This window comes from Prunus avium, chromosome 1 (assembly GCF_965620075.1).
Source record: "Prunus avium chromosome 1, drPruAviu1.hap1.1, whole genome shotgun sequence".
Taxonomy (NCBI): domain Eukaryota; kingdom Viridiplantae; phylum Streptophyta; class Magnoliopsida; order Rosales; family Rosaceae; genus Prunus; species Prunus avium.
In genome coordinates, this window is record NC_142284.1 from 56366478 (window position 1) to 56642597 (window position 276120).

Genomic DNA, 276120 nt, shown 5'->3' on the forward strand with positions numbered 1-276120 from the left:
TTTGCTGTCTTTCTTCTCCTCCTTCCCTTTCCTTCCTAATATCCAAAATAGTACTTCAGATTTCAACACTTACCCCTCAAAGTGTTTGATACCAATTTCCAATCCAGATAACCAATTCGGTGAGTGGGTTGGATTCTCGGTTGAGCTCAGATACAGGAGAAGGAGGGGCTGTGAATGGTGGGTGAAGTGGGTGGGATTGGGGTTTGACTTTCGGTGGTGGAGAACTAACAAGTATTTAGGGCAGCTGAGAGGAATTGATGGAGGGGTGTTGACTGTTGAGTTTTGGGGTCTATGGGTCCCGACGAGGGGTTGAGCGAGAGAGAGGAGAAGAGGAGTTCGAGTACTTCTTCGTCATCGTCGTTGCCGGTGTTGGTAGTCGGTTGTCGATGGGAACGCAGAAGTGGAGGAGACGATGGAGGTGAGAGCAAGAGCGAGAGTTACGCTTTTTTTTTCTTTTTTTCTATTTTTTGAGTAAAGGGAGTGAAACTGAAAGATTCGAAAGACACAACAAAACTAATAAAATATATTGGATCAGTTCCGTTCTCTTGGTCACCAGGGGGCCCAGCCTCCTCCGACTCCATGGTAGAGGTCGACCCCTATGACCTTCAGTTCCTCCTCATGGTCCTCTTCAGCTTTTCCATTCCTAGATTAGATCTAAGGGTGGGTGACCACAAATGTCTTAAACCCCTGGTGGTGACGAAGAGAACGGGACTGTACATTGGATATATTGAAAACTGAAGACAAATATTACAATCCTCGTTATACATGTCATACTACGACCAAAAACATTCCTCCCGAAAAACCTACCGCGTCAAACACTAAATTCCTCATTGTTGTTCTAAACAAAAATTTCAGAAAAACAGAGGCAAAATTTTCACTTTGCCAAAAAAATTGGCGGCACTTTAAAAATAAATTGAAAAATTTGCACAAGATGTATAGCGAGGAAGGTTCCTAGCTAAAAGCCTTCTATTGCGAGGAACACGAACCATTTCTCAGTATAGTTTTGGAGGGAATTGGGAAGAATTCCCGCTAAACTTTTAGCAAGGAAAAATCTATTTCCTCGCTTTAACAATCTACAGCGTCAATATAATTTGTCGCCGAATCCAACATTTCCTCTCTATAGCTTAGACCAATTTGGGGACCAAATTTAGCTCAAATTTTGAGAGAAGTGTGTTTTCCTCGCTGAAAGTGTTCTTCTGCGAGAAAAGTAAATTCCTTGCTGAAAAAATGGTCGATTTTCAAAATGAGATTTTCCAAAATGTTTTGAAATCTACTTTGGTGTTATAAAATCTGCATCTAGAATACACTTTCATTCACCATATTTTTCTAGGACAAATTCTAGGATTAATTTCTTCAAGAATGATTTCCTGAAGAAATCAATCTATTGGTTGTTGAATCTATAGTTCATTCATTGGTTAAAATCCGGAGCTGAGTTTCGGTGCAGTGGGGTGAAGGAGCTGATGACTAGCTACCATTTCCATGAAGGACAAGAGATGCCTAGATTGACGGGTCCTTCTGAGTGGTTAGGTTGTCACATAGTTATCTTCTAGGGTTGCAGGTTCTTATATTTGATTTGTGATGAGTCTGTGCTTTGTTTGTTTATTCATAAGTCTATGACTAGTATTTGACTAGTCATATTGTCTCCAGAATTATTTGATTATTGTTGTCTTATATTTGGTGTGAGAGTCCGTATATTTAAAAATAATAATAAAATTTTATTAAAGAGGAATAAACATTATTATATATATTTATAAGTAATTATCTTGATAAGAATGATATATATATTGTTTTACGTTTATAGTACTATTCCAATAATTATAAGCATTTTATTTTATTAATTATTTTTATATTTTTATATATGTTCAATTGAATAAGAGGCTTTTGTTTTAATATATATGTATTATTAATGTGTTCGAATGTGTTATAAAATACCTATCTTAATATAAATTATATTATATTATATTCTGCCTTTACCTCTGTGAGCTACACGAGTACATTTCATCATGGTATATTATTTATATAAGAAGCATGAGGTGGATAACATAAGCTGGAGGTGGCACCATTCCTTGGTTGCTTAAAAAAAACGTGTAAACACATAAGGCTTGTTGCCTTGTTATCCAAGTGGCTAGCCGTCTTTACCTCATCAAAATATTATCTAAATATCAAATGTTAGCACCTATCCTCAACCGCTAAATATATCAACCAATGATAGAATGTTTATTCTAGTATAAACAGGAGCTTAAATATATCAACCAATTTGATGAATGTTCTTGATATTGGGTGTTTACGTATTGTTAATTATTTAATTACCTGTAATAAAAACCCATGTTGAGAGACTTGTTTCATTGTTTGACAAGATTGTGGATTGACATTATTTATGCCAACGTGTTATTGTCACAGCAAGAGAGAAGACTTCCCAATTAGTTGAGTCCACGTTCCAGAGACTGAAACAAATGCCAAATTTTATTTTCCATGTCATTTTGATTTTGGACTATCAAGAAAAACAGAAGAAAGAAAAAGGAATTACGTCATTCATTTTACATAATCAAGTTTAAAAGTATTTTAAAAAAGAAGAAAAGAAACTCAAACTGATGCCACTTGAATTTTGTGTCGTGTCTCAATGTGTCCATCCAAAGAAAATGTTGAATCATCACTTTATCTGTCCTCTAATTTATGATTTTGTTGTATTTTGAGTATACATTCACTATTTTAATTTTTTTTTTTTTTATTTTTGTTGAGGAATCACTATTCTGTACATTAAAAAAGAGCACTGCGAGTGAAGTGTTAATGGAATGCTTGATAGGGTTGGGCTAATAGCACGAAAGTATTTCTAAATACTAATAACCCAAAAGACAGAAGTGGGCATGAAATAGATTACAATAATCCAAACATCTAAGAAGAATTAGAATAAGGCATACTCCAATGAAAAGCAGCACATGTCCTGATCAGGCAGTGAAACCATCAAGAGCAAGCAATTCACCACATGTTGTCATATGTAATGGCTTTGACAAATGCAACCTCTGAGTTGATGATAGGAGCTGAGAAACTTTCTTCATTGTTGGACGACACGGCGAACTGGGATTCAAGGATGCAAATGCGATCTTCACCAGAGTGACCACCTCCCCTACTTCTTGTTTTGTGGGTGGGGAGATGCGTTGGTCCAGAACTTCCGAAATTGGCATTTCAGGGGCAGGTGATGCAGATGAGGACGACGATGACGCCCCGAATGATAGAGATGAGAAAACATCTCCTGGATGGCTTCCCATAATTATTTCCAGTGTGACAACTCCAAAGCTATAAACATCGCACTTCTCGTTCACTTCCATTGTATATGCAAGCTCTGCTAAAAAAAAAAGCACATAGAAGAAATTGCATCATGCATCAATTGTACACACGTATAATAAGAGACTCAGATTGAAGTGTTCAAAACATTGCTTCTCAGAAAAAGGACAGTGAGGAAGTCACAATTTCCCAATCAAATTAATAATTCCTTGAAACACACAACATACAAATTCGAGGAAATTTGGTTCTTTTTCAGAACTAAAACAGATAGCTTAATAGAAGCTGGACGGTGAAGAAGAAAAAGAATTAAAAGCTGGATGTTGAAGAAGAAAAATAATTAAATAAGAAAAGTTTCCATCATCATGCACATAAAAAATATCTAATAGTTATATATTCTAAATCACAGAAGTGAAAATGAAGCATTGGTCTAAAAGCAAAAGCTTAAAAAGTGCTAAATACAGAGAACAGGGAATCACAATATTACCTGGTGCCATGTAGCCATATGTGCCTGCAGCGGCAGTCCAATTAGTTGAGTCTGGATTTAAATACTTAGCAGTGCCAAAGTCTGAAACATAGGCCTCATATTCAGAATCCAACAAAATGTTCTTGCTTGAGATGTCACGATGTACAATCGGTGGCAAGCAATCGTGGTGCATGTAAGACAAGGCATGAGCTAAGCCTTTAACAATATTCACCCTTTTACTCCACCCCAACTCTTTAGCTTCTTCATCTTTGCTCAACATTGCGGCCAAGCTACCTCTTTCAAGATACCCATACACCAAAAACGAGTGTCGTTTATGTGCGCAGAAACCATAGAGCTTCACAATATTCCGATGTCTTATCTCAGTGAGTGCCCTTACTTCATTCAAGAATTCCTTCTGAAATTCTGTCTCTCCATCCCATAGCGGATGTAGTTTCTTAACAGCCACTACGTCTTCAGATGACAAATTCACTCTATAGACACTTCCATGTCCTCCCTTCCCAATGCAATATGTGGAATCAAAATCTTCTGTTGCCCTTATGATTTCCTCATACATTGATTTTCCATCAAAATTTAAAACTGAAAAGGAAATTTCTCCATGCATGTGGTTTTGCTTAGTATCTTGATGCTTCTTCTTTCTTTGCACTATTACAAAGACAATTGTAAAGAGAGCAAATACAAGGACAAATACTGCTAGAAGAGAGAATATGACCTTGTGGTGGTTTTTTGAGCCATGTGCATTGCAGGGTGGCAGCAGAGCTCCAACTTTTCCACACAATCCTTTGTTCCCTTTCAATCTTTCTGTCAGAGCTTCTCGAAATGCATTGATGTTGGGAAGGGGACCTTCCAAGTGATTGTAGGATATGTCAACGTACGACAAGCCATGTATCTCTTCGAAACTTGATGGTATGGAACCCGAAAGATTGTTATGGGAAAGATCAAGTGTCACCAAACTTTGCATACTGCCCATTTCTGATGGTATCCTACCTTCAAGTGAGTTATGACTTAAATCCAGGTCATTCAATTGAACTAACTTCTCCAACTTAAATGGAATTGCTTGAGATAACTTGTTGTTGCTCAAATTCAGATGGTATAATTTGAGTAAGTCACCTAGAATGCTTGGAATTGAGCCACTGAATTTATTTGTTGACAAGTCAAGATATTCAAGATCATTCAATGATCCGAATTCCGACGGTATACGACCCGAAAGTTGATTTCCATTCAACATCAACTTCACCAACAAAGACAACTTCCCGAATTCTTTTGGGATCAACCCAACTAAATGATTTGAAGAAAGTTCCAGCACATTAATTTGGGTTGCATTGCCGATCTCAGGTGGGATGAGACCACTTAAATTGTTGTACTGCAACTTTAGACCTATAAGAGATTTCAAGTTCCCTATCTCCTTAGGAATCAAACCAGAAAGTTGATTTTTACGCAAGTACAAAGTGTTTAGGTTTATTAAGTTACCAATATTTGGAGGGATGAGACCACTTAAATTGTTGTAGGACAACCATAGATCTACAAGAGATTTCAAGTTCCCTATCTCCTTGGGAATCGAACCAGAAAGTTGATTGAAACTTAAGCCCAAAAATTTTAGGTTTATTAAGTTACCAATATTTGGAGGGATGAGACCACTTAAATTGTCGTTGGCCAACTCTAGATCTACAAGAGATTTCAAGTTCCCTATCTCATTGGGAATCAAACCAGAAAGTTTATTTTCATTCAAGTACAAAAATTTTAGGTTTATTAAGTTACCAATAATTGGAGGGATGAGACCACTTAAATTGTTGAAGGCCAACGCTAGATCCACAAGAGATTTCAAGTTCCCTATCTCCTTGGGAATCAAACCAGAAAGTTGATTGTCATTCAAGTACAGAGTGTTTAGGTTTATTAAGTTACCAATATTTGGAGGGATGAGACCACTTAAATTGTTGTTGGACAACTCTAGATCTACAAGAGATTTCAAGTTCCATATCTCCTTGGGAATCAAACCAGAAAGTTGATTGGAATGCAAGTACAAAGTGTTTAGCTTTATTAAGTTACCAATATTTGGAGGGATGAGACCACTTAAATTGTTGTTGGACAACTCTAGATCTATAAGAGATTTCAAGTTCCCTATCTCCTTGGGAATCAAACCAGAAAGTTTATTATCATAGAGATAGAGATGAGTAAGGCTTGTTAGATTGCCTAGTGATCTTGGAACTGAACAGTTGAGTTTATTCTCATACAAATATAGCTCCACAAGAGATTTCAGGTTGCCTATCTCATTGGGAATTTCCCCCAACAAAGTATTTTTAGAGAGCCTAAGAAACCTAAGATTTCTTAGGAGACCGATTTCTGGTGGAATTCTACCAGACAAGTTATTCCGAGAGAGATCAAGATGGTGGAGTTTGGAGAGGTAGCTGATTTGAGGTGGGATGGCATCAAAGAGTTTGTTCAAGCTGAGGTTAAGATATTCAAGATTAGGGAAGGACAAGAATGAAAACTCATGTAGCGTACCTTGAATACCTCTATTGGAAAGGTCTATCCTGTTGACACTTCCAGCTGAGTTGCATGAAACACCAGTCCAAGTGCATGGGCTTGTTCTTGGTTTTGGATTGGTGCTGGAAGAATTGGTGGCATTAATATTATGAGTGGGAGGGTCGTACCAGGTGAGGTTATTGAGGGCTTGATTTGGAAATAAGCTGGCTTTCCATTTGAGAAGAGCCTTTGCTTCAGTATGAGAAGTAGAAGTAGCAGAAGGAAAAGCAACCCAATTTGGTGATGAAACATACAAGAAGATGACAAGGCAATAAGGCAGGAAGCATATTTTAGCGGAAGTTAAAGATGTCATGGTTATTGTTTGTGTGGTATATGTATATTGTATGGGCCGTGCCTTACTACTTATATATAGTGTGGGTAGTCTTTGGGGTTTAGTTGAGCATTGAAAAGTCTTTGAGAGCGTGGTCCTTGTGCTCTTGATTAAGTTGTGTGAGAACCCGTGGTCTTCTTGGACCTCAAATTCACACCTGAATGTCACCATGGCATTGGACAATGAAATTATTGTTTCATTTTTTCTTTCCCTCTCACAATGAAATTATTGTTTGGGGTTTTCACACTGAAAGTCTTTGTCCCTTTTCTTTAAAGTTGAAAAAAACAACTTTTGCATTTTCTCAAAGCATGATTAACCCTGAAATGTTGTAGTCCTGTCACGACTAGAACAATTCAAACAAAACATGCTTCTTGCTTTGCTTTAGTGGAAAAATTAATCCACTCCAGCTGTCCCCAACAAATCTGAAGAGGAATAACTCGTCAATGCAATTTCATCTACGCCATTCAGTTTTCTTTTGAGTGAAAGTCTCAGTCTTTCATTCTCTAAATTTACATGCCAATTTTGTATTTTCTGGATGAAATAATGAAATGAAATTGACGAAGGTGAGAGAGATAACCATATGGATGACATAGGGGTTTAGCTGTGTCCCACCCAGCTGAATGCTTGAGTGAGCTTTCTGCCATTGTTAGAATTGTAATAAAGTCTTTGTCTTAGTGGTTGTTCTTATAATGGCTGGAGTCAAAGTCTTTGTCTCTCGTTCTTTATAGTTATAGTAGAGTCTTTTATGGTGTACCAAATGAGCCCTTATTGATTTGATTTACTGTACCTAGGAATAGGAATGCGTAATTGATGGTTTGTTTTGTCGTTTATTGGATAAATTCATTTGATAATTGTGCTCCTCCGTTGCCACTAATTTTTTAATAGTCAACTTAATTTTTTTAATTTATCAACACAAAATACATCGGTTATTTATTAGCTTGCTTGCCCTGTAGTTGAATGAAAGCTATTTCTTCAGTTTTTTTAATTTAAAATATCGGTTATTTGGGGTGTAAAAATAAAAGGCTAAAGTTTTGAAATTCCCCCTAAATTTGTACATAACTTTCATTTTACCCATTGTTTTTTTATTTGAGAAAATTCAGAATACAAACATGTTTTTTAGTCAATCTCCCCTCTAGTGCTAAATTTCCTTACATTCCAACTATTTTACAGTTAAAAGATACCATGTGGGCACTATGAGGGCAAATTGGTCAATTTGTATCTTATAAATAATTAAAAAACTGAAAAATAAAATAACATAGATATACACACAAAATAAAATAATTATAACAAAAATAGAGAGAAAAGTAACGTTTTTTGTGTGTGGATATATTCGAGTAATATTATGCATAGATCTGGTGTTAACATGGCTTAATTTTCAAAATTAAATAATTATAGATTAAAATGAAAATTAGGTACAAATTCAGGAGCGATTTCAATAGCCGGGGTTGAGGTCGTTGCTCTATTAGTGGTGTTTTTTATTTATTTATAGCTTTGTACATTTTTATTTTTTCTTATTTGGATTGTTGGGTCTCAATATAGTTTCTCTAACAAGAAAATATTAGAACTCTGACACATTGAAATATAGGAAAGAAGCATACATATCTTCAGTCAAAGTCTTTGTCTGTTAAAATTGGAAAGTTTGAATGTTGTCACTGAACTTTAGTGAAATGAGGTTGTTACTTGAATGCCGTTTTCTCCTTCCTATTATTACGACCCATGAGTCAAGAACACAATTTCTATCATATATTTATAGATGTTTCAATTAAACCCTGTAAATATTCAAGTTAACCCTACAAAATATTTAAACAAAAATACATTTAAATTCAAGTTTAACCTTATTAGTAAAATTTCATAATGAATAGATGAAGAAGACTTAATTAAGCAACATGTTGTCACTTGACTTGGCTGCTATTGAGAGTTTGAGAAGCCTTAAAATGAGCGTGTTCAAACTTTCAAATCAATCAATGTGATCCTTAATCCTACGACTTTTTTCTAGCTTGGTAAGTAGACAGATTTCAATAGCCAGGGTTGAGAGGCTTTATGTTTGGATGAAGGAATTGAAACCCTGAAAAACAAATGAAAAAAATTACATATGATGCTCAACAAGCTTGTTTACTCTCCTTGACGGAACCTAAATGTGAAACCCTAAATGGAAAGCAAATAACTTGTTGAGCAAAAATTTGAGTTCTAGGACTAAATTGAGCTATATTTTAAAGTTGGTCACGTGATGATATGTGACCAAATTTAACAAAGTTGTGTTGGAATGCGACAATAAAGACCAAATTGATGTGTAGACTAAAATACAAAGGACCATATTGATTGATTTGAACATTTGAGGACTAAAAAAAGAATTTTAAAGAGACTACCTGTAATAAAAACCTGTGCTGAGAGACTTGTTTCATTGTTTGACGAGATTGTGGATTGACATTATTTATGCCAACGTATCACAAGAAGAGAGAAGACTTCCCAATTAGTTGAGTCTATTAAAACAACTAGACTTCTTCTCCTTTTTAGAGTTCCAAACTATGTTGAAGGGAGCCGTGGGCCAAAATATGGTCACTATATCATGGCTTCAATATTCTTTTTATGGCGACTGTTTCCACATCACAAAATAAACTAACAATCTTGAGGGAAAATGGATGGAATGAGAAAAGAAGGGATGAGGTAGGAAAGGAGGCTGCCAACCCCCAAAAGGGATGAAGGCTATGACTTTTTTCCTTAGGGTTTTCTCAGAGAGTGTTAACCTTTCCCTAATTCTTTAAATTGAGAAGAAGAAGTGAATACGTGCATTATCAGTTTGTTTTGTTCATCTCCTTTTTAGGCACCACTACTTACCAAACATAAAATATAGGTCATCAACGTAAACCTTTTCTGGGCATACATGCATATAGCTCTTCTTTGATCGCTTATGGTTGCCACATTGGCTTATACCTTAATCGACTCAAAGGGAACTCCGACATTAGACACAAAAATCTTTTTTTTTGTTTTTCACTTTTCTATCCATAGACTATGTTTTTAATTTTCCAATCAAGTAGACTAGACCAGTTCTTCGCTTTCGTTAGTGTAAGTTTGTCTACCGCGCAGATCTCACGGCCTGGGTTTCCGGGCCGAGGGGATATGCGTTGACACGCGGGCTTTTGGGTGCGGTGCGGTTGTGCGCGGGCGTGCCAGCACGGTCTACCGTGCGTCGAGATGGTTGGTGTGGATAGAGTGTTTGAGTGGTGCGCCTGTTTTGGACTCGTCTTCTAATCAAACGATTGTAGCCGAGAAAGGAACTAATCTCGGCTGTTAGGTTCACGGCCTGAGCTACAAGGCCGTTTAGTGATAGTGTTGGTGGGTTTTGGGCGGTGCTCCGGCGCGCTGCTCAGGGAGCGACGGTCGTATGATATATGGGGTGAATGAGCGAACAACAAGGATGATGCTCCGGCGACTTGAAAAATCAAAGGTCGTATGATATATTGATGAATGAATTTTCCTTACAGTCTAACACTACTCCTAGGAAAACAAGTAAAGATATTGAAAGTGCATTACAGGAAAATATAAGTTGCTCTGTGGGAGGCTTTGGTTTGGTGTTTGAACCCTTTGAATGTATTTTGAGCCCTGTATTTATAGGAGTTTCTTGGAGGAGTAATCGAGGCTGAAATCCTGCATAGTGGAGCCTGGTTAGAGTAAGTGGGTAGTCCAATCGATATTTGGGATCGTGAAGCATGGTGGTGTGACTCCATAAATCTTGGTAAATCTCGATCGCCGCCCTGATCGTGGGTTCTGCGCCTCTGGCCGTGGAGACGCATTTATTGCTCTGATGGCTGGTGACCTACTCTCTCAAGCTGTAAGAATTCTTGTGAGAATGTCCATGTCTAATCACTCTGTTTCCTGTCGCCAAACCCTGACTCCAGTCACTCCCCACCTTCCCTCATGCATTAAATGTTTATTTGTGGTCAGTGGGTTTGCTGCAATAAACAGAGGCATTACTTCATTAAAGGAAGCATGGGACCCTGCTGTCACGTGATGATTTGACTTTACTACCTTTGGCCGTGACTTTGTTTCGGCCTCGGCCTCGGCCTATAATCGAGGCCGAGGTGATCATGCCTTAGCAATTTCTCTTTTGTCTTCAGAAGGGCAAAAACGCCTTGGCGAAACGCTGCGTTTTAGTCTTATGAGCAAGTGCTAGGGCCGCGAAAAAGGGGCTCCTTCGGTCAGTTCATGGCCGTGATTTATTAGGCACAAACAAAGTTTAATTTCTTGCATTTTTCATTACGTTGTTTTAAGATTCAAGTTTATTGCTTTATTTTTTGTTATCGAATTTACATTAAGTTTAATTTGATTTCAGATTGATTTATTTTATTGCCTTTGTCGTTCACATCATTCTTGTTTCATTCTTACTTAAAGTTACGTTTATTGTTGTTTCGATTTTATTTTTACATTTACCTTCTTATTATTTAGTTTAATCCCTTCTTAATTTAATTTGTGTCTTTATCATTAAATCCCAAAAAAATACTAAAAATACCCATACGAGACATAACCATCATTGATCCCGAAAAAGTGAAAGAGCCTAGGCCAATAGGAGGTTCCTTACTTGGCCAATCAATCAACTGGTTAGAAGTCAGAAGTGCAAACACAATAATCCAACTTTTTCCATTCAAGCTAACCAGTAGCTTGGTAGTGACACGACTAAGCAATACAAGAGAAAAAAAGCCAAAAGTTCATTCCGTCGGCCACTTCAGCGAAAAAGAGGGAAAACAATATTATTATAGAGATAGAAAACGGTGAGGTCTGTCAAATCACCTAGTGATGAAAGAAGCTGAACGTACAAGAGAAGGCAATAAGCTGGAGAGCATACTTTATAACAAGTCAAAGAGTTCATAATGATCTGCTAGAGAGCATAATGATATGTTATAAAATCCAAGTCTCATGATTTTTTTATGTGCCTATTCTCTTTTCCACAATAAAATCCAAGTCCTCAAAGTTCAAGACTTGGAAAGGTCTTTCCAATTTTTTTTTTTTCATTTTCTTAAGTGGAAGACGGTTTGGGAAGACTTTTGGGGTTTTCAAACACTTGAGTCAGAGTCAGAGTCTCTTTGGAAATTTTGCGTTTTGTGTTGGAACTGAATGGAATGAAATTGATAGAAGTGAGAGCCTGATTGGATGTTATTGGTGGATCGCGTATGCGCTTGACAGAAGGCCGAAGAGACCTGGCAGTGGCTGTCACTTCACCTGGGTCGTTGTGGCCCTACATGTATTTCAAAACAAAAGAATTAGTTTACAGAATGTGGGTTGGATATTTCTGCGATTTTACAAATATCTACATTCTAAAAAAAACTTTCAAGGAGTAATGAGTAGAGAACAGTGAAGATTCTTTGGCAAGCAAAACATAAAAAACATATCAGTGAAAAGTTATGGTTGAAGAACCCAAACTCACAAACTTGCACATCTCTCTCACAAAGCCAAAGCAAACTTAGACGCAAAAAGGTTATTCCCACAATTATCATAGTTGATATCAAACTGGTCACATTTATCACAAACAAATTCCCAAATAATTCCAATATAAATATGAGAGATTTCCAATTGACAACTCCTACGAGATCTAACAGTTGCTTTTGAAGATTGTTCTGCCACGCCCACTGGTGGACCCACAGAAGCACTCTCCCTCGCTGGAAAAACCTTTGGAGGTGGATGAAGTTGTCGCTCCTTTGGTGCCCGCCACATGTTTGTGAAAATGCCTCAAAAGGCTGAGTTCTATTCTTGGGTTCGCAGCGCAGCGCACCTATATTTTATTTTTAAGAAATTCTGGCTAAAACGATGTCGTTTTAGACCAAACCACAAATAAAAACATATATATGAAAAAGAAAAAGAGGAAGACAAAGCATAGCATAGCACGGCTTTGAAGAAAGAAGTCCAGTCCAAGCCTTTCTTTGATATTGATAACTAACTTGATACCAACCAAGATCCCATCCCGCCCAGCAAGGAGCCTGGCACTCGACTCGAGGCGCCTAAGAGCTTGAGTCAAGCCTTAAGGTTTGGTTCTGGTTGTTTGTTTTCATCTTCAGCAACCGCTTCATTTCTTTCTTCTTCTTTTTTGTTTTTGTTTTTATTTTTGTTTTATTATTATTATTTATAATATGGCTTTAAATGGGTTGATGCAATGACTAAAGAGATGCGAGCTCCTGAGAAGAATCTAACATGGAAATTAATTAGTACCTTTATCAAAATATACAATCTGTCGCTGAATGCGTGTTACAGTGAGGAATCCCTTTCTCGCTATCGTATTCTTTTAGAGAGAGAATTTGTAGCTAAACGCTATAGAATAGCGACAAAACAATTCCCGCCGTATTATCACCATTCTATCGGCATTATTAGTGTGCACCTATTTTTTTACCTAATTAAATAGCAATTTTTTCTCTTATTTACAAGTATAAACATTAAGTTAATAGGAAACAATTCTAGACTGAAATAGTAATCAAACTTCTTTTTTTGTTTTTTTTGTTGCTTCTCCTCAAGGTGTTTGCGCCTCTCCACCACTGCTTGGATAACTTGACGTTGTTCACAACGCTCTACAAATCGCTCAAAATTTTCAAGGTCCAAGTCCACCTGTGAACATTTTAAAAAGAAAAAAAAAAACAAATTAGCAAAGACAAAGTCTGTGACTCTCTAACGTTTGTTCATATTTTAACACTTGAGCCCAAATTTTGACATTCACAATTGGAATCATTTAGTTTCTAACTTTGAAATTGGTATTGTATGAAGGAATTCAAATTTGTGTCTCGCGGATTGCATAGGCATCTGATCTTGTAACAGAAAACAAAATTTTTCTTTAAAGGGCAAAGCAAGTTGAAATTTAAAGTTCAAATCCAATTAGGCTTATGATGCAGAGATTGAAAATTTGGGATGCAAAAACAGAATACATAAGAAAGAATCAATTTTTATGTTAAGAGTCAATGGTGAACCATATGCAACCAGACCTCAGCAGATCAAGTGAGTTTTTAACAGATACACCAACACACACTTTAACATTTCACCTCAGATTACCAGAAGCCCTTAAAAATGGAAAGGCTTGAGAGGGTTTTGCAGCAAGCAGAGATGTGAAGCGACAAAGTTAAGAAAGAAAAGAAAGTGAAATAATCGACCCAAGTAGAGGAGATGCTTACTGTTGATGTGTAACTTGGTTTTACAGTTTTACATTTACAGTTTTACAGTTTTACAGCTGATTGTGATTAAGTAACAGCTTAAAGTCCCTTTTACGCTTGATGGAATTTTGTGGCTAAAAGGCCTGTAGGAAATTGCCAAGTGTCATACACACATTGGCAGATCAATTTTGTACTGATCTGGATGTAACCGTTTTTTGATATGAATATGGATGTGTATAGCTGAGCTCGATATGAGCCAGTGCTTTCATTTCTATCAATATCGGGCAAGAACAATTGCTACGGTACCCAAATCGGGCACTGCATCGGGCATATCCATTTTGTCAGAAATATAAAATTTTGCAGTCTTTCTTCTCTTCCTTCCCTTTCCTTCCTAATATCCAAAATAGTACTTCAGATTTCAACACTTACCCCTCAAAGTGTTTGATACCAATTTCCAATCCAGATAACCAATTCGGTGAGTGGGTTGGATTCTCGGTTGAGCTCAGATACAGGAGGAGGAGGGGCTGTGAATGGTGGGTGAAGTGGGTGGGATTGGGGTTTGACTTTCGGTGGTGGAGAACTAACAAGTATTTAGGGCAGCTGAGAGGAATTGATGGAGGGGTGTTGACTGTTGAGTTTTGGGGTCTATGGGTCCCGACGAGGGGTTGAGCGAGAGAGAGGAGAAGAGGAGTTCGAGTACTTCTTCGTCATCGTCGTTGCCGGTGTTGGTAGTCGGTTGTCGATGGGAACGCAGAAGTGGAGGAGACGATGGAGGTGAGAGCAAGAGCGAGAGTTACGCTTTTTTTTTCTTTTTTTCTTTTTTTTTGAGTAAAGGGAGTGAAACTGAAAGATTCGAAAGACACAACAAAACTAATAAAATATATTGGATCAGTTCCGTTCTCTTGGTCACCAGGGGGCCCAGCCTCCTCCGACTCCATGGTAGAGGTCGACCCCTATGACCTTCAGTTCCTCCTTATGGTCCTCTTCAGCTTTTCCATCTCTAAATTAGATCCAAGGGTGGGTGACCACAAATATCTTGAATCCGTGACAAAGAGAACGGGACTGTACATTGGATATATTGAAAACCGAAGACAAATATTACAATCCTCGTTATACATGTCATACTACGACCAAAAACATTCCTCCCGAACAACCTACCGTGTCAAACACTAAATTCCTCATTGTTGTTCAACATTTTTAAACAAAAATTTCAGAAAAAAGAGGCAAAACTTTCACTTTGCCACAAAAATTGGCGGCACTTTTAAAAATAAATTGAAAATTTTGCACAAGATGTATAGCGAGGAAGGTTCCTAGCTAAAAGCCTTCTATTGCGAGGAACACAAACCATTTCTCGGTATAGTTTTGGAGGGAATTGGGAAGAATTCCCACTAAAATTTTAGCAAGGAAAAATCTATTTCCTTGCTTTAACAATCTACAGCGTCAATATAATTTGTCGCCGAAGCCAATATTTCCTCTCTATAGCTTAGACCAATTTGGGGACCAAATTTAGGTCAAATTTTGAGAGAAGTATGTCTTCCTCGCTGAAAGTGTTCTTCTGCGAGAAAAGTAAAATCCTTGCTGAAAAAATGGTCGATTTTCAAAATGAGATTTTCCAAAATGTTTGAAATCTACTTTGGTGTTTTAAAATCTGCATCTAGAATACACTTTCATTCACCATATTTTTCTAGGACAAATTCTAGGATTAATTTCTTCAAGAATGATTTCTTGAAGAAATCGATCTATTGGTTGTTGAATCTATAGTTCATTCATTGGTTAAAATCCAGAGCTGAGTTTCGGTGCAGTGGGGTGAAGGAGCTGATGGACTAGATACCATTTCCATGAAGGACAAGCTTCTAGCTCAATTAAGTTTGGAGAAGAAGGTTGCACAGGGAGGTAGTGCTCATTTCCTAAATAGACCTAGGATTATTTGAGCTTGTAATTACTTCTTCTGTAAGAATCTTCTTGACTTAGTGGATTGCCTGCTCGGAGTGATGACCCCCAGTTTTTCCCAATAATGGGTTTCTAGGTGAATATTTATGGTGTGTGGTTCTTGATTTTATGACTAGCCATACTGTATCTATTATCTCTAAAATGTTGATGAATGTTCATACACCTATCACTCTAGTTGTTGCTAGCACAAGGGATGTTCATACACCTATCACCATGAAATAGATTACAATAATCCAAACATCTAAGAAGAATTAGAATAAAGCATACTCCAATGAAAAGCAGCACATCTCCTGATCAGGCAGTGAAACCATCAAGAGCAAGTAATTCACCACATGTTGTCACATGTAATGGCTTTGACAAATGCAGCCTCTGAGTTGATGACAGGAGCTGAGAAACTTTCTTCATTGTTGGACGACACTGCGAATTGGGATTCAAGGATGCAAATGCGATCTTCACCAGAGAGACCACCTCCCCTACTTCTTGTTTTGTGGGTGGGGAGATGCGTTGGTCCAGAACTTCCGAAATTGGCATTTCAGGGGCAGGTGATGCAGATGAGGACGATGATGATGCCCCGGATACTAAAGATGAGAAAACATCTCCTGGATGGCTTCCCAGAATTATTTCCAGTGTGACAACTCCAAAGCTATAAACATCGCACTTCTCGTTCACTTCCATTGTATATGCAAGCTCTGCTCAGAATAAGCACATAGAAGAAATTGTATTATGCATCAATTATACACAGGTACAAGAGAAAAGAGAAATTGTATATGATAATATTACCTGGTGCAATGTAGCCAAATGTGCCTGCAGTGGCAGTCCAATTAGTTGAGTTTGGATTTAAAAACTTAGCGGTGCCGAAGTCTGAAACGCAGGCCTTATAATCAGAATCCAACAAAATGTTCTTGCTTGAGATGTCACGATGTACAATCGGTGGCAAGCAATCGTGGTGCATGTAAGACAAGGCATGAGCTAAGCCTTTAACAATATTCACCCTTTTACTCCACCCCAACTCTTTAGCTTCTTCATCTTAGCTCAACATTGCGGCCAAGCTACCTCTTTCAAGATACTCATACACCAAAAATGATTGTCGTTTATGTGCACAGAAACCATAGAGCTTCACAATGTTCCGATGTCGTATCTCACTAAGTACCCTTACTTCATTCAAGAACTCCTTCTGAAATTTTGTCTCGCCATCCCATAGCAGATGAAGTTTCTTCACGGCCACTACATTGGCAGATGACAAACTCACTTTATAGACGCTTCCATGTCCTCCCTTCCCAATGCAATATGTGGAATCAAAATCTTCTGTTGCCCTTATGATTTCCTCATACATTGATTTTCCATCAAAATTTAAAATTGAAAAGGAAATTTCTCCATGCATGTGGTTTTGTTTAGTATCTTGATGCTTCTTCTTTCTTTTCACTATTATAAAGACAATTGCAAAGAGAGCAGATAGAAGTACAAATACTGCTAGAACATAGAACAAGACCTTGTGGTCCTTTTTTGAGCCATGTGCATTGCAGGGTGGCAGCAGAGCTCCAACTTTGTCACACAATCCTTTGTTCCCTTTCAATCTTTCAAGCGGAGCTTCTCGAAATACACTGATGTTGGGAAGGGGACCTTCCAAGTGATTGTAGGATATGTCCATGTACGACAAGCCGTGCATCTCTTCGAAACTTGATGGTATGGAACCCGAAAGATTGTTGTGGGAAAGATCAAGTGTCACCAAACTCTGCATACTGCCCATTTCTGATGGTATCTTACCTTCAAGTGAGTTATGACTTAAATCCAGGTCATTCAATTGAACCAACTTCCCCAACTTAAATGGAATTGTTTGCGCCAACTTGTTGTTGCTCAAATTCAAGTAGTGCAATTTGAACAAGTCACCTAGAATGCTCGGAATTGACTCATTCAATTTGTTTGTTGACAAGTCAAGATATTCAAGATCATTCAATGATCCGAATTCCAATGATATACAAAACCGAAAGTTGATTTCCATTCAACATCAATTTCACCAACGAAGACAACTTACCGAATTCTTTTGGGATCAACCCAACTAAATGATTTGAAGAAAGGTCCAGCGCATGAATTTGGGTTGCGTTGCCAATCTCAGGTGGGATGAGACCACTTAAATTGTTGTAGGACAAATCTAGATCTTGAAGAGATTTCAAGTTCCCTATCTTCTTGGGAATCAAACCAGAAAGTTGATTGGAATCCAAGTACAAAGTGTTTAGGTTTATTAAGTTACCAATATTTGGAGGGATGAGACCACTTAAATTGTTTATGGCCAACCCTAGATCTACAAGAGATTTCAAGTTCCCTATCTCCTTGGGAATCAAACCAGAAAGTTGATTGGAATCCAGGTACAAAGTGTTTAGGTTTATTAAGTTACCAATATTTGGAGGGATGAGACCATTTAAATTGTTGTCGGACAACTGTAGATCTACAAGAGATTTCAAGTTCCCTATCTCCTTGGGAATCAAACCAGAAAGTTGATTGGAATCCAAGTACAAAGTGTTTAGGTTTATTAAGTTACCAATATTTGGAGGGATGAGACCACTTAAATTGTTGTAGGACAACTGTAGATCTACAAGAAATTTCAAGTTCCCTATCTCCTTGGGAATCAAACCAGAAAGTTGATTGTAATACAAGTTCAAAGTGTTTAGGTTTATTAAGTTACCAATATTTGGAGGGATGAGACCACTTAAACTGTTGTTGGACAAATCTAGATCTACAAGAGATTTCAAGTTCCCCATCTCCTTGGGAATCAAACCAGAAAGTTGATTGGAATCCAAGTACAAAGTGTTTAGGTTTATTAAGTTACCAATATTTGGAGGGATGAGACCACTTAAATTGTTGTAGGACAACTGTAGATCTACAAGAAATTTCAAGTTCCCTATCTCCTTGGGAATCAAACCAGAAAGTTGATTGGAATCCAAGTACAAAGTGTTTAGGTTTATTAAGTTACCAATATTTGGAGGGATGAGACCACTTAAACTGTTGTTGGACAAATCTAGATCTACAAGAGATTTCAAGTTCCCTATCTCCTTGGGAATCAAACTAGAAAGTTTATTATCATAGAGATAGAGATGGATAAGATTTCTCAAGATACTGATTTCTGGTGGGATTCTCCCGGACAATTGATTGAAAGAGAGATCAAGACAGTGGAGTTTGGAGAGGTTACTGATTTGAGGTGGGATGGCATCAAAGAGTTTGTTGAGGCTGAGGTCAAGACATTCAAGATTAGGGAAGGACAAGAATGAAAACTCATGTAGCGTACCTTGAATACCACAAGTGGAAAGGTTTAGCTTGCTGACACCTCCAGCTGCGTTGCATGAAACACCAGTCCAAGTGCATGGGCTTGTTCTTAGTTTTGGATTGGTGCTGGAAGAATTGGTGGCATTAATATTATGAGTGGTTCAGCCACACTTGAACACTTGAGGGCTATGTGGATGATTGCATACACATAAACACTTCCCCAAGTTGAGTTATACTCCTTACGGCTGAATGTTTTTCATTGTTTGAGTTCATTATTATTTGTTCAACTAGTATACGTTACTTGTGAGTAAAATGATTGATTGTATACATATAGCTTTCTCCAAGTAAACACTTACAAGATTTCGGTTGAACATTTGTTTTGTTTCATTGGTGTTTTGTTGAATTAAACTATATGCTTCAAGTTTATTACTTCTAGTTTAATCATCACAACACTTAGGTTTCATTTGTCTAGCTCAATCATAATTTGTGATTGAGATAGATGAATATGTGAAACCATAACTCACTTCATACATATGCAACTTGAGCTTGGTGCTCTTGAGAGGATTTGCTGCTAAGAGATAAAGAAATGGTGCTTGCTGAAAGGTTGATTGAAGCTGCCTATATGTAATAGATTGAGTTAAGTCTTCCTTCATTTCTTGTATTTCTTAATGAGTGGATTGGATCTCTCCTAGCTTGGTGCTCCCAGTTTTTTACCCTTTTGGGTTTTCTGGGTCAACAATTCTCGTGTGTTATTTACTTTCCGCTGTTAATTGTTTTAACTCTTAACCACGAAATTGTTTGTATGTGTGCTTGTTTGACTTAACAGAACCTGATTTTTAATTTGGTAGGTCTTTGACCTCTAGCCTACTTCACCCCCCCTCTGTAGGCTTTTAGAGCTTAGGGCTGGTTTTACACCTTAGGAATCAAACTAGAAAGTTTATTATCATAGAGATAGAGATGGATAAGATTTCTCAAGATACTGATTTCTGGTGGGATTCTCCCGGACAATTGATTGAAAGAGAGATCAAGACAGTGGAGTTTGGAGAGGTTACTGATTTGAGGTGGGATGGCATCAAAGAGTTTGTTGAGGCTGAGGTCAAGACATTCAAGATTAGGGAAGGACAAGAATGAAAACTCATGTAGCGTACCTTGAATACCACAAGTGGAAAGGTTTAGCTTGCTGACACCTCCAGCTGCGTTGCATGAAACACCAGTCCAAGTGCATGGGCTTGTTCTTAGTTTTGGATTGGTGCTGGAAGAATTGGTGGCATTAATATTATGAGTGGGAGGGTCGTACCAGGAGAGGTTATTGAGGGCTTGATTCGGAAATAAGCTGGCTTTCCATTTGAGAAGAGCCTTTGCTTCAGTATGAGAAGTGGAAGTAGCAGAAGGAAAAGCAACCCAATTTGGTGATGAAACATACAAGAAGATGACAAGGCAATAAGGCAGGAAGCATAGTTTAGCGGAAGTTAATGATGTCATGGTTATTGTTTGTGTGGTATGCATATATTGTATGGGCCGTGCCTTACTAGTTATATATAGTGTGGGTTAGTCTTTGGGGTTCAGTTGAGCATTGCAAAGTCTTTGGAATAGAAAAGCGTAATTGATGGTTTGTTTTGTCGTTTATTGGATAAATTCATAGTGCTCCTCCGATGCCACTACCGATAATTAATAGTCAACTTAATTTTTTAATTTATCAACACAAAATACATCGGTTATTTATTACCTTGCTTGCTTTGTTGTTGAATGAAAGCTATTTCTTCAACAACAAAAAAATTGATTAAAAAAATTGGTTATTTGGTGTGTAAAAAAAAATTTCCGTTCTATCATATATTATAGATGTTTTAATTAAACCCTGTAAATATTCAAGTTGTTCACCCAACAATATTTTTGAAAAAAACACATTTAAATTCAAGTTTAACCCTATTAAAAAAATTTCCCTAATGTTTTAAATTTAGAAGAAGAAGTGAATACGTGCATTACTACTTACCAAACATAAAATCTGGGTCATCGACCAGTAAACTTTTTCTGGGCATACATACATATAGCTCTTCTTTGATCGCTTATGGTTGCGACAATGGCTTATACCTTAATCAACTCAAAGGGGACCCCGACATCAGACACAAAAACATACTTTTTGTCTTTCACTTTTCTATCCCTAGACTAGGTTTTTATTTTCTAAGCAAGCAGACTAAATTGGTTCTTCGCTTTCGTTAGTGTAACTTTAATTTCTTGCATTTTTCATTACGTTGTTTTAATAGTCAAGTTTATTACTTTACTTTTTGTTATCGAACTTACTTTAAGTTTAATTTGATTTCAGATTTATTTATTTTATCGCCTTTATCGTTCATATCGTTCTTGTTTTATTCTAACTAAAAGTTACGTTTATTGTTGCTTCGATCTTATTTTTACATTTACTTTCTTGTTATTTAGTTTAATCCCCTTTTAATTTAATTTGCACCGTTATCATTAAATCCCAAAAAATACTAAAAATACCCATAAGAGACCTAACCATCCTCGACCCCAAGGAAGTAAAAGAAACTAGACCAAGAAGAGGTTCCTTGCTTGGTAGAAGTCAAAAGCACGAATACAACAATCCAACTTTTTCCATTCAAACCAACCAGTAGCTTAGTGGTGGCACGCCTAAGCAATCTAAGAGAAGAATGACCAAAAATTCATTTTGTCGCCCACCTCGGCCGAAAAGAGAGAAATAGTATTATTATAGAGATAGAGAATGGTGAGGTAATAAGCTAGTGAGCATACTTTATAACAAGTCAAGGATTTCATTGTTATATTATAAGATATGGTTTGTGTAGATCTGCTAGAGAGCATAATGATATGTCATAAAATCTAAGTCTCATGATTTTATTATGTGGCCTATTCTCTTTTCCACAATAAAATCCAAGTCTTCAAAGTTCAAGACTTGGAAAGCTCTTTCCTTTTTTTTTTTCATTTTTTTTTTTTTTCATTTTCTTAATTGGAAGATGGTTTGGGAAGACTTTTGGGGTTTTCACACCCTTGAGTCTGAGTCTTCGTCTCTTTGGAAATTTTGCATTTTGTGTTGGACAATGCTTTCCTCCTCAATAATGATGTGGTCTCTTTAAAAAATTATACATGTTTTTTTTTCTTTTTTGTTTCACTGAGTCTCCCTCTCTCTCTTCTCACCCACTCTTCTCTCCTCCCCTAACTCTCTCTTCTCTCATCTCTCGTCTCTCTCTCTCTCTCTTCTCTCCTCTCCTCCCCCAACTCTCTTCTCTCATCTCCTCGGCTTTCTCTTTTCTCTCCTCTCCTCCCCCAACTCTCTCTTCTCTCCTCTTCTGGAATAGGAGAGATGAGGGACAATGCAAAGGAAACAAAGAGAAAGAGTGAGCAAAAATCGAGAATCCATTAAAAAATCTAGGGTTTTGGCAAGGTCTGAAATGTACATAATTGGAGAGAAGAGAGGGAAGACTGGTTTTATGGTGGAGAAAAATAACAAAAAGGTGGGTGTGTTGTTTTGCAATTAATTCATTGAAATGTCAATGACTCTGTTTGGTGGGCAAATGGGGAGGTGAGTGTTTGGGGGTTTCGTTTAGAACTTTCTCTTGGTTCAACTTGAGACAAATGAATGGGGGCGCCCACTGAATATCGTCGGTTTTGTTGGTTATTGTATCGTCAGCGGTCGCACTCTCAACACCATTGTTATTATTTTCTGGAAGCCTCCTAAGAATTTCAAGAGAGAGACGGGGAGATGAGAGAAGAGATAGTTGGGGGAGGAGAAGAGAGTGGGTGAGAAGAGAGAGAGGGAGAGTCAGTGAAATAAATAAAATAAAATAAAAAGAAAAAAAAGAAACATGTATCATTTTTTAAAGAGGCCACATCATTGTTGAGGAGGAATGGCTCCTGATATCAGGGTTTAGGAGGCAAGCATTGTCCTTTTGTGTTGGAACTGAATGGAATGAAATTGATAGAAGTGAGAGCTTGATTGGATGTTATTGTTGGATTGTCGTATGCGCTTGACAAAAGGCCAAAGAGACCTGAGAGTGGCTGTCACTTCACCTGGGTCGATGTGGCCCTACATATATTTCAAAACAAAGGAATTAGTTTTACAGAAAGTGGGTTGGATATTTATGCGATTTTACAAATATCTACATTCTATAAATAAAAAAAACCTTTCATGGTATATTTACTAATTAGGAATTGGAATTCTCATAAGGAATTGAATTCCACCTGTGGAGGATTTCTGTATTTATTTCACATCAAGGAATTAAAAAGTAAGTGGGGCCCACACATAATTAGGAATTGAATTCCTAATTTTGGAGAAATTCAATTCTTGGGTGGGAGTTGGTATTCTAATTCTTGGAGAACTAACATATTAGGAATTCATCTTTTTACCCATTATATTCTCACACAATTTTAAAATTTTAAAATTTTCCATTTATTTTAACCCAACAACGAGGACATTTTAGTAATTGGCATCACTCCTACCCCAATTTCATATGATTTAGCAAACAACTTCAATAGGAATTCGGAATCTAACTCCCCTCAATCCATATGGTTTAGTAAACAACTTGAATAGGAATCCAGAATCTAATTCTCCTAAATCCAACTCATCCTCAATTCAATTCATCCTAATCCAAATACGGATTAATAAACATGCCATCAAGGAGTAACGAGTAAATAACAGTGAAGAGTCTTTGGCAAAACATAAAAAACAGATCAGTGAAAAGTTGTGGTTGAAGAACCCAAACTCACAAACTTGCACATCTCTCACACAAAGCCAAAGAAATCTCCCACTGACTTACTTACTCCACTGTGGCTAGAACCGAAAACACATTATACATACAAAACGTTAAACCATGGCATTGGGCAATGAAATTATTGTTTCATTTTTTATTTCCCTCTCACAAGGAAAAACATTTCTAAGTAACAATGGTTTGGGGTTTTCACACTGAAAGTCGTTGTCCCTTTTCTTTAAAGTTGGAATTGCAACTTTTGCATTTTCTCAAAGCATGATTAACACTGAAAGTGCGCTAGCACAGAGGAAGTGGTATAGTCCTGTCATGACTAACAATTCAAACAAAACATGCTTCTTGCTTTGCTTTACCGGAAAAATTAATCCACTCCAGCTTTCCCCAACAAATCCGAAGAGGAATAACTCGTCAATGTAATTTCATCCACGTCATTCATTTCCATCCTTTTTTTCTTCTTTCTTTCTGACCTAAATCATCACGTGAAGAATAAGTTCCAAATTAATGATAGTTGTATACATTTTAGTCCCATTTCCTAAATTTTGATGGGTGCATTTTTGCTCACTACTTTAACTCAAGGTGTATCATCACTATACTTCTCAACACTTGACATGTGTCTATGAGTATAATCATGGTTGATTCCACAAATACAAATCAAAGAATTAACTATGGTTATGCCCATGGATACATGTCAAGTGTTGAGAATGATGGTTAGGATATACCTTGAGTTAAAGTGGTGAGCAAAAATATTTTCAAATTTTAAAAACATTATTGACATTCTAAATTTTGATTCAAGCGCTTTGACTTTCACACACTGTTTGTGTCATAATCTGAACTTTTATCCAGGTTTAGCCCCTGATGAATTTATTATGAGCTAACTTGTGGCTTATATAACCTGATTTCATGAGCATTCCACAAGTAATTAGCCTGAGTGGAAGTCTTTGTCCCTTATCTTAGCATTTTCTCAAAGCATGCTTAACTGGAAGTGCGCTTGCAAGACACAGCAAATGGCAGTCCTGTCAAGCAAAGCATGCATCTTGTTTTGTTTTAGTGGAAAAATTAATTCACTCTAGCTGTACCCAACAAATCTGAAGAAGAATAACTCGTCAATGTAATTTTCATCGACGCCACTCATTACCATGCTCTTTTCTTTCTTTCTATTATGATCTATACATTTTACTCCAATTTTCAACAAATCATGAACGTGAAGAATTGAAGTTTCAAAGTAATGATAGTTGTATACATTTTACTCCAATTTCCTATTCAAAATTTTGATTTAACATCTGTGACATTCTAAGGGCATGCTTGATAACCATTTTAGCTTTCAATTTTCATTTGTAAAAAAATTAAAAATATGAAACTCGTTTGGTAATTGTTTTCAATTTTCAAATAAAAGATTAATTGAAAATTGTTTATAAGTTGTTTGATAATTGTTTTCAGTTTTCAGTTTTATGTGAAACTTGGAAATGAAATTTTCTTGGGGTCAAATTGTGAATTTGAGGTTATAACATGAAAATGCATGTTACAATCCAAAGAGTCCGTAGCATTAATTTTTGGGGTGGAACTAAAAGTCTCATATTGGAAAGTTGAGAAACCTAACAAAGGCTTATAAGGAGTTGGGCTACTCCCCTCATTGCCAATTGGTTTTGGGGTGGAACCTCAACTTCCTTCACATTATACATTTGGTCACTAAGAAATTGGTCACACTGACCTTTCTTCTTGTAGTCAACATTTTCAAGTACAAACATCTAAGAAGCATTAGAACAAGGCAGACACAAATGAAGTGAAATACGGAGAAAGCAGCACATGTCCTAATCAGGTAGTGAAACCATCAAGAGCAAGCAATTCACCAAATGTTGTCATATGCAATGGCTTTGACAAATGCAGCCTATGAGTTGATGAGAGGAGCTGAGAAAATTTCTTCATCGTTGGACGACACTGCGGACTGGGATCCAAGGATGCAAATGCTATCTTCACAAGAGGCACCACCTCCTCTGCTTCTTGTTTTGTGGGTGGCGAGATGCGTTGGTCCAAAACGTCCAAAATTAGCATTTCCAGGGTAGCTGATGCAGATGAGAATGACGATGACTGCCCCGGATGATAAAGATCTTATATCTTACCTTCAAGCAAGTTATGACTTAAACAATATTCATAATTTTTATGCTTTCAACAATATTCATTGTTCCAGACTTGGAAAGTCTTTGCAATATCTTATATATTTTTAGAACTACTTTCACAACAAACCAAAAAAGAAGAAGAAAGCAATTGGTAACAACCTAGCATTTTTCAAGATTTTGAAGATCAACAGATGATCAAAATTCCAAGAGTATACCAAGCGAAAGCTGACTTTGCATATATAGGAATATGAATGTGAATCTGTTCGTTGCTTTTATTGTGACATTGCACTGGTGAGAAACACTACTTTAATTTCAGTTTTCTGAGAGGAACACCGTTGTTGTATTGTCTTGTTCATTGTTAATTTTGGTTGGTGTCAATTTTGAGCCTTGAGGGGTCGTTCTTCTCTTCTGGGATTTGACAATTTGGTATTTTGTCTGAGGTTAAAGCCAGATAAATATCTGATTTTCCTGTAATTACTGCTCTTCAAACATAAAATTGAACTGACAAAGTGATTATAAATATTAACTTTTGTTGTTACACCTTTTTTTTCCTTCCTTCAAAATAACGAGTGGCACAAAAGTAGGCTTCAAATACATTGCTACAAGGGAACATCTAAGAAGGTTAGAAGAAAACACTCAGAGGGTAAACACAGAGTTAATACGGTGTTTATTCAAATTAATCAATCAAATAATGTCAAAGAAATTATAAAGGCATGATAGGCGGAGATGAGCATGACGAGTGGTGATGGAGATAATTGAGAGCATTTAACATGTAGAAACTTACCCTCGGGTTGTAAAACCGTCGAGAGCAAGCAATTCACCACAAGTTATCATATGCACTGACTTGGACAAATGCAGCCTCTGAGTTGAGAGGTGTTAAGAAACTTGTTTCATTGTTGGACGAGATGGAGGACTGGGATTCAAGCATGCAAAAGCTATCTGCACTAGAGAGACCACTTCCCCTGCTTCTTGATGTGTAGGAGGGGAAATGCGTTGGTCCAAAATATCCTCCATTGGCATTTGATGGGCAGGTAATGCAGATGATGAAGATGGCAACAAAGACGCAGATGATAAAGATGACAACTGATCTCCTGGATGCCTTCCCATAATCAGTTCCAAAGTTACTACTCCGAAGCTATACACGTCGCATTTCTCATTCACTTCCATTGTATAAGCAAGCTCTGCTTAGAAAATCTCGTAGCAGTGGCATTATTAGTATATCAGAAACTTCAGTGTTCAAAATATTTTGTGATATGAAATGATTAAAGTACCTTTTGCTAATTTGCTATCAGGTTCAATACTTTTAATTTTAATTACGATGGTACAGTTCAAATGTTCTGTTCGATTCTAACAAGTTGGGTTTAACCATGCATGAAAAAGAATCAGTGAAAAGTGTTCAAATAAGAGAACAAATGTTTCAAACATTACCTGGTGCTATATATCCATACGTGCCTGCAAGAGCACTCCAATTAGTTGAGTTTGGATTTAAAAACTTGGCAGTGCCAAAATCTGAAACACAGGCCTCATATTCAGAATCCAGCAAAACATTCTTGCTTGATATGTCACGATGTACAATCGGTGGCAAGCAATCGTGGTGCATGTAGGACAAGGCATTAGCTAAACCTTTAACAATATTCACCCTTTTACTCCACCCCAGTTCTTTAGCTTCATGATCATTGCTCAGCGTTGCGGCCAAGCTACCCCTTTCGAGATACTCATATACCAAAAATGAATGTCGTTTATGTGAACAGAAACCATAAAGCTTCATAATGTTCCGGTGTCGTATCTCAGTTAGTGCTCTTATTTCATTGAAGAATTCCTTCTGAAAATTATTCTCGCCGTTGTGGAGAAGATGGAGTTTCTTCACGGCTACCATGTTGCCAGATGACAAATTTGCTCTGTATACACTTCCATGTCCTCCCGTCCCAATGCAATATATGGAATCAAAATCTTATGTCGCCCTTATGATTTCCTCATACATTGTTTTTCCATCAAAATCTAGAATTGAAAAAGAAATTTCTTCAAGCATGTCATCGTTTTGTTCCAGAGTTTGATTTTTCTTTCTTCTTGCTATCAGAAAAGCAAACATAAAGAAAGCAAGTAGAAGTACAAGTGCTCCGAGAAGAGGGAACAAGATTAAAAATATGACTATACGGTCCTTTTTGGAGTTATGTTTGCAGGATTTCAGAGCTCCAATGTTGCCGCACAGTCCTTTGTTCCCCTGCAATGCTTCCGGAAGAGCATTCTGAAATGCACTGCTGTTGGGCAGGGGACCCTCCAAGTCATTGTAGGATATGTCAACATACGACAACCCATTCATGTCTTCAAAACTCGTTGGAATAAAGCCAGAAAGATTATTGTGGGAAAGGTTGAGCATCTCCAAACTCTCCATGTTGCTTATTTCTGAAGGTATCTTACCTTCAAGCAGGTTATGACTTAAATCTAGTTGGGACAAGTGAACTAGCTTTCCCAACTGAAAAGGAATTCCTTGACTAAACTTGTTGTTGCTCAAATTCAGGTAGTGTAATCTGTACAAGTCACTTATAGTGCTAGGTATTGACCCATTGAACTTGTTTGTGGATAGGTCAAGATATTCGAGATCAATCAGTGATCCGAATTCGGAAGGTATACGACCTGAAAGTTGATTCCCCTGCAACATCAGCTTCACCAAAGAAGTCAGTCTCCAAAATTCTTTTGGGATCATCCCAACTAAACTATTTGAAGAAATATCAAGTTGATGAATTTGGGTTGCATTGCCAATCTCAGGTGGTATACTACCGGTAAGGTTGTTTCCTGCAATTAGTAGGGTTGTTAATTGTGCACATTGTCCCCATTTGTGTGAGATTTCACCATTTAAGTTATTATGGCTTAGATCCATAGATTGAAGATTCGGATAAACACCAAGGTCTTCAGATATATTGCCTGTCAATTGGTTCCAACTAAGGCGGACAAAGGATAAGGTGGTGCAGGTTTTTAAGCTTTTGGGGATTGGACCAACAAAATGGTTGTTGTTTGCTGTAAATTCTGTGAGTGATCCACCTTGGCAAATATTTTGGGGCAAATAACCAGAAAACTGGTTAGTATCTAAATACAACAGAGTCAAATTCACTAGATTTTCTATCTCTTGGGGGACTGAGCCAGAGAGTTGGTTGTCACGGAGGGATAAGACTTCCAAGTTTCTCAAACCACCAAATGAAGTGGGAATTGAACCGTTGAGTTGATTCTGGCTCAAGTCTAGATCCACCATAGATTTCAAGTTCCCAACCTCTTTAGGAATAGCCCCGGAAAGTTTATTTCCAAACAGATTGACATGTGTAAGATTTCTCATATCACCAATCCTTGCTGGGATTGAACCAGAAAGATTGTTCCTGTAAAGGAATAATTCTACTAGAGACTTCAAGTTTCCGATTTCTGAAGGTATGATACCAGAAAGTTGACAGTCGAACAAGTATAGCACTTTTAGCTTTCTTAAGTCACCAAAAATTGGAGGGATAGGACCTGTTAAGTAGTTTTTGCTCAAGTGTACATCCACAACAGATTTCAGGTTCCCTATCTCTTTAGGAATTGTACCGGAAAGCTTATTTTCGTCGAGAAAGAGACGGGTAAGGTTTGACAGATAACCTAAATGTGTTGGGATTGAACCAGAAAGATTGTTTCTGTATAAGAGTAATTCCATTAGAGACTTCAAATTTCCTATTTCTGAAGGGATAGGACCAGAAAGTTGATTGTTGAACAAATGCAACATGGTCAGCTTTTTTAAGTTTCCAAAAGTTTGAGGAATAGGACCCGTGAAATTGTTGGTGTCCATGTAGAGTTCAACCAAATTAGAAAGATTTCCAAGTTCTGGAGGAATGGAACCAGAAAGGTGATTGTCAAAAAGATGCAGAGAAGTCAGGTAACTCATACTACCCAGAGAAGCAGGAACTGAGCCCTCTAGATTATTGGTGGACATGGCAAGTTCATTAAGAAAGTTAAGCCGGCCAAGTTCTTGAGGAATTGAGCCCTTTAACTTATTTTCATGTAGTTTCAGGAACTTAAGATTTGTAAGGAGACCGATTTCTGATGGGATTTTCCCAGAAAACTGATTAGAAGAGAGATCAAGGTGAATGAGTTTGGAGAGGGAACTGATTTGAGGTGGGATGAAACCCAAGAATTTATTGATGCTGAGGTCAAGATATTCAAGATTAGGGAAAGAAGAGAAAGCGAATTCGTGTAACGTACCTTGTAAACCAGAATTGGTAAGGTTTATCCTGTTAACACTTCCAGCTGTGTTGCATGAAATACCAGTCCACATATTGCACGGATTGCCAGAAGAGTTGGTGGCATTGACATTACTGGGAGGGTAAGTCCATGAGGTTAGATTTTGCAGCTGGGTTTGATTTTGGAAGGTGGCTTTCCATTTGAGGAGAGCCTCTGCTTCTTCAGAACCAGAGGCAATAAGCTGAACATACAACAAGATAAGAAAATAAGTTAAAAATCTCATGGTTTTTTCTTAATTTCAGGGCTTTTTGTTTTACATTGATGCTTTATAGACTTGAGGCATCACAGACTTGAAAACTCTCCTCCTCTTATTGATTCATTTCACATTTGGAAATTCATTCAGGTTGGAATTTTCTTCAGACACTTTTAGTCAAAGTCTTTGTTTCTTTATTTTTGGTGAACTTTGTTTCTTATTTTAAAATTTGAATGTAGACAAATAATGCATCCCCTCCTTGGAATTAATAAAAAATTCACATGTGAGGAGATACCTACTTACCTGCTACGTGTACAATGTCAAACCAAGCAAAAATATATAAAGAAATCATAGTCTTCAAATCAATTTGAAAGTTCAACTATAGCTAGTGGTTCTCTTAAATATACTCTATGCTACTTGTACTAAATTACTAATAAGTTAGTGTATTGACATAAGGGCATGCTTGATTAAAAAGCAATTCGGAGGTTGATAATTTCAATTATACTACCACATATATTGTTCATTTCTTTGAAAAAAGCAAGCACTTGGGAAAGGCAAGATTTGAACTTGCTAAAAACCAGAACCCCCTTGCAAAAGTATGGCGGAAAAGGGTAGCCCAACATTTCAGTCTTCTTGAAAACAAGAAGTGTTGACACCATAACTGACCAAGCAACTAGAAGACTAAAAGGAACTCTAAGCAAAGCAAGAGGAGTCCCACATCGGAAAACAACAAGAAGTGAAGGCTCCCTCTCACCTATAAAAGCATACCACTCTCCACTTAAGAGAGGATGAAAAACTGAGCTGGGGGCTCCCTCTTCAGGACTCTCCTGTTAGTCCAGCCTTCGGGTCCTGGGTCTCCAGACCCGGGGACTTGACCCCTGAGCTCCAGACTCCTAGCTTTGTACTTTAGGCCCTAGGCCTTCTTCCATTTATCTTTGGGTCTAACCCCCTTGTACAAATGTAAACAATATCATAATGAGAACATCTTCTCTGTGGACGTAGCCCATTCATTAAGGGTGAACCACATATATCTTGTCTTTTGTATACTCATAAATTGGCCAAGTCCTCACATACATGCTGAAGGTCCAAACCTTCACCCATCATCCATCACACCTCATCACTAAGTTGAACTCAATAAAGGCCCGACCATTTTGAGCATCAACAGTTTGGCGCCGTCTGTGGGAATCGACACAAAAGGCTTCTATCGTTCTCCCTTCCTTCAGTGCCCTTCGGCACCCCTCCAATCATCATCCTTAACCATTTAGCATTACCTGTGCCGAAGCAATCAGGAGTCAAACTCAGACATCACATCAACATGTCGAAGTTCCAGGGCCCAGCTCCAGCCTGTTGCCTCTCGAAGCCCAGCTCCACAAACCTAGCGAAGGTCAAGCCAAGACCCACCCAAAAGGCTCATGCCACAAGGCACCACACTTACCTAGCCTAGGCCCAACCTTGGCTCTCCTGTCGAAACTGAGCTAACCTTCGGCACCCCAGTGCTTAAACTCACATTTGGTACCCCACCATACCCTTGCCGAACGACAAGAGCCGTGCAGAAGGAAAAATGGTCACGACACCCTTGCTTGGCTGACCCAGGTTCTTTACAACAGTACAAGAGACCCCAGCCTTGGCTCCGAAGGTCTATCAGTTGGAGCTTGCCGAAAGAACTTGAGTCTTCTCCTCGCAAAAACCCTTGCAGTCATCTATCTTTCAAAAGCTCTTGCCAAAGACACCCCAGCTCTTGCAAAAGCATTTGAAACCTCACGGCACCAATTGAACCCAAGAGAAATCGCGAACGCTTTGAAGGACCAGCTAAAAAACTCTGCCCACACTTCAGAAGGATCGAAAGGCTCCAATCAGTTCCTTGCCGTCAGTCAAGGACCCAGACCCTAGACGGTCCTAGATTGGATGAACCCCCCCCTCCACGAACAAATGCTGAACGACACCACGGACCCAGCTCCAACTCGATGCGAAAACTAGGCACCTAGACCCACTCCTTGCAGAAGACAGATCAGCCCCTCACCAAAATACCTTCGAATATCTCTTGCCGATCGGCACCTCCTCCGAGCTGAACTACGGACCCAGCTCCGAATATATTTTGGAGCCTAGCTTCCTTGCCGAACGCCAAGGAGCATGCAGAAGGTGAAGGAGTGACTTACCAATTTTTGGCTGACCCAGCCCCTCAAGCTAAAAGGTGACGGCAGGTCTTAAGCTAATAGGGGACTTGCACCTCCTCTCCCCAAACCTTGGCCCTTGTCTCCAATCTTTGGACTCCCTTACCGAAGGTATAAAAACCCTAGCTATAAAAGCACAAGGGCCCAGCTACAAAAAGGCCCCAGCTACGTTTCAAAAACGGAGGGACCCAGCCTCTTAAAATCTGAATCTACCCTCAAAACCCTAGCCACCACCTGGGTCAAGAAGGCTTGCCGAAGCCCAGCTTTGGAACCCGGCCCCAAGGCCATTGCTCAAGCCCAACATCGCATAGAACTCCATTGCTGAAGTTTCAAACACACCTTCGCGCCACCTTGGCCTTTCTACTAAACGAACACTCGGACCCCCATGGACCCAGCTCGTAAAGTGCTCCCCAAGACACCCTTGCCAAATCTGGAATCCCCCAGCCCCCGCTGAAGCCCAGCTCCACAGAGCACAAACCCCAGGCCTTTGCCAAAGCCCAGCTCATGAGGCCCACCAACCAAGAACTTGGAAACTTGCGGGATCAAGCCCCTCATTCTTCTCGCCGAAGGACAAGCCCTTGCCGAAGCTTTGAAGGCCCAGCTCCAAGGACATGCCACAAGCTCAAATGTCCACAAGGTACCCAAATTCTTAAAATAATAATAAAAATTGCACATATGCATTCCTTCCCTTCGGCACCCTCGTGCCCAGGCCACATTGCCTTGCGACACGCAAGTTTTTGTGACGCCTTCGGCACCCAAGTGCCTAGCCACATTGCCTTGCGACATGCAAGCTTTGTGTCGCCTTCGGCACCCTCGTGCCCAGCCACTTCATCTTGCGACATGCAAGTCTTATGCCTTCGGCACCCTCGTGCCTAGCCACATTGCCTTGCGACATGCAAGTCTTATGCATTCGGCACCCTCATGCCCAGCCACCTTCCTCTTGCGACATGCAAGCTTGGCACCTTCGGCACCCCGTGCCCTTCGTAATTTTTGCGATACGCAAGTCTTATGCCTTCAGCATCCTCGTGCCCAGCCACCTTCTTCTTGCGACACGCAAGCTTGGCACCTTCGGCATCCTCGTGCCCAGCCACCTTCTTCTTGCGACACGCAAGCTTGGCACCTTCGACATCCTCGTGCCCAGCCACCTTCTTCTTGCGACACGCAAGCTTGGCACCTTCGACATCCTCGTGCCCAGCCACCTTCTTCTTGCGACAAGCAAGCTTGGCACCTTCAGCATCCTCGTGCCTAGCCCTTTCCTCTTGCGACATGCAAGCTTGGCACCTTCGGCACCCCATGCCCTCTGGCATTATTGCGACATGCAAGTCTTATGCCTTCGGCACCCTCGTGCCTAGCCACTTCCTCTTGCGACATGCAAGCTTGGCACCTTCGGCACCCCATGCCCTCTGGCATTATTGCGACATGCAAGTCTTATGCCTTCGGCATCCTCATGCCCAGCCACTTCCTCTTGCGACATGCAAGCTTGGCACCTTCGGCACCCCATGCCCTCTGGCATTATTGCGACATGCAAGTCTTATGCCTTCGGCATCCTCATGCCCAGCCACTTCCTCTTGCGACATGCAAGCTTGGCACCTTCGGCACCCCATGCCCTCTGGCATTATTGCGACATGCAAGTCTTATGCCTTCGGCATCCTCATGCCCAGCCACTTCCTCTTGCGACATGCAAGCTTGGCACCTTCGGCACCCCATGCCCTCTGGCATTATTGCGACATGCAAGTCTTATGCCTTCGGCATCCTCATGCCCAGCTACTTCCTCTTGCGACATGCAAGCTTAGCACCTTCGGCACCCCATGCCCTCCGGCATTATTGCGACAAGCAAGTCTTATGCCTTCGGCACCCTCGTGCCTAGCCACTTCCTCTTGCGACATGCAAGCTTGGCACCTTCGGCACCCCATGCCCTCCGGCATTTTATATTGCGACAAGCAAGTCTCATGCCTTCGGCACCCTCGTGCCTAGCCACTTCCTCTTGCGACATGCAAGCTTGGCACCTTCGGCACCCCATGCCCTTCGGCATTTTATATTGCGACATGCCTAGCTCTTCCCCTTGCCACATGCAAGCTTGTTTCGCCTTCGGCACCCCCGTGCCTAGGCCCACCTTTGGCACCTCCATGCTTTGCAACATCCAAGCTTTGGCATCCCTTTGCCTAAGCTCACCTTCGGCACCCCTTTGCCTAAGCCCACCTTTGGCACCCCTGTGCCTAAGCTCACCCTCGGCGCCCCCATGCCTAAGCTCACCTTCGGCACCCCTTTGCCTAAGCCCACCTTTGGCACCCCTGTGCCTAAGCTCACCCTCGGCGCCCCCATGCCTAAGCTCACCTTCGGCACCCCCGTGCCTAGGCACATTGCCTTGCAACATGCAAGCTTTGTGTCACCTTTGGCATCTCCTTTGCCTTCGGCACCCTCGCGCCTAGCTTCACCTTCGGCACCCTCTTGCCTAAGCCCACCTTCGGCACCCCCGTGCCTAGGCACATTGCCTTGCAACATGCAAGCTTTGTGTCACCTTTGGCATCTCCTTTGCCTTCGACACCCTCGTGCCTAAGTCCACCTTTGGCACCCCCGTGCCTAGGCACATTTCCTTGCGACATACAAGCTTATGTATTTGGCAAACCCCTCTGCCTTCGGCACCCTTGTGCCTTTAGCATCCCTTTTGCCTTCGACATCCCCCCCCCCCCCTTGCGGACCGACACCTTGGCTCCTTGCCTAGCTTAGCCTAACACTCTAGGCTCAACCCAAGCCCACATGGCCCCTTGTTGAACGGCACGACACATGCCTAGCCCAAACACACCCAGGCCCTTCTGAAGGTTCATTCTCTTTCTTCCAAAGCCCAGCTCCAAATCCATGTCAAAATCCCCAAAGGCTTCACTACTTCACCATGACGAAGAATGGGCCACAAGGCCTCAAAATTTGCCAACAAATTCCCTTGCCGATCGACAAGGGATGTACCGAAGCTCCTAGCTGACCTAGCTCCAAATGCGACCTAGCTCATCCACTTGCTGACCTATCTCCAAAATGCGACCTAGCTCACACTCACCCACTTGCTGACATATCTCTTTTTGCCGACCTAGCTCCAAGCTCCAAAAGATGACCTAGCTCCTTTTTGTCGACTTAGCTCCAAAATGACCTAGCTCCTTTTTGCTAACCTAGCTCCAAAAGCCCACCTTGGGCCTAGCCCCATTTCACCTACCAACTATCGCTAAAATGCCCAAACCCAAAAACTGGCGCTCAAACAAAAACCGGGACTAGACTCATCTCTAGGCCCAAGCCCGGGACTTTCTAAACCCCTTGCCGAACGGCAAGGGGCATGCAACTTTTTTTTGGGGGCTCCCATAAATCTTAGCTCACCAAATGGCCCGGCCCCTTAAAAGGCCAGCCCTTGATGTTGGCCCCAATTCCTTGCCGAAGCCTCAAAAGCCAACCCCGTGAGGGACACTATTTTCCTCTCCATGCTCCCTACCGTTCGGCAAGGAAGCTAAACCCTCAAGCTTTGTTCCCTTACCAAAGCAAATGGCTGACTTAGCCACACAAAAAAAATAAAAAAATAAAAAAATAAAAAAAATAAAAAAAAATATTTTGCACCTGCCGAACGGTAGGCAACATGCAGAAGGAATTTGGGGGAGTTGCCAATTTTTGGCTGACCTAGCTCAAAAAAATAAAATAAAAAATAAAAAATAAAAAATAATTTGCACCTGCCGAACGGTAGGCATTGTGCAGAAGGAATTTGGGAAGTGAAAGTGCCCAATTGGCTAGCTACTTGGCTGACCTAACCCCAAAAAAAAAAAAAAAAAAAAATATATATATATATTTTGCACCTGCCGAACGGTAGGCAACATGCAGAAGGAATTTGGGGGAGTTGCCAATTTTTGGCTGACCTAGCTCAAAAAAATAAAAAATAAATAAATAAATAAATTTGCACCTGCCGAATGGTAGGCATTGTGCAGAAGGAATTTGGGAAGTGAAAGTGCCCAATTGGCTAGCTACTTGGCTGACCTAGCCCCAAAAAAAAAAAAAAAAAAATTTTGCACCTGCCGAACGGTAGGCAACATGCAGAAGGAATTTGGGGGAGTTGCCAATTTTTGGCTGACCTAGCTCAAAAAAAAAAAAAAAAAAATATTTGCACCTGCCGAATGGTAGGCATTGTGCAGAAGGAATTTGGGAAGTGAAAGTGCCCAATTGGCTAGCTACTTGGCTGACCTAGCCCCAAAAAAAAAAAAAAAAAAAAAAAATTGCACCTGCCGAACGGTAGGCAACATGCAGAAGGAATTTGGGGGAGTTGCCAATTTTGGCTGACCTAGCTCAAAAAAAAAAAAAAAAAAAAAAAAAAAAACTGAAACCTGCCGAACGGCAGGCAGCATGTAGAAGGAATTTGGGACTACCCAATTGGCTGACCTAGCCCAAAAAAAAAAAAACTTCTCTCCCTCCAAAGTCCTTCTTACCCGGGGACTTGGGGGACTGGGGATAGTGCACTATACAACTTTGAAGACAAACTACGGTGTTACTCGGCCAGTGCACTTAAAATTACAAATCCCCAAGCAAGAAGTAAGAACTCGCGAACTTGGGGGACTACTGTTGACACCATAACTGACCAAGCAACTAGAAGACTAAAAGGAACTCTAAGCAAAGCAAGAGGAGTCCCACATCGGAAAACAACAAGAAGTGAAGGCTCCCTCTCACCTATAAAAGCATACCACTCTCCACTTAAGAGAGGATGAAAAACTGAGCTGGGGGCTCCCTCTTCAGGACTCTCCTGTTAGTCCAGCCTTCTGGTCCTGGGTCTCCAGACCCGGGGACTTGACCCCTGAGCTCCAGACTCCTAGCTTTGTACTTTAGGCCCTAGGCCTTCTTCCATTTATCTTTGGGTCTAACCCCCTTGTACAAATGTAAACAATATCATAATGAGAACATCTTCTCTGTGGACGTAGCCCATTCATTAAGGGTGAACCACATATATCTTGTCTTTTGTATACTCATAAATTGGCCAAGTCCTCACATACATGCTGAAGGTCCAAACCTTCACCCATCATCCATCACACCTCATCACTAAGTTGAACTCAATAAAGGCCCGACCATTTTGAGCATCAACAAGAAGAGTGCAGGCTAGGAAGAGCAGAGCATACTTGGTCATAATAAGTTGAAGATCTCATTGTTTTGGTTTTGGTAACAATGATATTATGATAATGCCATTTTCTATTACTGTCTGTTTGCATATTAAATTCACAGTAGACTTTGAGCTTCAGAGTTAAGACTTCTAACTTTAAAGGTGTCTTCCTCCATCGTTAACACTTCCGGTCAATTTTATGTTGTATGCATGCAAACAGCACATTTTATCATTGAAAATGAAACGCAACTAATATGATAACGATAGGCAATTTGGTGACGAAAAATGCTCAAATCTGATGTCATACCATGTACGAAAAGAATTATTGCTTGTTATCCATCTCTCAAGGAGAGCCTGTATATATATATATGATTACAACAAAATGAAGAACTCACAAAGCCTAAATATTAGTAATTACAACGATTTGGTGGCAGCTGGTTAAGATACAATAAATGGCTTTAACATCCTCCTTATTAAATGTTTCAACTAAACTCAAGTTAACCCTCTATTTGTCTTTCTGTGTATGGGAGATTTGTATTGTTACAAGAAATGTCATGCATGGTAGGCCTAAACTCTGGATTTTCATGTAAGCATGCAACTGCTAGCTTTAGGATGGTAACAACGTCATCCAAAAGTTTACCAGTGGGATGCGCAAGGCGATCGTCCAACACACCCCCCAACATTTTGCCTCCCCAGATTGCAGATGACAACGCAGATCCCACTAGATTGCTAGGGTACTTTCCTTTAATCACTTCAAGAGCTAACACCCCAAAACCATAGACGTCACATTTCTCTGTCACCTTCAATGTGTAAGCAAGCTCTGCCAAAAAGGGTAAACATAAGTTTTCTATTTTAGGGGAGAGATGCTCATATGAGAAGTTAAGAGAACAATGTATATTATGTTGCCAAGAATGTAAATCCAAATCATCAGATGAAAACAACACAAGATGTTGAATTGTACCTGGTGCTATGTATCCAATTGTGCCTACAACCGCAGTCCAGTTAGATGATTCATAATCTAGAATCTTAGCAGTTCCGAAGTCTGAAATGCAAGCCTCATATTCAGTGTCTAGCAAAATGTTCTTGCTGGATATGTCTCGATGAACAATTGGCAGAGACACATCATGGTGCATATAGGATAAACCATGAGCTACACCTTTAATGATATTCACCCTTTTAATCCAATCCAATTTCCTAGCTTCTTCATCATTGCACAAGATTGAAAACAAACTACCCCTTTCCAGGTACTCGTAAACCAAAAACGAGTGCCGTGCATGTGAACAGAAACCATAAAGTTTGACAATGTTTCGATGGCGTATCTCAGTTAATGCCCTTACCTCGTTTAAGAATTCTTTTCTCCACACACCATCACATGGAATGTGGAGTTTCTTGACAGCTACCAAGTCATCTGAGGGCAGCTTTGCTTTGTAAACGCTTCCAACTGCCCCCCTCCCAACGCAATATGCAGCATCAAAATCCTCAGTCGCTTTTATAATTTCTTCATACAATACTTTTCCATCAAAGATTGATATTGCACGCAATTCGAATTCTTTCGGGTGAATGTCACTTTGTTCTTCTTGTTGGCTTTCCCTTTTTCTTCGCGAAGTGATAAAAATTCCATAGAAAGCAAACATAAATGCTCCCAACACAGGAAGCATGATCAAGTAGTACACAACTTTGAAACCAATTTTTGAGTTATGCTTCTTTTCAACAGGACTATTATTGCAGGGGTGTAGACCTGTAACATTGCCACACAAAGCTTTGTTCCCTTGCAATGCTTCTGTGGGAGCCTCTTGAAATGCTTTGTTGTGTGGAATAGGACCCCTTAATTGATTGTATGATATGTCGACAAACTCCAAGCCACGAAGTTCCTCAAAATTCTCTGGAATAACACCAGAGAGGTTATTGTGGGAGAGATTTAGTGTCACCAAGCTACCCAACTTGCTAAATTCAGTTGGTATCTCTTCAGCAAGATTATTATGACTCAAATCAAGCACGGACAGCTGCGCTAACCTACCCAACTTAGTTGGGGTTCCATGGCTCAACTTGTTGTTGCTCAAATTCATGTGGTGCATTTGGACAAAATTCCCAAGGCTACTTGGAATTGACTGGCTCAGTTTGTTAGCGGACAGGTCAAGATAGTCAAGGTGAGTCAGTGATCCAAGTTCTTGAGGTATACCACCAGAAAGCTGATTGTTATTCAGTATAAGCCTCACCAAAGAAGTCAGCCTTCCAAGTTCCATAGGGATCTTCCCAACTAAATGATTTGAAGAAAGATTAAGCAAATGCAGTTGAGTCAAGTTTCCAATCTCGGGTGGTATGGAGCCAGTAACATTGTTCCCTGCAATCTCAAGGTTTGTTAGCTGCAGAGACCTACCCCATTTATTGGAAAGTTCACCATAAAATCTATTGTTGCTTAGATTTATGTAATCCAAGTTTGGATAAACACCAAAATCTTCAGATATATTTCCAGTGAGTTGGTTTCCATCGAGGCGGACTCTGTATAAGGTTGTGCAGTTTCTCAAGCTTTCGGGGATTCGACCTATGAGACGATTGCCATTTGCAGTGAAATTTGTAAGCAATCCACCTCGGCAGAGGTTCTGTGGCAAATGACCAGTGAAATTGTTTCTGGCAAGTCTCAGCACAACCAAATTCATGAGATTTTCTATCACTTGAGGAATGGAACCTGAGAGTTGGTTATCGCGTAGTTGTATAAATTGTAATTTGCTCAAATTACCAATTGACATGGGAAGAGGACCACTGAGTCTATTCTCCATGAGATTTAGAACAACAAGAGACTTAAGCTGGCCTATTTCTTGAGGAACTGATCCATTTAGCTTGTTTGTATATAGGTACAGGTTCTGAAGATTTGTTAGGAAACCAATTTCTGGTGGGATTTTTCCTGACAACTTATTATCTGAGAGATCAAGATAGATGAGTTTGGAGAGGGAGCTGATTTGAGGTGGGATGGCACCATATATCTTATTCCTGCTAAGATCAATATATTCAACATTGGGAAAGGACAAGAATGAAAATTCATGCAGTGTACCTTGTAAACCAGACTTGGTAAGGTTTATCTTGCTGATACTTCCAGCAGTGTTGCAGGAAATCCCACTCCAAATATTACATGGATTTGCATTTGCTTCTGGATTGCTTGAAGAATTGATGGCATTGTTACTTGGAAGATAAGTCCATGAGGTTAAATTTTGGAGCTGGGTTTGGTTTTGAATGCTGGCTTTCCATTTGAGAAGAGCATCTGTTTCAGTAGAAATAGCAGAAGCAAAAACAATGGCTGATGATGAAACTAGCTGAACATACAAGATAAGGCAATAAGCTAGAGAGCATACCTTATCATAAGTTGAAGCTCTCATGGCTTTTGTTTGAGAAACAACACTATTCAGAGCTTGAGGCTTTATCCGCAACATGGTCTCTTTCTATGGTCCTGTTTAGATGAAGATGGAAGACTCAAGATGGTGTGCTGAGGAATTTGAAAAACACTTCAGTCAAAGATTGACAACTCTTTGGGAATGTTTGTTTTTTTCTCTTCCACAAATTGTTATTACATTGCAACCCCTGAACTTTCTTGTTCAAATTACATAAGAATAATATGCCATTTGGTCTCATCTGATCATGATATTGTGATAGAGGATAACCAATGGCCTACGATTGACCGCACCATTTTTTTAGCACCTCCAGCAGGACAAGGCCCTTTTCACACTTAGCTGCAATCTTGCAGAGATCGGTATATAAAGGAGAAGAGCACGACTGAAGGCTGAGCACTCACACAAGTCACAAGCATTAGCCCAGCTATCCTTGAGATTCAATCATAATTTCCTTCTCTCCTACTTTTTATTCTTCATGTTTCTCTCTCTGTTTGCTTTAAGTTTCCGTAAATTTGAAGTAGTGATTTTTGACTTTGTCTCCGTGTAGGGACAGGAAGCTAACCACAGACTTCCTTCCAAAATATCCAACACTGAAAGTCAGCACTAGTGTCGTTTTTCTCATCAAGTTGAGAGGCATCAAATGGCTCTTAAATTTTGAGTATTTACTATTATTTTCAGAATTGGTTGAAAAATCAATTAATGATTCTCCCATCCTCTGCTTATATTTTCTGGTAAGAGTTTATTATTCTCATAGAAAAAATTATCACCAAACACCAAAATTACATCTCTGAATACTTTTATAAGATATTCGTATTATTTATACAACATGCAAGAGGGTGTTTACCAAAATTCTGTCTATACACAAACAGAGAGTTCAGTTAATTGGTAGCTACATCTAGCCTATACAAATTGAAGGAGATGATCCAAGTTCATATCCTCTCCAAAATGCCTCAACCAAACATAAATTCAGCCCTCTATCTGTCATTCTCTATCTGGGAGAATTCTAGTGCTATAATCTGAGAAGCGTCAAGCATGCTAGGCCTAAATTTTGGATTGGCATGCAAGCATGGAACAGCTAGCTTCAAGATAGTAAAAATTTCATCCAGAACTTTATCTGTGGGTGGTGGAAGGCGACCATCCAGCAATTCCACCGGAATTTTGCCTTCCCTGCTTAATGCTGGTGACAACAAAGACCCTATTAGAATATTATTCGGGTACTGTCCTTTAATCACTTCAAGTGCTAACACTCCAAAGCTGTAGACGTCACATTTCTCAGTCACCTTCAATGTATAAGCAAACTCTGACAAAAGGGTAAACACAAAAGTTATAAATGTCAAATAGTCTTTTAGTTTTCTTTTAAGAGTACAACAGATTAGGTACACAAGAGCTGATCTTATGTCGAATAACGTGGCATGTTATGTGTCAGATTGTCGATCTGAACTATCGTTTGATTAGGTGGATTCTTATTTGAGTGTGTAGTTCAGATAGACAGCCTGACAACATGTCATGGCAGACTTTGACAAGAAATTACCTGGTGCTACATATCCGAATGTGCCTGCAACGGCGGTCCAGTTAGATGAGTCCTGCTCAAGAAGCTTAGCAGTGCCAAAGTCTGAAATGCAAGCCTCATATTCAGCATCTAGCAAAATGTTCTTGCTGGATATGTCTCGATGAACAATTGGCGGGGACACATCAGAGTGCATGTAGGATAAGCCATGAGCCACACCTTTAATGATATTCACCCTTTTACTCCAATCCAATTTACTAGCCTCCTCATCATTGGCCAAGATTGAAAACAAGCTACCCCTTTCAAGGTACTCATAAACCAAAAATGAGTGTCGCGAATGTGAACAGAAACCAAAAAGCTTCACAATGTTTCGATGGCGTATCTCAGTTAATGCCCTTACCTCATTTAAGAACTCCTTTTGGAAGCTCCTCTCACCATCACATGGACTGTGGAGCTTCTTTACAGCTACCAAGTCATCTGAGGGCAGCTTTGCTTTGTAAACCCTTCCAACTCCCCCTCTTCCAATGCAATATGAATCATCAAAATCCTCAGTTGCTTTTATGATTTCTTCATATAACAACTTCCCACCGAAAATCGAAATTGAACGCAGTTCAAATTCTTTGGGGGGCATGTCACATTCTTCTGTTTGTTGACGTTTCTTTCTTCTTAGTAAAGGGATATAAATTCCACATGAAGCAATTATAAGTGCTCCCACCACAGGTGGCACAACTAAGTACACAATTTTGAAACTGACTTTCGAGTTAGGCCTCTTTTTGCTAGGACAGGGCTGCAGACCTTTAGCATTACACAAACCTTTGTTCCCCAGGAATGCAGCCTCTTGAAATGCTTTGTTGTTTGGAATTGGACCCTGTAATTGATTGTATGATATGTCGACAAACTCCAAGCCACGCAATTTATCAAAAGTGCCTGGAATACCACCAGAGAGGTTGTTGTGGGAGAGGTTTAGTGTCACCAAGCTATCCAAACCAAAAAACTCAGTTGGTATCTCTTCATCCAGAGAGTTATAACTCAAATCCAGCACAGACAGCTGAAGTAAAAATCCCAACTGATATGGGGTTTTGTGGCTCAACATGTTATTGCTCAAATTCATGTGGTGCAGATGCATAAAGTTCCCAAGGCTACTTGGTATTGGCAAGCTCAAATTGTTTGTGGACAGGTCAAGATACTCAAGGTCAGTTAGTGATCCAAGTTCTTGAGGTATACCACCAGAAAGTTGATTGCCATTCAGCATAAGCTTCACAAGCAAAGTCAGCCTTCCAAGTTCCATAGGGATCTTCCCAACTAAATGATTTGAAGAAAGATTAAGCAGATGAAGTTGAGTCAAGTTTCCAAGCTCAGGTGGTATGGAACCAGTGATATTGTTCCCTGCAATCTCAACATTTGTTAGTTGTGTTGGAAATTTGACTCACATTAAGGTTGCAAGTGATGGAGGCAGCGACCGGTCGCAAGGTTTGGGCGACCGGTCGTTTTGAAGCAGGTTTAATGTCTGAATCGAAAAAGACGAGCGACCGGTCGCCAGCTATTTGCGACCGGTCGCCCTAGCACAGATTCAATGTGTTTCGACTCTGCCCAAAAGCGACCGGTCGCCAGTTCCTGGCGACCGGTCGCCCAAATCGTGCTGTGACGTTTTCTTACGTGTTTTCAACTGTGTTTTCGAGGGCTATCGCTTTCCACAAGATTTCAGAGGCTTAGTGGGTCACTTCTGAGGTAAAAGAGGGTTGACTACCTGCTGGATAGTTGGGAGAGCACTCATTGCCAATTGTTTGTCTTGCTTTGAAAGATTCACTCTCCATTTTCTGGTGTAGTGGAAGGTGGCTGAAGTGGGAGTTGTTTACTTGCATGATCTGATCTTTAGTCTAAGTGGGAGACTAAAGGAAGGAACGTGGATGACAAGATGGTGCCTTATCTTGTGTCCATTGGCTTGTGTAGGTAATGGGATGAAGTAAGATAACACAAGGGAGAAAACAAGTTGAATAAGAGGAAGTGGCTGAAGCAGAAACAAAGTGTGGTTAATCTCAAGGTGGTCAAGTAGCTGGGTGCTATTGTGTTCAAAAGAGGTTAACTCACCAAGGGAGAACGTGAGTGAGAGCAATCAGTTCAAGTTAGGAGCTGAGTTGGGGTCTTGAGAGTCTAGACACCAAGGAGGGAAACACCAAGGGTTGTGAGAGTGTTCACAAGTGCATCAAAGTGTTGAGCAAGGGGTGTGAGAGAAACGAGAGCTTGGAGAGAGAATAGAGTTCTAAGGGGGTTTTTCTGTGTAAAACCAAAGTTGTAACTTATTCTTTCATGAAGTGAATTTCTCAAGGGGATCACCAAGAGGATGTAGGCAATTGCTGAACCTCTATAAATTCTTGTGTCACTTTATGTTTGGTTGTTGTCTCAAGAGTTTGTGTGTGATTCATCCATCATTGTGTGTGTCACAAAGTCCATCAACAACAAGATCATTAGGGGAGTGAGTGAAATTGTTTTGTCCATTTTTCACAACAAGTGGTATCAGAGCTGTGTTGGAGCAGCAAGTGCTAGTGTGTTGAAGATGGCAAGTGACAAGGAAGCTGAAGGTGGAAGTAGCTCTATGCATCAGAGGCTACCACAATCTGTCAGCATGAAGGTGGAGTTGAAGCCTTTCACAGGGAAGGAGAACTTCACACTTTGGCAAAGGAGGATGAAGTCAGCCCTTACACAACAAAATCTCAGTGTTGTCTTGGAAGGCAAAGAGAAGAAGCCGGTTACCATGACAGATGCGGAGTGGGGTGTGCTAGATGAGTTGGCTAGAGGAGCCATCGAGAACTTCATCTCCGATGAGGTGCTCATCAACGTGATGAAGGACACAGCGCAGCAAACATGGGAGAAGCTCGAAGAGATGTTTGCAGGGAAGTCGCTGACCAACAAGCTCTTCCTCAAGGAGGAACTCCTAAATCTTCGGATGGCGGAGGAAGGAAATCTAATGGAGCATTTGAGCAGCTTCAATAGATGTGTTGCTGACTTGCAAAGAATGGATGTGTTGTATAATACGGAGGATAAGGCACTCATGTTACTAACATCCTTGCCTCCGTCTTATAAGCATTTCCGAACTACACTTATGTTCGGGAAGAGTACTTTGAATTTTGAGGAGGTGGTGCAAGATGTGATGTCGCATCACAGGATGTCTCAACGTTCGGAGGAGAACTCTCAAGATGCTGGTTTGTTCGCAAGGAGTCGTTCAAGCAAGCAAGAAGGCAAGGGCAGCAAAAGGAATACTAAGTCCAAGGACAATGAAGGGTGCTTCGAGTGTGGATCTATGGATCATTGGAGACGAGATTGTCCGGTATGGAAGGAGAAGCTGAGCAAGATGAAGAAAGCTGGAAGTTCAGCCCACGTGTGTGATGAGGACACATGTGATGAACTCTTGACGGTTACGGATGAAAGTAACGGGGAAGTCATGGCAAGTTCTTCGTGTAAGAATTCTTCTTCAAGTTGGATTTTAGATTCCGGGTGCTCATATCATGTGTGTGCAAATAAGTTGATGTTTGACACATATGAGGATAAGGATGCATGCAAGATTATGTTGGGAGACAAAACTACATGTGAAGTTTTGGGCATAGGGACTGTGAAGATCAAGTTGCAAGGTGGTGAAGTTTGGACTCTTAGTAAGGTAAGGTTTGTACCTGCACTAAGAACGAATCTAGTCTCTCTTGGTTCTTTGGATAGAGAAGGTTGTTCTTACAAGGCCAAAGGAGGGAAGCTCATGGTCACACAAGGTTCTGTGGTGGTTATGAGAGGGGAGATTCAACCAAACAACACATACAAGCTTTTGAGTGGTGCAGAGATTTGTACCAAGGAAAAGCAAGCAACAAGTCTTAATGTCAAGGAGCCGGTCCAACATAATGTAGCTGCAAGTGTGCTCAAGAGAAGTTGGGCAAGGAAGGTTAGTCAAGGTTGTATGACTAACGGTTCATCATCAAAGGTGCTTGATTTCAAAGCTGCAGAAAGTGAAGTCAAGATAAGAAATGATGGGGAGGATGTTGTTGAAGAGAAGCTTCTTGCCAAGGTGGTCATGGAAGGGACTCCATTTGAGGTGGAGCTTGACACAAGGGCTGAAGAAGGAGGGCAACAACAACAAACTCACAAAGGGGTTCTACTTGAGGTGGAGTCATCATCAATTGCAAGGTCCGGGCCCAAGGAATCCATCAAACCTTCCCTAGGTTTTGGATGGATGGACCAAGAAGATCCAACCACATTTCGGAGTGCTATAGGGAGCATGAAGCGGGAAAGTTGGAGAAGTGCATTGATGAAAAGAAATGTGTTCTTAAATCCAAGAGCAAGAGGTGCTAAATGGGGATTTAGTGAACAAAGGTTTGGTATGTGGTTTGCATATCAAGGGAAGTCCAAGATTCAAGGTTCCAAGGAGGCAAGGAGCAATGAATTTGGCAAGGGGGAACTCTTTTCTGCACAAGAGGTCCATGTTACTCAAGTTTAGGCTTGGGTGGAGCACCTTCCACCAAAGGTGCATTGAGGCAAGAGGTGTATTGCCATGGTGGAGCTCTTGGAAATTACTAGAACGGTTTCTAAGAGGTTGAAGAGGTTCTAGAAGTCAACAATGGTTCACGGGGTGATTAATGGTTCGCCAAGGTGGAGATTGTTGGAAATTTGACTCACATTAAGGTTGCAAGTGATGGAGGCAGCGACCGGTCGCAAGGTTTGGGCGACCGGTCGTTTTGAAGCAGGTTTAATGTCTGAATCGAAAAAGACGAGCGACCGGTCGCCAGCTATTTGCGACCGGTCGCCCTAGCACAGATTCAATGTGTTTCGACTCTGCCCAAAAGCGACCGGTCGCCAGTTCCTGGCGACCGGTCGCCCAAATCGTGCTGTGACGTTTTCTTACGTGTTTTCAACTGTGTTTTCGAGGGCTATCGCTTTCCACAAGATTTCAGAGGCTTAGTGGGTCACTTCTGAGGTAAAAGAGGGTTGACTACCTGCTGGATAGTTGGGAGAGCACTCATTGCCAATTGTTTGTCTTGCTTTGAAAGATTCACTCTCCATTTTCTGGTGTAGTGGAAGGTGGCTGAAGTGGGAGTTGTTTACTTGCATGATCTGATCTTTAGTCTAAGTGGGAGACTAAAGGAAGGAACGTGGATGACAAGATGGTGCCTTATCTTGTGTCCATTGGCTTGTGTAGGTAATGGGATGAAGTAAGATAACACAAGGGAGAAAACAAGTTGAATAAGAGGAAGTGGCTGAAGCAGAAACAAAGTGTGGTTAATCTCAAGGTGGTCAAGTAGCTGGGTGCTATTGTGTTCAAAAGAGGTTAACTCACCAAGGGAGAACGTGAGTGAGAGCAATCAGTTCAAGTTAGGAGCTGAGTTGGGGTCTTGAGAGTCTAGACACCAAGGAGGGAAACACCAAGGGTTGTGAGAGTGTTCACAAGTGCATCAAAGTGTTGAGCAAGGGGTGTGAGAGAAACGAGAGCTTGGAGAGAGAATAGAGTTCTAAGGGGGTTTTTCTGTGTAAAACCAAAGTTGTAACTTATTCTTTCATGAAGTGAATTTCTCAAGGGGATCACCAAGAGGATGTAGGCAATTGCTGAACCTCTATAAATTCTTGTGTCACTTTATGTTTGGTTGTTGTCTCAAGAGTTTGTGTGTGATTCATCCATCATTGTGTGTGTCACAAAGTCCATCAACAACAAGATCATTAGGGGAGTGAGTGAAATTGTTTTGTCCATTTTTCACAACAAGTTGCAGAGATTTACCCCATTTGTCCGAAATTTCGCCATAAAATTTATTATCGCTTAGATTTATGTAATCTAAGTTTGGATAAACACCAAAGTCTTCAGATATATTTCCAGTGATTTGATTTCCATCAAGTCGGACTCTGTACAAGGTTGTGCAGTTTCTCAAGCTTTTGGGTATTCGGCCTATTAGACTATTGCCATTTGCAGTGAAGTATTGAAGCTTTCCACCTTTGCAGAGGTTCTCTGGCAAATAACCACTTAAATTGTTTCTGGCAACTCGGAACACAACCAAATTCATGAGATTTCCTATGACTTCAGGAATGGAACCTGACAGTGGGTTGTCACGAATGTATAAAACTTGTAACTTGCTCAAATTACCAACTGACAAGGGAATAGGACCACTGAGGTTATTCTCCATTAGATTTAGAACAAGAAGAGACTTCAAGTTTCCAATATTTTCCGGAATAGGGCCTGAAAGATTATTCCGATAGAGTTCAAGCAAGGTAAGGTTTCTCAGGTCACATAAGGAAACTGGGATAGCACCAGAAAGATTGTTGTCGTGAAGGCTTATATTCCTGAGAGATACCATGTTTCCTATGTCTAGGGGAATGGAGCCAGCAAGCATGTTCTCATACATGTATAACAATCTTAACCCTTTTAAGTTCACAAGAGTTGATGGGATGGAACCTGTTAGATTGTTGGTATTCAAATAAAGCTCCACCAAACTTGAAAGGTTCCCCATTTCTAAGGGAACGGAACTATTTAGATAGTTCCTACACAGATCCAAGTAAGCCAGATTGCTCAGATTTCCCACAGAAGCAGGAACTGAACCGTTCAACCGATTACAGGACAAATCAAGATAGACTAGTTTGGAGAGCTGACTGATTTGAGGTGGAATGGTACCAAAGATTGAGTTCATGCTGAGATCAAAATGCTCAAGATTCGGGAACAACAAGAACGAAAATCCAGAGAGCGTACCTTGTAAACCAGACTTAGTCAAGTTTATTTTGATCACACTCATAGCAGTGCTGCAAGAAATGGCAAACCAAGTGCATGGACTTGTTGTGTTGGAAGAGTGCAGAGAAGTCCATGAAGTTAGTTGTGACTGAGGGTCTTGAAGGCTGGTTTTCCACTGCAGAAGCGCACCGGCTTCTTCAAGAGAAGAAGCAGCAGAAGCAACATAACTTGCTGATGAGATGAAAACAAACACAAACGTGATAAAGAAACTTAGAGAGCGTAAACGCTTCTTAGAGGTTGATGTTCCCATGGTGCTTGTCATGGTTTAACATCCCACTGGTATTTGAATTGTAATTCTTCTACCTTCTGTTCCTTTTGACAAATTGACGAAGAGGACTTTATGAACTTCGACCAAATCAATGAATTGCAACTTCGACCAAAAAAAAAAAATTACCTTATGAACTTGGAAAGCCTTCTTTTGTTGTTTTCTAAATTTCTTGTTATTAAGTCCAGTGTCAAGGGTGGCGTGTTTAGTCAACTTCTTATTAAAATAGAATCAAATTTTATATTGGAGCCAGACCAACGAATTCAAAAAAGCATTTACAAATGCCTGAGAAAAACAAAAAAAATCACAAAATCATTACAAATGTGCATGCCTAAAGAAGGAAATTACAGCATATTATATATCCTTCAAATATCCCAAATAACCTTCACCTCCACTCTCCCTCCTTCTCTTCTTGAGTTTGGCAGGCAGACCACCTCACCCGTCCAGCCGAAGACACACACATGGGGAATCCTGCATTTGAGTCGCACAAGGCCCCATTCTAGTGAACTCAAATGCAAAGCCCCCTTGTGCGTTAAACTCAAAACATAATTTGTTGGACAGAAAAATATGATCAATTCCAAAAGGATGACATGATCCTGTTTCTATTTTCTATATCTTTACAAGTCGTCCAAAAAAAAGGACATGTAGCAATGCTGATTATGAAATTATTTAGAAGGACTCAGCATCTATGGGCTAAGACATGACGCAATCTCTCTTATTTTTTTTGTAAATAATTTTTCTTAGTTGCTTATATAATCATTTGCTCCTTTGTCGGTAGGTTAGTTTTCTTTTATTTGTTTTGATCTTGGACAGATAAAGGTTGTTTTATGCTTTTGGGCGTTGGATTGAATAATGTTTATTTTTCTTCTAGCTAGTGACAAATGCCTGCCATTTTACATCTACATCTTAATATTTTTCTTAATATTTTGCTTTTGTTCCTCATATCCAAGCCTGGATTTTTGCTATATGGTCTACATCTTATGATACTTCATCAATTACGTGTCGTTTTCAAACCAAAAACACACAAAAATCCATCTTAACATTTTTCTTGTTATGCAAATATGGACTCAATCAAGTTGGCTAGAGTCGCTATGCTCCCCACTTTACACAGATTATGTTCGTATCATTTTTCTTATTATTGATTTTTTTTGGGGGGTCCTTGTCTCCTCTAACACGTAATCACCTCCGTCATGAAACATAAAAAAGATTTCCCAAGCCAAATCAGTTTTTTTTATAAATAAAGTGAGACAAATATGATATTACATGGATTTTAAGTTGACTTTTGACTAGAGTTAGTTTAAGTTATCCGACCAAAGAAACTAGAAAACAGGCAGACAATTTTGGCCGCATAGCATCAAATGCAAGCTTTAAGATAGCTACAACTGCAACCTCAAACAAGCATGCGCAACTAGGAAGACATTGATTTAAACTTAAACAAATTCCTCAGCTTTGGTTGACGGTGATCCAGATCCATGACCAAGTTACCTTAATCAACTCTGTCGACGATGACCAAGTCATACATCTGAGAGGCTAACTCATCTGAATGGTTAAGACCCAATCATACAAGTGAGTGGGAGTAAACAAGAAATAGATGGAGTTATTTAATATAAAGTGAAAATCAAGTCTCCGAGACCACATTTAATTAAGACAACATTTGGTCATGAACAATGATTACCATCAACCAAGAAATACTCATGGTTCAATCTAAAACTCTATGATTAAAATAAATAAAAGTGAGATAAATGCACGTAACATGTCCAAAATTTGGTTACTTGTCAAAAGACAGTGATTAAGATACTGGTACCGAGACCCAAAATAAGTTCTACAAAATGAAAAGAAAATTGGCATAAGAAAGGCTACAATTACATAACTTATTCAGAAATTATTATACAAGCTTAACTCTGCAGAAAATAAATAATCTTTCACACAGCTGAACAAGTACCTTGCGGCAATATTTACCAGATATACCAATATTGCATCAAGGGCATGACTCAAGAATATGGTCCAGTAACATTTAACTGGTGAAAATCATAACCAAACCCCACCCCTTTTTTCTTCTCTTCCCTAAAAGAACCTAAAAGAGAAAAAGTCAATGTGTTTTTATATAAACCGCATCAGCTACATGCAATGGCAAGTGAATTCCGATCAACTTTTGGCAACAGCATCAACGTTTCCTTTGTAGGAACAAACTTTTACAAACAGTAAAGCAAAATAAGTGTGATCAGAGAAAAGAAAGAACCCCATGGATATTAGACTGAAATCATGAGTTTTATTCTTACCCAACCAGAGTTTCATGACAGCAAAACAGCATAAGACCAGACTGCAATCAGCATGAACATGACAAATTGACATCTACCCTTTGTGTAGTAAAAATAGCACCAACAGCTAGTACAGCAACTCGTCAATCAGCAATGTTCACTCTTCCCGAACACCACTAAATAAGGCCAGTATATGGACCATTGTAAGTAGGAATAAGACCAGACTGCAATCAGCATGGACATGATATATTGACATCTACCATTTGTGTAGTTAAAATAGCACCAACAGCTAGTACAGCATCTCGTCAATCAGCAATGTTCACTCTTCCCGAACATCACTAAATAAGGCCAGTATATGGACCATCGTAAGTATATGAACATAGCACATTTCAATCTAAAGAAAGAAAAACAGATAAAGGTAAAATAACTAAGTGGTATAAATTCAGGTAATTAAAAAAACCTAGAAATAAATATGAGTAATAAGAAATCAAAAGGATAAAATATTTAAAGAGGAAACCAAGCACACAAGCTAAAAAGTTGCAATGTAAAATATTAATAGAAGACTCCCACTGGCAGGGACTGCTAAGGCCATCATAGAAACTACAGCAAACACTTAATATTGTACCAACCCATAAATAAGAATACAAAAAGCTACCATCAAACTTAGATGAGTTAAGAAACTCACTGAGTCCAACAAAGAAATGTTTAACCTTCAACAAAACTGCAGGGCAGTCAAATGTAACATTCAATACGTTGATCATAATATGAAACTCTTCCCCCAACTACGAACGCAGATACAAGGGCTCTAGCCAAAAGTATCATCCCAGGCAACTTTGTATTCGAGTCCATCATTCCTGCAGAACAAAAATAACCACCTAAAAAACCCATGCAGAGACTTATTTATCCAATAAAATGTTGCAATCCAACCAAAGCTAAACAAGTTAAAGGTCTATGTGTGGTGTATGGGCTCACATCAGCATCAGATTTACGAGCGGAAGGACTTGGAGAATCATCACGTCGACCATGTGGTGAAACATCTTTCGGGGTAGGAGAGCGCTCGTTCCGGTTGCGTACATCAGCATTCTCACCCCTTGAAGGTGTCCTACGAGGAGAAGGGCTCCTCCGAGAAGATGGGCTCTTTCGAGGAGATGGGCTCCTCCGAGGTGATAGGCTCCTCCGGGGAGATAAACTCCTCCTGGGAGATAGGCTCCTCCGGGGAGATGGGCTTCTCCGAGATTTAGGGCTATTCCGAGCAGGAGAGGCACTTAAGAATACAGCCATTTTGAATCCAAAAAACACTTTGGTAAGGCACAAAAGTTCATGATAGAAGATTGGGGGGAAAGAGAAACAACATTTTATACCTTCCATATGACCGGCTCCGACTGCGCCGCTCATCATCATATCTACCCCTCTCGCGGGATTTATGATTATCAGGACTTGCACTGCGGCTCCTGCTTCTATAGCGATGCTCTCTTTCACTCCTATGATGCCTGTCACGACCATGTCTCTCCCTACTTCGACTGCGACTTCTCTTGTAATCCTTATCCTTATGTTCATCTCGATACCTGAAAATCTATAGGGTCAGTTGCTGCAGACTAATTTCCACAAATAGACTGGAAAATAAATCGGTAACAGTTCAAGAAGGTCATGTTAGTAGCACACCTTTTCAAAAGCACAAAATTAGTTACAAGTATATTTAGTTGTATCAGCTACAAATAAACACCTCAAACCCATCTAAATTTAGTTCAGTGAGAATAGAAACCGAAGTGGACTGTGCCATTGCAATAATCAAATCACTTAAACACAACATCTTCCACCCATAGCATCATACAGCATAAAGGAGTAGTAAAGACCTGATCCTACTATTCAACACATGAAACGAGCTGTGTTTGGGATCGAAATAAGAGGTGTTTCGAATTTCAGACTGTTGAGCCCACCTGAGCCCTGTTAAAGAGGCCATGGGTCCTCTGGAATTATGCTAGGAACCAAATGATAAAATATAAAAACAGTAATTCATGTACCAAAACAATCCGCACCCCTCAGAAAAAATAAACAGAGAAAGAAAAATGATGTATGGTGTAAGACCCTTGAAAAAAAATAGAAAATTTCACCAAAACCTCAAAAAATATGTAGGAAGATGAAAAACAACAATCTAAGATAAGGATTAATAAATAAAAAGAAAATTTTGATAAGTACAAAGAGACCCTATGCTACAAAAGAATGCCCCTTGAACTGCACATGCTGTGTCCACATCAATGGCAAATGAGAACCATCAGCTGCTAAAATTAAATTCCTAGATGTACTAAAGCAACAGTGGGCTCTGAGTACCAACTCACAAATTATTAAGAAGGAAACTGCAATGGATATACAGTGTTGCAAAAGAACTAGCAACCCTACATTAGACCACAAAGTTTGACATCGCTTTACCCAAATTCTACTTAGGATCAGAATACAACTAATTATGCAATTCTAGCAAAGAAAAAATATCACCTTGGACGAGGGCTGCGGCTTCTGGACCTTGATTTGAGCTTGGAAGATGATTCACTCACCCTACCCTTGTGGCTAGAAATTGAAAAAACAAAACAACAACTTTCAAATTAATAAAACAGCCACTCAACAATGAAAAGACCATAACTTGCAACAAACCAATTGCTCAATACCCATAACATTACACAAAAAACTTACATACGCTCAGCATTGGGGCCGTATTTAGCAAACTGAACCATAATCTCTCTTCCATCGACAACTCTCCCTGAAAGCAAAATCGATTGGTTAATTACAAAACCCTAGCCTCTCCTTATGATTAGAAGAAGAAGAAACTAACCGTCGAGCTTCTCTACGGCCTTTGAAGCCTCGTCTTGATACTTATACCGAACGAAAGCAAATCCGCGCGAATCACCGGTTCTTCGGTCCCTGGGAATGAAGACATCGACTACCTTGCCATACTTGTCGAAGAGCGGGAAGAGATCGTCTGCGGTGGTTCCTAGTAAAACACACACAGAAAAGAGAAAGCAGAAGAAAGAGAGAGATTGTTAGGGTTTTGAACAAGGAAGAACCGAAAAGGGGAACGGAGGAGAAGGGCAAAAAGGTACATACGGAAAGTGATGTTGAGGACAAGGAGAGAGTAGGTGTCTCTGATATCTGGAGGTCCAGATCGTCCGAAGTGCGACATCTCTGAGAGCTTGAAACTGAGAGCGTCTGAGTCTGAGGCTGCGGCGGAGGGCTCGCGCTAGGGTTTGTAATTTGAGATGGGGATTTTGTGAGCAGAGTGAAGGGCTTAAGACATTGACGCTATCTTGACGAATATGCCCCTCTTTTGTTTCTTTATTTACCGCGTTTTTTGCTTTACTTTGTTTACTGTCTTCTAGCCAGTGAACCGGTCTTCTCTCCGTTTTATCCCCTTTCCCGCCAATATGTAGAAGCATCTTTTGAGGGTCGTCGAACTAATCTGTATTTTCTTCACATGCGAGTGGGATACATACAAAACCAGGAATTCAACTTCCAATGTTGGAGGAATTGGACTCTTGGATTGGAGGTGATATTCTAATTTTTAGAAAACTAACTCGTTAAGGAATCCATCTATTTTACCCAATATAACCTCATACAATTTTTAAAATTCCAAATGTATATCTATTTTAACCTAACAACAAGAGTATTTTATTAATCAATTTGGTTTCAATTATGATTCATGGGAATTTAGTAAACAATTTACAAGAAATCAATACAATTCTAACCCCAATTTCATGTTGTTTAATAAACAATTTTAATAGGAATCCGAATTCTAACTCTCATCAATTCAATTCATCCTCATCCGATTACGAATTAGTAAACATGACATAAAAGCTTTTTTGTTTTCTTAAGTTGCAATCCAATCTATGATTCATTTGATTCTTTTCGAGATTTTATAAAGACTTGAAACATCTTTTAACATTTGAAAGATAAATATCATTAAATTGAATTTAAATTATGTATTAACTTGTTTTAAAATATTTGAAGTGAGTAATAATTAAGTCACTCTTTTGTGCTCCAATAGGGAGGACCAAAATATGAGTTTCAGTCCTAAAATTTCATTGGACAAGGTTGGATCCAAACATAAATTTTAGTGCTCAAGGCTCTCATACTCAATTTTTCCTTTTCTTCATTGAATTTCATAGTGGTGGGGTTTCCTTTCTTGTTACATTAGATGGGATCAATTTATTGACTTATCATAATTCTAACTCATTACCCCACTTTTTCTCGCCATTTGAAAGTTGTAAGGACTTAATTAGGAACTAACTTATGACATGTTTACTAATCCGTAATTGCATTAGGAGGAATTGAATTGAAGAGGAGTTGGATTTAGGAGAATTAGATTTTGGATTTCTATTGAAGTTGTTTACTAAACCATATGGATTGAGGGGAGTTAGATTCCAAATTCCTATTGAAGTTGTTTACTAAATCATATGGAATTAGGGTAGGAGTGATACTAATTACTAAAATGTCCTCGTTGTTAGGTTAAAGTAGATGATAAATTTGGAAATTTTAAAATTGTGTGAGGATATATTGGGTAAAAAAAAATGAATTCCTAATGGGTTAGTTCTCCCGAAATTAGAATATCACTTCCCACCCAATAATTGAATTCCTTCCAAATCAGGAATTCAATTCCTCATTTTGTGTGGGCCCCTCTTATTTTTCAATTCCTTGATGTGAAGTAAATGCAGGAATCCTCTATAGGTGAAATTCAATTCCTGATGAAAATTATGATTCCTAATTAGTAAACACACCATTAAAGTGTCGCATTTTATTATTTAATTAAAATGTCACATTTCATTCTTTAATTAAAAATGTCACCTTAAACCAAAGTGGTTGGTGTGAGTGGTTCGGCACTCTCATTCCTTAAGAGAGGTCAGGGGTTCGATCCCTGCTCTCATACGGAGTCACCACTTTGGCCAACACTTTACCCTTTACGGGCTGACCCGGTGTGAGTGGGGATTAGTCTGGGTTGTGGTTAAGGCTTAAAGGTGCCACCCATAGTTGGAGCCAATCCAGGACCACCTCATGATTCAGACAAAAAAAAAAAAAAAATGTCACCTTTCTAAGAGGTCTTTTATGTGGGTTGGGCCCATTTTGAGCCCATAATATTTCAAGTCAAACAATCGAACTCTGACTGATAGATAAGCCTTATGGTCGACCAAGAAAGATAAGCCCTATGGAGAAGGACAACTTTGTTTTTTTTATGACAAGAAGGACAACTTTTAAGTCCTTCAAACTGATCCCTTAAACCAGCACTGAATTTCCAAGCACGGATTGTTGATAAATGGAGGAGATTGGAGGCATATCCTTATTTGTACTTTGTTTTCGTTTTTTCTTTTGTTCTTTCCTCTGTTTTTTTTATATATAAAAAAAAAAATTGTTTTTGCTTTTTGCTTTTTTCAAGAGATGCACTGCTAGAAAACTGCACATAGGCATTGGCAGGCAAACAAACTCCCAGTTTTTGTGAGTTCAAGCAAAAAAATTGTCGATGTTTTACCCAGAGGAAAATGCTTTCATCATCATTAACTATTCCTGATTCTATTTACCCAAAGGAAAATTTGTCGATGTTTCTTCTAGAAAACAGAAAACAGACAATGGCACGTAGAATACAACGAAGGCCACAAGCATAAAACCTTATCTTCCTCTCAAACTATACTCTTCGAGCATGAGTATTGTGCCAGGATGGCCTGTACAAAAGTCCAATCAGCTGAAAAGTGTGTCATGGCAAATGCACTCTTCCGAACCTTTGGAAACTATCTTATTTGTGGCTACATTATTGTTATTAATGATGCTAAGGGTTTGTGAGATTGCTTTTAGAAGAAGCATTTTGTTTGTAAGCGTTTTTGTTAAGAATCCAAGTGCTGCCTGTAAAAACACTTGAAGTTCTTCTTGAAAAAGCACATGTTGGTCCTTCACAAAAAAATAAAAACATTTAAATTTGTCTGTCAAACGCAGTCATAAACACTTTTTGTTATCAAAAATACTTTTTTAACCCATTAAGAAGCATTCTCAAATAAACTCTAAGCACAAATAGTTGACTCAAAGGGCACAAGAGAGCATAGCAGAGTGCCTTATGAGTCATACTGTAGTAGTGAAGTATATTTCAATCAAACAAAGTGTTGTAACGCGATTGCGGTTGGATCAAGATTTTGGACTATAATGGTAAACACAACTCTTTAAAATTCTCATAAGATGTCTGTTGGTAACCTAGGGCAGCTATAAAGTCATTTGATTAGGTGAGACTCGCGTATCCACCTCACACTGAGCACCAGTTTAAACACATCATGATATGACCCTCAGCAACTGCTTATGGAAACAACCCATCAATTTGAGACACCATTTACTAATCTTCCAAACATTTCCATCTGTAGTTTCCCTTTCTATTCAAGTGGTAGAAGCCATCTCATATCCCACACACAAAACGTTAAACTGCATGCCTACAAGGGAAGGGAAGCTTTTAAAAAAAAATGAAATATGGAAGGGAAGGTGCACGCTTTGTTCCATGACCAACTACCCCTTCCCCATTTTTTCAAGACAGTTGGCTTAAAATTTAAATAGTTAATTGCAATGGTTTGACTTATGTATTTTTTTTACATTCTCTCGAATTAAAAAGAGAAAAAGATGATTAACAAATTTAAACATAATTAGTGATAATTATGGTAGACAACCATGGGAGAAAATTTTGTGGTTATTTTCCCGTTTTCACTCATTCCACACTTTACGTAATTACTTTTCTTTTTTAAGATACTCAAATCAAATTTATCTGAAACGTGTGGTTTTCGTTTGATTCCCTGAATCAAAATTTACCTAAAGTCATATATCCGACAATGGAATCAACAGTGTTTTCCCCCTCATTGGAAGTATTATAAAAACCAAAAACAAAACCCAACAATTTTTTTTATGTGAGGAGGAGTTTGATAGGTTAGAAATATAGACCAGCTTACTGGTAGGTAGCTTTTCTTATTTTGGTGGCGGGTAAAGTCGCTTAAATTTTAAGTATTGCAAATTGCAACGCCATTAGTCTTTGCTTATAAAAATTAATCACTTCTTGACCCCAAAATCTCTCTCACGCACCCTACAAACTGTCATCAGAACGTGGACAGTGGACTTAGAGCGCTCCTTTCGTTTTGACTCGAGTAGTAATTTAAGCGTTAGCTACTGTTTGGTTCCCGAGAGAATCAAAAAGAGAGAAAGGGAAGGAAAGTGTGGAAGATATATATTTGAGGAAATGGCCGTGGGAGGTTTCGCCGTTGACGGGCCTCTGGCTGTCACTGGCGTCGAGGGCAAGATAACGGTTTCCGTCGTGATCACGTGCATCGTCGCTGCGTCTTGCGGCCTCATATTTGGTTATGACATCGGAATTTCAGGTGCGTTTTGTGTTAATTATTTAGCGGTTTCGTTAATGTTGACGTTCGATTTTAACTAGACTTTATTTTAGTGTTTTCTATTAAGTTTTTCCTTCCTCGTCTGTTTATGTTTTTTTTTTTCCAGTTTAATGAAGTTTTTCACCTGACAAAACTATCCAAAAACTAAAAGTAAAAAAGAACTATTAGAAGAAGCATGAGAGGGTTCCAAATTTGCAATTGGTGAGTGAAATTAAGTTCAGTAGTTGTAGCCTGCAAATATTAGAATTATGGGTAGTCACCGTTCAACTTAAACAATATTAGTTGATAGTTATTTTCTGGTAATTATTTCGACCAATTAATCAAATGCGAATTCTACGTTGATACGATCAGAAATTTCTCACACAAGCACATAAATCACGGACGTAAAATAAGTTTTTCTAACTTTTATACCGTGACAATGACAATGTATGTATTAAATGTCAAAAACTAAATTGAAAGTCATAATATCCATTGCCTATATCCTAAGTTGAAAAGCTTTTCCTGAACAAAGAGAACAAATCTTACCTACAAAGGACATGTTGAAATTGAATCTTGGGCCTTTCCCTTGGCAGCTAGCTAGCTCTCATAATTCAAGAGTTGATATTATTTCATGAATCATGATGATGTTTTTATAAAGCCAGCTAGGCTCTGGAAGCTCAAGTTTTGGTTGGGTTGGGTAGAGTTTGGTTTATTTGTCAAAAGTCTATGATCTTGGAAAAGAAAAAGAACAAAACAGATTTTTCCAATCTCCATAATTGACAACAAATTTGCGACTGAATGCTGTTGACCGTTAGGTTAGGTTGGGTGTCCCATGGTTTTTATTTTTTATATTTTTTTGTTATTAAGAAGATAGCATAGATATATCTAATCAATTTTAGTAATCGAAACCAATTTGGGTTTTGCATTTACAGGTGCGATGATTTTTAAGGTTGAATCTTGTTTGGCCACTTTTTAAAAGCCTTCCTAGTGCTTTCTTCCCCTCATTATCATTTTGTTTGAGTGATTCATATTATTAAACAAAGAATTATACAATTCTTTATTCCCCTCATTATTATATGAGTAGCATCATCTTGATTTTTATTTTCATATTCTGGTTAGGTATACCTACTTTTATATATTGCAATTACTTAAATTTGAAGGCAGAATCATGAATTTCATAGGGTGGGTTAGTTAAAATTATTAGCTTAAAATCTAATGATATTTTTAAATAAATTTAAAAAAAAACAGTTTCTAGAAATAAAAGTATACTATTATATAAATCATGCTAGTTGTAAACACAAGAAAAAACAAATGAAATTATAGTTATATTATTCACGAAAGGGTGAATTTCATTTAGAAAAATGCTTCTCTTTTTTTGAGATAAATTAATAATAAAAAAAGATTAAAATTGGAGAATTAGAGCCAAGACTTTACCCTTACCATGCGTATTGGTGTTGCAACAATCTTCGACACTAAATAAAAAAGGCAAAGACCTCTGACTGTTCCTATTGGTGTTGGTAAAGTATGAAATTGTGTATTTTTTTTTTAAAAAAACTTAAAGTTAAAATACTTGGCAATATAGGTTTTTTTTTGTTTTTTTTTTGTTTTCCACAAACCTTCATTGGGCTACAGCCCACTATGTGGTTCCGCCAATGTTTGAACGTGAACCTTCATTTAAGAACCACACATTTGGAATAAAAATATATCTTACTCATTAGTTTTTACAACATATCAAACTATTTGATAAGAGAATTAAGATGCGGCGGAGCTAACCAGCTCAATTTCGCCTGCATCTTTCGGACGGAAGAATTTAAATTTTTAATACGTGTTGGTATCAGACATAATGAACTGAATGGCACGTTGATTATATTAAACCTACCTAGCACTATACTTATCATATTCAAGTGAATAATTCGCTGATCAAATGCATGAAATTAACCATGAAAATGCACAAATTTTCTCAGGAGGAGTGACGACAATGCCATCGTTTCTGAATAAATTTTTCCCATCAGTGCTGAGAAAGGAAGCAGGAAGTGCCCCCAAAAACATGTATTGTGTGTATGATAGTCAGGTTTTGACGTCCTTCACATCCTCTCTCTACATAGCGGGTTTGGCTGCCTCGCTTGTAGCCAGCCGTCTGGCCAGGATAGTGGGCAGAAGGAATGTCATGGTGCTGGGTGGGTGTACCTTCTTTGCTGGGTCTGCTATCAATGGTGGGGCTGTCAATGTTGCCATGCTTATCTTGGGCCGTATCTTGCTTGGATTTGGTGTTGGGTTCACAAACCAAGTAAGTCTACCAATCTCTAACGCTATGTTTGGGTTTGCTAAGAATATAGCCCATCAAAATGGAAGATTCTATTACATTCCCAAAAATGGGATTTTGGACCCAATAATTTCTTCCAAATTATAACATTGGAGTATTGACAAAAAGTGGGATTTTTTATACCGTCAAGGCAGTGTTGAGTGGTTGTTCATCCAGTTAAAATAATGGTTATTTTTACTTTCTCAATACATGTCATCTTTAATTAGATTGTTTTGTCACTCGATTTTGCACAGAAATTCACCTACTTGTACATTATAGTGGTTTAGAATCGTCTTGTCAAAAAATAAAAAATAAGAAAACCAATTGCATTGCTCAATATGAATCCACATTTACTAACATCCCCTTCTAACAATGTCCAAACAGTCTGCTCCAATCTACCTCTCAGAGATCGCACCACCCAAGTGGCGCGGCGCATTCAGCACAGGCTTCCAGTTCTTCATCGGAATCGGAGTGGTGGCCTCCAACTGCATAAACTACGCCACCTCGAAGCACAGCTGGGGCTGGCGCCTCTCCCTCGGCCTAGCCATAGTCCCAGCCACCATCATGACCATCGGCGCCCTCTTCATCTCAGACTCACCCACAAGCTTAGTACAACGCAACAGACCAGACCAAGCCAGAAAATCTCTCATCAAAATCCGAGGCAAGGAGGATATCGAAGCAGAGCTTGCCCAGCTCGTTAAGGCCAGCGAGATCGCCAAAGCTCTCGACGAGGAGCCCTTTGTGACCATATTTCAGAGGCAGTACAGGCCTCAGCTTGTGATCGGGGCCATTGCCGTGCCGTTTTTTCAGCAGGTCACTGGCATTAATATCATTGCTTTCTATGCGCCTGTGTTGTTTCAGTCTGTAGGGTTTGGCAACAACTCTGCTCTCATTGCGTCTATTATTCTTGGGTTGGTTAATCTTGGCTCGATCCTTGTGTCAACGTACATGGTTGATCGTCATGGCCGGAGGTTTTTGTTCATGGAGGGTGGCATCCAGATGATCATCTGTCAGGTATGTACATCTTCTACATTATAAGAGCTTATTATGTTGTCAATCTTTGACTATTTTTTCGTCCAAAAAATCGTGCGTGATTCACATGTTACTCTCTTGAAGGGTATTTTGGTGTCGGAAATATTGATACAAATTCTTTTTAAAGGATAATGTGTGAAACACGTGCAACTTTTTTTATATAAAAAAAAAATTAAAGAGGATGAAGTTAATCGTAGGTAGTACATTGCAACAAAATTTAAATTGAGGTCATAAATTACTTCAATTTTCTTTTCAAGTGACATTTTCCAACAAGGCCTAAAATCCAGGTGACATTCGTAAAATTTTACCTTGAAAAAGATAATACATTTGATTTGAGTATGAAACCCTTAGAATTAAACTGATTGGGTTTATGGTCAAAGGACCTAGAATGAAAGCCTCTATGTGCAGGTGAAATACAATCATGAAGCGAGCTGCATAACATATAAATTGGCATACGTTTTTGTGCAGGTTGCGGTGGCTATTGTTCTAGCAGCTAAAACAGGTACCGATGGCAACGGGCACATCTCAAAGGGCTATGCCATACTAGTTCTGGTGTTGATGTGTTTCTATGCTGCTGGTTTTGGTTGGTCATGGGGTCCTTTGAGTTGGCTTATACCAAGTGAGATTTTCCCCATGAAAATTCGACCCACAGGCCAAAGCATGGGGCTTGCTGTCAACTTTGGTGTTACATTTGTGCTATCCCAAACCTTTTTGTCCATGCTATGCCATTTAAAATATGCCACATTCTTGTTCTACGGCGGTTGGATTGTGGCAATGACCGTCTTCGTCGTGCTTTTCTTGCCAGAGACGAAAGGAATCCCATTGGATCAAGTGCATACGGTGTGGGTGAAGCATTGGTACTGGCGTCGATTTGTTCAAGGTGACCTTAAGGACACCATTGATGAAAATGAGTAATGATAGGGATGTCAAAACAAATCCCAAAAGTTCATATCCGAAATGATGCGGTAATGTTTCATTTATTCATATGTGGTGCCACTTTAAACTTTATTGTTTATAGTAGGTAAGATATCGGCATGCCATATATCTATTTGGCGACTTAAATTTGAGATAGTTTTTTATGACTCTAATATTATTATAATGTATGAGATTGTACATGGATGTCCCAATTATGTTAATACGATTGTAAGAGTGAATGTGTGAGGTAGTTTCCTAGCTAGGTGCAATTAAATTACATTTTTGCGTTACATTGTTGCTTTTTGATACAAGTCATATTGAGAGAAGGGGGAAACAAATCTAGAATCTCGGTTACAAAGATAAATACTCTTAAATCATTTGTGCTACAAACCCCTTGCGTGTTACATTGTTATTTTTATACGCAAATGAAGCAAATCTTATTGGATCATAAACTACTATGATAAATTGATAAAAAAAAAATAGTGTGTGTGCTGCGGCCGATAAGTTTACAGCTTAAGCAGGTTAACTTGAAAATACTGGGGGTATTTTCGGCCCAAATTTATCCAATGACAACATGGATGTGCCCAATGGGACAGATGGATGACCCATCGGGATTTGAGTGAGTACAGTACAAGGCCAATATATCCTGCAAAGTGGTTGACATATTAGATGGACCGATTACTTCGGTGATTTATTAGGCCCTCATAAATGTATAAAGGTCTTCTTTTCGTTACGTAACCTTATGTTTTGCATTAAGCATATCAAAGTATATGTTTGAAGTTCACTGATTTATTATTGAGCAATCATTGTGCAATGTTAAAATAAGTGGGAAATACCAATTATATTATTTACACCCATATTATAATACGTAGACTGGTTATACCAAGCGATCATATTTTTGTATCACACAATAATTTTTCCTCTTTTTTTCTATCGAAGTCACAATAATTTTTCTTAGTTATTGCGAACTTGATATAAATTTTCCTGAGCAAATTTTTTTATTGATTTTAATGGAATACTTAATAAAGTTTTGGTTTATAGTTTGATATAATCTTTTTTCGTTTGGAATAAGCTATTTTAAAGTATGTATAAAGTTTTAGAGTTTTTATTCCTACATTGAAGTTGGATGGTCAATGGGGTCATACCGTAGTGGTTAAGAGTGTTTAACCTCATACTGAGTCTGAGGTTCAAAACCCACCCATGGCATTAGAGTTTGTAATAATAAAGGGCTTCAACTTGAAGTTATGTGTCAAAAATCAGTGGGTCTACATGGGATTGGGGTGTCTCCATCAAGACCTTACTCTAAAATTATAGATTGAAAGACGGGCGTTTTAGAGATAAAGCATATAGTAAGAGTTTGATTATTGCCCTCTCCTTTCTCTAAACAAATAAATAAACAATTATATAAGTCCATGATGTTCACCAAATAAATCTTATTTACCAAAGCATATCTAGTGGCTCTTCATAAAATTTAAAAAAAGAAAAAAGAAAAAAGAAGTTTCCCCTAAAATAGTAAAACACAATTGAAGGTGCCTCACTCAATCAGGAAAGAAGGATAAGAACTTACCAGAAAAGAAAAGAAAAGAAGGATAAGAAATTAAGCAGAGAAAGAAATATATATAGCTTGTAAAGTATGAATGCGACCATGCGAGTGAATGGCCTCTCTGCTCTGCTCTGTATATATCACCTTTGTCTAAGTCTTGAGGCAATGACACAACACAAGCAACCACCCAGGCAATGACCATCCACTGAACTTCTCAGGTTATTGGGCCCCTAATTTATAAAATGATTACGCTTGCGTGATTCTCGGGAAGAAGAAACTCTTCCTTTCTGTAAATTACAATTTGATATATTTGTAAACATAATTCATAAAAAATACACAATAAATAAAAAAAACTTCTACACACATATTAAATTGTTATTGACAAGAACATAATTTTTCTTAACGGAATATCATATACAAGTCATGTAAATGCATGAAAACTATACTTTGCTTATGGTGAAAGAAAAGAGTAATCCAACCCACTTCAATTGAGCTAATAATACACGTAGACAATTCATATTAGATGACGTGAATTACATGTGGTCGTTTGGTATGACATATAAATGGTTTGCTCATATATTATGAAAAAAAAAATTAGAGCATTCAACTCAAAATCAATTAGTAGTGAATAACAAAACTCTCGTGACTTTATATTTGCAATATATCTGCCAAGCGAGAACCTCATATATATGAGCAATTTCGCGCAGATTTCCAGTCATCTCCCACATTATTTGGTGAGTAAAAGTTAGTGAACCTCTTGATACCTTTAATATTGTTGAAACTTTTTATAAAATAAAATAAAATAAAAGCTATAGAGAAGGGTGCTACAGATACTCTTGATTAAAAATTTTGAATGCATGCACATACATATAAAGCTTTTGTTTCAAAACCCTTACGATGCCCACGGGCTAACGGGCACTCAACGCTCAACAGATTGTTTAATTAATTTCATCTAAAAACGAAAGGAAGTGATGAATCTTGAGAGGCTGCTTTCTAGGTAATGGATTTTGCCACTGCCACCTCCTTCATCTCATATCAAAGCCATCAATACAAGATAATTACATACACCACACTGCTCAATATGAATTTATGATACATGCATATATTCTACCAACAAAATAAACTAGTTATAAATTATAATAATATCATCCATCCACCATAAATTAACCTCCTAATCCACCAGTATAATATTACCACAAAATAAATATCAAAATGATGGGTTTTTAAATTATTATAATATTCAGGCAACAATCAATATAGTCAATGGTTCAGATTTACAGTATGACAACATAAGCTTTTGTTTGATAAGAGAACGTCAATCATCATCTTATAATGTAAAATTCAATTAAATAGTCACGTAATAAGAGATATAGACACATAAGACTCCAATTACGTAAAGTCCCACATTAGCTTCTCTCACAGTTGTTAAATATTATTGTCGCACATAATTAAGCTTCTCTCACTGTTGAATTTTTAGATTGCGTGCATGGTTCTTAAATATATTATTGTCAAATTAATGACTTTGAACTGAGAAATTTAGTTGAAGCATAAACAATTGTCGGTCCTTTTTTCCCTTTTCAATTTCTTGTGCACTATAGAAGCTCATGCTGCTAGGACACTACACTTGAAAATAAGTGCAAATGGCTTACAAACAATTTAACTCTTTGGAATTTATGAACACACAAGAGAGTAGATATTCTGACAGTCCATCCTTATATGGGGAAGTGATTGAAACTTCATGAATAAATTTTCAGAGAGAGAGAGAGAGAGAGAGAGAGAGAGAGAGAGAGGCTATGAAGAGAAGAACATAAATGAAGGGAAGAAGAGGTGGGTTGGGAGCATTTAACAGAAGCAAATAAACGGGTGCTGATGAGAGTGACGAAGAAAGATATATGTTGAAGAAAGTGAGGGTGGTTTCAATGGTCATCCTTGAATTCTGCATTTAAGTGAATTCAAGATGATTTAATGAAGGCAGGTGAACAATACTTGAAAACTCTCTCTCCCTCAAAGCCTTTAATACCATTGGGACCCTTTTGGGTTTTTTTTTTTGTCCTTTAAATTTCTTGGTTTTTTTTTTTTTTTTTTGGTTAATCGTTTTATTAGTCCATGAACTTAGACTTGATTTGCATTTGAGTCCCTCAATTTCCAAAATCGTTCTCGTGGCCCTTTAACTTCACTTTCGTTAAGACAAATGGTCCTACCGTCAATTTTGTTAACTTTTTCTGTTAAATATAGGGGCAAAATGGTATTTTTATTAATAAAAAAAAAGAATAAAAAATCATATCTTTAAAAACAATAAAATCAAATCAAATAAAAAACCAAAAAAGAAAAAGAAAAATCAAGTTTGGGGGAGTAGAAATTGAGATAGAGGGGGAGAGAGAGAGTTTAATTTTAATTTTTTATTCATATTTTAATCAATTTAATACAAAAATACCATAAAAATCAAGTTTGGGGGAGTAGAAATTGAGATAGAGGGGGAGGGAGAGAGTTTAATTTTAATTTTTTATTCATATTTTAATCAATTTAATACAAAAATACCATTTTGCCCTGCATTTAACATAAAAGTTAACAAAATTGACGGCATGACCATTTGTCCTAACGAAATTGAAGTTGAAGGACCACGAGAACTATTTTGGAAATTGAGGGACTCAAATGCAAATTGGGTCTAAATTCAGGGACTAATAAGACGATTAAACTTTTTTTTTCTTTCTCAATTTTCTTGTTTTCAATTTTGTGCCTACCTTACGAAAATACCCTTTGTTAGGAAAACATTTTTTGTGTGTCCTAACTCTTTTGACTAGTAGCAATGAATAGGCCTGGTATTTATGTCAATAGCTGCCTAGTCTATTGAGGGTCCCTCACCAATTTATATTTGGTTGGTGAATTTTGGCTAAGTATACCTCACTAAAACTTGCAATCTTGAGGCCAAAATGGTATTCTCTTCACGGATATAAGAAGCTGAAGAGAAAAAGCTAAAAAGAAAAAGAGTAGTTAGGATAGGAGGGCCATGAATGAAACTCAATTAATGTCTCTTTTTTATGTTATCATTTTTAAGTTTCTTTTGTTTTTTAAGAAAAAAATTATTATTATGAAGGACAGAAATATTAGGTACTTCAACTGCCTACTCCATTAGAAGCTGAACTCAAAACTACCTCTTTAATAAGGGTAGAGGTACCACCACACTACCTCTTTAATCAGCGACATCAATGAATTTTGCTGCATGAGGCTTGCAATACATAAGCTGTTCAAATGTTTAAGGATATTTCATTATGATAAAACTATTTATCAATAAAAAATTATCGCTTCTTTTTAGTACAAGCGATAATCTAAACTACAGAGGAGGGGATTTTTCACACTTGAAAAACAACAATTAAAAAGACGGCATTTTGATTACTTGTTGGTCCAAGAATAAATAGGGGACCCTGATATTAGGAGCAAATGGATCTTTTGGGGGGGCATGAATGGCAAGGTATGCTTCATTAAAATAATGAAAAAAACCAACAAAAATTCAGTAAAGAAAATAAAGATATAGGAAACATATATGGTTGATTTACAATTAATAGCCGATGGTGTTGAGAGCTTTAAAGGCATAGTTAAATTAGTTGCAGAGATTAATTTCATGGCTCATGGCATGGAATGAGGTTATTGATGGCTGAGAGTGCTTGGGTGTTGAGAGCTTTAAAAGTTTCTTGTTGTTCTTTGAGTAACTCAATTGTGGGAAGTTGGAGTTATTGTGTATATTAAAGATCCCATAGCCATTCAAGACCTTCTTCAACCGTATACAGACTCTCCTCATTTAATGACCCCTTCACACATCCTCTTTCCCATCTCACCGCCTCTCATGAGTATCATAACTTGGCATTTGGAGTACATTTGGCTTGCAACTACTGGCTCTTGGCTTGGCTAGCTCACTTAATTTCTGAGACACGAAAAACTTAAGTAGGGTTGTTCTTGTTACGTGACAATATTGAGTAGCACAATAGTCCATTATTAAGAGTTGGTCATCACACTTAAACACATGTCGTGTTTTAACTGGATTGTTGTACCGCTCATCACCACCACGCGACGAGATCAATATTTCTCGTAAGTACAGTCGATGGAGCCCAAATAGAGTGCTAGGATTTATATAGTTGGCTGTGTTGGGTGGCATCAGGATCAGGGGGGTTGGGGGTATTAGACCAAGGAGTTGAGTTGTTAGGACTTCACATCTTAGGATTTAATAGGGAGCTGGCTTGAAGCTCTCTCTCTCTCTCTCTCTCTGATATAGAAAACAGAGTTAATTGAAGAGAACCAACTTGGAATGCACGTCATGCATGGGTAGGCCAGGTTTCTTTTAGTTGTACCTTTAAATTTTGCCCCTATTAGATTCTCCCTTGCAGTTGTGGCCAAACCTCATCAAGCCTATATAACAACCCAAACTTTCTCCAACCATTTCTACAACACAACCCTCAACTCTCAACTCTTTGTGTGTGTATGAGAGAGAGAGAGAGAGAGAGAGAGAGAGAGAGTAGAAGTCTTACTTGTCTCTGAGTAAATTGAAGCAGCTAGCTTAGCTAATAGCTATGGTTTCTTTTCAAGCTCATCCTCTTTCTCCAAACCAGAAGAAGGCAATCCCAGAGTCTGAGAATTCATCCAAGAAAAGAAAGTGGGATGATGAGCCATATGATGATCATGATCATGATCATGTCGAACAAATTTTCGAAAAGCGTTGGAAACCACAAAACACAGCCAAATCCTTGTTTGATATTGAGCTTCACCTAGAGACTCCATTGCCTTTGGAGTGGCAAAGATGCCTTGATATTCAGGTAAATATATTTTCATACATTTTATACCATGTTCAAGATGTCACAGTTAATATCACAATTTAATTTTTCATGTTCTAAATTCTGATAGTTTCTATTCTGTGTGTGCATTATTATGTGCAGTCAGGGCAGATACACTTTTACAATACAAGAACACACATGAAGACTTCGAGGGACCCAAGGAGGAGCCCTGAGCCCCCAAGTCCAGCTCCTCACATGAGCTTGGACCTTGAGCTCAACTTGAGATCCTGTGAGTCAATGATCAGGAAAGCCAATATTTCAGATCACAGCAGTGCAAACTCCAGGCCTAATTCAGACATTTCCCTTCACAATTTCCATGATCTTTTCATGGAACCCAGCAGACCAACAAAGAGCAAAAACCCATCAAGCCTGGGGCTCCAAATTGATCATCTTCATCACCAAGAGATGGTAGCCACTGTGTGCATGAAGTGCCACATGTTGGTTATGCTGTGCAGGTCTTCACCTGCATGCCCAAATTGCAAGTACATGCACCCACCTGATCAAACCCCACCAACCCTTTTCAAGCCAAGGTGTAGTAGCTTCATGTGTTAGTTGTAAGATCAAAATCAAGCCTGCTTAATAAGTTTATTTAAGAGAAGAATATAATATGTAACAGAGTTAATTCTGTGTTCAAGACTAGTCTCCCTTGGAGGCTTTAATATGCTAAGAGAGACTGACCTTTTTACATAATGTAAATATGCATTAAGCTTATCCTACTAGATTTGTTTAAACTTTTTTTTATGTATATTTTTAAGATACAACGCGGTAGACTAAAACTACTTTAAATTAATCTAATATGTCATAAGGGAAACTCGAACTTGGATGAAGGGGGTGGGTTCCCTGCCCTACTTTTGCTTAATATATTATATATTGGAAGAGATCCAGCCTTTAGATTTTTCCATGATTTAACCCTCAGCACACCTGTTGCAAATTAAAGGCGAGTTCTAGCGGAGGTCCACGCTTTACTGTCGTAGGTATATCATCATCGCATTTATTATTATATCATGGAAAAATATACATACATATTTTTGGGATTAGGATGACATTTGTGTCAGCACAAGTATTCACTCACTCGTCTCTTATTCTTTTTTGCTTTTTGTTCTGAGGGCTAGTCTCACTCTAACTACATATGTTTCATAACCATCTGATGCAAAACCTAAACATTTTTCTCTTTTCCAACAATCCAGCATGTAATATTTGCAAACTGTAAATTAAGATAATTGGTTAGTCAAAATCATGTCCAAATGTGTGATAATGATCCGCCGTCGAAACATAACATTTCAGATATCTGAAAAAGAGAGCATTCCTTTTTATATGATCCTTGAAAATTAGCGCATTGTCGATTGAGGGCTCTTTCTGAACATGTGTGTACCTCACAAACCATGAAAACCATACAAATCCCTTAAAAGAAAAGAACATTCTAAATGTTCAAACCATCACAACAAGATGTGGTGGAAATGTTGACTTACCCAAATCACCAAGTACAAATGCACCATGCCATATACCTCATCATATAATTGGCCCAATCTGAATGGTAAAATAAAAGAAGTGGATAAATTTCCACTATAGAGCATTCAATCAATTATGCAAACAGAGAAGGCCCTGAAATTTACCACGGTGAAAAAGATGAATTATCACTGTTTTGGAAACCCAACACAAGTTACATGATTGTTGTATGGGGAAGAAAGTTTCAATGTTAATCCTCTGTGTCTAATCTTCTGTGTATCTACATATTGACCTAAAAGATCATATGACCTGTTTGCTAATCTTTCTGTGTATTTTCATCTATCCTATAGAAGTACCTACTGGCCAGTTGCTGCTTTTCTGCAATTACCTGACACTAATCTCTTATTCATCTTCAGCTTTCATGTAGTAATCACCGTTAGTTTTGAATAGAATGAATACATTCTATACAAATTACCAGACATTAGTCTATCAATCATCTTCAGCTTTCCTGTAAAACTTATTACCATGCAGCTGCTGTTCTCCATGGACTGGGCAGACATGGTAGTAAGCGCTGACCCTGGTAAGAGCTTCGTTCAAGGGTAAAAGTAAAACTTCCCATGAGGGCAATATGGTCTGATGACCATTGAGGAGATGGAAGACCAGAACCTAAGGCTTCCTTGTCAAGAAGCTCCAGTACACTTTCAAGCCTCAAACTATTAACTGCAGGAAAGCATTACATATACAGTCAAATGGCAATATATAAGAAAAATTCAGAACTGGAACAAGCTGTTAGTTATGTTCATTTCAAAAAAATACATCAACGCAATACACTTACTGCACCACAAGTGAATGCAATAATCTCATTTTGTAGTCCATAACGCATTCTAACCAAAATGTTAGATTTGCAATGTCTTGGAAGCCAAATAAGGAAGAAGATACATGGTACACATAGAAATAACCAAAAAAAACAATTCACAAGATTTTAAATTCATCCAATATGATATAGCTTTTGCTTGAAACGTCTAATTAGGAGGGACAATGCAAAAACTAAAGCATCATAAGAACCATGAACAAGCTTATAGGCCAATGCTCTACCTAAGGCACCTCCGGAGGTCCAAGCTCGCAGATAATCTTTTGCAGGAATTGATAAGAGGGACATTTTCAATAATATCAATTTCTGTTGTGTATACAATTTAGCCAAGAAAAACAAAAAGGAAATACGCTTCTAGTTTTTTAGCATTGTCACCTAAAACAGAGAACTAAACGTTTGAGAGTAAACAAGATAAAAGCATCAACACTGTGGGGGCAAAATTTTGCTCAGCACATCAAGACAAGCAAGCAGCATAGAAATTAATTTTAGACCTACCAAACAACCAAGTAGCAGCAGCAAAAAACAATTATTGTTATCATGTGATCCAGAACAATATAAAACGTAAAGTAGTTGATACTTCAAACCTAACCTAAACACTGCCTAACTAACAACGTACGCTGGGAGGCAGGTTAAACTTCTTTTTCCCCCCTGAAAGCTTACCCTGTAAACTTCCTGAACCAGTTTAAAACAAGACAAATCATTGGTCGAAAACAAATTTCAGTGAGTACTGCAAGCACATACCTACTCAAGAATCCATTGACAAATACAACCTTGCATCATTTGTAAAGTGTAGCTCTTGGTTCCCAAGGCACCGGGACTAGGAAGAGCTTTGATTTTATATTGCAAGGAAAGAATTTCTTTGCAAGTAAGCTTTCCTTTGGATGCTGATTACATCAAGCAGAATACTGCAGCCATATAAGGCTAAATGTGATTGGTAGTGTAATTCCCATCCATCTAACATGTTTATAACTATATGCAATGCCACTTTCCTGATAAAGTTGTTCAGTCAGCACACCAATATTTGAGTAGAATTCAAAGAATATAAAATTAAGGGTAATTTTGGGAAATAATTTAAGCCTCCTTTAAGAACACCTGGATCTCTCTTATCAAAGAAAGGACATCTGGCTCTCAGGTGACAGACATATAAATAGAGGACAGGAACCCCCGTGTGGCCTTTCAAAAGTATAAGCTGTTAACGCAGAGGCAAATTAAACTTAAAATATACTTTTCATTTAAAGAAAACATACATTAGGATGAACTTATGCAGGTAAAAATCTGAGGCATTATAAAATTCTAAATAGTCGCTCCTAATACCTGTGAAGAAGATATAATCCAGAGTTCCTGTGAATTCTGATGTGAAATTGGTGAATATAGGCTCCATGGTTTCAGAATCCATCTTCTTTCGTTGTTGCTCCTCAATACCATCCGACTGAAAAAAACATGCATATGCACTTTTCTGGAAAACAAAATCTTTGGCATTAGAAAATGATCACAAGAACCATCCTTGGCACAAGCAACAACAAAATATTCAGAACCTCCACCAACTTTAGAGGTGTAGTCCGGGAAAATATCTATGTTCCCATAAACAAGGAGAGATACAATGGCCTTACCAGCGTATATATAGGACAAGGCCAGAGATACTGATATACCCCTAACGGATCATTTTCCTTGTTGGGAACACTCTGAAGTATGCCCTTACTTATGAAACTATGAGGATTACTGCAATGTTGAATAAGTATATCAACAATCTTCGCTTATCATTCCACATGGAAACAAATGCTTTCCAAAATTTAAAGTATATCTTAAAAGAGGACAAACAAAGATTCGATATCATTCCAAATACAAACATACTCTCCCAAGTCTTTCAGTAAACCAGTTAGTAAGAGCAGAAGACTAACCTCAGAGGAAGGGAGTTCAAGTCTCCACAAATCAATAGAGGAATTTTCGAGTTGGCAATTTTCTCCAGTCCATTGATGAGGCTCACAACCTTTAAATCAGAAAAGAATCCAGTTAAGTCAATCATGCTCTTTAAACTTATCGTTAATAGATGGAAAAGGTACAAATTTTAAACTACACCTGAAACAATTTTACATCTGGAAATTTTTCACTTGCATGTATATGGGTATTTGCCTGCAGTGGAAAAGCACATCTGTGTCAGCACCCAAAAATTAATGATGTAAAGCTGTAGAATTTGAAACGGGCACAGTACCACACAAATTCTAGGTTGATTGCCATCGAAGCATTCCTCATTTTTAACTCTTTCTAATATAACAACAAGTGCAACATTGTCCTGCAAAATCATGTATAAGAAGTTGATAGAACAAACAGATGACGCAGAAATCAGAGCCACAAGAACATAGTGCATGGTGAAAACTATAGGACAAATGTATACCTTCAACAGACGAAACTGACCAGCCTTTTTCAGTTCAGGTTCCAATGCTTCTACAAATGGCAATGCTGATTTATCATACTCAAGCTACAAAAGCAAATCAGAACCATCAATCACTGGGAACATACAAATTATTCTCACAAATGAGATTTTCCTCACTTTTTCCTCATAAGTACAAGCAAGAGATTCCTCACCTCATATTTCACAATTTCTTTGAATTTATCATGCCGGTAAAATGTAGCACAACCATCAATTGTATACTGGTTAGGCGTATACACCTGCAAGACATCCATTAAATTCATTATCTCGATATAATGTCATCTAAAAGTTCACTGAGTTAAGTGATTGCTTTTAGACCAACATATAACAAAAGACATGTTGCCAAGTTGTCTATAAAAATTCATTTAGGTGCGCTTTTATCATATATTGTTGACCACACGTTTTGCTCAATGCACAGAAAATTGGGACTGGGAGATAGTTAACGCGATACAGATCATATATTATTAGTAACATAATTTTCATTATTTGTAAACACAAAGAAATTCAAAAATTAACATTACAAGGGTTAGTGAATTGAAAGTTTAGAATATTGCAGTTGGAAGTAGTTTGAGCACATACTGCCATTTCTCTTTAAGCCTCAGCGAGCTACAAAGAATTGACATCCTGTTATTTAAAAACTTATACTGAACAATCTCAGGGATGCTTTGGCGAATTCATTAACGAAAAGGACCATAGGAAGGCGGCTATACTTATTAACTAGGGCAATTAGAGGACTACAGGGCCTCTTCACCAGTCCTACCTTGGCACCAAGTACGAAACAGACCTTTAGCTCAGGTCAAGCTAGCTTAGGCTGGGGACCTAGGATGAAATTATACTTACTAAAATATTTTGCATTATTCTACAAAATAAGTTTGTTTATAGCAATATCCCATTATTGTAAAAATCATATTATACAGTAACAACAGTGGAACTTTATCATCCACAGACTTGTCGTTTGTGGGGTTCACATGGGCCATATGGTTCTTGCATGGACCCTACAAACATAGAAAATTAAGACTGATGCAATTCAAACAATCGATTTTAGGGAATATGTCTCCATTTGAGACACATCTGGTACAAAAATCAGCATTTCCATGAGGGAGTAAAGCCATAGTATAGTACACTGCACACTAAGGTATAGAGAAAGAAACTCAATACAGGAGATGTACTGTGGGAGGGGGACAAGACTGATTAACGTTATAGAGAGACTACATGTAAAAATAATCGTTTTGGTTCTAAGTGATGGTATAATAACAGGAAGGAAACTTTATTGAAATTAAGCATACAGGACAGGATTCTGTATGTAACTCAGCCTATTCCCAAATGCGGATGAATACAATCTCTATGTGAAGCAAACAAATCTCTTAACAAGTCATATATTTAAAACCATAATTATTCCAGATGAGCTGTGTGTACTGCGTATTAATGGTTTATCACCGAGTCCACGACAACTGAAGACCAAATCTATTTATAAGTAATGCAGGTCAAGTTCAAGAGTATATCACACTTTGCTCTGATATTTTGACTTTCAACCTACTAATCTGCCATTACATACACCTTGCAAATAAACAAAATAATGGGGATTGGAGGATTTTAACTGAGGACAAACACAACTCCGATACCATGTTAGACAACCATTTAACCCCAAAAGCTTAAGTTGTATATCAAGCCAACAATTTTCTGGTTTTTCAGCTAGTATCAACATATAAAAAAACTTTTGAAAGGAGTCAACATAAAAACAACTTTGTTAATCACAGAAATGAAGCATGGTATTTTCTGTTCTATCTCTCTTACAGCTAGCTTATGACTACATACTTCCACATACCGCACTTTTATGATTACCAATGCATGTGTCCCTAAATTTCAACCACTAAATAATAGGTACTACTACAATGTAACAACTCACAGAAAACAAGCTAAGCTACATTCACAAAACCTATGTTAACCCATTTGTTCAGATTGCAAACGATTATCTATGGTTCTATCTATGTATGCAAGGGTGCGCATGTTAGGCAAAGGGATAATACTCTTGGCAGAAAAAAGAATCCTGGAAGTGCACGCATCGGTACAAAATAGGACATATCACATTACCTCTTTGGTTTTCGTCTTGTATAGAACTGAGTATCCACATTTTGCCAACGCAGGTTTGAGTAAATCCTCAAAATGGTCTCTCTGTACCTGCCCATCAAAAAAGGAACAATACACAAGGTAAAACAGGGTTGTGCAATGTGGGGTTCTAGGGCCAACATTCATATAAGAAGTTTGAGAAAACATAGTTACCTCCTGAAGACATAGGATATCTGCGTCATATTCAATGATCTCATTAATTATATTTTGCATACGGTATTCCCATGACAGAGCCCACTCTGGGCAGTAGCTGTACCTATTACCAATAGCATAAATACCGGCAAGGATATTATAGGAGAGCACACTAAATGTCAAATCACTGGAAGAGTGTGCTTCCAGACCAGAGTTCCAAGATTTCCAGACACATTTAATTGTAGAACGAGGCGGATGAGCAGGAGGATAAATCACAGGATCTGTCACTGTGATGTTGACTGGGGTGATATTAATACCCATTGAACAATCAACAGCTGCACATTCCAGCCTCAGATGGTGTCCAATATCATGCTCTGTAGGTGCATAAGACTTTGAAGATCCGACCTTAATCCAAATTTTCCCGTCTGGTTCCATCACCTTTTCATTCTTATCAGATGATGAACCCACAACAAAGTCAGACTCTGGCCAATATTTATCAGGCCCATAACTCTTGACATTTCTTACTTCTTGTTGATTGTTACTCAAAGTCTCACTAACAGTTTCAGCTGCATAACGATGGTACACCTTATGCTTTTCCCATGCATCCACGTAACAACTATTAGAGCAATGGTAACTTCCCTTGACAGATAAATTCAGTTTTACACATTCCTCGCACTGCATTTTGGCCAACATGTCAAGATGGACAGAACAGCGAACCTTCTCCCGGTCAAAAGAAGAGCTAGTCTGCTCTCGGTACCTACATATTGGAACATGATTGAAGATGAATCCACTATAATAGGTGCTACTATACAACAACGAAGCTTCTATAGAACAACAATTTCCACACTTGGAAATGGAAAATCTACAATATACTATTTCCACCTCTTACTTCATGTGCATGTGAACTTAACTTTGTGACAATTAATAACGGGAGAACTAATAAAGGAAATATACAAAAGCTTGAACTTCATCTTGCTGCTATCTAAGGGCTCATTTGGGAGTGATTCAAGATAGGCCAAAAATCACTTCGGGAGAACTAAAAAAGGAAATATACAAAAGCTTGAACTTCATTTTGCTGCTATCTAAGGGCTCATTTGGGAGTGATTCTAGATAGGCCAAAAATCACTTTTATGGAGAATCACTTCTCCATATAATCACTTTAGGTGGTTTTAAGTGATTTATGGAGAAGCATATGAGAGGTGCTTCTCCCCAGAATGACTTGAAATCACTTAAAGTGATTATATGGAAAAGCATGTAGGAGATATTTCTCCCCAAAAGTGATTATGGGCTATCCAGAATCACTCCCAAATGAGAATTATTATGACAATTATTATCATCACAATTAGGAGTGTACAAACAGAAGGGATGACAAGAGAAATTTAGAAACTCGGTTATGGTTTTTTTTTTAATTATAAATAAAATAAAAGAATATCAAAGAACATATATAGATGAAGGACTCTTACAAGTTACCAGTGCCTACCTTTAAGGGAACAAAATAAAATAAGTAAATAAAAAACACGTCAGCTTTATCTTAAAGATAAAACCATTTTTCTCAGCTACCAAACAGAGCCTTATTTTTCAGACCAAAAAAACAAACAGAGCCTTATTTTGAATAGAATGACCCACTTCACATGAAAACAAAAAAATAATAATAAGAAAGGAAGAAATGTCGAATCTCAAGTAATTTTGATTCTTCTCAGAAATAAAAAGTAATCTTGATTGGTTCAAGATACCACAATCCTACTCTCCAAATTATGAAGAAAAAAAACACCTACTTGTTTTGTTGGCATTAAGGTTCACATCTTGGAATGGAAACCAAAAGTTCACTAAACAAAAGAGTAATCTTTTCCTCTGTTTCTTTAGCAACCAAAACAGACATTCATGTGGGAAAAAAACACATGCATTGTGATTAAAATCACATTCATCAAAGAAAATAACAAAAAGATCATAAAACAAAAAATTTCACAGAGAAAAGGGACGAAATTAAGAGAAACAAAGAAAGAAGAAAAAAAAAAGGCTAACCATGAGAAAGTGAGCTCGTGAGGCGGGACTTCAAGTTGAAGGAAAGATTGGTGCCTAATTACACGAACGATAGGGAACATTCTGCAGCCAAAGACAGGAGTGTTTGAAGAAAGTTTCACAAGGAGTCTGAACTTATCACTGCCAGTCTCAGATTCTTGAGGACCCATTGAACCCAAAAGGGCTGCTTGGCATTACCAGGGAAATGGGATTTGGTGAAGAAAAGAAAATGGTTCTTGGGGTTTGGGGAAATGGGTGGGTTTTTGTTTGAACTTCGAAGGCCGAGAGTGAGAGAAAAAATGGGGCTTCTGGGTTTGTTGTGTTTGGGGGGAGGTTTTTGTCAGAGCCTCAGAGGTTTTACAGAGTCAGGCTCCTTGCTCTATTTATACACAAATAGGGACTGAGGTAGTGCTTGGCTGATGTGTCTCTAACCGCTATTTTGTCTGCACGAATATGTACGCGGAGAAAATAAACAGGTTTTATTTTTATTTCCGAAAGTTAATAATTAATTTCCTTTTGCTGCTGTTATTTTTTTTTCTTTTGTTTTTAATATTGGTTGAATTGTGAAATAATTTTTTTTGCTATTACTTCTTTTAGGAAAAATTGAATATTTAGTATGTTCTTGTGCAAGCATTTTCTTCGTTGTAGTTACTCATTGAGTTAAAAGTCTTTACTGTAATTACTAGTTTATAAAATTTAGTAATATATTGAAAATTATACTCAGAAAATGGTTTTTTTTATATTCATTGTAGTTAGCTAATGAGTTGTATTCTTTTATGTAATGTAATGCGTTCTTCGTTGTAGATACTTGAAATACATTTTGGACATAATTACTAGTTTATGTGATAACAATTTAGTAATTTATAGAAGATTATACTAAGAAAATAGTTTGTTATATTCGTTGTAGTTACTTAATGAGTTGTTTTCTTTTTACATAATCTAATGTGTTCTTCGTTGTAAATACATGAAATGTATTTTCTAACCATAGTTATTACTTTATGTGATTACTATAGGGAATGAATCTCCCAGGCTATTTGGAAAGACCCTTGTGCCCTGAGACTAAAAAGAAAGAGACAAAATTAACCCTTAAACACACCGTTGTGGTGTGAACTAAAAAATCAATAGTGAGGAATGAACAAAATAGGATTTCTTAGTTTCAAGGAACATTTACATTCTCCTTGAGGCATAGGTTGCTTTCCATAAAACTATGTATTGCCTGATTTATCGTCACGAGTGGCTACATATTGAATGTCGATTGGGTGCGTTAAGACCCATTAGGTCGGATTTTAAGTCCATTAGCGGTTTAACTTGGGGTGCATGGATAATTACCATGAATGGATGAGTGTAGTCTCCTTATTTAATTTGTTGAGGCTGTAATAAATCAGGAGATCTCGGTGATTTGGGCTGATTTGCCGGAGCCGTGTTGCCTAAGAGCACTTCCAGCAGTGAATCCTTTGTCATGGCAAGGGGGGGCTAGGGCAGCTACTATGCACGTGAATAGTGGTTGCCCTTGCAAAAGATTGTTGTGTTTCCACCAATTGCTATGGCAACAACTATTCACATAAGATATGATTTGTATTTAGCCTTGCTTGTGTGAGCCTTGTTGAGCAACCTATGTCACGAGGGCTTATGCGCAACCTATGTATCTCGTTACCCTCGCAGATGAAGCGTCATTTATTAGCTTGTGGGTATTAATGTTGACAAGATGCACCTCGCTTCCTCCTGCCTTTAATCAGGGTCAGTTCATGCAGACATCTTTCTATCCAAGTGGCGTATTATCATTTCTGTGCGAATATTTACTTCTACAATAACAATTTAGCAATGCATAGAAGATTATATAAGAAAATAGTTTGTTATTATATTCATAATCTAAAATATCGATAATATTGATGAAATATCGAGGATATTATCGTTTTTTCGGGTCAAGGTTATGTCGGAACGTATCATACACATATCGTATAAATATCAGTAGTCCAAAAACACGGAAATTTTGATGGAAATATCGGGATATTATCGATATCAATAAAAATTGAATAAAAACCACGGAAATTGTGAGAAAAACTTGGAAATTTGTATTGAAACTTTGGATAATGTTTATTTAGTCAATTATCTATTAGTTTATCACAAAAGATTAGAAGGAAATGCATTGCATGATGGATTTAACTGATTTAAGTTAATTATACAGCGAGCTGGCAAACACTGTGAGTGTAAAAAATATGTAGTAATTAATGAAAAAAGATTAAACACACCATAATCATTTATATATAATGATTTACTACAATATTTTACACTTTATACATTGCATGGTAAGATACATGAGTGACTGAGTACTACATAGAGTTCCAATGAGGTTCAAATTTTTCACTATCTTCATCATCTCTATGTGTAGAGTAAGTGTATTGTGAAGAGCAGTCATCAAATGATAAATCCCCAAAATAGTTTTGCATGTAATTGTTAACATGTCATCCATATAAATATAAATATTTTAGCATATTATCACAGAAACATAAGTGATATGGTAGTTAATGTGTTGGATGAGTAAAATGGGAGGGGTTCAAATCCCTTTTGTGTTTTTTTTCTCCATCCCCCCCCCCCTTTTTTTTTCCTTTACATCGACATTTTCGATATTTTAGCGATATTACACCGATATTTTGACAAAATATTGCTGAAGTGTGAGCGAAATTATCGACATCTATATTTCTCGATATTATCGTCGATATTGTCGATATTTATACGATATGTACATGGATATGTTTCGAAATATCCGTGATTCGAAAAAATCGATATGATTATATTCAATGTAGTTACCGATTGCGTTATATTTTTTCATGTCCAGTTATTAGCATATGCCAAATTTTGAGAAATGTAGAACAAATTAGGATGCACACTGGTATGTGGTTCTTCGTTGTAGTTACCTATTGAGCCTAACATTTTGAAAATAATTTAAAAATTGTTGGCCATTTTTTAAATTAAGATGCACATGAAGAAGCAAGGGACTTGTAGCTCACGTGGTAAACAATATTTACTTGTGCATCCGAGATCCTAGCTTCGAATTTTCACTCCCCAATACCTCTTGTAATTATTATTATTATTTTTTAAAAACTTTAATGAAGCTTGAGAGGAATTTGGACAGTTGTAATTTACTGAAAAACCTTGTAGACGTGGATAATTATGGCCCACTTGGCGAATTTTAAAAGTCCAAATTGAGCCGCATTGACTTGCCCTGAGGTCCAACCGACACGTGTAGAGTAGCAGAATCCCCAATTTAAAAGCAATCTCAATTCAAAACCAAAATAATTCAAATTCATACAGTGAAGAAGAAATTGAGAAAGAGCGCTATGGAGGGAAGAGAGACCCAAACCAAAAGCGAAGGAGGCGAAGCTCTGAGATCGCGTGCTGCAATTCGCTGTGCAAAAGCCGCTCTTCTTCTTTCTTCGCTCAAATCGTCGCCCAATCGCAGCCTCGACACCGCAATCGACAACGACGACATTTTGGTACTAATTTGCTCAACACATTAATCTCTCACTTTCTCTGCTAATTTTTACCTTGATAATCTTAGTTGTGATCGGAATTGAAAATTCGATGATCAGGAGAAGGAGATTCTGAGGAGAGAGATCGGAGATCTGAAAATGGAGGTTGCGAGGGAGCGACTCCAGAGCAAGAGGATCAAGCTCTGCGGCTTCTTGGAGCTTCTTCTTCAGCTGGTGTTGCTCTTGGCCCTTTCCACTTTCTTTTTCATGCTCGCCTTCGAAAATGGAGCTTCGTAGTTACTCTTTCCTCTGTGAAATCGGAGTTGCAGTAGAAAACAAGTAAATAATTCATTAGCAACGCGACACCTGATTAATTAGTCCTAATTTTCATTAATTTTCATGAATTTTTAATATCTTTTTGGTCTGTTAATTTGGGTCGGTTGAGTTGGGCTGTAGTGATCGAGCAAATAGTGCAGCTTCAATTTTTGTTGTGTTTGTGTGGTTTTATTTTGGGCTTAAAATCAGATAAGGTCCATGTGGTTTACTCTATTCTATTCCCGTCTTTAATTTTGTTTTTTTATATGCCCTCGTGATTTTGGTTTGTTACCAATTCTAATTGATTTGTGTAAGGATATTACGGTTATTTTACATATATTTCACTAATTTTAAAAAAAATAATTAAAATAATTAATTTTAGACTTGATTCATGCAATTTTATTCGAGCAGTTTATGAGTGATTTTGTATAGACCAATAATTACTTTTATGGAGAATCACTTCTCATATAATCACTTTATGGTTTTAAGGCTCTGTTTAGTTTATTGGAAATGAGGTTTTGGAGATGGGAAATCAATTGCTTTCCCATATTTGGTAAGTTCATGCATAGGAAATTGTTGCTTGGCACATGAGAAAGTAGTGGGGAAAATGAAGCCCTTCTCCCCTCTTAGGTTTTGTTTTCCCTCCTCATGAGAAAGTTTGGTAAACTAAGCCAATGGGTAGTTGTGTTCCATAAAAATAGGATCCATTATCTGATTTTTATTTTTATTTTTATTTTTTTAAATATGAAAAAGTGTGAATTTACCATATTATTCTCATTTAATTAATAATTTCAATTCTTAATGTTTGCATTAACTAAGGGCATTTTCTGGTATTTTGAATGTTTCACCATTCTCTGCCTTTTGCTTTATATATATAGATTAACAATTTAGAATTAAAATATAGCATTAAATGCATTCATTTTTTATTTGATTTCATATGGGTATAATTGGAAAATTAAACAAACTTTGTTCTACATTTCTATGTAAACCAAACATGTGCAAGGAAATAAAGTGGTATTTCCTAGTTACTTTCCTAACATTACCAAACATGGAAAAGAAATCTTCCATTTCTCTTCACTTGGGAAAGACAAGAAATTATTTACCAAATCTTTTCCGTGAACCAAACAGGGCCTAAGTGATTTTATGGAGAAGCACATGTGAGGTGCTTCTCCCCACAAGTGATTTTGGCTGGCACTCCCAGAATTACTCCCAAACTATCCCTTATTGGAAAAATTTGTATCCCCACAACCCAAAATATGCTCCATTAACGGGCCAGAAATGGGATGCAAAATCAGCATCTGACCGGCCAATGTAAATGGAGATTTATATTGTCATGATTTATGTATATATCGGATACCAATTAATGCGGAGGTAATAGAATCTAAGGGACATCCATACATCCAGATTCTTTTACTGAAAATAATACTCCTTTACAAAATAACTAAGATGGATAAATCCATCAAACTAAGAACCAACCCTTGTAAAAGTTGTTATAACAATTGTTGACAGCTCATGCAAGATGTAACTCATGACAAAAGAGAGAAAGTTACAACGAATTCAACCAATTAAACAACAACCACCGCATAAAATAACTAGAATCTTGTACTATATATGCCCCCGCCACACAAGAATCTTAAAAACAGAAAAGAAAAAAGAAATCAAGCTTATTATAATTGAGTGAAGGGAGGCAATTAAGCTGTAGCCAAAGAGCCACCGTGAGATTGCCTAATTTGAAAGCCATGTTGGGTTCATTATTGCTGCTCTCTCTTCTAGCGGTATTTCCTGACCATGCCATTGCCCACCATAGGCCAAGGTTCACTGCTGGCCCTTGGAAGCAAGCTCATGCCACATTCTATGAAGGAGGCTCCGGAACATTTGGTACGAAATTCTAAACGACGTCGTTTTGAACAAAAGAGTAATATATTTTAGGTACATTATATATATTTGCAACTAATTCTTTTGAGCTTGTCAGGTGGAGCTTGTGGTTACCATGATGTTGTTCAAGAAGGATATGGCCTGGAGACAGTAGCATTGAGCAATGCATTGTTCAACAATGGACAGTCATGTGGTGCATGCTACGATATCAAATGTGTAGACCAACCTCAATGGTGCAAGCCCGGGAGTCCGATTCTGCACGTTACGGCAACTAACAATCAGGGGCGGCCCTGGGGTGGTGCAAGTGGCGCCACCGCACAGGGCCTCCGATTCTTGAGGGCCCCAAAAAAAAATTCTTTATATTGTATATATTAATATTATAGGATTTGTATATATAGTATAGCGTGCAAAATACTTGCACAAGAGCGTGTCTAGTGGAGTTGGCTCCAGCGCATGTTCACTTGTCGGAAGCGCCAGAGTTCAATTCTCGCTGAAGTCAGTCCATTTGGCTTTTTTCATATTATTTTTGCTTTATAACCACAAACTTTACATAATTATTATAAATATCAATAAAAAAAAATAGAAAGCCTTTTAAAGAAAAAAAGGGAAACATCGAAGCTAACAACAAGAAGAGTATATATATATTCCCCAAACACTTTTTACTTCAAAACCAAAAACACTTCATGGTTTTTCTTTCTCTTAAACTCTGATTTTCTGGTAAAGTAATCATCATCATTCATCAATCTTTCTTTTGGTTCTTTTTTCAGTCCTTTGACCATTTTTGTTATTCTTTCAATTTCAGGAATTTCAACACCAAAAAGAGAAATTCATAATTCCTAAATTCATAAAGACCACTCAAAATCAAATAGTTATGCTACTCTTTAATTTGTGATTGCCAATTTTTTTTTCCTATTAACCAGAGATTGCTTATTTGAGGCAGCAAGGGACCTTATAGGGGCAGGCACAAGGAGGTTATTTTTGTACCAAACATTTAAATTTATCAAATGGACACATTTAAATTTTTATGAATTTGATTTCTAATTGTCATTACATATTTATTGATGGTGACTTTTAGTTATAAAAAAATTGTTTATAACATTAAGTTATGGCAATTTTTTTTTTTATAGTATTTTTGTATTAGATTATGTGAGGCCCCAATTTAAGTTTCGCACAGGGCCCTCAAAATCTCAGGGACGGCCCTGCTAACAATTGCCCCCCGAATTGGAATCAGGCAAGCGACAATGGAGGATGGTGCAATCCACCACGCGAGCATTTCGACATAGCCAAGCCTGTATTCCTCAATATTGCCGAGTACAAGGCTGGAATTGTCCCAGTCGAATACCGCAGGTAATTTCATGCATTAATTAATGGACAATCTAATAACAGCATAACATGTTGATATAGCAAGAGAATATTATCGATCGAGACCTTTTCATTATTATATATCCTCATGTTCAACATTGAATGAAATCTTAATATGCTTTGCAGGGTTCCATGCCAAAAGAAAGGAGGAATTCGATTTACGATAACCGGGAACCCTTACTTCAACGAAGTGTTGGTTTGGAATGTGGCAGGAGCTGGAGATGTGGTCAGCGTGCAAGTGAAGGGCCACGACAACTTGAAATGGACAATGATGAAGCGGATGTGGGGTCAGAGGTGGGTTACTGATGCCAAGTTGGTTGGTGAGTCACTCACCTTCCGAGTCCAAGCAAGTGATAAACGATACTCCACTTCATGGCATATAACCCCTAAGAATTGGCAGTTTGGCCAGACCTTCGAAGGCAAGAACTTCCGATAGGAATGAAGCTCCCATGGCCAATGTTTGACGTCATTCTTCTCAACCTTCTCGCACGAATGAATTATTTTGGCTTCTCGTCTCAAATATATATATGTATGCTGACCAGTGGCCATGAAATCATAAGTACAAAGAATGCTTAAAGGCTTTTGATTCTGCGGTGTATTGCATACTCTCAGATTGAGTTTAAACTGAGAACTTAGTATCTACTACATTTATCAAAATTTTCGAGTACTCAAAAGCATATATTATCTTTTCCAATAGTAAATAAAATAAAATAAAATCATGCCTCAGTTGAATTAAAACTACCTTAATCAAATGCAGAGACCCTTCTGAAACAAGTCACCTAAACAATATAACATATTGCAAAATTCTACAGATGCAAACCAATGGAACTGAAGGTTAATCATTCATACCTACAAATCTAGCTTTTACATTAATAAAAACTACGTTTGCATATGTGGAGTCGTAGCGAAAAAGGGAGTTCTATACACTGAAAAACACTCTGTAAAATTAAATCAATACACCCAAATTACATTTTTTATAAAAAATTTATAACAATGATAACCTTTAACAAAAACAACTAAAATGTATAACCCCTTAGATTAAAAAAAATATTTTTAAATTAAAAATAGCTTAGAACATAAAATAAGTACCAAGAAAAAAAAAATCATATAAAATGAGAAAAGCATGGAGGATCCCCTCCCCTTCACAGTGTCACCAACACCTCCTTCATTTCAAGCCGTCGGGCATCCCCAACCCATCACCCTCTACCTCTCACCTCATCCCCAACCTATCATCCCATATATAGTTAACCAATCCCAACCGTCCAATAACTTAGAACAAGACACGAGCACTCAACATATTTTGAAGAAACTTACTAAGGCAACCGTTGGATGAAAACTAAACACGATTAGTATGCAGGCCCTAGGAAAAAAAAACGCTTAACTCATGTATATATGATATATATCATGTTGATGGTCGAATCCCATTATTAAAATACGATAGGTATGTTCTCTTATTTTGGACTGAAGGAATGCTCTTTGGTTTTAAACTTTGCTAACAAATAAATGCGTTTTGAATATTGCTTGTGTATGGGGGGAGTCTGGGGGTTAGAAGCAGAATAGAAAACGTAGGAAAGTTTCGTTTATTAGCCGCTGGCGGTTCTACTTACTTGTGAACATGAAGCCTTCCTTTCGAAATGAAGAGAATGCCTCCGGGAATGTAATGTAACTGTCTATTGGAGGAGAAATTTTGTATGTTCCGGATATACCTACCATTCAATATACATGGGACATGTGAAAATATTTTATTTTTATGTCCTATCTGTATTGGAGAATATTTGTGTTGGATGTGTGTACCCAGTACATACAAAAATTACAGAGAGAATATTTATGTCATGCATGTTAATGAGCAAGGGCGGCTTTAATGTTTTGGAGGCCCTGGTTGAACCACGATAATGTAGCCCTCAACCCTTTATGTATATTCATTTCATTTCATTTTTATTCTTCTTTTAAGTATCATTTATAAAAATATTATATATGAACTCAAATTCAAGACCATATAACAAACAATACTTCTTAATACACAAAACTGAACAACAATAAAGAGAGAGAAACAAAATTTATTCAAATTCTCAAATCAGAAAAGCATGGAGGATTGGAGTCGTTCCCCTCCTCTTCAAAATCTCATGCTGTTGTAACATTTGTTGGAAAATGACGGCTCATGATTGGCAGCATCATTCAGTTCCTTGAGTTGTCAAGGTCATTTCCCTGATAGAGAGTTTTGTTGTTCTCAATATCCCTGATAGAGAGTTGTTAAAATTACTATATATAGCCTAAATAACCGATCGAAACAACCGCAACAATAATCATTAGAATCTTGTACTATATATACACTGGCTGCATGATAATCTTGACAACAACAAAAAGAAAAAGGAAATCAAGCTTATAATTAAGTGAAGGGAGACAATTAAGCTGTAGCCAAAGAGAGACAATTAAGCTGTAGCCAAAGACAGAGTGCAATCATGAGATTGCCTAATTTGAAAGCCATGTTGGGTTCATTATTGCTGCTCTTTCTTCTAGCGGTATTTCCTGACCATGCCATTGCCCACCATAGGCCAAGGTTCACTGCTGGCCCTTGGAAGCATGCTCATGCCACATTCTATGAAGGAGGCTCTGGAACATTTGGTACGAAATTCTAAACAACTTCGTTTTGAACACAAGCGGCATAAATTTTAGTTACATTATATATAGCATTATGATTGCAACTAATTCTTTTGAGCTTACCAGGTGGAGCTTGTGGTTACCTTGACGTTGTCCAAGAAGGCTATGGCTTGGAGACAGTAGCATTGAGCAACGCATTGTTCAACAATGGACAGTCATGTGGTGCATGTTACGACATAAAATGTGTAGACCAACCTCAATGGTGCAAGCCCGGGAGTCCAACTCTGCATGTTACGGCGACCAACAACTGCCCACCAAATTGGAATCAGGCAAGTGACAATGGAGGATGGTGCAATCCACCACGCGAGCATTTCGACATAGCCAAGCCTGTGTTTCTCAATATTGCTGAGTACAAGGCTAGCATCGTCCCAGTCATGTACCGCAGGTAATTCTACATGCACTAATAAACAATAAGTCTAACATAACAACATAACATGTCGGTAGCAAGAGAATATCGACCTTTCATTATTATCCTCATGATCAACATTGATTGAAATCATTAATATGCTTTGCAGGGTTCCGTGTCAAAAGAAAGGAGGAATTCGATTTACGATAATTGGGAACCCTTACTTCAACGAAGTGTTGGTGTGGAATGTGGGAGGAGCTGGAGATGTGATGAGCCTGCAAGTGAAGGGCCACGACAAGTTGAAATGGACAATGATGAAGCGGATGTGGGGTCAGAGGTGGGTTACTGATGCCAAGTTAGTTGGTGAGTCACTCACCTTCCGAGTCCAAGCAAGTGATAAACGATACTCCACCTCATGGCATATAACGCCTAAGAATTGGCAGTTTGGCCAGACCTTCGAAGGCAAGAACTTTCGATAGGAATGAAGCTCTCCCCAATGTTAAACGTCATTCTTCTCAACCTTCTTGCACGAATCGAATTATTTTGGCTTATCCTCTCAAAAATATATTGCAAGAATGCTTGAGGCTTCGATTCTACGGTGTATTGCAAACTAAGATTGAGTTTAAACTGAGAAATTACTATCTAGTTCTTTCCTATATAAAATTATATCTTCCAGTTAAGAAATGCATATTTTTTCAATATTTGAATTAAGGCATAAATATTATATTTTTGGAAAATAAAATAAAGTAAAATCATGCCTACAAAATACAGTTGAAAATAGCTTAATAAAATGCATTTGGTCTTCTGTATGTGGATTCAGAGATGCTTACATATACATATGTCACGCCCCGGACCAAGTATGGTAGAAACATCGTGCCAAGTGCCTGAAAAATAAAAGATAAAACAAACAGGGGCTGAAACATGGGTTAACATAAACTTCTCTTATAAAAATAGTCCAAAATCTTACAAGTGTACCCAAAATAGATAAATTTATCTTCAGCTCAATCCTCATCTAATTTAAAGTTCCAAAAACTTTAAAGTTCTATCACTCTCATCTAATTTAACCTCAGCTCGCCTACCATCTGTGTTTTCGATTTTAAGCCTATAAGGTCCATAAAGGGGCAAGCGAAACCACAGCTCAATAGAGACATAAATCTTACTATAAGAAATTGATATAACTAAATTAAGTGACATACAATCATACAATCATATGCCAAATCAATTTTAGTAATGCATGAGTGCTCAATGTACGCTCTTCGTCTATTCCTGTTAATTCATATAACTGAACAAGGACACCTTGCACGTTTCATACCATGCTTATATCAGTTGGTCCCGAATGCCTATTTGTATGAGCTAAATCATCCCATAATTCCCCTTTTTTTAATCATCTTGTCTAAACTATTGATTTCCAAGCCCAAATCACCCAATCAACAATTATATACCACTGATATCCTATTCTGATGTGCTTACGATTCTCGCCTGAACTTAGTCCCAACAATGGTCTAACTCAACTACACAAAAGATCCTTTCTATTACCTTCTTTCTCATAATTACTTTCTTAATCCAAGAGTTCGAACCATCACCTATAACATGTCAACATTAATCAAATAATATCAATAATATCATCATTTAACAATCTTAAAAAATAATACAATATTCACGAAATTCAATTAAACCCATTTCTGTAAAGACTCCCCAAGAACCCCTACACCTCGATTCGAAAGCATAACAAGAAGTCAATAAAACACAAGGCAAGCTCTCTATATCTCCTCCGATGTCATCTTTCCTATATATTGCCTCTCTCTCTCTCTCTCTCTCTCTCTCTCTCTCTCTCTCTCTCTCTCTCTCTTCAAACAAGTGGTAAGAGCACTACACTAACACAAGGCTTATTTAATGTGTGTTTCAAAAGAAGCAACAAAGTGTCCTATTTATACTCCAATGTGGCAGCAAGACATTTAATTGGTGAGGTGTGCAGCAGCTAATAAGCTTAACTCCAAGCTTTAGCTACTTGTTTCTTGAATGTCAACAACTCATGCTAGGAAAACCACCTCATGCTTCTTTGATTGGAGAAATTTTTGTGTGCTCCTTTGATTGCATGTAATTGACGCCAAAATAACTCTAATTCTTCATGCTAATTATATTCATGATGCTCATTATACCCATGTAATAATAAACTCATACTCATCCTTTCAACAAGATATGCAATGATGCCACGTAGTCTAAACTCTAAATCATTTCTTGTTTCTAGATTAAACTCGATAAAATAAGAATAATTATGAGCTAATTAATAATAAGAAGAGATATATATAATTTATAAACTAAATGAATAGTAAAATATTTAATTCTAAATATATATACATATATATTTGTTTAAATGGGTCTTCACAATATATGTTTGAAACCTTTAAAAGTGGGCTGTTGACACAACCTGAGATCCCTACATAAATAATATAACGCAGGAAACTCTGCATATGCAAACCAAAGGACAGAAGGCTACATGGATGCTTCGTGAATCATACTTACAAATCTAGCTTTCCCAATTATTCAATACAATAACAAAAACTTCTATAATGTGTGCATTACAAAGTTTACGATTAAAATTTTTTAAAAAAAGTTCCAATGTTGACGACGTGCATGCCTCTTTCATATATTTGCCCACATGGGCGCCACGCTAGACAAAACTACATCGATGGATCTGGAAAACTTAACACCCACGTTAAATTTTAAGTGGTAAAGTGAGTGAAAACTAAAAAGGCGAGACAGTACATGATAATTCATGGCACATTGCTACAAATTCTTATAACTCTGACTCGTAGTTTTGTAAGTGATGTACTTTTAAAATTATCTTCCCTAAATTTGAAGACAGCATCAAAGTTTTTGGAAACTCTTTTGTAACTAATGTGGATATAATAGAGGAAAAGGGAGTTACTCTGTAAAGTTTTGATCAGACGATTACCGTTGGATGAAAACTAAACACGATTAAAAGGGCTAAGACAAACGCTTAAACCATACAGATATGATATATATCATGTTAATCTGTATGTTATGTTTTGACTCTAATTTTGGACTGAGAATGTTGTTTTGTTGAATATAACCTATCTGATGCTGTTGTAACATTTGTTGGAAAATGACGGCTCATAATTGGCAGTATGATTCAGTTGCTTGAGTTGTTAAGGTCATTCCCTGAGAAATAGGGAGTTGCTAAAATTACAATGACAACGATGATAACTAGAATCTTGTACTATATATGCCCCCGCCATACAAGAATCTTGAAAACAGAAAAGAAAAAAGAAATCAGGCTTATTATAATTGAGTGAAGGGAGGCAACTAAGCTGTAGCCAAAGAGCCACCATGAGATTGCCTAATTTGAAAGCCATGTTGGGTTCATTGCTGCTCTTTCTTCTAGCGGTATTTCCTGAACATGCCATTGCCCACCATAGGCCAAGGTTCACTGCTGCCCCTTGGAAGCAAGCTCATGCCACATTCTATGAAGGAGGCTCCGGAACATTTGGTACGAAATTCTAAACAACGTCGTTTTGAACAAAAGAGCACTATATTTTAGTTACATTATATATATTTGCAACTAATTCTTTTGAGCTTGTCAGGTGGAGCTTGTGGTTACCATGATGTTGTTCAAGAAGGATATGGCCTGGAGACAGTAGCATTGAGCAATGCATTGTTCAACAATGGACAGTCATGTGGTGCATGCTACGATATCAAATGTGTAGACCAACCTCAATGGTGCAAGCCCGGGAGTCCGATTCTGCATGTTACGGCAACTAACAATTGCCCCCCGAATTGGAATCAGGCAAGCGACAATGGAGGATGGTGCAATCCACCACGTGAGCATTTCGACATAGCCAAGCCTGTATTCCTCAATATTGCCGAGTACAAAGCTGGAATCGTCCCAGTCGAATACCGCAGGTAATTTCATGCATTAATTAATGGGCAATCTAATAACAGCATAACATGTTGACGTAAGAGAATATTATCAATCGACCTTTTCATTATTATATATCCTCATGTTCAACATTGAATGAAATCTTAATATGCTTTGCAGGGTTCCATGCCAAAAGAAAGGAGGAATTCGATTTACGATAACCGGCAACCCTTACTTCAACGAAGTGTTGGTGTGGAATGTGGCAGGAGCTGGGGATGTGGTCAGCGTGCAAGTGAAGGGCCACGACAAGTTGAAATGGACAATGATGAAGCGGATGTGGGGTCAGAGGTGGGTTACTGATGCCAAGTTAGTTGGTGAGTCACTCACCTTCCGAGTCCTAGCAAGTGATAAAAGATACTCCACCTCATGGCATATAGCCCCCAAGAATTGGCAGTTTGGCCAGACATTCGAAGGCAAGAACTTCCGATAGAAAAATGATCTTGGTGTTCCAATTACACAAAACCCAATCCACAACCATATGTGTGCTTATGTTATGATGTCCACATGAAATCTTATGTCAAAATTCCTCAACTGTACAAGCATTTCCTTGGCTAATGCTAATAAATTACATAGTTAAAAGCTTTAAATTATTTTAGGATTGTTCGGGAACGATTATGCTTTTGTTTTTACTTCTTTTAAGTTGGAGAGGGAAAAATCAGTGTATGTATTTTCCTTCGCTTATCCGTCATATCGACTCTCTCTTCTCCAACTTTCCTCTAACATTAATTTTTTTTTATAAACATCATAAACAAAGCTTTAAAAATGGATGTTCAAAATCCTTAAACCTTTCAACCAACAAGTTTCATATACAAAGCCCATATAGACAAAAGAGAAGAGTGAGGAAGTGATCAAATTGGAACTTGCAAATCAGTAAAATGCCAAAGTTATATGCACATATATACAAGAGAAAGCATGTAACCAGCAGAAACCCTGTATCATGTGCCCAGCTGGCTTTGAGTGAAGCAGTTCAGGGAAATTACAGAGATCTCTCTTTTCTGACCTGAACCAAAACAAGAAAAGCTGGTCAGTTGCTAAATACTCACATTTAGTCTAAGCAGACCCTACTCAAAATCATATCGACAATATGGAAGGGTGGGAGTTCAAAAAATTGCATTAAAATGAAAAGAAGGCATCATATTTTTCTGTAATAAATGAAACAAAATCATGTCTACAATAATCAGTTGAAAATACCTTAATCAAATGCATAGGGATCGTCTGCATATGGATTCAGAGACCCTTCTGAAAACAAGTCCCCTATGTTTGAAGGATTTGGTTGACCTCCTCCCTTAGATCCCTACATAACAAATATGACACACTGTAAACTCTGCATGTGGAAATCAAAAGGAACACTGCAGTAATATAATTTAAGCCATGCTACATATGCTATTTATACATGCATATCCAGCTTTTCCAATGGATAAATACATTAATAATACTTCTAATTACATTGCATGTTCCAAAGAAAGGTCCCGAGCAATATTGGGGCACGAAAAAGTAGAAGCATTACAAGAGATTACAAAAACTGAAGTAAATAAGTATTTGGTTGATTCTGTTACCTTAACAACACTCCTGGGAGTAGTGGCTTTTGGAGTGCTTGTCTTTTTATGTTTTCTTGGATCCTGATGTTACATATAAATAAAATTCAGTATTGGGTAATGTATGCTGAAAAGAGCAATTCTGGAAGTCTATTTATTTCATGTACAAAACAAAGATTTAGTATATAGCTTCACGGAAGTGACCAGGTACATACTTCAAACATCACTGTGCTTCTTGTTCTCCTTCTTTTCGTGACTGTTCTTCCATTGGAAGTTTCAACTTCATATTCCCGATGAGTTACCTGCAAGCTGATGAAGTTAGTCTAAAGAGGTTGAGGGGATAAGGCATGTATCAATTGATCATATTAGTAAGCAACATTAAATTCTTAAACGACCACTAGTGCCCCAGCCAAGAGGATTTATATATTTCTTACTACTGAAATGCATTTATAACTTATAGAAAAGCAAATGTTGCATCATTTAAGAATACACTAGCAGAAAAACATAAGTACAGAAGTTATTCACCTTTTTGTGATGCTTTGGAATACTCATTATACTTCCTGTGTTTGCGTTCTCTACTTTCTTCAACAACTTTGACACTGGAGTTTGTGTTGCTACCAGTAAAGGTGAATCCTATGAATGAAATAGAATCATGTATCATAATCATTGTCATATTGTCATGTGGAAAAATGAAGGAAAGTAGAAGTGATTTTTCATTAATGTGCCACCTTTTCATCATTCTCTGGTACCAGAGAGTGCTGACCTCTTTTTCTACCAACAGAGTTTCTCATCTGCCTTGACGAAATGGAGTAATCCTGAGACAGAATGAAGGCATCAGAGTCATAGAATTTCAGATTAGTTGCATCGTAATTCATTTAAGATAATTACTCCTGATATGAAAATTTACACTTCAACCCCTAAAAGAAAAATTCTTAACAATATGCTTTCTCAGTGCCCACCTGCTGTGAATACCATATTGACAACAGTCCCCACTGTTTCAGACTGTTTAAATTTTGAAATTATTTTATTTGTAAAACTCCCAATCTACCCCCACCCCTCTCCAAGATACACAGAGAGAGAGAGAGAGAGAGAGAGAGAGAGAGAGAGAGAGAGAGAGAGATATTGATTTTAAATCCCACCTTCTTTGAATTCACTTCTTGGTCCTCCTGTGGTTTATCACCCATAACTCTCCACTGCAATTGCAGTAATGCCCTCTGTCTCTCCTCCTGTAAAATAAGCATTATAAATAAAAGGTACAGATAAATCTTATTACATAAAGCACTTCTGCTAGATATGTACTTTGGACTTTTGAAGATCCAACTCATCCTGCAGCTTCTTACACTCATCTTCGTGCTCGAGCCTCAAACCTCTAAGCTGGGCTTCATGTTCGTTCCTCAGCGATGTCATTTTCTACGAAAATAATAAAATGATTAGTAAAATATATTACACTCAACTTAAATTAGCAGTTCCAACTTAATTTAAAGCTATTTGAACCTCTCTCAATTCGTTTTCAGCTTGAAGTTGGATATGCTTGAGCTCTTCACTGTGTTCAGCATTTAGACTGAGTTCCTTTTTGTCATGCTCTTGCTGAATACGACTGACCTAAACGACATCAAATATGAAAGTCAATAATGTTCATAACCAAATATTCCAAGTCAGTCTTTGAAGTAGAAAACACAGAAGCATGCAATATAAATGCCTCATAAATGAGCAACTTCCCATATTAAACTGAGCAACCTAATAAGATGCTAAGGGAAAATTTGAAGTAATTTCTTACAAATGTTCACCTTTATTAATAAACTGCAGATAAGCTCATTTAATAAGTTAATTTCATTATTAGTCCAAAAAGACTGAGTAACAAACTAGCTCTCTTTTTTTTTTTTCTTTTTTTTTTTTTCAAATTGCAACTTAAGATTCCAAAAAACTAAGAGTGATTGCTAAGAATGAAAATTCTGCATAATCCAATACAAGTTCGGAGGTATTTAACATATGAAAAAGAATTACTCCCTAACTGAAAGTAAATGTTTGGTAATGCCAGAAAATGTGTAGCAAAAACAAGAATAGGATTTGGTGGTAAGATAGCAAACAAATGCATCATAGAGAAAAAGTGATCGGCAATTAGCACACACCAACACATACCAGAGTAGCATGTTCCTCCTGAACACGCATCAAGTACTGCCTAGATTCTTCTTTGCATTCTTCAAGTTTTTTCTCACATTCTCTCTCCCTTTCTCCAACAATTTTTTCGGCCTGAAGTTTCAAATGAATAACAATTGAAGTACATGATTCATTCCTAAGCATATTGCAAGAGATGATAAAACGAGCAAACCTTTTCCTTTTCCATGTTAACTATCTCCAGCTTCTCCACCTCATACTTCTTCCGGATGTCATTAATTGCCTAATTAAACCCTCTTACTGTCAGTCCAAAAGTACTTAAAGAACCTGTATGGTGTCCATATAAGAATATCACAAGAGATAACACCTGGTCATTCCTCTGAGAGATATCTTTCAAATGCCTTGATAATTCCAGTTGTTTACTCTCTAGCATGAGATCATATTGCTTCTTATCTTCCACAAGTTTACTTTCAGCAGCAGCCAGCAATGCCTGATTCTGCAAAAAAATACAGAATCGTAAATACATGCAAAAAAAACAGATTTATGCACTCAACACATTCGCACTGAATTCATACCCTTGTGTTCTGTTCTTCCAGATTCTTCTCTCGTGCCTTATGGTGCAGAATAAGGTTCTCCTTCTCCTCTAGCATATTTTGAAGCTGACTGACTTGTTTATCCATCAGATCTACTTGCTCTTCATGTTTTTCACCCTCCTTTAGTAAACCATCTATTTCCTCCGCTTTTTTCTGTAACTCTGCTTGTAATTTCTCTGTATTATCTTTACTCTCAGTTTCTAATGCCGAAATTTTCAGCAACAGATCTTGCTGCAAGATGGTATAAAACAAAGCTTAATAAGGCAAAAATGCCGCTCAAACGCAAAAGGTCAACGTGTTGGAACTTGCTAACCATTCTGTTCTCAGATGATCTTGAACTTTCTGACAGAGAATCAATTTGTAGTTCTAATTGGGAGACCAACTTCTCTGTTTCAATCTTCTTTGAGACCAGACCTTCTGCTTCAGACTCCAAGTTCTGTATCCTCTCTCTGGCTATACGGCATTCCTCTGAAAGCTGTGCCACAACAGACTCCTGAACTTTCTGGAGTTCGAGGACCTTATTGTTCAACTCCTGATTTACCAATTCTATGGCATCTTTTTCTGATGTTAAGGTCAGAAATCTATCATGCAGTTGATCGTACTGTCTCTGAGAAAGCTTGGTAGAAAGGTCTCTCTCCTGCTGGACCAACTTGAAGCACGCGTCATAGAGAGAGTTTAGCTTATCAAACTTGTCTAAAAAATCCAAACTTTGTTTATCCAATTCGACCAAGTGTGCAGCCAACACATGAACAAACCCTTCAAGGTTTTTTATCTCAAGGACAGACATATCTAATCTCTTAACAAGGTCATCGTTGCTCAATTGAACATCGAGCTTTTCCTTTTCCAAGTTTTCCTGGACAGTTATCAAACGTTTGATTTCATCCTCTTTCAATTCTAACTCAAGACGCACCTCACCCAACTTAGAGTTCAAACTTTCTGTAGCCAACCTATTAGTTGCTAGAGTTGCCTCAAAGTTCTTTATCATAGCATCTGCAAGGAATGACATAAATGACAAACATTATAAAACATTCCCATGACAACTTGAAATAATAATTTCTGAATTTCATTCAACATGCTCAAGGTGCAATTGTTTTCTCAATGACTGGAACATGGAGGTAAACCTAACAATGCATGCCTTCAAACATTTCTATGTTTTTGTTTTGTTTTTTGTTTTTAAAGAAAAGTGCATACATTAATTAGACAGTACTTTATTGACTAGCAAAAACATACTACCAGATCTAAAATGGTTCTAAGAGAAAATCTTGATTCAAGTGGATAAGAATTTTATCTTTGTATGGCAACAAAGTTTAGAGAAAGCTGAACATCTGAGAGGGGTAGAAATATATTAAGCATGTATTCCTTAAGAGGCTTCAGAGGTAAGAGGAATACTGATAGACCTGCAGTTCTATCAGTAACTTGAATTTAGATTTTTTTAATTTATTTTTCACTTTTTTCACCCTTACGAGTCAAAATGTTGAGAGTTACAGGGTTGATGTACAACTGTACACGCAATATATTTGAAAATCACTTAAAGGGCAAGAAACCATATACAAAGCAATTTATGTGGAAGGTTGCCTACATTGAAAGGAAAAACTAATGCATGAGCCATATGACACATGCATGCATAGTTTCAACCATCTTCAAAAGCACTGAATTGTAAAGCTCCATGAACTGTAATTTAAAATTATTTAGTTGCAAGATTGGCTTATAATGGCCAAAAATACAGTAGTTCCAGAAATTTCAGCTCATTATGCAATATCTAGTTGCAACTAAGTGACGAGGCCACCTAAAGTCTTAATTCATAAGATGTTTACCTTTTTCCTCTATGAGATTTGCAGTTCTGCTCTGTTCATCTCTGTAAGATTTTTCCCTTTCTTCTTTATCAGATTTGAGTTCCTCCAGCTCTGTTTCACCTACAGTCAGGATTCAGAAACATCACAGAAAGGAAAATTCACCTTTATCCAGTTAAATATTGCATCATCCCTACATTCTAAAATTTAAACATTCTCTCAGGAAAAGGAAATGAAAGGGAAACAACTTACGGTTCCTTATAATGTCCTCTGCAGACTCTAATTTTAGAGACAGACCATTCATCTGTTGATTTAAACCATCAAGAGCTATTGCACTCGCAGAGATTTTTCCTTCAAAGGACTCTCTGTCTTTCTCGGCTGTTAAAGCAAGCTAAGGATAAATAACACTGTGAACATAAGAAAAATGTGAAAGGTCAGAGAACTCAAAATAAGACTTACCATCCTGAACCTGGCCAGCTAAGAGCTGTAAAGTTTCCGTGAGTTGATCACAGAGAGTTTTGGTTGAAGAAAACTTAGACTCCAGTCCCTTCCACAGCTTTTCATCTTCCTTCTGCTTCACCTTAAGCTTAGCATTTTCATTGAAAGCATTCTGCAATTTTTCCTCTAATGCACGGATGTGCTCCACTGATTTTTTCAGCTTAGTGTTCTGCATTTATCATTTAAATCTCTGATCAGATACCTTCGAATTTATAGAGATAGATGAATCTCACCTATTTACAATAAATTGATATCCTAACAAATCGACGCAGATAGTGAGACACAAAAACCTAACCACACAATTTCACAAGCACGAAAGATAAGCTCATTTACTCACACACACTGATAGAAAGCGATAGAGAGAGAGAGAGAGAGAGAGAGAGAGAGAGGTACCGCCATTTCCAGATCAGTTTTCACAGAAGCTTGCTCTTTCACTAATTTCTCTGTAAACGAACAAAACAATGACAATTCGTCTCAGAAACTCCTAATTCCAGAGAGAATCAACCAATAAACCAAAAATTTCCAGTAAAAACCTGCGGTGAGCTTCAAATTTGCGAAACTTCCAGAAGAGGTCGAATCTGGAGGACGCGAGGAGTAGGCGAAGATATTCGAAGTTCCTGAGACCGATTTCGAGAGGGACTTGAATTTATCCAAGCTCCTCATACTCGGAAAACCTAGCTTTTGCATTTTGAAATCTAAGATTGATCGCACAGAGAAAGCCCTAGAAATTTGTTTATCAATCTCTCCCTCTCTCTGGAGCTCTGCGATTTTTGGAACTGAAATTATCTTGGCGCCAAAGTAATGTTGACACAGTTATAGTTTTCACTTCCCTTAAAAAAGGCCTAGTATTTGTTTAATTTTTTTGCGGCAAGTGAAAAATATAATTTATTTAAAAGGTGAGACTATTGTTCACTATTATCCTTCACTATTCTCAGCAAAAAATCCTTCTCGCTATTTTCTGGTAAGTAAAAAAGGAAGCTTTTTTTTTTTTTGGGGGAGATATATAGATATACCCATTCTTAGCATTAGTGATATAAATAAACTCTACACCATTTAATTTCTATAAACAAACTTTAAAAAACACCCAAAAAATGACAGCTTACCCGATTGAATTTAATTTTGATTATTAAATTACTTTGATGCCCTATTGATTGTTTTGGGTTTTTTTTTACGAGGTTTTGGGGTTGGACTCGTTTTAAGAAATCGATGACAGTTTTGTAATTTATAGGAAGTTCGAAGTCTTTTTGTTATGTTATAAATGGGCTCTGGATGTGCTTCTAAATTCCATTTCATGTGTTTTTTTTTTTATAATTTGGGCCCCTATATTGGATATAATAGTAAATCTTTTTTTTTTCTTGATGAAATAAAAGAATACATTTATGAAGTTTAAAACTTTTTATCTCCATCTCACAGAAAAAAATATATTGTTTTGAAGCTCTTAAAATGTCATCATCTCATGTGCTCACTTGCCAACTGCTAAACAAATTAGGTTTAGATCGAATAGACTGGTTGAACCTGTATAATTTATGATTTAAACTTTAATTGTACCATGTTCAACCAAACCGAATTGGGTGTATTTGTTTAGAGTTTAGGGCTAAACCCTAAACCCTACAACCCTCTCTCTCCTCTTCCTTCATATTCATCTTCTCTCTCTCTTATTATATGGCCTCTCTCTCATTCTTGTCTTCTTTCCCTCGACTCTATTGCATCAGCCACACCTCATTTTTTGCTTAAAATTGACTGCATCTCACCGATTTATCGATAAACCAACTATAGTCAATTAAAGACATTGTTGAATCATCGTTTATCTGCAAAAATGAGCACACTAACAAAGGTAGTTTGGTGGTTGGTGTCACCTTATCGGCTTCATTTTGGGCATAAACAAAAAATTACCACCCAAACATCAATAGCAACATTCTCCTTTCCTCTTTTTTTTTTTTTGGTCAATTCTCCTTTCCTCTTTGACATACTTTATAACTCTTTTTTTTTTGGTCTGAAGAACTAAAATAAAATAAATCGTATTTATCTTAATTTATTTACAAAAATAAAATGGAAAAGACAAATAGTTCCGACTTAAACAAACACAATCATTAGCGCGAGATAGATAAAAGTAAAAAATAATAAATAAGAAATGATAGAATAAACATAGTATACTGTATAGGAGGGAACTGAATTGTACTATGCATGTTTGGCGATGGAAGCAAAGCTGCCAAATCCGCCATTTTCACCAACCCTTCTTCTTCCCATTCGCATTCCAATCCCTCGAACTCTCCAACCTCACAATCCAAACACACTCTGACGAAGACGATGACAGCCACAGCCCACAAAACCCAAAACCTATTCAATCCCATTCCCACGCATAAAATGGACGACCCAAATTCGAGCCTTTTCATCACCGGCGGCTTGTTTTTGGAACCCACAATTTCCAATTCTCTGCTCAATTCCGTGGTGTCGTTCCGGAAGTCTGTCGTTTCCGCGTCTGGTTCGTCGTATGGGTTTAGGCTGAGAGCGGTGGCTGGAGGTGGGTTCTTGTCGGTGAGCTTGAAAAGCGATGGGGTTGTACGGGACTCCAAAGGGTGTTTGCTGCAGAACGGAGATGAGGATTCGGAGGAGGCGGTGGTTGAAGAGATGAAGACAGAGAAAGTTGGGATTAGGGGAGGTAGAGCTATGAACACCACCAAGCATTTGTGGGCTGGTGCTATAGCCGCCATGGTTTCCAGGTCTGCTTTTTGCTTTTTATAATTCATAATTTTGTTCAAACTATTCTGGGTAATTGGTATATATTGCATTTGACAGTTTAGAAGAATAGTTTGAAGGAATTTGATTTCTCATTGACTTAATTTCAGTTGATTGTATTAATTTGTTGATTTCAGTAAGTTACGGGAGTGTTATGGATAGGAAATTGGAATTTCATGTTTTGTGAACTGGATGACACACAGAAATTGAGAACCGGAAAATTATAGTATTAGACTTAGGAGTTGCTCTGTGATTGTTACCATTTAGCACTTCATTTGTGGCTGATTGAATGTTGTTGTGTCAGAACTTTTGTTGCACCTCTTGAGAGACTAAAGCTGGAATATATAGTTCGTGGAGAACAGAGGCATCTATTCGAGCTGGTTAAGTCAATTGCGGTTTCTCAGGGCTTGAGGGGCTTTTGGAAGGGGAACTTAGTCAATATTCTTCGTACAGCTCCATTTAAAGCAATCAATTTCTATGCTTATGATACTTACAGAAAACAATTGCTCCGCTTCTCCGGAAATAAGGAGACTACAAATTTTGAGAGGTTTGTTGCCGGTGCTGCAGCTGGAATTACTGCTACCATACTCTGCTTACCTCTTGACACGGTAAGTGACTGTTTAGGATTTTGCTGTTTGATCAATTACTAGTGAAATTGGGTTATGCTAAGTGGTTGAAATAGAAATTCAAGAATCTGTTTGCGAGGATTTGAAAAGGTAATGACACAGCTAAACCTACATGATTTAACTCGCTTTCCCTTCCATAATCTAGGCCAATAGAAAGTATGCATGTAATTGCAAGTGTTCAACAAGGGTATGCCTTTTCACTTGGGAACTCGTTTTGGCAGAGATATAGATTATAAGATAGTCTGAAATAACTTATGCTGAAGGTTGTATTGTAGCCCACTCTAAACAACTTATCCCACTGTGATATTTTCTGTGGTGAAAGCATAATTTGTTTGGAATCTTGGGTATGGTGCATAGATAAATGTCTCCTTTCGTTTATTGAAAGTGAAGTCTTCCTTTTGATGCTTTAGTTTCCTTTTCTTCTTTTTTTCATTTTAAGATAGAAATTATGGTTTACCTTTCTAATGGAAGAAATACGAAAATGTCCTACCTGTAAGCTGAGCACTTCATGCTTTTTGTTGGTATTGACTACTAAGTTTGCATTCTTGGAAGTTAGTCCACACTGAAGCAGATCTAACTTTGGTTATGCCTAATGAAAGAAATAAAAACAAAGTTTATGATATTATTAATTGTACCCTGCTATTACAAGATACACTAACCATGCAATTAGTTATATATGCTAAGTTAGATGTTGTGTGCTTCAGATTCGGACTAAGTTGGTGGCTCCTGGTGGGGAAGTCTTAGGTGGTGTAATTGGTGCTTTCCGCCACATGATCCAAACTGAAGGGTTCTTTTCACTTTATAAGGGCCTGGTACCCTCCATCGCAAGCATGGCACCTTCAGGTGCAGTTTTCTATGGTGTCTATGATATATTAAAATCAGCTTATCTGCATTCACCAGATGGAAGGAAAAGAATTCAAAAGATGAGCCAACAGGGGCTGGGCCTGAATGCTTTCGACCAACTGGAGCTGGGACCCGTTAGGACATTACTTTATGGAGCTATTGCTGGTGCTTGTGCAGAAGCTGCCACATATCCGTTTGAAGTGGTGAGGAGACAGCTGCAATTGCAAGTCCAGGCAACTAAAATGAGTGCCTTGGCAACTTGTATGAAAATAGTGGAACATGGAGGTGTCCCAGCTCTTTATGCAGGACTTGTTCCCAGCTTGTTACAGGCATGTTATTACATGGATCCCTATTTACTTTAGCTACTTTGTTGTGTTTTACAAAAGTTAATATGGTGATACAGTTGTCATATTCTTTTTTTATATTTCTTTGGTTCAATGGCTTTGAAGTTTTGATGTATATGGATCCCTAGGTTAGAAGTTCTGAATGCATCTCTTTTTAAAGGTATATACTTGGCATCGTCGTACTATGTCCTATATCCCTCTGCAATACATGTGAAGATTGTTGCATTCCGTTCAAATTGTAGGCATTGAGGTTATGTCTGTTTTCTTATCTCTGGTGTTTTGTATACTCAGGTACTTCCCTCAGCTGCAATAAGTTACTTTGTTTATGAGTTCATGAAGATTGTTCTCAAGGTAGAATGAAGAAATGAAATGGGAACCACCAAAGGAATATGATTGGAGATTTTACAGTATACTTAGAGAGGAGCACCGGCTATAAATTCAGAATTGTAGGATTATAGTGACTTTAGCAGTTACCATTCATGTTCCCAAAAGATTCTGGTATTGCAAAAGATAAAAAATAGTCCACATCTTAGCCTTCTCTGAATTCATACTAACTCATTTGCAAGCCTAACCGTTTTGTTCACTGCCAAATTTTGATTTCCATTCTCAAGAAACATATTCAGGTCAGGAAACAGCAATTATTTGGTGCTACTTTAATCATGTTTGCTACCACATTCTCATATTGGGACAATGCATGCTTAATTGAAGCAAATTCATACGAACACCATCTGTTTTTGTCGGTGCTGATTGTGCCTACTCGGAGGAGAAAGTGGTCTGCTGCTTGCTGCCCTCATTTACTTGCTGCAACAATTAGGTTGTCATTATTTTCTGTTTCTTTTCCCTTGAGGCTGTATTTGTATGAAAGCACCACTGTAGTTAGCACTGAGGAATTGCAAAAGAAATTGTGGTGCTGCCATAGTGCTTTTGGGCATAAAGGTGAGCTTTGAGCTGCAGAAAGTATACTAGTCATTCATCACATTCTAAATGCAGCAGGTGTATGCTTATGGACCTTTTTGTTTTTCGAAGTAAGTTACTAGTGATGTAATATTCAATTGATCCTATGTCATGGAGATTAATATACTATATCTTCTAATGTCCTCTTCTCCGTTTTAAATAGGTCACATGCCAAATGTTTGAGCAAGGAGCTTCCGTGCTTTTTTAGATATTCATTACTTCAATTCATACATCATGAGTTATGGGTTCAAACACTACAAGCCGGAAGATATAAATGTAAAGCTACCAAACCGAACAGCTATTATGCGACTTTAGATGAGATAAGATTGAGTGGATATTCTCACCAACTAAAGTTTAGTTATTGAGGTAGTAGAGTGTTAAGTTAATTTAACTTGTTAGCCGGGTTTTGCTTGGGAGAGTCGCTTACACATGTACATGAATGAATACTAGTTGTCGATACATAGGGTGCAACGGTTGAGAGTCACCCACAAGCACACGATTATTAAATGTCGATACATGCAGCCTGATTGTGAGGCCAACGGTCAAAAGTCACCCACACACACGGCCGACTGTCCCAAATGGGAGTCGGCTAGAGGCACTGCTCCTTATTAGCCATATCCAGCACCACGTGAAGCAGAGCAACTCTACAAGATGTAACTTTTTTTGGTCAGACCATGAATGAAACTGCCCTGTCTGATTATCCAATACAAGACTGAAAATAAGTTTACAGAATAAATACTCATTCTCCCAACCAGAAATGCCTCTCGTTGACCCAAAAAAAAAAAACCAGAAATGCCTCTCCTTGCCCAAAAAAAAAAAACGAGAAAAATAAGAAAGCATCTACTAAAGTGCATATAGAAATAAATAAATAAATAAAAATTATCACGTCATCATTCCAAACGACCTAAACTGTCATACTCGAGAGCGTTTCTCTCACTCGTCATTTCGATAATCTCAAGGCCCCTACGCACACTCCTCTCATCCGCTTCGAATATTCTTCGTATTCTTCACAAAAAACGCCATTCCTGCAAACCTCGAATCTGTTCCGCACCATGTCGCCGTCCGGCGACCTCTGCACATGCTTCGCCGGCGAAAATGGCCGTCCCAACGGCGACCACCACGAATCCGCCGATCCGAATTGTACGCATTGCAAGAAATCCGATCCGTCGCCGTCGTCGTTTTACTATTCTTCTTCGCTCGGATACGTTTCGGTGCCGTTGAGCGACTCGGAAAAGCTACGGCGGGTCGTAACTGCCTCAATCAAGGGCTTCACCATCGGAGCCGGTCTCAAAGGCGGGCTCGCCATTTTCTCCATCTTAGCTCGATTGAGACGACGAAAGCTCTTAGCCTCTCTCAGGTGAAGAACTCACCGAGCAACGAATTTTCAATAATCCAAATTTATGGTAATTTAAGTAATGATTATTTTTATTATTCAGGAAGGAGGGTGTGATTACAAATAATGAAGCTATTGTTACTGCTTTGAAAGAGACATTGAGATATGGTCTATTTCTTGGAACTTTTGCTGGTACATTTGTTTCAGTGGATGAGATTATAGGTTCTTTGGCTGGTCACCGTAGGCAAGTTCCCTGTTCTTCCATGATTCAATTTCTCATTTTCTGCTTAAACTAAATTTCTGTTTAACCTGACTTAATTGATGGGTTTGGTTGTTGCTTGTTACTCTAGTTCAGGACAGCCAAATGGAGGGCTTTGTTAGCAGGAGCTGTAGCTGGGCCATCGATGCTTCTCACTGGCCTGAACACGCAGCATACGAGCTTGGCCATATACATACTTATGCGTGCTGCTGTGTTGGCGTCGCGGTGTGGGATTAAAAGCAAACGTTTCGGGGGCATTTGTAAACCTCTCACTTGGGCTCATGGTGACATTTTTCTTATGTGTCTCTCCTCTTCGCAAATTCTGTATGTACCCTTTACTGCAAAATGTTCCTTTTTCGTGCAAAGTATTGCTAACGATGGCATGAGTGCAAAATGTTCTCTTATGGTGCAATGATGGAAATGCACTGCCATATGTGGAAAACGATAAAACTTCCATGACCTTTGCATCTGTTTATGAATTCATCTTGTTGATCGTCAAAGCTGATTTTACTACTAAGTCACAATGTCTAATGAAAACTCTTAAAAAGTTTGTTGCTTTTGAAGTTACAATTTCTACAACCCTAATTATGATCATCTGGTGACTGCTAACCAAACCTACCTGAAAGTTAATGGATATTGTTGCTGATTCAATTCAAAGTTTATGTTTTTTGCTTTTGGATGGTTTCCCATTCATATGTATCAAACTTAGAAATGTATGTTCAGTGTTTTATAGATTACCGAAGTTGTCAAGTTTTTCTGCTTACCATTAACTTTTAGGGTCTTTTGATACCCATTACTTTTCCTAGACTGTACTAAGACTAAAAGGAGGAAACAATTCATTTCTCAGGTCTGCTTACATATTGAAGCAGGAAAGTTTACCTCCATCATACAAATCTTTTCTCAATAAACATGGTGGAAAGGATACAGTAATATTGCAAGGTGTAAAAGAGATTGCAAGTGGCATACCTTTTTCTAATTTGGAAGCAATAGAAAAATATTACAAATCCATTGGAACAAATATTAAACTAGATCCAGCCATGGAAGTTCCCTGCTCGGTATGGATTCTTCAATTATCATTCTACCTTTTTCCTACCATGTGAAAATAAGTTGCATTTGTTTGTCATTTTTATCAAAATTGTTTAAACTTCGTTAACTTCAATCTTGTTATTTGAAGTCTTAAGCTTTCACAATTCATGCAGATTGTACATGGAGATCAGTCGTGTAGTGCGCATATTATTTCTTTCCTAGTTCAAGCCTATAAGAGAGCATTACCAGTTTATCTTCCAGTGTATCTGATTCCCGCCCTTATAGTTCATCGCCAAGATCTCCTGAAAAGGTGATTCATATAATTTCCTTTTGATCATCTTTTTTCCTATACTGATGATGCTTTATGGAGATGTGGTCAAGTGCTATCATCTTCTAGTACAAATTTCCTGGAAAAAGAAGTTGAGAACTGAGGGGTGTTGAGATTTTGATATGTGGCTTTAGGTGTACCATAAGTCCTTTTGGTGGATAATCTTAAATAACTTTAAGCAGTCCATGCATTAGTAATTTAGGAGCTTTCTTATTGTTAAAATAAATTTATACTACTGGATAGCTTTTTGGTTTAGCAAGTGTTTGATGGGAATGGGAATTTGATTCACTAATCAATTTGTGGCATGATTGACGATTGTAAATTGGAGCAATAGAAACATTTTGATTTACAGTTGTTTATTCCCTTCCTTTTGCCGTTGAAGAACCCTCCTGAGTTCTTGTTTCTTGATTTTCCCTGATGTCTTGTAAGAAGTTGTTTATAAACCATCACCCATTCTTTCTTATCATATTCATTTGATACATACCTATATGCATATTGCAATCATATAGTCGCGCCATGTTTGAACTTCATTTTGCAATATACATATTGGATATTTGTATTTGTGTTAATGTAATCTCGGTTTTTGTCTGTTTTGCTCCTTATGTTTGCTGTTTATATGCAGGCATTACTCTATACTACTAAAGGGCCTTCTTGGTACTGCAAGATCAAGCTTGTTTCTATCCGTATATTGCTCATCTGCCTGGTTAGCAGCTATTTTCTTCTATCTCACATTCTAATGGTACCATTTACGTGAACCCTGCTGCTAGGAAAGTTGCCCACTTTATTGAATATGCATAGATGAGAACCTGGGAAGCGTCCAGAATCAGTTTTTAAAACTTAGGTCTTTCCTCATACATTTGTGATAAATTTTCAATATATCATTCTTCAGAAAAATTATTTTCATGGGCATGAAGTCCAGATGTAGGGACTGATGAAACTTGAACTGAAACATAGTGCAATATATATATTGCAAAGCATAGGAAACCAGTGGATATAGAATACTCAAGGAACTCAAGACCAGATGAAACACTTTGGACCCCCGAGAACTAGGTTACTAGATTAATAAGCTCTGTTGTGCTTGTTTCCTTTTTCCTTCTCTGGGTTAATAGTTGCCTGGACCATCATCAGCAGGACGAATTTTAGAAAATCTGATATTTCAAGGGATAAATAAGTTGCTATAATCTAGTGATGTTGGACAATATCTGATATGGAATCAGCTAGTCAAGTGGTCAGGCCCATGGTTTGCTCCCACGTTGTCTGGGATTCACTTCCTCAAGGTATCTAGCTATTTGCTAGAGTTTCCTGCCTTCCAAAGATAGTAGGGTTCAGCGGGGGCCCCAGTTTCGAATCCAGGGTTGCGAAAGGGTTTGGGTGATTTCTGGGTTTTTTATAAAAACGAAAAAAGAAAAGTTAAACTGGCATGTTCACCACTATATGTCAGGTAAATAATTATATGAACTTGTATATTCAAAATGGTAAATCATTGTATTTCCACCTTATTGTTACTTCGAATCACTTCAAATTTTGTTGAGAAGTGGATTTTTCATTAGTTAAAAAGCCATCTCTTATTGTTCTTCAGGGCATGGACATGCTTTCTATTTAGGATTTTCAGGAGATGTAATATTCCAATGGTAGCGATAGGGACGGTATGAACATTCTTCAACTCTTTTAATTTGGTAGCAAGATGAATTTTATATCTTTGCTTAATCAATTGCATTGTTCGGCAGTTCCCAACTGGCTTGGCCTTGGCCATTGAGAAGAAAAGCAGGCGAATTGAGATTTCCCTCTACTGTCTTGCTCGGGCCATCGAGAGCTTTTTCACGTGCATGGCTGATACCGGATACTTGCCACCATCAACGAAAATGAAGAGAGCTGATGTTGTAATCTTCAGCTTATCCACGGCAATCATAATGCATTGCTATGCACAGGAGAGGGAAGTGTTCCGATCCAAATACTTGAATGTCCTTGATTGGGTTTTTGGGGTTCCACCTCCTTCTTGTGAAACCCCTCGCTGCAAAAAGAGTTGGGAATAAGTATCTGCCAACTTTCAGTTTGAAGAGAGATTTTCTTTTGTACTTCCTCTAAACCAAATGGAGGGAAATTTTGTATTATAGTTCAAACATCTATTACTGCCCTTCAATAACTTCAATTTATAATACGTGAATTGTGTCTTCCTCATACTTGTTAGTTCTACATGACTCTTCAATGATTTAAGGCTTCAAGTTCAAGAGATAAGGCCACATTTTAAAATTGTTTTAGCCCTGCTATGATTTTCAACATACCAAAATAAAACATAAAAACTAAACAAAACCATAACATTCCAATTTTTGGTGACAAAATCTGCAGAACAAAATCTCTAATTTCAGTAAGTACAAGATGAGCAATGACAGTCCAGTCCACCATGACTTGATTCACACTTCGTCTTCATGAAGTAGCATATTGGGTATTCCCTTAGAAACCGGAAACCGGCGACCAGTCTCGGGGCAAACAAGCGCACCCTCCTCGAGATGAAGCTCCAAAAGGGCATGATGGAACTTGCGCAGAAAATCTTCAGAATCAAGCCTGGAAGGCTCAACCTCCTCAGGGAGCTCGACATAGCCCAAAGTATGAGCGGCACCGACAAGGGCCTTCCACTCAATCTTGGGGAACATGTTCCTAAGGAAATCAGCATTGAAGTCAACCTGCTTCTCCACGACCTTCTCTATTTCAATGCGCAGAGGGAAGCCGTTGGTCACACCCTTGATGTTGGAAGATAGCATGTTGTGGGTTAGCAGCCTCATCTCTCTCTAACTATCTAGCCTAAACAGCAGTGATTTTTCCTTTCACTTTTGCTTGAGGACCTGAGGTCACAAGTAAATAACAACAATTAGACCTAGCAATGTGTCGTGTTTTTGCAATTAGAGTTGAGTTTTTGCTCGTTCGTGCTTTCGAAAAGCGTACGCACTCAGACACAGCATGTAAACACACAAAAACTGGCTAAAAAAATCTTACAAGGAGGCGAAGAAAACAAATAAATAAAACATCTTTGATCAAAGCTTTCTCTCTCATTCAGTACAATAAATTGGTATCAATTGATTAAACACTTCTACAGCTACAGACAGAGCGCAGAAAAAGGGCAAAGCACATAGGACAAGAGAAAAGAGGGAAAACAAGAGAAGAAGCTGAAGCCCTAAAAATCAGACAAAGAAAATTGAACAACTGGAAATATAAGTTCATGCATACCCACCACAAAAACTGAACAATTCGTAAACTTAAATCATGTGCCTCTGATTTTCCAAAAAAGCAAAAAAAGGGAGTAGGGGTAAGCTAACTACCTCTGATTCTCCGAAGTTGGGGACTGAAATCTGGCCGCCGCCGGCAATGTAGAGAGAGATGGAGAAAGGGAGATAGAATACAGAGAGTCGGAGAGGAAGGTGAGGGTCTATGACAGTGAAGGGGAAAAGAATTAGGGTTTTATTTGATTGCAAAAATTACCCGAATACCCTTACTCTTAAATTGCTAATTTGGTAAGCACCGTTCCGTAGGAGTTAAAATGGGTTTTCTTGTTTGTATTTATTTAAAGGGTTATTCGCAGCAATGGTCCCTCAACTATACCTGTAGTTACACTTTGGTCCATCAATTCAATTATTAGTTGCCAGGGTCACTCAACTCTGTGTTTCGTTGCACCAGCAGTCCTTCCATCAAGTCCGTTAGTTTTTTCCGTTTAAAATGATGATGTGGCAAGCATCTGTGAGAATCTCATAGATTCATGAGGGGCAAATCTGACTTTTCAGTTAGCCTTCTTCAGCTCCAATCTCCCCCACCAGCCGCCTCCGAGCCTTTAGACCCAGCTTAGTCGTTCAAGGGCTGGTCTGCAGTTTTCGTGTTGTGCTCAATCTGCAGTTTTCAATTTGGGGGTTTGTTCAAGGGGGTTTGTTTCACTCCTGACACCTGACAAATTCTCCACCGTCAGATTCCATCTCAACAAGCACAGATCCAAACCCATAGACCCAGCCCCCCTCCCCCATCACAGATCCAAACCCATCCTCCCCCTACTCCCCCGCCGTTTTCTTCTCCCCTCTTCTCCCCCAATTCATCCATAACCAGAACCTGGAAGCTCCAACCCCCAAACGAACCCAGAACCCACAGACCCAACCCCCCTCCTCCATCACAGATCCAAACCCATCCTCCCCCGCAGTTTTCTTCTCCCCTCCCCTTTTCTGCCCCCCTAAACTTTTGAATTCGAATTCAAACCATTTGGAATTGAATTTAGAGACAAGCATACAACCCACGCAATCGGACCACCATACCCACTCTCCGACGACGACGACGAACCCAGCCATCACCCCCACAGCAACCCCGAGTGGCTTCGCCTACCCCCTCACCCTCTCTCCATCTCCGACCTCGCTTTCCACCATGTAAGAATCGTACAGTTTACAAGTTTCAATTTTGTTTGTATTCGCCGTCGTCTATGCCAGGGAGCTGAGAGACAGAGAGTTACAATGAGGATGGATTTGTGGCTAGGCATGGGGCAGAGAAGGTTTGGAGATACAGTGTGGTGGCTGGGATGAGGGGGGGCTTGGGAGGTAGGTGATTTGGGTTTGGAAGTACAACAATGGCGGAGGGTTGATGGCAAGGAGTTATGCGAGTATGGAGGAATTGAAGCAGGCGCTAGACGCCAGGCGGGCCTCTTTCATTTTTCATAAATAGTATAGCCGCGCGTCTATACCATTATTTGGGTTTAATGGATGAATTTGGGTTTTTGGTTATTTATTATTTGATTCTTGTGGATGAATTTCCGAATTTACCCTAACTTTTGACAGAAAATTTAACAGACTTGAAGGAATGACTACTGGTGCAACAAAGCACCTAGTTGAGTGACCCCAACAACTAATAATTGAATTGATGGACCAAAGTGTAACTACGGGTATAGTTGAGGGACCATTGCTGCGAATAACCCTTATTTAAAAAAAAGGTTTCCTTGTTTGATTATTCTACTAAGAGCACTTCCAGCAGTGAAATCGTTGTCATGGCAAAGGGGGGTCTAGGGCAGCTACTATTTATGTGAATAGTAGCTGCCCTTGCAAAAAGCAATGTGTGTTCCTAGCAGTTGCCATGACAAAGGGCAAATACTATTCATTTTTTGGTTTTTTTCACATATTTGTTTGCCTAAACAATTAATTTGGACAATATTTTTTTAAAAGATTTTTGGTGTTGGAAGTGAAAAATATGACTAAGTATTTATTTTTTTAAAAATCTGATTTTTTTTTTCCAATTTTTTTCGATTTTATTTATTTATTTATTTATTTATTTATTTGTTGCTGATGTCATCGCTGACGTCAGCCCCCTCGTTTTGGATCTCAGGCTGAACTTGCCCTCGGGCTAGCCTTTTTCATGGCCTCCACCTCACCCTCGAGCCAGCCTTTATTGCTGGAATCGATTTTTTGGCCCTAACCACCACCCCCCCCCCCAAGCCCGAGTCCAACCTTAGCTGTTGGACTTGCTCTAACAAATTGACCGAGGCCTAGGGCAAATGTGAAAAATTAGGCCCATATATATATATATATATATATATATATATATATATATATATATATATATATATATATATATATATATATATATATATATATATTGTAAATACCATGAGGTGTCCCCACACTTGAAAAGTGGGATTAATCCCCACTCGGAGTTCGGCTTGTCCCTGGCCACAAAATGCTTCCAATGGGTTTCGAATATAATATGTTTTTTCACTTAAGTGCTAGACTCACTCTCATTTTTCAATCAAGATTTAACTTATTCAAATGAACTAAAAATTTACCATTCAAGACAAATAAATTATATAAATTCAAACTTCAATATATAAAAATCTAAAATAAGAGGCTACGCTTGATACATTCAAATCTAATGCATAAACAAGATAAATACTTGTAACAATTCAATCATTTGTTTCTCTTTTTTGACTTCCATATTGTTGTTTTTTCAAGAATCATTGCTACTTGAAATCAAAAATAGTACAAGGAAATCCAATGAAATTTTAATACTTTAAATAATAAACAAATAACAACATAAGTTGGAATTTGATAAATCCCCCTCCACAACAACAAACTTAAAACTTCCAAATTTGCAATCAATTGAAACTTAAAAGAGTTGAAACACCCCATGTTACTTTTAAAAATTAACAGTTTAAAAAAAATATAGTAAATATAATATACCCCTTGATAATAATAATAATAATAAATTAAAAAATTTGGGCCCTCCTGGACAGTGAGCCCAAGAAAGTCGCATTGACTGCCCTTGTCCAAGGCCGACACTGAGATTGACAAAATTTGAGAAAGTTTATGTATATTATAACTAAAAACTAATAAATATTGCCATGCTAGAGCAATGAGGTTATGTATTTAATTCCTCCTTCTCCATTAGAAAAATTTACCTATACCGGAGATACCACTGTCGCGGTTATCCCAAGTCAATCATCTATTGCCATATGTTTTAAGTTTCCGACATAACATTGACAATGCTATTTTCCGACGTAGTAATGTGTGATAGGTTTGGAATACCATCATAATGACATCCCGTTACATGTAAGTTCTTCTCCCTTCTTCATATCACATATATCTTTTTATCAGCTCAAAATTTCATGGAATTTAAGGTAGTGGTCATTAGGGGTGGGCATCAATCCGGCCGATCCGATTACACCGGCCGAACCGATTATATTGGTTTGGTTTGGTTTGGTTTTGACCAAAGAAAAAGTCAACAGTTTGAAAAACCGATCCGAACCGGGTTGGTTTGGTTCGGCTGCGGTTTGAGTATTTTTCAAACTATCCTAAACCAAACCGAACCGATATAAGTCCATTTAATATTAATTTTATTTAATATACATGTGTCAAACAACAATTGGTTAGTAAAAAGGCATATTGTGTACCCTTTCACACCTAATTGGACCCCAAAACATAACAAAATCAAGAAAACCCTCCACTACACTTTCGAAGCCTCTCTCTTCTCTTCTCTACAACTAAAACTCAAAAACCTAATCTGAAAAAAAAACCCAAAGAGCAGCTGCCAAATCTCAGCACCTCCAAGTGACTCACTACTCTCATCTCATCGCATCATTCATCTCCATCTTCATCGCATTTGGCAGACAATGTCATCACCTTTGGCCTCTTCATCGTCTCCCCAGTGTAACCTCTCTCTCTCTCTCTCTCTCTCTCTGTGTATACTTGATGGTTTTATAAATATGTCTTCATTTCATCTTCATGGGCCATGTCTCACAATAGAATATGTTTGATTGTTCAGAATGGGAATAAAATATATAAATCATTCTTAAAATATATGTTTGATTGTTCGATGTGGTTTGCAAATTGTATGATGTGTGGGATTTGCTGGAAGTTAAAAGAAAAGATGGGTATTTGATTAATATATATATATTCTATAGGTGTTGCTTCTATTGGTGGAGGGTGAATGCTTCTAAATATCAAGTGTTGGCAGCCATTGCAAGGGACGTGCTTGCAATTCCAGTCTCTACAGTTGCCTCTGAATCTACATTTAGCACGGAAGGGAGAACAATTAACTCATTTCGTAGTTCGTTGAGTCCTGCTATGGTTGAGGCTTTGATTTGTACACAGAATTGGTTGAAGTCCACTTCAATATCTTTAGAAGTTGAGCCTACCATTGAAGAGATGGAGTTCTATGAAACAATTGAGTCAGGTAATAACATCTCTTTTAATTGTTTATAACTTGTGTGTTTATTATGTTGAAACTAAATTTGTGATTGTGTTTCTTATGTAGAAATGAAGAAATCAAATGCTATGGGGCCTTTACATGTTTCTTGTGATTGAGAAAGGAAATGAAGACATGCTACGTATTGTTTTTTGTTTTTTGAAAATTCTAGTTTGATTTGTATTAATTAGTTGGATATTGAAGTTTATTTCTATTTGTTAGCAAATGTGGGATTGTATGCATGTTGAACTTTGTTTTACTGGAAATTTGCTTAACTTTCCATGTTTGATGTATTGGATTTTTGGATGATTTGATGATAATTTTGATAATTGTAGCTGGATTAGTTTATGTTTTAGGATGTTTGTTAACAGGTTCTTTGTTATTGTAACATGTTTTGTTTTATGCCTAAACCGGCCGAACCAAACCGCACCAAACCGATTATGAATGGTTTGGTTTGGTTTGGTTTTCATTTTGATTGTAACTAAAACCGAGCCGAACCAAACCGTCATATTGTAATTGGTTCGGCCGTGGTTTTGAGGTGAAACCGATCCAATCCGGACCGTGCCCACCCCTAGTGGTCATGATCAATTTGATATAAAAGAGGGCTTTTTTTTTTAATCAACGATATAAAAGAGGGTGAGTGAATTATATGGTTTAAATTAAAATTCTCACCTGTCCAAGACCCTAAACCCTTATAAATACACCTGAAAAAGCACAAGTCAGATAAATAAAAGAATTTTTTTATAATTATATATATATATATATATATATATATATATATATTTTTATATAAATAAAAAATAAAAAAAGAAGCCGAAAGGGGTGCAATTCAGCCCAGCTTTCTGTAGCGTGTTTTGAAAGGTTTTACCTTTTACGTGAAATGCTAAGAGTTAATGGGCCTTTTTCTCCTTTGGCAATCAGTCAATTAAAGGCATAGCAGGCCCATTTTGCTGGCAATCAGTCAATTAAAGGCGTAGCAGGCTCATTTTGGCAATCTGTACGCGTTAGTAGCACAGAGACAGTCACAGGCACAGACGGCTGCTGCAAAAGCTTCAGGCTTTTCCGACCCGCCTGCACTCTGTACTCAATGGACAAGCTCCGGCCAATGCCATTCATGGCGCGTCCATCACTTCTCTGTAAGCCAATGCTGCGTTGGATAGAAGCGATTGGCCCTTTCAGGCTATATATACTGGTAAGGCTAAACCCAAGAATTTGTTTTGTGAGAATACAAGCCACAGAAACTTCAGTCCATTCATAGTTTCAACTTTCCTCTCTGTCTTTATATTTATTTTTCTTGTTCACTCATCTCATCAGGATTCATGGCTGGGAAATGCTCCGTGTTTTTCAAGTTTTTGGTTCCTGGGTTCAACAAACGACTTGTATGATTCTCTTCTCTTCGCTCTCTGTTTAATATATATGTGGGTTTCAGGTTTATGTTGTTTTTGAGGTTTATGTTGTTTATGTTGTTCAATTTCATATGTTGTTTACATATGCTTTCTCTTGACAAATCTAGATTCATTTTCCTGTATTGGTAAATTATTTATTATAGGGTAATAAATAATTAAATATAAAAAAACTCCTACATCTTGCTGTTTTTTCCTTGGTCATATGATTTTGTATGTGCTGGCATATTTTATGAGTAACTTTGGAGGCCATTTTGGACTATTAATTGGAGATAAAACGACTCCACAATTTTGTCTTATAAAGATTACTGTCCCTAGTTTGATTCTATGTAAAGTTGTGTTAATCGGACTTATAAATTAATTATAGTAACTTTCAAGTAAGTAAACTTCATTGCTGGAAACTTGCTTTGGTAGTTTTGTGGTTGTTTTTTGTGCATCTATGGTTTTTACTATGAATTACATCTATGGTTTACCAGCTATTATGCTTACAAGTTATGTGACCAGCATAAGTATTTTGGCGTACTCTTTTGAAGTAGCAAAGAAGTGAGTGTTTGCCCAAGTGGGACAAGTGAAGTAAGAAAGAAATTTTGGGCTTCACACTCATGGTCTTATCATGCTTTTTATGCTTCTCCTTTTGTTTCCAATGAAATTTCAATAATTTGTTTTGATGGCAGGATATTTAGTTTCTTAGCTACTGATTTTGTTTTACAGAGTATGAATATTGGTCTCGGAAATTAAATTGGTGTTTAAGTTGAAAGTTGAATACAGATGCATGCAGTTATTAATATGTTGATATGTTTTTGGTTTCAAACATATTTTTTGGCACATTGTATTCGAAAAAGTGCAAAACAAACTACTATAGTTACTTCCACTGTGCAGACAATATTGATGTTGAACATATTGGCACACAATCTCCAACTAAAAGTTTTGTCAGTGGGAGTGTTCAAAAGATTGGTATCTCAAATGATCATCTATGAGACTTTTGATTCAATCAATCAGTGGGAGGAAAAGGTTAATTTGCAGCTGTTCCATTAAATGTTCCTAGTCTTCTCGTGTTGACTTATCAATAATGCATACTGCTGATTACGCAGTTTCTGATTTCTGATGTATATTGATTTGCAGCTTAACATAGTGCTTACATAAATTTTGGTCTAGTTGGTTTCACAGAGATTTTAATGTTTTGATTGAAAATACATTATTGAGTTCAACTATGAATTCGTCTTCAGTTTTAGTGGATCAGTATAATAGGTATACAATCCTCTTTTGTGGCATATCATTTTGTCTACAACATGGTATTGCTTGTTTGAGTGTGTATGTGATTATAGAGTGCAAATGCAGTTGAATTTGCATCATGTTTTCTATAGTTCTGCATTTGGACCTTTGACAGTTGTTACATGGAGATAGTTTATATTAGATTGTGGCCGTAGAAAAGAAGTTTATTCAATAAAAGGTTGTTTATTTTTAGAATGGTGTGCAGGTAGTTTATGTTTATGTAATGAAAAAAAGGGATGTTAGGAACAGGCTAAAATAGGCGTGATGATTTTAGATGGTTCAACTTCACATCCTTTGCTTTCAAATTAGACTTACATTCCCAATATTTTTCAACTATGTTTAACGGTATGCGCCCATTCCCTTTATTTTGAAATTAGGGTATATCCACCAAAATCCTGATGCTTTTTTCTTTGAAAGTACTTGTAGCATCTACCACATCTTACTTACGGATTTGCTTCTTGCATTTGGACATCCCATAAAATCTGATTGTAGGTCCATCCATTTTAACATGTAAACTGTTTATACTTTTCAGTAAAATTGAATGATTAGGATTGTGACCTAATATTTTTGTTCTACATATGAACAGTCACTTCCAGTAGCTTTCTGTAGTTCTCTGAGTGAAAAGAAACTGGATAAAGCAGTTATTAAAAGCTGCTTGGGATCTTGGTGTGTGAGACTTAGCAGGAGTGTTGATGGAGTACTTTCTTTCGAAGAAGGTTGGGAAGTTTTTGTGAACCATCACGGCCTGAACCTTGGAGAAATGGTAGTATTTGAACACAAAGGCAAAATGGTGTTCAATGCGGTTGCCTATGAGTCACTTGGTAATGAGAAAGAGTATGAACTGCAGAGCGACAAGCACCCGCATGATTACAAAGGTGGGTTAAATTAAAAATTCTCTTGCATTTCACACAAGAATGGCAGTGGCATATTAATTTTCATTCGCCTTCATTTCCCACAAGATTTACATCAGGTTACACTCAATATTTTTACTTTTGATAGGATTGCACCCTCTTAATTATAATGAATGTGGGTTGTTCCTTGGACTATTTTCAGGAAAAAGAACCTTAAAAGGAACTGCATCCTCAACCCCAAGGACTCTGTTCAGTACCACGATGAGTAAATCCCATGGGAATCCTCTTCATGCTTATATGGTAAGTTTTCTAACTTCTCTTTGCCTGTATGAAGTGTGTCATGTTATTATTTGCATATTATTGAAGATAAAAAAATTTCATGATGTTCACTTCAAGCACACTTCTTGAGTCTGGAGTTTTAGTGGCAAAGCCCTAGGCAGAGTTGTGAAATTGGTCTGTTTGGTCAGGGTTGAGTTGCAATCCTTTTTTTCTTTTTTGGATTTTCTCTAAATTTTGGTAGTTGTTTTATGACAGACTATTCCTGCGAAATTTGCAAGAACAAATGGCATTGTGGCCGCATCCAGAATCATTCTCAAAGACCCGTCTGGAAGATCATGGCCGCTGATCATAAGTAAGTGGGAAAGAATGGGCAGGCGTAGTCATCGTATAGCTGCTAGAAAAGGATGGTACAAGTTTTATGAAGCCAACAAGCTCAAAAATGGGGATGTCTGCATATTCAACCTCAAACCAGTATCATCTAAGTCAGGTTCAAAATCAACACGTGTCTTGGAAGTCCAGATAACCCGATGTGGATCCTAGTCCATTTGGTCAATTTGTTGTTGTCTTTCAGATTTTGAACAAAGAGTATCAAGCCAGAAGAATGTAACTTTGATGGCTGAAACCTCCTTTATGCTACTTTTGAAATTGTAATTCGGATTTCTGTGAACGGTTGAGTACTAATTATTATTCTACTATGATATTTTTATTTTGTTCTTTATACACGCCATACTCTAAACTCTAAATTATTATGATTTCTTTATTTAATCATGGCTTATTTTACACTTTGCCCCTGAAAGTTAAAGTGAAATTACTTTTGTCGAACCAACCTCACTTTGAAATTACTTTGCCTTCACCACATTCACATGCCTACTTCAACTTGTAGCATCGACAAAAGAAATTAAAAGAAAAGAAACGATCTGTGGCCGATGGTAAAAACAACATATATATATATATATATATATATATACCACATTTTGTGGGTTGGAATGTGAACTGTAATATTTAGATTTTGGTTTTGTAAACAACAATTAATTGATGAATGATTACAGAAAATAAAATACAACAACTTGAAAAATTAGACAATAACATTTGTGCTTGTTGTGCCTATAATCACTGTCCGGTCACCTCTTCTTCCTTCACTCTCTCTCTCTACTCAATCATACCTGCAAGCAATTCACTCACTCAGTCGTCGCTAAAAATTGTTGCACCATGCAACTAATTAAAAGTCTTTTTTCTTGTTTTATTTTCAAGTTTTACTTCCTATCGTGAAAATAAACATCGTTTTCCAGAGCCGGCCTTGAGGGTGGGTGAGAGGGGCCTTGGCCATGGGGGCCTCCAATTAAGGGGCCCCAAATTTTTTATATATTATTATATATACTATTGTCCAATTTATTAAATAAATAAATAAAACTAAAACAACACACGATTAAATTAGGTTTTCGCTTCCTCTTCCCAAAATGTTTCTTTGTTTCCCACGCAGAAATAGAAACAACATGTGCTTGAGGAAGGCGATTCTTCTTCCCATAAGTCGATTCGTCTCCTAGTTAGTTTCTCCATGGAAGAACTATATTTAATCCACCCATCTCTTAATAATCCACCACCATATTTTTCTCTGTTTTCCCCATCTCTCTTCAATCCATCCATTATTTTCAGTTTCTCTCATCCTTTTTTTCTCATATCATATTGTAACCCTAAGAATCAATCTCACACTAAAAAGCTCACAAATTGTCTTTGAGATTGATGGTGACTAAGAAGGGAGGAACATGAAAAATTGAAAAGGTAATCAAATTTATAATTTTTTATTATTAAATATTTATTCCTATCCATCAAACTATTCTTTTCAATTTCCAGATTATACACCGACAATGACTTTGCTGTTAAGAGTCTTAGACTCTGCTTTATAATGACCAGGATAGTAAAAATCATTATTCACGCGCTCTACGCGCTACGTAAAATCATTTTATTTATTTATTTTCTCACAATTGTATACTAAGGGAAGGGGCATCATTTAGTTTATTGCCTAGGGCCACCCAAAAGTCAAGGCCAGCCCTGTCGCTTTCTACATCATATGGTATAAAAATGTAGTCTTCGTAGCATGCATTTCTACACAAATTTAAGCCAAATTAAGCATGTTAGAAACCAAGAGGAAATTGAAGCCATATCTTCCAAGTAAATTGGATTTGGAAATCTTACATATATGGAACCCAAAGTAATATTGCAATGGCAACTGTCATCATTCATAATTTACATACCAATAAACTAGAAAGTACCCCAACACCATTGATCTTCTCTGGCTTGATATTAGCTTGATATGAACATCCACCACTTGTATAGAGCAAACCCATAAACTGTGGCATAAGCAACCAATCTCATAGGATTTTTTCTAAATCTACAAAAGGGAGAATTGTTTCTTAGGTTACAAGTCAAAGACTCCAGACTACCTAAATTTTGTCCATGAATATACTTGTGATCAATAAAATAGGCAAACACGGTTTGGATCATTGAAATACAATGTGGTGGACCCTATAAGAGTGTCGCTCAAATAAACTTATTTGAGGACCCCCTCTATATATATATATATATATATATATATCTGTGATATACCATACATACGTAAAATATACTTAGATTGTATTCGTGTAGAAAGAAGTTATCGTATAGAAGTGAGAACAAAAAAAAATGTTAATTACTATATTGCCGGGAAATTTTAATTTTATTGTTGCAATCGTTAAAATTTTGTATACTCTAACACTTGACAGACAATACTTTCTTAATTCTGTCATTAAAAAAACAACATTTACTTAATAACAGTATTGATTAATAAGTTGCTGCAAGCGGGTTTGTAGCTCTAATTACCAAGTAAAATATGATCACACTGGCCGAATTTTGGGCCGGTCTAGTCCAACGGACCCTAATTTTCTTTGTTGATGTTTTGTCACTTAATGATGACCCAAAGCTAAACGCACAAACATCAATCAATTGTTGGCTAATATTCTTCCACAACAAAATCACAACATTCAATTGAAAAACCAGTGAATCTCACATGTCCGAAAAAATAAAAATAAACTGACCTTCTAATTAACCCAGATCTTTGAGCAACTTCAGAGGCTCTTTCCTCTGCTGAAACCGGAGACGTCCACCGTGAAAAGTCTCGGTCAAAGTAACCCCAATCGGGCAAGAGCAACGCAGAAATACCCAGCACACCAACCACGTACGTTAACATCATCTTCTTGAAAGACTGTGTGCATACTCCAACTACCACTATAACTGTAGCCAACCAAACTAGAGAGGCCCTGAAAACGGCATCGTTTGCCATGGGGTGGCTTGATGAAAATGACGAAGTTAAAGTGGGGGATGAAGATGGGTGAGAGATTACTAGTGTGGGGAAGGAGGAAATGGGCATGAATGGGTGGTGGTGGCGGCCATGCCAGCCACACAATACTCTCTCTCTCTCTCTCTCAATCTAAGGATTTGCTTCAAATTAAGGGCAGAAGTGGTTAGAAAATGCTTTTAATGCGAACCCAGCTGTTGTTATAAATGCGTTTTATGTTTAGCTTCTCTTTCAGTTCGAGGCTTAGCTGTTATTTGCATGGGGAATGCCACGTGATGCCCATTTCTTTATATTTTTACACTTAAAATTGAGTCTTGCTGAAGCTCCACAGAAGCTTGATGGGCTTGAGAGGTTTCTATTCAAGCCCATGCATGCCTTACATATCTTCAACTTGAAGTAGGGTTTCGATTCTGAAGTAAAAGAATGAGATCGAAACCCTTTGAGAGCCAACTACATCGACTTTGATTTCACAACCAAAATCCTTCCAATTAATCAATGATGAAAACTTTGGTTTGGTCTGTAAAAGATGATTCGGTTTCAACCCAATGTAGTACGTAGCATTAAAATGAAGTGAACTATTTCAATTTCATTGAAGGAAAAACCATAAACAAAAAACTTATCCTACATTTACAATAATTTGAGAAGTTTTGATTGGAATAGGAAAACCTAATGGTGCCCTGATCAGAAGAGGAAGTGTTTGGGAACCTTAAGAGGAGATTGTTGAGTCTGAATTCAGCAGGTGTCCATTGATTTGTCCAGGCTGGATGGGGAGCTTTTTTGTGAGTCTGGTTGGAGTTAAAGGGAGATGTACATGATTGGCGATTGGGCCCAATAATTATTTGTTGTTTGCAAACTCATTTCAGAAAACAAATCAGTTGGTTAATTTGACAAGGAAAGCAGAGATAATTTATGATAATAAGTCAAGCTTAGCTTTCATCGCAGGCCTTTCCTATTTATAAATAATTGGTCACCCAACGAGGAACATAGGGTGGAGGATCAAAATTTGTTTGTGTAGGAACCTTTTTTTTCTTAAATAAGGCAATAATTTTGACGTTCTTCTTGGTTTAGCTTTATGATGCTTCAAATTGTATATTTTATAAACTTTTATGCACTTATAAATAAGAAGTTAAACGAAGCTAAATTAGGAGTGTCAGAATCGTTACCCTTAAATAATGCGAGCTAGCTTAGCTAACTAGAAGGTTCGAAAATGGGGTTGTAAGTTCATTTATTAAAGAGGGGAAAATTGCATCTTAGGCATCAAATAAAGCATATTCTTAGACAAGTAGAAGCTACACTTTATGCCATGCCAATGGCAGTCGTTAGTTTCTTAACTTTTACTCAGTTTTGGTGCTCATATATGAAATGCGCACTTATAATGTAGGTTGATTAATAGAGATACAAGGATTTTATTATTATTATTATTTATTTTATACAAGCGATATTATACTTTAAACTAATCTAAACTACGAGGAGGGGGAATTCGAACTCGGGTGCAGAGTGGGGAGGACATCCGCTCTAGTTAGCTTAGTTAAGCCCATGTCTGCAAGATACAAGGGTTAGGATTAAAGAAATTGGTTAGTTTATTAAGAAGCTGGACTTGTTGGGTACTTTAAATATACCTTCAAAAGACAATGGCTTGTACTAGAAGATAACCTTTTACTTTAGTGGTTGATTTACAGAAGAGAAGTTTACCAATAGCAAGGGAAAATGTGCATAAGAAACCAGATGAATGAGGACAAGCCACCAACAAATCCCATGGAAGAGTTTCTCTCAAGCGTGTAAAGAATGTCTTGTGTGTCGCACACAAAAAAGAAAAAGAGGAGAAAAAATTGGTTCAAATTTGGGGCATTTGCTGCACCAACTTCCCCTCTAACTGCCCCACCCTCCAAGTCAAATGGGCCATATTTGCACATTTTCTACTGTCCCTTTCTAGCAATTATATATATCCATGCCGACTGACACCAATAAATTTTTGGTTTTTTCTTTTGAAATAAATAATTTTAATTATATTTTATATGTTTGTTTCTGGGGTTGAATGGGGATTGGTACACATTATTTTCAAGGATTTTTCTAAGTTTCTGATTACCTGATTGATTTTAACTAAAGCTTTCAGGCCAACTTTGCATGCATTTTTTCTTCTTTTTTTTCTTTTGTTTTTTTTCTCTAGAGAAATGATTATCAATAGGATGGTGCTTCACAACTCCAATTCTTGCTTCCAAAGAACCAGCTAGGTTCAACATCATCCGTACTTAGTGGTTGTATCTTTGTGCCTAATTTATATGAATTTTTCAGATATTGAAATAGTTTATTTCAAGATTAATATATACATACACTATTTTCATCTTTTTCGTAAATCACAACAGTTCATTAATATTTTAATTTACACCTAGAGAAATACCTATAGATATATACATACATAATAGAACTTGATTTATGGTTTGAGGCTATTAAGAGAAATACATGATAATTTAATTAGTCAAGCTAATGATCATGAAATCTAACTAGCATAATGTTTTAATACATGGATAACAAGACACAAGAGCATGGATCTATTTATCATACATTTAGACAGAAATCAACTTTTGATCAGTTATTTAGATTTACAATATATCAACGTAAGCGTCATATATAGTCGGAGAGTATAGCGAGGCAACATTTTCCTATATATCATATATAGTTTAAATTTATACATAAATAATCACATATTGTTGTAGATACCCTAAGCCTAAGGGCTAAAGGTCTCATAGAGTTGAAGACGTAACAAGCTAAAACCTTTCGTGAAGCCATGCAAACGATGACGGCAGGGGCTCTTCTTGCGTGCATGGATCGGAGTTTGACAAAGAAGCGACCTGCAACGTTGACATTATGATTTGAAAGTTTCACTCTTTTTCAGCTTTGGCATTAAAAATTAATTCGTATGGAAACATAGAAGCCCTTGTGCTAATTATTTTGTGTATAAATAGGCAGCAGCCACAGTTTTTTCAAGAAACAGATCAACTCAAGAAGCAATACATTTACAAATTGAAACAGAATGGGGAGATCTCCTTGTTGTGATGAAAGTGGCCTCAAGAAAGGACCCTGGACTCCAGAAGAGGATCAAAAGCTTGTGCAGTACATTGAAGAACATGGCCATGGAAGTTGGAGAGCTCTTCCAAAGCTTGCAGGTTTGCTTAATCAAAGCCTCTCTTTGTTGATAAATTTGGTTGGTTTACTAGCTTAAGCTCACATTAAGACTACACCTCACATGTCATTAAGCTTTGTTGGTTTAACACTATCTCTGAAAGCTTGATTTAATGGCGGGGTGTCGGTCCAAAGTGTTCTTTGTTAGTTTCTGTTTTAGTTTTCGGATTTAAAAGTCCCGCCTTGAAACCAAACAAAAACACAAAAGCTTGATTTAAATTGCTATCGTTTTCTCTTTTGTAGGTCTCAATAGATGTGGCAAGAGTTGTAGGTTAAGATGGACAAATTACTTGAGACCTGATATCAAAAGAGGCAAATTTACTGAAGATGAGGAGCAAACAATTCTACATCTCCATTCTATCCTTGGAAACAAGTAATTCTTTAATCCAATCTCTTTTTTTCAACGACTAAACCCATCAAATTTTCAATATGTTTGAATATTTGAACTTACTCTTTATATGTCTATGCTTTTGTTTACAAGATGGTCAGCAATTGCAACACACCTAGATGGCCGAACTGACAATGAAATCAAGAATTTCTGGAACACCCATTTGAAGAAAAAGCTGATCCAAATGGGTTTTGATCCAATGACCCATCAACCAAGAACCGATCTCTTTTCCGGTTTGTCTCAGCTTCTGGCCCTGGCAAACCTGCAGGACCTCATGCAGCAATATCAGCCGTTAGATATTGATCAACATGCTGCAACATTACAAGCAGATCAAGCTGCTCAGTTGGCCAAGCTTCAATACATGCAGCATTTACTCCAATCTGTAGCTTATATAAGCAGTGGTGAGAATTTTAGCCAGAACAGAAACACAGCTGACACAGACATGGAGGCTTTCAATTTGTTGAACTCACTTGTTCCTTCTATCAAAGAAAACCCACTTTTAAATTCATCTCAGCTTGAAAATCCAAGCTCATTTTCTCTTGGATATGGTGGAACTTCTCAACCACTCCACCATCAAAGCCTACTGCCTCATGACCTAGCAGTAGCAGACCCACAAGTCCCTTTCAGTTCTCTACCATCTTTGAATAGTGATCATGAAATGGGCTCCAACTATACAATGGTCAGCCAAGAAGATAACCCACCTCATGATCATGATGACTCTCCATGGTTTGATAAACTTCTGTCTCCTGCTCCTAATTCTATTCCTCCAACTATGACCGGGACGTTGATTAGCAATCCGGGAGGAGATGTCTGCTGCAGCACTTCAAGCTATGGAGGTAGAAGTAGCGGTTCTTCTTCCTACTGGCCTGAACTCTTTCTTGAGGACGCCAATTATGCTTGAGGGATTCTTAGTTAATTATTATCATAGATTGAGAAAGATTTGGTGGTTGCTGCCTTTGTCGTTGATCATTATCAATTCTTACTTATTCCATGCATTTGCATGTGTATATACCGACATACAGATATGTGTGATGTAATGCATATCTACGTACGTTTATTTGTACACGTACATATCTTATATATGTTTATGTGCATTGTATTATATGTACATTATTTGGGACTAAAGTATCATGGAATATACTTTTTTCACATTATAATGTGATATTATCATATTGGCATTACTCAAAGCAAATATGGGAATACTCATGATCCTGGCAAGGCACGACTATAATAAGGTCTACTTTGATCGCAGGTGAACAAGCGTGGCAGGGGGATCTTGTAATTAGTAGATTGTGGCTATGCAATTAGTCTTCTTTTTAGAGAGAGAGAGAGAGAGAGAGAGAGAGAGAGAGATGTACAGTGAGAGATAAACAAAATAATATAATTTTGCTTAAATCCATTGTGCGTGGGCGATTTCTGACCGTTAATTTAAGCGGCACATAAGCTGTTCAGAAGACATTGGTGGTAGGACTTGCAACCGAGTTATGTCATGTTCGTGTCATTTCATTTACTTGCATCGAATTTGACAGCGACACTAACTCAACCGGGTTCTTGTAGTTAAATAGTTGGTCATGGTTGTCAAAGCAACATAGAAAATCAGGGTTGATTAGGTTTCTTCCTCCCCTTTTTTCCCAATTCAAAGAAATAAATTTCACCACCTAATCCCATCCCATGGTTGTACACCACTCGACGTTTCTTATGTCATGGCAATCATGTTAAAGACGTTTCTTATGTCATGACAATTAATCATGTTCAACAAGACTTTTTTATGTCCAAACAACGCATGGAAATGGTGGTTACAAGTGGCAACTAACAAAGACAGGGATCTTTGTTTCAAGCAGAATAAATCAATCATATTGACAAGTTTAAGACTGCACTTATTCATTGTTCTGATAATCAGTGTATGATCTGTGTAAATATATTTACCTCCTTTATTCTAGGCTTTATTGGAACTCTGGGATGCTACTCTAGGAACTCAACTCTTCACCTAGAAAAAAAAAAGAAAAAAGACGAATAAAAAGTAGTGCAATAATGCAATGCAATGGGATCTTGATGAAGTGGTTTGGAGTGGAAATGTAGTAAGTGCTAAAAGTCAGTGGCAACAAGTGGAGGCCTGCATATACAATATCATTAACTGGGTTTCACTTATGAAACATAATTAGTTTTTTAGCATCATCGCAAGAAGGGTTTAGTCAACCGTTCCTGCAGCGCCTACTCAATGCCAACACTCCTAATGATCTAGGGCTAACTTAGCCCTTTTTTACAGGCTAGTTTAGCCTTTGATCCTTTAACTAGCAAATGCTAAATGTTTCATTCAGTATTGAATAGATTGCCTAGGGAAAAAAGAGAGCTGTGATTGTCATTGACGATCACAACTACATGTGTGGAACTGTCACTAACACAACTATCTAAAGTTCAAGTTATGGAAAAACTACTTTGGGGAATTAACATGAAGTTTGACAAGCAGTTCTGATTGCTATAGATGATCCATATATCATTCAACATTGACACGAGATACTTAAATCAAAGCAATTTACAACTTCTGCTATAAGGTCGTACCCCCACCATCTGACATGAGAGATGCAGCAGCCGCAGCAGCTGTAGGAACAACCCCAGTTGAAATGCCCGGTTTTGACAAATGCAGGAGCCTGAGAAATCAATTCCAGGTTAGTGAATATGTTGTCAAGTAAACAAATTTTCAATATATAGTCATCATAAACCTTAAAATCAGTTTTCCTATATGCAATCTATATGCACTGTTGAATGCCTCGTCATTTATAATATGATCAACAACGGTGCAAGAAATATTCAATTGGGACCCTTTGGACCGTCGCGGATCACCCAAACAAGACTTGTTTATGAAAAAGATGATAGAGGATATCCAGCCACTAGATATGCAAGACAAAATTGGACTAGTCTGTTCGGTTTTCAAGCGTGGACCACTGGGACCCCTAGCCAAGAGGCATAGATCAACAAGCTTATGTGTAGGTAGGTGGGCTTTAATGCTTTTTTATAAATAAATAAAAAGTAAGGGAAAAAAAAACTTACGGCGCAAGATATTCACAAAAAGATGATACTGCAGCAACAACTTCAGTATAGTTTTCAGATGTAGCAGGGGCTGTCACTTCTACCAACTGTATCCCGGGAGTTACAGGGACAGCCTCATCTGTGGCATGCAGTTGTAGCATCTTATTAACTGATGAAACAGTCACAGTGATCTGTGTGCCCCTCTGGAAATGGAAGGCAAATCCCACCCTCAGAAGCTCATGGTCCAACTTGTAGCCAAGCGCATAAAACAAGCGAAGCACATTCTTGCTTGCTTTGCTTTCGACCATGGTTCTTACTAGAACTGAAATTTGCTCAGCACCTGCACCTCTCATTGCACCTCCTATATGCCTTACGGTCCTACAGAATTCAGAATTTGGCATAGATACAATCATATGTATGTGTGAAACACAAATTTCCACGTGTTAATAAATATGACAAGGCAAGTTTTTAAGTGTTACCATGTTGGTTCAGTTTGCTCCAGATTGCATATAAGTCGAACCTCTGAAGCTACAACCCCTATAGAAAGGAAGATCATAAGGCCCTACAAAATAATTTCTTTCTGTGCTATTCAGCTGATACACACTGAACCAGACCACAAGTTGTAGTAGCAATCAATGCAATATAACACTGTTGCTAATTACAAAATCTTCAAAAAAATCCATCTAACCATCGCATCAATTCAAAGGTTATTAATGAAAAAATGTGAACTTAAGAGTCACAGAGGAAAAGTACCAAACAGATAAAAAAACAACGGGCTGCTATGAAAATTTATTTAAGCACACCAGGAAAGGCTTTCAACATCTCTTTAAATGAGTCCATAAAAGAGGAAAAATGACTATTCTGACTTCGGCTTAATTGTATAGAAAATGTGTTTAGACATATTATTCTAGCCACACAGCTCAATATGAAAAGAGGAAAAGAAATGAATTACCAAGGTTCGGGCCACTTTTAAGACATATCTCATGGACCCTCAAACGTTCTCTGCGAACACCACAAAGACCCTGAAGAAGAATCTCGAGGGCCTCAACATGCTGCAAAATGAAAACCATATTTTAGATGCAGCTACAGAAACTACCCACAGATGGGGGAAAAGGGGTTCTTTTAGGGATCTATTTCCAATTGTGAACAAAATTGAGTCCATAAGCATGAATAGCTTGTGCACGAAAGAAAACAAAAACTACTCAATAAGAAAACAAAAACTACTGAATAAAAAAACAAATCAGAAGATATGTGTCAAAAACTGAGCTCTAAGCAGAAGATTCAATCTTTCTCCCCTAGCAGCAATACACAGATCAGAATTTAGAGGCATTTCCAGAAATTGTATAACAAAATGTAAGCCTAACCCAACCCCCTCATTATCAAAGTACTTACCTGTGTTTCTATAATTCCCTGAACCACGCACTCCATCAAGTTGGTACAGTTGATCTAAGAAAAACCAGTAAACTCTTTATAGAAAATATGTAGAATTGAAGGGAAAAATATCAAGAAATCAAGCATAAACTTCCGAGGGAGTGATTACGAATCAAAAATACTAACCGGGTAGTTGCAGCTCCGGCGCGACAGCAGCAAGCTAAAAGAATGGAGAAAGAAGAGGGGTTCCTATGGGACCTGGAAAAAGTTCAAAACGTGAGTGACCCAGAGCGAGAGACTGCACAAAAATCTTTGCTGCGTATAAAATTGCTTGGGCCTTGAAAAGCCCATTTAAACGCTTTATATACTAGGAAATTTAACATCATTGATAGAATTTTAAATTCGAAATTAAATTAAAAAATTCGAAAGAAAAGTCTAGCTCAGATTTTGGCTGCTGCTCCTCTTCAAACTACGATTGAACAAAACCCCACAAAAATTCGAACCAGAGAAACAGAAATTGGTTAGATATGGAGGAAACTCGGGAATAAGGAAGCCTTCTAGTTAATGGGTATTTGGGGAATTATCTGAGAAGCTGATATTTAAAGCGATGAGTATTCGTACCCAGTGTTTTCAAAGGCATGCCTTCGCGCGCGTCGGAGCGAGGCGGCAGAGGAGGTCGGCTGTTTCGCAAGTTGCACGTTTAGCGCAGTGAGGCGTGGGAAGGCGTGACAAGGCTCTGCAAGGCGTGCCCAGGAGGATGAGGCGCTGCAACCCTGAACCCTGTGTATTCTCCAAGCGGCGCGAGGAAGAAGAGTTCGTGTGAATTTTTTTAAGGTTGTATGAATCGACGTCGTTTCACTTTCAGCCCTTTTAAAACTGAGGTTACTTAAATGAAACGCACGTTCAGTTTTTTTTATTGCGTTTTTTCTAATTAATTAATATATTAAGTTAATACACGCTGTGTATTCTATATATCAATTGGAGATTCTACTTCAATTTCTTGCCTTCAGTTGGAGCAGGCCGCTGTGTACTCAATAAGAATTACCTTTTTTTTAGAGCAACTCCACCCATTTGCCCTTTGCCATGACAAGAGGGAGCTAGGGCAGCCACTATTCACATGAATAGTAGTTGCCTTTGCAAATAGTATTTTGTGTTTCCACCAATTGCCATGGCTAAGGGCAATTACTATTCATTTTTTTGTTTTTTTCACAAATTTTTTTACCTCAATAATTAATTCGGATAATATTTTCGGATAATATTTTGTTTTTATAACCTAAAGAATTAACTTTGAGAATATTTCGGATAAGATTTCTTTTAATTATATTTTGTTTGATGTATTGAATGTGTTGAAAATTTTGTGTAGAAAATAAAAAATAATATAATGAGAAGAAATTATAAGAGGATTTTGTGTTGAAAATGAAGAAGAATGGTACGTATTTATAGAAAAACAGTTCAGAACTTTTTGGTGAATTTTTAAATAATTATTCGAATTTTTTTCACATTTTTTTTGCCCAAAAAAAGCTCAGCCGTTGGATTTGGAAAAAAAACCCATCGGAGCACCAGAACGCGCCACATGGTGCATGACATCACCTCCCCCTCGGACTGGAGCTCGGGCGAGACTTGCCTTCGGGATAGCCTGACTTCGTGGGTCCCACTCCCAGCCCGGGCTTGGGCTCCTCGCTGGAACTGGGTTTTTGTTCCCCCCCCCAGCCTCTGGCTGGGCTATCCAGTGGAATCACTTTTAATATTAACACATGGACCTTTATATATATATATATATTGTATAGTACAACAATAATTTCTACACATAGACATATATATATATATATATATATATATATATATATATATAAATTGTTATGGTTAAATAAGAATTAGTTGTATAATTTAATTATATTGTATTATTTATAAATTTTAAATAAATAAATGTTCAAAAGGCATACGCATCACTGCTTCAAGGCTTACGTCTTGCATAGTATGACTAAAACGCCTCACATCAACACCTCACCTTTCAAAACATTGCTCGTACCTACTTATGATTTTGAGCAAAAATCGTAGGTTTGGTGAAAACGAAGCTCGACGATTTGGCGGTTGAAACGACGAAGACGCAGACTTGGTGCTCGCGTGCTAGTTTCTTTTTGGGTCTTAATTTGGGCTGGACCTAATTAATAGGACTACATTACGCCCACCTAATGAGGTTCTAAGCCTACCTAGTCTAGGTCTTAGTGCTAAATAGTCCAATCCATGTCCTAGTCCGGTTCACCAAACATGTCCTGAAAAAATATATAATTAGATTGGTTCGGTTTAGTTGGATTTTTATCAGAACTCATAAGAAAGAACACAATTGAAATTTGTCGAATTAAATTGGTTGACTAGTTTAATCGATCTCATTTAATTTTCTTTATCTAAATATGGAGATTCGAACTTGAAATCTCTTCAGCAAAATAATGTAGCTAATAATTTGATTTCAATTTTAAGTACCTGTATTGGCAGCGCAAAAATGAGTGATAATAAATAGGTACAAGGATGGAATAAGACATTGATTTTTTTTTTTTTTTTTTTTTTGGTCGGAATAAGTTTCATTGATAGAAAGGCAATGCCAATTACAAGATAGTGGAACTCATAAAAATGAGTCCAAACAAATGCAACAGTAAAAGCCCACTACAAAAAAACTCAAACATGCATAACTGGCATAAAGCCAGAGCCCAAAACTGATAGCCAAAAAAGAAATGTAGTAGGAATGTAGACATTTCTACATTATGTTAGGTTAGCTTTTTTGGCAGAAGATTAAAAATAAAATAAACAAATTTGTAGGTTCCATGGTGGTCCTGCCAGCTTGTAAACAAAATGCAAGGGGACAGAAGCGGTACAAGATGTCAAAGGAATTTGGAGCATTTTAGACTTGGTATACAATTATTAGCAAGGTTGAGCTGACCTTTCAACAACAATTGTGATTTGATAGATGATTAATCAAAAGTTCAACTCTCCTGCTAGCAAGATTGGATCAATAATTGATTAATAATAAAAATAAAAATAAAGTATTGAGTCTAAGCTCAAATTGCCAAAACCAAACCAAACTACGATTTCTCTATTAGTTTTAGTTTAAATTGAACCATATCGCCACCTAACGATTTTTCAATGAAACCAATCCAAATGAGAATGCGTCCACCCTACTACTTCCTAATAAGCCATTTATAATTTTACATAGCAATTAACCAAGGCTTATTTATTGATTTGCCCCTTGAGTTTTATCAAAAATCTCAATTTACCTATGACCTTGTAACTGGGTCAATATGCCACTTGTGCTTTTATTTTGTATCTCTCGTTGTATCATTTCGTCAATTTGATCACTAACATTGTTAACCTGCTGATGTGGCATAGACATTTTATTAATTTTGTAAGTTAAAATCCAAAAAATATTAAAAACATTTTTTAAGAAGCTACAATTGTTCAATAAAAACAAAAGGTTACCAAAAAATAGGCCCATTCCAATATGACATATTAAACAAAAACCCTTATAAAACCTATTTGGAGAAGAAGAAAAAAACCAAAACAATCAATTGTCATTTTCTAATTGGTTCTTATAAAATTTTAACACAACCAATTAGAAAATGACAAGGGGGTAGTTTGAGTTTTTCTCTCCAAATAGGCTCTATATGAGTTTTGTATAATATGTCATGCTAAAATGGGGTTTTGAATAAATATCTTTAAAAGAATCCAGCAGCCCCTCCTCCCTCATCTCCCCAACCATCCCATCGCAGCCACCTTCAACCCCTCCCCAGCCACCCCGCCGCAGCTCCACGGCAACCCACCACAAGCCACACCCACCCTTGCGGTTGTCACCATCATCATCATCCAGATCCCATCTCCAAATCTCATCCCCAACATGACTGATTAGAAGAAATCAATGTAATAACTCTTTTTGTTTTCAACACATGTGATTAGAAGAAATAAATGCAAATTAATGTGGTGGTGTTGAGATTTTGCACATGCTAATAGTTATATTTTCAAATCAGCAAGTTAATGGTTTTATTGAGAGAATTCACGGAAGAGGGCACATACGACACGAAATAAAAGCACATGGGGCATATTGACTCAGTTGCAAAGTCAAGTAGTAGATGAGATTTTTGGTAAACGTCAAAGGCAAATCAATAAACAAGTTATTAACCAAACCAATCTTTCAATTCCGTTACCACTAATCACGAGCCAATATGTTCTTCAATGATTGAATGGCAGATCAACCGTTTCTGGTTGATATATACTTTGATGCTTGGTTGGTAGACAGAGAGAGAAAAGTTGGAGATGAAAAGGGGCCTTACAAACATGACTATCATCATATCATGTTAGCAGCTTGCTAGGGCACATGACATGTGCACTAATTTTGGGCCAAAAAGGTGACAGCGTCCAGAGTTTGTTTTTCCTATTTGGACACAGATTGGCGTAATTGGTGAGGAGGATTGCTGTGTACTTGTTCAGCACCAATGCCGCCTCCTCCTCCATGATGCAGGCATCAAGCTCTCAATTATTGATCCATCAACTTCGTGACTTTTCTCTTTTTGCTTTCTATAATTTCTTTGCTTAAGTAATTTGTTTAGAGCATGTCCATCTCTAATTGGATTCTGTCCCCTAATCAAATTGTGATGATTGATACAAGAACAGGTCTCATGTTCAAGTTTCTGTTTTATTTTTTACCTTTTTGAAAAAATAATAATAAATTTGGTGGCGTAGGCATTCAATTTTGTAGACAACCTAATTCTAGTTAGAGCCAATTAGGGAGTTGACAAAAGGGTACCAAAAAGTTCGTTTTGACTACATGCATGTTTAGGGGGATTTTGGAAATTCCTAGGTTGCACATGTTGCTTGTATGAACTTTTAATTAATTCGATGTAATGGCTTAAACATAGGTGCCCTGTGTTTAGACTTCGTGTATATAAATAAATAAATAAATAAATAAATATAAATATATATATATATATATATATATATATATATATTAAAGTGATTATCTAAATAATTTATGAAATAAGAAGATCAACTTGAGTGCAAGATGACGGACACACTTCCATAGTTAATCGCCTAAGGCCATCGCTACAAAAAAAAAAAAAAAAAAAACTCCGCATTATATTTCACTAATCAAAACCGTCTATGTTTTAGATAATCATTCAAAGATCATCTCTACAAAAAATCCCTTGAATCCGATATTGTTTGACCACTCCATTGTGTTATTGAAATTTTAGTACTTTCTTGAAGCACCGTGTTCATTGATTTTGTATGACACAATTGGATGTCGAAATGGTTTCCGATTTGTCTATTTTTTTGCAAGGATGATCTATGAATGTAGACTTAAAAAATAGATGGTTTGGATCGTTGACAAAAAATTTGTAGGGGACCCTAAAACTTTTAGTAAAAGATAGCCTATGAATAATATGTAGAAAGAATTTTAATCAAACATACTAACAAAAAATAAAACAAATTCTCATAATAACATCTCAACAATACCAAACCAAAAATTATAATTCATCCATAATTAAACCCTAAAATACTAAAGTTTAACAAAATCCCAAATCAAAGCCCTATAATAATTTAGCCCTAAAACTATAATTAAAGATATATAACAAAGGAGAGAATGAGAATAATACTTCTTGTTGACAAAAGGAGAGGAGAAGATGTTGTTGGCAAGTTGCCCACCCAAGATAATAGAAGATTTAGCCAATAGAGGGAGAATTTGACCCAAAACAAAAAAAATGGGGAGAAACTTTCTGCTATAGAGAGAGAGAGAGAGAGAGAGAGAGAGAGAGAGAGAGAGAGAGAGAGAGAGAGAGAGAGAGAATAAGTCTAATAGCCAAAAGAGAAGGAGAGAGAGAAGAAATGGGATCACCTGAGCGGGCAACATATGTGTAGGGTTTGCTTTTAATTTTTATTATTATTTTGAGATGAACTTATAACACATGTAGGTATTTTTTATTTTGAAAAAATTTGGGCTGGGTAGGCACCCAGCCTGCCCTGTGTATAGCACCGCCCATGCCTAAAAGGCGTCCCTCAAATAAAATTATTTGAAGAATCCATGGGGTGGTGACTACCACGCTTTTTGTCCCCTCTTTCTCTCCTTTTCATTTTCTCTCCTTTTTTATATTTCTTCTTGTCCCAAGTATTATTCAAAATCAACAGAGCTGCGGCTTTAGCAGAGGGAAAGAGGGACTGAAAAATGGGAGTCGGGGAGTTTGTTCTTCCATGAATATTATGACTTGACATGTGAGTGTGAGGATAAACCATCAACACCCATCACGTCCGTTTTGTCTAAATTTAATTCATTTCTAAAGTCTGTACGGGAAAATAATGACACTCACCAATCACCACCTTTAAATTTTATGGCTTAGCATAAAATGGGCCTAAATTTTGCATAAATATTCATATTACACACTGCTTAAAATGGCATCCCAAACTGATTAGTGGTATTGCATTGTGCATAGAGATTGTGACAAGATTGATTTAGGTTAAAAACACCTTATCTACAAAACATTATTGTGTGAAGTCCAATCTTTTCTTTCCGAGTTCTTTGCTTATTTTGAGCAAACTTTTAAATGCAATTAGGGTTAGTTTGGGTACTAAACTATTTCGATTCGCATCCACAAAAATACTCAGTGACAATTTGATCATCTGCCGAATTATTGAAACTTTGTTGTTACAATTGAGGGAATTAAACCTTGACCTAATCTTATCTGAACCCTTCATAATTTCTTTTAAATTTAATGAAAAGAAGTTCATAAGTTATGACGCTCTAAATTTATGGAGAGATAATTTTCTTCTTGTAAATTTTAAAGGAGCATATAATTAATTATTTCAGGGTGCCTTTTGGGAATATAGTAAGGTGTGGTGGTAAAAGTTTAATTTTCTAAATTTGCGTTTTAGTGCGAAAAATAACTACACTGGATTTAATGAACAGTTTTTTGGATGCTACTAGAATTACTCTTGAATTTGGGTCAATTTAGAATAAATGTGTTCTTTAACGGTGTGAACTCAGTTTAAAAACAACCAAACCATCAACTTGGCATGAGACCTCCAAAGCTTTTTTAAATTTATTTTCTACACAATAACTGGATTACATACCCACCAAAAAATAATATAGATTATTATAAATAAACCCAATCCTAGACATGTATTTATAAAAAAACCCACACACTATTTAAACATAGAAACACACCCAAAATCAACCCCAAAATCAACAATTGTATATTTTTTGGGTGTGTTTATAAATGAGTTTTGAGTGTGTGTAATGATGGGTTTTGAGTGTGTTTATAAAGTGTTTTGGGTGTTGGGTTTTTTAATAATTTCAGCCCCCATTTTGGGTGTTTTAGTGAAACTCCCAAAATAATAATATCCAACGTTAAGGAAACAAATCTCTTTGGAGGTCTCGTGCCAAGTTGATGGTTTGGTTGTTTTGAGTGTTTTTTTATGAGGTTTTGGGGTTGAGTTTGTTTTAAGAAATCGATGACAGTTTTGTAATTTATAAGAAATTAAAAACTTCTTTGTTATGTTGTAATTGAATTTTAGGTATATTTCTAAAATCCATTTCATATAGAATTTTTTTAATAATTTAAGTCTCTATATTTAGTATAATAGTGAATCTCCCAATAAAAAATGTAACGTTGAAAATGATGCATTAGAAAATGGAATTTGTTTGAGCGCCACATCACAATCCACTTCCAACAGTGACGCATTAATGGAATCCGAGCACTAATGATAGGATCATATGACTAAGCATTATCAAGAGCCCAAACCCAAAAAAAATATATTTAATTAATTAAATTTAAAAAAAAAAATATATATATATATATATATATATATATAAATGGACTGGCCCACCTAAAGAGAAAAAAGCCAAAATGCAAAAGAGTCATCATGCCGCATGCCTATCTCTCTATGCCAGATGTCCCCTTCAAAAATCCAAGCTGCCAATTGTGCAATCCCAAGTTGAGACAATGAGATAAATGATTAATTATAGAAACAAAATCTCCCCCAAGTAGCAAAACCCTAAATCATGACTGAGACTGGTTGCATTAGACTAGAGACATGGTTAAGCTTAACTTATCTGCATAAAGCAAGCTTGACAATTCAAAGTGAAATAACAGATGATGGTGATTAAACACTAAGCAAGAGATTTATTTTCTGCTATGCATTCGACATTTTGAATAATGTAAAAGTCCCATATCGATAACTTATTTGTAAATTCACGTTGTTGTTAGTAATCGACTTAAATACTTTTCTTAATTTTACTATGATAAAATTAAATGATGTTGGAAATAAAGATCCATAACATTATTATTATGCTAAATTTAACGTCTGAATATAAGAAAATTAAAATATTTAATTTAAAATTAACTGACAATGGAAATAAAGATCCATACTATTATTATTATGCTAAAGTTTAACTTCCGGATATAAGATTCTCTCAACAAAGAATGAGTCAAGGTTTTCAATTCATGACCTCTAGAACTAGACCTTCGATGTCATGTTGCATATGAATCTAAAAAATTTAATATATTAAAGAAATTCGCCAGGCAAGCTAAGAAATATTTTCCACCCTGTCAAAGACGGGATTTGAGAAGGAACTAGAGAGGTGGGTGGGGATTTGTTTTGTTGCATAATAAGATAAGAGAAATATAAAAATATAGAAAATAAAAGTTGTGGCTGCAGTTCGCCTATCAATTTGTTGTAACTTGTATACCACCCACTCCATTGGCAATGGCATTAACCAATCCTATTCACTCACTGCAGCCCCCCCCCAGCCCCTCTCTCTCTCTCTCTCTCTCTGTGCCCAAAAGGCGTTTTTGTAGCAACTAGCCTAAATTGCATGGGGAGAATTTCATCCAAAAAATTAGGAAAAAAAATAAGAAAGAAAAGTAAAAGATAAGGGCAAAAATCAAATCTTTTACTCCTGAAAAAGAAATGAACTTTTTTCTTCCTGTTGGGTCTAAATTCCCATCCTCATAAAACACAAAAGTATGAGAAACAGAGCAAAAGATAAGATTAATTACAACCCCTCTGGCTCCAAGAGAGAGAAAGACACAGAGGGAAGGATATGTCAGATGGTATATTAGTTTGAGATAGAAAATACTTGTGCTGGGTTTTGTTGGTTGGTGAAATATTGTTTGGGGATGTCAGGTGGTGGATGCAGTGTAGTCTGGTTCAGGAGAGATCTGAGGGTGGAAGATAACCCAGCTTTAGCTGCTGGAGTGAGAGCAGGAAGTGTGGTTTGTGTCTTTATTTGGGCACCTGAGGAAGAAGGCCCATATTACCCTGGAAGGGTGTCAAGATGGTGGCTCAAACACAGCTTGGCTCATCTTGATTCCTCTTTGAGAAGTCTGGGCACATCTCTCATCACCAAGAGGTCCACTGACAGTGTTTCTTCTCTTCTTGAGGTTGTTATTTCCACTGGTGCCACTCAGCTCTTCTTCAACCACTTATATGGTCAGTTCTTATCTGTTACACCAATTTTGTTAATCCTTATCTGTTACAATAGTTTTTAAGATGTCTTCTTTTTCAATGATCTGGTTTTTGTGTCTTGAATATAGGGATGATTCTGATTCCTGTAGGCGTTTTGAATTTCTCTCCTCTTCTGGGTTTGGGGCTAGTTCAATAAATTTATTGGTTTGGCATGTAAATCTGTAGTATTGGTTGAAAAGTAATTAAATTTGTTTTCTTATCAAATTCAAAAGGTTGGTGCTTTGATGTCTGGCTGAATTGTTTGAGTATTTGATTAATTACCTACCTTGTTCCTGTTTTGGGTGATTTACTATTCAGTAGCTGTTGACAGTGTTGAGGTTTCTTGATTGGGGAAAAAAATGCTATTTGATTGTTTGTAGTATGGTGGTCCTTTCTCACCAACAGTGGGAACATATTCAGTTATGATTTGTTCATTAAGCCTAATTGAATTTTTTAACTATCAACATTTTTAGTTACAAGGAACAGAGTTTGTGTGTTCTGTCTAAGGATCCTTCTGTTCTTCATTTAGTTAATTCTTGTATTTCCATTACACGGTTGAGGAAATCAAAGTAGCAAATCAGCTTTTGCAATTTAATGCTTAGTGCTATCTTTATATTTCAGATCCTATATCACTGGTTAGGGATCACCGGGCCAAGGAGGTTTTAACTGCTCAAGGCATAGCTGTGCGTTCCTTTAATGCAGATTTGCTCTACGAACCATGGGATGTTAATGATGTCAATGGTCGCCCGTTCACCACCTTCGATGCTTTTTGGGGAAGATGCCTTAGCATGCCATATGACCCAGATGCACCGCTTCTCCCCCCTAAGAGAATTATATCAGGTTTATTTGCATTCAAATTATTCTTGAACTTCAACTGTATTCAATATCAATACACATCAAGCATCTTATTGTATCTTATGTCCCATCTTGTTTCTCATCCTGTTTCCCATCCTGTTTATATTTCTACAAATATTTTGGTGCTGGAGTTATGTCACTGCCTTGATAGGCCTCATGATATTTATATAGCCTCTAAGGTGGGAGTAATTGTCATGACTATGTTACTGGTGAACATGCAGGGTTCACTGCTGGCTTAGGTTGGGTTTTTTCTTTTTTCTTCTGTTGTTGCTCTATGTGTGTCATAGGTTTCCTGATTCCTCCAGTATGTGTACTTTTTCTACAAGAATTTCAAGTAATACTTTCATGAACCACCTTTCAGTTCGTGTATTAGATTAACATTTGAAAGTTCATGAACTTTTCAGGTGACACATCAAGGTGCCCTTCTGATACGTTGGTTTTTGAAGATGAATCAGAGAAGGGAAGCAATGCGCTTCTTGCTCGAGCATGGTCACCTGGGTGGAGCAACGCTGATAAGGCTCTGACCACATTTATAAATGGACCATTACTTGAATACTCTCAAAACCGCAGGAAGGCTGATGGTGCCACAACATCATTACTTTCTCCACATTTGCATTTTGGGGAGGTAAGTGTGAGAAAAGCATTTCATCTTGTTCGCATGAAGCAGGTTCTTTGGGCCAATGAAGGCAACAAGGCTGGTGAAGAGAGTGTGAACTTGTTTCTGAAGTCTATTGGTCTTAGGGAATATTCAAGATACATTAGTTTTAATCATCCTTACAGTCACGAAAGACCTCTTCTTGGGCACCTAAAGTTCTTCCCCTGGATTATAAATCAGAGCTATTTTAAGGCATGGAGGCAAGGTAGAACTGGCTATCCATTGGTCGATGCTGGCATGAGAGAGTTGTGGGCCACAGGCTGGCTGCATGATCGTATACGAGTAGTAGTTTCTAGTTTTTTTGTAAAGGTTCTGCAGCTTCCATGGAGGTGGGGAATGAAGTATTTCTGGGATACACTCTTAGATGCTGATCTTGAAAGTGATGCTCTTGGTTGGCAGTATATATCTGGTACTATCCCCGATGGTCGTGAATTTGACCGCATAGATAATCCACAGGTGCGAATGTTGAGCTTGATTATCTTGAATTTTAGACCGTGCTTCTGCACAAACATACACACACAGCTTTAAATTTTACAAGGCAAAAAATTTATCCATGCTTTTTTACTCATATGTTGCAATTCTGGCTTTCGAATCATAGAATATAGTTTCAGCTCGATATTCTAGTGTCCCTCATCAAGAGTCAACAATAATGAATAGAATCTAGTGCACCTTGTTCGTCAGTGCCCATGACTGTTCATAAGAAACAATTTCTTAAAAGCCTGGGAGACATAGTTCTGCCTTGATTCCACTCTCATATGATGCCTCACCTGAAAGGCCCCACCAGTAGTGGCTACTAGGTTTATAAGGGCAGTGTAATTGGTGGTCATCAACAGTACCCCTTAGGAATCTTTGGCCTGCAGTATTGATGAATACGGGTTTTTGCTTTTTATGGACATTGACATGCTGCTCTTTAAAGTATTAAAAACGAAGCTCGTGGAGTTGTTTTCACACATGGACTATCAAATCATACATGAAAACCTGCAAAAATCTTGTGTTGAAAAACTTTGTTTAATTAATGTTTCTTCACTTTTAGCTATATTTGTGTCTGAAGCATTGAGTGCAGACGCAATGTTTTATACAGTTATGAAAGTTGACAATTGATTCATGCTCCTCTTTGTTTGAGGGGATTAATGCAATATTACCACTCTTAGTTGATCAAGTTTCAGTAATAAAAAATCTCATATTGATTTGATTTCTACAGTTTGAAGGTTACAAATTTGACCCAAATGGAGAATATGTGCGAAAGTGGCTTCCTGAACTTGCCAGACTACCAACTGAATGGATACACCACCCATGGAATGCACCAGAATCTGTACTCCAAGCAGCTGGAATTGAATTAGGATCGAATTACCCTCTCCCTATTGTAGGAATAGATGCGGCGAAAACCAGGTTGCAAGAAGCATTATTAGAGATGTGGCAGCACGAAGCTGCTTCAAGAGCTGCTGTTGAAAATGGAACTGAAGAAGGGCTTGGAGATTCCTCTGAATCAACCCCAATTGCCTTTCCTCAAGACATACAAATGGAGGAAAATTATGAACCCGCGAGGAACAACCTTCCTGCCACTCGAAGGTATGAAGATCAGATGGTCCCAAGCATAACTACATCTTTGGTGAGAGTTGAAGAGGAAGAAAGTTCAATGGAAATTCGAAATTTGGTGGAAGAAACCAGGGGAGAAGTGCCTACGAATGTAATGGTGGATCAAGAGCCAAGAAGAGACACTTTAAACCAAGGGGTTTTGCAGACTATTCGTAACAACACTCTGCCACAACCAAATGCCGCAATAGGGCTGCAACATGCTATTGAAGATTCCACTGCAGAATCTTCCAGTAGCAGTAGGAGAGAGAGGGATGGAGGTGTAGTTCCAGTCTGGTCTCCTTCAACTTCTAGCTACTCGGAGCAGTTTGCGAGTGATGACAATAGCATTGGAACAAGTTCTTACTTGCAAAGACATCCACAGTCTCACCAAATAATGAATTGGAGGCGGCTATCTCAAACTGGGTAAGAACTTTTGAACAATTCACCAAGCAGACTTTTTAAAACCTTCCTCTTGCCTAAGCAGTTAAGAAGCTTAGCTTTGAGACATATCACAAAATGGAATTGGGTCTGTTGGTGTATTACTTAAATTTCTTGAGTTGTTAAGTTCTAAAACAATGTATCACAAAGCATTAAGTGAATGCCTATTTATTTGAAAGTTCATGTTTTTATTCATACGCTGGCTGTCTCATTTTCACTCCCAATTTTCTTCTTTTACAGGTAAAACATATAGATGCAAATAGGAAAAAAAAAGTGCGTGGTGGTGAAGTGATGCACGCCATCAAATGGATTTGGGGAAGGTGAACATATCTTCCACATTGACCTTCCAACCTGTTCTCCTGGCCACGAGTGACCTCAAACAGCAGTAGACCTCTTGTGTGTATGATATTTTCTAATTAATACAAGCAACTTATTGGCTATCCTTTTCTTCTTCTTTTTTCTTGTTCTACCATAATGCAGCCCTGTTGTATAGCAATGTTGTACTTATAAAGGAAGAGAGTGAAATAAGATATGTAGTCATTGAATAAACTCAGGTTTTTGCTTTCTCATTCTATTGGTAGCAGATGTAACATATGCTATGTATCCAAACTTCTTGTTGTAGGTTTGGAAATTTACTGATCTGTTATGGAAATTGCACCCACTAAGTATCTGCCCTAATATCTTTACATCCTAATGCAATATCGATGCGAAAGAGACGAACTACACGATTGAATATGCCTGTGAGTATTGAATATGCCTGTGAGTATAGGGTTAGTTCTTTTTTGTTTTTTTGTTTTTTTTTGTTTTGAACCATGAGGTGGTCCTGGATGGGCCCCAACTATGGGTGGCACCTTTAAGCCTTAACCACAACTCAGACTAATTCCCGCTCACACCGGGTCGGCCCGTAAGGGGTAAAGTGTTGGCCAAAGTGGTGACTCCATACGAGAGCGGGGATCGAATCCCTGACCTCTCTTACCCTCCGTTTGGATGAGGGAAAATAACTCGGAATTTAGCTAAAAGTCGGGAATTTAAGCGGAGAAATTGACAATTCCCTTGTTTGACAACTTAAGCGCAGAATTTATTAAATGACGCATGGAAAAAATCGTGGAAATTGAGGCATCAAATTCCCGAGTTTAATTTCCACCAAAATAGGCGTCATTTCACAATTTCCATAGTGCGGGAATTCATATTTTCCAGTGTGCCAAAACTTACATTAAAAAAAACTGCCAAACTTTTCATTAATTAAAAAAAAAGAAAAAGTACACGTCTCTCTGGATCAAATTTGAAGGTTAGTCTTCAAGCCTTTCTCTCCTTCAATTTATGTTTTTCTATTTTAGGGTTACCAGGGTTTCTAAATGGCTATCAAAATTGGGTGTTTCTGACTAAATTTATGAATATGTGTTGAATGGGTTTTGTGATCTTTGCGGCACTATGGCTGGATTTTGGGAAGTTTTAACAAATTATTCTATGCCCATGGATATTGGAGTGTGATTTGTGTTTATGGTACAGCTCTGTAGTTGTTTGCTAGCTTTATCGCTTTGTGTTATCGCCTTGTTCAAGTTTTATTCCTTACTCTGAAGAAAAAGCCTATGTTGCTGAAAGCTTTTTATATACTATGTAAGGAAACGAAAAGCTTTGTTGATTGTTATATGCTGCTGAAAATCGATTTTGGTTTTCTCTCATTCTTATTTCACTTTGATTATTTGTTTGGTAGTCTCATGACGATGCTAGAGGTTGTCGATTTAAAGTTATAGAAAATAGGGATGATATAGTATATTTGTGTGGCAAAGATAGAGCCACTGGAGAGGGTGCAAAAATAGGTGCAGATGCAACTGAGGTTATGACTCCTACTAATGAAGTTGATCATGTTGATTTGAATGTGATACACAAGATTAAGAAGATATTCATGTTATTAATGATATTTCACCAACCTCAACAAATGGTCAAAAGAGAAGAAATAGTGCATCAAATTCTTTTGATATTCTTCCTACAAATAAAAGAGGTGCTGTCAAAGATGTTATTGCTGATTCGATTGCTAGAATGGCTTTATCATTTGAAGAGTTTATCCGTGCTGATACTAAGAACCTTGATCCAGCAAAGGTATATGTTGTAGTACAAGCAGTACCAGGTCTTAGTGAAAATGAACAACTCAAAGGATGTGCTTGTCTGATTGAAAATGACAAACAATTTCAGATGCTGAAGGCACTCCCAATTAAGAAAAAAAAGAGTATGTTGTTGATGTTTATTACACGTGGGGAGTGATTTGGTTTGCTAATATGCTATGTTTGTTTAAGTTGAGTTATTTAGTTCATCAAACGATATGTTATTTTATACTTCGAGGAATATCTTCTATGTTAGTTATCAGTTTTTTTGTTCTTTCGAAATATTTAATTTCTGTCATTGACAATTTAAATGAGCTATCCAAACAATGAAATTTTCAATTTCTGTCAATTACAAAATTTGACATACATAAATCCAAACACTGAAATCTTCAATTGTCAGAAATTGAAATGATGGAAATCTAAATTCCGTCATTTTAGAATTCTATGTAATTTGCAATTCCTTCATCCAAACGGAGCATTAAGGAATGAGAGTGCCGAACCACTCACACCAACCACCTTGGTTATAGGGATAGTTCTTTACTATAGGGGATATGAGCAATCTTATTAAAAGTCAAAATAAGGAATCGTTTTACATTTTATCTGGCATGACCAGAGTGATTTTGTGACATTTTGTGCATAGCTAAGACTCCTCTTTAAACTTCACACTTGTGCAAGTGTTCTGGCTATCGGATCAGCATTGCGTGAGTAAACAGGATTGTGTATGACACTGGCGTTCTCATCAGATTTTACAGATGTAGGTGCCCAGAGAACACCGTCATCAGATTCTACCGGTGTAGGTACCCTGAGAACACCGTACACCATAGCAGCCGCCATGGCTCCAAGAATAGGGCCTGCAGTATAGACCCAAATGTTCTTATAAATACCAGTGACAGTAGCAGGGCCAAAACTTCTGGCAGGGTTCATAGAAGCTCCAGTGATTGGCCTGCAGATTCCAATGCATCAAAAAATGTCACAAAACTTCGCAGACTAATGCTATAACAATGAAGGTAAAATGCAGAGCTATGGTAATAAATCAGTTATTAGATTATTACTGAGGAGTTAATTACCCAGCAACCATAACAGTAAACACAACAGCAGCACCTATAGCAATTCCAGAGATATTTTTGCTCTGTTTTTGACAGTCAAGCATATAGGGTTAGTATTTTCTTACACCAAAATGAAAGGGAGAAAATGAACTTGTTGGGGTTATCAAAACATATTTTTGGGTGGGTTGATGAAATTCTATAATTCAAAGCCTACAAAGTAGATGATTTTACCGCTCTGTCATCAGTAGCAACACCACAAATGGTGAACATCAATATAAAAGTGCTTATAAATTCCCAGGTGAGGGCTTGTATGTAAGTTGTTGAATAAGAGAACTGAGTCACGGTTGCTTGAATGTTGTTTTGGTCGTTAAACAACAGCCTCAGGGTCAGGCTTGCTAGGGTTGCTCCCGACAACTGTGACATGATATACAGAGGTACCTACACAACAATACAAAGCATATTTTAACCAAGTTGCAATTGAAATGTTTAGAGACACCCTTAAATAATTTTGGGTTTCTTTAAAAGACTTATCCGTTTACATATCCAATAAAAAATTAGAAAACTAACATGTTATTACCATGTTAAGGCCGTGTTATAGTCAAGATCGAGTCGTAGATGTAAGTTAAGATGAGAACATGAGACATCGATTCACATATTGATCTTTTCCTTTTCAGAACAAGTTAGTTTACCAAGTTTTTAAGAGAAGGAAAGGGTAAGCATTTTATATTAAATGTTATAAACAAGTTATTTCATGAAGAAACCCTCAAACTTTGGTGTTAGTGTCTCACATGTTTGCATGGAAATCTGCGGCCAGCAGCCAAGGCAATGGTAACTGCAGGGTTGAAATGGGCACCAGAGACATGCCCAACTGCATATGCAGTGGCCGTAAAAGCAAGACCCCATGCAAGTGCTATGCCCACAATTGTAAGAGACTGTATATTGTTGACAAGAGCAGCCCCACAGCCAATAAATATGAGAATGTATGTGCCTACAAGCTCTGCCATCATCTATTCACACAAACAAAGACATCCCAGATGGTGAAAATGGGAATTAAAACTCTTGGTTAGTAGATGATCACAACAATTATGGCCGTGAAAGCCAACGATCTTTTGGCCTAGTGACATTCAGTCTCCACTTTCACGGACAATAATTGTTGAATCAAACGAAAGATTTAACCACGAAAATGGATGTATTATCAATTACCTTTTGGAAGAGTGAAGCAGAAATTTCAGCCTTAACGGTACGTTTCTTCTGAGTACCAGTTGCCCCTGCTTCTTGCACAGCAGTGTGTCCAGTGGACAAGACAAGTTTAGGGGAAGAAATTGAAAATGAATTAGACATTGCAAAAAGTAAGTGAGCTTGAGCTTGATGGCCACCTCTAGCAAACACTTACATATATATGCAGTATTTCTTGCATTAAAAAAAGGAGTTTGTCTGCACTGTCACAAGGATATTTTCCATATATGTTATGGAATTTTATATATCATACTTTCTTGCCATGAATTGTTTTGGTTTGTAGTTGTGCATAATTTATTGAAGCCGGACTAAATATCTTTTTTCTTGTTTGTTTTTGGAAGTTGATTTGAATAGCATACGTTTTTAGTATTTTGGAATCATTTTGGTGGTATCAGAACTAGTAAACTTCATGCGGGGCTTCCATCTGTCGATTACAAAAGTATCTGTCATGTTCAAGAACTAGGTCAAATGCAACAGTGAATGGCTCATATCAGTATCAGCTAGCAAGTTAACAAAAAGAGAAAAAAGAGAAGAAAGTTAGATTTTTTTTTTATAACCTTTTGGTGAAATGTAATTTTGCTCATTGAGTCATATCCTATAATTCCATTGCATGGAACAAAGTGTCCATTCAACCTTTGAATTTCATTTGTAAAATTTTACCAAGAAAAATTACAAAGCAAGCGACAAAGTTTGTGGCTTAGTGAAGGAAGTAGACAACCTTGGCAAGCAAAATTTCAAATTGAACAAATTGTGTTGAAGTTCTTAGTTTTGGTTGGAGAATTGAGTCTCATTTACTAAAAATTACTAAATCAGAATTGAGTCTCATTTAATATTGGCAGCTCCACTGCTACACATCAGCTATGAAACTTTAACCCGAAACTTATTAATGAAGATTTAAGCGATAACTTCTGACTTTAATGGTAAAGCATTTATCTTCATATTTACGACAAAAGTTGAATTTTTGCTCTACCCTACTTCATTTAGATCAAGAACAATATATTTGACTAACGATCAATGATGTAAGGACCAATAATCACATGCAGACCTGCCTAGAATTTAATATGTAGCAAGTTGTACGAAATGTAAACAGATGTCACCACCAGGTTTTTCGGAAATTTAATGCCTTGCTGCCAATTGACACCCTACATTCTGACCAAAAATTAATATATAGCATTCAAAATAAATTTAAGAAGTTAAAAATAAAAAAAATAAAAAAACAAGGCATTCATATTGCTGCAAATCTTAAATTAAAATCATTCAACTTCCTGGACCAGCATTAATTGGTTAAAGAATATTGCATATATTTTTTTGTTTTGATAGGCAAACAAAAGTATTGCATTGCAGCTCAGGTTAATAGATTTATTTCTTTTGATAAAAGGGAATATTTTATTGGCTGTGTGTTGGACAAATAGAGAGGTGCTGCCATGTAGCTGAAAGATAAGCTATTTACTTCCTTTTTGATATATTGTAATTTTACTTTGTACCACAAAATGATATGGTCTTGTGGCACTCAGTTTTCACTTTACCGAAGAAGGTTCGAATCTCATTGATAAATAAGTAAAAGAATTTGAAAAGTTGGAAAGGTGGGGAGAAAAGACAATGCCTCATGAAAATATTAAGGGAATCATGGTCTGGGAGAACCTTATTAATGGGCTCTTTTGGTGCCATACTAAGAAGCAAATGATATAGAATCATGAGATGCTCATAGTAGAGGTTATGCCTGTCTTAATAGGGCATAAAGCCTACCAATTCATAATTGATCAGCCATTGGCCAATTTTTACTGTTTTTTTCTCAGGAAAAAGCATTAAAAGCCTGCATTTTTGTTAGTAGACAAAGCATCAGATTCAGGACCACTGCAGAAGTCAACACAAATATATTACCTAGGAGCTTTAAAGATGCAAATGATTTGATGAGGGATCAAGATGAAGCAGCTATATACCATTAGATGAAAGCTCAAAGCTATTGAGTACAAAAGAAAAAAGTAATGATCATGAATTCCTGATTTGTTATCTTATAAGATTATTATATGGGATGATGAAGATGATTTGCTTAATAAACTAGATTAGATGCTGCATCCCATTAACCATTTTTCTTTGGGACTTTGAAAAACTCCCACTGACTATATATTTATATTTATAAAATACTCCAAGAAAATGCTATGTGACCAAAACTGACAGCAAGCTGTGAACAAATCAAGTTTACTCAAAAGGGTAATCCGGAAGTTAAGTAGATAATTAGTCTGCAAACTTGTTTCATCAGTGTGGAAGGCTGGGATGAGAACTCAAGTAATTGGATCTGTATCTCTTTGTGATTTGTCTTGTGATTAGGTAAAAAGGTGGATGCTGTTGAGGACTCCAAATCACAATCCTGTTTTGAGGTTATTGGCTTTGAGGGCCTTCTCAGCAACAGTGTAGTTATAATATGGCTGCAAGTGGGACCAATTAGGATTTAGTTACTTGCACCAGCCACCATCTCAAAGTGGATCAAATCTTTACTAGTTCCATATCCTGCTTTTGGAATTAACAGCACCGAAGCTGCTGATTTGTTACTTTTTCTGCATAAATTTTATTGTATCTTGTGTGGTTTGTTCTCAACAAGTGTTCAAAAAGACCATGAGCCTCCTAAGATCACCTGATTAGCAAAGTTACATTCTGTTTGCTTCAAACATTTTAAACCTGTTTCTCCCTCTAAATGGTATCCTCCACCTGAATTATATATTGGTTCAAGATGATGAACTTTTTTGCTGCCATTAAATTTGATCCAACTCTAGGTGAAGCAAGGGCTGCTCTCTTAGCAATCACAGAAGCTGCAAAGTGGGTTAGCAGCTTATATTACTACAGAGGGTGGATTTTATTTATTTATAAATTCAAGTAATTAATTCCATAGAAAATCAAGATCCTTGTTCTGGTTGGAAAATGATGTATCAAAAGAGCTTTAGCATGGCCAGGCACTGCAACTTTGCGGCTCATAATGTTGGACAATGTGCTTCATCTCATGACCTGTATCAGGCTCCACTTTTTCTTTGGTTCTAAACTCGAAATTAAATATCTAACTAAATATCTAGTTTAGCACTAAATATCTCTAACTAAATATCATGACCTGATGGCAGTTTTGTAAATTATAGAAAGTTTAAAGCCTCTTTGTTATGTTGTAAATGGGCTTTGGGTATGTTTCTATAGTCTATTTCATGTAGATTTTTTATTATAAATAATTTGGACTCTTATATTGGACATGATAGTGAAACTCCCTCTAAACTATTCTGACTTGTAATGTTTATGTCTTCTTTTCCTCTGCTTTTGCATCTTTTACTCAGAAACCAAAACAAAGGGGCAGCTAAAATGTTATCCTTGGAGATTGAACTTTTATTTTGGTTACATTAATATACCAACAATATAGCTACAAAATTTGTACATACATATATGTTTCAGAGTAATATACCTATTTGAGAAAGAAAAAAAAGCGTAATACAACTTTTTGGTCAAAGTTTGGGAGGGGAGGTGACATTCGGGTTCGAACTTGAGACTAATGATCTATAGATAAATGCTCTTACCACTGAGCTAATGACCTGTTAGTAAAAAAAAAGTAGCATTACTTACTTGACTAAAATCAAAATTCAATCAAACACCTAAATTTAATGAAACATCAAATTTTGTAAAAACAATAAGAATTTCCAAGCCTTATTATCTTTGGTTACTTGTAATTAAAAAAAAAAGCTTATGAAACTAGTGAACATTTACCGTCTTTTCAAAGGCTGAGTCAATTAAGTATGTTTTGTAGTGGCCAGCAAAACGTGAAGTAACAGACTCTGTATGATAAGCTGATTAGAGATTGCGATCCTTTGTGGGTCAAAAACAGATTGTGATTGATCCCTCACCAAAAAATATTGTAAAGATTTTTAAGATTGCGATAGTCTCTACAAATTTATTATCTTCTCTGCCTGCCTGCAGAAGCTCTAATTAATAACGTTTTATCCATAAGAAATTAGACATTATATTATTCCTGAAATAAAAGACATGTATTTGGATGAATATTAATACAAAATCCTTTACCGTTGACCTTTGTAGTTAGGTGGAATTTCTTTATCTCTCAAAAAACAAGAGTCTAGTGGAGAATATGTATGGTCAAAAGGTCCTTTCGTTTGCGAATGTTGCCCTAATTGGTTGCTCAAAAAAATAAAAATTGTTGCCCTAATTGGTATATAGAAGTTGGAAACATCTCTCACCTAAGAAAGGACTAGCTCAGTAAAAAAGGCCATTGACTTCAGACTAGTGGTCTCAAATTCAAATTCCCATGACTCGTGGCAATATTAATTACGACGGTAAACATCCGAGAGATAATGGCAATAGAAAACTCATTCTTTTGGTGCATAAGAATATCTGTTCACAAAAAACATCCCATATGATATTCATTCATTTGAATACAACACTAACAAACATATGCATACATATAATATAATACTAAGTCATACTTATTTATTTTTGGTCGAACTAAGTCATGTTTCTCGGTCCCCAGTAATCAAAAGTTTTGGCCGTCAATTATTTTCGGATCAAAATCCAATATTTGACATTAATTTTAAAGATTCAAGCTTGAATTGAATCAAGTTTGAAAGTCAACCTTGAACTTTGACTAAACAATTAATAATCATTAATATTTATACTCAAAGTAATAAAACTTTAGAATATTGCTAATATCAGCCGCCGTGCAAGCGTTACATATTAATAATGAATATTGAAGAGTCTTCCTTGTAGTATTTAGGTACCCCCAAATATTCCTTGGAGTATTTAGGTACAAATATTTTGTACAAAATACAAAACCGTGTGCTTAGAAAAAGAAAAATACAAAACCGCGTGTGTGAAAAAAAAAAGAAAAGTAAAATACGAAAAAGCAGCATATTTTTTTTTTTTTTGGTCAAGACGAAAAAGCAGCATAGGAAGAGAGAGAAAAGAAACAGACTGGACTGAAAATGAAGAAGAGTAGGGGCAGCAAAAAGTCAACAGCCAAGAAGTCTCTGTTTTATGGCACCCTTTTCCAGTTTCCTTTAGGACCTTTACAATAAAATAAAAAAATTAATAAAAAATAATTTAATTGTTCATTCCCAGACTCCCACGATAGCGGTTATAAATCATCACACAGTTCCTAAGCTCGCATAAAACTTTAATTTTTCCAGTTTTATTTAATTTTCCCTTTTTAAAGAAAAAGGTTTCAAATGTTCTCTCTTTTATTTCTTTATTACTCGTCATCATTACCATTCTGTTTTTATTCAATTGCTTGTGCGAAGTCATCAGAAGAAGAAGAAGAAAGGGGCACCGCCAAATAAACAAAAGCCAAGCCATTTTCTAGCTTTCATTGGATGGTAAGACCAAAATCCCGGGTGCCCAGTTCCTGTTTTTACTCGTTTGTGGATTTTGTTCTTAGTGGCTTTGTGGGTTTTAGGGCTGTTTTGTTTTTTCAAAGGGGTTTTTGCTTGCTTTGTTAATAATGATTGAAATTGGTTCTCATGGTGCAGTTTGAGAATTTAGGCAACAAGTTTTGATCTTGGAAGGTGGGTTTGGTTTGGAATTTGGATTGGAGGTGATTACAAGAGGTGGATGCTGAAGATTTAGCTCCAGTACTTCCTATTTTATGGATAGGTTATGCTGTTTTAGCGGTTCCTACGCTCAGGTGATCATGTTTTTTCACTTCTTATGCCCCTTATATGCAGTCCTTTTTTTTTTTTTTTTTTTGTTTCTTGTTTGATGTATATTTTCTCAATCATAAGTCTTATAAAGCATGGTTTTTGATTATTTTCTGGGACTATATGTGTAATTCAATTGAGGAGTTTTGTTCATGTACTTGGTTTTTCTAGTAGGATATCCATCAGCTGTTGGGTGGATTTGAAAATTATGTTTTATTATGGTCAGCTGGATTAATATGCTCTTTTGGGATTAAGGGGTATCATGATCGTTCATTCTTCTTTGTTCATTTATTTCATCTTTTCCTGTTCTCTATCGATGTTGTGTGTTTTGGTTTTCTGATATGATCTTAGGAACTGCTTTGCAATATTTGTTAGATTGAAGTGGTTTTGGGTATTCTACTTGACTGAGGATGCTAAAGCCGAGTATTTACTTTCTTCTGCTGCATTTCTGAAGCTGGGTACAAGGGATATTCAGTTGCCTTCAATACTAGAATACTTAGGCCACAATTTCCATAGCTGTGCTGAACTTCTGAATTGAGCCAACATGTTCGGACCAAAAATGAACCAACATGTTTCTAACTGGCTGCTCTTTTGGTTTGGTGCATTAAAAATAAGTGTATTGTTTTTACTCAACAGCCATATAATAGAGTTCTGTTTCATTGTACTTAAAAGAAGCTTAAGAAGGAAAGCAATTCTAAAAAAGAAATAGATTCAAGCTTGATTTTCTTTTATGCTTGCCTTAATGCATGAAACTAAAATTTCATTCTTTACCTGGTAAATGGACTAGAAACTGAATTTTTATGTTTTGAAGCAAAAAGTTGAAAACAATTGTTTCCTTCTGAATACTGCCTGTCTATGAACTATACAAGATTGAGGTTGTATTATTTATAATTTTTCTATGCAGTTTGGGGGACGTTCATCATCTGGGTCTGGTAAGGGAAGAAGCCACGATGGGTTAGTAAAGTATGGTTTCAGCCTGGTAAAAGGAAAAGCTAATCATCCAATGGAGGATTATCATGTTGCTAAGTTTGTTCGGAGCCAAGGACATCAGTTAGGATTGTTTGCTATATATGATGGCCATTTGGGAGACACTGTGCCTGCATATCTACAGAAGCATTTGTTTTCAAATATCCTTAAGGAGGTAGCTGCTAATTTCAGATAGTTCCATCTATTTGTCTTGTTTAGGTGCATAGAAATTGTGGAGTGATGTATTCTTACAATTTTCATGTAAATATTGTAGGAAGAGTTTTGGGTCGACCCTAACAGATCTATCTTAAAAGCCTATGAGCGGACGGACCAGGCAATTCTCTCTCATAGTTCTGACTTGGGGCGTGGTGGGTCCACTGCTGTAACTGCAATATTGTTTAACAGTCAGCGATTATGGGTGGCAAATGTTGGAGATTCACGGGCAGTTCTTTCAAAGGGGGGTCAGGCAGTACAGATGTCTACAGACCATGAGCCCAATACCGAACGAGGCAGCATTGAAAACAAAGGTGGCTTTGTCTCAAACATGCCAGGTATTTTACAGCAATGATGTTTAGAAAGTTCATTCAATGTGTAAATATACATGTAAAACTGTAACATTTTGAATGAACATTACTGGTTTTCAAGAAAAAGAACGAGTAATAAATTATCACTATTTTATTTTTTAAAGTGGTGCTTCATCTGTTAATATGCCGTGTAGATTTTAGTTTTGTGCTGCAAGGGTTTTCCACTGAGATAAATTCCATGACTTTTGTCGCCCCCTTTCTCAACAATTGAAATTGTTCAACAATTCTTACACCAAATAGATAGAAGCAATACTCTAAACTATTTTATTTGCAAGAAAATATCAGCATTCAGATAGGAGTTGAATTATGATCAGCTTACTTTGTCTTAGAGGATGACCTTGCTGATCCCTTGGATTAGTTTTCTGCAAGTCTGTTATTTAATTCAAATTTGTGTTGGCTCGTGGGAATTGCATTCTCCAGAAGAACTTAAGACTTTTAGCAACTTTAAGTTTTCCAAATAAGTAAATACGAAAGGGGAAAGAAAGAAGTAAAACCTTATTCCATTCATAAGTTTAGCCATCTGAGTACCAAAGACTTGATAATTTCTTATGAATCACTTGAGCACTTCTGAAGAATAGTAGGAAATTCTCGAACAGGTCCTTATTGTCCAAATTGTAGAAGTTGTTTGAACAATTTTTTAAAACAGATTTTAGAATCTGGCTTCCTCTCTGACTTCTAGCAAACAGTAATCTTTTTACTGGAGGCCTTTGTAGTGCCATGATACCCTTGACCTCCCCATCTATGCCATGCGGTAATGATTCCTCTGGCTGTAAATACGTAATTATGTTGAATATATGAACTTTGTCTCATCAGGTCACCAACTACCTTGACCTTCTGGCACTGGGCAGGCATCCGGTTTTTCAAGTTTCCAACTAAAGATTGGATGACACTGTGCACAAGATAAAAAGGGTTTTCTATCCAAACTAAGACCTTTTTCGAGAATCTGCCTTCTATTGACATCTTTGTTTGTTGATACTTTGTTTCCTGGAGTTGGTCTCAGCAGTCTGCATGCCTGTTTGTCTGATGTTATGGCGATGCAAGCTTAGAAGAAGCTAGCATGACTTTCAATGCACCAACTCTTCCCTATTTATTTTGAAGTAATCAAACTCTTCAAGTGGGATTTGGACCACAAATCAGGATTTCTCTTTTCAATTTTAATTATGAGTAAACAACCAGTGAAAGTTATCTTGTATAAAAAACGTTTTGTCTTAAGATATTTTCCTGATGCAGCTGTGAGTTGCATGTGTCAATTATGGGGTCTTTCATGTTACTTAATGAATATTCAGCATCTATCATTGGTATTATAGCTGTAACCACACAGAGTACCAATTGAGCTTATGTTAAGCCTCTCATTGAACTGACTTCTATCACATGCTTTTATTTTCAGGAGACGTTCCTAGAGTCAATGGGCAGCTGGCTGTTTCTCGTGCTTTTGGAGACAAAAGCCTCAAGTCACATTTGCGATCAGATCCCGACGTACAAGATACCTTCGTAGACAATACTACTGATGTTCTAATCCTTGCCAGTGATGGTCTTTGGAAGGTGAAACATTTTACCTGATCTTTCTTCTACTTGGTGCATTGTGCCAATTATTTTAGCAGTCTAGAAAAATGGGGAAGAATTCACCTAAACGTAGCGTGCTTCAAATATCATGACAATAACTTTTTTTCTTCTGTTTGTGATAATCTAGGTCATGGGTAATCAAGAGGCAGTTGATATTGCAAGAAAGATTAGAGACCCTCTGAAGGCAGCTAAGCAACTAACAGCTGAAGCACTGAAAAGAGATAGTAAAGATGATATTTCTTGCGTTGTTGTTAGATTTAGGGGATGATACCAGTAAAACCATATTGCTTTCCGGTGCAGTATATAGCAATAATCCAAGTTTCGTCGCACGCAAGGCTGATTTATGAATGGATTACACAACAACAACAAATACATACCTGGTTGGGGTAAACCTTGAATGAGTTATGCAGCATGGAAATTGGCCAAAGAAAAAGAAGGGAGAAATAGTGGAATGCTTCTCACTGTAAATTTATGCTCTTATTTATGTCCTGGTGTTTGATATTGTTTGAATTCTTTGAGAAGGTGATTTAGTTTGATGTATATGTGGCCATTTACTTTACTCAAATGACCAAGCGGCTATGTAGATGACATGCTTCTGTTTGTGATTGGAGGAATGCATTTTGTTTTGGACCAGGTTTTTCCTTTTGTGGTATCAAATTTATTGAAGATTGCTTGCCAGTGGAGATTTTAGCTGGGATAATACAATTCTTTGTTCTTCCCTAACCTAGTCATTTGTTATGATCGAAGTCCACTAATAATAAAAGTTTGTTGTTTTGATTTGAAATTCTTCTCATTTCACTCAACTTAAATAATTTCTTTTAACTTTTAGTATATTTTTAAAAAAAAAACTTCTTTTAGACTTTGAAAATTTAAAATTAGCCATAGCCATGCAGGCGGGGGAGTTTTAGATTGAATTTAGTCAATTTTTGAAAGAAAAAAAAGGATTACTTCGTCCATTTAATTAGAACCATTACATTGGTAACATATCTATGAATATGTACCTATACTTTGTTCCCAATATATATTTTAAATGCATACGTGTGTTAGGCTAGTTGGGCAAGAAAGTGAACCAGTCTCTTTGCACCTAAGTTCGAATATCCTCCCCGTACTTGTATCAGAATTTGATAAAAAACAATAATATATTCAATCAAAAGATTAAAACAAGAATTCAATCTAACACTTGATTTAAATAAAAAAGGAAAATAATTTTTAATGAAGGTTTTTCATTATAGGGACATTTTCAGATACCAAATGTAACAAATATGGTATAAAGCAGGAGGGAGGGAGAGAGAGAGAGTCACCACCAAATTCGCAAATGCTAATACACCGCAATATCGGTCTACAATAGCCAAACCCTTGTATTGTGGCTAGGGTTTTAAGCCGAGCCTATATATAGACACAATTAACCACTCCTCCAATATCCCTCCCTGCAATGCTTCTCTCCGTCACTCTTTGCATTCATTTCTTCATTTTCTCTGTGTAGTTGAGCAATAATCATGATTATTTGAATTTGTTTAGTGGGTCTTTGCTTGGTGTTTTTTTTACAGTAATTGCCTCTTCTTTCGGCTGCAAGGGTTAAGATCTTTTGATCAATTTCTTGGTTGGCTTTGTTCTGGAGGCATAAATTGATTCTCCATGGTCTTGGGGCTTAAACCCAGATTTGCATTTCTTGCTTTTCTGGCTGCCCTTTGCTTGGAACATTTGGATCTTCCTTTTTAATCACTCACTTTTTTTTATTTTTCATTTCTTGGGGTTCTCTAAAATTGGTTCATGAACATAATGAAAAAATGTTATGGGATAATTGGTATAGTAACAATTCTCGTGCCCTGATTAGGTCAAATCTGCTATTTGATTTTCCCCAATTTTAAGTTAGAATTTCAATTGAAAAAAACCTAGTAATTCATCCAAATGCACAATTAGAAATGAAAAAGTCATTGAGAAGACAAACTTAATTATAAAGTACAGAAATTAATAATTACAAAACCTTCCTTCTGTTTTCCCACTGTTTCTCAGCAACCAAACAAGACCAACAATTATCCCAGAAGAATAATTGCAACCAAAGATGTTAAATCAAAGAAGATTCAGATCATATACAGGTGAGATGGGATGGGATGGGGGAGAAGAATGAGTGAGAGTTTTGGATCTCAAATTCACCCAAATTCCTATTTGAAAGCCTTGCTTTTTGGCCTATCAAATTTTCCAAATCTACTTGAAAATTGGCCCAAACAGATTGATTTGGATTTGGACACCTCAAATCTCTTCTCCCAAACGGGCCCTTATAAATTGGGTAAAAACCCAACAATACGAAGGACCCCAAAAAATCAGTGTGGGCAGGTTGTGGTGAAGAGGCTTTGTGGTAAGATGTAATTGGTAATCTTTTCAAATGGACAATCTAATGCATTTTTTGGTATTTTCAGAACCTTGAAAAGGAAAGAAAAGATTGTGCTGTTGAAAGATGTGCAGAACTAAACCAGAAAGATATAGTCGACTCGACTTAGAAGGAAATTATCTGTCCAAGAAAAAGTTGAGAAAAAATTATTAGGTTAAATATGAGCTTCTTTGATTTTAGGTTGCCCGAAACCCAAAAAATAAAAAAAGAAACTAATGGCAAATAGTCCTAGTTTGGTTAACAAATGAGATTTGCTAGTTATTGGTTTAGGAATTTAATTTGTTTCCAACTAAGATTACCTCTATTTAAACCCCAAAATAATGTAAGGGTGTGTAGCTCAAGTGATCAAGAACATTTATTCATGCATCCTAGGTCTTAGATTCGATTTTCCCAAGAAGAATTGTCTTTCTATTGTCGGTGAAGGCAGCCAAAAATATGTCATCTTCCATTGAGGCTCTTGCAATGGCTGGTGCTAATTATCTGGAATGCAACATTGATTTGAAAGAGTTGGAAAAGAAAGACCAAGAGCCACCACCATGCTACTTACAAGCTGAAACATTCGAGAGGGATATTGAGTACTTAAGCTCCCTAACTCTGAGCTCACCCAGTTTTGGCAGTCTTAAGTATGATGAAAAACGAAAGGGTGGGAACCAGTTGATGCAGAGAGACAGCCTTTTAACCAAGAGGATGGAAACTAGGGTTTTGAAGAAATCAGGGGAAGCGATGACAAAAAGGATGTAGGGAGGAAGATCTCACTGGTTATACATTGACATTACTTTTAGCGTAGGTTTGTTTTGGCTAGTCAAATAACATGTTCTAACTTCAAAGGTTGGTTCTTTTGAGAATAAATGATCTCTCAAGGTATGAAGAAATTATTGTATGGTAACGTAGAACGGTCACATGGTATAATTTGTTCACGTGTGTTATAATATGAATGTACAAGAAGTTTGATATTTCCAACTTTTAGGGTATAATATCAATAAATCTCTAGTTCATCTTTTCCTTATTTTTTTAAAAACTTAATTCGTACTTTAATGTTATTTTTAATTTGTATTATAGTACAATTTTATTGTCTTGGTCATTGTGTTTGATTTTGTTATTAGCAAGTTAAGGACAATTTCAAATTTTGGTCAGTTTAATAGATGAAATAAGTTTCATCTCTCACGGCTTCCTTTAAGTTAAAATTTAAATCGAGTGAAAATAGCATAGACTTGTATTAAAAATAAAAATAAAAAGTTAAAATTTATAAAACGTCAATTCCAATACACAATATTATAGGCGTATTAAAGCTTATAAAATTAGTTTCAAATTCATGTACAAATTGCTCATAACCACGAATTTATGATGGAAGATATAAGTTGTCAAATAGAGTCGCGGGCAAAAGCAATTGCACTTAGCTTAATTTATTTTCTCTAATTTGCTCCAAACAATAGCCAGAAACTTGTTTCAACTTGTGGGTTTTACTAAGAATGGCTGAAAAATCATGTCTATATCCTTAGATTTGATTTTCAAGCAAGAAATAAAATAAAATTTCAAAGTTTCCCTTTTGTAGAGTTAAAATAGTTTTTTTAAAATTTTATTTTATGCTTAAGAAAACAACTACAACACAAAATCCCTAGTGCAACTAGATTTCAAGATTGATATAGTTTTATAGAGTGGTCTAGATCCGCTAGCGTATCAAGACCTCTTTGAGAACTTACAGAAACAATTTTTTAATAATTAATCATCACTGGTTAATTTGAAAGCTGCTATCAAGACAATACATATTTCAAAATGATGCTGCAAAGGCCCCAATGACCCGACAGGTGAGAAAAAAAGTTCATAGTCAAATATTGTGACAAAGTGAATTTCTAGCCGAGTCAAAGAAAATAAATTGTGAGAAAAATTCCTAGTTTAAGTCTCTTAATGAATAATTGAATTTGCTTATTAGCTAACATATACAAATACAAAGATAAAATTAGTCAAATTAATAACACAAGGACTAAATTGATTGATGAGGTAAAACAAGAGACGAGTTGACATTTTGATAGAAAATTGTAAATAAGAATATTTGTTTCACTCCGCACGTGCAAATTGCTATGTTTAGTGTTGTCGAGTGATCGTAATTTATTTATTTTTTTTGTCTGAACCATGAGGAGGTCCTAGATGGGCCCCAATTATGGGTGGCACCTTTAAGCCTTAACCACAACCCAGACTAATCCCTACTCACACCGGGTCAGCCCGTAAGGGGTAAGGTGTTGGCCAAAGTGGTGACTCCGTACGAGAGCAGGGATCGAACCCCTGATCTCTTAAGGAATGAGAGTGCCGAACCACTCACACCAACCACCTTGGTTTGATCATAAATTTTTTTAATAATACAATCGATAGTTTATACTATAAGGGTTTCTCACATGCATACTATCAAGGTGTTATGGAGATTCGAATATAAGATCACTAGTATGCAAGTCAAAATCCTTTTCTATTGGACTAAAACGTTGGCGGGTAGAGTAATCATAATTATAACCTAGAAATATTTTCTTCTCCTTCATTATGCCCGTGCATTGGTCCATAGATGATGTGGTGGCCCATAGTTTGGCAGCCCATAGTTTTCCATCATCTCATCTATTTACATTGAGAAAGCTTCATTTCTATTCATTTTTCTTCAATTGTGATTCAATTTATCAACATGGTTGATTATTTTGGGTGATCGAAGTGACTACCAATCTGAGATTATAAATCTTAAATATAATAATTTTACAATCTAAAACAATCAATCATGCCAATAAATATAATGATGTCTTCTCAACGTATATAAAATATCGTGAGCCGAACCTATACATATGTATATGTTGTGGGGGTCACACATCCACCCACACATAAAAGCTAATGCTAGAATTTGAGTCATATATTAACAACTCAATATCATTCTACTAATCTATAATAGGGATATTTTTCACTAAGTATTTAAATTAAGGATTGATTATATACTTCTAATCTTAGCTGTTGAATTGCATATAAGATATTACCAACATATTTAAGATTAAAAGCATGTAACCAATACTTAACATAAAATACTTATCTGAGAATCTCCCTAAATAATAAACCATGTGATCTAGATTTTATTGTCTTTCCATCTCAACCACTTTGTTTCTATTGAAGGATTGGGATCATTCCATATATTCATTGGGGTCCTCTAAATTTTGGGCACACCCATTGTGATTATTGTTTCCTTGTCAAAATATCTTGTGACAGAAATGTCTGTACATCCACATTATAAATATCAACTACATATTTCGATAAGAACTAACTTCAAATATAATACGGACGTCACAGTCTAGCAAGAGAACATTTTCCGCATAAATGTCATTGTCAACACAACGCTACTGAACTCTCTATCTCCCACTCTTCTCGAGTACTTTCCCATCTTTGCTTTGAATACTTTCTCCATGTCTCAACTGGTCCCATCTTCTTCATCCACGCATTTGTTGTACCGCACCACATCTAACATGGCATTCACATGAAAAGCAAGTTCCCAAACCAAACCAAACCAACCCAACGCAACCCAACTCACCAATCAGCATCCCTCCACCTCAAAACAATACAAAATCACCCACAGTCCTCAATAGGGGACTCTTTTCCCTTCAATTAGCTCCATTCCAAAAAAATTACCAAAAATGCCATGCTTCAGCTTCACCGAGTCAAAAAATTCATGCCACCGGTCTACCTTCGCCCGAGCCGGCCTCCGGTCCGCAATCACAGACCTCAAAGACGGCGGTACCACCATGCACTGCTGGGTCCCGCAGTCCCCAAACCCGTCCAAGCGCAACCTCCTCCTCATCCACGGCCTCGGAGTCAACGCGATGTGGCAGTTCGTTGACCTCCTCCGCCACGTCACCCCCCACTTCAACGTCTACGTCCCCGACCTCCTCTTCTTCGGCGAGTCGTCCACGACCCGGCCGGACCGGTCCGAGTCATTCCAGGCCGAGTGCGTGATGCGTGTCATGGAGGCCCACTCGGTGCGGAGGCTGAGCCTGGTGGGGCTGAGCTATGGCGGGTTTGTGGGGTACAGCCTGGCGGCCAAGTACAGGGAGGCGGTGGAGAGGGTTGTGATATGCTGCGCCGCGGTGTGCTTGGAGGAGAAGGACATCCGGGAAGGCGTGTTTCCGATCTCGGATTTGGACGAGGCTGCGAGCATTTTGGTGCCGCAGACGCCGCAGAAGCTTAGGGAATTGGTCAAGTACACTTTTTTCAAGCCGCCTCCTCTTGGGTTGATCCCCTCTTGCTTGCTTATGGATTTCATTGAGGTAAATGTTTCTAATACTTCTTAGATGATAATTAAGTGATTAAGTATGATGATGATTAAGTTAAGCTAATCAAACTACAGATCATATTAGATTGTCAGTTGAGATTGTATAATTAGCAATATCTTCTCTCGTTCATGCATGTCTATTCATAACAATGAGACTCGCTATAAACTCAATCGTCATAAGTTGGAAGATTAACAAGTGCAAATTCTTTCATGTGGTGTTTTGGGTCGCAAATCAATGTATGTCTTGTCGTGCAAATTTTTGTCCTAGTTAAGGTATCGTTATCAATCTCAATTTAAATCAAACTTCTCTTCTATTTGCGTACGCTATAATTTATGTGCACGTCCTGAGAAAGGATGTAAGGGTGAAGAGTTTTTCAAAAGGATTAGAGCATGTTTTGACCCTTAACTAGGCTTGAAAGAACCCATTAATCCTTGCAAGTGATGTGCACAGTTGGTCCGAATTGAAGCAAATTTAGAAGAAAAGTTCAATTTGGACTGAGATTAGTAATTTGACTTATTAAGACATTATCTTGAGATCTTATCCCGACAGTGATCTCGAAACACATTCGCTTCGTTGAATTTTCGTTTTGAAGGCATAAATCATGTAGTAAGTAGAGTTTGATAAAAATAATAAAAATAAAAAAACCATGTAGATATAGTGGTGGTTGTAGGATTGGTCACGTGCATGCTGTATTAATATTATAAATAAACCACTGCATGGTGCACGTGACTCATTACAAAATCAACTACCAGTCATGGAATGAAACATTCAACGGGTCAACATGGTTTGGTATGTAGCATGTATGGGAGTCTTAAAGCGAATTATTGCAATAATATTTTAAGTGGTAGAGCGAGAGAACATTATCCTTATTAAAATCATCCCAAATAAAAAATTATACACATGTCAGATTGTGATTTGTTGAAATAACTATTTACATTTAAGTAGCTAAGTAATTTCGTTCTGCAATCAAACTCAAATTATGATGAAATGGGCAGGCAATGTACACTGAACATGTGAAAGAGCAGAAAGAGTTGATTATGGCCGTCCCCAAAAACCGAAAACTTTCAGACCTTCCCAAGATTCCACAGGTTCATTTTTCATCTATGTATTTTATTTTTGGGTCATAGCACATCTTAATCTTGCTTAAGTTAGTCGTCCACGTGTGCATCATCGGTTGAAATCTCCGCGGACCTTAGCGAAATCCTTGTCATTTTCCTCTTCTGCGAAATTATAATAACATGATTTAGTAAATCTTACCCTTCTCTCACTCCTCTCACAGCCAACCCTTATAATATGGGGAGAGCATGATCAAGTATTTCCGCTAGAATTTGCTTACAAATTAAAAAGGTGAGTTTCTGATCGAAGTCTTTGACCGAGTGCGTGCATTTGTTTAGTCTCTCTTTCTGAATTTTGAGTTCATTGGTAAAAACTATATATATATTTATACAGGCACTTAGGGGAGAACGCTGAGCTTGTGGTGATAAAGGATGCAGGACATGCAATTAACGTACAAAAGCCCAAGGAGTACTACAACCACATCAAGTCCTTCTTACTCGATATGCAGCAGCCATCTGCTAACAAACATCAACAACATTCAACACCACTTCAATCACTGACATGATTGAAGCTATTTAATGTAATCCAACCCTTAATCCCATAAAACAAATTTGTGTAATTTAATTGGATCAATCATGACATGACGTGCTTCATCAAGCACAATATTTTTTATTTTATTTTTATTTTTATTGAAGGCAAACATAATACAAGACAACATGTAATGTTTTAGCATAAACGGCACAAAATATGCATACCCTCTTTGTTTAGAAGGGTGAAGATGTTGACGAGTCCTTATTCAATTAGGGTTTTAGTTACTTAATTATTTATAGAAGGGTTAAGATGTTGACGAGTCCTTATTCAATTAGGATTTTAGTTACTTAACTATTTATATAGTCCTGTTGTAACTGAGGTTTATTTCCTATTTTATCTCGAGTAACACATCTTTGTACTTCTTTATAAATACCTTCATATTAGAGAAGAATACATATATGAAGATAAGTTGTATGCGCGTGAATTAGTTAAAGTTGAAGACACGGCATGGCTACTACAATGATGAATGTGAACGCAGTACTGGTCGCCATCACCCTGGCTCTGCTAACGTGCTCGCCTCGGTGCATTTACTCGGACGACCAGCGGCTCCTGGTGAACATGACTCTGGTCCGGAACGCTTCGGCTCTTGGAGCTTTTTGCTTGGATGGGAGTTTGCCTGCGTATCACCTGCACAGAGGATTCGGGGGCGGAGCAAGAAACTGGCTTTTACAGTTCGAGGGTGGAGGGTGGTGCAATAGCATAAAATCATGCTTGGACAGAGCCAACACCCGTAGAGGATCAACACGCTACATGAGCAAGTGGGAGGTCTTCTCTGGAATTCTAAGCAATAATGCATCTCTAAATCCAGATTTTTACAATTGGAACCGTGTGAAGCTTAGATATTGCGATGGAGCTTCATTTGCTGGAGATGCAGTATATAAAAACGGGACGTCATTGCTCTATTTCAGAGGGCAAAAGATTTGGGAAGCAATCATTCTGGATCTTCTGCCAAAAGGTTTAGGACAGGCAAGAAAGGCTCTGCTATCAGGTTCTTCTGCTGGGGGTTTATCATCCTTTTTGCATTGTAACAACTTCACTAAATATTTACCAAGCACTGCCAGTGTGAAATGCTTGAGCGATGCCGGATTCTTTCTTGACGAAAGAGATATAAGTTCTAACCACACCATGAGGTCTTTCGTTAAAGATGTTGTTTCTCTACACGGGTTAGAGAAGAATCTGGATGAGAACTGCACCGCCAGCTCCCTTAATTTTCCCGAGCTGTGTTTCTTCCCTCAGTACGCATTGAAGTTCATTACACCACCTTTTTTCATATTGAACTCAGCTTATGATGTTTACCAGTTCCATCATATATTGGTGCCACCTTCAGCTGATCCACAAGGCCACTGGAATCGTTGCAAACTGAATCCGGCGGCGTGCAATCCTCAACAGTTGAATACATTGCAAGAATTCAGGCGTGACATGATTGTTGCTATGGGATTGTCCTACAAATATTCGAGACGAGGAGGCTTCTTCATTAATTCATGCTTTGGTCACGGCCAAAGTGAGTCTCAAGACTCATGGTTTGCTGCAGACTCTCCAAGGGTTCACAATAGGACCATTGCAGAAGCAGTAGGTGATTGGTACTTCAGTAGAAGGGCAACAAAGGAAATTGACTGCCCATATCCTTGTGAAACTACCTGCATTAACCTTATACCGTCAACTCAAGCCCTTTTACAAGATTTGAGAAGCTATTAGGTCCAACATTTTCAAGGAGACAAATTTCTCTTGAAGCTTCACAAGGAAGAAGAAAGAATACAAATATACAATACAATACAAAGTGATACATAGCTTACTACAAGAAGGAAAACAAAAGCAAAAATCTTAGTGGAGTGTATATATATATATATCGTTTTTTAAATTAACGAAATGTTTTTATTTTTGGTGGAGAAAGACAATCAGGTTTCCCTTTATGAACTACTTCCAAGTGCTTTTCTAAGAATACAGATTCTTAATAAAAATTTCAACTTCTACCAATAGCGCTTATAACGAGAAGTACTTCCTACATAAGTACTCCTATTACCCATGTAAATAGGCCAAAAAGATTGTTGTGTAGTAAACAAAAGCACTTCAAGTAACTAGTGACCGGCGCTGGAACAAGTCAAAGGTTTGATCTCTTTCAATGCAATTATTAATATTTTAAAAAAAAATCCAAGGGCCAAGAAGCGCCATGATTAAATAGACAATACATACAACCCTAGAGTCACTTTCCTTGTACTACAAACTTGGTAATCCAATGAGTCATGCTCCCTATGTTGCTCCATCTACACGAAGCCAGTCCCAAATAATTACTCTCCCTTATCCCATCTAACTCTGCAAATTGAAAATTAATTAGTGATTAACTGAAGAAGGAAATAAAGCAATTTAGAAAACAAAACCAGAAAATCAGTGTTAGAAAATAAACAGCTAAGTAAGGGTGGCAATGGCATTTTGCCAAACATCTAGTCCACCAAATGACACTGCAGTTTTCTTATGGCATGATAATATTCTTCTGTCTTACCTTTGGAGGGGGTTCCTCAACTTTAGATTGCTCACCTGACAATTCAATGAAAGAATCAGCAATTATGAATTAAATGCATGAACTCATAACAAATCTAGCCTGTTCAAATACAAAGCAAGAACAAAAAATTGTTTAAGGCAGAGAACATAATTCGACGGGTAAGTATTTCTTGAAGTACTAGCAACAACAAAAAAAGAATGTTACACTGTCAATTTAGATATATATATATATCCAGAAATTCTTAGTCGACAGATAATACGGATGAGTCTCAGCCCGGGGAAAACCCAGCTTATCAATTCAGATCACATTGTCAAGAGAAGGCAATAGTAAACCCAATCTGACATTTTCAACATGTGCAACTTTAGACTCGACATTGATGGAAGTCTCATACTTTAGACAGTGTTCCTAAGCAGTTCCTAAATTCTAAGCTGGATAACACTGGTATGAAGTGCACAACAAGCTAACATCTTCGATTTCACCTGAAGGAAACCTAGGGAGATTTTGTCCCACTATCATGAGCTCTACTTTCCACAGAGATATGCATGATGATGTGCCATATCAATGATAATTAAATTTGAATAACTGAACTCTCTCATCACATTCAACAAAATTTTGTAAACTTGCATAAATATCCTTGTTATATGAGAAAGTGCAACTAAACCAAAGTTAAGCTAAGATCAATATCTAGTAGCGCAATTATAAATCTACAACACCCATAATTGAAGATATATCATCAAGTTGACACAAGATTCAAGACAATGCAGAAGGAAATAAAATTATTCATAAAATTACCTCCTTCCTCTGGCAGATCTGAGGTCCACAATGCGAGATTATCCTTGAGAAGCTGCATAATAAGGGTGCTGTCCTTGTAGGATTCTTCATCGAGGCTGTCAAGTTCAGCAATTGCCTCATCAAATGCCTGCTTAGCTAAATGACAGGCCCTGCATGGTGCAAAATTGCAAATGAGACACAAAAGTGGTGACTCACTACCGTAAGAGTAAGCATTAAAGAACGTACAAATAAGGGAGAGAGAGAGAGAGAGAGCAAACCTCTCAGGGGAGTTAAGAATTTCATAGTAAAAAACAGAGAAGTTTAGAGCCAGGCCAAGTCTGATTGGATGGGTTGTGGGCAACTCAGAGTCAGCAGTATCGTTGGCAACCTACCGCGCATATGCCAGTTTCATTACAATCTCATTCTTAATATCAGAATATAACAAGATAGAGAAAGAAAAAAAAAAAGGAAAGTGAAAACATGATAGAGAAAAGGGCCTCCAGCTAGGAAGTTGAATACCTCATAGGCTTTAAGCGATTGATCAGCCGCTTCTTTACGATCATCGCCAGCTTTAAATTCAGCCAAATATCGATAGTAATCTCCTTTCCTGTCACGGGGAACCAGAAGGATCACAACTCAAACCTCTCTCTCTCTCTCTCTCTCTCTCTCTCACATAACATCAACTTGCATGGTAACAAGGTATGTCAAAAGGAATGGGCTTTGAAGTGAAGATCCCTCCTAACCTAACACACACAAAAAGTCATCAAATGTAAGAAATTCATAACCAAATAGAAGCACCCAAAGCAAACACCCCTGTTTTATGATATCCACTAGAGTGAAAAACAAGTTGAAAAAGAAAAAAGCAATCATGGTTTCTTGGCTCTATGAACTACGTAAAAAATAATTCAACTCTCTCTCTAAGCTAAAGAAAATATGCTATCAGCTTGCATAACTTCTTAAGCTTTTAAAGTTTCCAAGTAATCATAGTTCCATGGTTTGTTTTAACTGAATATTTTAATTCAACAGAAGAGGAACAGAAAAGTAGCTCTCACATCTTCTGGTAAAAAACAGTAGATTCCCCTGTTGATGCAGATGGAAGGAGGTGGTAATCAATAACTGTTAAAATGTCATGGCAAATTTTTGCAAGCTCATCTTCAACCCTCTGCCTGTACTCCTTTATCCTCATAGCATTTTGTTCACTTCCCTTGGCCTCCTCCTTTTGTTCAACGGAAGACAATATCCGCCATGACACCCTTCTCGCCCCAATGACATTCTTATACCCAACAGACACCAAATTCCGCTCCTCCACAGTCAGTTCCACGTCCAACTTGGAAACTTTCTTCATTGCTTCAACCATCTCTGAAACAAGAAAACAAGAAAATTGATGCATTACACATATATGCAATTGATTGTGGGCTAATATCCTAAACAATACATAAGCTGTCAACTTTATACCAAGTGATAAGAGTTCCATCTTGACTTCTACTAATTAAACACATAGTAGAAATGAAACCACCAATGCAAAAACTATTTGCACCGCAAACGACTTCAAAACTTAAAGCAGCAGCAACATTTCAGAAAGTTATTGCAAGAATGATAAGACTAATACTAAGGCTCGTTTTGGGATTGCTTCTCCAGGAAGTACTTCTGCTCATAAGCACTTTTAACAAAAGCGTTTTTATTATAAAAATCTTGAATTTTCATAAAAAATTTAATTGCTTTCTGGAAAAGCACTTGGGACTGCTAGAAGCACATAGCAAGTGCTTCTCCAGAAAGCGATTCTATGACCCAGAAGCTCTTCTAAACTTTTCTGTCAAACACTATCAAAAGCGTTTTTAGTTATCAGAAAACGCTTTTAGCCATTTCAGAAGCACTCCCAAACATGCCCTTATATTCAAATTGAGATCCATTTAAATGCTAAACAAATTTACAATAAACCCTTTCCATTAATTCTCAGATAATTACATATGCCACAAAAACCAAATAAGTGGTTTCCCATCGAGTCTCAAAATGAACGGGTGAAGAATTGGGGTTTGCTTGTAAAATGACATATTTCACATAATCAGTTATGCTTGTAAACAACTGGAGATTTTTACCTCTTGCTGGGAACACGTAATCATTTATTAGTATATCACTTTTTTTCATTTCCTCCCCTTTCAATAGGATCAATCACCATCAATCAAAATAAAAAGAAAAACAACCCAATATTAAAACATTTAATCCCTACATCTGCTAACTCATAAATCGCTCTTTGGTGCACGAAATATTATGAATTCCCCAAAACTAAGTACAACTTGCCCAAAATTAATAATATTATATATACATAGCCAAAAAGATTATGTTATTATTATTATTATTATTACTGTTCTTATAAGACACATAAATTCTTAGAAAAGGGAAAAAATAGTGAAAGAATGGAGGTCCATGCAAGAAGAGCATACCATCATATCTCTCGGCTTGCTCAGCAAGCTTCGCCAGGTAAACATGTTTCTTTCTCTCAATGTCCATAGCTTCTTCTCTCTCTCTCTCTCTCTCTCTGTGTTCTGTCTAGAACTCTAGTTTTGGCAACTTGGAAACTGGTATTGAAATGCTCTGTTTTGAGAAGGAGGGTCCAAGTGACCGTTGGATATGGTTAGTGGAGGTTACAGGGAGTAGGATCAATGGTGTGAAATGGCTATGGAATTTGTTAACATGGAATTAGGTCCGAACGAGGATCACATGGGTTAACGTGGTTGGGTGCGATGTTGACCGGGACGACGACCACTGAATCACACATGGTTGTTTGATTGACAGAGAGGTTCTTCAGACTGAGATTGGTGAGTGGTGCATTACAAGTCTGTAAGTGGGCTCCACTTTGTATGGTTACAACTTCCTTCCGATCTTCAATTACTGTTTTTTTTAATAGGAAAATGCTAGGCTTATCATATTTCTGTGTTTCGAACTTCAGACCATTGATCTATGGATCAATGCATTTTTTTTATTGGGCTACACCCTGTTAGCTGAGTATGTTTAGTTTGTTGTAAATAGATAAAGTCCAATGTTGATGCAACAAGTTTTTACAAGCGATATTAAAAAAAAAGTTGCATTCAAAACATAAAATAGCGGACTGTACCCCTTTCTTTTGCTAAAGTTTTGGAGCTTAAAAAAAAACTCATATTCAATCTCCACTTTCTTAAAGAGATTATGAATTCAAATCTAAAGAAAGATAATTGTTGGAAAAGAAAACAGGCTCAGCCCAGCCACCAGGCCCAACCTTAGCTACGCACTCCCTTCCAAACGGAACCCGCTAAAAGAAAACCTTTCGCACTACTCAACCATACTCGCTCATCGGTAAGGGCACAGATTTTCCCGCCAGAAATTCCCCCAATAAAAAGAGGGCAGTGAGGGGATTAGGGTTTTAGATTGAAGAAAGAATTCCCCAAATTTTCTTGATCATGTCACAGCCGGTTGATGACCTGTCTCAATTCGATATCTCCAAAGAGGTAAGCACACAAATCCCACACTCTCAATCTCAATCTCAGCCTCAGAGACAAAGATTTCTGCAAAAAGCTTCAATCTTTTGTTGTGGGTTTATTTTTTTCTTAGGAAAAGGACAAGCTTGTAGCAGAAGTAATCCGCTACGTGCTGTTCAAGACGCACCACAACTCGGGCTGTCCAATAAAGAGGGAAGAGCTCACTCAGCTGCTCACCAAAAACTATCGTCAGCGAAATCTTCCCACGCTCGTCATCAACGAGGCTATACAGAAACTTTCCACCATCTTTGGCTACGAAATGAGGGAGCTTCAAAGGTCTCGTCCCTCTTCCACTAATCAGGGACGCTTTTCCCAACAGAGTAAGATTCTTATTAATTAAGCTCAAAGTTGTGATTTTTTTCGTGTTACCTATTATTTTGTGCAAAATCATTGATGGTTGTGATTTACCAATCTCAGTTGTGTACTCGATGTATGTGGGATCCATGTGGGATACCATATGAGCCAATGTTGGCCAAAGTAATATATGATGGACGATTTGGGTGATATGGTCCCTTTTGTGCAACCTCAATTTTGAATTATGCATAGTGTATATAGTCCACATCATTCAGTGGTAACTTTGAGGGTTGGGGTTTTGATAAATTTTTTGAACACGTTATTCAGGTGTTGCAGAGGCAAAATCCTACGTCATTTTGAGTAAACTTCCTTCGGATGTGTATAAGAAGTATGTTGAGGATGATCGTACGGCTCCTCTCACTGGTTTCACTTTTGTCGTACTAAGTATTGTACATATTTCTGGTGGTAAAACCACTGAAGGTATGACTGCTTCATGGTTTGTTTTATAATTATATGCTTATAAGTTAGTAGAACGGGAAGATGCCAGGATAGTTGGGATAATAGTTCGGTCGGAAAACAACTTATTTGTTAGGGAAATTCTTGGATGAACTGCATACTGTGCCATACTACATCTTTTGATATGATGATATTGTCTAGCAAAATGTGACAGATGAAACATCATCTTCTGTTGTCTTAAAAATTGCTAAAAATCAATGAGGAAAATTGCTCTTTTTTTTTTGTTACCTTGTGTCATATTGTGAGAGAACCTACTCTTATTCTCTTGCTGGAACTGCAGAGGATCTTTGGCGTCATTTGAGACGGATGGGATTGGATGAAAAAAATGAAAGCCATCCAGTACTAGGAAACATAAAACAAGCACTGGAGACACTTGTCCAGCAAAGGTTTGACCTGTCTACTAGGGATTGTTAATTTGCAGTTTCGTTTGAATGTCACGATATTATTGATGTGGGTATCTATCTTAAGTACTCTTTATTTTAGATATTTGCAGAAAGACAAAGTAAGTGGACCTGAAGGCCATACTTTGTTCTATGAGCTTGCTGAGAGAGCTTTAGATGCGCCAGTTAGTGACAGCATTAAAGCGTACATATCACAGGTATCATTTAGAGATACATTATGTTTCTATAACTTGTTCATCATTATGTATCTTGTGTAGCTATAAGTAAGTTCTATTTGAAGTGTGTAGATATCTCATCTCAAACAAGGCAATAGATATTTTTTGGAAAATTTACGTATTCCAACTTGCACTATTGTCAAATTCGTCAGTTCATAAGGTTATTGAAGCTACAAATCTTTGGTGTCTCCACTCAACTAATTGAAATTATGAACACAGAAAGAAAAAAACTTGAAAGTGTGTGCAAGGCAGTGCTGTAGAGGGAGACATGAAATCAGCAATCTAGATTAATGAAGATGGTAAAAGAAAATAAAACTAGGAGCCAACATTAAGGAAAGTTGACAATGTGCACATTGGTTCACTATCCTTGAGTTCAACGGGTTTTATTAGAGTTGACTGCTGCCAGTACATAAAGGAAATAGACAGGAGCGAAAAAGAAATGCAAAAAGATTTTTGTTCTTGGTGTAGCTGCCTAACTTCTAGGATATGGAGACTAAAGTGAAACTATGGTGGATATTGATATAGGTGAGGAAGTGGTCTGAGAATAGGAATAAGTTATACAAACTGTTTGATGTAGGACAATGAGGGAATGCTAATTATTATTTTGAGGATATATGATTGCTGTAAACTTTTGGGAGTAAAGAACAACACAAAATATAAGGATCTAGAAGAAGAGATTACAAGAAGATGGTATAATCTACTTGAATCACACTCGTAGCTTTCTAGGAATTATTCCTGGAGGCCTCAGCCAGAGAGAAGATGCATTTACTACTAGAACATTTTGTAAGTTCATCCTTACACCGAAAGAAAAGAGTGCAACCCTATGATATAAGCATAAAAGGGCACCAGCAAAAGATACTAAAGACCAACTTCTGGGTGCATCAGAAGAAAAACATTGAAAAGGAATCTTGGGTTGCTGTTGCACGGCTCCAGTACAGTGCACATAAGAACAGTCTATAATGGACCCAACCAAATTAAGTAAGGTCCCAAACAGGAAACCCTGACATCATCAAGCATATGTCGTATTATGGTTTTTCCCATAGAGCCTTCGTTTTCATGCCTTTGGTGGATCCTTTTGAAGGGTGCTGCCATTTATCTCCGTCACTGTTAGATTGCTCTAATAAATTAGCTTGGGAGAAGTCTTACTCTATGGCAAGTGAAATTTGTTTGCTTATATTTTTTCACCCAAAAAAAAAGGTATTGATTATGCAATGTTCTGCATTTGTTTGTATGTCATTCTAAAGGAACATTTGCCCTGGCAGATTGTAAATAAAGAAGTAGGCACGGCAGATGCAGATGACTAGTGACATTCCCAACCCCGATCTGGATGTATGGAGTTATAGTTTGATGGTTCCATCTTGCTCGATATGGCTTTTTCTCTACTCTCTTAGCGAAGCTGATAGTGTCAGGAGATGCCTTCAGTTGGCTTCTTGTAGGAACTGATAAGGCAGCAGCTTACATAACCCATGCTACCTTCTTTTTGTTAATCTATTTCTATTTATTTTTTGTACTCCAACGGGTCCTTCATGTTAGCATTTAGGTACTTCCATTGTCACGTCCATTGTCACGGAATTGAAAAGGTCAAGTCAAGAGCTTGAGCGAGTTGTGCTTTTATTCTTTTAATTAAGGCGAGAGTTGAACCTTGAGGAGAGCGAAAGAAAAGAGAGATAAAAACTTTTGCTAAACTTAAATATGAAATACTCAACACTCAACATCAAACCCATAAGCCACCGAGAAGAAGACATCATCCCAGAGACACTAGTTTCACTTGAATCCGACCAGAAGATAAATATATTAATCTGTGTCAGAATTTGACAGAAGGAAATGATGAATGCGTTTTAGCTTTGCTAATAATGGAGCCTGGGTTCATAAATTGCATGTGATTTCTGAATGCTGCCAGTGCCACCCCTGAGCTAATCATATAATTGATGCGCTACCAACTATTCTGAGCAGTTTCTATAATTTAGTTCTGAAGCAATTTGAGCGGACAACGAAATTTCATGAGGGACGCTATTTGGTAGACTATGATGAGAACATAACTTCCAATTAATCCCAACACATTCAAGACCAATAATCCATTACAGGGTCACAACACAGGATTTCCATCTCCATTAGGAATGATCGGAAATTTCTAAGCTACAAGCCACAGCGCAATCGTTTGACAAACACTGAACATAAGCACATTTGAGTGGCACATGAAGGGGTTACTAATATTATTAAACCTATTCAAAAAGTGCTGTCCAAATTCAGCAATTTGAATGATAAAACATATCGTAACCTATAAAGCATATAGACAAGCAAGGAATGAACCGCCACAACAACAAGATACAACGACATGTTTCACCTCTGTCGCATGACACCCTAATCAAGGGTGTTGAGATGATTACCGAAAGTTTCTAGCACAACACATTCTGCAGCCTCGCTGTTCATAGGATCATCAAAACCCGTTCAGATAACCGTCAACAGTATTCAGTCACTGCTATACCCCCGGCTGGTGCTTGCATCCCCAATGGAAACTGTGGCAAGTGACTTGGAAGCCCAAACCCTGGCGTTCATTGCTCCTTCCTGCAAATTACTCCTCTTGCAAGGCTCTTTTAGAGAATTAAATAACTGTACTGCTCGCTTCAGAAAGGCCAACGGGTGCTCCAACAAGCTCCCCAATCTCATGTTTCGGATATTCCGTCTCCATGCGCTTTGAGCAAATGAAAGCAGAGTAGGGAAAAAGAAGTAAAGCAATCTCAGAAGCACAAAAGCCGAGGCCAGAGCTAAATATGTTTCTTGCCGAAGCATGTTCTCTGGAGATCTAGCCCATGAAAAAGGGCAGCTTTCTTGCTCAGTGCTATCATGCTTCTCATGATTTACTTGGTATCCGATCTTTTCCAGGGACAATTGGTCCAGCGATACAGTCTTGATGCCTACACCCATTTACTATGGTCAGTAAATATTCATTCCACAGGAAAAACAGTTTTTCATAATAAAAATACAAAGAGAAAGATTAAAGAATGGCAAATCTTGTATTGAGAAAACATGATTTTGGATGCTGATGCAAAACATCAGAAAAGAGACCAACATGTTATGCAATGCTAAAGATGGTTCTCATAAAGTTCAAAATATAAACATACAACAGAAAGAAAATCCTTACCAGTAATATCACTGTAGAAAGCAATAAGAGAAACAGGAGTCCGGGAGCCTTGATACCGAACACGCATAGTAGAATTCAAAATGAAAATAGTAGGAAATCCATGAACTCCATACTTAGAAAGTATACTGCAAAGAATTAATCAGTTAAGTTCTCAATTGCTAATAACAAAACGTTCACAATATATACAATATCTATATCATATAGATATTTACAAACCTTGGCCTGATAGCAGATTCTTCAAATGCAAAATGCGGGATGGATGGATACAAAGAAGCTAGGATGGAAAACGTTGGTTTAAACATCCTCGAGAAAGGGCACCATGATGCATAAAATAGCACTGCCACATATTCATGAGTATTCTTGTGAACCATATTTAATGCCCTTTGTAATGAAACCTCATCTCCCTTCAAAGTAACAATACATAATAAAATTAGAACAACAAATATATAAAAGTAAAAAACAATTTCAAAGTTCACAGCCCAGAAAAAATAAAAGAAATATAGTTCGAAACGCTAAGTTAAAAGTGCTTACTGAGTCATCCCAGCACTAGATTAATCCAAGGAATTGTGATTAAAAAAAAAAAAAAAGGAATGGCAGGACACTTATGCATTGCAGATTCATTCTACTATGGAATCAATACAGATTCTATTACCTCGCCCCTAAAGATAATTTTTACAGAAAGACTTCAAGGCACTAAAGTAAATGTGATAATTAAAGCATTTATATGAGAAAATGGTTGCAGGATTCTGGTCATCAAGTGACTGCTTTAGAGATATGTATTGTTCTTGTTTGTCCAAGTAAATAATCAGAAGCCACCAAAGCATTTTCAATACAAAATGTAGCAAAACTTAAAAACCTGCAATAATCCTCTTGGAAACAGCATTCTTTGAATGAACCCATCTCTGATAGTGGCAGGCAGCTCTGTTGGAGCATTATTTAAGAAATGGGTATGCCCCATTTAATCTTTTACAATGACGATACAACTCTAATCGCAAGGTCAATGCACATACTGAAAAGCCTAACTTCTATAAAAGTTCAAATAAAAAATAAATAGCAAACCCAGATACATACCAACAATATATATCTCAATAAATTTAACATTAAAAAAATAATAAATGAACTCTTTGTATAAACCACCAAAACATAAATTTCAATAAATTAACAGCAAAAAACAAAAAAGGGGAAAAGATTCGTACCACGATAACACCGATGGAATCAACGGATCTGGCACCGCCGTTAGCGGAACAACTGGAATACCGGAAGCCAAAGATCGCATCGGTAACGGACTCCGTCGGGCAAGAGGTGGGTTCGGCTGCTGAAATTAGCCGGACCCATAATAACAATATGACGATCCCAGTTTGCCAAACCCTAATCCCCATTTAAGATTCAACCCAGCCCAAACGCCAAAACGAAAAATCAAAAAAGAAAAAAGAAAATTAAAGAAACAAAGAAGCTAAAAAAAGGAGCTGCTCTGCAACAGCGCAACGGCGATTGAGGAAGAGAGAGGGGGCGCAGGGAAGAAAGCCCGGCGCATTTTGGCGTCGAGGCTTGCTTGATAAGTGGATTGGATATTAGATTACTGCTTATGGAGAAAATTCGGTTCTTTTTTCTTTTTTTCTTTTTTTCTTTTTTTCTTTTTTGGTTTTGTGGAAGGGGGGTTTTGGTTTTGGTTATGGGGTGGAGAGCAGAGGAGAGCAGAGGACCGAGACTTGGAAATATCGGTGAGTTCTTGGGTCACACTCGTGTGTCTCTGTATTTGCCAACTCTCTTCCTTCCACGCCCATCTTTTCAAAAATTATTTACTTTAAAAAAAAAAATATATATATATATATATATATATATATAATTGTATTTTAATTTCTTTTAGGGCAATCAAAAAACTCTTTTTTCCATGATGTGTTTTTTTTATTCAAGAAAAAGAAATCTATATTTAAAATTCTCTAAGGGGAATCAAAAAATTGTTTTTTCTATAACGACTTTTTTTTTCCCTTAAAAAAATGGCATATATATATTTTTTCTATCTATGATGGCATATCTTAGGTGGTGCGGAAACGTGTTACTTGACGATATATTTGGTCGAAATAAATAAAAGGTTTTTTTAGTTGAGAATTTTTTTTTTTCTGAGAAAAAGTCCGATATAATTATGTAAGGATTAATTGGGGGTTTTAAGGAGATTTTATTTTAATACAACTAAATTTTAAGTGTTGTTAATACAATGGTTGCTGACAAAGCACTTCACGCGGAGACATTGCTGGTAGTATCAATGTTGGTGATAACGTAAACTAGCATTTCCTTTCTGCTTTTTCTTTTTTCTTTTTGCTTTGTCTTTTTCTGGTACCGTACGTGACTAATAAGAAATCAGAAGTACATATGAGAAAATCATGGCAGCTTCTCATTGGCTCAACTTTGAGGCAATTGCCCTGCATCTACACATTTGAAGAAAACACAGAATTAATAAATTTAAAACGTGAAAACGACAAACCACAGGAACTTGGCAGCGTGGATTATAATTTGACGGCCAGTTTTTCTCTAAAGAAAATATAATTTTAAAAGGAGGAAAAAATGATGAGATAAGAGAGCAAAACAAACATGTCTAATTTCTAATATTTTTTTGGATTATTTTTTAAAACAAAAATCATCAGCCAAAACAGTGCAGTATTCGAAGGCTGATATCGTAATCTATGTACTTCACAAAATTACAGCAATCAGGATTCAGGAACTGACAAGACCACCATGCATCATCAAAACATTCTTCAAAATGGGCGTCAGGCTCACCATGCATTTAGCACAGAATTGAAGTCACAAAACGCAAACCTTTGCTCCTATCAACACCGTCGCCGCCTCTTCTTCTTCGACTGCTACCCGTGCAGCAAACAGATCCATAAATTGGAAGAAAGGCTGTGCCATGCCTGTCAGAAAGCACAAAATGAAAACCATTCTTATTTACTGGCATCCCATGCCCTGAATCCTTTCCAATGCACCAGTTTGTGTTTCGTGATAAGTACACCGGTTTGTGGTTTTGCATAAGCACAAATGAAAAAAAAAAAAAAGAACATATGGAAATGGAACCCTATCATGAATGCCCTGAAAAAGGGGAAAAGGCAAAATTGAAGTAACACATCACAACTTACTTGCATTAGTCATGGCTTCAATGTTTGTCGTTTGGCCAAATACAAGATTGGATTGGTAAAACAAATGACATTACGCAAGCAACTGACAGTAACAATGTGTTTTGAGAGGCTTATATTCGGAGCAAAAAAATGTTATCCAAGTTGTTATACACAAGTCAGTCCAAAACCCTAATTGGACATTCAGTTTCTTTCTTGTGAGGAGGGCATAAAAAAGGTCCTCCACCAGAAAGGAAGAAGGAAAAGGGCCTAAATCAATGTCGATTATCAAACAGACATTTAGACCCGAAGGGAGACAAAGTTAAAAATAAATGTGCTGCATCAAGTAAACCTCTGGCAAGAATTGGCATAGAGCTCCATACCAGAACCACAAAATCTGCCTCTTGTATAACAACATAGATCTATCAACGAACTAACGTGGTCTTCTAAACAGTTCCATCAATGCCTGGAAGATATATAAGATATCAGAATAATCCACAATCATTCTCATAGTCATTATCTACATAATAGCATAATGGAACAATCCCAAACTAGTCCAGAAATATAGGAAAGGGACCAACTAGTTTGGGGTCTAGTGGTATTTCTCTTCCCAATGTTGGAAGAGGTCTCAAGTTAAAATTCACTCTCACCCATTGATAAAAAAGAAAGTAGGAAAGATAAAAAAAATGATAATTGGCCTATACACGGGTGTACTGGCCCAGCATATATCAGACATTCATTAAACTCAACATTCACAACAAAGCTTCCTCTAAATGGCTTGCAAATATGAGGTATCAGCAGTAAAATGCATATCCTTCAATTTGATAAGCAGACAACAAGATGGGTGCTCCAAGAGCCTTGTGATATTTTTTATACCATATTTTTGCTCAGATATATTAAAGGCCAAAAAAGATGTTGAAATTTTTTTTACCAAAGCATCCATTTAGTGGTTAGATATGATAATTACCTCGAACAAAATTCTTGTTCCTGCTAGGATGATGGGTATATAACAAGCAAATCCTCATTGGGAGCAACGGCACGAATGGATGACTACAAATAATTGAATTGACTTGAGAACTTGGCCTGGCAGGCTGCACACATCAAACCCACAGAACCAGTTTGTGCCCCAGCTTCAAAAACCTCATGATAAAACTCATTTCCGCACCAGACACAGATGTTAGTCTCAGGCCTGTTTGCTATATTTGGCATTGAAGGCAGGGATTCCTTTTCAAGCCAAGCAGATGAACTGAAACCTTGTTCCATCTCTCCATCATATGACGACACTTTTGATTCCTTGGAATGGGAGCTTGCTTGTGCTGTCTGGAAATTATACTCCAACCGCTCTATTTTACCTGGTTTCAGTCCTTCCAAACCTGATATGTCATCAAACTTTTCATTTACACTTAAAGCTCCATCTGCACCCTGTTCATTGAAAGAAAATGTAGTACAAAAATATTTCTATTAAAAGACGAGATCAGATTCTTTGCAGTTTTAATTGTACAAAAAAATTGAAATAATTTATGGAAGGGGACGGATAGACTACCAAGGGCACTCATTGTATGCTCTGAACAAATCTAAAATTGTGCATAAATATGAAAAAGTTCAATAGTATATTCCAATAACTGGAGCAGGGACACATAACACAGCCCCTAACACAGATTCTATATGTACAGCATACCTTCCCTGGTAACATATCAAAGTTCGGATGGCAGCCAGATGATTGCATAAGTTCAGATGATGTATCAGCCAGTCCACTCTGCTGGACATTTTGCTCATCAATTCTCCACATCAGCTCAGCCGTGACATCCCCACTAGGTTGGGAATGATTTAGAAAACCAGTCATGGGATCATTGTTTCTAGATCTCTCAGCATTCTCTGTATTAGGCTGCTCCCACGTTACGCTGCTATAAACCCTGTTTAGACTATTTTCAAAACCAGGGGTTTGCTCACTACCATTTGGGCATATTAAACCATTAACAGAACCTGTAATCAGCTTATCATCCAACACTGAGCTATTATTTCCAGTGGAAAATGTTTGGCTATTCTCTGAACGAACAAGGGGAGGTCCTTCTGAACTTCTTTCATGCCCGGTGCTTTTCACAGAATTGGCACCTGGTCCACCATGACTGCTGTCGAAAGCAAGCAATACCTCATTGTTCCAAGTTCTTTTAACCTCCTCCTTTTTCAATTCTTTCATTGAGCCTGAGGATGTGTTATTCACATTGTTTACTAGAGCATAGATGCTTGCACCGCCAGATGGACAAACCATACCAGTTTTAGCAGAACCTATGTCCTGTTTAACAAATGGAGTAGACACATTTCTTTGAAAACTCTTTTCCTGACAAAGTTCGTCCAGTGAGCAAGTAGGATTCTTTGCATTACTTAAAGCGACACAACTTTTTCCATCCTGAGCTGGAACATTTGAACAGTTTCCAGTAGTTATAACATGCTCACTGATCTCCATCGCATCCACATCTGGCATAGCATGGCCACTGCCAAAACTGATAGTCTTGTCATCATTCCCAGATATATCAATATCATCGCACTTAGGCTCATAAGATGTGCGGAATGATTCGCTATAGAAATTATTTCCGACATCACATGTTTTCTCATCACTAGACGTACTACATAAACCTCTTTCCCGCCGAGACTGTACCAAAATTGAAGGAACAAGTGAGCAGGCTTCAGAAGTACTTTGCTTCTTGACATTAGTACAAACATCCTCAGGTCCAAAGTGACTCTCACTAATATCAGATATAGACCTGCCATTCCCAAAATCAACCGCATCATCAATTTTTGTATTTTCTACTGTGCTACTTAATTGGTTATTGTCTATATTCTCAGTCCTACGTTCTTTTCCCATACCATTTAAAGCAGTATCAGTGTCCACTTTGGTAACATCAACTGAATTCACAGAAGCCCTGAAACCATCATTTATTCCATCAGGAAAGCAGTCAAAAACATTTGTTTCACCACAGCTAAGACCAGCATCAGTAGCCTCATCCGCCTTTGCCAACTTATCATTTATCAAATTAAATGCATTACCCTGCTCAAAGAACCCCAGATCTTTTCCACTTTTGTTAGCCTTCATGGCTTGTTCCTCAGAAGACAATGAAATGGATTCATGCTTGTATGTCCCAAGACAATTTTCGATATCTTTGTTTACTTTGGCGCAAGGAAAATCAGAACTCAAATCATAATTGGCTACTGCATCCAAAGTTGCTTCCCTGTCTATCTGAACTGATTCATGAATCTTCAAGGACGTCTGCAGAACACCAGTTTTTACAGGGTCAAATTTCTTAGGCATACCCATTATCTCTCCTGCTTGAATTTCCCGTGAATTTTCTGAATGCAAGAAGGTTGCCTGCTTCTCATGACCAGTTGATACAGAAGTAATAGGCATTCGTGAGCAGGTAGAAAGCTCATCAGCTTTGCTCTCATCTTCAAAGGTAATATTAGTATCCTGCTGGATTCCCTGAATCAATAACATGAATGAAACAAAAAACCAACAAAAAAAATATTTAACAAAAAGATGGTGTACAGTAACTTACATCTCCAGAAACCAATTTATTAGAAAGCAGAGTGTTGCCATCCGTATGACCAGGTTTTGACGTGTTTCCGGCTCCAAAATAAGAGAGCAAATACGAAGAAACTTCCTTGCACGACACAAACTGCTGCCCATTAGGGCTGAATAATACCAAATAAGGGAAACTAGTATAAGAACCACACAACAATTCAACTTAAATTTGCAAGAATGGTATCAAATAATATTAACACTAGGTTCACATCCCTCTCGCCACTATATGCTAAAAAAATCACGAATTAAGCAATCCCAAAATAGTTCTTGAAATTTTTTTGCTACGAGATACTTAATGCAATTATAAAGAACAAAATAATTCCGAGAATGACAAGTACAGACAAAATTGAACAAACTCTCCCACCCATCACCCAAAAAAGACAACCCAATAAAAGGTATCGAACCTGACAACATCTAAAGATCAGTTTGCTCTAGAGTTATGCAGACCCTAAAATTAACAAACAGAAGCAAAGGTGAGTTTATTACAAAAGAGTAACCCGTCCACATGTTTGAGAAATTTTCTTTCTTTCCATTATTCAGGCAAATGAATTTCAACTTATATGACCCGAAAAAATATTGTCAAACTGTGAGATTATCACAGTTGTATACAAATGAGCAATTAACTCTCATAATCTCAAACAACAGTTGTATACAAAAAAAAACACACAGACACGAGCATTGACAATGAGAGAAGTACCTTATGTATCGTCTACAGAAGAGACAAACATGGCCTCCATTTCTCTTGAGAGAGAGCATAACCTTCCACTGCCTCGGCAACACGTCAAGGAGCTCACTCGCCTGCACAATCTTCCTCTTCTTCCTCGCACTTGACCAATCTCCCTCCAACCCTCCCAGAAACCCCAGCAACTGCACTTCCGTCTCCAACCCATCAGTCCTCCTCCTCAACGCCTCGCCAAATGAATCGTCCGCATTCCCCAACGCAGCCAAATCCAATACGACGCCATTTTCGTTCACCATCACCATCTCCGCGTCCTCCACCTTCACTCCCGCTTCCTTGACACTCGATTCCTTGACGTTCGATTTTCTCTCACGCTCAGACACCGAAACCACTCGGTTCTCTTCTTTACGCGGCCGGCCTCGCTTCCGCTTGCCGTCACTGCTCTGTACGACAATGCCGGGTGTCATATCGCCACCGCCATGCCTTTCAATCGAAACGTCAGCTATCACCATTGGATAAGCCATAACGGCATTGGCATCTTTACGTGGACGGCCTCGCTTCCGCTTCGTACCAACATCGGCGCTGAGGCCAACGAGGGCGTTTTGCACGGAGGGTCCGGGAATGGCGTCGTCTTGTGCGAGGTGGACGGGGACAGATACGAGTACGTCGTCGTTTTCGGCTTTCTCGGAGGAGGGGAAGAGTTGTTTCAAGAGAGAGATAATCTGGCGGGTTTCTGGGTCTCGGGATTGGGAATGGGAAAAGGGGGCGGGTTGAGATTTGGGGTTGGGGATTGGGAATTGGGAGTTGCGTGGAGCGAGACGGAGGCGCGAGTAGGTCTGCTTGCGACTGCCGGCGGATTCGTTGAAGACGGAACGATCAATCTTGGGAATCAAAACGTCGTCGTCGAACCGGCGGGTGGGATTGGAAAGGGAGGAGGAGGAGGAAGTGAGGGAGAGGGAGTAGAGATCGGATTGGGAGAGGAGGCGGAGGTCGATGAGCGGGAGGGAGTCGAGGTGGAGGTGATTGGAGTTAGGGCTAGGGCTAGGGCTAGGGTTAGGGTCAGGGTCGTGGTGGTCGACAACGGTGGCGGAGGCCATGGCATTGAAGAGTGAGCAACAGAGAGAGAGAGATAGGAGAGAGAGATTTGGGGGAGAAGAAACCAAAGTGGAAGATGATGATGTAGACGACGAGCCGTTTCGGGACTCCCGTCGTGATTGAATGTTGCGCAGTGTTGTTTGGCCTTCTGTGGGAGCAAACTAAGTTGCTGACACGTGTATTAATCATGTTGCAACAGTGATGGGTTTGAATGTTTATTTATTACAACTAAACTGTTGTAATTTTCAAAGCTCCCTTGCTTTCGGAGCAGCACCTTGTTGCTGGGCCTTCCAAAGCTCCATTTTGTTTGGGCTTTGGCCCATTTAACTCAAAACTTTTTAAGGATGAAAAAGGTACACTGCACACCTATAACCTATTCAATTCAAAAAGGGCAAACTAAAAGTTATAACCGTAAATTAAAGTAGTTTAGGTTATATCGTTTGTATAAAAGTAAAGTTATTTTGGATTGTAATTTATAAGTAAAAAGAAAATGAGGGGAGTAATGTTCAATTGGAAGAGATGACAACATCACGGCTCACTTTTCACTTACCATGTTACTAAATTGATGATATAAAGCCATTCACACTGGGCAATATATTTTATTTTTGGAGATGTGATGGTTGTAGCAATTACAACCAAGAAAATGAGAAAATGAGAAAATGCTGTAGCACTCACTTACATGGTAGCTTGAGAGTAGTGGCATGCTTCATGTGCCTGTCATGGTCATGAAAACTCAGTTTCAATAAGCTCACATGATCATAAGATCTCAACCCAATTGATAAATATTATAAACTCTGAAATAAACGTAGCTAGGCACAGGTAATAATGAAATTAATTGAGGGTTATTAATACAGACAATTGCTTCTCAGGTTGGGCACTGAGCATAGAAAATGAAATTAAACTCATAATCATAGAATTAATGCAGGCAGTTAGTTTGTAGGAAAGATATAGAAAATGAAATTTACTTGTTTAATTGTTTTTCAGACATCTTCTAAAATGGGAAAGATATTTGCAAATCTTCTATCTGCCACCACCAGAAAAGGCAGGCCCATCATTTAATTTGCAGGTATCTTTCCCATTTTAGAATAATACACTTAATTAAGTTATATATGTTAGTCAACTACTATTTCTAATAATTTAATGGCATGTTTACTAATCCGTAAGTGGATTATGATGAATTGAATTGAGAAGGAGTTGGATTAAGGAGAATTAGATTTTTGATTCCGAATTCCTATTGAAGTTATTTACTAAACCATATGGAATTGGGATAGCAATTGTTCTAATTACTAAAATTTCCTCGTTGTTGGGTTAAAGTAGATGATAAATTTAGAATTTTTTAAATTGTGTGAGGATATAATGGATAAAAAGGATGAATTCCTAATGGGCTAGTTCTCCAGACATTAGAATACCACCTCTCACCCAATAATTGAATTTCTCCAAAATCAGGAATTCAATTCCTAATTTTGTGTGGACTCCATTTACTTTTTAATTATTTGATGTGAAGTAAACAAAAGAATCCTGCATAGATGGAATTCAATTCCTGATGATAATTTCAATTCCTGATTAATAAACACATTGACAGAAAATACGTGAACATACAATGTATATAATGTTCATGTGGCTCAAAATTCAAATTTTTATTACGGTTAATCGTTCACGCATTAGAATAAACCTTGTGGGCTCGTTTGGTACACAGGATTGGCTTGGACTGGCTTGGACTAAATTTAGTACCATGTTTGTTTTATCTAATCCTAGTCTTAGATGGGATTGCTAATACCGGGCCCACCAAAAACACCTCCTTAGGAGGGGACTACTAATCCCATGTGGAAAGGGAGGATTAGCTAGTCCCAATGCTCACCAATGTATAAAATGCATATATTATATTGTGAAATTAATAACATATATTATTATTATTAAACTTACTTACACATATACTATAATGTACATATATACATGTATATACACATAAATATATCATATATGTATATATGTATATATATACATACACATATATACATATATAATATATATGATATACATATATATATACATATATATTATTATAATATACCCATATACACATATACATATTAATATTATAATAATAGCATACGTGTATATATGTAATATATATTATATATTATATATTATAATACATATATATATATACATATATATACATATATGTGTTTATATATTATACCCATGTATGTATTATAGTATACATATACACACATATATACACATATACATTATATATGTATTATATATATTGTAATATACATGTATATATATATATATATATATTATAAAATACATATATATATATATATATATATGTAGGCTTATTATCACAAAAGGTACCTAAGGTTTACGAAACTATCAGATTGCATCCTTAATGTTTTTTTGTGTCACTCGTGGTCCTCAAGGTTAGTATGTATAATCACAAATGGTCCTTGCCGTTAGGTTCCGTCAAAAATTCCGTTAGTTTGCTGACGTGGCATATATACATATCACAAAACATCCCTAAGGTTTACACATCTATCACAAATGGTCCTTGTGAAATTTTTTAATTTTTTAATTTAAAATTCATAAAATTTTGGTTTTCTTTTTTATATTATTTAAAAATATATATTGTATTTTAAATATATATGACACATATATGCCACACCAACAAACTAATGAAGTTTTTTTAAAATAATTTAAAATTCATAAAATTTAAAAATGAAAAAATCATTTATATAAGGATTTTAACCTTAAGGACCATTTATAATCCCTAAACCCTTGGTTTTTTTCATTTTTAAATTTTATGAATTTTAAATTATTTTTTAAAAACTCCATTAGTTTGTTGATGTGGCATCTATGTGGAGCCCACATCTAAAATAATATAGTGTCATGTGTATTTAAAATACAATATATATTTAAAAATAATTTAAAATTCAAAAAATTTAAAAAATAAAACCAAAATTTTATGAATTTTAAATTAAAAAATTTGCAGGGACCATTTGTGATAGGTGTGTAAACCTCAGAGATGTTTTGTGATATATATATATATGCCACATCAGCAAACTAACGGAGTTTTTGACGGAATCTAACGGCAGGGACCATTTGTGATCATACATACTAACCTTGAGGACCACTAATGACACAAAAAAACATTAAAGATGAAATCTGATAGTTTCGTAAACCTTAGGGACCTTTTGTGATAATAAGCCTATATATATATGTATTATACCCATGTATATATTATAATATACATATATACATATATTATATATGTATAATGTATGTATATATATATTATATATATATAATATACATATATATATATATATGTATTTTATAATATATATACATGTATATATATGTATGTGTATATATATATACATACATACATATGTTTATATTATTTATTATTATTTATAATATACATATATACATGTATATACACATACATGTCACATATATTATAAAATACATATGTACACATACATAATACATGTATTTATACATATATACATATACATAGATAGTTTTGAAAAAGAAAAAACAAAACTAGTCTTAGTCCAAGCGTACACCAAACGCAGGATAAGTGTTATCCAACTTAGACCAAGCCAAGCCAAGTCAAGACAGTCTCTAAGCATAGTCTATGCCAAGACAGTCATGTGTACCAAACGAGCCCTGTTAGTTTCTGATGTTAACAAAATCCAATTTATGAGTGGATCAAATAAAAAGCACAATGAAGGTGGAACACGTAAGTAACTGAAGGCGGTGAAATAATGTTCACATAAAATGAATCAACCGAGCTGCACGGTGGGTGCGTACGAACCCGCATTTTGGCCTTATTATTATTTTATTGTTATTTTTATATGTGTGATGTGAAAGTAGGTGCGTTGATTGGCATGGGACATGCCTATAATGCATTAAACTACAACCAGCAAACAAAATTGGGTGTCTTAATCATATATGAAGATCCACATCTAACTAATTCGTGGACCCCAACAATTGCGTCTCAGATTAATCATCTGTCCCTACAAAGTAGTTACAAAATTAATTGAATTGAACCACCAGATCAATATTGTCCATACAAATTTGGTCACTTACTAGTCAGTGAAGTATGTGTTATATAAAGTTAGATTGTAACCAGATATTTTGTTTAAATCCAAATTCAGTTTTAGATTGAATTAGATTTCAACCTTATAATTTTGTATATAATACAATTATAATTTTTTACATGCAATAATGTACCTAACGAAGAGAATAAAAAAACCTTCAATGAAAAACACAACGTCCAATTAGAACATAACATTTGTTGTGGGTTCGTCCAATTAGAACATACCGCGTGTTATATATTTTTATTTATGATTTATATTCTGCAGTGCAATGTTAGGTTACTCATTTAATGATGTGGTAGGGAAGGGAAGTCTATGTCGATTTCTATGTAGGTGCTATCAATCACCACCGTGTTATAATAAGGATGTACAACATGATTGTACTTCAGGGTATAATATGCGGATTGCTAGTATGTTTTAGTATTCACATATTATAAGTTATAAAATATGTGGATTGGTAACATCACTAGGCAGTCTTGATGAAAAAAGAATTGTATTAAATGGTGAAAATTTAAGATGATATTTTAGCACATTATTGTGGCAATAAGTAAGGTGATGATGTAGAAGGTAAGGTGAAAAATATATTTATTTAATTCTATAGTATATTGGTTTTATTACGGCAGGTTATTCTGGTCTGGATATTATATTGGGAGGGTTACATGTTTCAGAAACCGTGTAACATGCGCGTATGTCCTTTTCTTGTGCGGCTCTTCTAAATCTTCTAAATATCTCCGTCTCCTCTTTTGCCTATTTCTAGTGTTTTCCAGGCTGTGGCTTACTTAGTTCACAACCACAACCACCGCTCAAACGAGAGTTTCAAGCCGTTTTTCCAGGTTGGAAGGAGCCCAAGACCTTTCTTTCTTCTCATTCAAAAAGAATCTTCCACGCCTGAAAGGCACCAGGAGAGAGGACGAGAGTCAGAAAACTTTCGTCCAGTGGGGTGTGTGGAGAGTAAATGCGCTCGTCCATCACCACCGCCACCCTCCCTCTCTCTTTCACATTGTGAAGTTGGTCTGTGTGATCGAGAAAGAGGCTCGAAACTGGTTGCTTTGGGAAACTAAAGCAATTCTGGCAGGTAAAAAAACTCTGTAACATATGTAAAGATTGTCTTTCTTTTTGCCAATCTTTTTTGCCACAAAATGATGGCCGTACATAGTACGTATCAATCTTCACGTGTTGCTTCTAAAAGTTTTTGTATGCTAATTGGTATGGTGGTTGTTGTTTTCTGCAATAAAGTTCATGTCTTGGTGGTTTTCTGGGGATATGGGTTTTGTCTCTGAATTGGGTTCATGTGTTTGATTCAAAGAAAGCTAATGTTGGTTTTTAAAATGATTTGTAAGTATTTCTAATGGGTTCGGTTATTTTTTGTTGTTTTGTGAACAGAGAAGGTTTTTGAACAAACACATTTTCCCAAAGCTTCCAGAGAGGAGCTGCAGCATATACAACTCTGGCCGACAATTCAGACAAGTTTTCTCGAGCCGGAGCAGGTGCTGGCCCTCAGTTTTCTGGTCATCAACCCTGTTGCGGGTGGCCTCAGTCACTGGTTTGGTGCCTTCCTGTTGATTATGGTTAACACTTGGTCCAACTAACATCAGTGTAAAACCTCAACAACCAGACTTTTGGAATTTGAATGTGAGCTCAGTTTTGAAGAAAACAGCAGGCAAAACTAGACTGAAATACAAGCGTTTTCGGGTTTCGGTCTATTTTTTAGGATTCAGAGTTTATTATATCAAAAATGACAAAATTCAGTTGCTTCTCTGTGATAATTAGGCGGAAGAAGAAGGTTCAGGTGAGACTCCTCTCTCAATATAGATGCTTTCTTTATTGTAATGTGATATGTGTATTTGGGTGTTTGTTGAACTTTGTGAATTGTGATCCGCTCAATTTCCGCCCTCTTTTTGCCTTTTCTGTTTAATTTTAGAGAGAGTATGAATCTGCAAGACCTGTTGAAGTGGACAAGGCAATTAGAACACTGCAAGTCAGACTTCAACAACAGCCTGTGAAACATTTGGAGATTGATGGGACCTTGAAGCCAGCAACTTTAGGAGTCTTGATACCTTATGGTGTTGAGAAGAAGTACACTACCCCTTGTGGCAAGGCAAGGAGCCCTGAGAGTCCTATTGGGTTTGTTGAAGCAGCATTCTATGAAGGGGAAGATGAGCATGAAGGGAGCCCCTTAGAGAGGGAAAACTGTTGTAATGATTGCTCTCATCTGCAAACCCCTGAAGCCAATTCAGGTGAAGTGGCTCCATCAGGGAAGATGGATTTATCCGAATCTGATTCAGGTGATAGGGGTGTTGATAGGATTCAAAGCGGGCATCTTAGTGATCCGGGCATAGGGAAGGCAGAGTTTTGGGCATCACCAAAGCTTACCAGGTCATGCTCTAATTTGGAAACTCATCATAAGGATGTGGTTAAGAAGATGTCATCTAAGTTGCCTGCTTCAAAGAGTCAGTATTTTGAAGAATTACATGAATTGGCAGACAGTGTGACGAAGGATGTTGATCCTGGCAGCCCTGGTTCTGTGTTTACCCACTTCACTGCTGATAAAGTGATGCTGAAGAAGCATTCTTCAAGCCAAGTTCTTCCTTCTAGAAGTAGAAAGTTGTGGTGGAAGTTGTTCCTTTGGAGCCACAGGAACCTGCACAAAACCAGGACTGCAAAACAAAAAACGCCTAGCCCCATTTCTTTGAACAAGCAAGGAGGGTACTCTTCGGATACACTCGAACCAAACCGGGCTATGCAGTTTGTCAAGATGGAATCACCTCTGTCATATACTGGAGAATCCTTGAACAAGGGGAAGAATATTGCAGATGACAACAATAGCTGGGATGGTTTTAACATTGGAGGCTCTGCTTTATGGCCTCAGAACCAATGGGTTGCTTTCTCAGCAGAAACATCCTCATCTACAAGAGTGCAAGAGTGGGTGAAAGATCTCAAAATGAAACCCTTGGAAAATAATGAATATGACTATGAGGGACTCAGCACCCCACCGACCCCACCCACTCCTGAGACTCCTCAATCTCCGGTGAGTCCTGAGACTACTAGATCGAAAAGCGCAACTTACTTTAGTCGAGGTCTTGACGAGGATACTTTACACGCTAATACTGTGATCCAGACTCTAAATTCTTCTACAACTGTGGCTCACATATCTGGTATGGGATTGAAAGCTATCCCCAACATTTCATGCTTAGGCAGTCTTCGATCCATCAACCTGTCAAACAACTTCCTAGGTATGTTGCTATAGCAGAAAACAAATAAACCATAGAAGTTAATACTTGCATGTTGGTTAACGGTACTAAGCTTCTTGGCAATTGTTCTCAATTTGCAGCCCACATCACTCCAGGATCGCTGCCGAAGAGCCTTCACACGCTCAACTTGTCGAAGAACAAAATCAGCACCATTGAAGGACTAAGAGACTTAACTCGATTGCGTGTACTCGATCTCAGTTACAACCGCATTTCTAGAATTGGACGTGGTAAGCTTTTATCATTCTAACTTTTCAACCATCTAATTGATCTTAGAAAACAAGCTTTCCCAAGTAAAATGTACTATTCCAAATGGTCACTGATTCACTGTGGATCTTAATGGTGCCAGGGTTATCAAGCTGCACTCTAATCAAGGAGCTCTATTTCACTGGGAACAAGATCAGTGATGTCGAGGGTCTACATAGGCTACTGAAGTTAACAGTTCTGGACCTGAGCTTCAACAAGATAACAACAACAAAGGCAATGGGACAGCTGGTGGCTAACTACAACTCACTGCAGGCTCTGAATCTGTTAGGGAATCCAATCCAGAACAACATCGGTGATGAGCAGCTGCGCAAGGCAGTTTGTGGTTTCCTCCCGAAGCTAGTGTACCTGAACAAGCAGTCCATCAAACCACAAAGAGCAAGAGAGGTACTCACAAACAGTGTAGCCAAAGCTGCATTAGGGAACAAAGGATGGAGCCCTCGTAGAAAAGATGGCAAGAGGCTTAACCAAAAACGTGCCTCGTTAAAAAAGCCTAATACCATATCACCAAGAAAAACTTCATCACTTCCCATCCGTGGGCACAAGAGCGGTGCAAGTGATGTACAGAAAAACATACGCAAGTCCAAGAGCATATCCATAGCTGCACTTCCCTCTTCATCCCATTAGATGCTTTTTCCATGTTAGGGGGCCTTCCCAAAATTTTGACACAAAATTTGTAGGGGGTGTCTCCCTTCTCTGTTGTTTTCAGACTCTCTTCAAAGTCTGTAGGGCTACAAAGACCTGGTGGTTTTCATGTCAGTTTTCCATCGGTTATTATATATATTGCAGGCTGCATTTTTGCTATATTTGCTAATTTCTATTTAGTTGAAACCAAATTGGCACTTACTATTCATTACAAGGCAAAAGAAAAAAGAAAAATGAAAAAAGAAAATCATTAGAGAACATAAGACAAGAAACCCATGTTGATGTTGCAACTTAAACCTACTACAAAATGCACATCCAAAGCAGCTAAACGAATTTGGAAAATTATGATTTAGTAAATTGTTCATCAACATTGTGTCATGAACTGTAGATTGATACCGGGTATCAGCCATTCGTCCCAAAAAGGGGTTTTCCCTTATAATGATGCAAGCAAGTCGCAAAATTCCCGACCATTATTTCACATTGTGAGAGCAATTCAAGTAGTTCAATTTCTAGGCGGCAAGGGCGAAGGTTAGCTGGAGGTTTGTGTCTACTCTATGATTCCAAATTATATATGGAAAAAAGAAAGAGAAAAACAGAACATGGCTTGGGATACTTCGAAATGGAAGATGACCTTTAGGCCAGCCATATTATATTACGCCCTAAAGAGAAATCTTGTGACCAAAACTTGACGTGGAAAGACATATGCGGGTAAACATCATAATGCTTGCAAACAAAACCAAAATCTTCAAGCTTTATCTTCTCCTGTTTCAAATCTTTATGGCCTGCGTGGTCCAGTGAGAGAGAGAGAGAGCTGTGAACTAAAATTTTGGTTCATTGCTACCTCTAGGATGTCACTAAAGAAAAAGGCAAACTACAAGATTCATCGTGCCAAGCTGGCCCCATAAAGATTTTCTAAGAACGCTCTGGTTTCTGTAGACAAAGTAACAAACAAAAGATTAAAGTTAATTTCTTATTTTACAGGACAAGTGCTTAACAACTAACTTTACCAAACTCCGTATCTTTCTCCCCCTTTTTTTTTCATACGATCATAAGGATACTCTACAAGGTTCACGCTCAAAGGATCAGAACAGAACTTTGGACCTCATTTTCACCAATCATTAAGTACCTGAAATCTAGTTACAAAAGAATACAAAAACAAAATTTGCTCTCCAAGTAAATCCTTGCTTTGTAGTAGTATCAGAATTCCCCTGTTCACAAAATTCTCAGTTCATTTTCTTAAATGATCACCATCACCCTGGCACCAGTTGACCAACAAGACATGAAAACTCCTGCTGCAACTCAAAGCTCTGAGGTTTATTTTTGCACACCTTCATCCACAAAATTACCAAGTAAATGACATATCGTTGATAAATAATCCAAATTTCCACAAGGTGCCACCAAGGTTTATATACATCACATGTTATGATTTCTTATGACTCGAAAAACCTTGCAACACAAGATACAGCTATTCAAGGACCAACCAAGATACCTCTGATGCACCCAAGTTCCTTCTAGGTCCAAGCTTCCTCAAGCTATAAGACAACATTCCTTGGAGCACAAGCAAAGAACTCCCACAAATTGTCCAAACCCTCTTGTCATTTCCATTGATCAACAGAACCCTGTTCCATTTCCTTCATTTCAGCGTACTTATACAGCTTCTCATTGAAAACCACCTGCGGATCCTTCTCAATCAAAACCCCATTTTGGTCATAAGCATCTTTCAAGAAAACAACCCAATTCATCTCTGTCCCAGCGAGATAAAACGTTCTGGGCTGCTTAAAAAGCATCTGATAAGTATGCTTGGTCAAACTAAACTCCTCCTTGAACTCCACAACATGGTGTATAGAAGCCCTCTTCTCCAATGTCAAGCTCAAAAACTCATGCAACACTCCCACTCTGTACTTCTCCGCTTCCAGAGTCCAAAGGTCCAATCTTGACCCATCCGAATAAGGCGAAACCAGAGGAAGGGAGTTCAATAAGTTCAATTTCCTCTCATCCTCTTTTTCCAAACCCAAATCCTTCCCATGCTTCACTGGAAACCTAAAAGCCCTCTTCACTTTCTCCTCGTCAACCATAAACTCCCTCTCCAAAGTGCTCACCGCCAACAACGGATCCCAATTCACCAATTCAAGCATTCTCTTCCCACCTTCCTCAACCACAGTTCGAAAATAATTAGGGTACTTCGAAACCCGGTCCCGAAAATCTTCTGGGATTCCAAATAAGGACCTGCAATGGTAGATTTTACTCAAAGGGATACGCTTGTTCGCGGACATCATGAGCAATTTACGAACCTTGTTAACTCGGTCCGATTCCATTGAGTCGACAATGACTCGTTCCTGTTCGAGCAAATCTTCCATGAACTCGGTGAAGCCGATCCACATTTTGTTGTCGACATGGCGGTAGGTTTGGAACAGGAGGGGGTGGCGCTGGAGGGATCGGGCGATTTTCCGGCCGCGAGGGAAGCCGAGTTCTCGGTGGAGCTTGCCGGCGTCGTCGAGGCGGAGGACGCGGTGGGGCTGCTTGGAGAGGAAGTCTCTGGATTTTGTGAGGAACCGAAAGTGGGCATCGCGCTCGACGATGTGCTCGAAGTGGGGGATGAGGTTGGGTTGGGTCTGGACGAGCTTCGTTCGAGGGCTTTCGTCTTTCTTGCGCTTTTTTTTGAATTTTTTGGGGGTTTTGGTGATGAGGAAGGAGGTGGAGAATGGAGAGGTTTGGAGGAGGAAGAGGGAGAGCTGCAGGCGATTAGAGTTAGGGCTAGGGTTTGGGAGAAGAGGTGGGGGTGTGGCGCTGGGGGTTTTGGAAATGAGGAGGCGCCACCAAGCCATGGAATTTGCAGTGCTCTGCCCAAACTGAAGTGAAATTTAAATTTCAGCAAAATGACCTGATACTTCAACAATTTCTCAAACTCTCTTTCCAATTTTTAGGTTTACCTATAATTTAACCCAATTAAGAATTAGATTTTTGAAAAGAAAATATGGAGGGAAACAAATTTTAGATGGAAAAAATCACATTCCTACTTACTTGCCAATCATAATTTAACACGTATACAGAAAAAATGAATTATTTGTGCATATACATCATAGAGCACTCCATTGCCGCCCAATATTTCTCCCATCTGCCAATTTCTCCATTTGTTCAAAGTTTTTTTTAACCAACATAGGGGCCCTCTTTATCCAATCTTTTTAAAACAAGCTATATTGAGCGACGGGTAAAACAAACCTAGGACCTCTAGTGCAGGTACAAGAGTAAATGCTCCTAACCGCTTGAGCTACAAGCCCCTTGCTCCTTCCCTCTTTATCCAATCTTTAGTGTTTCTAAAAGAAATCATAATTTTCTTTTGTAACATTTAAATACTAACACTTTATGAGCTATTTTATGAGAGAACTAGTGAACCAATTGGCCCAAGAGCGACTCATGGGTGTATGTCTCGAATAAGCCCAGAAGAGAAAAATCAACCCTATGAGCTGAGAGAGCTCAATGCCATTGCCGCTTCACATGGACAAATCTAATGCACGCTTGCAAACTTTGTTTCCCCAGAAAAGGCCAAATTACAAGCTTCACATTTGAAATGGATCATGTATTACTGCAAATGTAAAATATAATCAACTTTTGATGGTGCTCGACATAAATGTATTGCCAAGCATGTTTTTACACGATAAGAAACTGACTGCATTTGTTTATTCTGTAATGATCTTCACAATCTTAATCATGTGGTTGTATAGTTACAATGAGAAATTACACGAAAGATTAAAAATCTAATCCTACACTTCTCTCTCACTTGCTCCGGACCTCAATACCATAATAATTACATGACCTATGTCCTATGGCAGCCTTACGGCTCCACAGGAGTTGTGTCGCTTTTACAAGACCGAATTTTGATTTCTTTTCTCCCATGTTTTCTTTGGTTTCTTCTGTCCAAAATTTTTGATTCCCTCCTTTCAACGGCAGAGCTTTATGATGATTGATTAAAATAAGTAAATGAATATGAATGAAGTGATATACCACCATATCTCAGGCTCCCTTTGGAAACTCCTTATTAGTTTGCTTGTTTCTTGAAGAAAGGCTTTTGGCATATGAGTAGTTTCTCATCGCTGTTGCTTTCGATTTCTACCACACGCGCATCCCACTTCAGCCCTGTTGTCAGAGCTCTTGCTGATTCAACAAGAGCAGCTTTGTCATGGATTATCACCCAACCCTGCAATAACCATCAACATCAGAATCATAACTAACATAATGAAACAAACAAGCAATCCTTCATAGCAACTGTAAGTTTCTTTTGTGTTTTGGTGGCATTGAAGTTAATCAATTAGCCTCTTACATAACTTGTGGATGCATAGTGGTTAAAGGCTTCATCCAACACTAAAGGAAAATATGATTATCATATGCTTGTCCATGTGTTCTGACCAGTTGCGTCCAGACATGTTACTAGACATCTATCCATCTATAAGAACTGATGTGTCTATAAAAGGCTTAAAAAGCATTTCCTCTATGAGTCTACAATTTACTTATCAGCTCCCCGTTCTATGGGCAAATAGCCAGCGTGGAAAAGAAACCGCACTTAAGTAAAACACAGACAAAACCAACAGCCAGTTTTAGTATCACCAAAACATAGCCAAAACCAAATGAGAGTTTTATTTTTCTTCCTTGAGTCATTAAGTGGAATAGTTACACAGTACCATATATGCAGTAGACACATGATTTTTATGGATGTACAAAAGACCGCCCGCATGTTCCTTGCTACAAACTTAATTTTTTGAAAACTTACATCTTCTTTTTGAGAAAAACTTACATCTTCTTTAAATGGTAAAAATACCAATAATATAACTGTGACATACAAACTTGCATGGCAACCAATTCAATCTTGCGTGCAAAAAGCCATTCAATGCAACAAATAACATATTCTAGGCACAACAGAATGCTCCGATAGTAAATTGATTTTTAAATTGAAAATTATAATATGCTCTGTAATCTTGCATGATAATCAACATCCAGTAATTAATTAGTGCATGTCTGACTACTTCTTCTGAACGTTCAAAGCCATTGAATAGAATTGGAAAAAAAAGGACCCTTGCAAAATAACCATAGATAAAATAGGACCGTTTAGTATGGGTACCTCTGGACGAAGCAATCGATCAATCTCAGTGAATAGATCCAGAATGGTACATCTGCGCTGATGATCAACTTCAAGGGAAAGAAGTCCTGCTGCATGCACCAGATCATAGGTTCTTGGGTATGTTGGAAAGGGTTCACACCTGAAAAAGAGAAAAAGTAGTATTTAAACAAACTATAAATTCAATAGTTACAAGTATCCTTTCACAAACCAAATGTATGATGACATCCCTTAGCATGCATTGCTAGTTATTTCTTCAAGTTATTTACCCAAGTTACAAAATTGTTCTAATGCTGAATTATTCCAAATGGCAAGGCTGTTCTAATACTGTCCTGACCAATGAAATTTTAACCAGAGTTTTATAATTTGGCAGCTAACCAAGTAAAATGAAGTCTGAATTCCCCCATCAAGAATTCAACCATCAGATCCGTAAAGTCAGCCTAATTTAAGAAACTTGAGGTCATTTTTATAATACAAAATTCCTGTTTGGTTTGCCCCACTGATCAACCAAGGGAAGGAGCACCAGCTGACTGCTAAACATGAAGGCCAAAAAAATCCCTAGTTAGGGTACGAATCTACTTTCTCTCCTTCATGAATGTTTAAGTTAAAAAATACAAAAATCCAATAGCAACAAGACTTGGGATAGCAAGCAAAACAAATTAAGTTGATATGGTACTTTTTGCAGATGAAATTTGGTTAAGTTTGAGATTCCAAGTAACCGTAAGACAACAGGATGTAAGGAAAGGAGGATGCAAAGACAAAAGTAGTTTTACCAATCATGCAGAACACCGACAAATCCCCTGTCAAGGATCAAGGGCAAATAATTGGGTCCATTTGACGGGACCACATTCATGACCCACACGGATTTTCCAGCTTCCAATAATGCAGAATTAAAACCACCAAAATGAGCATTCATGTCAAGTACGTTTCTAAGCATGTTATAGGGTGGTGAAGGATCCTCATCGCCGGGTCTCTTTGGATGATCTGAGAATATCAATGGTGACAGAAGAGACCAATAATTACGGACTGCCATTTTCCAGGCCTCGGCATCCTCAGAGAGTTCTTCTGGGTGCAATCCTGAATGAAAATTATAACACATACATAAAGCATATGATTTTCACCAAAAATAAAGTAAGAGATATACAGATAAGTCAGAGGCTAAGCAAATAATGCATTTATTTTTTCCACTCTAAGCTGTATCAAGAACACAAGAAGTACCATATATTGCAAGTTCACTCTTGTTTGGATTAGCCCTTGAAGGCCAGGTCGTCCTCTCTTCAATAGGAATCCATCGGCGGCTTTGTGTTCCCCCAATACAGGCTTGGAGTGGTCGATAATATGGAGATTCAACATCATGGCCTTTGCTGCATATAGAGGGACCTGAACCAGGCTTCCTAAAGAATAAGCAGATTGTAATACAAATCAGTATCAGCTCTTATTTTCATGCACTAAAGACCAAACACATATGATCCCAAGTTGAGAAGAAAACCATGTTAGTTTCCTTACCGTGAACTATAACAATTCCTTTTACTGGTCTTTTTCCATACAACTGTTTCATCTTGTTGTGATAACATCTCCCAGCAGAGATTTTCTGCAAAATCATGCACAAGGTTCCACCTTTTCTGATTCACTTTGTTACGACGAAACGTCTCAGCATTTGTAATTGGTGATGTCCAGACAAAGTATCCACCGGGCTTCAAAACTCTATCAACTTCAATCAAGAGGATCCCATCTGTACGACATAACATTTTATACAGATGATTAACATACACTAAACGTGGACCCATCCAAATCCAGAAATTCACAACAGCAAAACCAAGGTGCTCAAATTCACAGTCCAGAGTCTAAGATTCTGCAAACTAAGGTTTGTGCATCACATCAACTTTTTTCTCTTATTCAAACTTTCTTTTTTCCAATTACCATATTAATGGTCAGATAATACTTCACAAAAATATACAACCACACCCAGGAAAACTTTGTAACCCACAAACTATTATTCTAAATATTCTTCTAAAGAATAAAGATCTACTAATATTTCTGGAAATTCTTTAAAATAGAGAAATTGATATTTTTTGGTTTTATACATTGGTGATACATAGTTTTCTTTCAGTTCTCGAAATGTACATAGGTTTCAGGATAAGTTTACAGCAAACACAACATAACGCAGAGTATTTGCAGACATACAAGTACATGTGCATATATGGAAGTCTAAAAAGAAGAACCACTTTGTGATAATTAACTTCTGACTGATTACCTCGTTGGTCCCAATCAATGCCACACCGTGCACAATGCAACATATCAAAAGAGAGAGATGGATATGGCAACTGTTTCGAAGTAAAAGAACCAATCATCGCAGGAAGACCCCTTTCAAGAGTTAGCTGAACTTGGCTTCCTGAAGCCTCATAGTTTGCAATGCACATGGTTAGGATCTGACTGGAAAAGAGATGCGCTCCAAAACTACCATAACCACATCCTATATCCAAGATGGTTCTCACCTGCAGAATTAACGTTGACACTTTCATTCATCAAAAGTGTTTATATATACAGTTCATATGGCACATATTCATGTTGCAGTACATCAAAGAGAAAATATACTACAAGTGATCATAATATAACCATATTATGCTATATCATCTTCATAATAATCAGAATCATATAAGACTTTCTGTAAATGATCAATCATGCAAGAGAAACCAACGGATGTGATGTATATCTGTATATCTGTATTTATGTGGTATGTATGTATGTATGCACATGTACACATATAATGGCACCAAAGTCACCAGAGACACTTGGTAGAGTACCCTATGGAGTTTTAAAGTACTTTCACTCTCTTTTGGAGTTAGTGATGTAAAACATAACTGCCTTGAAACAGGTCAGACAGCTCATTACCTGAGCTGCAGTTTTCATGCCAAAGGTGATATTTGACATATTTATCAACATGTAACTATAACTACCCAATAAAAGATGTTGATTCATTATCTTAAACTGAAAAACCTTTCATTTGGACTGGGGGTTAGGCTAGGACCCCTGCTTGTTCAATATAATTAAATGCTCTTAAAAAAAGTCGCCAACCACTTGGCTAAAATTCTAAAGAGATCTGTAATACGTGCAATAAACTACACAAGAGGGAAGACAACCAAGAAAAAGAAATGAGTTAAGAATGTTGCCATTAACATATGGGGTCGGTTCCAACAATTCCAATCCACTTACCCCAGCTTGTATAAAGTTAGATTCATTTCTCAGCCCTATCATTTCTGCAATTTGATGAGAGTAGTCTTCAACACCATCAAACATCAACGAGGCTGAACGGAATGAAATTTGCTCTTCTTCCAACATCATCATCCTGTATGTACATGGAAATCCAAAATTAAAGCAAGATCAGGACAGGTTAATAGAATTATAACACAGTTGGCTAATAAGAGAAATGTAGCTCACCTCTTGGTCAAGCTTCCAGAAGAAAGTACCTCCTGCGCAGTTATTTTCACATTTGCCACCCAGATGACATCTCTACCTGTAGGCCACCTAAGAGGAATTTTGTACTTGACAGGTGGAAGAACTAAACAATTTTGCCTCATTCCATACTCACAATGCCGGTCATATTCGTTGCCATCAGAAAGACCTAAGGCAAGATTCTCCGAAACATTGAAGCAGGGAACATGATTTTCAAACTCCTGAGGACAGAATTCCAAGTCTCTCAACCTTGAAGAACCAAGAGAAAGCTCTCCAATATGCCACAGGTCGGAAACAAGTTGCTGTTGGAGTCGCCGATAACCATGGTATATGTGACCTCTTGAAGTCGTTGAGATGGAGATTGTCCACCAAAAGGATCCAGTAAGAGCAAGAATAACAATCAATACTAAACTTAACTTCAACAGTAGCAGCGCTAACTTGTGCCGACTTCTAGGAGTACTGGCTATTAAAGGATCAGATGCGAAGCCGTTTCCAGTATTTCCATGTTTGGAAGGAGAATTGTCTGGGAAAAGTACTCGAATAGGAAACCTAAATGCAATACTGTTGTTATCAGAAGAAGCTCTTCTTTCCAAATCTTCTTTATCTGTTTTATCTTTCATTTGGGAGTCCCAAAAATCATTGCTACTCCCGGAGATCCGTTCCCCCGCTGCCCCAGATGAACCTCGATGCAGAGGTCTGGACATTCTTAATTTCAATTGACGGAGACCAGGGAGCAAGAATCTGTTCAATAAATAAAAATAAATAAATAAAATCTGTATACAAGCAAAAGAAATCCAGGAAAAGCTCAAACAAAAGAGAAACAAGCTGAAACATGAAAATGACAGAAACCCAAAGATGTTCTTACTTAAATCCTAAGAAAATTTCAAAACGAGAATAATCCTTCATTAAAAATAAAAAAAATTTAAAGCTTTCTTTTTTCTGGTGAGGCCGAAACTTCATTCAAAAGAGCTGAACATAAAGATTCGATAAAACCCAGGATTGATTTCTGCCCAACAAGCTTAAGTAGAGGAAAGGATAAAATGGTATCCTTGAGCATGATCATTTCCTAACTAGATCCATTAACCCAGCACCAAGAGACCCTATCAACATTCAATCAATTAAAAAAGTAAAGGGAGATGCTTTACTAAGTATCAATTGAAAAGAATAAACCCAGAAAGGAAGACAGAGTGCAATTAAGATTTACAGAAATAAAGGGACAGTAAAGCATATGCATTTCGGTATAACTAAAGATTTGGATCAGTTCCCTTACCAAAAAATTTAAAATTTTGGATCACTTTCAGTTCCCAAATGAACTGGTAACAAAAGGGCAAGCTCATTTCTATTCAAAATTCACTTCTAAAGACCCAGAAAAACAAGTTGAGGAAAACCCATTTGAGATCAATCCACAAGTTAACCAAAAATAGTGGTTACTTAAACTGCAATAAGAGCCAAATGTAGCAAAAGTCAGAAGCAGTAGCAGAAGCAAAACAGTACCTTTTTAATTAGGGGAAGAGCAGAGGAGAGGTGATGGATAAAGGGAATAAACAGTAAGAAAAGCCAAGAAATTCTTGGAAATCAGTATGAATCCATAGCTAGACTTGCTTTTCTTGGTCTGCTCATGCCACAAACGCTTGTTCTACAGTGAAACTCCGATTACATCTCACTTGGGTCTCTTCCTCCCACTTTGCTCAATGCTTATAGCTTAGAGAGAGAGAGAGAGAGAGAGAGAGAGAGAGAGAGAGTTGAGAGAGTAAGGAGATTTTGTACCGATCCAATCACGACAGAACTCGCGAAAATTGAATACTATGTATGATATGTAACATGAAAAAGAAATATACACAACTGTAGAGAGAAAGTATAAATATGAATTTATTTTATATAATCTTTCATAATTAATGCTGGGCTGTATGATATTATATGCATAGCGTGTTCGCTATGTCTTCTTACCATGCAGAAGTGCACCGCTGCTGTAAATTCTCACTTTATTATTTTATGGCACAAATAAAACCCCAATTCCACAATTCCACATTAAATTCCGGTGGAAAGAGAAAGTGTGGCAACATGGTCTTCCACGAAAGAGACCTCTCCACTCCTTCCCCCCATTTTCGGCATCACTAGTCTTTCTCTTTGGACTTGAGAGATGTTTGGTATGAGAAAAGTTTAAAGGATCTCCCTTTTTTACATACATGTACTATTGACATCGAAATTTTATAAGCGCGTGACAAAATGAGTTTTCTTTCAGATAACCGTTATAAAATATATTATTTTTTATTTGGGTGAGTAAATTTAAATTGTTGTGTGATCTGATTTCACTTTTTAAAATTCTTGCGAGAAAACACAGCTAATTTTCAAATTAAAGAAATGTTTTTTTTGTATTACCAAAAAAACCTTGCCCTGGTTCGGCACTCTCATTTCTTAAGAGAGGTCAGGGGTTCGATCCCTGCTCTCGTACGGAGTCACCACTTTGGCCAACACTTTACTCCTTACGGGCCGACCCGGTGTGAGTGGGGATTAGTCTGGGTTGTGATTAAGGCTTAAAGGTGCCACCCATAATTGAGCCCCATCCAAGACCACCTCATGGTTCAGACCAAAAAAAAAAAAAAAAAAACTTTGGCCTCAAAATGTTTTAAGAGTATGGAATGGATGGGCTTTTTGGGAAGAGTCCCCACTCAATCTTCCAAAGAATTGAATTTCTCTTTCTAGAAAGCAAAGGGAGGAATTTACCAGCTGACCTCTGTGGCTCTTGTCCATGTAGGCTATGTGCAAAGGTAGATCTGAGCAGTCTGTGACACTTTGTTTAATAAGATTGTTTTATGGATCTACAAAATAAACTTTGACTCCGCTGATTTGCCGGGCACTTAACCCCCCTCAAATATTTATCTAATACCTCTAAACAATCTTATAACTCTTAACAACCTGTGCACTTGCTTCAGTTCTCACTAGCTCCACTCATTTAATATTGTACACCAACATAGAGAAACAAACTTTCATTGTATTTTGCAAACATGGACTTAGTTAAGTTTGTTAGAGCGGATGTACTCCTCATTCTGCATCCGAGTTCAAATCCCTCTCTGTAATTTAGATTAGTTTAAAGTAGATTATCGCTTGTGTGTAAAAAAAAAAACCTTTATTTTATTTTTTTGCAGAACTTAAACTTCAATAATGCATACTAAATAGAAAACAAATGTGTCAACGAGATCTAGTTTAATAAAATAAAAAAAATCTTAATTTGCAGATCAATGGTGTCATATCCGAACCTCCATAACACATTAAGAGTGTATGTGAAAAAATCTCCATTCCCTTTAACTTTGCCCTAAATAAAAAAGTGCATCTTAATTACCCTGTTCAAGTCTTGTGTTTATGCAGTGAAATGCTTTTGTGGGGTTAAAAATGGCATAGTTGAAGGCAGATTTTCAACTTTAATTATGGCAGGGTTAAGGCGTACAAGCATCCAAAAGCTAAAAGGACAGATACTGCTTTAACATAGATTTAGCTAAGAATCATAATCATAGCAGTAAATAAATAAATAAAAATGAAGAATAATAAAGTATGAAATAAATAAATAACTAATTAATTAATTAATTGGGTGAGCTCCCTTTGACAGGTAATGGTACATTTTGCGGGGCCTTGGGTGTGAGAGTGGATGATTTGGGTCAGAGAATCAGGGAAGGGAATCCCTCTACAAATGGGGCAATTCTTCTCTTCTCTTCTCTTCTCTTCTCTGCACTCTTTTAAAGAAGAATCCACATTCCACCACATCCTCAAAGGTTATATTGGTAATTTCAATTCCTCCAATTCTGGTTCTAATGAGTCAATCACATTTCAGTTCCGTGACGTGGCGGCATGGGATTGGGTACCCTTGTGCACCTTGCCAGAGGAGATTGAACCCTTGAAATAAATTAATGGGCTTTTTTTTTTGGTTCTTCTTTTAAATATGTGGAGGGGCTGACCGGGGACACATGCAAATTTCGGAAAATATTAATATCCAAGGGAGTCAATTTCGAAAGTAAAAGAAACAAAACAGGAGGTGATGGGTGGGGCCCGCTTTGCCGCGTTTCTCTGTGTCGGTGGGACTGGAGCGATGACGTGTTGGGCAGAGGTGGATAGGTGGGATATGAGAGATGTGTGTGGAACGCAGAGAATCACTGTCCCGAGTCACAAGTGTGAGCGGGCGTTGGCGCTGTGCGTTTTGTTTGTTTGTGGTGGCGGTGGAGCGAAAACACGTAATTGAAGAGACTGATGAGCCACGGGGGGGGTTAAAAAACGCTTGGGGCAAAAAAAAAACACAAAAAACAGTAAATGGAAGCGTTGTCAGGTAAGCGTAACAAGCACAGGACGCGTTTTATTTCTTTGTCACGGACTGAGGGATTAACTGCGAGTCGGCGTCCCTATCCTATCCATGACGGATTAGGTTATTAGGGTGGCTTGGAATTATTCACAGGTTGTGAACCATGTATAGTGATTCTTTTACTTTGTGGTATATAAGAATTTTCATATGAACATTTTCTAATCGTCACGTGTGTGAGTTTTAATCGTCAGAACCGTCTATTTTAAGATTATCAGTTGTATAAGAAATTGACCGTCTATTTTAAAATTATCAGTTGTATAAGAAATTTAGTTATCCGATTGCGGTCAAATATATTTATCAAATTTTATATATCAATGCTGCATTTGTTATACTATATCACCATGTTATCTAGTGGGTTAAAATTTTATGTAGCTATTGTAAGTTATGAACCCAATAGAAAGAAAGAAAAAGAAATACCCCCTTTCCTAACTAGGATCACAAGTTTCTCTTTCGTTTCTTGGTTTTTTTATCCTATACGAATTGAATTTGTGTGGCATCATTTTTACTTTTTGCCAACAACTCTTTGGTCAAGAAAGTCGTGTTGTTGAATTGGAAGAAAGAAATTCAAAACAAAAAAGGAAGAGCACTTTGAGCTCTTTAGCTTATAATCAAAGGTTGAATAGAAAGAAAAAAACAAGAAGCATTACGTTTAAATATTTATTTATATGGGTTTGACATTGACATCTAGATTATGATAGCTAGAGGGGAATTGGATGCTCTTCGTGTCTTCATTTGATAAAGTTGGAGAAATATCAATATTTCCTTAAAGTTGCATTGAGTCATCAACATTTAAGTTTGTTTTTATATACCAACGAGGTCTAATCCATGAAAGATGGCATTAACTTGCAAACAAGGTCTCAAATTTGAATTTCATGACATCTTAGTCATTCATTTTCATTTAGATTGTCACTTATACTTAAAATAAAAAAGTTTATTTTCGTATATGCGCACCAATTTAAGGTCATAGGCTGCATAAGAAAACAAAATGATTCAGTGATTTTTCGGGTAAATTTTTTTGTACTTTTTTAATACTGTATTTAAATACTGATGTCATGATTCAGTAATTTTGATGCAATAAAAAAGGAAGAAAAAGAGACAAATAATGTATACAATACGACGATAATAAGCTGGCCAGTGGCCACCTTGCTCAATCCTCAATCCTCATGGCATGGCAGAAATGGGGCCCTTGTCGTCCCATGTAAAAATTCCAGAGCAGAAAGCAGAACCATGCTTGCCTAAAATGCGTCCGTACCAAAATATATACAATGTGTTCAATATTATTAATTGAAATCCATTTTGCAAGATTGTCCAGTTCTAGCTTTAGTAGTAAACTTGTACAAGGCTGCGGCCTTCCCTCTGCCACGGTGGGGTTGCTTTGCTCCCACTTAGACATGGCATTCGTGTCGTGTTATCAGTATTCGTGTCGTTTTCGTGTCAACCCGTTTTTTTTAACGGGTTGACACGACACGACACGATAAGAAAACGGGTGAGAAATATCAAACACGAACACGACCCGCTCTAATTCGCGAATCACACGACACGACCCGTTTCACCCGTTAAGAAAATAAACTTTTTAATAAAAATTTAATAAACCTATATTTTTACATGCCCAAAAAATCAAAATCATTCCAACAAAAGCTAATATTCTTGAATTTAATCCAAACTTCAACATCAACATCCGTGAATATGATCCATCATAACAAAAGGAAAAGGAAAAACAAATATGAAGTAATCCATGAAGATCTGCACACCAAAAAATCCATTAACATGATCCAAACTTCAACATTTCACCATTGCAATTTTCCTGGAAGAAAAAAAAACACAGAAATTGTTAGACAGCAGTTAGTATGAAAATTCCAAACTCACAGAAATTGTTGTGAACTGCACATAAAAATTCTTCTCTAATATTGCTTTTAATATCAATTCTATACATAAAAATAAATAATATTAATACAACCCAAAACCATACAAAGATCAAATTGTTTGAAACTGTAACACTAAATCAAAATACAAGGTTGATTCTTCTTCATGCTTTATTGTTGGTTTGAAACTGCAACATTAAACATATATATATATATATATATATATGGAGGGCCAGAGCAAGGGGAAAAGCAAGGCCCCAGACAAAGAAGAAATGTGAAGAGCAAAAACACCATGAATTATGGAGGGCCAGGGAGGCGTCCAACTCCAATGAATGGGAATAATCTGAACATTTGTTAATGTTTCTCTCTCTCTCTCTCTCTCTCTCTCCTCCCGTGCACTCTGTGTCTCCAGCAAATACCAAGTCAGAAGCCTCTATATCTCTAATTGACAGCAGAGTAAATTAAGAAAAATCAAACATGTCCAGTACATCAATATATAATTTCCAAAGTCCACATAAATATATAATTTCCATATTGAAAATCAAATAAATTTACCGAATCAATTAAGAAAAACATTCATACCTTAAGATAGGATTTAACAGCAGAAAAGATCTTCAAAGACATAGAGAGGAGAGATCGCAAGAAGAAGGAGAAGATGAGAACTTGAGAGAGAAAGAAAGAAAATTGCAGAGCAGAGAAAGAAAAGAAAGCGGCTGAATGAATGAAGAGAAAGAGATGCTAGGGTTTTTTTTTAAAAAAATAGAAAATTACAAAATTACCCCCTCTTAACGGGTTGGTTCGTGTATTCGCGAATGGACACCGAAACGACCCGTTAGCTTAACGGGTGGCTAACGGGTCAACACGATAGCAACACGACACGATAACTCCAACCCGAATACTGAATTTTTCGTGCGAATTCGTGTCGTGTTATCGTGTCGTATGGGATTTTGCCATGTCTACTCCCACTGAAAATTACTCATCACTTTTATACTCTACGTTTTTGGATTGTGCCTACTCCATTCATAGAGATTTGGTGGGTGTTTTTTTCCCTCTCCTTATTTGTTAATGGAAAACATTTAACTCTTTACCTAAATGAATCATTTCTTCTTAAAATTACCTCAAAATTTGATACGTTTTATGAAATTATTTTTGCATATTAGGGGATTCAAACTCGAGTTCAGAATGAGAAGCACATCCGTTTTAACCAATTTGGCTAAGTCCATATCTACGTGAATTTTTTTATTCTTAATAATGAAAAAAATGAAGTGGGACAACACATGATATTGCGTATACACAACTCATACAATACTACTCATGAATTCATATTAAAAGAGATACCACCAAACTATATGAAAAATATTGATAAATGATTGTGTAATTCAATACAGGGACAAACAAAACTACCTTAACTTTCACGTTTAAACGCACATTTACACTAGTTTATATAATATTTGCCAACTAATAATAAATGCAGGCAAAATACAAAAAGTATCTTATCTTGATGATGACGATGTACTGTTTTCTTGCTTAAATGAAGTAAAATGTTTCCTTTTCACCCAAAAAAGAAAAGAAGTAACATGTTTCCTATAATAAAAATAAAAACTTATGTCCAAACAAAAACAAAGTGTAGATCTTGTAGACTTGTAGGGGTCATAATTAATAGCATTGATAAAGGTGTTAATCATACGCAAGTTTATGGTTAATTACCAAATCCTAATGTTTGACTTCAATGTTTTTAATTTAATGACATTTTGAAAAGATTTTTTGGATTGGACTGGATGGAGGCTCTGCTTCGGTCAAAACATATCACGTGAGGTCGGTGTGTTTCCACATTAGCAATTTCACATCAACCATTTGACTTAAGTAGTAGGCGGAACCCCATCACAGCTATGTTTACATTGAAACAAACCAAATAAAAACACAGAAAACAACAATCTTAGTGTCCATAATTATGCCTAGAGTAGCAGTAATGACAAACTATCAGCCAAAATGGTGGACCACCTAGGGTAATTACCATGGTCTTTACTTGAGTGATGATTAATGCTCAAAACGCGGTATTTTAAACATCTGTGAATGCCGTTTTAAAAAGTAATTAATTATTGTGTTAACAGATATTTGATTTGATGTTTATGTCCTCCTCCACTGGGGAAGATTCTCTGGGTATCGCTTATATCTACCCATCTGTAAAGCACTAGCCGCATGCCAGCTATTTGGTTTGATCATAATTTGTTTATTTTATGAAAAGACATAATTAATTTACTGGTCAAATTAATCAGTTCAAGACTAAAACTTACTTGCTTGAAGATTAATTTAACACATAGGTTTGATATATTTTCAATTGTAGCTTCCGTTAATTATCATTCAGGCACGAGGGCATGGAGGACATGTCAAGTCTATATCATGTCATCAATTCCTACCAATTGAAGGCGATTCAATTTCCCTCAAATTTAGAAGGCGAACTGAAACGATAAACCGAAGGTAAAATCTGTTTTACCGAGTAATGTGGAGGGGAAAAAAAAAGGGTTACATATTTTCACTTTTAATTAAATTTAACCACTATAGTTTAAACATGGGCATATGATTATATCCAGATAAAAGTCCAACACAAGCCACTCAAAACTGAAATTTGATTAGACATGCCCCAACCTAGGCCTCACATCACTCATCTTATTTTACAATATCCAAAGAGAATTCTTTCCACCCAAACCCAACTTATTTTTCATGTTCCATTCAAAACCCAACACCACTCTGATAACAATTCCATTTTACCAACTTGTAATTATTAGTAGACATTTCATTAAAGGAGCCAACCCCATTACCCCAACACAAACTTATCAAAAAATTTGGTCATTTTCATGTCGACTATGATGCTTTTGGCAGGAAGCAATGTCTCGATTGTATACTTGATAACCCCTTTCCTTATATAAAGTAGACTAAAAACCCAGAAAAGTTTGAAGTGTCTCACTTTGAGAGCCATAAGAAATGAACCGCACAAAATTAATCACAGCCATTGTCAAATGCCAACCATGGCAATATGGCATGTTGGATAAGCTTAAGCCCCACTGCATGTGATGTCTTTAAATGAGGGCACTTTGATTTCCCATCTTGGTGATTTGGATGAAGACCTAACCCCATGCTCAGCTGTGTGTCCAGTGACCTCTCAACATCACTTCTTGATCATATATAGCGATGTTCATTTCTCTTGATTCCATGATCTAAAAATACAAAAAGATTTGTATTAATAAATAAAAGGGAGATTCACTATTATACCCAATATAAGGGCCCAAATTACAATTTAAAAAATCATATATGAAATGGACTCTATAAACACACCAAAATCATATTTACAACATAACAAAGAGGTTCTGAACTTCCTATAAATTACAAAATTGACGTTGATTTCTTAAAACAAGCCCAACCCTAAAACATAATTAAAAAAAAAACCAAAAACACTCAAAAGGGCATCAAAGTAATTTAATAATCAAAATTAAATTCAATATGGCCAGCTGCCATTTTGGGGGTTTTTTTTTTGTTTGTTTATAGAAATTAAATGGTGTAAGATTTATCTATATCACTAGTGCTAAGAATGGGTATATAACTAAATATCTTTAAATAAAACTATTTTAAGATACAAACCACTTTGATAAGTAAATTCGATTGGATAATGAAGGACTCGATCGCTTGATAACACTTTCGTTTTTCCATTCAATTTTTCATTTTTAAAGAAAGAGATATATAAAAGAACATCGAAAATGATATAAAAAGGATGGGAGAATAACAAAAGCATGAATGAGGGGTGAAAGAACAATAACTCAATAAACAAGAAAGATAAATATTTTAGTTTTCGTTCTACGTACCATTTCACTTAGATATTCTTCTTCTCATATTTATCATTTTATTCTCATTATCCTTCCAAAAAAATAAAATTGAAACTGTTATTAAACGGATGCTAATTTCAACGGTAGAACACTTTATACTATACATATGGACAAAAATTAGAATCTTGCTTTTCTCTACCCTTCTATCGAAAAAAGAAGATACCATTGAGAGACGAAATAGAAAAAAAAATTCACAGTATTTTTTCTTGGTGTACAAATACAAATACAAAACATTTCTCATCACAGAAAAACGCCCTCATTAGATGTCAACAATCGAATCTGCACTGCATGGTATCAATCACATTTTGGATCCGCCTATATACCATCAAATCATCCAAAGACCAACGGACAAAAGGACATATTGGATTGGGATTATTTTAGACGGAATTTTTTGCCACCACAAATTAAACCATGCAATGTCAATACCATTCTTTCATTGACCACCTACAAGTTTCTTTGCCTTGTGAATGCTGCGTGAGTGATGCTGCTCCCGTTGAGATTGGTGGCAGATATTGTTTTAGAGTCAAGGGTAGCAATCATGTCACGTCAAATTATGTTTATTAAGCGACTGTCGAGTATTAATCAATCTTAATATGTCTTGTGTTATTTAATCATGAGTAGAGATTTAACCCGACTTGTTACTTAAGGTTTGTAATTTTCTTGGGTTGATAATCGAAGTGTGAATAGATATATTTTTATACAATATATATATGCTATACATGTTTGTATGGACCATTTGTGTTTTATGCTAAGGATTATTACATATGTTATAATATGAATTGATTTAATACATTGCATAATCACGCCGAGTTGGTATATTATATACAATGACGTAGCCGTTATTCTTTTGTCAAAGTGATATTTTAACTACTCTAATGTACGAGGAAGGGAATCAAACTTGAGTGTAAAGGGGCGGACGCACTACTCTTACTCAACTCGCCTAATCCGCATTTGCACAATAATGTAGCAGTTTGAATATTGTGTCATCTTCACTTGTTAATTTGGTATGAAATTCTTATATCCAATTTAAAATTGTATCCAAAAAGCTGGACCATCCACGCCACAAGTTCATCGATAAGGGGCATGATCTTGTAGCCACAGTCACGTTACTCTCTGCCTAGCTAGTACTTGTTTGTCGTGCTTGCTTGAATTCCAACCCAAACCAAATCTTTTCTGCATTAATTACTTACCCAATTTTCAGCTAGCAAATGTCAAGATTCTATATATTCAAAAATGGATGCAATTGTCGACGTTGAGACAAAATTGATATTGAGGAATTTTAAATAAAATAAAATAAAATTTAACCTAGATATAAAATCATTGTAGGAAAATTACCAAACAATATTATACGTGTTAAGAATTGTTTTTCCTGCCAACCAAACAAAGCACTGCAGTATTGTTCTTTGGATGAGTTCCTGAATCTTGTACGTGAGCCAAGCCAAGGTCCATTACAGACAAACTGGAAGACAGAAAAACTAGGATCAAAAGCGATTTCCAAAAGCTAAAAACTTCACGCATTTTGCATGTTAAATATGATTCAGAAATCCTTTTCCGATACCCTACTTAGCTGTTTGATTGTTTCGAGTCTTTAATTTTCTTGTAGGTCCATCGTACACAGTTTCATGCTATCACTACAAAACAAACACAATTAATTTAACATCACTATTTGCTTCCCTTTTTTTGTTTCTTGTTCATCCCAAACTTGAGACATTTCAACAAAACACATAAACCAAATTATAATTATAAATTATTGAACAAAACAGCCAGTGATATAGCCTCACCAAGTTTTGTTTGATCGGTTGGGGGTTGAGATGAGTTTAATAAATTGTTTACTAGACTTCCATGGCATCTCAAAGAGAATAATCATTTGGTTGAGACTGATAGAATAACCTAATTGTTTTTGCACCAACCACTTGCGCCTTGCCAATGTTATTATTATGATGAATGAGAAGGAAAGGCCAAAATTAACATATAAATTAAGGACCACTGCGATCACTGTATTATGTGCTATGAACGATCCATAAAAAAATTGACTCTTTATAAGTCACTGATAGAATGTGGCCTATATTCATGTTAGCTACAGACAACCCGTGATCAAAAGGTGTTGGTCACAAATTACGTAATTGTGATAGTTATGGGTGTTGTCATTAACTTTATGCCCCTTTTTCTAGTAGTGCTTATAGCTTCAGGTTCTGCAATTAGTTCTCCTATGCTTCCAGACTTAAAAATTCTGTTTGACATTAATATTAGTTAAAAACAAGTATTGATGATTTGAAATTTGCAAAAAATTAAAAAATATTTGGGGTGAGAGAGGCTCGAACTCTCGACCTCAGGATAACTCAGAAGCTATGAGACCTACGCGCTAGCCAACTGCGCCACCACCCCTTGATGTTAATTTCTGTCCGAAAAGTTCTAATTATTGACTTCAACAGTTAAATCTAGACTCATCTGGATTTCAGCATATAAGCCCTTTTAGCCCAACGAACTTAATTGAAAAGCACCAAAGTCAGCCCATAAAGTTAGTTAATGGGCTACAAACTCTCCAAGAAAAACCCACTGCTTTTCTGTTAGCTGGTATGAACCCAATCCAAAATATGGGCCAATGTACCAAAAATGAGTTCATATAATGTTTATGAGGAATTCGATCATACCCCACATCAAATGAATACCCGAAAAAATAGAAATATCCAAAGGTAAAAATGGGTTGTAAACAAAGTTTCCTCATATATTTTTTTTATTTTCTTTCAATAAAATGTCAATTGATACATTATTCTTATCATCCTATGTACTAGATGCCATAGCCTTCTGTTTAAAGTCATTCTATCTCAAGTCATTCTATAGTGAGTGCCTTATAGATGGACTTTAGATGAGATTTTATCTTTTAATCGTTAAATCAGGTTAACCAATTTGATCCAACAGCTAAGAGATAAGGTCTCATCTAAGGGCCATATATAGGGTCCTCACTATAGAATTCTTGGTTCTATCTCTCCTATATTGATGGGCCTATTGGAATGTTTTTATCAAATAAATTTCTTTTGACCCAAAAAATTAACTTGATAATAAAATACTAATATAATTCAGAAATTAAAAAGAATTTTAAGATCGTTATTGAATCACAATTAAAAGGACCCTAAACCTCCTTAAAACCAAAAAGAGGGGTACTGTAGCACAACCACGTGATAACTCATCCACATGTTATCCATTAATATTGTGTAACATGTGGACGAGTTATATCACATGACTATATTGAAATATCATACAACAATTTATCCACAAAAAGAGATTGTTAACTACTATAAATTAGTCTAATCTACAGAAAAGGGAAATCAAACTCGAGTGCAAAAGGGCGAACAAACTACCTTGACGAACTGGCTTAATCCATGTCTATGTACTTCTAATTTATTTGAAGTATGTATAACTGAGAATGGTAGAGTGAGTTTGTATCCAAACAAAATCTTGAAATTAATTGGGTCACAATGTTAAGTCCTCCCAATAACGTAGCGTTGGGCCCGTTGTTATTGTTAGTTCATCTATAAAAAGGTCAGTGACATCTCAACTTGCCTAACTAGATTTTTATGCTCTTATTAAGTTCGTTAGTCAAAAGAAAAAATTACATGCAACGAGGCATTAAGGCCGACATGACCGATGGGTTTGTGGGTTCTAAGAGCATGTCCACCCCAACACTTAAACCGGGCAAAAGGCCCCCTTGGCGAGCCTAGAAGCCCTCCAGCGCGCAAGGTCCAGCCCTGGCAAGAGCTGGGTCCCACGAGCCCAGGCAAGCCCACGAGCAAATTCAGCCCGAGCTGCTGCCTGTGCAGAATGATGCAATGCTGACGTCATAATGACATCAGCAACCAAAAAAATTTGAAAAAAAAGGAAAAAAAGACCAAAAATTCCAGAATTTTTTAAAATAAATACCTAGGCATATTCTTTACTTCCCACACTAAAAACTCTATACAAATTCATCTCCTCATATCTCATGTGAATAGTATTTGCCCTTGCCTTAGCCTTTTGGGGTGGAACCAAAAAAGGCAAGGCTGCCACTATTCACATGAATAGTGCCAACCCTTGCCTTGCCTTTGCCTTGTTTTAGCCTTTTGGGGTGGACTTGCTCTAAGAGCAACTCCAGCGTGCCCGGGCAAGGGGGGGTTAGGCCCAAAAAAGGCTTCCGGCTGACAAATGCTGCCTGGATTGTGGGTGGGCCCTTAGGCAAAATCAGCTCTTAGTCTAGCTTGGGTTTGCTGACGTCAGCAACAAAAAAAAAAAATCTTAAAAAAATACTAAAAATTTCAGAATTTTTTTAAAATAAATACTTAATCATATTTTTTACTTTCCACACCAAAACTCTATACAAATTCCTCTCCTTATATCTCATGTGAATAGTGGTTGCCATGGCAATAGGTGGAAACACCACAAGCCTTTTGCAAGGGCTGCCACTATTTATGTGAATAGTAATAGCCCTTGCCTCCCCTTGCCATTTGCCATGGCAAATGGGTGGAAGTGCTCTAAACGCACCTCCACTCCAAAGGGCAAGGGTAAAGCAAAGGTAAGGCAAGGTTTGTTACTATTCACATGAATAGTGAGAGCCTTTGCATTTTTTGTTTTCACCCCAAAGGGCAAGGGCAATTACTATTCACTTTAATTTATTTTCTATTTTTTAAAATACTTAAACCATTAATTTTGATAAGCTTTTCGGATAAAATTTTCGGTTGCCACATGTCACTATTTATTATAAAATTCTCACATAAAATTTCAAATAACATTTTCGGATAAGATTTTCGGTTGTCACGTGTCTATATTTTGTTATAACATTCAGATCTCAAATTTCAGATAAGATTTTTGGAAGGAGAAGAATTTGTATGAAGATTTAGTGTGGAAAGTGAATGATACTGTTAGGTATTGACAAGGAAAAAATCCATATTTTTTTTTTATAAAATTTATAAATTAGATTTTTTTTTTTTTTTTGCAATTGTTTTAGCCACAAAAATCACATCTGTCGGATTTCTGAAAAAATTTGATCGGAGCGTTCGAGAAGCGCCATGTGGCTTCTTACCGTTGGTTTTTGTCAGCGTTGATGTCACTCTGACGTTAGCTGCTTTCGGGCAACAGCCCAAGCGATTCTTGCTCGTGGGCTTGCCCGGGCTGGTGGGTCGCACCCCTTATCCGGGGTGGACCTTGCGCGCTGGAGGGGGTTTTTGGGCCTGAGGCTGCCTTTTGCTTGCCTTTGCCCCTTGCGCTGGAGCTGCCCTAATGACCTACATAGACAGTGTTTTGGACGTTGTCGTTTGAACACTGTGTCAAGATTTCATAACAGTATATATGACCATTAATCACTTTGAACCAAATTTACTATTTGTGAAGATGCTCTAGCCAAATGAACTTAATATTTCAAAATAAGAACTTGCTTTTGAAATGGCTAAAATCACTTTCAACTGTGTTTGGTAGAAAATTTTAAATTTATGAGTCATAAAAGCGATTTATGAAAAAAAGAATCATTTCCACTTGAATTTTTAATATATATATTTTATGTTCTTCTAATAAAAACGCTTCTAACAAATGCTCTTATGAACATATGTACATTTTGTACAAGTCTACATTAACAATTTAACATCTTGTTTGAAGTTTCAAAACCTAGTAAAGTAAAAAAGGTGTAAGAATTCATAGGTTACTAGCATTGCATGTTCATATATGATTTAAGAGTAGTGCTATAGCCATTGTTCTTTGGTGAACAACTTGCAAAATGTTAAGTCTAGGTGCATACCTAGAAAAGATCCTCAAAAGGGTAAAACGAAAGAATTAAAAAAAGGTTAAAGGCTCAAAGAGTTCAGCTTTTCAATCATACCATGAACATGAAGGAAAGCCTCACTGGTATTACTGAGAAAAGGGTGGTCTTCTGCTGAGGAAAGAGTGTCATAGAGAAAGAGAAGGGCAATGCTCTTTTTCTGCAGAAATGTGCAAATTAGGGTTGTGCAAATAAGAGCTGAGGGACTCCACCACAGTGGAGACTGAGAGCGGAGGCAGCTTTAAATAGCCATTGATTGGTGCAGGCAAAGGAGGGTCACCCAAAAATATTATGAGAGAGAGAAGAGAGAGGGGGGTAGATAGATGGAAATCCAGCTCATTGTTGTCAAAGAATGATAGGAGCCCACGTGGAGAGGACTGGCAAAGTGCCAGTTCACGGACTTGCACAGTTTGTATCATAAAAACTAGAGAGAGGTGCTCAACTCATAGCTGTCTCCTCCTCGTCCCTAACGCTGGCAACAAGCTAGATTATCAATCCTTCTGCCTCTCTCTCTCTCTCTCTCTCTCTCTCTCTCTCTCTCTCTCTCTCTCTCTCTCTCATTGTGCGTGCGTGTGTGCTCTCTGCTGCTCTCTCTGCTCATGGGCCTCACCATCAAAAGTTTTTTGAGAGTTATATGAATACAATACATACTTAATTAGGGAAATGCATGTTCTCCCGCATATACTACTGACAAGGGAACAGTTGGATTGTAATATGGATAATTGATGAGGTTGATTCTTTTTAAAATGTGCATTTTAGATTCACAGTATGACAGTATAAATATTTTGTTAGAAACATGATAATTACACTACATAATTATGTTCAATCGTAATCATTTTCTCATCAACGTGTTGTAACATAATATATCAATGTTGTTAGTGTAAGATTCTAAACCATTGATAATGTTTGGTTTTGCTTGAATATGTAGCCATGTTTATGGTTTGGTAACATAAGTATGGCAGTGAGAGTATTACCCTACATAGTTATATAAAATCATAAATGTTATCTTAATATAAGGCTTGTCAACATAAACATATATAAGATACTTAAATTATCATACTATATATGATTACGAACAATTGATAAGTTTAGTGTGTGGCTCATATTACAAATATAGACAAAATAGTTATCTGTGTGACAACATAAATCTGACAAGAGAACATATATTACTCGATATATACTCATTCGATTTCAAGTTTTAAAACACGACAATGAATAACATGTAATCCTTCAAAAGAGACTTTATGGCTCCCATGGTCATTAGCTTGTGGACAAGATAATGGTCTTCCATTAACGTATAATAATTCAATTAAGAGCACGAACCCTTTTAGTTAATTAATGATTGTTGACCAAAGATTGGGAATGATTCGATACAGATGGTCATATAAAATTAAACAACAATGTACCAGTGTAGATTTTGATTTTCCTTGGCTGCCGCCCAAAGCTTGCAATGCACATGATTTTTTATCTGAAAGACTGAAACCATTGGTTTATGTAATCCTAACTACTGTTTTCTTTCACTTCTTTTTCTTGTTTGGAAGTTGGCTTTGTAAACATCTTATGATTAGACAGTTAGGAACATGGGGTCATGTGGGAATATTTCATTAGCATTTGGAAGTAGTTGAGTCATAAAAAAAGATTAAATCTTAATCTAATAAATTAAGCTAAAATTAGCTGTTCTTTTGACCATAACCAGCTAATGTAACATGAGGCAGACAACAAGTGCAGAAATTATAATAATAACATTGGTGATCTTTTGGGCAAACCAATTGTCAATTTTCCACATACCAAGAATTGTGGTCCATTGCAGCCACAAATTCAAAGAACTAATTAAACCCACTGGTTAGTGCTCAGCAGCATTACAAGAACAACCAATTTTTCTTTATTTAGTTAATAGAACTGTTAGAGATACTGAATTTGTTCCTTAACTTTATTCACCAAATAACACAGCGTTTGATTAATTTAAATCTGTATGTACCAAACTTTATTTATAATTAATAACTAAGATATATTAATATGTATGTGTTGAAGAATATAAAATCTCACATCGGAAACTTGACTAAATAACTTGTAACTTATAATAACTGGTTCCACTCCTAATAACACCAAGGCCTTTTGTGGTAAAACCCTACACCTACTGAGTTTATAAGTTAAATTGGGGACAATATCGGTGTTGCTAGTAATGGACCGCTGATCCGTCTCTTTGAAATTTAACTTAGTATCAGAGAGGGGCTCCGATCCAGACCGGCTACATCTTGATTGGATGTGGTCACCGATCCGACTGACCAACCACACCTTGATATGTGTTGCCATCGACCCAATCGACTCCGACTCAGAATATAACTTATGAATCAAACAAACACGAATGATTAACTTCGATGTGAACTTGGCTCCACGTATGACTCACTATTTGATGAATAAATTTAGTTGTGTTATTGTCATATCTAATTATCCAAAAGCAATCACATCCACTGAATCATTTTTCCATACAAAGGGCAACTCGATGATGATCGAAAGGTCCATCTTAATGGCCTAGTTAGCAGACCCACAATGAGTACAAATGTTGGGGCATCTGATACCCACACCTACACACACCCTGTATTAATTGTGTAAACAAAACAACTAAACTAATTACAGGTCATAACATAGTATGTTTTTTGGGTCTACATTAATACAACTTTCTTTGGGACAAATAATTAAGATTAAAAACTTAAAAAAAAAAAAAGAACACCAGGGTGGCGAAGATCAAAATATTTTGTATTTGTTACAGCAATATTATCATGTGGTATTACAAATTCATCGAAATTATGAATATTGTGATGAATAATTATCAGAAGGTATAATAATACCAATAAAATAAATATACGCAGTGTTATAATCTAAGTGATAATATAATATGTGATGGTGTTACGACCATACAGGTAAAACAAGTAAATTAGAGAGAGGATTGGAGTGGTGGGATTAAAATTTGATTGGAGGGTGGGAGGGTATATTAATGCAGAGACAGGGAGGACACACTTGAAGTGCATTAGTCACGCAGAGCTGTCATTCGCTATTACAAAGCCACCCTCCTCCCCTCTCCTAATTCATAGCCAGCAAATCAGGGTTTGCAGCTGTCGGGTGCTTTATCTCTCTCTCTCTCTCTCTCTCTCACTCAATCAACCAAACCAACTCCTCTGTTTCAAACTACCCATCAAATGTTTGACAGCAATACCAACAGCAACAGCAACATTTTAAACTAATGCATTAACCCTTTTCAAATTTCTGTGTATTCAATGATTTTCTCTCTGTAAAAAAAAAAAAAAGGAGATGGAATAATAATTATGGAGATGGAGGCGCATATAGACATAGAGCAAGCAAAGAAGATCAACAACAACAACAACATGAGGTGGAAGAAATTAAGAGGCTTCTGCTTAGCCAATATTTCTTCTCTGTGATCAACAACTGCGTTTGTGTATGAGTTCAAGCGGCAAAAACCAAGAAACCAGTTTGTGATTTTGATGATTTAGATGCCATGGCTTATCCACATTACCGATCACAGTTTGGGGACACAACGTTTACGAAAGTGTTTGTTGGAGGGCTCGCTTGGGAGACACCAACTGATGAAATGCGTAGATATTTTGAGCAGTTTGGGGAGATTCTTGAGGCTGTCATTATTGCTGATAAGAACACTGGAAAATCTAAAGGCTATGGATTTGTAAGTCTTTGATGTTTTAATCAAAGATCGATGGGTTATTTTTATTTTGTTTTCTGGTTTGACTTACTCTTGTGTTCTAATTTTATGACTAGGTGACATTTCGTGATTCGGAATCGGCAAGGAGGGCTTGTGCTAATCCAAACCCTGTGATCGATGGAAGAAGAGCAAATTGTAACATTGCTTCGTTAGGACGTCCTCGGCCTTCACCCCCGAGAGGTACATTCCATATTTCATCCCGCATTTGAGGTCCTGCATTCGATTCTCCCCTCTCTCTCTCTCTCTCGTATCGTTGTATAACTTTGTTAAAGCTGTGCATTTTCATGGTTTATACAGGAAGAAATCAAGCCTCCAGCCCATACCAGGGAAGTGCACCACAGGCTGCACAATCATATGCCCGAGCGCCGCCATTGCCACCACCGCTGCCGCCACCAGCCCCTATTATATACCCATCTTACAGGTAAGAAATGTTGCATTATTATTATTTTTATAACAATTAATACTTTTTTTTTGGAGGGTTAAAGAGAAATGGTCCATGCATATGCAATGAATTAAAAAAGTGAGTAGCTAGATAGACGTGGTGTCGTTTTTGATGCTACATATAAATAAATATTTCCTCGGTACAGTTGGTATCAACCTGTAAATAGCAAATATAAATCATGTAAATTGACCTCAGTGGTGAAGGTGGGGTGCCATGTTCTCTTGATGTACATATATTATGATACATTGATGGATATATTGACCAAAATCATCTATAAAAAACAGCATTGATATTATATTATTAATTGCTGAAAAATGTAATTGTTTTAAGGAAATGAAAAAGAAATGGAGCTACGTTTTGGAGATGATGACATGTATAGATTATAATGATATTGCTTAAAAAGAAACACATGGTCAATCTTTGTCTTCATTGGTCAACTCTAGGGCGGTGCTTCCTAAGTCTTTTGTGTTTTCCAACTTTGTACCCCTTTTTACAAGTTCTACTCTAAAACCAATCACTCATACATCTCATAAAGTCAAAGTTAACTTAATCTCTGTTAATATGATCAGTGCGAGAAACTTTAAGAATCAAATTATTATTATTATTATTATTTTATTTTGATACAAGTGATATTGGGAAGGGGGGAATTAAATCTAAGACTTCTCGGATATAGGAATAAATGCTATTAATCACTTGAACTACAAGCCCTTTGTGTTCCAGAATGAAATTATATAAAGATAAAAACTTCTCACCTATAGAATGAATTTATGTTGTTGGAAATAAATCTTCAGCTATTATTTTCTGCTCATCCTTACTCGCCAATCTCATTTAATATTGATTTTGCAGCTACCCAACGTACACTGCTGCAGATTATGGGTACCATCAAGTTAGTCTCTCTCTCTCTCTCTCTCTCTCTCTCTCTCTCTCTCTCTCTCTCTCTCTCTCTCTCTCACATGCATGCATATACAATAATAGAAGCATATGCAACAATTGGTTCACAATATTAATGAATGGTTGCAATGTATTGCAGCAGGCAATGTACAACCCACAAGTTCAACAGCAGCCCCAGTACTACTCTCATCAAGTTTATGGATCATCACCATCTTCACCAATGGGCACTCCATATTATTATCATGGCTATTCCTTTCAATCTCCAAGGGCAACGTTTTCTACACCCCCGGCGCATCGTATGCCTGCTCCTTCCTATCTCTACTATCCTACGCAGATGGAGCCCTCCTCCTCCTATCCAAATCCTGCTCCTCCACTCCTACAACAACCCCCGACCTCAAGGCAATATCCTCTCAATTTTACCTCTCCTTCACCTGGTAATTATAACTACCTTAATCAATTAATTAATTTCTCTACTTTTTTATTTTATTTTATTTGGTATTTAGTATTTAGTATTTATAATTTAAAATTCAATGGAAAATAATTATTAAAACTTTGTAGCTAGGTAGTAGTTCCACATGATATATATGTGTGTTTTTTCCGGGGGGGTTCCCTAGGGATTTGTCTAACATGGACCTAGTGGGGCTACAAGGGCAAGGCCAACCCATGTGAGTGAGCTGTCTGCATGGCTTGGGAAGTCATGACAGAGAAGCAGAAGCACAGTTTGTGTAAACTAACAGTGACTGCATGTGGGCTTCAACATCAACAGTCAAAATCATGCTTCATTCTCAAGATATTTTTAGTCAGTGGTCGTTTGGAGGATTAACAATTGTGTGGAACGGGGTAGCTTGGGGCATAGCCATAATTCAATGTTTCAGGGGTCATAATCTAAAATTTTATCATTTTTTCTTATTATCTCACTTCATATACTAGAGGGATGCAGAAAAATCGGGAGAGAGCAAAACAATGCTACTCTCATTTCACACGAGTTTTTATCTGTTGGAAATGTGGGGATTTTTTTTGGGGGGAGGGGGATATTGATTTCAAAGAATGAGAAATAACATTATAAATCTAAGAAAAAACACAGCTAACTGAGTTTTGACTTATACAAATTAACAGTTTGATAACATAATATGAAAAAATTTGATTGATTATATATATATTACAAACATTTTCTATATTCTTTGGCACGAGACAAGTGATTAATATGTTGAGAAAATGGTTGTGGATACCTGTGGTTTTGAGTGGTCATGCCTGCAACAATTTTGATAGTCATTTTCTTTTTGGTCAGAATCTTAAGTTTTCATAAACCCCACTCTTTGGTCTGACATTAACCCCACTCTTTAAAAGCACTTAAATACAAATTTCTGTCCAACGATGTCTCAATACTGCGTTACAATCCATGATGTGTCATGCTAAAAATATGGACCGTCGTCCGAGCTAACATTGACATATAGTACAATTTGTCCTTCTAACACCAGAAGATATATAATTTCCATGATCTTCTCTTTCCTTTCCTTAATCTTTCAACTTCTATAAAATAAAATAAAAATTCTATGTCTTCAACTATTTCATACTTAAAGATTTGTTTGTCATTGACATGTTCCGAGTAATTAATTTTTTTCTTTCTAAAATTTTAGCTACCAAATAATGTGGTAAGTGATATGACAATATCTTAGTTACTAGAAACAAAAAAAGTTCAAAATATGCCCAACAGAACAAATAAAGTACTGAACATTCGTTGAGATTCAAAATTTTTAATTAAGTTTATCACGGTGTTTGTAGCATTGCTTTACATTGTCAGACTATTAATCATCGCCATATATAAAATTATCTTTCAATGCATATATTATTCTTATATATTAGGGCAAATAAATGTGCTCTTAAAATTTCTTTCTAAATTGCTGCTATATGTGGAGCATGTGCTCATGTGGAAATATATACTGTTGTTCTTGGTCTCAGATTCACAGAATCCACAACTTGCGTCCACAGAAACAGAAGCTCGAGTTGTTACTTCAGAAAGTACTCCAGATGCCTAAAAGGACTCGTTGATATATACATGATTTCATGAAAAAAATTTCATTTGTATAAACTTTATAATTAAAAGGTCATGTTCTCTTTATCAGTCGACCATTATTTTCTGTTCGGCAGCCATTCATAATTTTTTTGGGGTCGAAATAGGTGACTGCTGCTTCAAGATTTCTTGTGTTCTACACAGCTATTATGTGGCAAGAAAAAGATTATCAACTAATCAACCAACTCATGCATTTTTTTTTTGGTCTATTCCTTTTCTATATTAATTTACTTTGTTCATTTTTAAAGTGTATCATTTCTCCAATAAATGTATGAAGAAATTTTGTTCTGGGCCCGTACAGAAAGTTAATGTCGAACTTGAGCCAACACGTCTTACGCAATTAAGCAAAATTTGCAATTCAAAATGTAGAAAAGTTGATATAGATCCAAATTCTCATCTAGAAGTTGGGTTTAATCCTCGGATTTGGTGACTTTGATACAAGTCCTTTGACTTTTGTGCCACATAGGATTACATTCCTTTTTGAATATTGTCTGATGTAATCTTTTTATTTTATATATTTAAAATCTTTTTTTTTTTCCAATATTGCCCATTATCTTAGATTACCTTAATGAGATAATTAGCCAATATTATATTTCTTTCCTTATCCAATTTACCCTTGCCCATTATCTTAGATTACTTACCTTAATGAGATAATTAGCCAATATTATATTTCTTTCCTCATCCAACAACTCTTAATGAGGTAATCTTATTATTATTATTCTATGTTGAATATATGCTCAACTTTTAATCAGGTTTAGTTATTTTGTTCTTTTTAGTTGTTCTTTTATGTATAGTATACCGGAGACATAGGTACGTAATACATTTTTTGATATATTTTTCTTCATATATATATCTAAATTATAGGTAACATATTCCTTTAAGAAAAAAAAAGTTATTAATTGACTTGTGTTTTGACATACATGAGATATAGGTACCACACTTTTTTGCCTTTTTGTTTATGAATCTAAGTTATAGGTAACATACGATTTACCATTTATCTTTTTTATGTACCGGAGATATAGGTAGTTTTCTATTTTTTTATCTGACTTATAGGTAGTTTTCTAATTTATGTTCCTAACTTATAGGTAACATGATTTATCACTAAGTATTTTTCGTTACTAATAACAACACTATTTACTTGTATGTCAGGTATATAATTTAATGTGGGTGCTTGTATTGGTATAATTTGTGGGTCTTTACTTTGTATTGATTAAATTGTATTTTGTCCATATATTAGGAATATTATGAAGGAAAGAATTCAAAATTTAAATTATAGAATTCAATTACAAGGAAATAATGTATTAAATTTAGATTTTCAATGTGTTTTCCTTATTTACCTCAAAGGGTAAAATTGACACAACAAAAAAGTAATAAATGTAAAAGGACCTGCATCTAAAACTAAAACCGCGAGGATTAAACCCAATGATAGCTAATCGTTGTGAACCTAGATCTAAGAAGCCCTTCAAAATGTTATGTAGTGGATCTTCATATAGTGGCTTCTTCCAAACGAATGCACCATTTGTTACCATATGCGTCGATGCTCACAGAGCATTGCTACGCTTACCAAATGACATAATGGTATGTAATTCATTCCAATCTAAATCGACTATGAACAGGCTTTGGGCCTAGGCGCCAAGGGTGATGATCAGGGCCCCAAAATTTATATATACAAACCGTCTCTGTATTGTATTTCACTAATCCGAACCGTTTCTTTTGTAGATATTCATTCAAAAATCATCTTTACAAAAAATATCACTTGAATCCAATATCATTTGAGCATTCAATTAAATCATTGATTTTGTTAGTTTCAATTATGCCTTAATGATTTTTAATGTGTCTGATTTTTTGCAAGGATGATATATGAATGAAGACTTGAAAAATAGACGGTTTGGATTGTTGAAAAAAAATAAAAATTAGTAGGGTACCCTTAAGGGTGTCCTTCAGATAAAATAATTTGAGGAATCTCTCAATGAAAGGGACTATTTATATATATAGAGGGATATCTCATTCTTCCTATCTTTGTGCTTCGATCTCTCACTGAAAAGCTCACACTTTTTTCTTCTTTTTTTTTTTTATATAAAAAAAAAAATCTAATCTTTGTCTTTGAACCTGATAGTGACCAAGAGGAGAGAAGCATGAAAGTCTAAAAAACAAATCAGATTTATGAATTCTTTAAATTATTAATGTTAATAAGTTGGGAAATTTTCTGAAGTCTATCTAATGGGGAAAATTTGTATTTTTTGGGTTTGTGTCTACAGGATTTGAACTGTAAGTCTTTTTTTTTTTTTTTTGGTAACTAAAAAACAAAGGAGAGATTCTCAATACCATTTTATGTGTAATTGGAGCCTGGGTGATGAAGTAAGAGTATTTACAATGGACTCCCTAAAACACATCTTTAGATAAATTTTAGGGAGAAATTAAAAAAATACAACTCCAACCATGCTTCCTATCTACCTCCTAAAATAGGGAGACTTCTAGGAGTTCCTAAATGTGAGGAGAGAGAAAGGACTCCTAGTGGCTCCCTATAATTTAATGTAGCTTTATTTTATGAGTATTTTAAACCTTTAATTAATGTTAACTATTTTTTATATTATATTTTTATAATTGGAGTTAAAATTTTATAGAGAGCTCCTAAAATAGCTTTTATATGTTTTAAGCTGAATTTTAACTTAAAAATAGAGGGCATGATTGTAAATGCTCTAAAGTAAGCATGTTGAGAACCTCCACTCCTCAAAAATAGTCAATCAATTAACTAAAGGAAAGAGCCTAATTTAATTTATGGCTTTGGGCTTTGGGCCACACAAAAGTCAAGGTCGACCTTGATTATAAACCTCATTTATTTCTAAGTGTACGCTTTGATATATGTACGTATACAAATTCGGGGAGTATAATATTTTTGGTGTTTAAATTATAAGAAGGTTGACATAAGTTTATGTGCATTGTGTAGTCTCATGTAGAGAAAGAGAAAAAAAGGAAGAAGAAAAGAATGCACGAGGTTTATACCTCTACGCGTTCATCTAACCCCACACTTGTGACAAGAGATCAATTCTCAACCTTTGCCTCTTCCGGAATCTTCATGACTAAATATACACATACACAAAACTAAGGATGAGGGGTCTCTTTCGTGTTATGGTACAAGATTTTCTCTCTTAAGAACCTCATCTGCATAAGAGTTTGCTCTTAGTTTAGTGATGTTTTCTCTTTCCAATATTGAAAGAAGTTCCATGTATCAATCAACCCTCATTTGTCAAACTTAAAAGGAGTGTGATTTGCCTAAAGTTAAAACTTTGAAATACACTTCACCCTATTGGGCTGAGTTAACTCTTCTAGCAGGAGGTGATCAAGCTTTGAGCTTCAATTTTGGCCCGTTTATTTTGAATCATGGCCCAGTTGATCCAATAGCCCTCAAACTCTTTAGTTGATGTTTTTTTTTTCTTTTTGAAAAATTATTCAGCGAATAATTTGCCTACTACGTCTCACAGTCTACACAATGATCACATAATGGCTTGATGATGTTGATCAGAGTATATTGCTTTTGCTAGCTAGCAAGCTGTCACATGGCTAATTAAGTATCGAATGCAAAGAAAACCACATGCATTCATTCTTCTCTAAGCTCTGGAACTAGTACTACTGGCTTTACTACTGCTGGGGTAAATGGTAATTAATTGAAAGATAGCATGTCAGCTTTCAGAAAATAAAGGTTGCTAGGATGAACGACTAATCAAACTATATAGCTAGGTTAAGTAAAACTTGCACGTAATGAATATTGATTGAAATGTCCACATGCACATACTAAATAACTAGAAATTAATGATTCACCCTGCAACTCTCTCTCTCTCTCTTCTCTCCCTCTGCTGTTCTGTGTGTGTGTGGTGTGAGTTGACTGTTGGGTATGTAAATTTGCACAGAGAGAGAGAGAGAGAGAGAGAGAGAGAGAGAGAGAGTTCATGATAATACAAATTGCCTTAGATTTTCAACCCTCTGTGGTGTAAATGTTGCTAAATTCAGATGACATGGGCCACAGAATTTAAGGTTATTTCCTTCCTTTCCCCAAAGATACACACAGTGCAGACAGCACATAGTTATGACCCCCTCAACAATGGTTCTTTTCACTCAACTGCAATATTCTCCAGCCAACCCTCAACCCTTCTCTTTCTCTCTCTCTCTCTCTCTCTCTCTCTCTCTCTCTCTCTCATGATTACCATGCATTCATTTCAGGCTATGATCTCATTATAAATGCCTTGATCTTAAATCAATTATGTTGCACACCATTCATTCTATGTAGTTTTAATAATCAGTGCTCTTATAATATGGAGCCCTCTGAATTTTCATCTAGCTCCTCCCCCTTCTTTTCTGCCAATGATCATGTTGAGACCCTCAATCTTTTTCCAAATTATGAGACCCCAAATGCTCATCTTGAACCTCTACCACTGATAAGCTGCCTACTTCGTTCACCTGAGCATCAGGTGGCTGATTCTCATGATGAAAACCCTAAAACATGCAATGAAGATCATAAAGAGGATGAAGTCACTGTGGCCCTGCACATTGGCCTTCCAGAATATTCAGATGGCTCTGTGAACTATTTAAATGAGAAGGAAGATGAAAACAACGTGACAGCACAAAAATATTGGATTCCAACTCCAGAACAAATACTCATTGGCTTCACCCATTTTTCTTGCCATGTCTGCTTCAAAACATTTAACCGCTACAATAATCTGCAGGTACGGTTACAAGTTGTCTAAATTATAATCTAAGTCTCTTCGGAATATTTGGTACAAAATTTCACATATATAAGATACATACACACACACACACAAATGTTCAATATATGAATCCTCTTCACTATTCGGTAATTAAACTGAAGCCTTGGCTTGGAGGGTTTTGGTTTAAGACCATATATTATTCCTTGATTTTAAAACGAAAACCCTTTTGAGCCAGCCAAACGGACTTCAGTTTAGCATTCGAAACCCCCATGCTTTGGTTTGATTAACAAAGTTGGAAAAATTTACTACGTGAACTTTATAAGTTTCCTATTATGTTCTTATTAATTGATTTCACTATCCCTGTGCTTTCCACTGTCATGTCATCATTCCCATGGAAGATGCACATGTGGGGGCATGGATCGCAGTATCGAAGAGGGCCGGAGTCATTGAAAGGAACACAGCCTCGAGCCATGCTAAGCATCCCATGCTATTGCTGTGCAGAAGGTTGCAAAAACAACATAGACCACCCAAGAGCAAAGCCTCTAAAGGACTTTCGGACCCTTCAAACACACTACAAGAGGAAGCATGGCATGAAGCCCTTCATGTGTCGCAAGTGTGGGAAGCTGCTGGCAGTGAAAGGTGACTGGAGAACACATGAGAAGAATTGTGGCAAGCGCTGGCTTTGCATTTGTGGTTCGGATTTTAAGCACAAGAGATCACTCAAAGACCATATCAAGGCTTTTGGCCATGGCCATAGACCTTTTCCACCTAATTCTTTTGATGAAGTCAGGGATCTTGACGAGGATACTAGTACCACACCATCGTTGTTTAAAGGCTTGTCAAGTGACACAACCTCTTAAGGCATATGAAAATTTTGTGTTCCCCTCTTGAACTTTTTATGATGAAGAATCGATGATGAAGATTTGAATGAAAAATTCTCTGAGTTTGATACACAAATCAGTTGACTATTTCCATGATATTTTCCTTTCAGTAGAAAATTGTAGTGTCATGTAATTTAGAGATCATATTTGTAAGGGAAATTCTGAAAAATAGCCAACTTCTCTGCACTGTAAAGATCTTTAAAATAAATAAAAAAGGGTAAAACTTGAACCATTTTAACTAAAAAAAGACTTAGAAAGGCAGCATGGGAATTAAACTTGGCCACCTAAAGTTAGGAAACAAACATCAACTGCGCTGCACACAAGGGTTTAGCGCTGCACAATAAACTTGACTTTATTGTGATAAATAGTTTGTTTCAACTTTCAAGGCCTCCTTGATGCGAGATCCTAGGAGGTCGCCTCATGGGAGCCTAGGACTCCCTTCAGGGCCGACCTTGCTATTTCTTAGAGCAAATGTTTAAAGTAATAAGAACTTACTATGTATCATACATAATGTATGTGTCTAGCTCTCTGGTTACACTACTAAGAAAACCAATAGGCCTGTTTATTTGTCTACAAAAGGGGTTTGTATTGGCATTTTTGGTGCCTAATATATCAAAGTAGTGATTTTTAGTATATTTGGTACCAAAGGAGTCAATACAAACACCTTTTGTGAAGACCAATATTCATGTTGGCGAGAGTAAAGGTTTCTTTTCTACTTAATTAGTTTAGGATCCATAAATTGATAATATTAGTGAGAAACACTTACTTTCAAGAGAGTTAGAAATTTTCGAACATTTTAGAATTCCTTAACGCTCTCAAATTTCCTCATCCCATGTGCAAGACTTAAGTGTTTTTCTAAATTATGAATTAGACTTTTGAGAGGCTTATTTGTGAAAGCTATTTCTTATTTCCCTAGTTACAAGTACTTGGGCTTACAATAAGGCATCATTGTGCTTCTCAGGCATACACAGGAACTTTTGTGAAAATAGAAGCTTTAGTGAGGGAACATGGGTGGACGATGAGTGGCAGATGCTGGGCCGAAGCCAGCCAACATCTGTTTTCTTTTTTCAATTGTATCCGAAGGTACAAAAGTGAGATTTAGATTTTGCCAAAAAGGAAAGGGTCACGAAAAGTAACCGTAGTATAGCCGCGCGGCTATACTATAGTTTAAAAACCGAGTATAGACATGAGTCTATACCATCTTTTTAAACAAATTTGAAAAATCGAGTATAGACACGCGTCTATACCATTTAAAAAAAACCGTAGTATAGTCGCGCGGCTATACTATTTTTATTTAAAAAAACCGTAGTATAGCCGAGCGGCTGGACTATTTTTTAAAATAATAATAATTTAAAAACCGAGTATAGCGGGCCGGCTATACTATTTTTTTTTAAAAAAAAAAAAAAGCAAAACCGAGTATAGCCGCCCGGCTATACTATTTATGAAAAAAAAAAGGAGGACCTGCCTAGCGATTAGCCTCTCACATTCATTCATAGTTAGTAAAATATAGAATGGAAAAAAATACGTATTTTATTCGGCAAAATTTTGGCAAATTACAACTTTAAAGTACGGCCACTGTATTATTTTTTTAAATATTTATTAATATATATTGTTTTTATTCAATAATTTGTGAGAATTATGTGTATAATACGTGAATTTTGTGTGTCTTATTGAAAATTTTGTAAAAAGACATGAATACGAGTATTAAACAGGAAAAATGCTAAATTCTTGAAACGGGTAAAAACTCATGAAAAGTAAAAACTCAAAAAGGGACAATAGAGACTCGGGTAATGCTCTAACAGTAATGGATAATATTCTAAACTACTATTGTAGATAGGAATTTTGGGTACTAGAAGAACTTCTTTTGATTTGTTTTTAAAAATTTTATATATTGGAGGATTGGAATGCAGGACTTCGAATGCAAGTGTAAACACTCAACCCATTGAGCTAACATAAAATCAAAAGTTGAAATCACATAATTGATGTCCCTTGCTTGATATAGTTTCTTGCCTTTTTGATGGTTTGCTTGTGACATGGAATCAAAAGTCGAAATCACATAATTGATGGGTATATTGATCAAATGTTCCATTTTAAAACTACAAGAGTACGTGAAGCATTATTATTAGATACCCCAACTTGCAAAGCAAGCACATAAGAGCACTTCCAGTAGTTAGCCCCTTGCCATGACAAGGGAGGGGGGTTAGGGCAGCTACCATTCACGTGAATAGTGGTTGCCCTTGCAAAAAGTAATGTTGGTTTCCAGCAGTTGCCATGGCAAAGGGCAAACACTATTTATTTTTTTGTTTTTTTCACAAATTTGTTTACCTAAATAATTAATTTGGACAATATTTTTGGATAAGATTTTTGGGTTCCTACGTGTCAATACTATTCATATCTCATAATCGGATAAGATTTTCGGTTTCAAATTTCAGATAAAAGAAGCCATAAAGATGATAAAGAAAAATAAAACTTGAAAGTGAATAAAATGTTGAGTAAAAAGTGAATAATAGTAGAAGTAGAAGAAAATGTATGAGGATTTGGTGTTGAAAGTGAAGAGTATTGGTAGGTATTTATAGAAAAAAATTCCAATATTTTTTGGTATTTTTTTAAAAAAAATTCAGATTTTTTTTCTTCATATTTTTATTGCAAAAATATTGGCTGCCGTTGGATTGGAGGAGAGAATCACGATCGGAGCGCCCAGACAACGCCACATGTCCCAGAGCCGTTTGCGCAGCGCAAGGCTGACGTTAGTGAGGGTAGTTTAATGCACGCGCCAACGGTAAAAAATTTTAAACTCCGCGCGCTAACGTCAACCCCCTTCGTTTTGGATCTCAAGCTCGACTTGCCATTGGGCCAGCTTGTCTTCGTGGCCCCCACCTCCAGCCCGGACCAGCCTGAGCTGCTGGAATCGCTTTTTAGTCCTAAAATCTCCTAGTCCGAGTCCAGCCTGTGTTGCTGGACTTGCTCTAAAGCAAACAAAAAAGCTGAAAGGAACTTCTCAGACAAAAAAAAAAAAAAAAAAAAACTTCTCATGACCCAAGAAATTCAAAAACTACACAAAAGCACATAAAACTACACAAAAGCAAAAAGGAACTTCTTATCAGGAACAAGATGATTCAAAGTACGGACTGAAACAACCAGCTAGATTCTAGTCAATTCAGATTTCTTGGAGAAAGAAGAACACGGTTAATCATGTTGTCCAAAGCCAAGAATGATAACCCATTTGGACCAGTAGCGGCCTCCTCTGCCAACTTCTTCCATTCCATGGCTTTCTTCCTCATCGCTTTGCCCTTCTCTCCCTCCATTAATGTTCTCACAAGGTCCTCTATGTAGTTTCTTTTAACATCATCCTCTATCTCTATGCCTATGCCCCATTCTTTGCAACAGAACCTGCAATTGGTTTGTTGCTCTGCAAAGAAGGGCCAACAGATCATGGGCACTCCACCACACAAACTTTCAAGGGTGGAGTTCCATCCACTGTGTGTCAAGAACCCTCCTACAGCTGGGTGGCTCAGTACTTGTTCTTGAGGGCACCAACTTGCGAATAGACCCCTTTCTTTGGTCTCTTCCAAAAACTCCGGTGGAACCACAGCGGATTCTCCACGAACAAGGTCAGGCCTTAGAACCCATAAAAAGGCCTTGTTGCTATTTGCAAGTCCCCATACAAACTCAATTAGCTGCTCAGCTGTCATGACTGTGATGCTTCCAAAGTTGACATAAACCACAGAATTTGGTTCTTTTGAGTCAAGCCATTCAAGGCACTCTGTTTCTTCTCTCCAAAGATTTGATTCAATCGACTTCAAATTGTTATAATCCGGTGGAATCTGACTAACCTGTAGTTGAAGGGGTCCAATGCAGTAAATAGGTGGTAGGAAAGTCGAAAGTGCATCCAGAACTTCAAGCTCTAAGGCTTCAAATGTGTTGAAAATGATTGCTGAAGCTTTCTGGGCTCGTTCGAACTCTCTCACAAGATATTTCAGCATGATGTCATTTGGATCTGTGGTTCTGACGAAGGTTGGCAAGTCCCTCAAACGAATATGTCTCATGCCTGGTATCCAATCTATTACAGTATCTAAATACCCATTTGTCAAATAGCTGGCATCTGCAAATCAAATAGGTCTAGTGAGTCAAACATTCTAACCAAAAAAGAAAAAAAATGAACAATTTTATTACGTGGTGTCCCCAAATGACCAGTGAGGAATTTGAAGTAAATTCCTCTTTTTTTAAATTGATTATTTTTGAAGATTGAAATATTCTTTTATTAGACAAATGCATACATTGTTAGATTGAATATATAGTGTTTGTACCATATCTGACCCTCCACTCATACAACGACACGTGGATCATCTAAACCCACCCAAGTACCCAAGGCATCGAACAATCGGCATCGGCTACCGATGGCATTGTCTGAAAGCTACCAACGGCTGCTGCAGGCCCATCTCGTCTACAATCGGTACCCCCTACCAATTCTGCACAATCAACCTCGAAGCACCCGCCCGAAATATCTAAGGACTCATGTCAACCTCATAGGGCCCTCCCACGAGTCCCACATCGGAAATAAGTACTAAGAGCATACAAAATGCCCTATATAAATACACCCCTCCACCACAGTACAAAAAAAGACTTTTCAGCTTGACTTTTATACTTTTATATGGTCAACAGCAAGAGCTCTTAAAAACAATCTTACTTGAGCATCGGAGGGTCTTAGGCTGGTTCCACACCGGTTCCATAGACCTCACGAGCTTCGCTTATCTTCTATTCAGGATCAGCATCCAAGGACAGGAAGAATCGGCATCCAACATCCAATCGATCTCTTGATCGTCCATCCCACTTGTAAGTTGCACTCATCTCCATCTGTTCAGTTTTTAGTGCCAACAGATTGGCGCCGTCTGTGGGAAGCGACACAAAACGCTATGTCGTTCTCCTTCACGAGTGCTCTCGGCACCCTTTTGAGCCATGCCCTCGGCACCTCCTACAATCGGCCTTCGGCCTTCGGCACTCTTGCATCATTCGGCGCGTGCGATGTCTTCACATCCCCCCAATGATTCGGCATCTGCCATCGGCCTTCGGCACCCATCATCATTCGGCGCGTGCGGTGTTTTCATATCCCCCCAATGATTCGGCATCTGCCTTTCGCCTTCGGCACCCATCATCATTTGGCGCGTGCGATGTCTTCACATCCCCCCAATGATTCGGCATCTGCCTTTGGCCTTCGGCACCCATCATCATTCGGCGCGTGCGATGTTTTCACATCCCCCCAATGATTCGGCATTTACCATCGGCCTTCGGCACCCATCATCATTTGGCGCGTGCGATGTCTTCACATCCCCCCAATGATTCAGCATCTGCCTTTGGCCTTCGGCACCCATCATCATTCGGCGCGTGCGATGTTTTCACATCCCCCCAATGATTCGGCATTTACCATCGGCCTTCGGCACCCATCATCATTTGGCGCGTGCGATGTCTTCACATCCCCCCAATGATTCAGCATCTGCCTTTGGCCTTCGGCACCCATCATCATTCGGCGCGTGCGATGTTTTCACATCCCCCCAATGATTCGGCATTTACCATCGGCCTTCGGCACCCATCATCATTTGGCGCGTGCGATGTCTTCACATCCCCCCAATGATTCAGCATCTGCCTTTGGCCTTCGGCACCCATCATCATTCGGCGCGTGCGATGTCTTCACATCCCCCCAATGATTCGGCATCTGCCTTTGGCCTTCGGCACCCATCATCATTCGGCGCGTGCGATGTCTTCACATCCCCCCAATGATTCGGCATCTGCCTTTGGCCTTCGGCACCCATCATCATTCGGCGCGTGCGATGTCTTCACATCCCCCCAATGATTCAGCATCATGCTTCAGCCATCAGCATCAGCTTCAGCCATGCCGAACGGCACCTTCTAGGAGACACTTCTCCAGCGCCTTTTCTCAAAGCCATCAGCTTCAGCCTTCGGCCATCAGCCTTCGGCCATTAGCTTCAGCCTTCGGCCATTAGCTTCAGCCATGCCAAACGGCACCTTCTAGGAGACACTTCTCCAGCGCCTTTTCTCAAAGCCATCAGCTTCGGCCATCAGCTTCAGCCTTCGGCCATCAGCTTCAGCCTTCGGCCATCAGCTTCAGCCATGCCGAACGGCACCTTCTAGGAGACACTTCTCCAGCGCCTTTTCTCAAAGCCATCAGCTTCGGCCATCAGCTTCGGCCATCAGCTTCAGCCATCAGCTTCAGCCTTCGGCCATCAGCCATCAGCTTCAGCCTTCGGCCATCAGCCTTCAGCATCAGCTTCAGCCATGCCGAACGGCACCTTCTAGGAGACACTTCTCCAGCGCCTTTTCTCAAAGCCATCAGCCTTCGGCCATCAGCTTCAGCCTTCGGCCATTAGCTTCAGCCATGCCGAACGGCACCTTCAAGGAGACACCTCTCCAGCGCCTTTTCTCAAAGCCATCAGCTTCGGCCATCAGCTTCAGCCTTCGGCCATCAGCTTCAGCCATGTCGAACGGCACCTTCTAGGAGACACTTCTCCAGCGCCTTTTCTCAAAGCCATCAGCTTCGGCCATCAGCCTTCGGCCATCAGCCTTCGGCCATCAGCTTCGGCCATCAGCCTTCGGCCATCAGCTTCGGCCATCAGCTTCAGCCTTCGGCCATCAGCCAACGGCCATCAGCTTCAGCCATGCCGAACGGCACCTTCTAGGAGACACTTCTCCAGCGCCTTTTCTCAAGGCCATCAGCTTCGGCCATCAGCTTCAGCCATCAGCTTCAGCCTTCGGCCATCAGCCATCAGCTTCAGCCTTCGGCCATCAGCCTTCGGCCATCAGCTTCAGCCATGCCGAACGGCACCTTCTAGGAGACACTTCTCCAGCGCCTTTTCTCAAAGCCATCAGCTTCGGCCATCAGCTTCGGCCATCAGCTTCGGCCATCAGCCTTCGGCCATCAGCTTCAGCCTTCGGCCATCCGCCTTCGGCCATCAGCTTCAGCCATCAGCTTCAGCCTTCGGCCATCGGCACATCATGCCATCTCTTATCCAAGCTCACTCCCTTGGGCACTTGGGGGACTACATACCACCATCGGCAACTATGGGACCATTGTGTCCGGGTCAGAATGCCGAATACACATTCAAGTCCCCAACCGAGAAGCTTCTCAATCGGCAACTTGGGGGACTACTGTTTGTACCATATCTGACCCTCCACTCATACAACGACACATGGATCATCTAAACCCACCCAAGTACCCAAGGCATCGAACAATCGGCATCGGCTACCGATGGCATTGTCTGAAAGCTACCAACGGCTGCTGCAGGCCCATCTCGTCTACAATCGGTACCCCCTACCGATTCTGCACAATCAACCTCGAAGCACCCGCCCGAAATATCTAAGGACTCATGTCAACCTCATAGGGCCCTCCCACGAGTCCCACATCGGAAATAAGTACTAAGAGCATACAAAATGCCCTCTATAAATACACCCCTCCACCACAGTACAAAAAAAGACTTTTCAGCTTGACTTTTATACTTTTATATGGTCAACAGCAAGAGCTCTTAAAAACAATCTTACTTGAGCATCGGAGGGTCTTAGGCTGGTTCCACACCGGTTCCATAGACCTCACGAGCTTCGCTTATCTTCTATTCAGGATCAGCATCCAAGGACAGGAAGAATCGGCATCCAACATCCAATCGATCTCTTGATCGTCCATCCCACTTGTAAGTTGCACTCATCTCCATCTGTTCAGTTTTTAGTGCCAACATATAGTATACAAGAGTCAACTTAATTACTATTCAGATTCACATTCTAACAACATAAATATTGTTCAACAAGTGAATGTTTTTGTCAGTATAATAGTACCTTTAAGAGGAATTAAACCCTTTTCCATCAGAGGGAGATACTGAAGGTAACCCAACGAGCCACAAGCACTCATTGTTTCGAAAAGAACACACGGAATGCCAAATTCTTGGGCTGCATCAAGTGAGAATGTCATGCCACCATCAGAAACTAAGCAAGTAACTGGAGGGGAATGGGGTAAAGAGTTAAGCTTTGATAAAAGGTCTCTGAAGGGTGCTAAGCAATTTTTACTAGTGGAAAGGCATAGGGATGGTATGTCTTGGGTGGCGTTGTCATCAGATGGAGGGAGGCCATCAGGAATTGTCTCGAATTGAAAGGAAGGGAGGCCGTCGAGAGAGTTGGGACCTCGAGATTTAAGGAGGCGTTTGTGGTTGAACTCTGTGTTCACAAAGGTTATATGAAAACCTTTGTAGTGGAGGAGCTTAGCTATTTTCAGCATTGGGGTTATGTGACCTTGAGCTGGGTAGGGTATGCAAACTGCATGTGGCTTCTTTGTCAAGGCAACAGAACCCATTCTCTCGTTTCTCTCAAATCACACACAAAACCTATGGAAAATGGGATATGCTATGGTGAAGAGTACCTGCAGTTTTATAGCAGTGACATACAATGTCAATAATTGATGGTCAATCATGGACCTGGACATGTACATTATTTTCTCTGATAAACTTTGCCTCATTTTTAAATCATGACCATTCCTTTTATTTCTATTTCACACCAATCAAGCACAGTTAACGACCAATCACTATGTTCCTCAATCTAGAATGCGAGAAACGTGTGAAACAGAAAATGTACAATCACTATATAATATTCCTCACTATGTCCCTTCAAATAGTGACACTTACAAGAGCAAGCCCAGCGCTAAGGGTTGCCTAGGCAAAAGTCCCCTAGCTTTCCAAAACTGTCCAGGCATATGTGAGCCATACTCAAGCTTGGGCAAGCCCAAAGGCAAGACTTGCCTGGGCTAGCTAACCTCACGCTGATGTCAACAACCAATTTAAATACTAAAAAAATAAAAAAAGTAGAATTTTTTTTCTATAAATACCTAGCCATATTCTTCACTTCCCACACTAAAATTCCATATAAATTCCTCTCCTCATATTTCATATGAATAGTAGTTGCCTTTGAGTTACCATGGCAATGAATGGGAATGCATTAAAAAGAATTGCTAAGGCAAGTACCATTCATATGAACAATAATTGCCCTTACTTTTTGCTATGACGAATGGATGAAAGTGCTTTAAGGAGTGGGACATTGCACCCAACAAAAACTAGGTCAAAGCATAATAAACATGAATGGGCGAAAGAATCTATGAGAAACCTAGCAGACAATATGAGGCATAGTTGTAAAAACTAAGGATAATATAATAAATTAACAGTTTTTCATATTAAAAAAAATTTAAAATCAAAATCAAAGTAAAAACACGTTCCTGTTTTCACGACACACAAAAACCAAACTCATTTTCTCTTTCTTAATTTTAAAGTGAAAAAAAAAATTGGCAACTAGTGTATCTGCTAAATAAGATATGAGGAACAGTACGGCTTTTTATAAATTCAGCCAGAGACCTCAGTTGCTTGTTCGGCCTGGTGTCTGTTATGCATTATTAGTTGGGCAAAGGCTTTCTGTCTTTGGGCTTGCCTTGTTGCAGCCTTGGAACTTCTTTTTCTATTTATTTTTCTTTTTCGTGCTTAATATATTTTTGTTGTACAGAAAAAAAAAGAAAGAAAAAAAATGGTGGTAACAGCACCGATCGAGCTTTCATGAGAAAGTGCCTTGATCTAAGAAATTACGACACATATATTCGTAGTGCAATTATAAGGAGAGCACATGTCATCTTAGCCAACTTGCATATTAATCCAAAAACCTGCCAAGGAACATGGTATGCATGCAGTATCACCACTGGCACCACAGATCTCTGATTTCTAATGTCATGCCATGTTTCATTCGGCAGATGGATAGGGCTTTAAAGTACAAATCAGATCTTCCAAATCTCGGCCAAAATTGACCTATTTCATCGCATCAGTTCCCATGAAAATGCCACTCCTTGAGCCATATTAGGCATCCCTTTCTATTTGTCCTGCTAAATATTGAAAAGCCACATGGAGTGGACCACCTAAGAGCAAACAAATCCTTTAAGGGTCGGTCCATTTGGATGGAGTGATTTCAAATTCCGGGAGTTTGAAGAAATTATAAGGTTAAATTTTTTATTTAGATTATTACAATATATGTATACTAAGATTTGAATAAAAATAAAATGACGAAAACAAATGGATTTCAAATGACTTATTGCACATAAAGTCATTTGAAACTCATTCCAAATGTACTACATTTACGTCTAGTTATCTCAAAAACATTCGATCTAATCTTCTCTTTCTACCACTTCCATCCAAACGGAGCCAGATTTCGGGCCTTTCAAACGCACTACAAAAGGAAGCGTGACACGGAGCCCATTACGTGCAGCAAGTATGGCAAGTTGTTGGCAGTGAAGATGACTGGAGAACGCATGAGAAGGATTATGGCAAGCGTTGGCTTAGCATTTGTGGTTCAGATTTAAAGCATATCACTACAAGTGGAAGATGTGGACAAATATATGGAGAAATCTCCAACGCTGTCTACAATTATTGTTAGGGTTGAATAATTCCTCAGGATAACCAAATGGAATTTGAAGATCGACTTAAATAATACTATACTGCTACATTATTTTCTATTTGTTTTTTTTAAAAACTATTTTTTCTATTTGTTAAGTAAACAAGCATATCATATGTTCCAATTTAAAATAACAAGAAAAATGTGAAGACACATATGCCAGAAAACGAAAGGCAAGGGCTGCATGGAAATTATTATTATTTTTTGGTCGAAAGATGGAAATTATTAGAAAAAGTACAAATAAATGCTCGTCACACACCAGACAAGTGTGCATTTGCGTGAGACGACTCCTACATGCCCTTTGGAGGAGAGAAAGGTTAACTTTCTACTTTTTTTTCTTTTTTTTTTGGACGAAAGGTTAACTTTCTACTTATAATTGTATTTTGAAGTGAGAATTAGTGCTAAAAACATGGAATTAATTAGTGGATACAAGTGAGGTCTGAAAGAGAAAAGTGGACTCAGTTTGTATTTTAGTAAATATATGGAAGAAAACTCCATTTAGGTCCAAAACTTGAATTGGAAAATTTTGATTTTATTTCCTGATACCATTTTCGACAAAATTCTATGCGTCTCAATTATACAACCAGCCAAATCAAGCTAATACAAACGGTTTGATTGAGTTTTTATACTAAAAAAGTTAATTTTAAACCGAACTGAACCAAACAGGGATGAATCCAGGATTTCAAAACTCCATGGGCTAAATTTATCTTATGTACGCAGGAAATTTCAGTAGTGAGGGCCATATCACACCAAGTCGGACTTTACGACACGTGTGAGAGAAAAAAGAGAAACGCAAAAGAAAAAAAACAAAGGAGAAATGACGGGAAAAAAAACAAGAGAAAAGCAACCAAAAACAAAAAGAAATAGGAAGAAGAAACTGTGGGGAAAAGCTCAATTTGTAGTAGATCTAAATCATAAAAAAATGGAGAAACAAAGACAAAAAACAAGAGAAAGGCGAAAAATTAAAAGAAATAGAAAGAAGAAGAAAGAAAGGAGGAAAATAAGAGAGAGAACATAGGTATTGAAATTTTAAAAAAAAAAAATTGGCATGGGCTATAGCCCATACAGCCCAATAGCTAGATTCGTCCCTGGAACCAAATAGCAATTATTCATGAAAACTACATAAACCAAATCAAACTACCTATATTAATCTTTGTTTTTTAACACTTAACATTTTCTGTATCTCATGTTTTGTTTCATTGCATAATGCACCCCCTTTTTATTTTAAAATTTCTCCATATTCATTGGTAAAATGTTTGCTTAATTATTGTTTATGCCACTAGTTTAAGATCTAAATCAAACATGATATTATATTATAGTTCGGATAATGATCAAAACCGAAGGTGATAATATTTTAGATTGGCGTGATGATCTAGGTGCAAACTAAAATAAAACCACCACAAGGCGGATCCTATCAAAGTGCCGCTGATTGCATTGCATGCATAAGAATGTGATGCAACACTGGAGGAGTCTGGAGAGCCATGAATTCAATGCAATGTGCATTGGCCGTTGGACTAATTCGTAATAAACATTAGATATTAATTGATGCTCTGACGAAGCCATGAATTCGTAATGCAATCTGCAATGAATGTACCTCTGTGCGTAAAGCCATATTATATTAGACAACTATTTTCTTTTTCTTTTTCATGAAAGTGATATCATCTTTCTTTTGTGTTTAACAAAACATACGCTCTCTAGAAAAAAAAAACATTTTATAAAAACAAAATTCAAATTTTATTTGTTTATTTAATTTTTTAACAAGGTGGTGAGAAAGTTGTAAAAAAATTAGCTTGTTATTTTAAAAAATTAATACATTTAATAATGGTAAACTTGGAAGAAGAAAAAAACTAGTTTGTGTGATGCATTAATGACATTGTTTTAAGTGTAAAAAAGTGACATTTGTCATGAGAAGAAGGGATAAGGTTAGAGCTAGTATTTCCCATGAATTTAAGCTCATTCTCAATGGAAAACTATTATATTTCGTTTGGTAGTTCAGATTAAATTGGATTACAGTTGAGTTCAAGACAGTTCTTATTAGTCTCATCCATCTTTGTAAGATACAATATGTAGAACGGTTGTCCATTTTAATAAGATCATTTCCGGCACACCAAAACGATTAAAACTATAACCATTTAATTGATATAGTCCAGTACAATGCCACCAAAGGACGGTCCTACGCCTAGGGCAAGGTAGGCTGTTGTCCTACGCATAGAGCGACGTTAGGGAGCAGGGTTTGGGAGTAGGATTTGATTGAGAAAATAGATTAAAAGGGGTTATGGGGAACTTCAATCTAAGAGCATCCACAGTGGGGGGGGGGGTGTATATGAGGGTGTATGTTAAATATACACCCCGAGTCACCGGAATCGTCTCCAATGGTGAGATGTAAATGGATGTAAATATACATCACCACCATGGGGATGTAAATATACATCACCACCATGGGGATGTAAAATAAAATGTATATTTACATCCATTTTTACATCCCTTGCAGGCGGGACCCACCCGAGAAAAGAGAAGAAAAATGAAGAAAAGTCAACATAAAAGGCTGGGACCCACGGCTACACCCCCGAATTTACAACCCCCAACTGGAGCAAAAAACATATTTACACCCCCCGGAGGTGTAAAGGGGATGTAAAAGTGGCTTTACACCCCCGAATTTACACCCCCCACTGTGGATGCTCTAAATGGATGTAAATATACATCACCACCATGGGGATGTAAAATAAAATGTATATTTACATCCCTTGCAGGCGGGACCCACCCGAGAAAAGAGAAGAAAAATGAAGAAAAGTCAACATAAAAGGCTGGGACCCACGGCTACATCCCCGAATTTACACCCCCCACTGTGGATGCTCTAACCATGGCTTAGAAGAAACCACCACAAGAGGTTTTTTTTATTCAAAATGCCCCAATGAACTTATTCACTAACCTAAAAGAAAAAAATGTGAAGAGAGGAGGGGGAGGAGGGATAGTGACGCTTCTTCCTCCTCCCCCTCTATGGAATTTTCCTTTAGGACTCACAAAGAGAGAGAGAAAGAGGGGCTAGGGTTTCATTTCATGTGTGAAACTGCAAATTAAAAACATAAATAGTACCCTTTATTTAGATTAATAGGCAATTGAATTTCTCAAAAGCCTCGGCAAACGGTACATATTTTATTTTTTGTCAGGAACTGGATGATCGAAATACAGATTAAAAAACCGAAAGGCCAAAAAGAACAAGATGGAATCGAATCAATTCTAATCTCTTGGGGAAAGAAGCACTTTGCTAACCACATTTTCCAGAGCCAAGTAAGACGACCCTTTTGGGGCAGTGGCCTCCTCTGCCAACTTCTTCCATTCAAGGGCTTTCTTCCTCATCTTTTTGCCCTCTTCTCCATCCATCAATGTCCTCACAAGACCGTCAATGTAATCTCTTTTAACTTCCCCGTCTATCTCAATGCCTATGCCCCACTGTGTGCAGCTGTACCTAACATTTGTTTGCTGCTCTGCAAAGAAAGGCCAGCAGATGAGAGGCACTCCGCCACACAAGGCCTCGAGGGTAGAGTTCCAGCCACTGTGAGTCAAGAACCCTCCAATGGCCGAGTGGAGCAGAACCTGTTCTTGAGGGCACCAACTTGCCAACATACCCCTCTCTTTGGTCTCCTCCAAAAACTCAGGCGGCACCACAGCGGTTTCTCCAGCAACGAGGCCAGGCCTGATGATCCACAAAAATGGTTTCTTGCTATTTGCAAGTCCCCAAGAAAACTCAACCAGCTGCTCATTTGTCATGACTGTGGTGCTTCCAAAGTTGACATAAACCACAGAGTTGGGCTCTTTGGTGTCCAGCCAGTTAAGGCACTCCGTATTCTCTGCCCACAGGTTCGATCCGATCGCCTTCAAATCATTGTATTCTGATGGAATCTCGCTGTATGGTAGCTGAAGGGGTCCAATGGAGTAAATAGGAGGTAGCAAAGTGGAAAGGGCATCCACAACTTCTTGCTCCAAGGCATCAAATGTGTTCAAAATAATAGCAGAAGCTTTTTTGGATCGCTCTGTTTCAGACACCATATAATGCAGCATGATGTCGTTTGGGTCTGTGGTTCTAATAAAGCTAGGCATGTCCTTCAATCTGATATCCTTCATGCCTGGGATCCAATCAATCTCTGTATCCAAATACCCATTTGCAAAATCCTTGGCATCTGCAGATCAAATTAAGAAATCAATGGAACTAGTTAGCTAACACTTAAGTGAAAAAAAAAAAGAAAAAAAAAAAATGAACTTCTGTTTTTTTTTTTTTTTCCTGAATGATTAATTGATAGTACCTTTAAGAGGAGTGAGGCCCTTCTCAATGAGACGGTAATACTGAACGTAGCCCATCAAGCCACAAGCACTAGTTGTCCAGAAAAGCACTTCTGGGATCCCGAAATGCTCTGCTGCATCAAGGGTGAAGCTGGTGACACCATCAGCAACAATACAAGTCACAGAAGGGGAATCGGGTGAAGAGTTGAGCTTGGTCAAAAGCGCCTCGAAGGGTGCCAAGCAGGTTTTACTAGTGGAATCGCACACCAAAGGCAAGTTCCGCCTGGCATCGGCATCAGCCAGAGGGAGGCCGTCGGGAATGGTTTCGAATCGAAACGAAGGGAGGCCGTCGAGAGCATGGGAACCTTGGGATTCAAGCATGCGCTTGTGGTTGAACTCTGTGTTCACAAAGGTTATGTGGAAGCCTTTGTAGTTGAGGAGCTTGGCTAATTGCAGCATAGGGTTTATGTGACCCTGGGCTGGGAAGGGTACAAAAACTGCATGTGGCCTCTCTTTGGAGGCAACTGGACTCATTTTCTCTGTATGATATCCTACACAAAAGAGCTAAAGGGAAATGGAGATGATGGGATGCTTAGAGAAGTGTAAGAACTTGCAGTTTTATAGTGGTGAAGGGTCAAGGGCTTCACTGTGCGGTGCAAGTGCTTCTTGACCGTTGATGCATTTTTCGGATCCTCTATCTGTTTTTTTAAGATAAATTAAGTGCCAACCATTCCTCGTGTTATGATTATTATAATCTCAGAGACCGAAATTCCAAATGAGTCCAAGGCCACGGTGTCCAGAACACATGCTCGCACAAAGATTGCCTGATTAGTGTGTTAGATTGGACACATTGTTGCATGGGCAAGTGTGAAATGTGTGAAATGTGTGTAGACTCCAAAACGCACACAAGGTTCAGCCATAATCAGAAGAGAAATGCTGGCTGGCAACTTTCATAATTTCTTCATGGGCCATACATTAAAATTAAATTTAGTAAATTGAGCTTAAACCCATAAAATTCATTTTAAATCACCTACAACAACCCTTTTCTTTATTTTTCTATTTAAAATACCCAATTTTTTCAAATAATATCCGATGACTAGGATTCAACTAAGCAAGTTACCTAATATAACTTAAAATCTGATTTATTGTATTTTTCGGATTCCAAAACTACCCCTATTTTTAAGTTAATGTGTTATGGGGGGGTGTAACTAATGACACATGTTGAATTTGGAAAGATCTCCAAATGGTTGTAATGGATGTAGGAATTAATTTAGAAATTTATTTGAAATTAAATATTAAATTCAACATTAACGTATTAGTAATCTATAGGTAATTAATATTTTGGTTTATTTAATAAAAAAATTATGTTGTTTTCCTTTTATGAATTATAGCAATCTATTTTATTATAGTTTTATGAATAATAGTGTACATTCTAATTATGTTGAAAAATAATTTGATAATCTAATTATTGTTTTTATTTAAAACATTTTTTTTAAATGAACCTATTTTTTCTCTAAATAATGTACCTATTTTTTTGTCTAAATAATGTATCTTTTTTTCTTCTAAATAATGTACCTATTTTTAATTTATAAAAAATTTACATAAATTTCAATTATACAACGTACCTATTTTCTATAAATTATTGTGTACCTATTTTTAATGTATAAGTAACAACTATTTATCAGCAACAACTTTTGTCAGCTTAATTCCATTTGTGTGTCAATTTCGTCCTTATTTTCACCAATTCTGTTATCAAACAGGGTGTTCAGTTTAAAGACTGACAATCGAGCTAATCTATGGGCCGCAATATTGCCTGACGAAACACCAAAACAGAACTTACAATCATGATAAAAAGGAAAAGAAAGACCTGATGTCTTCAATGAGAAAACCAACTTCAGATCTATTCTCACCAAGGGCGGAACCATGAATTTTTCAACGGGTGGGCTAGCTAAAGTTATTAGCTTAAAATTTAATGATTATTTTTTTTGGTACTTACAATTTCTATAGTCTTTCTAGAAATAAAAGTAAATATTAAATCATATAAACCATGCTACTTCATAGCTCCATAGACTAATTTTCAATAAGTTTTAACATAAATCAATTAGGGTTTAACACCATAGTGGATTGAACATCTAAGGCTTTTTAGCTAGATTGACCTTAGGTTCCTTCATTCATTCATATCATACATGAAAAATTGTTTTATGTAAAAATATTGACTAAGTACGAAAAATGGGTTTTCTCAAGATAATTTTTGGCGGCTTTTATTCCTCACACATCAAATAAGAAAACTTGATTTTATGGGATTTTAGTATGAAGTATATATTGACTTAATGAGCCATCATTTTTAGCCTAAATAGTATTTTGCACTAAAATCGATTTTTCATAATTTGATTTGGTTGGAATTTGATTTTCTAGTATTTTTATTTGAATCCAAATGGGGGGTACTTCCTTATTTACATTGTAAACTTAAGTAAATGAAGTAATATAAAAATAAATAAAAGTAAAATGACAAAGACATTTACTTAATTGTTGAAAATGGAAATAAGGTAATATGTATGCGATTAGGTTAATATTGAAAATAAGTTAAATATATAAGTTTTATATTTTTTTTCTTAAAAAACCACATTAGGCTACAGTCCATTGTAGCCGGTGTGGTTCCGCCCTTGATTCTCACACCAAGGACAAGATTGACGAAATCGATGACATAATAACACTACAACACTGGGCGAAACTCGAGTTTCATTGTGTTGAAATGAGTGATACTAAGAAACATTGCACACCACCCAAAAAAACATACTCAATAATAGTATTTTGGTCAAACAAAAAAGATGAGCAAATTACAAAAAAAAAAAAGACAAATTCTTCAGCTACATCACCCAAGAATTTTTCCTGGAAATAGAGTTTTGAAAGTGGTACCAAGGACAAGTTCATGTGACAAAATTAATACATTCTAATTTCTGGAAGATAAGCACCTTGTTAACCATTTGTTCCAAATCCAAAAAGGATGATCCATTTGGACCAGTAGTAGCCTCCTCTGCCAACTTCTTCCATTCCAAGGCTTTCTTCCTCATCTTTTTGCCCTCCTCTCCCTCCATCAACTTTCTCACCAGCTCCTCCACATAATTTCTTTTCACATCATCCCCTACCTCCAACCCTACGCCCCATTCTCTGCAGCTGTACCTACAATTGGTTGGCTGCTCTCCACAGAAGGACCAACAGATCAGAGGCACCCCACCGCACAAACTTTCCAGTGTAGAGTTCCACCCACTGTGCGTCAAGAACCCTCCTACCGCTGGGTGGCACAGGACTTGTTCTTGAGGGCACCAATGTGCCAATAGAGACCTGTCTTTCGTCTCTTCCAAAAACTCTGCCGGAACCACAGCTGATTCTCCCCTAACAAGGTCTGGCCTAATCACCCATAGAAAGTTTTTTTTGCTATTTGCAAGTCCCCAAGCAAACTCAATCAGTTGCTCATTTGTAGTGACTGCAATGCTTCCAAAGTTGACATAAACCACAGAGTTGGGTTCTTTGGCGTCGAGCCATTGAAGACACTCTGGCTCCTCTATCCATAGGTTTGAAACAATCGACTTCAACTCGTTATCTGCTGGGATATGTTTGAGTTGTAGGTTTAGGGGTCCAATGGAGTAAACAGGTGGAAGCAAAGTTGAAAGTGCGTCTATGACTTCATGTTCCAAGTCATGAAATGTGTTCAGAATGACGGCGGAAGCTTTCTTAGTTCTCTCTGTTTCACCCACCAGAAAATTCAGCATGATGTCATCTGGCTCTGTGGTTCTCATGAAGGTTGGGAAGTCCTTCAAACGGATGTTCCTCATGCCTGGTACCCAATCTAGCTCAGTATTTAAATGCCCGTTTGTAAAATAACTGGCATCTGCAAATCAAATTAACAAAGTCTGTTATGTTTTGTTCAGAGGGAAAAACGGCAGTTTACTCTTAATCAGACAATTGATTGATTGATTAATACCTTTAAAAGGAGTGAGACCTTTTTCGATGAGTTGATGAAACTGAACGTAGCCCATGAAACCACAAGCACTAGGTGTCCAGAAAAAAACTGCGGGAACACCAAGTTCCTGAGCTGCATCAAGGGTGAAACTCATAACACCATCAGTGATTACGCAAGTGACACGTGGCGAATTGGGCGAAGAATTGAGCTTGGAGAGAAGGTCTCTGAAGTGAGGCAAGGAGTGTTTGCTAGTGGAATCGCATAAGGATGGTATGTCTTGGGTGGCATTGACATCGGTTGGAGGGAGGCCGTCGGGTATGGTCTCGAATCGAAACGTGGGGAGGCCGTTAAGAGCGTCGGGACCTCGAGATTTAAGGAGGCGTTTGTGGTTGTACTCTGTGTTCACAAAGGTTATGTGGAAGCCTTTGTAGTGGAGGAGTTTCGCTAATTGCATGAGAGGGTTTATGTGACCTTGAGATGGGAAGGGCACGAAGACTGCATGTGGCTTCTCTGAGGTCAAGGCAATTGAACTCATCCTTTCTCCCCGTCTCTCCCAAATCAAACACAAACCAGGAAAATGGGATGCTAATCAATTTCAAAGAGTACGTACCTGGGAGTTTTAAAGTGGTGAAAAGGTCAATGAGCTGAGCTACCAAGCGGGATAGGGAATTCACGGCCATTAATAATGTACGTAGAACTCACATGAAATGATTACTGGAACATTATATAAAATAGCATCTCTGTACGTGCTTTAAAAAAAAAAAAAAATTTTATTTAGAATTAAAAAAGATAATGGGTAGTTGTGTTCATAAAAATAGGCCATTATCTGATTTTTCTTTTAATTATATATTTTTTTAAATATGAAAAGGTGTGAATTTACCATATTATCCTCATTTAATTAATAATTTCAATTCTTAATGTTTGCATTAACCAAGGGCATTTTCTGGTATTTTGAATGTTTCACAATTCTCTGCATTTTGCTTTATATATATAGATAAATAAAAAAATCGTCTATAAAGGTGGAAAATTTCTCACCAATCCTTACCGTGATTCAAACGGGACCTAAAGGTCAATGATTTAGCATCAATCATGTCTCTGGCTCTGGGATATCAATTATAATAAGGGTCATTCATTTTATTAGTCCTTAAACCTAGACCCGATTTGCATTTGAGTCCCTCAATTTTCAAAATCGTTCCTGTGGTCTTTCAACTTCAATTTCTTTAGAACAAATGGTCATACCGTTAATTTTGTTAACTTTTTTGTTAAATACAGGGGTAAAATGATATTTTTTTTAATTTTAAATTAATTAAAATATTAATACAATATTAAAAACAAAAAAAAAATATTCAAGTTTTTAGGAATAAGAACTAATTTTTAATTTTTAGTTTGACTGAGGATAGGAATAAGATTTTTTAATTTTTAATTTTATTTTTTGGGTGAAAGGAATATTCAAAAATTGGAAATTAAAAATAATACAAAAATACCATTTTACCCCTTCATTTAACATAAAAAGTTAACAAAATTGACGGCAGTGCCATTTGTCCTAACGAAACTAAAGTTGAAGGACTACGGGAACGATTTTGGAAATTGAGAGACTCAAATGCAAATTGGATCTAAGTTTAGAGACTAATAAGTGTGCTTCTCAGTCTAAGGATGTGTGAACTGTGTGAGAGCACATGCCCACGCAGTAAGGCATATGGTACAAAATGTTCAGAAGAAAAAAAAACATACTTGACTGCACCTTTCTACATCTCTTGATAATGTGCCATATTTAATTATTTTCTTACAAACTGTACTTATCATAGTTTGCTGGCCGGTAGTTATCATAATTCCTTTGAAAAGTTATCTAAATATATTTGTAATAAGTTTGAATCTAATATGAGGTGAAATTGAAAAGACGTTGGCACGCAAGATATAAGGGAGAACACATGTCTAGTGTAATTTTATGTAATGAAAAAAATATTTAAATTTGTCATTCTCAGTCTAAATAAATATACATAAACTGGTGTTAAGTAATTTAAAAAGTTATCCGACATTTAGTAATAATTTATTTCAATTATTATGTTGGAAATTGAAATTTGTTGAGGTGAAATGTTCATAAAAAATAAGAATATAACCAAAAATTTATTCACAAATAACTTTAGCACATAGTCCAATTATTGGAGCCAATTGCCTCACCTCTTCTACCCAAAAGTATCAGATCCCCACATAAATATGATTTTATTTATTGCCTTAACCATCAACCAATTTGGGCCCTACAAAAGATGAATGTACATGACCATTTCTTGGAAGTTCCGCATATTCTTATATGGATTTGTTTATATCTTATATTTGTTGAAGGAACAAGAATCAATATTATCATATATGAATTTGTTTATAGAAATTCGCTCCACCAACATATCCTTATATGAATTTTTTGACATTTTATATTTATTGCGTAAAGTGGATCAAGTTTAACATTAAATTTTAAGCCAACATTATGTGTTGACACTAAGTTTATATAGCAACTTTCTTTTGAGGCATTTCTTTACTCTCTGTGGCTCGTCCAAAAAGACAGGCTCAACGAGATTGCATCGCAAAAAAGTTTTCTTTCTTTGTCTTGTTACGTGACTTGACTACAAGAACTCTTTCCCTTTATGTAAAAAAAAGAAGGAAACAAACAAGAGAAAGCATCTCGTATTTCACTTCACATTCACGCTCTACGTATCAATATAGACGTCGAAATACTATAGTAATGATGCCATATATATAATTGGATATTAGGATAGCCCAAAAACGTTGGGACTATTTAGCAAACCATTTGGTTCCAATAGAATTTTTGTTTATTAATTTTCATGTACCCAACAAAAAATAAGAGCAAATTACAAACAAAAACATCAAGGAACCCAACACCCAAGCGTTGTTCTTTATCAAAGAGCTACCTAGGACAAAAAAAATTAACACAATTGCTCCATTCTAATTTCTGGGAGATAGAAGCACCCTGTTAACCATTTGATCCAAATCCAGAAAGGATGATCCATTGGAACCAGTAGTAGCCTCCTTTGCCAACTTCCTCCATTCCAAGGCTTTCTTCCTCAATTTTTTGCCCTCCTCTCCTTCCATCAACTTTCTCACAAGCCCCTCTATGTAATATCTTTTAACATCACCCTCTATCTCCAACCCTATGCCCCATTCACTGCAACAATACCTACAATTGGTTTGTTGGTCAGCATTGAAAGGCCAACAGATCATGGGCACTCCACCACCTACACTTTCAATAGTAGAGTTCCATCCACTGTGTGTCAAGAACCCTCCGATAGCCGGGTGGCTCAGGACTTGTTCTTGAGGGCACCAACTTGCCAATAGACCCCTTTCCTTGGTCTCTTCCACAAACTCTGGTGCAATCACAACTGATTTCCCCTCACCAACAAGATCAGGCCTAATGACCCAAAAAAAGGCCTTGTTGCTATTTGCAAGGCCCCAAGCAAACTCACTTAGCTGCTCAGATGTCATGACTGTGCTGCTTCCAAAATTGACATAAACCACAGAATTGGGTTCTTTAGAGTCAAGCCATTGAAGACACTCTGTTTCCTCTGTCCACAGGTTTGATCCAATGGACTTCAATTCGTTATCTGCTGGGATATGATCAAGTTGTAGATAGAGGGGTCCAATGCAGTAAATAGGTGGTAGCAAAGTCGAAAGTGCATCTAAAACTTCATGCTCTAAGGCATCAAACGTGTTCAAAATGATGGCAGAAGCTCTTTTAGCTCGTTCTGTATCAACCATAATTAAATCCAGAATCGGGTCATTTGGGTCTGTTGTTCTAATGAAGCTTGGGATGTCCTTCAATCGGATACTTTTCATTCCAGGTATCCAATGTATCACAGTATCTAAATACCCATTTGCCAAGTAACTGGCATCTGCAAATCAAATTAAAGAAGAAAAAAAAAACTAGTTAGTTAATTGATAAAATTCTATGTGAAACATCAAGTACAAGTTTTTCTTTTTCAAAACTAAGAACAGAAACAATTAAGCAGTTGGGTTTTTATCTGCATAATCATTTTTTATTAATTGTTACCTTTAAGAGGAACTAAACCCTTTTGAATGAGAGGTCCATACTGAATGTAGCCCATGAAGGCACAAGCACTGGTTGTGCAGAAAATAACACCCGGAATTCCGAGTTCTTGGGCTGCATCGAGACTGAAGTTCATGATGCCATCAGAAACTACACAAGTAACCGGAGGCGAATTTGGCGAAGAGTTGAGCTTCGAAAGAAGGCCTCTGAAGGGTTGTACGCAGTGTTTCCTAATGGATTGGCAGAGGGACGGCATAGCGCAACATTAGCATCAGCTGGAGGCAGGCCATCGGGGATTGTTTCGAAACGAAAAGTGGGGAGGTCATTGAGAGAGTTGGGGCCTTGGGATTTAAGTAGGCGTTTGTGGATGAACTCAGTGTTGACAAAGGTTATATGGAAGCCTTTGAAGTGGAGGAGTTTGGCTAGTTTTAGCATTGGGTTTATGTGGCCTTGAGCTGGGAATGGCATGCATACTGCATTTGGCTTCTCTGAGGTCAAGGCATTGAAAGCCATTAACAGATTTGCCTACTTAGGCCAACAGAGCAAATTTATGATGACTAGAAAAGATAAAATTGAGTTCGAGCAGTGGGGGAGAGTGAGAGAAATGGATTATGGCTACAATAGGTTAAGAGTTTGATTCCACTCAAGGAAAAGAAAAAAAATTATTGTATCATGATTGGCTCATGTGGTGCCCTTTGAGAAAGTAGCGGTGAGTGGATTGGAAGATACTTGCTATGTTGGGATAGGGACAGGTTATTGATGCTGAAATATGAACACTATTCTTCGACCTGCAACTTTTTTTTTTAGTCCAGAAACAAACATTACAAAGAAGATATTCGATTGGATCTTTACACCATATAAAATCACAATGTCAACTATGTAAAATATCTATTGGAGAATTTCCAAACCAAACATACATAACTGAAAAAGCATGACCGTATTTATCTAGAATATCTGCCACTTGATTAGATTCCCGATAAGCATGTTGTATAGGAACTTGATTAAAACCTTTAAGCAACTGCCAAATATCTTGAAAATTTTAATTTAATTAATTGTCGAAGAGTTATGGTATAAACGAATTTTGAAATTGGGAAAATTTTTGTGTCACTCTCATATTAAAAAATTATTTGCCGGCGAAAATATAATTTATCCCTATAAAATTACCACTATTTGACCAACTATTTACATAAGCTACCATTTTCATTTCAAAGCCTTCCCTCCTTTCTTCTGCCGTTAGTAATCCGGAACACTGTTAAACATCCCGAAAGATTTCATCCGAAAGAAAAGAAATTAGAAACCGAAACATATTAAAGAGGCTGTAGGTACATAACCTTACCAATTGGCATCTACTTGTTTTAATTCTGTCAGAAATGGAGTTTTCTTCTGAAGCAGACATTGCAGACTGGGAGTAGAATTGCTTAGACTGCGCTGAACAAGGTTAAAAGTTTTTCTGTTGGTAATTACTTTGGTGTAAAATGTATTTTTGATAGTGTTAATCTTCACGCTAGGTAGCTTTAAGGGTTGGCTGTTTACGTTTGCACGTGAATTGTTCGTTAAAATGCCTGTATGGGATTCGCCTTTATTTATTTTTATCAATTGGTGCCTCTGTTTTCATGTCTCTTTCACTTGCATGAAGCAGTTTGGCTATTTGCAGCATTGGCGCTCTCTCTCTCTCTCTCTCTCTCTCTCTCTCTCTCTCTCTCTTGGGTGCAATGCAAGTTTGTCAGTATATAATTTTGCCATAATCTTGGGACGGCAGTCGAGAGTATATACTATACTTGGGGTCTGGCATGCACTAAAGTTTCTTTGTTTGTTTATTTGTTTTGACAGTATGTATTCTCGATGAAGAGTTTTGAGGATTGTTTATTTGTTTGCACGTTCTCGTTCCTTTTAAAATTTTTAATAAAATATTTGTATATTTATATTATCAAAAGAACTCATTTGATCAATCGATGTAGAGAGAGAGAGGGTAAGAGGGGGGGCAGTGAACCTTGGATGGGATAGGGGAGTTTCTCTCCCTCTCTGGTAACCAAATGACCTTGTTACTCTGATCTCTGGTATATTAACCCAGGAATGCACATTTATGAAGTTCAATGCAGGAATTTAGGCGGGCTAGTGTAAGTGAGTTAGAATAACATGGTTGTCAAGCTCTTTAGGTATTTTAGGTATAGTAACAGAGGGCTTTTGTTATCACACATGACCCATCAATCATTTCCCGATCAACAACGTGGCCATGAAACTTTCATATCGTGCATCAATGTGGTAACCGATGTCAATTACATTTGCCGTAGACTTCATTTTACATTGGACCGATCTTATGTAGACCTGAAAAATGGTTTTGTGATAGAAGTATTATTAAGCTCAATAGGTATACTTGTTGGACAAATACAAAGCAACAACTAGATAGATTTTGAATCAATTCTAAATTTCTAATTCCTCGGAGATAGAAGCACCTGGTTAACCACTTTGTCCAAACCCACAAAAGATAACCCATTTGGACCAGTGGTGGCCTCCTTTGCCAACTTCTTCCATTCCAATGCTTTCTTCCTCATCTCTTTGCCCTCCTCTCCCTCCATTAACTTTCTCACAAGGCCCTCTACGTAATTTCTTTCAACATCACCTTCTATCTCCATACCTATGCCCCACTCTTTACAACAGAACCTACAATTGGCATGTTGCTCTGCAAAGAAGGGCCAACAGATCATGGGCACTCCACCACACAAACTCTCAAGGGTAGAGTTCCAACCACTGTGTGTCAAGAACCCTCCTACGGCTGGGTGGCTCAGAACTTGTTCTTGAGGGCACCAACTTGCCAATAGACCCCTTTTTTTGGTCTCTTCCATAAACTCTGGTGTAACCACAGCTGCTTCCCCACCAACAAGGTCAGGCCTGATCACCCAAAGAAAGGTCTGGTTGCTGTTTGCAAGTCCCCAAGCAAACTCAATTAGCTGCTCAGCTGTCATGACTGTGATGCTTCCAAAGTTGACATAAACCACAGAGTTAGGTTCTTTAGAGTCAAGCCATTCAAGACACTCTCGTTCTTCTGTCCATAGGTTTGATCCAATGGACTTCAATTTGTCATCTGCTGGGATCTGATTAAGTTGTAGATGTAGGGGTCCAACGGAATAAACAGGTGGTAGCAAAGTCGAAAGTCCATCTAAAACTTCATGATCTAATGCATCAAACGTGTTCAAAATGATGGCAGAAGCTCTTTTAGCTCGTGCTATCTCTACTAATAGATAATCCAGCATGAAGTCATTTGGGTCTGTGGTTCTGATGAAACTTGGGATGTCCCTCAATCGGATACCTCTCATGCCTGGTATCCAATCTATCTCAGTATCCAAATACCCATTTGTCAAATAGCTAGGATCTGCAAATCAAATTAAGAAATTGTACCAGTGAGTTAACATTCTAGTTAAATATGTAACATTTTTAGTACAAAGTCAGTGTTCCCAAATGACTACTCAGAAATTTGAAGTATGTGTATGTACCTTTAAGAGGCATTAAGCCTTTTTCAATGAGAGGGCCATACTGTAGGTAGCACATCAAGCCACAAGCACTTAGTGTCTCAAAAATAACTTCCGGAATGCCCAATTCTTGGGCTGCATCAAGAGTGAAGGTCATGCCACCATCAGAAACTATACAAGTAACTGGCGGGGAATCAGGCAAAGAATTGAGCTTTGACAAAAGGTCTCTGAAGGGTGCTAAGCAATTTTTACTAGTGGAAAGGCATAGAGCGGTTATGTCTTGGGTGGCATTGGCATCTGTTGGAGGGAGGCCATCGGGAATGGTTTCAAACCTAAAGGATGGGACGCCATCAAGAGATTTGGGACCTCGGGATTTAAGCAGGCGTCTGTGATTGAACTCTGTGTGCACAAAGGTAATGTGAAAGCCCTTGTAATGGAGGAGTTTGGCTAATTGAAGCATTGGTGTTATGTGACCTTGAGCTGGGTATGGTATGCAAACTGCATGTGGCTTCTCTGTCAAACCAATAGAACCCATTCTCACAAATAAATTTGGACAAAACTAATGAAAATGGGATATGGTTGTGGAGAAGAGAAGCCTGTTGCAGTACCAGTTTTATAGGAAAGAGAGAAAAGGGATCAATCACTTAGTAAACTTTCAAGTCCAATAAGTCACAGTCCATGACGAGGTTTTATAATGTTTTGGACGGCAGTCAATAATATTCGATTTTGTATTCTTGCCCGTACTCTGTTTGGCATGCAATCATTTATGTTTGTTTATTTGTTTTGATTTGATAATTATGTGTTCTATATTGAAGAGTTTTGGGGTTTGTTTTTGTTTTTTTTTTACACCTTTTCTTTTGGTATGCAACAAGTCTCGGAGTATAAACAGAAAACACCAATCACTGAGTTTCTCCTAAGAATGCAAGGTATGTTGTATGTCAACATGTTTCGAATTTGGGTTTAACTAGGCCAAATACAAAGCAGCAACCAGGTAGAATTTTGATCAATTCTAATTTCTGTATGCGTGCATGGCCTTATGCTGAACCAAATAAACAGCCAATCCACTCTCCTTTCTATGATCGACTTGGCACTCGTAGGACCGTTCGTTCACCCCTTGAAGAAAAAGAGTAGCTGTAATTTGGTCCATCTGATCTGAGAACGTAAGATTAAAAAAATGGCAGCAAAATCTTGGAGAGCAGATTGAGTTTTCAAGACTCAAAGACTCGCAATAATCACAGAATCACAACAATGGTGTTCATCACATCCCCCAACTAAGCTGATCTTACCTATAGAATTACCACTATTTTACCAACTATTTACACAAGCTGCCATTTTCATTTCAAAAAACCCTTCCCTCCTTTTTGTGCCGTTAGTAATCCGGAACACTGTTATCAGCTAAACATCCCGAAAGATTTCATCCGAAATAAAAGAAATTAGAAATTTAAACATATTAAAGAGTCTGTAGCCTGTAGGTACAGACAACCCTACCAAATGGCATCAATTTGCTTCATTTCTATCCGAAATGGAGTTTTCCTGGGAAGCAGACATTGCACACTCGGAGGACCATTGCTAGCCTGCGCTGAGTCTCTTTAAGGTTAAACGCTTCTTTTTGTGTTGGTAATTACTTTGGTGTGAAGTGTATTTTTTATAATGTTGATCTTCAAGCTAGGTAGATTAAAAATTGGCTGTTTATGTTTGCACGTGAATCGTTCGTTAAAATGCCTCTATGGGATTTGCCTTTAATTTTTCTGAATGCGGTACCTCTGTTTTCATGTCTTTCACTTGCATGAAGCTTGTTTTTTATCTTATCTTAGGCTCTCTCTCTCCTATGCTGTTCATGGGTGCAATGCAGGTCTGTCAGTATATAATTTTGCCATAATCTTGGGACGGCAGTACAGAGTATATACTATTTTTTTACTCTTTCTCATACTCTGGTCTGGCATGCAAAATGTTTGTTTGTTTGTTTATTTGTTTTGATTGTATTTCTTCTCAATGAAGACTTTTGAGGTTTGTTTATTTGATTGCACGTTCGCTCCCTATGATGTTTTTAAATAATATATTTGTATATTTATATGAGAGAGAGAGAGAGAGAGAGAGAGAGAGAGAGGAGAAGGAGGGGGGGTGTAAAAAGAAGATAATCTTGGTGTATTAACCTAAGAATGCACAGTAAGGAAGTCCAATGCAGGAATTTAGGCAGACTAGCGTAAGATGGTTATGTCAAGCTCTTTAGTTATGTTAGATGGCCATGAAACTTTGGTATCGTGCATCAATGTGGTAACCGATGCCACTTACGTTTGCCCTGGACTTCATTTTACATTGGACCGATGTTAAGTAAATGCATACCTGAAAAATGAATTCGTGATACAAGCATTATTAAGCTTAATAGGTAAACTTCTTGGACAAATACAAAGTAAAAACAAGATAGATTTTGAATCAATTCTAAATTTCTAATTCCTCGGAGATAGAAGCATCTGGTTAACCAATTTGTCCAAACCCACAAAAGATAACCCATTTGGACCAGTGGTGGCCTCCATTGCCAACTTCTTCCATTCCAAGGCTTTCTTCCTCATCTCTTTGCCCTCCTCTCCCTCCATTAACTTTCTCACAAGCCCCTCTACGTAGTTTCTTTTAACATCACCCTCTATCTCCATGCCTATGCCCCACTCTTTGCAACAGAACCTACAATTGGTTTGTTGCTCGGCAAAGAAGGGCCAACATATCATGGGCACTCCACCACACAAACTCTCAAGGGTAGAGTTCCAACCACCGTGTGTCAAGAACCCTCCTACAGCTGGGTGGCTCAGAACTTGTTCTTGAGGGCACCAACTTGCCAATAGACCCCTTTCTTTGGTCTCTTGCATAAACTCTGGTGGAACCACAGCTGCTTCCCCACCAACAAGGTCAGGCCTGATCACCCAAAAAAAGGTCTGGTTGCTGTTTGCAAGTCCCCAAGCAAACTCAATCAGCTGCTCAGCTGTCATGACTGTGATGCTTCCAAAGTTGACATAAACCACAGAGTTAGGTTCTTTAGAGTCAAGCCATTCAAGACACTCTGGTTCTTCTGTCCATAGGTTTGATCCAATGGACTTCAACTCGTTATCTGCTGGGATCTGATTAAGCTGTAGATGTAGGGGTCCAACAGAATAAACAGGTGGTAGCAAAGTCAATAGTCCATCTAAAACTTCATGCTCTAATGCATCAAACGTGTTCAAAATTATGGCAGAAGCTCTTTTAGCTCGTGCCATCTCAACCAATACAAAATCCAGCATGAAGTCATTTGGGTCTGTGGTTCTGATGAAACTTGGGATGTCCCTCAATCTGATACCTCTCATGCCTGGTATCCAATCTATCTCAGTATCCAAATACCCATTTGTCATATAGCTAGCATCTGCAAATCAAATTAAGTAATAGTACCGGTGAGTTAAAATTCTAGTTAAATATGTAACAGTTTTAGTACAAAGTCAGTGTTCCCAAATGACCACTCAGGAATTTGAAGTCGGTGTATGTACCTTTAAGAGGTATTAAGCCCCTTTCGATGAGAGGGCGACACTGAACGAAGCACATCAAGCCACAAGCACTTAGAGTCTGGAAAATAACTTCCGGAATGCCCAATTCTTGGGCTGCATCAAGAGTGAAGGTCATGCCACCATCAGAAACTATACAAGAAACTGGAGGGGAATCGGGCAAAGAATTGAGTTTTGACAAAAGGTCTCTGAAGGGTGCTAAGCAATTTTTCCTAGTGGAAACGCATAGAGCGGTTACGTCTTGGGTGGCATTGGTATCTGTTGGAGGGAGGCCATCGGGAATGGTTTCGAACCTAAAGGATGGGAGGCCATCAAGAGAGTTGGGACCTCGGGATTTAAGAAGGCGTCTGTGGTTGAATTCGGTGTTCACAAAGGTTATGTGAAAGCCCTTGTAGTGGAGGAGTTTGGTTAATTGCAGCATTGGGGTTATGTGACCTTGAGCTGGGTATGGTATGCAAACTGCATGTGGCTTCTTTGTCAAACCAATAGAACCCATTCTCGTTCTCGCAAAAAAATTTGGAGAAAGCTAACGAAAATGGGATATGGTTGTGGAGAAGATAAGGCTTTTGAAGATATGGTTTTATAGAGGATAATGCTCTGCAATGTGTGGTGATCTTTGGAACGGCAGTCAATAATAGCTTCGATTTTGTATTATTTGATTTGAGTTGATAATTCTGTGTTCTATATTGTCTATGTAATATACATTTATATATGTATTATTAAACTCATTTGATGTAGAATCATTACAACAAAATACACTCTTCAAAGTTGACTTATCCACGTCTACAAAACATAAAACACCGATCACTGAGTCGCACAAAATAGTTGTGTCCATGTTTTGGTTTAACATTTTGGCCAAACACAAAGTAGCAACTAGGTAGAATTTTGATCAATTCTACTTTCTTGGAGATAGAAGCACCTGGTTAATCATTTTGTCCAAAGCCGCAAATGATGAGCCATTAGGGCTGGTGGCCTCCTTTGCCAACTTCTTCCATTCCAGAGCTTTCTTCCTCATATCTTTGCCCTCCTCTCCCTCCATTAACTTTCTCACAAGCTCCTCTACGTAGTTTCTTTTAACATCACTCTCAATCTCCATGCCAATGCCCCGCTCTTTCTCACTGTACCTACAATTGGTTTGTTGCTCTGCGAAGAAGGGCCAACAGACCATGGGCACTCCAGCACACACACTTTCAATGGTAGAATTCCAACCACTGTGAGTCAAGAACCCTCCTACAGCCGGATGGCTCAGGACTTGTTCTTGAGGGCACCAATGTGCCAATAGGCTCCTTTCTTTGGTCTCTTCCACAAACTCTGGTGGAACCACAGCTGAATCCCCACCAACAAGATCAGGCCTAATCACCCAAAAGAAGGTATGATTGCTGTTCGCAAGTCCCCAAGCAAACTCAATTAGCTGCTCTGCTGTCATCACTGTGATGCTTCCGAAGTTGACATAAACCACAGAATTAGGTTCTTTAGAGTCAAGCCATTCTAGACACTCTGGTTCCTCTGTCCATAGGTTTGATCTTATCTCCTTCAACTCGCTATCTGCCGGGATCTGGTTAATCTGTAGATGTAGGGGTCCAATGGAGTAAATAGGTGGTAGCAAAGTTGAAAGTGCATAGAAAGCTTCATGTTCTAAGTCATGGAAGGTGTTCAAGACGACAGCAGAAGCTTTTCGAGTTCGCTCTGTTTCATGCACCACAAAATCCAGCATGAGATCATCTCGGTCTGTGGTTCTAATGAAGCTGGGGATGTCCTTTAGTCGGATGCCTCTCATGCCTGGTATCCAATCTATCTGCGTCTCCAAATAGCCGTTTGTCAAATAACTAGCATCTGTGAATCAAACAAAGAAATAGTGCGTTATTATTCTATTAAGCAACATGGTTAGGTTAAGATATTCATATACAAAACTAAATATAAAATATAAATCAGTCAAGATATGTTCATGAAAAAGTCAGAGGAGTGAGATTAATACCTTTGAGAGGAGTGAGACCCTTTTCAATGAGGCGGTGGTAGTGTACATAGGCCAAGAAGCCGCAAGCACTTGTTGTCCAGAAAAGCACTTCTGGGATGCCGAGTTCGTGGGCTGCATCAAGAGTGAAGCTCATGACACCATCAGAAACTACACAACTTACAGGAGGGCAACCAGTCGAAGAGTTCAGCTTAGACAAAAGGTCTCTGAAGTAAGGCAAGCTGTGTTTCCTAGTGGATTCACATAAGGATGGTATATCTTGGGTGGCATTGGCATCAATCGGTGGCAGGCCGTCGGGAATTGTGTCGAATCGAAAGGAGGGAAGGCCATCGAGAGAGTTGGGACCTCTGGATTTAAGGAGGCGTTTGTGGTTGAACTCTGTGTTCACAAAGGTTATATGAAAACCTTTGTAGTGGAGGAGTTTTGCTAGTTTCAGCATTGGGTTAATGTGGCCTTGAGCTGGGAATGGTATGCAAACTGCATGTGGCTTCTCTATCAAACCATTTGAACCCATTCTTTCTTCTCTCTAAAATAAAACACAAGTTTAACCAAAAGCTGAGGAAGATGGTGGTATATGCAGTTGGGGAAGAGAAGTATTTTACCGTACCAGATTTATAGGATCAAATTCCATAAGCTCAGAAAACCTTTTTTATTTTTTTTAAAGACAAATAAATGCGACAAAGGAAGCACAGTACATGGCGGTTCATACAAAAATTTCAGTCCTATCCAAATGTCAATAATGGCTGTGGAGGTTGACAATTTGTTCATACGTGTTCAAACCCACAGGGTCATGGGGTGCACAGCAAGTCTGTCTCCATATTGAGATATAGTATAATATGATGTGCCATAGTCGACGGGGCGGCTGGCGAGATTATATAAGATTTTGTATTCTTTCCCAATACAGATGTAGTCTGGCAGTGTATTGATTCATTTTGTTTGTTTGTTTGTTGATTTTTGGTTTTGATCTTCTCGATTTTATATTGAGATTGGATCACTCTCCACCCACACAGGAGGCGGCGACTGCGATTGCACGTTTCGGTTCCTATTTTTAAATACTTTTTAATAATAGAAAGAAAAAGAAAAATTACACAAGCGATTTCGTATAGGAAGAAGTCGAAGTTAAGACCTCTGTCAAATCACATTATGTTGAACTTGAAAGATCAAGGGCAAGATAGTACAACTAAAAAATTCCATTTGTCAACCTAGAACAATAAAATGTCTAATTTACCCATCATTTTCACTCTTATTCACCTTTTTGTTTTTTTGTTGTTGTTGTTCCAGCAAATCATTTCGGGAAATGCTAGCAATCTTCTCTCTAATCTAATCTTATCTTTTGGACATTCTCCCTTTTCCTCATGCCATGTGTCACTTTCTTTATACTAAAATAATATCATTATTGCATAGCTTTTGTTTTAAATATATTGACTTTCATATTACATTTAATTTATCTAAAAAATTTACAAATGGGAAAAATAAAAATAGAAATTATTAAAATAATATTTTGTTTTACCCACCAGCCCCAGTCCATCTCTCAAAATATGTTGCTTCTCTTGCCAGCCATACCACATGCCTCGTTTGTGATGGCTTTTTTTCGCCAAAAATATGCTTCACTTTAAAGTTAAGCAGTTTAAGATGTTTGGTAAAAATAAAATATCCCGATTATTTTAAAAGCAATGGCCTTTTGACAGCAGCTTTTAAAAGCAGATACTAGGTTGCTTTTCAAAGCTGCTTTCAAAAGAAGCTAAGATGAACCTTTAATGAATTTTGTTAATTCCCAAAATACCATCATTTATTTTAAAAAATAACACCACCTCCACTTCCACATCCAACTCCACATGCACCACCACATTCACTACCTCCACAACCACCGCCACCACCGCCACCACCACATCCTCCTCCTCATCCTCCGCCACCACCACCACCTCCTCCACCTCCTCCACCACCACATCCACAACCGCCATCCCCACCACCACCACTACCACAACAACCAACTCCACATTCATCACCACCACCACCACCTCCACTCCATCACTACCACTACCACCACATGATTAGTACATAACACTTTTAACATCCTGTCTACTTTAGTCATTATTCACAGTTATAATAATTTTATATTAAAATTTACCTAACGGTTTTGACATTGCTTTGTGTACTAACAACACTTTAAAAATATTGTTTACCAAACATAGAGATGCTTTACTTTATAGCTAATTATTTTCAAAGCACAGCAGAAGAAACTTTTTTTAAAAGTGAAAGCAATCTCAAACTGGACCTACGTAACATCTTCCTTCCGCCCTTGTGGCTGGGTTGTTTTTTCAATGTTTTCATATTTCCTTCTTAATGTTTTAATTAATAATATCCTAAAATTGATTTTTTTTTTTTAAGTGAACTTTGTATTTTTTTTAGGAACTGAGGGGGTATTTTATATCAATCAAAATTTGATATGCTACCAAACTACAAAAGGGTTATCCACTAATGTTTTAGAAATTCATATTGTCAAAATTTTGTGTTTGTTAAATGATTAGATTTTTTTTTAATCATATTAATAACATTTATTATTTTTTTAATACTTATTCAAAAGAAAGTTAATACATTCAATAAGGGTAACTTTGGAAAACAAAAGCTATGCATTAATGTTTTTTTTTTAAGGGTAAAGAAAATGACACATGGCATGAGGAAAATGGATAAGGTCCAAAGAAGAAGGTTAGTGAGATGTTTGCTAGCATTCCCCAATGCTTTATAACTTTTGACAAATGTAAACGTAATTCATACCTACGGATGTTATGCTAATTGGTTGCTTCTTTAACTTTAACTTTTATCTTTCAATCAATCGATTCATTTCACATGTCCCATTTTCTCAATTCATACGGCATTATTCCAGTTATGCTTAAGATAACCCTCTTTGTATTCACATTTTCTCAAACCCTCGCAGTTTGTTGATTTTTATTTAGTTGGTTCGGATTCAATTATTCTTTAGCTTATAATGTCCATTCGAATACAGTTTATGAGAAATAAAGATCATAATTCCGATTTGATCTCTCTATTTGCTTTGTCTTCGAACTGCACAACTGAAATATTTATATTGAAGTATTTATCAATCAAGGCATATAAAAGAATCAATCCAAGTCAGTCTCCCATTCGAAACATAATGGCTTGATTAGAGCACCTCCACCTCAAAGGGCAAGGGCAAGGCAAAGGTAAGGTAAGGCAAGGTTTGTCGCTATTCACGTGAACAGCGATAGCCTTACCTTTTTTGTTTTCACCCCAAAGGGCAAGGGCAATTACTATTCACTTTAATTTATTTTCTATTAAACCATTAATTTGGAATTTTCGGATAAAATTTTCGGTTGTCACGTGTCACTATTTATTATAAAATTCACATCTCACTCATCATACAATTGAAATACCTACTCACTCATCATACAATTGAAATACTCCCAATCCTCATAGTCCAATGCAATCGAATACAAGGACGACTCAATCATTGGCGGAGGCGATTCCACCGGATCATGACATGGGGGAGTATTTTCCTTAAAAGAACATAATAGTGTCATTATTTCCGACACGGAATACACCACTGGAACCGACTACGGGCATTGTTCACTTGAGGAGCCATGTGTAATGATTTTCCTCTAATTTGAAAGAGTTGAAATAGCTCAGCTCTATAGAGAAAAGAACACCGTTGCATTAGTCTTGCCAAATAGAGCTCCTCCTTTGATGAGGGTAAAAAGAAGATAATCTTGGAATATTAACCTAAGAGTGCACAGTATGGAAGTCCAATGCAGGAATTTAGACAGAGTAGTGTAAGTTAGAAATAACATGGTTGTCAAGCTCTTTAGGTATGTTAGGTGTTGTAACAAAGGGAGCTTTTATCACACATAACCCATCGATTATTTCCCGATCAACAACGCGGCCATGAAACTTTGGTATCGTGCATCAATGTGGAAACCGATGCCACTTACGTTTGCCTTGGACTTCATTTTACATTGGACCGATGTTAAGTAAATGCATACCTGAAAAATGAATTCGTGATATAAGCATTATTAAGCTTAATAGGTAAACTTCTTGGACAAATACAAAGTAAAAACAAGATAGATTTTGAATCATTTCTAAATTTCTAATTCCTCGGAGATAGTAGCATCTGGTTAACCAATTTGTCCAAACCCACAAAAGATAACCCATTTGGACCAGTGGTGGCCTCCTTTGCCAACTTCTTCCATTCCAAGGCTTTCTTCCTCATCTCTTTGCCCTCCTCTCCCTCCATTAACTTTCTCACAAGCCCCTCTACATAATTTCTTTTTACATCACTCTCTATCTCCATGCCTAGGCGCCACTCTTTGCAACAGAACCTACAATTGGTTTGTTGCTCTGCGAAGAAGGGCCAACAGATCATGGGCACTCCAGCACACACACTTTCAATAGTGGAGTTCCAACCACTGTGAGTCAAGAACCCTCCTACAGCTGGGTGGCTCAAAACTTGTAAATGAGGGCACCAACTTGCCAATAGACCCCTTTCTTTGGTCTCTTGCATAAACTCTGGTGGAACCACAGCTGCTTCCCCACCAACAAGGTCAGGCCTGATCACCCAAAAAAAGGTCTGGTTGCTGTTTGCAAGTCCCCAAGCAAACTCAATCAGCTGCTCAGCTGTCATGACTGTGATGCTTCCAAAGTTGACATAAACCACAGAGTTAGGTTCTTTAGAGTCAAGCCATTCAAGACACTCTGGTTCTTCTGTCCATAGGTTTGATCCAATGGACTTCAACTCGTTATCTGCTGGGATCTGATTAAGCTGTAGATGTAGTGTAGGGGTCCAACGGAATAAACAGGTGGTAGCAAAGTCGATAGTCCATCTAAAACTTCATGCTCTAACGCATCAAACGTGTTCAGAATTATGGCAGAAGCTCTTTTAGCTCGTGCCATCTCAACCAAAAGAAAATCCAGCATGAAGTCATTTGGGTCTGTGGTTCTGATGAAGCTTGGGATGTCCCTCAATCGGATACCTCTCATGCCTGGTATCCAATCTATCTCAGTATCCAAATACCCATTTGTCATATAGCTAGCATATGCAAATCAAATTAAGTAATATATACTATATAGTACCAGTGAGTTAACATTCTAGTTAAATATGTAACATTTTTAGTACAAAGTCGGTGTTCCCAAATTACCATTCAGGAATTTGAAGTCAGTGTATGTACCTTTAAGAGGTACTAAGCCCTTTTCGATGAGAAGGCGATACTGAGGCTAGCACACCAAGCCACAAGCACTTGGTGTCTCGAAAATAACTTCCGGAATGCCCAATTCTTGGGCTGCATCAAGAGTGAAGGTCATGCCACCATCAGAAACTATACAAGTAACTGGAGGGGAATCGGGCAAAGAATTGAGTTTTGACAAAAGGTCTCTGAAGGGTGCTAAGCAATTTTTCCTAGTGGAAAAGCATAGAGCGGTTACGTCTTGGGTGGCATTGGCATCTGTTGGAGGGAGGCCATCAGGAATGGTTTCGAACCTAAAGGATGGGAGGCCATCAAGAGAGTTGGGACCTCGGGATTTAAGAAGGCGTCTGTGGTTGAATTCGGTGTTCACAAAGGTTATGTGAAAGCCCTTGTAGTGGAGGAGTTTGGTTAATTGCAGCATTGGAGTTCTGTGACCTTGAGCTGGGTATGGTATGCAAACTGCATGTGACTTCTCTGTCAAACCAATAGAACCCATTCTCGCAAAAAAAATTGGAGAAAGCTAACGAAAATGGGATATGGTTGTGGAGAAGAGAAGGCTTTTGCAGTATCAGTTTTGTAGGAAAGAAAGAAAATGGATCAATCACTAAATAAACTTTCAAGTCCAACAAGGCACAGTCCATGACAAAGTTGATTTGTCCTTACAATTCAAGTTGACTCTGTAATGTGTCATAATCTTTGGAACGGCAGTCAATAATAGATTCGATTTTGTATTATTTCCCATACTCTGTCTGGCGTGCAATAATTTATGTTTGTTTATTTGATTTGAAAATTCTGTGTTCTATATTAAACAGTTTTGAGTTTGTTTGCATTATCTATGTAATATACATTTATATCTATTTTATTAAAAATACTCATCTGATAAATAATTCACGATGTACAATCATTACAACAAAATACACTCTTCAAATTTGATTTATCCACGTCTACAAAACATAAAACACCGATCACTGAGTCGCACCGAATTGTTTCTCCTAAGAATGCATGATATGTTGCACAAATAGTTGTGTCCATGTTTGGGTTTAACTAGGCCAAATACAAAGTAGCAACTAGGTAGAATTTTGATCAATTCTACTTTCTTGGAGATAGAAGCGCCTGGTTAATCATTTTGTCCAAAGCCACAAATGATGAGCCATTAGGGCTGGTGGCCTCCTTTGCCAACTTCTTCCATTCCAGAGCTTTCTTCCTCATATCTTTGCCCTCCTCTCCCTCCATTAACTTTCTCACAAGCCCCTCTACGTAGTTTCTTTTAACATCACTCTCAATCTCCATGCCAATGCCCCACTCTTTCTCACTGTACCTACAATTGGTTTGTTGCTCTGCGAAGAAGGGCCAACAGATCATGGGCACCCCAGCGCACACACTTTCAATAGTGGAGTTCCAACCACTGTGAGTCAAGAACCCTCCTACAGCCGGATGGCTCAGGACTTGTTCTTGAGGGCACCAATGTGCCAATAGGCTCCTTTCTTTGGTCTCTTCCACAAACTCTGGTGGAACCACAGCTGAATCCCCACCAACAAGATCAGGCCTAATCACCCAAAAAAAGGTATGATTGCTGTTTGCAAGTCCCCAAGCAAACTCAATTAGCTGCTCTGCTGTCATCACTGTGATGCTTCCGAAGTTGACATAAACCACAGAGTTAGGTTCTTTAGAGTCAAGCCATTCTAGACACTCTGGTTCCTCTGTCCATAGGTTTGATCTTATGTCCTTCAACTCGCTATCTGACGGGATCTGGTTAATCTGTAGATGTAGGGGTCCAATGGAGTAAATAGGCGGTAGCAAAGTTGAAAGTGCATCTAAAGCTTCATGTTCCAAGTCATGGAAGGTGTTCAAGATGACAGCAGAAGCTTTTCGAGTTCGCTCAGTTTCATGCACCAGAAAATCCAGCATGAGATCATCTGGGTCTGTGGTTCTAATGAAGCTGGGGATGTCCTTTAGTCGGATGCCTCTCATGCCTGGTATCCAATCTATATGCGTCTCCAAATAGCCGTTTGTCAAATAACTGGCATCTGTGAATCAAACAAAGAAATATTGCGTTATTATTCTATTAAGCAACATGGTTAGGTTAAGATATTCATATACAGAGTTGTTCTCTACTACGGACGTCCGTATTTTTTCTAACGTCCGGACTACTTGACGTCCGTATTTTTTCTAACGTCCGGACTACTTTTTTTTTTTTGCCTTCTTTGTGCTAATAAATCAACCCAAACACTTTTATCACTTTTCTTGGTAAAGGTAGAACAGAAACCATGCTCTGCCAATACTTAAAAGTCAAACATCACCTCTAGATTGGGCTTTTCCTTTATTGGTGGACTGTAGTTATGTGTGCTTTAGTGCCTTTTTTTTAATGATAAAGAAGAGAGATGCAGAAAACAAAATGGAAATGGTTTCCTTTCCATTGAATGAAGGAATTCATTCCGATCATGTGAAAAAACAAAACCATTCCGGACGTCCGCACTAGAAAAATAAAATATAAATCAGTCAAGATATGTTTATGAAAAAGTCAGAGCAGTGAGATTAATACCTTTGAGAGGAGTGAGACCCTTTTCAATGAGGCGGTGGTAGTGTACATAGGCCAAGAAGCCGCAAGCACTTGTTGTCCAGAAAAGCACTTCTGGGATGCCGAGTTCGTGGGCTGCATCAAGAGTGAAGCTCATGACACCATCAGAAACTATACAACTTACAGGAGGGCAACCAGTTGAAGAGTTCAGCTTAGACAAAAGATCTCTGAAGTAAGGCAAGCTGTGTTTCCTAGTGGATTCACATAAGGATGGTATGTCTTGGGTGGCATTGGCATCAGTCGGTGGCAGGCCGTCGGGAATGGTCTCGAATCGAAAGGAGGGAAGGCCATTGAGAGAGTTGGGACCTCTGGATTTAAGGAGGCGTTTGTGGTTGAACTCTGTGTTCACAAAGGTTATATGAAAACCTTTGTAGTGGAGGAGTTTTGCTAGTTTCAGCATTGGGTTAATGTGGCCTTGAGCTGGGAATGGTATGCAAACTGCATGTGGCTTCTCTATCAAACCATTTGAACCCATTCTTTCTTCTCTCTAAAACAAAACACAAGTTTAACCAAAAGCTGCGGAAGATGGTGGAATATGCAGTTGGGGAAGAGAAGTGTTTTACCGTACCAGATTTATAGGATCAAATTCCACGAGCTCATAAAACTTTTTTTCTTTTTTTAATGTCAAATAAATGCGACGAAGGAAGCACGGTACATGGCAGTTCATACAAAAATTTCAAGCCTATCAAAATGTCAACGATGGCTGTGGAGGATGACAATTTGTTCATGCAAATCCATGTTCAAACCCACACAGGGTCATGGGGTGCAAAGCAAGTTTGTCTCCATATTGAGATATAGTATAATATAATGTGCAATAATCGACGGGCAGCTGGCGTGATTGTATAAAGATTTAGTATTCTTTCCCAATACAGATGTAGTCTGGCAGTGCATTGATTCATTTTGTTCGTTTGTTGATTTTGATTTGATCTTCTAGATTTTATAAGAAGATTGGATCACTGTCCACCCACACAGGAGGCGGCCACCGCGATTGCACGTTTTGGTTCCTTTTTTTAAATACTTTTTAATAACAGAAAGAAGAAAAAAATAACAGAAAGAAGTCGAACTTAAGCCCTCACATACACGGACAAATGTACAAGCCCCTTATATATAATAGAAATATTATTAAGAAAAACTCTCTGTCAAATCAAGTTATGTTGAACTTGAAAGATCGGGCAAGATGGTACAACTAGAAAATTCCATCTGTCAACCCAGAACATGAAAATTTCTAATTTGCCCATCATTTGGAAGGTATTACTAATTCAAAGTCCACAATCATACTTTGGGAGTAAATAGCCTCTTACTAAAATACAAATTGATTCATGTCTGACCAATTCTCAGTATATTAATAATAATAATATTATTATATATATATATATATATATAAGGAACGACAAGAGTGCACATCCATATGCGATCGTCCAACTCTTGCCTTTGAAGCCTTCTTTCGAGGATCATCATTTAAAAGACCAGTTAAAGTGTAATTTTTTTATTGGGAGACTCACTATTATACTTAATATATGAGTCCAAATTATAAAAAAATAATATATGAAATGGACTTTAGAAACACACCCAAAATCCATTTACAACATAACAAAAAGGTTTTTAACTTCTTTTAAATTACAAAACTGACATTGATTTCTTAAAACAAACTCAAGCCCAAAACTCATTAAAAAAAACCCAAAACACTCAATAGGGCATCAAAGTAATTTAATAATCAAAATTAAATTCAATATGACTAGCTATCATTTTTTGGGTTTTTTTTTTGTTTATTTATAGAAATTAAATGATGTAGGGTTTATTTATAGTTTTAGTGCTAAGAACGAATATATGACTAAGTATCTCTTTTTTATTTGTTGCAAGTGTGAATTATTTAACCACTTGATTTCTACCCATAATCATTCTAGTTTTACTGAACGCGTTGTTCTTTTCAATTTATTTTATAATGATTAGATGATGAACAGTAAAACACGCAATATGATAAATTGATACTTGGTCAACATATATGTGAAGTGAAAGTGAACATTCTTGTCAGATGACAATTCTTATTTTGAACTTTCCAGATGTCAAAATAATTTGTCCAGGTAAAAGCAGGCTTGTTCAACAAGAAACAGAGAGATAGGAAGGGAAAGAGGGGGAGAGGTTGGTTAATGAACGTGTATCCCTAATATTTTTTTTCTCAGATTAGGATAATAAAAATATTGTTTGAGTAAAACATGGCGTACTTAAATTAATTCAATGATCTCTATTAAAGAGGTCATCACATGCCCACGTTTTTACTTCTTTAGGTGAGCTGATATCTTCCTATAGTTTTCTTTTTTGGAGCTTATCATGAAAGGGAACCTGCCCTTTCACCAAATCATAATCTATTTCCCCACCCTTTGACTTAAATCACTAGCACGTAAGGGTGGTATATAAAATTCATACATATAATCAAGTCCAAAAAGAAAAAAATCAATTTTTATATAAAAATATTATTATATACAAATTTCAACGTTACCAATGTAATATATAGATTTGTGTATGAAAAATGTAATATATAGACACTGCTTGGCTCTTTACATATAAGGAGCTATTCCTCCTTATAGACAATGATATTCTAACGCATATACAAAAGTAGTTCATTTAAATCATAAAAGGAAAAGTTTATACACGTATGTCAAATTGTATAATTTGCTTGCAAAAAAGTAGTCAAGTATTTTCTATAACTTATATGGAGCAATTCCTCATTCATTGACAGTATGACAAATACACAACAAACAAAAAATTTGATTTATACAAACATGTCAGATTTTAATTCCTCTAAAAAAAAACCTAGCCAAATATTGTTCGTAACATATCATTTCTTTAATATCTCTAAAGAGTGTTACAACCGTGACATGAAAGTTGTTTACAAATTTTGTTTCTTTGAGGTCAGCCCCAATGCAAGCATTCCAATTATTTAGTGGTATATTTTTACTCACCACTTTAATTAAAGTGGTAAGCAAAAATGTTCCCACTATTTAAATGAGGACAAAATCGTGACCCCTTAATATAACACTTCTTTTCTGCCAAGGGTCAATTTAACACTTCAAAGCGCGTTGTACAAAACCTGCTAGTTGTTCCTCCTCCTCCCACACGCACCACATTGACCTAATACAAAGCAAAGTTGATTACAACTTGTTATATTTTAACCAGTTATTGATTGTCTTTGTAACTAATAATAATAATAATAATAATAGGGCACGCCAATGCTGAGATATGGGTGCGATGTGTAGGGAAAAGCTGCCTGTCTGAATCAAGTTTTCCCTGACGTCTGGACTTTCGTTCACACAGCATGATTGGTGGAGGATAATATATTTTTATTGATTGCCATTTTGTATATCCAAAAGTAGTAAAATCGAGAAAAGTGAAAGTGCAAATCACATAACTTTGAGAATATTCTTGTTTTTGTGTTTGCATAAGTTCACACCAATCATATACCTGATGATATATTTTCACATCAAGTTGGCTCATGTAGAAGGTGAACTTCTTTGACATAAGAATAGATTCAACAGTAAGTCTCAAATAAAAAACGTGGGGGAAAAAAAATTAGATCCAAGAGTTTAAAAAAATGGTCTTTAGGGCATACATTCAATGCCTACTAAAGAATATTCCTCGCGTTATAATTTTAGAAAATATTTATGCTCACTACTTTAACTCAAGGTATATTCTCATCACTATTTTTAACGTAATAGGAGCGAGCAAAAATACTCCTTATAGTTTTATAGTTCATTTGTCAATTATTGTATGGTTCTATTTTATAAGTATAGGCATTTGATTGTCGTTTAATATGGGGAAAATTTTACATATGGCATTTAATTGGAGGTGGGCTTTTTCTGGCAAGTTTTTTTAAAACTTTTCTTTCCACGATTTTGGACTCTTTACTTTTTCGGATTGTTTGATTATCACGTATCTTTTTCCACACATAGAAAGATTCTCAGGTCATTTTCCACAGAGAGAGAGAGAGAGAGAGAGAGAGAGAGAGAGAGAGAGAGAGAGAGAGAGAGAGAGAGAGAGGTTGTGGCTAGGAGGCATGGAAGGAGGGCGAGGGAACTGCGATGGGAAAATTTTACATATGGCATTACTTCTTATGGAAAGTTTTCTTTTTTAACTTTTCTTTAAACGTTTTTGGACTCTTACATTTTAGGATTGTTTGATTATCAGGTATCTTTTTCCACACATAAAAAATTCTCAAGTCATTTTCCAGAGAGAGAGAGAGAGATGTTGTGGCTAGGAGGCATGGAAGGAGGGGGAGGGAACTGCAATGGGTGGATCGGGTACAGAGGGTGGTTGAAGATGTCAAAGGGTGAGGAAGACGGTGGATAGAGCTTCTTAGAAATAGGTCCATTTTTATCAGGATGTAATGGATGTCAGGGCCAGTTCTGAGATTTTGAGGGCCCTGTGCGAAACATAAAATGGTGCCTTCACATAATCTAATATGAAAATACTAAAAAAAAAATTCCATTACTTAATTTCATAAATCAATTATTTTATAACTAAAATTCATCATCAATTAGCATGTAATAACAATCACAAATCACATTCATAAATTTTTTTAATGTTTTCATTTGATAAAGTTAGATATTAGTATGTTCAACTAAAAAAAAAAAGAGTTCAAAGAAGAAGGCATGATTTTGTTTTTTGTTTTTTGTTTTTTTTGTTTTGAGTGGAAGAAAGTACTTTTTTTTAAGGAGAAAGCGTATGGGTCAATGTGCGTTAGAAACCAACTCCACCAAATGCACTTAATTATGTGTCAATATGCTGCATGCTGAAGTATATATATACAATTTGTATAATATTAACATATATAATATAAAGTAAAAAAATTCATGGGCCCTATGCAATGGCGCCACTTGCACCATGCCAGGGCCGCCCTTGATAGATGTAGTCAATAAGCTCTCCCTTTTCAATTAAAGTCCAGCAACTTATATGTTTCGCCAAGTAAGCAATTAATATGCCATAATTTTTAATTAATATACTGTATATAACACTATCAAAAAAAGACAAGTCTATGAACTCCCTAAAATGAATATGTCAATAAATTTGTCGTTTTTGTTTTCTGTGCACGAGGTCTTCTTCAGTTTGCAAGAATATATAGTTATTCTGTCATCCTGACATTATTATCGTGCGAACGTCATTGTAAACAGGGAGAAAATAATGGAGGGATAGTAGAAAATACGTGGCATTTGTACAGTAATAACATCTGGACGTCCGCATAAGAGAATTATATATATATATATTATATACCTGCCAATATTTCATGGACATATAAGGACCTGGTTAATTTTTATCAACTAGGTAGAATTTTTATCAATTCCAATATTTCATGGACATATAAGGACCTGGTTAATTAACCATTTTGTCCAAACCCACAAAAGATGAGCCATTAGGACTGGTGGCCTCCTTTGCCAACTTCTTCCATTCCAGGGCTTTCTTCCTCATCTCTTTGCCCTCGTCTCCCTCCATTAATTTTCTCACAAGCCCCTCTACGTACTTTCTTTTAACATCACTCTCTATCTCCATGCCAATGCCCCACTCTTTCTCACTGTACCTACAATTGGTCTGTTGCTCTGCGAAGAAGGGCCAGCAGATCATGGGCACTCCAGCACACACACTTTCAATAGTAGAGTTCCAACCGCTGTGAGTCAAGAAACCTCCTACAGCCGGATGGCTCAGGACTTGTTCTTGAGGGCACCAATTTGCCAACAAGCTCCTTTCTTTGGTCTCTTCCACAAAATCTGGTGGAACCACAGCTGAATCCCCACCAACAAGGTCAGGCCTAATCACCCAAACGAAGGTCTGGTTGCTGTTTGCAAGTCCCCAAGCAAACTCAATTAGCTGCTCAGCTGTCATGACTGTGATGCTTCCAAAGTTGACATAAACCACAGAGTTAGGTTCTTTAAGTCAAGCCATTCTAGACACTCTGGTTCCTCTGTCCATAGGTTTGATCTTATCTCCTTCAACTCGCTGTCTGCCGGGATCTGATTAGTCTGTAGATGTAGGGGTCCAATGGAGTAAATAGGTGGTAGCAAAGTCGAAAGTGCATCTAAAACCTCATGTTTCAAGTCATGGAAGGTGTTCAAGATGACAGCAGAAGCTTTTTCGAGTTCGCTCTGTTTCATGCACCACAAAATCCAGCATGATATCATCTGGGTCTGTGGTTCTAATGAAGCTGGGGATGTCCTTTAGTCGGATGCCTCTCATGCCTGGTATCCAATCTATCTCAGTCTCCAAATATCCGTTTGTCAAATAACTGGCATCTGCAAATCAAATTAAGAAATAATGCGTTAAAAATAATGTCAGGTAGCGTGGTTTAGGACAAGATGTTCATCTACAAACCTTAAAAAAAATAGATGTTGATCTGTAAATATATGTTCATTGGAAAGTCAA

General features: G+C 37.5%; 39 protein-coding genes, 2 long non-coding RNA genes, 1 other non-coding gene and 7 pseudogenes across 69 annotated transcripts in view; 20 read left to right on the forward strand and 29 right to left on the reverse strand.

Moving 5' to 3' along the window:
• Positions 1–2827: 2827 nt before the first annotated feature.
• LOC110746000 (MDIS1-interacting receptor like kinase 2-like) lies at positions 2828–6655 on the reverse strand. Of its 2 annotated transcripts, XM_088247601.1 has the most exons (3): positions 6266–6645; positions 3767–5140; positions 2828–3340 (listed from the first exon to the last, which is right to left on the reverse strand). In XM_088247601.1, exons 1-3 carry the CDS (start codon positions 6597–6599, stop codon positions 2946–2948), a joined length of 2103 nt encoding a protein of 700 aa, XP_088103727.1. In that variant the 5' UTR covers positions 6600–6645; the 3' UTR covers positions 2828–2945. The 2 variants fall into 2 exon arrangements, with proteins under 2 accessions (XP_088103727.1, XP_088103726.1); XM_088247600.1 differs by having other exon boundaries at positions 3767–6655.
• Positions 6656–15878: 9223 nt separating this feature from the next.
• LOC110759534 (uncharacterized) lies at positions 15879–20461 on the reverse strand (annotated as a pseudogene). Its single transcript, XR_015834672.1, has 3 exons — positions 19981–20461; positions 16472–18710; positions 15879–16380 (listed from the first exon to the last, which is right to left on the reverse strand). The product of XR_015834672.1 is annotated as an uncharacterized LOC110759534 (transcript).
• Positions 20462–25211: 4750 nt separating this feature from the next.
• LOC110759502 (uncharacterized) lies at positions 25212–30410 on the reverse strand (annotated as a pseudogene). Its single transcript, XR_015833015.1, has 3 exons — positions 27225–30410; positions 26754–26977; positions 25212–25668 (listed from the first exon to the last, which is right to left on the reverse strand). The product of XR_015833015.1 is annotated as an uncharacterized LOC110759502 (transcript).
• Positions 30411–37819: 7409 nt separating this feature from the next.
• LOC110759517 (uncharacterized) lies at positions 37820–41437 on the reverse strand. Of its 3 annotated transcripts, XM_021961588.2 has the most exons (3): positions 40881–41412; positions 38495–40764; positions 37820–38353 (listed from the first exon to the last, which is right to left on the reverse strand). In XM_021961588.2, exons 1-3 carry the CDS (start codon positions 40886–40888, stop codon positions 38031–38033), a joined length of 2601 nt encoding a protein of 866 aa, XP_021817280.2. In that variant the 5' UTR covers positions 40889–41412; the 3' UTR covers positions 37820–38030. The 3 variants fall into 3 exon arrangements, with proteins under 3 accessions (XP_021817280.2, XP_088103793.1, XP_088103794.1); XM_088247667.1 differs by having other exon boundaries at positions 38495–41412; XM_088247668.1 differs by lacking the exon at positions 37820–38353 and having other exon boundaries at positions 38558–38803; positions 39777–41437.
• A 266-nt stretch (positions 41438–41703) lies between these two features.
• On the reverse strand, positions 41704–49450 carry LOC110759555 (uncharacterized; annotated as a pseudogene). The gene is made up of 3 exons (XR_015833490.1): positions 48163–49450; positions 42448–43835; positions 41704–42216 (listed from the first exon to the last, which is right to left on the reverse strand). The product of XR_015833490.1 is annotated as an uncharacterized LOC110759555 (transcript).
• A 1802-nt stretch (positions 49451–51252) lies between these two features.
• Positions 51253–54966, reverse strand: LOC110759543 (uncharacterized). 5 transcript variants are annotated; one of them, XR_002527136.2, is made up of 10 exons: positions 54791–54963; positions 54519–54677; positions 54380–54446; positions 54185–54256; positions 53056–53259; positions 52667–52958; positions 52380–52548; positions 51955–52032; positions 51716–51870; positions 51253–51625 (listed from the first exon to the last, which is right to left on the reverse strand). XR_002527136.2 is itself a non-coding variant. In XM_021961616.2 (7 exons), the coding sequence occupies exons 1-7, from the start codon at positions 54864–54866 to the stop codon at positions 52543–52545; spliced, it is 876 nt and encodes a 291-aa protein (XP_021817308.2). In that variant the 5' UTR covers positions 54867–54963; the 3' UTR covers positions 52225–52542. The 5 variants fall into 5 exon arrangements, 1 of the variants encoding a protein (XP_021817308.2); XR_002527137.2 differs by having other exon boundaries at positions 51716–52032; positions 52667–52937; positions 54791–54966; XR_002527135.2 differs by having other exon boundaries at positions 51716–52032.
• Positions 54967–58646: 3680 nt separating this feature from the next.
• On the forward strand, positions 58647–63609 carry LOC110759560 (Major facilitator superfamily protein). The gene is made up of 4 exons (XM_021961639.2): positions 58647–59073; positions 61035–61357; positions 61757–62386; positions 62873–63609. Exons 1-4 carry the CDS (start codon positions 58935–58937, stop codon positions 63317–63319), a joined length of 1539 nt encoding a protein of 512 aa, XP_021817331.1. The 5' UTR covers positions 58647–58934; the 3' UTR covers positions 63320–63609.
• Positions 63610–69276: 5667 nt separating this feature from the next.
• Positions 69277–70352, forward strand: LOC110759575 (E3 ubiquitin-protein ligase). Its single transcript, XM_021961657.2, has 2 exons — positions 69277–69667; positions 69788–70352. The coding sequence occupies exons 1-2, from the start codon at positions 69425–69427 to the stop codon at positions 70235–70237; spliced, it is 693 nt and encodes a 230-aa protein (XP_021817349.1). The 5' UTR covers positions 69277–69424; the 3' UTR covers positions 70238–70352.
• A 934-nt stretch (positions 70353–71286) lies between these two features.
• LOC110759574 (carbon catabolite repressor protein 4 homolog 1-like) lies at positions 71287–79063 on the reverse strand. Of its 2 annotated transcripts, none has more exons than XM_021961654.2 (11): positions 78712–79063; positions 76711–77446; positions 76522–76608; positions 74586–74669; positions 74395–74478; positions 74212–74292; positions 74079–74132; positions 73901–73989; positions 73613–73721; positions 73317–73458; positions 71287–71851 (listed from the first exon to the last, which is right to left on the reverse strand). In XM_021961654.2, the coding sequence occupies exons 1-11, from the start codon at positions 78876–78878 to the stop codon at positions 71652–71654; spliced, it is 1833 nt and encodes a 610-aa protein (XP_021817346.1). In that variant the 5' UTR covers positions 78879–79063; the 3' UTR covers positions 71287–71651. The 2 variants fall into 2 exon arrangements, 1 of the variants encoding a protein (XP_021817346.1); XR_015833139.1 differs by having other exon boundaries at positions 71719–71851; positions 72619–73458.
• Positions 79064–81995: 2932 nt separating this feature from the next.
• LOC110759556 (uncharacterized) lies at positions 81996–82789 on the forward strand. Its single transcript, XM_021961631.2, has 2 exons — positions 81996–82202; positions 82299–82789. The coding sequence occupies exons 1-2, from the start codon at positions 82047–82049 to the stop codon at positions 82473–82475; spliced, it is 333 nt and encodes a 110-aa protein (XP_021817323.1). The 5' UTR covers positions 81996–82046; the 3' UTR covers positions 82476–82789.
• Positions 82790–84232: 1443 nt separating this feature from the next.
• On the forward strand, positions 84233–86166 carry LOC110759540 (expansin-A9-like). The gene is made up of 4 exons (XM_088249617.1): positions 84233–84371; positions 84466–84639; positions 85571–85715; positions 85857–86166. The coding sequence occupies exons 1-4, from the start codon at positions 84233–84235 to the stop codon at positions 86164–86166; spliced, it is 768 nt and encodes a 255-aa protein (XP_088105743.1).
• A 2023-nt stretch (positions 86167–88189) lies between these two features.
• LOC110759537 (expansin-A9-like) lies at positions 88190–89213 on the forward strand. Its single transcript, XM_021961609.2, has 3 exons — positions 88190–88352; positions 88455–88773; positions 88904–89213. Exons 1-3 carry the CDS (start codon positions 88190–88192, stop codon positions 89211–89213), a joined length of 792 nt encoding a protein of 263 aa, XP_021817301.2.
• A 2780-nt stretch (positions 89214–91993) lies between these two features.
• On the forward strand, positions 91994–93140 carry LOC110759541 (expansin-A9-like). The gene is made up of 3 exons (XM_021961614.2): positions 91994–92245; positions 92340–92658; positions 92795–93140. The coding sequence occupies exons 1-3, from the start codon at positions 92086–92088 to the stop codon at positions 93102–93104; spliced, it is 789 nt and encodes a 262-aa protein (XP_021817306.1). The 5' UTR covers positions 91994–92085; the 3' UTR covers positions 93105–93140.
• A 354-nt stretch (positions 93141–93494) lies between these two features.
• On the reverse strand, positions 93495–100008 carry LOC110759542 (synaptonemal complex protein 1-like). Its single transcript, XM_088246355.1, has 19 exons — positions 99739–100008; positions 99599–99648; positions 99167–99374; positions 98960–99085; positions 98732–98830; positions 97231–97907; positions 96900–97148; positions 96692–96820; positions 96539–96607; positions 96349–96459; positions 95704–95811; positions 95509–95619; positions 95349–95435; positions 94938–95024; positions 94735–94842; positions 94425–94511; positions 94231–94293; positions 93866–93968; positions 93495–93674 (listed from the first exon to the last, which is right to left on the reverse strand). Exons 1-18 carry the CDS (start codon positions 99890–99892, stop codon positions 93867–93869), a joined length of 2625 nt encoding a protein of 874 aa, XP_088102481.1. The 5' UTR covers positions 99893–100008; the 3' UTR covers positions 93495–93674; position 93866.
• A 1330-nt stretch (positions 100009–101338) lies between these two features.
• Positions 101339–104852, forward strand: LOC110759554 (putative mitochondrial adenine nucleotide transporter BTL3). The gene is made up of 4 exons (XM_021961629.2): positions 101339–101925; positions 102246–102549; positions 103272–103739; positions 104046–104852. Exons 1-4 carry the CDS (start codon positions 101390–101392, stop codon positions 104112–104114), a joined length of 1377 nt encoding a protein of 458 aa, XP_021817321.2. The 5' UTR covers positions 101339–101389; the 3' UTR covers positions 104115–104852.
• A 765-nt stretch (positions 104853–105617) lies between these two features.
• Positions 105618–109834, forward strand: LOC110759551 (uncharacterized). Its single transcript, XM_021961626.2, has 8 exons — positions 105618–106065; positions 106145–106285; positions 106397–106624; positions 107148–107355; positions 107500–107636; positions 108277–108357; positions 109234–109300; positions 109382–109834. Exons 1-8 carry the CDS (start codon positions 105761–105763, stop codon positions 109685–109687), a joined length of 1473 nt encoding a protein of 490 aa, XP_021817318.2. The 5' UTR covers positions 105618–105760; the 3' UTR covers positions 109688–109834.
• Positions 109835–109955: 121 nt separating this feature from the next.
• LOC110759552 (multifunctional methyltransferase subunit TRM112 homolog A) lies at positions 109956–111124 on the reverse strand. Its single transcript, XM_021961628.2, has 2 exons — positions 110969–111124; positions 109956–110494 (listed from the first exon to the last, which is right to left on the reverse strand). Exon 2 carries the CDS (start codon positions 110432–110434, stop codon positions 110066–110068), a length of 369 nt encoding a protein of 122 aa, XP_021817320.1. The 5' UTR covers positions 110435–110494; positions 110969–111124; the 3' UTR covers positions 109956–110065.
• Positions 111125–114567: 3443 nt separating this feature from the next.
• LOC148298060 (uncharacterized) lies at positions 114568–115687 on the forward strand. The gene is made up of 3 exons (XR_015834514.1): positions 114568–114814; positions 115069–115340; positions 115422–115687. It is a non-coding gene; the product is annotated as an uncharacterized LOC148298060 (long non-coding RNA).
• A 652-nt stretch (positions 115688–116339) lies between these two features.
• On the forward strand, positions 116340–119875 carry LOC110759523 (B3 domain-containing protein REM8-like). Of its 3 annotated transcripts, XM_021961595.2 has the most exons (6): positions 116340–116544; positions 116667–116731; positions 117635–117766; positions 118614–118902; positions 119081–119178; positions 119413–119875. In XM_021961595.2, exons 2-6 carry the CDS (start codon positions 116672–116674, stop codon positions 119695–119697), a joined length of 864 nt encoding a protein of 287 aa, XP_021817287.1. In that variant the 5' UTR covers positions 116340–116544; positions 116667–116671; the 3' UTR covers positions 119698–119875. The 3 variants fall into 3 exon arrangements, with proteins under 3 accessions (XP_021817287.1, XP_088108263.1, XP_021817288.1); XM_088252137.1 differs by having other exon boundaries at positions 116667–117766; XM_021961596.2 differs by lacking the exon at positions 117635–117766.
• A 268-nt stretch (positions 119876–120143) lies between these two features.
• LOC110759558 (peptidase) lies at positions 120144–122663 on the reverse strand. 5 transcript variants are annotated; one of them, XM_088247231.1, is made up of 3 exons: positions 122229–122663; positions 121410–121505; positions 120144–120320 (listed from the first exon to the last, which is right to left on the reverse strand). In XM_088247231.1, exons 1-3 carry the CDS (start codon positions 122558–122560, stop codon positions 120311–120313), a joined length of 438 nt encoding a protein of 145 aa, XP_088103357.1. In that variant the 5' UTR covers positions 122561–122663; the 3' UTR covers positions 120144–120310. The 5 variants fall into 5 exon arrangements, with proteins under 5 accessions (XP_088103357.1, XP_021817327.1, XP_088103356.1 ...); XM_021961635.2 differs by having other exon boundaries at positions 121410–121546; positions 122229–122653; XM_088247230.1 differs by lacking the exon at positions 121410–121505 and having other exon boundaries at positions 122229–122659.
• A 2800-nt stretch (positions 122664–125463) lies between these two features.
• On the forward strand, positions 125464–127321 carry MYB93 (myb domain protein 93). The gene is made up of 3 exons (XM_021961625.2): positions 125464–125652; positions 125912–126041; positions 126150–127321. The coding sequence occupies exons 1-3, from the start codon at positions 125520–125522 to the stop codon at positions 126955–126957; spliced, it is 1071 nt and encodes a 356-aa protein (XP_021817317.1). The 5' UTR covers positions 125464–125519; the 3' UTR covers positions 126958–127321.
• A 545-nt stretch (positions 127322–127866) lies between these two features.
• On the reverse strand, positions 127867–131293 carry LOC110759572 (mediator of RNA polymerase II transcription subunit). Of its 2 annotated transcripts, XM_021961651.2 has the most exons (8): positions 131076–131293; positions 130641–130712; positions 130476–130529; positions 130036–130135; positions 129563–129620; positions 129105–129461; positions 128616–128704; positions 127867–128043 (listed from the first exon to the last, which is right to left on the reverse strand). In XM_021961651.2, the coding sequence occupies exons 3-8, from the start codon at positions 130509–130511 to the stop codon at positions 128024–128026; spliced, it is 660 nt and encodes a 219-aa protein (XP_021817343.1). In that variant the 5' UTR covers positions 130512–130529; positions 130641–130712; positions 131076–131293; the 3' UTR covers positions 127867–128023. The 2 variants fall into 2 exon arrangements, with proteins under 2 accessions (XP_021817343.1, XP_021817344.1); XM_021961652.2 differs by lacking the exon at positions 127867–128043 and having other exon boundaries at positions 128466–128704; positions 131076–131292.
• Positions 131294–139230: 7937 nt separating this feature from the next.
• CRY1 (cryptochrome 1) lies at positions 139231–144029 on the forward strand. 2 transcript variants are annotated; one of them, XM_021961599.2, is made up of 5 exons: positions 139233–139922; positions 140559–140777; positions 141197–141903; positions 142649–143445; positions 143701–144029. In XM_021961599.2, exons 1-5 carry the CDS (start codon positions 139610–139612, stop codon positions 143702–143704), a joined length of 2040 nt encoding a protein of 679 aa, XP_021817291.1. In that variant the 5' UTR covers positions 139233–139609; the 3' UTR covers positions 143705–144029. The 2 variants fall into 2 exon arrangements, with proteins under 2 accessions (XP_021817292.1, XP_021817291.1); XM_021961600.2 differs by lacking the exon at positions 143701–144029 and having other exon boundaries at positions 139231–139922; positions 142649–143449.
• A 135-nt stretch (positions 144030–144164) lies between these two features.
• On the forward strand, positions 144165–145722 carry LOC148298061 (uncharacterized). Its single transcript, XM_088249622.1, is given in 3 exon segments — positions 144165–144230; positions 145175–145337; positions 145340–145722. Coding segments are annotated over 3 exon segments (612 nt in total).
• A 233-nt stretch (positions 145723–145955) lies between these two features.
• LOC110748561 (nodulin-26-like) lies at positions 145956–148039 on the reverse strand. The gene is made up of 5 exons (XM_021948527.2): positions 147812–148039; positions 147397–147615; positions 146840–147046; positions 146630–146691; positions 145956–146505 (listed from the first exon to the last, which is right to left on the reverse strand). Exons 1-5 carry the CDS (start codon positions 147947–147949, stop codon positions 146223–146225), a joined length of 909 nt encoding a protein of 302 aa, XP_021804219.2. The 5' UTR covers positions 147950–148039; the 3' UTR covers positions 145956–146222.
• Positions 148040–152833: 4794 nt separating this feature from the next.
• On the forward strand, positions 152834–157265 carry LOC110759548 (putative protein phosphatase 2C 10). Its single transcript, XM_021961623.2, has 6 exons — positions 152834–153198; positions 153352–153506; positions 154424–154660; positions 154760–155036; positions 156457–156611; positions 156760–157265. The coding sequence occupies exons 2-6, from the start codon at positions 153468–153470 to the stop codon at positions 156898–156900; spliced, it is 849 nt and encodes a 282-aa protein (XP_021817315.1). The 5' UTR covers positions 152834–153198; positions 153352–153467; the 3' UTR covers positions 156901–157265.
• A 5131-nt stretch (positions 157266–162396) lies between these two features.
• Positions 162397–165081, forward strand: LOC110759511 (alpha/beta-Hydrolases superfamily protein). Its single transcript, XM_021961579.2, has 4 exons — positions 162397–163304; positions 164306–164398; positions 164590–164657; positions 164760–165081. The coding sequence occupies exons 1-4, from the start codon at positions 162675–162677 to the stop codon at positions 164929–164931; spliced, it is 963 nt and encodes a 320-aa protein (XP_021817271.1). The 5' UTR covers positions 162397–162674; the 3' UTR covers positions 164932–165081.
• A 201-nt stretch (positions 165082–165282) lies between these two features.
• On the forward strand, positions 165283–166914 carry LOC110759510 (pectin acetylesterase 9 pseudogene; annotated as a pseudogene).
• A 139-nt stretch (positions 166915–167053) lies between these two features.
• LOC110759513 (14-3-3 protein 7-like) lies at positions 167054–171008 on the reverse strand. The gene is made up of 7 exons (XM_021961582.2): positions 170667–171008; positions 169278–169584; positions 168745–168832; positions 168504–168613; positions 168247–168395; positions 167455–167489; positions 167054–167267 (listed from the first exon to the last, which is right to left on the reverse strand). The coding sequence occupies exons 1-7, from the start codon at positions 170731–170733 to the stop codon at positions 167262–167264; spliced, it is 762 nt and encodes a 253-aa protein (XP_021817274.1). The 5' UTR covers positions 170734–171008; the 3' UTR covers positions 167054–167261.
• Positions 171009–171430: 422 nt separating this feature from the next.
• On the forward strand, positions 171431–174673 carry LOC110759514 (melanoma-associated antigen G1-like protein). The gene is made up of 6 exons (XM_021961583.2): positions 171431–171707; positions 171811–172057; positions 172359–172511; positions 172828–172933; positions 173031–173145; positions 174426–174673. The coding sequence occupies exons 1-6, from the start codon at positions 171660–171662 to the stop codon at positions 174465–174467; spliced, it is 711 nt and encodes a 236-aa protein (XP_021817275.1). The 5' UTR covers positions 171431–171659; the 3' UTR covers positions 174468–174673.
• Positions 174674–175188: 515 nt separating this feature from the next.
• On the reverse strand, positions 175189–178063 carry LOC110759512 (5'-adenylylsulfate reductase-like 4). Its single transcript, XM_021961581.2, has 4 exons — positions 177502–178063; positions 176522–176709; positions 176306–176430; positions 175189–176078 (listed from the first exon to the last, which is right to left on the reverse strand). The coding sequence occupies exons 1-4, from the start codon at positions 177682–177684 to the stop codon at positions 175633–175635; spliced, it is 942 nt and encodes a 313-aa protein (XP_021817273.2). The 5' UTR covers positions 177685–178063; the 3' UTR covers positions 175189–175632.
• An 813-nt stretch (positions 178064–178876) lies between these two features.
• Positions 178877–184876, reverse strand: LOC110759507 (uncharacterized). 4 transcript variants are annotated; one of them, XM_088243972.1, is made up of 6 exons: positions 183687–184876; positions 182964–183099; positions 181091–182887; positions 180380–180834; positions 179796–179878; positions 178877–179214 (listed from the first exon to the last, which is right to left on the reverse strand). In XM_088243972.1, exons 1-4 carry the CDS (start codon positions 184763–184765, stop codon positions 180463–180465), a joined length of 3384 nt encoding a protein of 1127 aa, XP_088100098.1. In that variant the 5' UTR covers positions 184766–184876; the 3' UTR covers positions 178877–179214; positions 179796–179878; positions 180380–180462. The 4 variants fall into 4 exon arrangements, with proteins under 4 accessions (XP_088100098.1, XP_021817268.1, XP_021817267.1 ...); XM_021961576.2 differs by lacking the exon at positions 178877–179214 and having other exon boundaries at positions 179489–179878; positions 181091–182875; XM_021961575.2 differs by lacking the exon at positions 178877–179214 and having other exon boundaries at positions 179489–179878; positions 181091–182878.
• Positions 184877–189566: 4690 nt separating this feature from the next.
• On the forward strand, positions 189567–193193 carry LOC110759509 (Outer arm dynein light chain 1 protein). Its single transcript, XM_021961577.2, has 5 exons — positions 189567–189950; positions 190259–190664; positions 190797–192108; positions 192207–192353; positions 192473–193193. Exons 2-5 carry the CDS (start codon positions 190611–190613, stop codon positions 193012–193014), a joined length of 2055 nt encoding a protein of 684 aa, XP_021817269.2. The 5' UTR covers positions 189567–189950; positions 190259–190610; the 3' UTR covers positions 193015–193193.
• On the reverse strand, positions 193034–195947 carry LOC110759519 (Ubiquitin carboxyl-terminal hydrolase family protein). Its single transcript, XM_088246561.1, has 2 exons — positions 194522–195947; positions 193034–194360 (listed from the first exon to the last, which is right to left on the reverse strand). The coding sequence occupies exon 1, from the start codon at positions 195855–195857 to the stop codon at positions 194628–194630; it is 1230 nt and encodes a 409-aa protein (XP_088102687.1). The 5' UTR covers positions 195858–195947; the 3' UTR covers positions 193034–194360; positions 194522–194627.
• A 647-nt stretch (positions 195948–196594) lies between these two features.
• TSD2 (S-adenosyl-L-methionine-dependent methyltransferases superfamily protein) lies at positions 196595–203447 on the reverse strand. 2 transcript variants are annotated; one of them, XM_021961598.2, is made up of 9 exons: positions 203090–203447; positions 201581–202336; positions 201356–201488; positions 200397–200637; positions 199649–199874; positions 199361–199536; positions 198916–199219; positions 198146–198284; positions 196595–197227 (listed from the first exon to the last, which is right to left on the reverse strand). In XM_021961598.2, exons 2-9 carry the CDS (start codon positions 202297–202299, stop codon positions 197069–197071), a joined length of 2097 nt encoding a protein of 698 aa, XP_021817290.1. In that variant the 5' UTR covers positions 202300–202336; positions 203090–203447; the 3' UTR covers positions 196595–197068. The 2 variants fall into 2 exon arrangements, with proteins under 2 accessions (XP_021817290.1, XP_088102557.1); XM_088246431.1 differs by lacking the exon at positions 203090–203447 and adding an exon at positions 202866–203030.
• Positions 203448–207499: 4052 nt separating this feature from the next.
• On the reverse strand, positions 207500–208758 carry LOC148298062 (uncharacterized). Its single transcript, XR_015833055.1, has 2 exons — positions 208388–208758; positions 207500–207747 (listed from the first exon to the last, which is right to left on the reverse strand). It is a non-coding gene; the product is annotated as an uncharacterized LOC148298062 (long non-coding RNA).
• Positions 208759–213983: 5225 nt separating this feature from the next.
• TRNAM-CAU (transfer RNA methionine (anticodon CAU)) lies at positions 213984–214068 on the reverse strand. The gene is given in 2 exon segments: positions 213984–214019; positions 214031–214068. It is a non-coding gene; the product is annotated as a tRNA-Met (tRNA).
• Positions 214069–220512: 6444 nt separating this feature from the next.
• LOC110745242 (RNA-binding (RRM/RBD/RNP motifs) family protein) lies at positions 220513–224984 on the forward strand. 2 transcript variants are annotated; one of them, XM_021945328.2, is made up of 6 exons: positions 220513–221162; positions 221255–221378; positions 221496–221619; positions 222487–222526; positions 222674–222965; positions 224491–224984. In XM_021945328.2, exons 1-6 carry the CDS (start codon positions 220980–220982, stop codon positions 224565–224567), a joined length of 840 nt encoding a protein of 279 aa, XP_021801020.1. In that variant the 5' UTR covers positions 220513–220979; the 3' UTR covers positions 224568–224984. The 2 variants fall into 2 exon arrangements, with proteins under 2 accessions (XP_021801020.1, XP_021801019.1); XM_021945327.2 differs by having other exon boundaries at positions 220517–221162; positions 222671–222965.
• A 3897-nt stretch (positions 224985–228881) lies between these two features.
• TT1 (C2H2 and C2HC zinc fingers superfamily protein) lies at positions 228882–230311 on the forward strand. Its single transcript, XM_021961659.2, has 2 exons — positions 228882–229323; positions 229704–230311. The coding sequence occupies exons 1-2, from the start codon at positions 228913–228915 to the stop codon at positions 230163–230165; spliced, it is 873 nt and encodes a 290-aa protein (XP_021817351.2). The 5' UTR covers positions 228882–228912; the 3' UTR covers positions 230166–230311.
• Positions 230312–233199: 2888 nt separating this feature from the next.
• On the reverse strand, positions 233200–238599 carry LOC110747843 ((R)-mandelonitrile beta-glucosyltransferase-like). Its single transcript, XM_088244382.1, has 2 exons — positions 238026–238599; positions 233200–234288 (listed from the first exon to the last, which is right to left on the reverse strand). The coding sequence occupies exons 1-2, from the start codon at positions 238534–238536 to the stop codon at positions 233339–233341; spliced, it is 1461 nt and encodes a 486-aa protein (XP_088100508.1). The 5' UTR covers positions 238537–238599; the 3' UTR covers positions 233200–233338.
• A 5140-nt stretch (positions 238600–243739) lies between these two features.
• Positions 243740–245582, reverse strand: LOC148298063 ((R)-mandelonitrile beta-glucosyltransferase). The gene is made up of 2 exons (XM_088247121.1): positions 244967–245582; positions 243740–244843 (listed from the first exon to the last, which is right to left on the reverse strand). Exons 1-2 carry the CDS (start codon positions 245475–245477, stop codon positions 243903–243905), a joined length of 1452 nt encoding a protein of 483 aa, XP_088103247.1. The 5' UTR covers positions 245478–245582; the 3' UTR covers positions 243740–243902.
• Positions 245583–247644: 2062 nt separating this feature from the next.
• On the reverse strand, positions 247645–249567 carry LOC110759563 ((R)-mandelonitrile beta-glucosyltransferase-like). The gene is made up of 2 exons (XM_088252871.1): positions 248926–249567; positions 247645–248832 (listed from the first exon to the last, which is right to left on the reverse strand). Exons 1-2 carry the CDS (start codon positions 249437–249439, stop codon positions 247871–247873), a joined length of 1476 nt encoding a protein of 491 aa, XP_088108997.1. The 5' UTR covers positions 249440–249567; the 3' UTR covers positions 247645–247870.
• A 2124-nt stretch (positions 249568–251691) lies between these two features.
• LOC110759564 ((R)-mandelonitrile beta-glucosyltransferase-like) lies at positions 251692–253847 on the reverse strand (annotated as a pseudogene). Its single transcript, XR_015834643.1, has 2 exons — positions 252962–253847; positions 251692–252803 (listed from the first exon to the last, which is right to left on the reverse strand). The product of XR_015834643.1 is annotated as a (R)-mandelonitrile beta-glucosyltransferase-like (transcript).
• A 1320-nt stretch (positions 253848–255167) lies between these two features.
• Positions 255168–257061, reverse strand: LOC110748402 ((R)-mandelonitrile beta-glucosyltransferase-like). Its single transcript, XM_021948386.2, has 2 exons — positions 256450–257061; positions 255168–256328 (listed from the first exon to the last, which is right to left on the reverse strand). The coding sequence occupies exons 1-2, from the start codon at positions 256958–256960 to the stop codon at positions 255388–255390; spliced, it is 1452 nt and encodes a 483-aa protein (XP_021804078.2). The 5' UTR covers positions 256961–257061; the 3' UTR covers positions 255168–255387.
• A 1708-nt stretch (positions 257062–258769) lies between these two features.
• On the reverse strand, positions 258770–260533 carry LOC110759565 ((R)-mandelonitrile beta-glucosyltransferase-like). 2 transcript variants are annotated; one of them, XM_088251020.1, is made up of 2 exons: positions 259935–260533; positions 258770–259771 (listed from the first exon to the last, which is right to left on the reverse strand). In XM_088251020.1, exons 1-2 carry the CDS (start codon positions 260443–260445, stop codon positions 258873–258875), a joined length of 1410 nt encoding a protein of 469 aa, XP_088107146.1. In that variant the 5' UTR covers positions 260446–260533; the 3' UTR covers positions 258770–258872. The 2 variants fall into 2 exon arrangements, with proteins under 2 accessions (XP_088107146.1, XP_021817337.2); XM_021961645.2 differs by having other exon boundaries at positions 258770–259813; positions 259935–260532.
• A 77-nt stretch (positions 260534–260610) lies between these two features.
• LOC110759566 (7-deoxyloganetin glucosyltransferase-like) lies at positions 260611–262544 on the reverse strand. The gene is made up of 2 exons (XM_021961646.2): positions 261925–262544; positions 260611–261782 (listed from the first exon to the last, which is right to left on the reverse strand). The coding sequence occupies exons 1-2, from the start codon at positions 262433–262435 to the stop codon at positions 260845–260847; spliced, it is 1449 nt and encodes a 482-aa protein (XP_021817338.2). The 5' UTR covers positions 262436–262544; the 3' UTR covers positions 260611–260844.
• A 3439-nt stretch (positions 262545–265983) lies between these two features.
• LOC110759569 ((R)-mandelonitrile beta-glucosyltransferase-like) lies at positions 265984–267700 on the reverse strand (annotated as a pseudogene).
• Positions 267701–267966: 266 nt separating this feature from the next.
• On the reverse strand, positions 267967–270279 carry LOC110759567 ((R)-mandelonitrile beta-glucosyltransferase-like). The gene is made up of 2 exons (XM_021961647.2): positions 269677–270279; positions 267967–269161 (listed from the first exon to the last, which is right to left on the reverse strand). Exons 1-2 carry the CDS (start codon positions 270185–270187, stop codon positions 268224–268226), a joined length of 1449 nt encoding a protein of 482 aa, XP_021817339.2. The 5' UTR covers positions 270188–270279; the 3' UTR covers positions 267967–268223.
• Positions 270280–274952: 4673 nt separating this feature from the next.
• The window catches only part of LOC148298064 ((R)-mandelonitrile beta-glucosyltransferase-like), a 1813-nt pseudogene continuing 645 nt past the window's right edge, over positions 274953–276120 (reverse strand). Inside the window, exon 2 of the transcript XR_015835831.1 lies at positions 274953–275990. The product of XR_015835831.1 is annotated as a (R)-mandelonitrile beta-glucosyltransferase-like (transcript). The remainder of the gene's footprint in view (positions 275991–276120) is intronic.

Coding starts and splice junctions, on each gene's coding strand:
- LOC110746000 (XM_088247600.1), bottom strand. CDS start 6,599: ATGACATCTTTAACTTCCGCTAAAATATGCTTCCTGCCTTATTGCCTT. Junction 3,341..3,766: donor ATATGGCTACATGGCACCAG/GTAATATTGTGA, acceptor TTTTTTTAGCAG/AGCTTGCATATACAATGGAA.
- LOC110759517 (XM_088247667.1), bottom strand. CDS start 40,958: ATGTTGCGGATAAAGCCTCAAGCTCTGAATAGTGTTGTTTCTCAAACA. Junction 38,354..38,494: donor AATTGGATACATAGCACCAG/GTACAATTCAAC, acceptor CCTTTTTGGCAG/AGCTTGCTTACACATTGAAG.
- LOC110759543 (XM_021961616.2), bottom strand. CDS start 54,866: ATGTCGCACTTCGGACGATCTGGACCTCCAGATATCAGAGACACCTAC. Junction 54,678..54,790: donor TGTCCTCAACATCACTTTCC/GTATGTACCTTT, acceptor GTGTTTTACTAG/GAACCACCGCAGACGATCTC. Junction 54,447..54,518: donor GGCCGTAGAGAAGCTCGACG/GTTAGTTTCTTC, acceptor TTTTGCTTTCAG/GGAGAGTTGTCGATGGAAGA.
- LOC110759560 (XM_021961639.2), top strand. CDS start 58,935: ATGGCCGTGGGAGGTTTCGCCGTTGACGGGCCTCTGGCTGTCACTGGC. Junction 59,074..61,034: donor TTATGACATCGGAATTTCAG/GTGCGTTTTGTG, acceptor AAATTTTCTCAG/GAGGAGTGACGACAATGCCA. Junction 61,358..61,756: donor GTGTTGGGTTCACAAACCAA/GTAAGTCTACCA, acceptor ATGTCCAAACAG/TCTGCTCCAATCTACCTCTC.
- LOC110759575 (XM_021961657.2), top strand. CDS start 69,425: ATGGTTTCTTTTCAAGCTCATCCTCTTTCTCCAAACCAGAAGAAGGCA. Junction 69,668..69,787: donor AAAGATGCCTTGATATTCAG/GTAAATATATTT, acceptor TATTATGTGCAG/TCAGGGCAGATACACTTTTA.
- LOC110759574 (XM_021961654.2), bottom strand. CDS start 78,878: ATGGGTCCTCAAGAATCTGAGACTGGCAGTGATAAGTTCAGACTCCTT. Junction 73,990..74,078: donor CAGATGTAAAATTGTTTCAG/GTGTAGTTTAAA, acceptor TCTGATTTAAAG/GTTGTGAGCCTCATCAATGG. Junction 71,852..73,316: donor GGATTATATCTTCTTCACAG/GTATTAGGAGCG, acceptor GCTTTCCTGCAG/TTAATAGTTTGAGGCTTGAA.
- LOC110759556 (XM_021961631.2), top strand. CDS start 82,047: ATGGAGGGAAGAGAGACCCAAACCAAAAGCGAAGGAGGCGAAGCTCTG. Junction 82,203..82,298: donor TCGACAACGACGACATTTTG/GTACTAATTTGC, acceptor TTCGATGATCAG/GAGAAGGAGATTCTGAGGAG.
- LOC110759540 (XM_088249617.1), top strand. CDS start 84,233: ATGTTGGGTTCATTATTGCTGCTCTCTCTTCTAGCGGTATTTCCTGAC. Junction 84,372..84,465: donor AGGAGGCTCCGGAACATTTG/GTACGAAATTCT, acceptor TGAGCTTGTCAG/GTGGAGCTTGTGGTTACCAT. Junction 85,716..85,856: donor GTCCCAGTCGAATACCGCAG/GTAATTTCATGC, acceptor TATGCTTTGCAG/GGTTCCATGCCAAAAGAAAG.
- LOC110759537 (XM_021961609.2), top strand. CDS start 88,190: ATGAGATTGCCTAATTTGAAAGCCATGTTGGGTTCATTATTGCTGCTC. Junction 88,353..88,454: donor AGGAGGCTCTGGAACATTTG/GTACGAAATTCT, acceptor TGAGCTTACCAG/GTGGAGCTTGTGGTTACCTT. Junction 88,774..88,903: donor GTCCCAGTCATGTACCGCAG/GTAATTCTACAT, acceptor TATGCTTTGCAG/GGTTCCGTGTCAAAAGAAAG.
- LOC110759541 (XM_021961614.2), top strand. CDS start 92,086: ATGAGATTGCCTAATTTGAAAGCCATGTTGGGTTCATTGCTGCTCTTT. Junction 92,246..92,339: donor AGGAGGCTCCGGAACATTTG/GTACGAAATTCT, acceptor TGAGCTTGTCAG/GTGGAGCTTGTGGTTACCAT. Junction 92,659..92,794: donor GTCCCAGTCGAATACCGCAG/GTAATTTCATGC, acceptor TATGCTTTGCAG/GGTTCCATGCCAAAAGAAAG.
- LOC110759542 (XM_088246355.1), bottom strand. CDS start 99,892: ATGCAAAAGCTAGGTTTTCCGAGTATGAGGAGCTTGGATAAATTCAAG. Junction 99,086..99,166: donor AGCTGGCCAGGTTCAGGATG/GTAAGTCTTATT, acceptor TTGCTTTAACAG/CCGAGAAAGACAGAGAGTCC. Junction 93,969..94,230: donor CTCCCAGGAGTGTTGTTAAG/GTAACAGAATCA, acceptor TTTGTTATGTAG/GGATCTAAGGGAGGAGGTCA.
- LOC110759554 (XM_021961629.2), top strand. CDS start 101,390: ATGTTTGGCGATGGAAGCAAAGCTGCCAAATCCGCCATTTTCACCAAC. Junction 101,926..102,245: donor ATAGCCGCCATGGTTTCCAG/GTCTGCTTTTTG, acceptor TTGTTGTGTCAG/AACTTTTGTTGCACCTCTTG. Junction 102,550..103,271: donor TCTGCTTACCTCTTGACACG/GTAAGTGACTGT, acceptor TGTGTGCTTCAG/ATTCGGACTAAGTTGGTGGC.
- LOC110759551 (XM_021961626.2), top strand. CDS start 105,761: ATGTCGCCGTCCGGCGACCTCTGCACATGCTTCGCCGGCGAAAATGGC. Junction 106,066..106,144: donor AAGCTCTTAGCCTCTCTCAG/GTGAAGAACTCA, acceptor TTTATTATTCAG/GAAGGAGGGTGTGATTACAA. Junction 106,286..106,396: donor TCTTTGGCTGGTCACCGTAG/GCAAGTTCCCTG, acceptor ACTCTAGTTCAG/GACAGCCAAATGGAGGGCTT.
- LOC110759552 (XM_021961628.2), bottom strand. CDS start 110,434: ATGAGGCTGCTAACCCACAACATGCTATCTTCCAACATCAAGGGTGTG.
- LOC110759523 (XM_088252137.1), top strand. CDS start 117,524: ATGCATGCAGTTATTAATATGTTGATATGTTTTTGGTTTCAAACATAT. Junction 117,767..118,613: donor TCAATCAGTGGGAGGAAAAG/GTTAATTTGCAG, acceptor ACATATGAACAG/TCACTTCCAGTAGCTTTCTG. Junction 119,179..119,412: donor ATCCTCTTCATGCTTATATG/GTAAGTTTTCTA, acceptor GTTTTATGACAG/ACTATTCCTGCGAAATTTGC.
- LOC110759558 (XM_021961633.2), bottom strand. CDS start 122,560: ATGCCCATTTCCTCCTTCCCCACACTAGTAATCTCTCACCCATCTTCA. Junction 121,506..122,228: donor AGATCTGGGTTAATTAGAAG/GTCAGTTTATTT, acceptor CTTATGCCACAG/TTTATGGGTTTGCTCTATAC.
- MYB93 (XM_021961625.2), top strand. CDS start 125,520: ATGGGGAGATCTCCTTGTTGTGATGAAAGTGGCCTCAAGAAAGGACCC. Junction 125,653..125,911: donor AGCTCTTCCAAAGCTTGCAG/GTTTGCTTAATC, acceptor TCTCTTTTGTAG/GTCTCAATAGATGTGGCAAG. Junction 126,042..126,149: donor CATTCTATCCTTGGAAACAA/GTAATTCTTTAA, acceptor TTTGTTTACAAG/ATGGTCAGCAATTGCAACAC.
- LOC110759572 (XM_021961651.2), bottom strand. CDS start 130,511: ATGGAGTGCGTGGTTCAGGGAATTATAGAAACACAG. Junction 128,705..129,104: donor TTTTGTGAATATCTTGCGCC/GTAAGTTTTTTT, acceptor TTGATTTCTCAG/GCTCCTGCATTTGTCAAAAC. Junction 128,044..128,615: donor TCTCATGTCAGATGGTGGGG/GTACGACCTTAT, acceptor TTTTTTTTCTAG/GTGAAGAGTTGAGTTCCTAG.
- CRY1 (XM_021961600.2), top strand. CDS start 139,610: ATGTCAGGTGGTGGATGCAGTGTAGTCTGGTTCAGGAGAGATCTGAGG. Junction 139,923..140,558: donor CTTCTTCAACCACTTATATG/GTCAGTTCTTAT, acceptor TTTATATTTCAG/ATCCTATATCACTGGTTAGG. Junction 141,904..142,648: donor ACCGCATAGATAATCCACAG/GTGCGAATGTTG, acceptor TGATTTCTACAG/TTTGAAGGTTACAAATTTGA.
- LOC110748561 (XM_021948527.2), bottom strand. CDS start 147,949: ATGTCTAATTCATTTTCAATTTCTTCCCCTAAACTTGTCTTGTCCACT. Junction 146,692..146,839: donor TTGCTACTGATGACAGAGCG/GTAAAATCATCT, acceptor TGTCAAAAACAG/AGCAAAAATATCTCTGGAAT. Junction 146,506..146,629: donor TTTACTGTTATGGTTGCTGG/GTAATTAACTCC, acceptor TGGAATCTGCAG/GCCAATCACTGGAGCTTCTA.
- LOC110759548 (XM_021961623.2), top strand. CDS start 153,468: ATGGATAGGTTATGCTGTTTTAGCGGTTCCTACGCTCAG. Junction 153,507..154,423: donor TTAGCGGTTCCTACGCTCAG/GTGATCATGTTT, acceptor TTTTCTATGCAG/TTTGGGGGACGTTCATCATC. Junction 155,037..156,456: donor CTTTGTCTCAAACATGCCAG/GTATTTTACAGC, acceptor TTTTATTTTCAG/GAGACGTTCCTAGAGTCAAT.
- LOC110759511 (XM_021961579.2), top strand. CDS start 162,675: ATGCCATGCTTCAGCTTCACCGAGTCAAAAAATTCATGCCACCGGTCT. Junction 164,399..164,589: donor ACCTTCCCAAGATTCCACAG/GTTCATTTTTCA, acceptor CTCCTCTCACAG/CCAACCCTTATAATATGGGG. Junction 164,658..164,759: donor TTTGCTTACAAATTAAAAAG/GTGAGTTTCTGA, acceptor ATATTTATACAG/GCACTTAGGGGAGAACGCTG.
- LOC110759513 (XM_021961582.2), bottom strand. CDS start 170,733: ATGGACATTGAGAGAAAGAAACATGTTTACCTGGCGAAGCTTGCTGAG. Junction 169,585..170,666: donor GCAAGCCGAGAGATATGATG/GTATGCTCTTCT, acceptor TTCTTGTTTCAG/AGATGGTTGAAGCAATGAAG. Junction 168,833..169,277: donor ACTGTTTTTTACCAGAAGAT/GTGAGAGCTACT, acceptor TCCCCGTGACAG/GAAAGGAGATTACTATCGAT.
- LOC110759514 (XM_021961583.2), top strand. CDS start 171,660: ATGTCACAGCCGGTTGATGACCTGTCTCAATTCGATATCTCCAAAGAG. Junction 172,058..172,358: donor GGGACGCTTTTCCCAACAGA/GTAAGATTCTTA, acceptor CACGTTATTCAG/GTGTTGCAGAGGCAAAATCC. Junction 172,934..173,030: donor GAGACACTTGTCCAGCAAAG/GTTTGACCTGTC, acceptor TCTTTATTTTAG/ATATTTGCAGAAAGACAAAG.
- LOC110759512 (XM_021961581.2), bottom strand. CDS start 177,684: ATGGGGATTAGGGTTTGGCAAACTGGGATCGTCATATTGTTATTATGG. Junction 176,710..177,501: donor ATTCCATCGGTGTTATCGTG/GTACGAATCTTT, acceptor GTTACTTTGAAG/GGAGATGAGGTTTCATTACA. Junction 176,431..176,521: donor GAATCTGCTATCAGGCCAAG/GTTTGTAAATAT, acceptor AATTCTTTGCAG/TATACTTTCTAAGTATGGAG.
- LOC110759507 (XM_088243972.1), bottom strand. CDS start 184,765: ATGGCCTCCGCCACCGTTGTCGACCACCACGACCCTGACCCTAACCCT. Junction 183,100..183,686: donor TTCTGTAGACGATACATAAG/GTACTTCTCTCA, acceptor GGTATTATTCAG/CCCTAATGGGCAGCAGTTTG. Junction 180,835..181,090: donor TTGATATGTTACCAGGGAAG/GTATGCTGTACA, acceptor TTCAATGAACAG/GGTGCAGATGGAGCTTTAAG.
- LOC110759509 (XM_021961577.2), top strand. CDS start 190,611: ATGACAAAATTCAGTTGCTTCTCTGTGATAATTAGGCGGAAGAAGAAG. Junction 190,665..190,796: donor GGCGGAAGAAGAAGGTTCAG/GTGAGACTCCTC, acceptor GTTTAATTTTAG/AGAGAGTATGAATCTGCAAG. Junction 192,354..192,472: donor CATTTCTAGAATTGGACGTG/GTAAGCTTTTAT, acceptor TAATGGTGCCAG/GGTTATCAAGCTGCACTCTA.
- LOC110759519 (XM_088246561.1), bottom strand. CDS start 195,857: ATGGCTTGGTGGCGCCTCCTCATTTCCAAAACCCCCAGCGCCACACCC.
- TSD2 (XM_021961598.2), bottom strand. CDS start 202,299: ATGTCCAGACCTCTGCATCGAGGTTCATCTGGGGCAGCGGGGGAACGG. Junction 198,285..198,915: donor GTCGGTGTTCTGCATGATTG/GTAAAACTACTT, acceptor TCTCTTTTTCAG/GTGTGAACCCTTTCCAACAT. Junction 197,228..198,145: donor ATCGATTGCTTCGTCCAGAG/GTACCCATACTA, acceptor TGGTTATTGCAG/GGTTGGGTGATAATCCATGA.
- LOC110745242 (XM_021945327.2), top strand. CDS start 220,980: ATGGCTTATCCACATTACCGATCACAGTTTGGGGACACAACGTTTACG. Junction 221,379..221,495: donor TCGGCCTTCACCCCCGAGAG/GTACATTCCATA, acceptor TGGTTTATACAG/GAAGAAATCAAGCCTCCAGC. Junction 222,966..224,490: donor TTTTACCTCTCCTTCACCTG/GTAATTATAACT, acceptor TCTTGGTCTCAG/ATTCACAGAATCCACAACTT.
- TT1 (XM_021961659.2), top strand. CDS start 228,913: ATGGAGCCCTCTGAATTTTCATCTAGCTCCTCCCCCTTCTTTTCTGCC. Junction 229,324..229,703: donor ACCGCTACAATAATCTGCAG/GTACGGTTACAA, acceptor TTCCCATGGAAG/ATGCACATGTGGGGGCATGG.
- LOC110747843 (XM_088244382.1), bottom strand. CDS start 238,536: ATGGGTTCTGTTGCCTTGACAAAGAAGCCACATGCAGTTTGCATACCC. Junction 234,289..238,025: donor GGGTTTAATTCCTCTTAAAG/GTACTATTATAC, acceptor TTTGATTTGCAG/ATGCCAGCTATTTGACAAAT.
- LOC148298063 (XM_088247121.1), bottom strand. CDS start 245,477: ATGAGTCCAGTTGCCTCCAAAGAGAGGCCACATGCAGTTTTTGTACCC. Junction 244,844..244,966: donor GGGCCTCACTCCTCTTAAAG/GTACTATCAATT, acceptor TTTGATCTGCAG/ATGCCAAGGATTTTGCAAAT.
- LOC110759563 (XM_088252871.1), bottom strand. CDS start 249,439: ATGAGTTCAATTGCCTTGACCTCAGAGAAGCCACATGCAGTCTTCGTG. Junction 248,833..248,925: donor AGGTCTCACTCCTTTTAAAG/GTATTAATCAAT, acceptor TTTGATTTGCAG/ATGCCAGTTATTTTACAAAC.
- LOC110748402 (XM_021948386.2), bottom strand. CDS start 256,960: ATGGGTTCTATTGGTTTGACAGAGAAGCCACATGCAGTTTGCATACCA. Junction 256,329..256,449: donor AGGCTTAATGCCTCTTAAAG/GTACATACACAT, acceptor TTTGATTTGCAG/ATCCTAGCTATTTGACAAAT.
- LOC110759565 (XM_021961645.2), bottom strand. CDS start 260,445: ATGGGTTCTATTGGTTTGACAAAGAAGCCACATGCAGTTTGCATACCA. Junction 259,814..259,934: donor GGGCTTAATACCTCTTAAAG/GTACATACACCG, acceptor TTTGATTTGCAG/ATGCTAGCTATATGACAAAT.
- LOC110759566 (XM_021961646.2), bottom strand. CDS start 262,435: ATGGGTTCAAATGGTTTGATAGAGAAGCCACATGCAGTTTGCATACCA. Junction 261,783..261,924: donor GGGTCTCACTCCTCTCAAAG/GTATTAATCTCA, acceptor TTTGATTCACAG/ATGCTAGTTATTTGACAAAC.
- LOC110759567 (XM_021961647.2), bottom strand. CDS start 270,187: ATGGGTTCAAATGGTTTGATAGAGAAGCCACATGCAGTTTGCATACCA. Junction 269,162..269,676: donor GGGTCTCACTCCTCTCAAAG/GTATTAATCTCA, acceptor TTTGATTCACAG/ATGCCAGTTATTTGACAAAC.